At 52.5% G+C, this 288,358-nt stretch overlaps 2 protein-coding genes across 2 annotated transcripts; one reads left to right on the top strand and one right to left on the bottom strand.

The window, feature by feature from the left end:
- The first annotated feature begins 77,461 nt into the window (after positions 1-77,461).
- On the top strand, positions 77,462-107,185 carry SHH (sonic hedgehog signaling molecule). The gene is made up of 9 exons (XM_019424734.2): positions 77,462-77,541; positions 83,175-83,187; positions 83,466-83,762; positions 85,102-85,294; positions 93,854-93,958; positions 94,054-94,229; positions 97,763-98,374; positions 103,385-103,646; positions 106,343-107,185. Exons 1-9 carry the CDS (start codon positions 77,462-77,464, stop codon positions 107,167-107,169), a joined length of 2,565 nt encoding a protein of 854 aa, XP_019280279.2. The 3' UTR covers positions 107,170-107,185.
- A 20,000-nt stretch (positions 107,186-127,185) lies between these two features.
- Positions 127,186-266,265, bottom strand: RBM33 (RNA binding motif protein 33). The gene is given in 19 exon segments (XM_019424900.2): positions 127,186-133,631; positions 133,972-134,060; positions 141,412-141,600; positions 146,403-146,609; positions 164,251-164,397; positions 164,399-164,881; positions 168,239-168,523; positions 170,521-170,823; positions 171,943-172,286; positions 172,601-172,733; positions 190,543-190,601; positions 196,617-196,905; positions 200,281-200,489; positions 205,306-205,477; positions 222,565-222,877; positions 225,226-225,302; positions 232,657-232,705; positions 240,466-240,544; positions 266,157-266,265. Coding segments are annotated over 19 exon segments (3,519 nt in total). The 5' UTR covers positions 266,200-266,265; the 3' UTR covers positions 127,186-133,582.
- Positions 266,266-288,358: the final 22,093 nt, after the last annotated feature.

Below are 288,358 nucleotides of genomic sequence, written 5' to 3'. Positions count from 1 at the left end.
CTCCGCTCTCTAAGGAGGCTGTGTGTCTGCCCCGATGTCCAGGCCCGGAGTCTCGGGGCCTCGAATGCCGCAGTAGCCTACCCCCGCCACCGGAGAAACCGGGAAAAGTGCACCTGGCCTGAGTCCCAGCCCCTCCACCTGCCAGGTAGTGCCCTCGGCTGAGATTCTGTGCAAAACAAGTCACAAGGTGACGGCCACGACCACCTGAGCAGCGAGGCGTCTGACCACAGGGAGCGCTCCGCAGGCGGGAATGGCTGCATTTGCCGGGAGGGCAGCTGTACGGCCCCCGAAGGAAACCTGGTTTTCAAACTGTCAAGAAAGATTCAGATGATGTGACGAGCAAGACGGCTGATGAGTTTGAGCAGATGCCTCGGCAGCGAGGGAGATTTTCTTGTGCATCTGGCTCTGGGTTTTATTTTTAGCCTTAAGTCCAGGCACACATATGTAATTAGGAACCGGGGCTCACTTTCTCCCAGGCCCTCCTTAGGACACTGCACATCACGTCTCCACCTGAGCTTGGCATCAGAATCGCCTGAGAGCCCCACCCCAGATGTTCTGAGTCTGGGTCTCTAGGAGCGGGACTCGGGCATCCAGACACCCAACGCTGTCTGTGGGCCAGGGTGGCCTTGGGCAGTGGACGCTTGATGCATGCCGTCACCCCAAGCAAGGCAGCAAAGAAGCATTTAAATGCAGAGTAGCCCAGGACGGTGAAGCGGGAATCTGTCCCTCCTGCCCCCTCCCCCACAAGGCGTGGCAGACACCTGTGCCCCTGTGCCTTCCGCCTCTGAGTTGGCAACCTGGATGCCGAGATGTCACGACTGTCGTGTTGCAACGTTACTATCTTTCCGGTGAGCCACCCACTTCTAAGACCGCACCCTCGCTCTGCCTTCCTGCTGTGCTGTGTTCAGTCTTCTCCTTCGTCATTCTGAGGACACCGAGGACACGCTGTTTTCCTCTGCTCTGTATGACGGCTTGTATCTCAGGCCGTAGCACCTCTTCCTCATGCAGCAAGTATGTGTTGAGTGCCTACTGTCTACGCTGGGCTGTGCATGAGGGACATGGGAAGAGGGGAGTCCCTGATCTCCAGAAGAACGCAGAATGATGGAAGAAGGACAGACACGGGTCGCAGTGGGAACAGAGCGAGCGGGGACCCAACCCAAACCTGACTTAGTGCTGGGAAAGAATATATATAAACCATCTCAATAATTATTACGTTGAACACATTTTAGCGTGATAATATCCTTGATATGTTGAGTTAAATAAAACTGCGATTAAAACCTTTGTGAAAAGCCTCTCTGCGGATGATCTGCACAGCCAGGAGAGGGGAGGGCTGCTACAAGGCCCGTGGCCCCCCGGGCCCCCGGACGGCCGCCAGACCACATGGTGTCTTTCCTCAACACGTTAGTTCTCCAAGGAAATAACTGGGAGAGTCTATGCGGAGAAGTTCAGGAACCAGAGAGATTTGGAAAGGGCTGGGACAGGGGCAGAAAGACGGAACGATTACAAAGTGATCGTGACCCCCAGATGGCCCAGCAGACCTTGTCCCTGGAACAGGGGAAGCAGACAGCTTGCTCTCCATATAGCCTCCTCAAGACCAGTGCCCCCGGCCGGTCGCGGGTGAGCACTCACCCCCTCCACACGCTCTGCACCCGACCTGGGGGTGAAGTCGGCACCTAAGCTCCTGCATAAGGTAAACGCAGCATAAAATCATCGTAAACATGCAAGCCTCTCTGGGAAGCTTTCAGTAAATATGAAAAGATCCGCCTTCTGGAACAAGGATTGCAAAAGAAGTAGGTTCCTTCAAAGTAAACATAAATATTCCTCACGTGGGGAGCAGGGGACAGATGTGAGGCCAGGAAACTAAGAGGAGATACTTGATCGATATAGCTAGATAGACAGATAGATCTTGGAGATAGATAGATAGATAGATAGATAGGGTTAGATGATAGATAAATAGATAGTAAATAGATAATAAACAGATGATAGATAGATACATGATAGATACATGATCGAGATAGATGATAGATAATAGAGAGAGAGAGAGATAGAAGCAGATAGAGGGATAAGAGCGGGGCCCTGGGCAGGTCAACATGACAGTGTGCCTGAAGTGTGGACTGAAGGGCACAACAAGTTCAAGCTCTACACCTGAGGCACAAAACCAACAACATCAACATTATCAATTCTTGCCAGAAAATGAGGAACTTGCTACAATCCATTTCCCTACAAAGCAACCCGGTCAAAGGGCGGGAGATTACTGGGGACTCTGAAGCCTGGGAATTCTCGATCTGGCCTTGCCCCAGGAACCCCGTCGTCGCCATGTGCCGGGGTCTCCTCGTGGCAGAGGCCAGCCCGCTGCCCTGACTGCTGGGGGAGGGCACACCAAGCGAGGCCGCCCGAGGAGGCTGAGTTTTTATAAACTCAGGAAGTGTGCTACTCAGCACTTACCACCTGCCTGGAACGTGAGGGCCCCGAGAAGGGACTTAGCCTTTGCTGGTGAGATCAACCTTACACGAAACCTTTAGGGCACGACTTTAGGGCAGCACAAGAGACCCACATGAGACTGACAAGCGTTGTGAGCAGTCCACAGGAAAAGCTGGTAGCGTGAGCAGGATTAGCTAGGAAACCTCACTGGAGAAGGTAAAATTTGTGATGAGACTTATTTTTAACTGGGAGAGGCCAACATAATTAAAATATAACAAGTCCCATTAGGAGAGGGCACACCTGTGTTTGCTTACGCCATGGGTGCAGCCAACTCAATTTACCCCAAATTCCAACAAACAGAAGAACTAATAAAGATTATTTTCATCTACAGCTGTAGACCTATGTATGCAATGCTAATTGATGTTTATTAAGACATCTTTGGGGAAACAGAAAAACCCCAAAGGACCTTATTATCCAAAGAGTCAATTACTTCCAAATTGTTTGGATGTCAAGAGTAAGTTGGTACGTTGCCGATTCACATTCAGCCTGGTATTTGAGAAATAAATGGAGACGTTATGTGTCTGTTCACTCAGTTAATTATATTCCCCATAAATCTATCCATACAGAAAATCTGTGACTAGACAGTAATTTGCTTAAATTCAGTCTGCATATTAAATGATCATCTGCTTTTTTTCTCTTTGTTTTTGCTTTATTTCCCTTTTGTTTTCCTTATTTATATTCAGTTACTGCCTCCAGCATCCTAAAAAACAGAAAGCGACTGTAATTAATTTCTAATAAGGAAGAATACAGACCCAGACGTCATGTAGGAAGTTAATCTTTTTAGCCTAATTCCACAGAACGTCCTCGGGACTTTCATTCTGTATTCATTAGTCAGGCAATCATGTCAAAGGCAAATTCATTTCCAGCAAAATGGGAAAACAGATTATTTTAGATCCATGAAAAATAAAAAAGGACTTTGCTCAAAATAGCTGACCTATCACAGATTTTTTTTTCTTTCTGCTCAGTTTTTCAGAAACAAGATATTACGTAAGTATGGTGTGGTGGGTTGATTATCCAACATTGGACTAGCTCAGCTCCCGTCCGCCGCCTCTTATCACTCATTCCCAGCCCACGCCGGGCCTGTGCTGTTGGACAACTACGTCACCTTGATATACTGGATGGAGAATAGTTGTGAGCTATTGCCACCATCCCAAACCCAAAGGATGATAAATAGTCCAACAAATGACCGAAAACAAAATGGACGTCAATGCCCCTGGCGAAAGGCAAATGGATTATTTGCACAAATGGAACAGCGCAACTGGCCGGTAGAATTTTCCAACGCCAAGCTTGGGAAGGAAAATACTCCTTGAGTACCAATTTGGTCTGGAACTATATAACTTCACAGAATGTCAGGAGCGTTGCTCAGGCATCACCCACTCTTTCACGGGGACTCCGATTTCCGGCCCCCGCTCACGCTGGGGCTTCCCCTGCAAGGCTGCACATCACACCAGGACTCACGGAGATGGTCGCAGGGAGGTGGCCTACGTGACAGAGTCCTTTTTCCCGTCCCACGTTTGCCTTCTGCTCTCCCGAACAGCCAAGTTCCGACTGTGCCTAGCTTTTTTTCAGTAGTTCTGAATAACTCGTAATCATCCACAACGTACAAGGTCGACATTGTTCATTCATTCATCTGATTGGAAGTGATTCCCATGCTATGTGTGCAGCTGAATAGGGCTCCAAATGCTGCCTGTTCCAAACGCTTCCTTTCTACAGATGAGGAAACTGAGCTCAAAAAGGTAAACTGCTTTAGCCCCAGTTCTGCCGCGAGAGAGTGCGGAAACCGAGAGGAGAACCTCCAAAGCCCGAGAGCATCATTTCTCCCATTTTACCACTCTATCTCAATTGTATTTTATAAGCAAGAGAAATAGAGAGTTTGGCTCACTTCAGTGGCTTTAAGAAACTTGTCCTGAATGAGAGTTTAATTTTAGGGGTCTGTCTTGATATAGGTTATTACGTGATTTAAAATCTACTACGGGGCACGTGGGTGGCTCAGTCCATTAAACGTCCGACTCTTGATCTCGGCTCAGGTCATGATCTCTCAGTTCGTGAGTTCGTCCCACATAGGGCTCTGTGCTGACAACTCAGAGCCTGGAGGCTGCTTCGGATCTTGTGTCTCCCTCCCTCTCTCTTTGCCCCTCCCCTGCTCACACTCTGTCTCTCTCTCCCTCTCTCTCAGAAATAAATATTTAAAAATGAAAAAAAAAGACAGTCACAAAAGGACAACTACAGTATGATTCCACTTGCATGAAGCATCTGGGGTGTCCCGGATCATAGAGGCAGAGAGTAGAGGGTGGGTGCGGGGGCTGGGGAGGGGGACGGGGAGTTGTTCGGTCCTGGGGACAGAGTTTTAGCTTTGCGAGATGAAAAATTCTGGAGGCGGTTGCACAACACTGTGAATGTACTTAACATGAATGGGCTCTACACTTAACGATGGTTAAGATGGAAAATTTCATATTATGTGTTTTTTAGCACAATTAAAATATTTTTAAAAATTTTTTAATGTTTATTTATTTTCGAGAGACAGAGCACGATCGGGGGAGGAGTAGAGAGAGAGGGAGGAACAGAATCGGAAGTAGGCTCCAGGCTCTGAGCGGTCAGCACAGAACCCAACGCAGGGCTTGAACTCATGAGCTGTGAGATCATGACCTGAGCCAAAGTCGGACACCCAACTGGCTGAGCCACCAGGGGCCCCTAAAATAATTTTTAAAAGAAAACCTGTTCCTTAAATGTTGGCACCTGCACGCACAGGTGTGCACGGTCACATCTGCGGCCCCCTTGTCCTCCTGCGGGGGCGCACTGACCCCCTTTCTCCTCTCAAAGACACCGCAGGAAATGTGTTTGTCTCACTTTCCTAGTTTCCAAATCTGCTACGAGGACCTCAACTCTAGGATCTGGCTCTCCGCACAGCAGAGCTGAGACATCTAATTGAAGTGTCACCAAGAAGCCTTTTGGACAGATGGCTTCACTCTTTCAATTAAGTATATATATTAGACTGTTGGAATTAATGGATTTGACGTGACAGGCGTTTTTCTGGGCTCATTTAGAATGTTTAGTCCTTTACTATCTAGGTGTCAGGATCAGGGCCCCTTGCGAATTTCATTCTGTTCAATCTTGCAGGTTGATTGTATTTTGCATTTTATAGTTACTTCTGAGTATTCAAGTGTAATATGTAAAAAGAAAATTTTAAAGAGATAAAGAGTGCCCATGCACAGGCATCAGGACTAATTTTAGTTAGGATAAGCCACTGAGTTACCGCTAATTCAATTTTAATGTTTTCTAATTTTAGCCGTAGCTCCCCGAGAGGTTTTCCACGGAGCAGGATCTCTCTCTTCTTTTCCTGTCTCAGACCCAGTGCCAGACTGGAACCTTTGTCGTGCCCACTCGGTCCTGGACACAAAGCTGTCCCTGTCTCCCGTGGCCTGTCCCTCGTGTCCGGGGACCACGCTCACCGCCCACACCCTTTCAGCAGCCTCCCCCGACGCCAGCCGACGCTCCCCATCTCGGTTCCCTGGGGCCACCAGATACCTGGCCACGTCCGAGTCCCTCGACCACCCGACCACAGTGTCCTCACGCTGCCCCAAGCCCCCCCGCCATAGACCCTCTCCCCCTCTAATGCCCTTTGCTCATCGAAGCCCAGTTTACACGCTCCTACATATGTGCACACGGACTTGTACACGAACGTTCACGGCCCCGGTGTTCACAATCACCCCAGACGGGAAACATGCAAACGCCCGTGCACAGACAGGTGAAATGTGGCACATCATCCAACCCGTCACTGTTCAGCAATGACAGATAACAAACCAGTGACATGTCACAGAGGAACCCTGAAAGCATCATGCTGAAGCCGGGCCCAGATCAGCTAGGGTGCGATTCCGTTTATCGGGACTTCCAGAAAAGGCAAGTCGGTGGAGACAGACAGCAGTGGTGGCTTTGGGGGCTGCTGGTGGGGCTAGACCGCAGGGGTCCTTTTGCTGCAGCCGAATGTCCTGAAGCTGAGCTGCGGTGACGGTGCACGACCCCCACGTGCGTGACCGCGGCTCAGCGGGTGCGGTGAAAACGCCGGGTTTTATGGTCGGCAAGTTGTACGTTGGTAAAGCCATCACAAGAGCTCTCAAACCCGTTCACACCCTCCCGCCCTCTGTGATCTCACTGACTCGGCCACAGCTCACCCCGTCCGTGCTCCTGTCGCCCTTCGGGGCCTCACCTGGGGCTCAGGGCCTGTGCGTTTCGGCCGCACACGACCTCCCGAGACAGATTCCGGGGCCAGCGGTGCGCCCTCTGCCCGGTTAGCAGCACGCGGCCCATGCGAACCTCTGCCTTCGTTCTTCCCCCTGGACAGGCCTCCAGCCCCTCCTTTTCCTACAGAACCAGTCACTCCTGAGCCCAGATCAATCCCAAATCCCCTTCTCTGCCGTCCAGCCCGGCACCGAGGCCACTCCGGCTCCCGGGACACTTGGTCTTCTCCCGACGGATCCCCTGTGGCCCAGTGTGCAGGTGCCAGCTCTGCGCGGCCGAACACGCGAGGCAGCACCATAGACAAGCACGGACGGTGTCATTGCTCAGCAGCCCTGGGCACCTGGCGGCCCCCTGCCCGCCCCACCCGTGCCCGCTGCCCGCACGCCCCCAGAACACCCCCAGCGTGGGCTCCCTGGGGCTGCCTGGCACCTCCATGGCTGGGCCTTTTGAAGCCCCCCCGTTCCAGTTTAAGGACGCTCCTTCCTTAGAAGGTCCTCCCCCAGCCCAACTGCTCCCCGCAATCTCCACCCGGTGGGCAGTCCTGTCCTTGAAGGCCGTGCACTGTGAGCATAGCTTCTCTTCCTCGAGGGTCCTTCCTGGTCCCCAGCCCTCCCTCCCCTGCACAAACTCTGAATTCTCCACCACCCTGGCCGCTTCCTGCCAGGTAAGTATATCGCTTAGATCATAAGGCTCGGCTTAGATCACGAGGCTTGGTGGGCAGCAGCGTCCCCCGAGCACAGACGACGTCAGGACAAAGCCACACTGTCCCCCGCAGGCCCCCCCCGCCGGCATTTCCCGGGCTGCAGCCCGAGAGCCACCGCACTGATGAATCAGGGGTCTCTGGCACCCAAATGCTCAGCTCTCCTTCACCCCTGCCATGCAGCCACACTACCAGCAGAGAGGGGACGTGTGGACTCCCCCAGTTCCAACTTCTCAGAACTTGCCATGCACCCCCTTCACGCACCAGCCCACGAGATTCACCCCAGCCCCAGCCCTGTGAGTGCTCACTCCTGCCTGTGGGAGAGCATCCCGTGTCTGTGCTCTCCCTCTGATCCCGGGTCCCTCAGATTCAGGGGGGTGCTTGCCACGCCCACTCGGCAGGTCCTGACTCCCGTCAGCTCTAACTGGGTTTGGGCACAAACAACAGAAACTTGGGCTTACGTGGATGGAAACAAATGGGCTGGTATTTGTCCCGTAAGAAGAAGCCTGGACACAGGTGAGGACAAGCAACGGGGCCACCGGGACCTCTGTCCCCCCGTCTCTGTGCGTCCATTCTCAGGACGGCTGCCTAATTCTTGCGGACGACAGCTGGGCACGCCCGATTCCCCGGAGGAGAAGCACTGAGCGGTAAAGGTGAAGCCCGTCCCCCAGGGAGACTATGTCTTTTATCTGAGGAAGGGGTGTCGACCCCAGGTAGTTCTGCCCACCAGCCATTCCCGGAGCCAAAGGGGCTAGAAAGTCACGAGTCTGGGGTGCCTGGATGGCTCAGTGGTTTGGCTCAGGTCACGATCTCACGGTTCATGGGTTCAAGCCTCTGCACTGACAGCACAGAGCCTGCTTTGAGTCCTCTGTCTTCCTCTCTCTCTGTCCCTCCCCTGCATGTGCTCTCTCAAAAATAAATAAACATTAACTCAAAAAGAAAGAAAGAAAGAAAGAAAGAAAGAAAGAAAGAAAGAAAGAAAGAAAGAAACTCGTGTTTGGCAAGCCCACTTTGCTGGGAAGGGCAGAATTTCATTCATAGGGAAAAGGCAGGACGGACATCATGGGCCCTGCCAGCTGCATGTGTCACAAGTGGAGGGGTGTCAGAGAGAAGACAGCCTTGGGGGTCTCCACTGGACCTTGCTCCGAAGCCGTGTATTAGACCCCCAGGGCCACCATCACAAAACACCACAGACCAGGTGGCTTAGACAGCAGAAGTTCATTCACTTACAACCCTGAAGGCTGGGAGTCCGAGATCACGCTGCGGGCAGGGCTGGGGCCTCCCGGGGCCTCCCTCCTAGGCGCGTGGACGCCGTCCTCTCCCCGTGTCCTCACACAGTCATCCCTCTGTGTGTCTGTGTCCCAACCTCCTCCTCTTCTAAGAACACTAGTCAGATTGGATCAGCGCCCTTCCACATGACCTCATTTTAACTTAGCTCTTTAAAGACCTCAACCCAAATAGAGTCACGTTCTGAGGTCACGGGGGTTACGGTTCTACGACTGAATTTTAGGGGGACACAACTCAGCCCATAAGAACCGATAATGACCCCGTGTTCATTCTTGAGATTGACAAACTTATCCAAATGCACTGCCCTGGGCAGTTGGACAAACCACATTTATCTATTTTCTCCATGAATATATCTATTTGTTCCAATTTGTTTTTTAAAAGAACATGAGGAAATCTAGACACAGTATGTTCACAGCTTTACCTTGATCAAGTAATCTCTTTCCAAAAATTATAAAGTAGGTCAAGCAGTTAATTATATGATTACTTTAATACCTGTGATCGAAATCTGGCCTAACTAAAGCCAAGTTTAACTTATACAGTGTGAAGCAGAAAAATGCCCAGAAAAAGTGGCTTAATTTTCTACTAAATATAGGACCTGAGATTATTACATACGCCCTTGCCAGGTACAAACGGCCCTAGCTGTTATGATAAAATTCGTTCCTGTGAGTCACATAAGACAGGTGGCTATAAGCCTGTGCTTCTGAATTCATGTTCTGGATGATGATTGGCATCATTAGTGGGCAAAAATTGAAAGAAATAAAGTGTTTCTTATATAGAATTTAAAAAAAAAGAAAGAAAAGAACAAAGCTGCCAAAGGCTGAGAAGCACAAAGAAGGATTTTAGGGCTCAGGAAATGCTTGGGGTATGGCTGCCTTGCCTACTTGTGATGCCTACCCAGGTGGCCTCCCTGAGTTGCTCTCCCCCTGACTGGTCACCCCTCCCCTCAGGGCATCCTGCACGACCAGGAGACAGAAAGAGCCTGGGGGGCTGAGAGAAGCCTCCCCCTCATTCTTCTTGGCACAGTAACAGAAATTTCACAGACCACTGGTCTCCTCTGAGACGCCGTCCTAAACATCCCGGTGGCAGTTGTGCATTTGACCTCAGCCCCGGAGGGGATCCTCGGGGTGGCTGGGGAGAAGGCAGAAGAAGAAATCCATGAAGGCGTCCTCATGTCCGGCTGAGAAAAGAAAAAGAAGAGGCGAATTCTCGGCTCAAGCAGTCTAGATACTTTCCAGCATTGCCTTGCAGAAATGAAACTTGGGGGGCTTCAGGGACAGCTCGTACATGCACTGCCAAAGCAGCTGCCCTAAAGATCCCCATTCCGCGTGGCACATCTGGGATGTCTGAGGCCGAGCAAAACCCCGCCGAGGAGCCAGGTGTGGAAACGGCCGCTCCCGACTCAAGCAGTTGGCCAACATCCCGTCTTTACAGAGCTCGCCATCAGGGCCGGGGGACGAATTAAAGACAATGTGTGACCCGTGTTTGGGGACAACGGTTGCGCACAACTGATACAGGGTTCAGGGAAAGACGGGATCTGAGCATAAGGTAAATTTAGCACAAGACCTAGCAAGTGGTAGGCAATCAAAAAACGTTTCTTCCAGCTTTCCCTGAATAAACTCAATATAGGAATGTCCAAGGGGCTGCATTCTCTGAAGCGAGGTTAGACAAGTGTCCCACTTGATGAAGTAAGTAAAACGTATCCGGTGGCCCCTCCATCTGTTTGGTCCCCTGTTTCATTAAGATAAGACCACCTTGGGGCGCCTGGGTGGCTCAGGCGGTTGAGCGTCCGACTTCGGCTCAGGTCATGATCTCGTAGTTCGTGCGTTCGAGCCCCACATCGGGCTCTGTGCCGACAGCTCAGAACCTGGAGCCTGCTTCTGCTTCTGTGTCTCCCTCTCTTTCTGCCCCTAACCCACTCGCATTCTGTCTCTCTCTCAAAAATAAATAAACATTAAAAAAAAATTTTTTTTAAAGGAGGGTCTAACCAACATCACCAGACTCAGCAAAAGGAGACCAATGGGGTGGACCAGGTTCCAGACCCAAAGGTCTTTCTAGAAACATTTCAGACATATTTATAAGGCAAAGAAAGGCAAAGAACATATTGAGCTTTACTGTCCTTCACATAAAGAAGAAATGACTTTACACCCTGAGCATTTCACAAGACCATCTGGAAAGTACTAAGAGAAAGATACAACGGTGCATGGTTTCAAAGTCAACCTCCCTGATGTTTAGAGTCGGTAGCTAGCAGTAAAATACATCCAAGTTGTGCTACGGAACTCCAGGACCTTCCCATCGTGTAGAACTTAAACCCCGTACCCAGTGAGCAACTCCCAGACCCTTCCCCGCCCCTCCCCGGCCCCTGGCAACCACCTTTCCACTCTCCGCTTCTATGAATTCAACTCCTTTAGATACCTCAAAAACGTAACCACACAGTATTTGTCTTTTTGCGACTGGATTATTTGACTTAACACAAGGTTCATCTACATCATGGCATGTGACAAGGTTCTCTCCTTGTTAAGGCTGAAGTAACACTCCATTGTATGCGTAGACCGCATTTGGTCTATCGATTCTCTATGATGGACTATCGGCTTGTTGCTCCCACCGCCCGGCTGTTGTGAATCTGGGGGCACGACTATCTCTTTGAGCCCCTGTTTCTAATTCTCTTGCACGTGTACCCAGACGTGGCGCTCCTGGATCATGTGGTAATTCTATTTTCGGTTTCTTTGAGTAGCTGCTGTACTCTCTCCAAGCAGGTGCGCCCTTTTACGAGGCTTTCCCTTCGTGCGCATCCTTGCCAACACTTCCCTGTCATCTTTGTGGTAACAGTCACCCCGACAGGTACAAAGGCGTATCTTATCGTGGTTTCGGTCTGCATTTCTCTAATGATTCGTGATAGTGAGCATCTTTTCATAGACTTGTTGGCCATTTGTATGTCATCTTTGGGGCAATGTCTACTCAAGTCCTTTGCCCACTTCCTAACTGGGTTACGTGGGGTTTTGTTGGGCAGTTGTAGGAATTCTTAACCAGTTCTGGAGACGAGCTCCTTATCGCATATATGAGTCGCAAACGTTTTCTCTCTTTCCGTTGGTCGCCTTCTGACTCTGCTGATTGTATCCTTCATGGTACAAAGGAGCTCGGTGTCATCTCATGTGTTTGTAACTGCTTTTTCTGCCTGTACTTTCGGCGTCGTAGCCGCGAAATCATTGTCAAAGCCAAAGTCATGAAACTTCTCCCCTGTGTTTTGTGATAGAAATTTTGTAGTTTTAGGTCTTATGTTGAGATCTTTAACCCATCTTGAGTTAATTTTTGTGTATGGTGTAAAAATAAGGGTCCAAGTTCATTCTCCTGTGTGTGGATGTTCAGTTTTCCCAGCACCACTTGGGGAAGAGACTGTCCTTCCCTCATTGAACAGTCTTGGCTACCTGTCGGGAGTCATTTGGCCACAAAGAGGAGGATTTATTTTTGGACTCTATCCTGTCCCATCGATCTATGTGATGGTCTTGAAGCCAGTATCACACTGTTTTTGTAAATCTGTAATATGTTTTAAAACCAAGAAGTGTGAAAAAAAAACAAGAAGTGTGAGTTCTCCAACTTTGTTCTTGAAGATTGTTCTGGCCATTCAGGGTCCCTTGTGATTCCATGTGAATTTTAGGATGGCTTCTCTATTTCTGCAAAAAAAAAAGAAAACAAAAAACCCAAAAAACAAAACAAAACAAACCCCCCCCCCCCCTGCTATTGGCATTTTGATAAGGATTTCATTTAACATATAGATCACTTTGGATAGTATTGACGTCTTAACAATTTTGAGCTCTAATCCACGAACACAGGATATCTTTCTATTTACCTATGTCTCCTTTAACTTCCTTCAGGAAAATTTTATAGTTTCTAGTGTATAAATCCTTTACCCCTTGGGCTAAATTTGTTCCCCCCAAAATGTTTTAAAAACTATGAAAAAAAGCAAAAATTAAAAAAAAAAATAAAAAATGAACAAAAATATGTGCTCACTTCATTCAGCAGCACATACACTAAAATTGAAATGACTCAGGGGCCCCCGGGTGGCTCAGTCAGTTGAGTGTCGGACCCTCCATTTTGGCTCAGGTCATGATCTCACAGTTCGTGGGATCGAGCCCCACGTCAGACTCTGCCTGCACTGACAACATGAAGCCTGCTTGGGATTCTCTGTCTCCCTCTCTCTCTCTGCCTCTCTCTCTCTCAAAATGAATAAAAATAACCATTTTTAAAACATTTAAATGATTCAGAGATTAGCGTGATCACTGCATGAAGATAACACACAAATCAGTGCTTTTCCTTCCTTTTCTAGTGCAGACGGATGGGGAAACAGGCTCTGATAAGCCACACAACTTACCCAGCCGAGGGCCTTTGGGCTACAAACCCCACCCCAACTGCCTCTCAAAACAAAACAAAAGTATGAAGGATGCTTTCTTCAGTCTTCTCCTCTCCTCAGTCAGTGTTAATCTAAGTCACTGCCGGGTGGTCTTTAACTGTTCCTTTCCAAGGAGCTGGATTCACAAGCCATGACAGCCATAGTAATCGCATATCATCAGCTCTCTTTGAAGGAGACCCAGGCCAAGGGCAGGGCCACTGGGGACCCGGACGAACTTCCACTCTGAAGACCGGCCATGCGGTAACCAGACCCACTGATGCAGTGGAGATAAGGGGTCATATCTTCCTGGAATTTTCAAGCACAGATAAGGCAGCCGAGATTGTTAATTACAAGGAAATGGGCAGATAGCAGATAACCCCAACCCCTCATGACACCTGTCCCGGGAACAAAATAGGAGCAATTATATCTCAAGTAAGTCAGCCGCGGGGCAGGACCGACTCCTTGCGTGAGGCCAGATTCTTCCTGGCGTGTTGAGCGGCTCGTGGCCCATCATCTCTGCGAGGAGCAAGGGCAGGTCCGTGTACATGCCTCGGGTCCGAGCTCCCGGGTGGCAGCTACGGGTATCGGTGGACACACGGCCACGGCCACACCCGCAAGAGCATCCTCATGCCTGCTCCCCGAACTTGCTGAAGCCTGTACCCCAGCCTGACGCAGGCTCCATGAGTGTGCTCCACTCCACGAGGAGCGCCTTTCAAACTTGTGTGTGACGCCCCGACTCTCCCCGGGGCAGCTCAGCGGTCTGAGCGCTGTTACTGTCCCCACCCCGGGGACCTGTGCATAAGGGGAGAGGGTCGAGGGGGGTGGAGGAGCGTTTCGACTGTTTCCTCTTGGCGTGTATTGAGTGACATTCTGGCCGAGCGACAAGAAGTCATCCCCCAGAACAGCCCAGGAGCCAACACAGAATACCCGGGGCCGGGTGTCACCACGTGCCCTGCAGGGACCCCGCACTGGGCGTGAGTGGAGCAGACTGGCATCCCCAGTCCCTCGGGCCCCGCGAGGCTGCTGTCCTGAGGCAGCAGGTTGCATGGACGGGGGGGCCCTGCCCCACCTGCCTCCCCATGGGAGCAATCTGTCAGTTGGAAAACACCCCCTGGGAGATCTCCCCACCTCCCCAGACAGACTGACCTTCACGGGGTCACCCATCACCCAGCATGCGGGAGAGGGGACTTACCAATGGACCGGGGGGCAGGTGCCTGGAAGACGGCCGGCAGCCAGGCAGGCCCCCCGCCCTCCAAAAGGGGTAAGCATCCAGGGGCTGCGGTGGTGGAGACTGGAGGGGACCCGCCAAGGAGGGGAAGCAGCCCGGCACGGGCGCCCAGAGTCAACGGGGGAGGCCCGGGCAAATGTTAGCACCTTCGTCACGTAGCAGCCACACGTGGGTTCTGACTTGTGAAGGACAGACTCTGGGGGCGCAGGCGAGACGAGAAGCAAGCTGCAGAGAAGGACACGTGGCCCTGTCCCGCCCTGTCCCACCCAAGCTCTTGACTCTGACTTGGAAGTTGCCAGTGTGAGAGCTGTCCAAGATCCCAAGCAATTTATAAACCGTGTCTGTCAAATAAGGTACGCACGTACCCAGGTAGGGAGCAAAGGCGAGTAAGGATTTTTTCCCAGATGTGCCGTGCACAGAATTTTCTGCGTCAGCCAGCCCACATTTACAAACCCTGGATTGGTGGGTCACAGCTGGCCACCGCTGCTCAGTTAGGTCACCACAAGTTAACTGTCCTGTGGAAGAAAGACGGTTGTAACTAGACCCATGGGGCTCAGGGGAGCTGGGGTCCCCAGGGTGCTGTCCCTAGGACGTAAGAAAGTCCGTGTAGACCGCAGCCCCTTGTAGCCCGGGGATAAGTGGATCAGCTCCGAGGGGGGCTGCCACCAGGAGCCGCCGGCCACGCGGAGCAGCTGCCCAGGGCGCAAGACGCAAAACTGACGTCAGGGGCAACCTCAGGTGCAACCTCAGGGTTCCGGGAAACTAGAACACGTGAGGAGCCAGGTGGAGTCAGCAGCGGGGCGGGGCCTGCAGATGAAAGCCCCCACCTCTGGCCCTCGGCCAGGCCAGCACGAGCGATCGGGGCAGCGGGCAGAGCGAGGGAGCTGGGGCTGCCCGTTGACATGGCCCTGGCCTCAGGTGGCTTTCTCAGCGAGGCTGCCCAGAGACGTGCTGATGGCGGGACCCAGGTTTCTGCTCCCACCCCGTGTCTCCCAGACCCCTGGGCTGCCTGTCGTGGCCTGCTTTGCCTCTAAGACCCCTCGTCCAAATGCAGTCCGCCCGTGGGGGAGGGGGGGAGCTTCCTCGTTGGAGCACCTCCTCATCTGGGAGCGTCTCCCAGCCTGGAGCACTCCCTCATCTGGAGGACTTCCTTGTCTGGGAGCACTTCTCGTCTGGGAGCACCTCCCAGTCTGGAGCACTTCCTCTTCTGGGAGCACTTCCTCGTCTGGGAGCACGTCCTCATCTGGAGCATTTCCTCATCTGGGAGCACTCCCTCATCTGGAGGACTTCCTTGTTTGGGAGCACTTCTCGTCTGGGAGCACTTCCTCATCTGGGAGCACGTCCTCATCTGGAGCACTTCCTCATCTGGGAGCACCTCCCAGTCTGGAGCACTTCCTCATCTGGAAGCACTTCCTCATCTGGGAGCGTCTCCCAGCCTGGAGCACTCCCTCATCTGGGAGCATGTCCTCATCTGGGAGCACTTCCTCATCTGGGAGCACCTCCCAGTCTGGAGCACTTCCTCAAGAGGGTAATCCCGACTCCTGCCTGCTGGTTGCTTCTTCTCAGCACCCGGGCCTGCTGCTCCTCACCTCCCCAGCACCCTCTGTTGGAGAGCCTGGCCTCTGGTCCTAGGCCTTTCTTCTGACCCAGCTGTCCCCCACCGGCCCCCTGTGGCCCCACACCGTGTTGCGTCTTTGCAAACGACGTCTGCCTTCCATACTGACAGCCCCCATTCCAGCCCCTCCACCCGGATGTCCCCGAGCTGCCGCAAACGTCACCAAGTGCCGGCTCACCTCCACCCGACCGTCTGGCAGGTGCCTCCAGCTTCGCCCAGAACCCGCCCCACACCCTCCCCCATCTCTGGGAGCGTTGCCCCCCACCGCCGCCCCGTGCGGGTGCACAGCCCTGGCCCCGGGATTCTTCCTGGGGACCCCTCCTCTCACACACCCCCGGGGTCTGCGGGCTCCACCTCCCAAAGACATCGGCACCTGCACTGTCAGCCCCCTGCCCAAGCCTCCATCGCGTCTTGTCCAAATTACCGCACAGCCCGTCAGCACAGGCACCGGCACGATCCTTCTCAAAACCCTGCAGACCACCCCACCCGGGGTGACCACCCAGCTCTGACAGACCCTCGGGCCCGTATCCTCTGGCCTCGGGGCTCCCTCTCCTCACTCATTCCACTTCAGCCTCACCCGCCCCGTGCTCTTGTAGGCACTGTCGGCCCCACCCCTGCCCCAGGGCTTTTGCACGGGCAGCTCCCTCTGCCCAAACGCACTGCCGCACAGCTCACTCCCCTACCTCCTTCAGTCTGTTCTCCCGTCACCTTAACGAGACCTTCCCTGATCCCCGAATCAAAAACTGTCATTCCCACATGGCCTCCCTGCTCTGTTGTCCTGTGACACTCTGCAGGACGTCACATTTGTCCTCTCTCTCACCTGTGTCTGCCAGTCAGAGTAAGGCCCCTGAGGGCACGCACTGCTCACGCCTCCGTTCCACCTACCCCAGCCAGCCGGGGGGCTCAGAACCCTCCAGAGCTCCCCACGCTTGCCGTCTTGGGTGTGGCTCCCAGTGTTAGCCGTCCTGTCCGACTTCACACACACACACTAAAGACTGAAGACTCAGCCAAGCCATCCCCTCCTCCGGAGAGCTTTCCGTGACCAAGCCTCACCCATGTGGAGTAGCACCCCTGCATCTGAAAGTGCCCGGGGAACAATTCTACGCTTACCACCTTGACTCCTGATTACCTGTCCCTCTTCCCATTGCCGCCCTGGGCCTGAAACCCACAGGTCAGGCAGGGTGCGATCGTCAGGGTCCCAGCACCCGGAACCCAGCAGCCTCAGTTCATGCTTACTGAATGACTCAGCTGGAGCTCGTTCACACTAGCATGTAAGGAACTGCTATCCGTCTTTTCCTGACAAAACTCGATGCGGGCAGACAAGGGAAAACCCCAGAGCCCTGGGTGCGTGCAAAGAAGGGGAGCAGCCCCCCCCCCCCGGACAGGGACAGACCCTCCGCCCAGCTCTGCTCTGTGCACTCCCGCTCGGCTCAGTCGGAGGGCAGGCGTGACTCATAACCAAACACGGAAAAGGCACGTAGGACGGCTTCTAAATGAAAAACTGCCCGGGGACGGGGAAGCTGGGCAACCTGGGAAGTCAGACCATACGAGGATGGAACCCCAGAAGTGACGGGGACATTGGAACCGCGGCCGCTTGGAGCCAGGCTCGCACCCCACGATGCTGGCGGCTTCACAGAGACCAAAGAACAAACGTCAGGGCAATTACCTCCCATGGCGGCGTTTTCTGACCCTGACCCTGACCCTGACCCTGACCCTGCCTGCAGCCGCCGTGGGGTACGGGGGCGAACCTCAGAAGGCGTCCGGGGCAGGTGAAGGCACCGCTCGCCCCAAAGGAAAGGCCCCCCGCCCATCCCGGCGCTGGTCCAGCCCGTGGAGACAAGACGGGGACACGCCGGCCGGCCCTCCCGGGGGAGGAGGGTGGACAGACGGTGGCCCGAGTCTGGTGTTCCAGAGCTTAAGGAGCCCGTCATGGCAATGACTTGAGGACTTTGGGCTCAGAAGCCGGCTTCTCACTCTGTGAGCTAGAACCCCACAACAGCATAGCACCGAAACCACAAACGTCCACAAAGGACGTGTCCTGGGACACGGACAAGCTGCCCTCGCTCGCTCGGGACACCCCGATGTGCCACGGGCCGTCCACGAGGTGTGGTGCACGCTTGTTTCCGTCACATTTCTGCCACTCTCTACTCAGGCAGCCAAGCTCCCCCAAACTCACCAGAACTGTTAGGGTGGTTCGCAATAATCAGTCTCACGACGTTGCGTATCTTCAGTTTGATCAAAATCGGTCAAGACCCGAGAAAATCCCATGAGGGGAAGGAAGAAAGAGTGACCCGGAAAATGTGGGCGGATCAAAGCAGCGGCTGTCACGGTGATCGAAACACGGGGATCCGTACCAACCGGAACTCATGTCTCTCAAAGCCAGCCCGGAGGGTTCTAGCACACGCACACGCACACGGTCACCTCACGCGGCCACCTGGTGACTTTCCTCTGAGGTGAAGACACTCCTTTGCACGTTCGACCCCCTCCCCGGTTACGAATTCCCACACGCCTACCCCCACCCCGGAAGCTGCAGTTCACGTCGCACACAAATGTGAACCTTATTAATTTCACAAGATAAGCTCTTTCTTTTATGGAAATGGTCTTCTGCATGCGAGTCGTAATAACCTGCATGGACGTCTTCCTGAGGACGGGAATGGAGGGGGACAGTCACCGGACGGACGCACGGGTGGTGTGTGGGGTGGGGAGCGAGGGGCCGCCCAGAGAGGGACAGGGTGCGCAGAGAGGGGCTCTTCCTGATGAGGGCAGCACGAGCCTCACCCCGTCGGGTCCCTGCTTTCTACCGGAAGTATCCTCATGCAGAGGTGACCTCACTCAGCTCCAGGCAGACCCTGTCTCTCGAACGTACCCGTCACCAGGGTCTTTATGAGGTCGCCGTGAGTTAGATGCACCGGCTTGGCAGAGGGTGGGGCCCATCCCTGGAGCCCCTCGCCTCCCGGCGCGGGTCACGAGCCTCGCCAGACGCGCCCCAGCCCACCCCGACCTGCCCCTCAGGCCCCGTGTCACCAATGCGACCCGAGGCACTTGCTGAGGTCCGTGAGGGGCCACGCGCAGAACAGCAGAAGGGCGCAGGCCGCGTGCAAGGTTCAGTCCGAGTGTCCAGCTGAGACACTGGCGTTCATAGGCTGCGAGAGCGCCACGACCCCGCCTGGTCTTCACCGGACAACCGTCCCGGAAAGTTCCCATCTCTTCCTTTCTGAAGGCGGGTGGAAACCGTCATCTGAAGCCGAACGTGTGCTGCCACTTCAGTAGCCCAGATTGTGACGGGCGTGATGGCCGTCCACGCTTGAGCCCAGAGACCACGTGGAGGCTGCACGTCCCCACGCGGCGCTCGGGGCCGTAGCCTGCTGGGAGCCGCTACACGGTCCGTGCTGCGTGTGCCTCACCGCACGCGGGACACGGCAGGGCACTGCTCCCATCACTCACAGCAGTTTATCGTCACTGTCCCGATTCTGCCTAAACCGCAGGGCACTCTGAGGGGGGCACAGTCGGGCCCCTACTTTCTAGGAGAGGATGGCACACGGTGGGATCCGGTGCTCCTGGCAAATGTGCTCCATCCACACTCACGTCAGTCCCACCAGCGCACGGCTCCTGGGCAGGGGTCCTGGAGTCCGCATGCGAAGAAGTCCCGTGGGAGAGTCTGGGGCAAAACAGACCGTGGTCTACGAGGTTAGCACACACGGGGCTCTGCGTTGGACGTGCACAGACAGGCCGTCCTGGGACACAGGCCGTCCCGGGACACAGACAAGCTGCCCTTGGGCACAGATAGACCATCCTGGGACACAGACAAGCTGCCCTCGGGCACAGACAGGCCGTCCTGGGACACAGACAAGCTGCCCTCGGGCACAGACAGGCCATCCTGGGACACAGGCCATCCTGGCACACAGACAAGCTGCCCTCGGGCACAGACAGGCCGTCCTGGGACACAGACAAGCTGCCCTCGGGCACAGACAGGCCGTCCTGGGACACAGACAAGCTGCCCTCAGGCACAGACAGGCCGTCCTGGGACACAGGCCATCCTGGGACACAGAGAAGCTGCCCTCAGGCACAGACAGGCCGTCCTGGGACACAGAGAAGCTGCCCTCGGGCACAGACAGGCCGTTCTGGGACACAGGCCATCCTGGGACACAGAGAAGCTGCCCTCAGGCACAGACAGGCCGTCCTGGGACACAGACAAGCTGCCCTCAGGCACGGACAGGCCATCCTTGGACACAGAGAAGCTGCCCTCGGGCACAGACAGGCCGTCCTGGGACACAGGCCATCCTGGCACACAGACAAGCTGCCCTCAGGCACAGACAGGCCGTCCTGGGACATAGACAAGCTGCCCTCGGGCACAGACAGGCCGTCCTGGGACACAGACAAGCTGCCCTCGGGCACAGACAGGCCGTCCCGGGACACAGACAAGCTGCCCTCGGGCACAGACAGGCCGTCCCGGGACACAGACAAGCTGCCCTCGGGCACAGACAGGCCGTCCCGGGACACAGACAAGCTGCCCTCGGGCACAGACAGGCCGTCCCGGGACACAGACAAGCTGCCCTCGGGCACAGACAGGCCGTCCTGGGACACAGAGAAGCTGCCCTCGGGCACAGACAGGCCGTCCTGGGACATAGGCCATCCTGGGACACAGAGAAGCTGCCCTCAGGCACGGACAGGCCATCCTTGGACACAGAGAAGCTGCCCTCGGGCACGGACAGGCCGTCCTGGGACACAGGCCGTCCCGGGACACAGACAAGCTGCCCTCGGGCATAGACAGGCCGTCCTGGGACACAGAGAAGCTGCCCTCGGGCACAGACAGGCCATCCTGGGACACAGACAAGCTGCCCTCAGGCACAGACAGTCTGTCCTGGGACACAGGCCATCCTGGCACACAGACAAGCTGCCCTCGGGCACAGACAGGCCGTCCCGGGACACAGACAAGCTGCCCTCGGGCACAGACAGGCCGTCCTGGGACACAGACAAGCTGCCCTTGGGCACAGACAGGCCATCCTGGGACACAGAGAAGCTGCCCTCGGGCACAGACAGGCCGTTCCGGGACACAGACAAGCTGCCCTCGGGCACAGACAGGCCGTCCTGGGACACAGACAAGCTGCCCTCGGGCACAGACAGGCCATCCTGGGACACAGAGAAGCTGCCCTCGGGCACAGACAGGCAGTCCTGGGACACAGGCCATCCTGGGACACAGAGAAGCTGCCCTCGGGCACAGACAGGCCGTCCTGGGACACAGGCCATCCTGGGACACAGAGAAGCTGCCCTCGGGCACAGACAGGCCGTCCCGGGACACAGACAAGCTGCCCTCAGGCACAGACAGGACGTCCTGGGACACAGACAAGCTGCCCTCGGGCACAGATAGGCCGTCCTGGGACACAGACAAGCTGCCCTCGGGCACAGACAGGCCGTCCCGGGACACAGACAAGCTGCCCTCGGGCACGGACAGGCCATCCTGGGACACAGACAAGCTGCCCTCGGGCACGGACAGGCCGTCCTGGGACACAGACAAGCTGCCCTCGGGCACGGACAGGCCGTCCTGGGACACAGACAAGCTGCCCTCGGGCACAGACAGGCCGTCCTGGGACACAGACAAGCTGCCCTCGGGCACAGACAGGCCGTCCTGGGACACAGACAAGCTGCCCTCGGGCACAGACAGGCCGTCCTGGGACACAGACAAGCTGCCCTCAGGCACAGACAGGCCGTCCTGGGACACAGGCCATCCTGGGACACAGAGAAGCTGCCCTCGGGCACAGACAGGCCATCCTGGGACACAGACAAGCTGCCCTCAGGCACAGACAGGCTGTCCTGGGACACAGGCCATCCTTGGACACAGAGAAGCTGCCCTCGGGCACAGACAGGCCGTCCTGGGACACAGGCCATCCTGGGACACAGAGAAGCTGCCCTCGGGCACAGACAGGCCGTCCCGGGACACAGACAAGCTGCCCTCGGGCACAGACAGGCCGTCCTGGGACACAGACAAGCTGCCCTCGGGCACAGACAGGCCATCCTGGGACACAGAGAAGCTGCCCTCGGGCACAGACAGGCCGTCCCGGGACACAGACAAGCTGCCCTCGGGCATAGACAGGCCATCCTGGGACACAGACAAGCTGCCCTCAGGCACAGACCGGCCGTCCTGGGACACAGACAAGCTGCCCTCGGGCACACACAGGCCATCCTGGGACACAGACAAGCTGCCCTCGGGCACACACAGGCCATCCTTGGACACAGACAAGCTGCCCTCGGGCACGGACAGGCCATCCTGGGACACAGAGAAGCTGCCCTCGGGCACAGACAGGCTGTCCTGGGACACAGACAAGCTGCCCTCAGGCACAGACAGGCTGTCCTGGGACACAGGCCATCCTGGGACACAGAGAAGCTACCCTCGGGCACAGACAGGCCGTCCTGGGACACAGAGAAGCTGCCCTTGGGCACAGACAGGCCATCCTGGGACACAGACAAGCTGCCCTCAGGCACAGACAGGCTGTCCTGGGACACAGGCCATCCTGGGACACAGACAAGCTGCCCTCGGGCACAGACAGGCCGTCCTGGGACACAGACAAGCTGCCCTCAGGCACAGACAGGCCGTCCTGGGACACAGACAAGCTGCCCTCAGGCACAGACAGGCCGTCCTGGGACACAGACAAGCTGCCCTCAGGCACGGACAGGCCATCCTTGGACACAGAGAAGCTGCCCTCGGGCACAGACAGGCCATCCTGGGACATAGGCCGTCCTGGGACACAAACAGGCTGTCCTGGGACACAGACAAGCTGCCCTCGGGCACAGACAGGCCGTCCTGGGACACAGATAAGCTGCCCTCGGGCACAGACAGGCCGTCCTCGGAGCGGTCGGTGGCAGGCCCTCCTCCCGGTCAGGAGGCCTGTGACGCAGGCAGACGGTCTTTGTTACACGGCAGGGTGAACGGGAGGAGGCAGACGCGTGTGGGGGGCTGGAAGCAAATATTTATTCCCGGAACTCTTGCCACTGGCCCAGGAGCAGATAAGGTTGCGTGACAAGCTACAGATAAATGAAGTCCAAAGTCACCTGCAGCCCTTGGGCCGTGCACACGCAGGAGCGGCCCCAGGCTGCAGGCCGAGCCCGGGTGGCCTCCTTGCCCCTTTGGACAGGCAAGCCCCCCTCCAGCCCCAGGGGGGCAGCTGCCAGCTGGGAAGGACGAGGAGGAAGCGAGGGCGGAAGGGGTGAGGTGAGGGAGCACACGCGGGGGCCTTCCTCGCTCTGCCCTCTGGGGTCCCCCCCATGAGCCTCGGAGCCCCAGCCTCCCCGCCTCGGCTCTGCCTTCCTGCCCCCACCGCCGGCCCGTGATGGAGCTTCTTTGCCTCCCTTCACTGTCCCCACCTGACCTCCTTGCCAGTCCCTCCCCAGTCACCCAGGAGCCCCCCGCCCCGTCAAAGGTCTCTGACCGATGCCTTGCAGACGCGTCACACCCCCCGCGTCCCAGCCCTGCCCCCACCCCCAATGCAGTCTCTCCCTCCCATTTTCTGTGCCAGGGAAAGGTCCCTCCGTTCCGGCAGCGACCTGGAAGTTCTCAGGTCCCCGGCCGCGCTCCTGCCCTCACACCCAAATACACCGCAGCACCCCTACCTCGCCGAAGCTGCCTGCAGGCCAGCCCACCCGGCTCCGCCGGCCGCCCCCTAACTGGTCTCCCCAACGTCAGTCCTGCCCCTTCCCCAGCCGAGCCCCCCCCCCCAGCTCATGCTGAATGCCCGTCAGAGGGGGTCCTTCTAAGCCGTGAACCAGGTGGGCTCCCGCACCCCTAAGACCCTCCACAGCGCCCCACCGCCCTCTGAGGAAAGTCCAGACTACCTTGTGCACCTGAGGCCCCTCCTCCTCTGGGCCCGGCTCCCCCACCCCCACCCTCACCTCTCTCACCCCAGACAGCCCAGAAAATGCAGAAGCCCCCTCCCCCTGCAAGATCCACCCACCCGGGTGTCTGCAGGGCTCAGGGCATCGCTTCACCCCTCCGCATAAGGACTCCCCCCCGGGGCCCCTAAAACCCAGCTTGGCGGGAGGAGCCGGGGCGGGGGGGCCTCGCTGGGGCTGATGCGCAGAAGACGGAGGGAGGGGATCCACTGAGGAGCGCACGATCCCCTCTGTGTCATCACAGGTGCCCCTGACCGTTCTGCGGTTCCTAGGGCTGTGCGGGGTGGTGCCCATGGGTAGCCCAGGCCATCACGTGGGGGGCTGCGGGGCCAGAGGGGACACAGATTTCCACTGGGTCTTGTAGATCGGGTACTTTAAAAAAATGCTTCAGGGGCGCCTGGATGGCTCAGTCGGTTGAGCATCCAACTCTTGGTTTCAGCTCAGGTCGCGATCTCACTGTTCGCGGGATGGAGCCCACACCGGGCTCTGCACTGACAGCCTGCCTGGGATCCTCTCTCTCCCTCCCTCTCTCCCCCTCCCCTGCTCCTGCTCGCTCCCTCTCTCAAAATAAATAAATCAACTTAAAAAAAAATAAATAACAATAAAAAGTGCTTTAGTTCTTTAGCTAAAATGCTTTTAAGGACGCGTTTGTGAATAGTGTCACCTCTGTACAATGGAACCCCAGGGGGCCGAGGGGAGGAAGCACTCGGAAGGCTGGCTGGTGCTTCCTGTTAAGTCTACACGGAGTGCGGGGCGGTGGGCACGGCTTTGCCCCTTATGCTAAATGGTATAGGAGGTATATACAAATATACAATTAAGTTTTATAATAATATATATCATATGTATAATACAGTGTATACCTCCAATAAACATATATTTATATGTCTCTTTGACCCTGCGGGCTATGTTGAAGGCATGTGTGTGTGTTTGCACGCTCACTGAAGCCTCGTGGATGAGTAGACACCAAGTTTTGTGGGAAGGATGTGAAGGGAAGGAAAAGTTTTCAGCTTCTACTCTCTAGACGGTTGTTCTTTGCCACGAGAATGTATTTCATTAGTAGTTTGTAATCAATAAAATGTTTGGCCAATCTTATGCCAAAAGATGGTATTGATATTATTTCATATACATTATACAAAAGAAAAGCCAACAAGAAAAACCACGGCTGGCCGGAATAGAAGGGCCTAGAGTATTCATACGTGTTGAACGTGAGGCGGGAAAACCCTTTGAAGATCGTGTGTAGAAAACGTGTCTGGCTTTCCACCCAGCAATTCCAACCCTTGACTGACATCCTGGAAAAATTATCAATGTGCCCCACATCATTGACCCAAACGTTCATCCCAGCACTTTCTGGAAACCCACGCTTCACTAAGTTGAGAAGGATCCGGGAACGCGGTAAATTCACACAGAGGAGCAAGCTCCAGCGATGAGCCAGGCAACGAACAAACCTGAACGCGTGACCCAACGCAGGCAAATCTTAAAAACGGCATTGAAAGTGAGCTGAAGAATTTCAGGTCAGAACAGAACGATACCATCTACACAGAGTTTTGAGAACAGGCAAAATAATATTGCCCGTTAATTATAGAGGCAATGTTACCAGGTGAAGCTATAAAGGCGGCCAAGGGAACGTCACACACGAATTCAGAATGTGCTCTGAGCTCGGGGAGGGAGGGGTGCCTGGATACGTCGGTTGTACCTGTAAGGTGCCCTTCCTGCAGCTGGGGACGATGCCCGTTGTATTTTTAGCTCTATGGGTCGTGTCTGAAAAATTCTAAATGTTAAAAGTCCATTCAAGCAGCAGCCGTTGACACACTCATAGAGACGGGAGGTAGGACAGAGGGTGGCAGGTGGGGGAGGGGGCGGGAGCCCCTGTGTCCTGGAAAGGGGCTGATATTGGAGGTGGCAGGAAGTCCCGGGTAGAGGTGATGGCTGCACAGTACCATGACCGTATCCAGTGCCGCCGAATTGTACGACTGAGATGGGAAAGATAGCAAATGCAACACTGTGTTTTACCACCGTAACCCAAGGAGAGACAGATGGTCGCTGGACCCGCGCTGAGCCAGGCTCCGGGGACACGAGGTGAGATGCCGTCCCCATTCTGGAGACACAAAAAGAAGTCTTCAAACCCACGCAGTCTTCCAGAAGCTGCCCAAGGCCGAGCGCAGACGGAGGGCGTGCACGTGGTCACATCCAGAAACGCCCTGCCCAATACCAGCTCTGGGAAAGACACCAAGCAGTGGCCGAGCCCCCGTCCACGTGGTCCGGGGCGGAGGGGATACAGATGGTCAGTGCCTTCAAGGTCACTGCTGTGAGCCTCCCTCGGGCTCCCCGCCCAGAGCGATTCACCTGTGCAGAGAGGAGACCTTGGAGCAGTCAGGCCGCTGCTGGCAACAAGGACCTGGGAGGCCGCCGATGCGTGGGGGGCAGCGCGGGGGTGGCGGCTGACACTGGCCTTGCTGCCTGGCATGCTCCCTGTCCCCGAGCTGCCTCTGAGATACAGGCGAGTGTCAGAACAGTCTGATGGGTAAGCAGGTGGTTTACTGCACAGTAGCCCGAAAGGTACCACCTAGAAGAACCGCCCCCCCCCCCCCCGCCCGACATCATCCTCAGCAACCAGATCCCCTGACTCATCCCTACCACGGCCGCAGGCCTTGGACGCCAGGCCATTACTGAGCCCTAATTTTAAGTCTCCACCACGCTAAGCACTTTACTGGTGTGAATCCACTCACCCTCGGGCGTTCTATCTCCCCCACTTCACAGATGAGGAAACCAGCACACAGAGCTGAACAAACTGGCTGAGGCCACCCCCTGGTGCCCGGGGCACAGGGATTTGGGCACCAACCGCCCCGTGCCAGAGTCCGTGCCTTTGACTGCGGAGTCAAATGGGCGTCAAATTTTGCCCGTTCATATAAAAATGAATCTGGGTGGGGGGGACACACATCAGTTCACTTTCCCTTGTAACTACCTCGCCAGTGGGCGAATGACGCATGGCAATCGGCGGACGGCCTCCCAGCAAAGCCCACGGGTTTGGGAAGGAAAGGGAAGGAATAGTCCTGAAGCAGGGAGGACCGCGAGGCCTCATGACAACCCAAGCGCCCAAAACAAAGGAGCGGTTTTGTGCGAGGAAAACGAACTGCTCAGAGGGCGCCGGGAGTCAGACGGCGGAGGGGTGGCCGTGGTGGCTTGCAGCCCTGGGGGCATCGATGGGTACCCGCTGCACACAGCAGTGTGTCGAGACTCACGTTTAGAAATTTACATTTCAGATCTGAGCACGGTCGTCACGAAAACACCACTCAGCTAGTGACCAGAAGACTCGGTTTCCAGGCCTGCCTCTGCCAGTAACCGACCGGGACACCAGACGAGCCTCGTCACCGCGGGGCGCCAGGTGCCTCTTGTGGAGCTGTGGGTTGAGTGCGAGGCGCAGGAGGGACCCGTTGACCCGGATACTCTGCCTTCCTGTGAGTCACCCTGGGCTCCAGGGCTTTGTCACCGGGCTCACAGGAAACAGAGTCAGAGGGTAGAGTCCACAGGGCAGGTGGGCTCACGGACCCTGGCGGCAGAAGGCACTGGGACACCGGTGAAGGAGTGACTCGGGGCAGTAGTTTTCCAGTATTTGGATGGAAAAGTCCTCTGGACGCCCTGTCCCCGGGATGTCACGGGCTTAGATCTGCCCCAAATGTGAAAAGAGCTGACGTCCCTGCTCGGCGTTATCAGCATGAGGCTTTGGATTCCAGATCAAGTCTGGTCCTGCTTGGAGAGAGGAATCAGGACTCACTGGTTAATTTGGTTTGAGTCACCACCAGAACTCTGCACAGGTCGTGATTAATGCTCGTGCTATTTAGGGAAAGAGTCACAAAGCAACCAAAATGCTTCTTCCTCTTGCCCTGCCTCCAACCCCACTTGGCTGGCACTGGGCCTTTGTTTTACCAGAATAACGCAGACAGAGCTCGACCGTGTGGGCCACACAAACGGGAGCCTCAAGCAACCGGACCGTCTCCCTGCGCATTCCCTGCGACCAAGAGGCACTCGGCACAGAGTGGGCTTGGGCTGCAGGGGCCGGGGTTCCAGCTCTGTGCCTGGCGGAACAACAAAATGGTTCTTCAGCAGCCCCCATGGCCTGGCCAGACGCTCAGGATCTGACCCCAAGGTCAGGACCGACAGGCTCGGCCGCCTTCTCTGCCCTCCGTGATGATTATCTAGGACAACAGTCCCCTCCTCGAAACCAGGAGAGCACAAGCTGACGCTGATCCTGCAAAGGCAAACAGCCACCAACTTCCAAAAGAAGGAGGTCTGAATGAATGTTTGAGGACAGACTCATAATTTTTGCCTGACTCCTTAAGGGCTCATTTTTTATTTTTTTAAGTGTTTGTTTCTTTTTGAGAGAGAGAGAAAGACAGCGTACGAGCCAGGGAGGGGCAGAGAGAGAGCGGGACACAGAATCCGAAGCAGGCTCCAGGCTCCGAGCTGTCAGCACAGAGCCTGATGTGGGGCTCAAACCCACAAACCGTGAGATTACGTCCTGAGCCAAAATCGGATGCTCAACCGACTGAGCCACCCAGGCGCCCCAGGCTCATTTTTAATGGAATATGTCCACAAGTATCAAGCTGGGGTAAGAGACGAAGAAGATACCCTGACACTGAAATAGTGCAGCATTTCTGTCTGAAAAACCTCCAGTCGCTCCCCTGCCGCTCACACTGGGAGTCCAGTCATGGCCTTCACCACGCCCCCTACCACCTTCCCCTCTTCTCGGGAATGTGATCAAGAAACAGGCTGTAACCCAGCTGTCTCCCAAGCTGCATCCATCAGCAGTGTTTGGGGGACAGGGCCCCCAAGAGAAAGAGTCCCGAAGAACCATTCTTGTCCGCTTGTGAGGCCACATGAATGCAAGTATCTCTCTATCTGGCCACCAACTGGAGCAGAGACGAAACGTTCACCTTGGGACATCTTCCGTTTCACTTGGAGCAGCTTTTTTGGTTTTTTTGGAGCTTGTCACTTGGGGCAGAGCTCAGCCCCACTCACCAGGTGCTGAAACATGAGTTTACTGAAGGCCGGCGCTACAGGGGGCTCAGATATTAGCACCTAAAACCCAGAATAACTACAGTGGGGTCATTTTCCATCACCCTTAGGTGTCCTCCTAGAAATAAAGAAAAAATGAATAGATGAGACACAAAAATATAAAACATCTGGGCAAAATCAGAGTCTTGAGAACATGCCTGCAGCAGGTGTGGTAAGGAAAAGTGAGTGTCCTCTGTGAGCCACCGGTGGACGCAGAACTGACACAAGAGGAAGTCGAGCGGCCCACAAACACCGGCTTTGCAACCAGGCAGGTCTTGCACACGCAGCGAGCCCCATGCGCTGTGTGTGCACACGCCCTGGAGGGCGGGGGTGAGTGTGCAGTGTAAACGTTTGTGCCTCCAACCTTCTTCAAGATGATTCCACGACACCTGCCATGTGGCCTTAAAACCATTCGTGTACTTTGGTCCACCAACTCTGCTTCTAGAAATCTATGCCGAGGAAGCAACAAAATATTGCTAAGGAAATCATACAGTGTTGTTGACAGATAAGAACCAAAACCTTGTTTGTTACAGATAAAATTCAAGGGGCCCCTGGGTGGCTCAATTCGGCTCAGGTCGCGATCTCGCAGTTCGTGAGCTGGAGCCCCACATCTGTCTCTGTGCTGACACCTCAGAGCCTGGAGCCTGCTTCATGTTCTGTGTCTCCCTTTCTCCCCCTCCCTGCTCCTGCTGTGTCTCTCTCTGTCTCTCAAAAATGAATAAACGTTAGAAAAATTTAATAGAAAAAAATTCAAACCAAAAAAGCATACCCAAATCATAGCCCGTTATTCAACCATTAAGAAAAATCCTATTTACACAGAGTCTTTAAGAGTCTAGAAAACATGTATGAAGTAAACATGGGAGAATGCTATGTTTTAATAGGCTGTATAGCTCAACCATTTAACATACGTATAAGAACAGAAAGGGAGGCAAACGTAAGAGACTCTTAAATACAGAGAACAAACTGAGGGTATGTGGGGGTAAGGGGTTGGGGAAGGAATACATTAGCAAGTCAGAGTGGACATTACTGTGGTTTTCGTTTTCTTTCTTTTTCCCCCTTTTTGAGTTTCAATATTGTATAAATGTCTGTAGTAGACATTTACAGTTCATAACATGTCTACTATTAGACATTGACCCTTACGACCTACACCCATGTTTAGGTGGTGTCCCGGTAGTGGTGACGGCACGTGCCGTCTGGGTGTGGCAGGGCAAACCCGAGTTCGGGACACCTTGAGGATGCAGGTTACTGGGATCTCGACACAGCAACCCGGCAGCCACCCCCTACCCTCCCGCTGGCACCGGCCACCCCTCTGCCTCAGGCTCTTCTGGAATGCAGAAGCCACTAACCCGTTTGTGTCACTCCCCCTCGACTAGACGCTGCAACTCTTGGGAAACAGGTCTTACCCGTCACCGTGCCTCCAGTCTAGCCTGCCTCCTGCAACATAGTAAACACTCAATACATGCATGTTGAACAAATAATTGGCATGTGACAGGCATCAAATACCCCCTTGTTGAACACTTAGGAGCAAGAACAAAACGGCACAAGAAGGGAGCAGGCGGGGGGCTGGGATAGTCAGCAAGCTGTCTCCAGGTCAGGAGTTGCCATCAATCACGCACCCCAGGAACCGCACAGCACCTCCAGCGGCAACCCTGGGGGGGGCGGGAACCCCCTCCTTCCAGGGCACCCCCCCCCGGACCCCGCACCCTCCCACCACTGCACATGCTTCGTTCTGGGAAGGAAGTGGAAAACACATTCCTTTCATCCCTCAAATGGTCAGGTCTCCACCTCCATCCCGGGGTGATGGATATCCTCGTGTCCCCGTGGGCACATCCCCCAGGCTGCCCCACGGAGCTCATTTGGAGGAAAGCCTAGAAGGTGCAGGCTGGGGTGGGCACCCTGGGCAGCTCACACAAGCATGGCGAGCTGGAGGTCACCCAGCCACCTTCAGGCATCTGGTCACCCACTGCCACCTCAAATGAAGACTTCTTTACAGAAGGGCCCTTCTTGCCATGATAAGAAATGTAGACACACAGTCTGATGATATTTTAAATCTAGTCTATTCTAGGGGCACCTGGGTAGCTCAGTCGGTTGGGCGTCCAACTTCGGCTCAGGCCCTGGTCTCACATTCTGTGAGTTTGAGCCCCGCGTCGGGCTCTGTGCTGACAGCCCAGAGCCTGAAGCCTACTTGGGATTCTGTGTCTCCCCCTCTCTGCCCTTCCTATGCTCATGCTCTGTCTCTCTCTGTCTCTTGATAATAAATAAACGTTAAAAAAGTTTTTTTAAATCTAGTCTATTCTAGAAAAACCAAGAGCATGGTTATTAAACTTGTGTCCCCTGTAAAATGTAGAGATAAGAAATTAAAAAGTGAGCCCTTCATCTCCTTGGTTATTAGAGGGAGGAAAGATACTTGCAAGCAGCGGCCAAGTTCATTGCTGTAAGTCGCAGACTTCACAAAAATCTTGGAGCTGGTCTGCAGAATTACAGTAAGAAAATGTTCACCTTGTTGAGATCCCATAAGGTAGATTTTTCTCAGCAGGGTCAAGACACCTCCACACCACAGCCCAGGGCTTGGTGGCTAACAGGCAGCTGCGTGAAGGCTCTGTTTGGGAGGAATATCCGGGCTCGTGTCTCAGATGGGAGGATGCGACTCGGGGGGACGTCTTCACTGTCATCAGAAAGGAACGGCATCATTGCCACATACCAAGCAGCGGGTCACGGGCCTGACGCTCACCTCCGTTTTGTGGCAACACCTTCCAGTCCTGGTCCCCTGCGATGTACAAGCAGTGCCCTGCCCCCCCTCCCTTCCCCCGACCCTGCACACCCTTCATCTGAACACCAGGAAGGTCCAGTGCCCAACGCGGGATATGCCAGGTCTGGGCAGATTCTGGACAACCCGGAGCCTCGGGAACAGCACAAGGCACAAGAAAGGCAACGTCAGCCCTACCCGTGAATTTCCTGAATTCTTCGGTTTGAGTGAGTTACCAAAAAAATCCCGGACAGAAGTACTTTTCAGTGCAAAAGAAGGAAAGCTGGGGAAAACCCAGATCTCCTCTCTTTGGAATTCCTGAAGCCTTCTCTGGATTCTTAGGGACATAGTTTGGCAGAGGGTCATGATCTGATTGCTTCTGTGCTTCAAGAATGATTTCCAGGTGACTTCATGTAAATCAAAGATGGTAACCCTTCTCTTGCAAAGAAGGAACATCCCCGACGCCCCACAGAGCACGCGTGATCTCCATCCTGCACGAACCAGCTGGTTCCGTGAAGACACAAGAGAAAACACAAGACACTGCTCCTGCCCTCAAGAATTTGCCAGAAACTAGAATTAAGAATTTTTTATAGGAAAAAGCTGGTCCTAGGACACCACATACACTCATGGAACACCCACGGGGGTGCCAGGTGCCGGATGCCGTAAGGAACCCCAAGCTCCCAGAGCCGGCACCTGCCTCCCAGCGTCACAGTGCAGCCTACGTGAGGGGACTGTCATGGCGCTTCCTTGTGGCCATGAAAGCACAACTCACATCCGAACAGAACAGCCACCTTACTGTCCTCTAAAACGTAAGCTCCCCGAGGGAGGGGACGTTGGTTTGCCACCTCGGCATCTCAGAGGGGCATCTGGCACAGCCTGGGTTCTTAGACAATACGTGTTGGATGAGTAAATGTATTGTCTCCTGCAAATCATCAGGTCACCTGGGAAGGAATATTTTGGACCATGGGTCTATGCTTCTAGAAGGGAAATATCTAAAACCTTCTGTGTGACACATAACAGGAAGGGGAGATGGCCAAAAACTGTCCGCTTATCCCCAGGGCGTCATAATCGTTACGAAGCTCCCCTCCAGAAGACACCCATATGTTCTGCTGTTTTCACGCCGGGGGCCGTCCCTATCCTTTCTCTGTCTTTCCTTATTGAGGAACCGTACCTGAGACCACATCCAACCATTTAGGCCTTTTCACCGTAGGTGTTAACCCATAAAAGAAATCACAGTGGCTCCCCTACCCATCACCATTTAATACATCAGACGAGCCATCTCAGTGGCCTGATGTAATGGCATTTATGGGCACTGGCAAAGTCATGACCACTTAACCAGAGCAATTAAGCCGTGCCTTGCTCTTATTATAAGACATTGACTGGTGATAATTTATTTTTTCCAATGCGACTGACACAGAAAAGGTGATATGCATACCTACAGAGCATTTGTATCAAAAAACCCCACTTCCTGCCATCATTGTTCATAGCTGCATTATACCTGTCCTCCGGGACGATAGTGAAATACTGCTTTCACGTGGGCTCGAGCATATTTAGCGAGGCATCCCCAGAACCAGGCGCTATCCTAGAACCCCAGAACTTTTCTAGAAATCAGAGCAGACCTCAGCCAAGCTTCTCACGGATCAGAATACCAAGATCCAAACACCCTGGTGGCTGCCAGCCCCTGTTCCACCAGGAGAGGGAGGAGGGACAGGACCCCAAGTCTCCACCCGGAGGAAGAAGGCCAGTTGAGGACAGGGCTTTAGGACATCTTTCTGAAGCTGGGATCACTAGATCAAAAGCTGTGCACATTTTAAAATAGAGGTTTTTAAAATAATCTTAAAGAGATTCAAGTCTACACACGGTTTCAAATAGAGCTTTAAAATATCTGTCCCCCCAAAGGGGGGGAGCTAATTCATACTCGCCTCTACCTGTGCACCTTTCCCAAAGTCAAGTGTCAGCTTTAGACACCCGTTGCTGGTTTGATGGGCTGGTGGGCAGGTCTGCGCTTGGAGAGGAGCAAGCGGAGGAAGGAGATGCCGCGGTCAGGTGAGGACAGACTGTTCCAGAAGCCCAGCCGGTGGTTAGGCCTCTGCCGTACGTCTCCTCATCACAGCCCTGATCACCAGAGCTATCCTGGGCCCTGTCTGTCCCCGGTGCGCGGGCCCTGGAGCTGGCATGGTCTCCTGTCGTTGGACAGACCCCGGCCGGCCACCTCGGGCCCTGCTGTGTGTTAACCCCAAGGTAACGCGCAGATTCTCGCATTTTCTGTGTGTGCCAGGATGGGAAAAAGTGAGCAACAGCCAGGCCAGACGACAGGTAAATGCCCTGTACAGAGGCTATCAGCCGCTCTCTGCCTTCAGCCACTAACTGCCTGCAACACACACTAACTACCTCTTCTGGCTTCAGGTCACCTCTCCTGCTGCCCAGGGCCCCCTGTCGTCACCACCCGGAACCACACACCCGCATGCTCCACCGCCCCGAAGGAAAACTGCCATCACAGCACAGCTGCACTTGGCCCCTTCTCCACCGGGGCCCCTCTCTGCCCGGTACAGTCGTTCAAGCAGAGAGACAGAGCATCGTCTGGTACTGTCTCTCCCGGGGAACGTCGGTACCGTGGCCATCTCAGGACCTCGGCCAGGCGGGACACCGTGGGACGGGTCTTCGGGCCCTTCACCAGCCTGGACTTGCAGAGCCCTGTCTGCGAGACTGTCCTCCTGGTCCGTGGGCCCCTTGCCCCAAGCCCAGCGGCCCCTTTCCTCTTCTGCATGCAGTCCCAGGGTTGGGGTCCAGCAGCCTTGCACCTGCTGCTTGTCCTCAACCTCTGTCCTCAGACAGCACCTCTAGGGCCATCTTGCTGAAGAGAAAATGTAGGCCCAGCCTAATGGTTATAGGCAGGAACAGCAGGACCCAAGCCATCTCCACAGCTCCCGGATGGAGGGCCTGGGCGCTTTATTAACCTCTCAGTGCTCAGTCTCACCTGTAACACGAGGATAAGGGCAGCACCATCCTTCCCAGGCTTCTGTGAGTTTTAAATGAGTGAATATGTGTAAACATTTAGGATGGTGGCTGGCTCAAGGTGACATTATGCAAGTGACAACAATAAGGGTGTTTGTGGCAATGGGGACACTACACAGTGGTAATGATGATGATGATGATGGTGAAGGTGGTGACGATGATGATGGTGATGGTGGTGATGGTGATGGTGGTGATGGTGATAATGGTGATGATGGTGATGATGCTGATGGTGGTGATGATGATGATGGTGGTGATGGTGGTGATGATGGTGATGGTGATGGTGATGGTGGTGATGGTGATGATGGTGATGGTGGTGATGGTGATGATGGTGATGATGCTGATGGTGATGATGATGATGGTGGTGATGGTGATGATGGTGATGGTGGTGATGACGATGGTGATGGTGATGATGGTGATGATGGTGATGATGATGATGGTGGTGACAATGGTGATGATGGTGATGGTGATGATGGTGATGATGGTGATGGTGATGATGGTGGTGATGATGATGATGGTGGTGATGGTGGTGATGGTGGTGATGATGGTGGTGACAATGATGATGGTGATGATGGTGATGACGATGGTGATGGTGATGATGGTGATGATGGTGATGATGATGATGGTGGTGACAATGGTGATGATGGTGATGGTGATGATGGTGATGGTGATGGTGATGGTGATGATGGTAATGGTGGTCATGGTGACAATGGTGATGATGGTGATGGTGATGGTGATGATGGTAATGGTGGTGATGATGATGATGGTGGTGACGATGGTGATGGTGATGGTGGTGATGGTGGTGATGATGGTGGTGACAATGATGATGGTGATGATGGTGATGAAAATGGTAATGGTGACAATGGTGATGATGGTGATGGTGATGGTGATGATGGTGGTGATGATGGTGGTGATGGTGGTGATGATGGTGATGGTGATGATGGTGGTGATGGTGATGGTGGTGATGGTGGTGATGATGGTGATGATGGTGATGATGGTGGTGATGATGATGATGATGATGGTGATGATAGTGATGGTGATGATGGTGATGATGATAGTGGTGACGATGGTGATGGTGATGGTGATGATGGTGGTGATGATGGTGGTGACAATGATGATGGTGATGATGGTGATGATAATGGTAATGGTGACAATGGTGATGATGGTGATGGTGATGGTGATGATGGTAATGGTGGTGATGGTGATGATGGTGATGACGATGGTGACGGTGATGATGGTGATGATGATGATGGTGGTGACGATGGTGATGGTGATGGTGGTGATGGTGGTGATGATGGTGGTGACAATGATGATGGTGATGATGGTGATGAAAATGGTAATGGTGACAATGGTGATGATGGTGATGGTGATGGTGATGGTGATGATGGTGGTGATGGTGGTGATGATGGTGATGGTGATGATGGTGATGATGGTGGTGATGGTGACAATGATGATGGTGATGATGGTGGTGATGGTGATGGTGGTGATGGTGGTGATGGTGACAATGATGATGGAGATGATGGTGATGATAATGGTAATGGTGACAATGGTGATGATGGTGATGGTGATGGTGGTGATGGGGATGATGGTGAAGATGGTGATGGTGTTGATAATGGGGATGACAGTGATGGTGGTGCCACACAAGCAGTCACAATGATCACCATTGCCCTCATTTGCCAGGGTCACAATAGAACTGAGAATTTTAACACAACTGCCTAGCTCCTTGTTCTCAACTCTTTCCATCACATCACAGGAAGAGTCAGCAGGCAGCCTAATATGAGAAAACTCTGTTTCTTGGCTTGTTGCCTTTTTTAATAAGCTGAAAATATTGAGAGTGATAACTCCAAGGCCTTGGATGGATTCTATCATGGGCCATTCATTTGGTTTCATCTCCTAAAATAGACACTGGATTTGGTAGCCTCATCTCCAATAAATTGATCTGAAAGAGCAAAGCAAGCAATCCTTAAATCCAAATGATCTTACAAGCCACATAAGAAAAAATCCACTTGATGGAAATCTTGCTTCCTTCTTCTTGCCTCCCCTGCAACTCATCTTGTGCTGTGTCAGCAAAGTCCAAATGGGCGTATTACTGGAGGACTTAGGGCACCCGGGAAGGGCCCCAATCCCTGGTGCCTGAAAGGCCTGAGAAAGGACAAAGCCTTCTACCATCACCCCAAAGAGGAATACCTACACAACAAAGCCAGAAGACCCACGTATACACACGTGCACACACCTGCAGACGGGCACACACACGTGCTCACACACACGTGCTCACAGCACCCTTCCTGCATATTCTGCACCTGAGCCCCAGGTCTCCTAGGAGCAGGCTGGGAGTGGGAGCACATGCCTAAGGCAGGAGGGGCCCATTGGGCAGAAGGCACAGAAAGTGGGCTTGGGGACCCCGCCTGAATGCCTGCCTGCCATGCTGATGAAGAACTCTGCAAAGCCACCAGGCAGAGGGACCAAGCCCTGCTTGCTTTCTGGGCATGCTTTCCTGAGAGCAGAATAAGAAACTGCTCCGACACAAAAGCAGCTGATGGCCCAGCCCTCCACCCTTCCTCCCTGCCTCAGCCACGTCCGAGGTGAGACCCCTCCCCACCAGCAGCTACCACGCAGTGTCAGCTGAGCTTCGAATAGGCTGTTCCCACAGGGAGCTGCATCGGAGACGTGAGCACAGGCACAGCCCAACCTCACACCCGGAGAGGAAGCACGAGCTAGCCTAGGACACGTGGCTGTCCTCCTAGCTGACAGATGGCCAGACCTCCAAGAAACAGTTCAGCCACGTGTCCAGCAGATTCTCTTGCGGACCGGCGTGTTGCCTGGCTCAGAACACGGGAAGGAAAGGCAGAGTGAGCCAGGGTGCACGAGGGAAAGAACTGGCCACGCTGCTGGGTGACCTGCGCCCAACGGCAACTTGGTCTGGTTTGTTTGATAACTTCGGGCATGACACTTAAGTCTTCCATGGCCTCAGTTTGCTCATCTGCAAAATGGGGCCATGAATAGTATGTGTATCACAGGGTTTCTGCAATGATTCAATGAAATAACGCATGTAAATGTGTTGCCTGAACAGTAGCATAAGGAAGGTACCCCTTAAGCATCTGCTACCGTTAATTATGTGTTTTTATAATGTTCCGAACAGCTTTCAACCCTGCCCATCTGCCCATCTTGTCTTTTCTGTTCTAGGAATGGGTGAAGAGTACGGATGGGAGGTTTTAAATTTCATTCCACGGATGAACGGAGGCAAGTTCTGACAGGAGGGTGACGAAGGAGTAGGGGGACATGAGCTGGATAGTGCTGGGCAGGGGGTGAGGGGTCCAGACAGGCTCCATCTCTCTGAAGTGTACTCAAGGCAGATGGCCTGGGGAGGCTTGGCCATTCACACCTGGGTGAGGACCACATCTCCTCATCCATAAGGAGAAGCACGGTGGTCCCGCTTCACGGAGCTCTGGCACAGATTCACAGACACATGAAGCTTGAGAAGACTATATGCTGTGATCAGTGCTCGATTAATGCTGTCTTGTCCTCAGGAAGGGGCATCCCTGGGGACCACAGCAAGGCAGGAGTGAGTGTGAGCATACAACGGCCCTATTCAGTTTTCCAAAAGCCCTTGGCATCTTTGTTTCAGACTCAGTCTTCCCCGTGACTAGGACTGCCGTATAAAATTCAGGTTGTCAAGTGATTTCAGAGAAACAAATTGTTTTGGTATAAGTATATCCCATGCAACATTTGGGTCATACTTATACTAAAAAACCACCTTTGTTGTATCATCGAAATTTGAGTTTTAACTGAGCACCCTTGATTTTCGTTTACTGAATATGGCAAACTTACCTGTGCTGGAAACAAGCTTGTGGCAGAAATCGACCATAAAGCCAGGGCCCAAGCTATCGCGAACCACGCTCCCAGCACTGAAGTCCGTGCTGATCCCACAGAGCAATCACGAACCACGCTCCCGATATGAATACAAGCTAAGGGGGAAGCAGGTTCTAAACAGAAGGTCATGAGTGATCAACTTTGTGCAGAGACACATCGTCCAAAAAGCATCTAGGAGTGAATCAAACGTTCGTGGTGATTTCTTGGGCGGGCACAGTTCCCAGTTCTCTTGAGTTTTCTTCTTCCTCTCACCGTGAGCCTTCTGATTTTTAAAATGAGCGTCTAAGGTCCGCACAACAAGAGGAAAAGGTTTATTTAAAAGTAAAACATCCTCAGCAGGCGCCCCACACTGTCGGATTCCCGCTTGGAGCCTGGCGATGGCACGGCCCTGTTCCCAACACACCCCGCCCCCGTTCCCTTGCCCACCTTCACATCCTTTCTCCTCGTCCTTTGTAGAGAAAGACAGGGGCCGGCCACTACCCCGGTGCATCGCTGCAGGGAGTGAGACGGATACGGTGCCTGTTGTCGGGAAACTCAGCGTGCAGCTGGGGCGACAGCAAACAAGTCAGGAAAGGTCAGAGCTGCCTGAGCACAGGGGAGGCAGCCTTGGGCGCCACACCTTCATTTTTCCCTTTATTTAGTCTTCATTTATAAGTACTTATTGAATCGAGGCACTGCTCTACGTCCGTGGGGAGCAGAAGCTACTTTACAGCAGGTGGCCAGGTGACAGCTGAGCCAAGAGGCAGCACTTGAGCAAAGGCGGTGACACTGAGCTGAGACTTGGGCGAGGAACTCAGGTCTGTCCAAGAAATCACTGGAGGAAGAGGGCTCCAAACAAAGAGAACAGCAGGTGCAAAAGCCCTGGGGCAACACTTAGGCTCAGCTTGTTCGTGGAACAGAAAGCTAATCAACAGGGCAGGAGCAGAGCAAGCGAAGCAGGAGTGAACCCAGGTGGTCTGGAGAGAGACAGAGAGGGTGGCCGGCTTATGCTGGTCACCAAGTTTATGTGTTCAATTGTCTTGAATGTTCCAGAATATGATATCTGAGTCTGAAAATCATTAGTATAATCTAACCCACTTACTGCACCGAGGAGGAAATCGAAGTCTAGAAAGGTTGAGATGCCCCCAAGATCACATAAGTCCCCGGCCTGGAGGGTGCAATTCTCTTACTTGTGCTACCTCTTGTCATCCCACCTGCCATGTGACCGCCACCACGTGTCCTTCCTTGACCTGCAGCTCACACACAGCGCCTCATTGGCCCCATGTGTGCTGGCCCTCAGTCAGAAGAGAGCAGACCCCCCTCATTCCGCACGGAGGTCACCCTGTTGCAGAGGACCTGCCCTTTCCTGACCGTATATGCCTCCTCTCCATCTGTTTCAGTGCAAGGCAAAATTGGAGTGACTGCCTTGCTAATGTTATGGAAGGTAACTATAATTTAAAAAACTCAAAAGGTCAAATTTCCACAAATTAATTAGGTAATTTGTTTCTTCAAGGGCCCCCATCATGAATTATCCATTAAAGAAAGATCTAGTGCATTTAATGTTCTCAGGCACCATCCAAAGCCAAAACAGTAAATTGATGATAATTATACAGAAATACACTACAATTCCACAGCACTCCTATTCCCAGGGTCCGACATAATTTTCAAACTCCATTGAGATTAGTCAGTCACACAAGACTCCCACCCATTTTCCTGACGGTAAAGCTGAGGACACAAGAATTATTCGTGTGAGAAACATGCCTTCTGAACTACTCATGATACCCAAATACTTTGCTCACATAAAAACACCAATGATGGGTGATGGGGACTAAGGGGGACACTTGTTATGACGAGCACGGTGTGACGCATAAATGATGAATCACTCAATTCGACTCCTGAAGCCAATACCACACTATACGTTAACTAACTAGAATTTAACTAAAAACCTGAAACAAACAAAAATACTAGCGCGTGCTTACTGTGTGCTCGAGTGAATGATCTGAGGGGTAAGCAAGGTCCTTGTCCTCTGCGGGATTCACAGCCCAGGTTTTTGATTTCCAACGATCACTCATCTTCGTTTACTTGGTTCAGAGAAAATGAAGAGGTTCGGGGGGGAAACGCCATTGGGAAGGTCTTCGCTGGAAACCAGCGACCTTTCTGAACTTCTATGACGTGAGCAGTCCCAGGAGCTATTTTCAGAGGGGGAAGGAAATTTAGGAACAGTACAGAGAACGAAGATGGAAATAATTTTTTGAACCAAGCTGGAATGTTTAACGAGAAGGGAGAAAACCTTTTATTCTGCATTATATCTCATTGATTTAAGGCGCTAGGAAATTTTTTTCTCAGGAAGAAAAGCTATATTGTAAATGATTCAATGTTTGCAGTTAAATATATATATATGTATATATGTATATACATACACATACATACATATATAGAAAATTGTCAAGTTTGCTAATGTGTATACATATATGTAATATATATAACTGTCAAGTTAGCTAATATTTATATATATATAAACAATTATATGTAAATAATATATATATCTTTATATACATAAATTATATGTTATATGTATATAATTTATTGTCAAGTTGGCTAACATATGGTGTATACAGTGCGCTCTTGGCTTTGGGAGTAGATTCCCATGATTCATCACTTACATACAACACCCAGTGCTCATCCCAGTAAGTGCCCTCCTCAATGCCCATCACCCATTTTCCCCTCCCCCTCCACCGCCCCCCCCAACCCTCAGTTTTTTCTAATTAATTTAGATTTTTAGGACCACCTTCCTCAGAGCCAGCCTGGGACTTGGAGTCAGTCAAATGTGCTTTGACCCCTCAGCACTCCTCTGCTGGTGTGACTTTTGGTGAATTACCTAATATTTTCAGACTGTTATTCGATCTACAAAATGGGACCATAGCAGGCACCGTACGGGGATGTTATGAAGGATAAAAGGAGTGAACAGAACACATACAAACCCTCAGGAATTGCCCCAGACATTGCCAACTTAATGCATCTCCAAAGAGCCTAGAGAGACAGTGGTTCTGATGTCCTCGGGTGCCATCTTGCTCCGTGACCCCACCTTCTGCAGCCATTATCCACAAATACGAGGAGCAAAAGTGGTCATAAGGGGATCTGAAACAGACGGGTTCCCACTCCCATGATCCAGAGGCACATATTTAAAGGAAGAAGAGGAAGCTTCTCTGGAGAACCATCGTGCACAGCTCTCCTTCAGCACCCAGGCCGCAAGCACAGCCCTCGGAGCGGAGGGCCTTGGAGAACCGGCGGCCGTGACTGTTCTATGATGCGGTCTCGTTGCGACTGATGTTCGTTGAGAACTTGGAAAAAAAATTCTCTTTCTTTAGTTCCCACGTCATGAGAAGACGCCCCTTCCTGGAGGAAATGGCGGCGAGGCCTGCCTCTTCCCCGGTACGAGAGCAGCGTGTCCGTGTTCGACCTGTCCCTTAATCGCTGCAGACTGTGGTTTTTAATCCATGAAATAGGGAAATTCACAAAACTGTTGCGAGGGATTAATGAGATAATATTTGTAAAGCGATCGGAGATAATCCAATGAAAAGCACGTGTAAATACAGAGTATTACTATTAAGTCTCCCGGGAATAATAAACTGTGTAATGACGTGCCTGTGGTAATCTATACTTAATTATGTAATTGTCTACTACCCACAAGGTGTGCACACGCACAGATGAGTAAATTGCCTTGTGTGGCATTCATTCCGTGAGGTCACTGGTCATTAAAATTTAATCATGTCCCATTAAAAAAATAAAGATTTCTGTTTTTACTCTTTCCCAATAATTGCTAATACGTGCACGCGGCAAGGAATGAAGTCATATCGATTTGTTTTAGGGAGAGAGAGGTTTCATAGGAGGCCTGCCCCACTGTCTCCGCCCGCCCATCCCCACTGGTACCTGTCGGAGCCCCGGAGAGACAGCAGGCGTGTCCCGACTCCAGGGGCCGACCCCCTAGCTGGGCAGACGTGACTAACCCGTGAAGAACACCAAATGACGTGAGACACGGCGCGATTAGCTGCTATCCTGCAGCGCTGGAACTTTGGGAGTCGGGACCAGGGAAATTGCAGACGTGGCTTGATGAGGTCAGAGACGTCACCTCTGCTCCTCGAGACCCAGAACCTCCGCCAGCTCCCGCAGCCTGTGAACATTTATGGACAAATGAGCTGGTGAAGGAATGAGCGAGGCCCCGAAGACCCAAAACTGTTTTATGGGGGACCGGGGACTCGCGTGGTCCTGGAAGGAGGGGCAGGGGTGACAGAGCCAATGAAGCCTCAAGGACCCCCGCGTGCAGGGCTCTGAGTAAGGAAACGGGTTTGGCCTCTTTGAAGACTGAGCTGGGGACACGCGGGTAGAGGCTGGTCTCATCTGTGCCTCCCTTAAAAGTCCTTTTGTCCCAAATTTCAGACCCAAGGAAAACAAAAGCTGCCCAGGAGCCCCCTTAGCGCTGTGTCTGCTGCTCCCACTGGTTCCAGTGGCCCCAGCGCACAGGTGCACACCGCCAGGCCCAGGAACCCCCAGAGCTTCCCAGTGGAGCCTTGTGGATGGGGCTCCCGGAGGGCGGTTGCCTGCGAGTCGCCGAGAAAGGGACAGTCCAGGGGGCAGAGCACCTGAAGGAGGCCTCTCTGAGCAGATGAACAGACTGCGGGACTTCTGAGCTTTTCCACGGGGTCTCTGAGGGCCACGCCCCTTTGAGAACTGCTGAGGCCGGCAGGGAATGAATGCGTCTGGAGACCTGGATGTCGCCTGGCATCTGGCCCTAACCCTCAGTGGACCTCAGGTGAGCCGTCAACCAGGCCAGGTCTCCAGTGGGAGCAAGAAAACCTGTCTTATCTCCTCCCTGACCTCCCGCAGGATGCAGGAATATGAGGGATATGAGGAATCTGGAACAGGCTGCAAACACAAGCTGTCACAGAATTAAAGAACGACCTCAAGAGGGCATACACGGCGTTGGCCAACCTGCACAGCTCACGGGAATTCTCCACGCCTTAGTGTCTTCCTCCGCAAGACGGGATCGTTGGCCCAGGTGAGTGGCCTCCACCCCAGTCCATGAATCCAACCGGGGTATATCGCCTGAGCCTCTCGATTCCAGCGCTGAGGCAGATCTGCGGGGCCCGGAACCCACAACGGTGCCCCCGTAACTGATGCAGCCCGCCAGGTTGGCCACCACTGGCCAGCAGTGTCCAGAGGTCCTTCTGGCTCTGCAGCCGTGAGTCCTGCCGCGCAGTGACAGGTGCAGCACTGAGCGCAGAGCTCTGTGGGCGGGAGGGTCGCAGCCACCCCCCACCACTGGCTGGTGGGTCCCACGGCCCTATATCGCCACCCCCCAGTTGTCCAGGCTATCTGCTGGCCTCCTCCCCACGGTGGTGGGGTTTGTAAGAGACCTTATCTGGTCTGCTCATGCCCACGTTCCCAGGGTGGCACAGGCCCAGCCTGGTCCAGGGACGATGCTGCTTCAAGTTTCAGAAAGAAGCGCCCGCTGCTTCCCCTAGAAAGTTAGTCCCTTCACTCGCCATCATCCACTTTGCTTTGTGTTCCAGAAGTGGGTGAGGACAGCTGAAACCTGATTTTTCTTTCCAGAAGCGTGGCCCCTCTTCTCTGGCTTTCCTCCGGCTTCTGCCAGTTCCCCAGTCTGGGCCGGTCATTCCTTCTGGCCCACCCCACCGCGGACCTACTGTGTGCAGGCAAGATCAGACACACGCTTGGGGTGTGCAGCTTGGTCAAGCTCGATGAGCGAAGTCTCTCAATATTCTGGTTCCTAAAATGCTGGCATGACCACAGCGGACCGATTTAGATTCTTGGCGCCCTTAAGGAATGCAGAAAATCTTCTGGAACTCCCCAGGTCGAGGGGACACGTGGAATGATAGCACCAAGATATCTTTTGATAATGAGAGCATCCTGGGCACCAGAGAACACGGCTTTCTCTCCTCGCCTGCTGAAGCAGGACCGAATTAGGCCATCTGGGCCTACGGAGTCTTCACCGAAAGCCCTCGCCCCACACGTTGAACCCTTGGCTTAACACCGGGGTCGGACGTGCCTGTGGCTCCAGAGCCCAGGACAAAGGACGCATCTGTCGGAGTCTCACCTTCCTCCAGGAAGAACATCACCAAAGACCCACCACACGCCCTTCACCACAGGAGCGAGTTTTGAGAGAAACGGAGGGTGGGTCTGAGCGTCACCCCACCGGAAACGGTTCTCTCTAGGGCCTCGGACCCTCAGCTAGAAACACCCAGTGTGAGACCCCAGTTCAGGGCCTCCTGCCTCTGACCTCAGGCCGGCCTTTAAATGTCTTGGTTACACGGCTGTTCATTTTTATCGTAACTCGTCTGCGGACAGCCACCACCAACTACAGATGGGCACAGCTCCTCGTGCCCTTGACCGAGTGGGAGGGGCCTGGGGTGCATTTCTGGGATTTTCCCAGTTAAACAAGTCCTTTTCCGATAGTGTGCATGGGCCCCTAACTCACAGCGGCAGCCTTGGCCCCACCTCCTGCACTGAGCCGCGAGCGCTCCCAACATGTGCTGGTGGGTGGCGGTGTGGGACCTCCTCTCCCCATCCCGCGCCAGGAGCCTCCAGGCCTCCGGGTCCTGCTCTGGGCCCCGCAGGCCGTCCCCCGGGGGCTGCACTGCCTCCTGGCCAGCGGGGAGCTCCGGCAGGACACTGGCAGGTGGAGGAGAGACGCGGTCAGGTGTTCCTGCTCTGGCGGCCGCGCCCCTGACGGGATGGTGCCACACGCGTGGCCCAGCCCTGGCCAGTCTCCACAGCACGAATCACGCCCACCATCGCCGCCAGCCCGGCTGCCTCCGTGCCCGCACCGGCTGTGTGAGCCCCGCACACACGCCTGCACGCAGCCCCCGAGTGTGCTGGTCCTCAGCTGCGAGGAAAGGTCTGTCTCCTGCTGGGCCCCCGCCTGACTCTGACACTCGTCACCACGCCTGCAGCCCCGCACCCGTCCAGCAAAGCTCTCCCGGGCCATCCAAGTGACAGCGGTGTTTCCCCCGTAAACTCTTAGTATGTCTGCATTGGGGGTTCATCAGAAGCCACCTCATGTTTACAGTCACATGTCTGGTCTCCCAGAGGATCTTGTAAGGTCGCTTACACGGTGTGTGTAAGCCCCCCGAGTCCCGGAGCCGCCCCTGCTGCGGGGGCAGGAAGCTGGCCTCTGCCGCGTCTGCCCCGTTGTGTACCTCGAGCGCTGTGCCCCTCTGTGTCCCTGTCCCCTCCGTGTTGTCCCTGCTCCCCCCGCCCCCCCAGCTCCCCACCCTCCAAGGCCCAGCACCTGGGATGACGGACTTAGAGCGGCCCAGTCCGGCGTCACCCCGAGTCCTAAGGAGACGGAACCCCATGTCCCCTAAACACGCCAGAGGCCACACGGCGCCTCCCCAATCCCCAGCTCCGGCAGAGTGCCTTCTGCCCGAAGCCAGGTCTGGAACGCAGCCGGGCGGACGGCAGGACCCCTCGGCCAGGGTGCTGCCCCACCCTCCCCGTCCCGCGCGTGCTCCCGTTCTGTGCCGTGTTCGTCCCCGGAAACTCTGCAGGTCGTCAGGCAGGTGTTGTGACTCAGCTGAGTCCCAGACGCGGGGAGCAGCTGCCTGGTGCCGTCCGGTTAGAGAGTGACACTTGGGGACTGTCCCGTAAACCCCAGGAAGCGTGGAGCCCCAGGGCCAAACGGCAGCTGGCCCGTGGACCACACTGACCCCTCTGACGGCGAACAACACGGGGCTCTGCCCCGCTCCCCCTGTAAGCCTCGTCCGCAGAGCCTGCAAAAGGGCCTGGGCGGGTGTCCTCTTAGCTGGACAGCTGGCCCCAGGGAAGGGAGGGAACATTCCCAAGGTCACACGGCGAGGTGTGCCACGGCCAAGACAGGCACCGTGGCCCTGGTGTGGCAGCCCCGGGAGCCCCAGGCCTCTGACCAGCGTCCTGCTCCCACCCCCGAGCCCCACCCCCCTCGGATCTCACCACCGGCCCTGCTCCCCCTCTGTGTCACGGGAGCCCAGACGGTCACCCCGCAGCGAGCTGGGGCTTGGCTGGCAGACGGAACTGACAAGCATGGGGAGCGTCCCCACCAGCGTCGGTCACCACACGGCTGCCCCAGCCCACGGGGCTCCCTCCGGACGCCCACGTGCTGGACACTGTGAACAGAGCAGGCCGTGGAGTGGAGACGGGAGGAGGAGGAGGGGAGGAGGAAGGAGAGGAGCGGTCAGTGCGAGAGAAGGAGCCCGGGGCTCTGTGTAAGGGGGAGGCCGGCTTCGGGGATCACGCTCAGCCAGCAGCTCTGCGCGGAGGCCCTGGGGGGCCGCAGGTGACTCCCGGCTCCAGGAGGGGCTCTGGTGACTCCCGAGTCGACCAGCTGTCTGGGGAAAGGGCCAGGAATCCCAGTAAGAAGCGTGGTTCCCCCTCCCTGCCTCCCCGTAACCCTCCCCTCCCCTCTCCTCCCCTTCTTCCCTCCCCTCCCCTCCTTCCCTCCCCTCCCCTCCCCGCTTTATACTCCCTTCCCTTCCTTTCCTCCTCCTTCCCCTCCACCTCCTCTCCCTCCCTTTCCCTCCCCTTTATACGCCCTCCCTCTCCCTTCCCTCCCCTCCCCCTCCTCCCCCTTCCCCCTCTTCCCCCTGTCTCTAAAACACTCTAGCTCAAGGCAGAAAGAAGGGGTAAAACACCTTCGGGAAACCGTCTGGGTGAGAACAAGGAGTTAATTTTTTCAACATTCAAGAGGAGCAAAGTAGCCAGAGAAAATGTGCCCAGAACACTTCCTACCCTGCAAGGTCAGAGCCGGAGCCGGTCATTAAAGAACGTATTAATCTTGGTGTTGCTGCTTGACATCTTGTGGCACGTCAGGAAACTTCTGAGGAGCTATAATTGTACAATCCAATACTGCAAGGACAGGACGAGAAGACGCTCCTGTTCCTGGATCTGCCTAACGCCCGTCCGGATATTTTTATAACTGACCGAGTCCCGGGCGGACGGGCCATGACTCAGGACCCGTGTGTCTGCGGACAGCTTGTGCGGGGAACTCTCTGGAATGGGGCCTCTGCTAGGAGTACATCATACACCTGGGATTCGCCCACGCAGGCACAGACAGGAAAAGGCAGGACCGTTGTCCCCCAGAAGGGACCCGGGTGACAGGCAGTTGATGCTAAAGTTGATGCCCACTTTGTCCTCACCCAGCTCATCACTCTGCTGTCACTGCCCCCACGGTGCCCCCAGTGTGGCGAGCACACTCACGCCCGGAGCGGGAGAAAGACGCAGCCAACAGGTAGAGTGATGAGGCCGAGTCCTGTGCTGAGTGAGCCCCCGAGTGTCAGCATCCGACAAGGGCTTGCCGTGCGGCCGCTGCGTCTGGGACCCGTGCGCCCACCCAGCGCAGGGACCCCACCGCTCCGACGACACCCCCAACTCTGAGTGACCCAGGAATTCATCAGTTAATGACCGTGTGCCTCCCATCCCAGGGCCCGGGCCCCGTGACGGAGAGATGGTGCTGCTCAGAGCCACTGTCGTCTGCAAAGGCACCGTCCCCTTTGGGGCCCCCTGGGGCTCCCCTTGCCGTTTGGCTCTTGGTTTTCAATCCACGCAGATGATTCCTCCGTTTACCCCTCCCTTATGCGCTGCCTGCTCCCTTTTTCTCCACAACGGGCATCACCTTGGATTGGCCCTAAGGTTCTGTTTACGTGTTTACCATTTTTCTCCTCTCACCAGACGTAAGAATTTTTGTCTATTCTGTGGACTTCCTGGGCCCCCGTTACCTATGACGAGCACAGAAGATGCTCATAAATATCTCCATGAGAGAGAAAGAGGGCCTGTCAACCGATCAAAGAAACCATCCAAAGCCCCCTTTCCCGTCATTCTGCTTGAAGCAAAAGGCTTTCTGACCAAGCCTGGGTGGCAGGTGAAACAGGGATCTGCCCAATCCTGCTTCCTTCCCGACTTGCCAGCCGCTCCTCCCAAGCCTCCCCCACTAACCCCTCCACCCACACCCCTCCTGCACCCCCATCCCCCCCGCCACCCTCCGCCCACACCCACACCCCCCTGCACCCCCTGCTCCCGCCCCAGTATCCCCACCCCCCGCCCCACTGGCCTGTGGTCTGCTATCAACAGGTGAAGTCTAGTCATGATCCCACAGGTGTCACTCGTCACAGGCCTCAGTCGGCCGCCCCGGCCTTCAGGGACCCCACAGCCTGCACAGTGCCACTCCCTGGACGCCGGGCATCCTCCCCCTGCCCAAGACCCCAGTCCCTCCTCGGTGCCCTCACAAGTGAGGACGGCCCTCAGCCACGAGCCCACGGCAGGAGCCCTGGACCGAGACTGGGTTTTCACTCAGCCCTGCCACCCATGAGCTGAATGGAAAGCTATGTTTTCTCAGTTTCCTGCTCAGGGAAATGGGCAGGACACAGGTGGCCCGACTTGCAGGGTGACACTGAGAAGCACAGGAGGCCACCGCTGTCCCACACGCGGCTGACCTGCCCCCAAATCACCTCACTGCTTATTTCCCTATAGCCACTAACAAGTCACAAAAGGTGTTTGCAAGCCTGAAAGGCATTCCCCCCGGGAACTGTCAGTTGTAAGCAGGCTCAAATCCTTGAGAGGCAGGAGGGTTCCGGCATCAGTCGGCAGAGGGAACGCACCTGGACAAGAAAGTTTTCGGGGACGAGAGAACCAGGACTGAGCGGGACGAGGCAGCTGCGTCTGAAATCCTGAAACCACAACAGAGCCAGAATTCACACCCAGCTGTCGTGTGTCCTGTCCCAGAAGCCACTTTCCAGGCAACCGTGGTTACCCGGTGGCTTGGGAACGAGGGCCGTCCCGCTCAACTCCAACCCCTGCCTGCTGGGCACTCGGGACCCGGTAACTTGGGGGTGGAGACAGTTATTATTTGTCTGAGGGGGACAGAGCTTTTGCCCACACCGGCCGGGCCCCGCTGCCCGCGGGAGGCCAGCGCCCCCGTCTCCCCATGGTGTTTCCAGCCCTCGCGGACCCAGGCGCCGGCCTTCTCCACACGGGGGGTTCCCACCGTCCCACAGCTGTATCGTCCTGGGCCCGGCAGGTGCCTCTCACGTCGGGGCTTCCACAGACAGCTGCCAGAGCCATGAGGAAGGTCAGGGGCCAGGTCACCCCAGGCTCCTGGAAGCCGCAGCTCCCTGCCAATCGATGGGGGCCTCACCCCAATCCCCGCGCCCCCCTGACGTGTGCGAGGACCCTGAGGAGTGTGCCTCAGGGTCAGCAGAGCCGTCGGCCCGGCCGCTGCGCCCTCCCCACGGCCCACGTGGTCTGAAGGCCCGCTCGTTACGACACAGCGCACTTCAGACTCCTACAGGCTTTGAACCGGACGGACAGCAAAGCCGGGTATTGAGAAAAGCTGGCACTTGGGGCCCCATTGTCCCCGGCGCGAGTGGGCCTCCGTGCCCAGACTTCCCTCTCCTGAAGGTCAGCAAGCAACGTGACCGAGCGGGGCAGGCGCGGGGTGAGCCAGCCTTTGGGAAATGAAAATCCTTTTGTTGTCCGGCCTGGAAGGTCAGAAGTTGCCATTTGAGACTGCCTGGACAGCAGGAAGTCCACCCCCTCGAAGGTGACAGCATCTGGGGCAGAAGTCAGCATCACGGCATCTACCAGCAACGTCCCGCCCAGCAAAGGCCCATTATCCCATCACAAACAAACGCCATTGTGATCCAGACTCGGTCGGCAATAAAGGGTGCTTGTTTGAAAGGCCAGCACACAGCGGGCCCGAGGAGAGGTGGCCCACAGCACAGGGCCAGGCACTCGCCTCAGGAGAGCTGCCCACCTCGCCCGGCATCTCCGTGCCGTTCAAGCGTGGCCAGTTCTCGCTGGCCGTGGTTCTTCTGTCCTGTAGAGTCGCACCGACACCGAATTAGCAGGCATGGAACCGTGGCTCCTAGCGGAAACACAGGGCTAGGTTCCCTCGAGCCTCCGCTCACGACGTTTGCGTCCACTGATGGATACACACCCTTGTTTTACGTGTGTTTCTGTAGAGACGCCATAGCGAATATACATTCTTGACCCGTTAACATCGAACTCATGGCCCACAGCACCGTAACTCATGCCCAAATGAACTTATTCGGCACAGGTGACTTGCCCGAGAGGCACGTCGGGGACACTGGACGGCACTTTGGCACCGTGCTTGGGGACACTTCACACGGAGAAAACACCGAGAAAAGGTGTGCAGATGAGGGAAAGATGGCGGTAGGTGCACCACAAAGAGGTCATTTGTTTACAGCATGACGGGCGGTGCCTTGTTCAGCCCCAGCTGGGAACGTGCACGTCGGGCACCCAAATCTGTCACCTGTTGCCCTGTTCGTGTCCACAAATGACCACCAAAGCGCCCGGAATATTGATTTTAGGGTTACAAATACACGTTGGTGGGGAGCCTGATTTGCACACAGAGAAAAGGTTCCGTGTGCAAAGGTCCACTGCTCAGCATGAAGGCCCGGGTCCTTCCCGGGCGTCCCACCCAAACTCATCACTGCTCAAGAATCATTAAGACCTTACAAACAGCCTCGCCTACACCCAAGCGGCCTCAGGAGGGTCCTGCGCCCGCGACAGCACCAGGCTCTGCTGGTGTCCCCGTGGGGACGTCACCAGGGTGTGGCGGGAAGACCAGGTTGCCCAGCAGAAGACGGCTCCCTCAGCTCTCAGACGGCTGGGCCTCTCTCCGTCGGCCTCTGGAGTCTCAGAGGAAACTACGCACCTGCCTCTTGCACGTCGGCCAGATCCGACTGCGTGATTTTGTGGAAAAGTCTCCAGTCTGGCTGCATCTCTCATCTACCCTTGTTTTTCCTCTTCTCTCTGGACAGCTGTCCTCTGGACAGCAGGAAAGAGAATTCCTGAGAATTAGCGTCAGCCTCCAATCCGTTTCGGAACGAGGCGGGAGAGGGAGACAGTGAGCAAATCAGTGCAGCAGGAGAATCTCTGACACGGCCACCCGACCTTTATCAGCCCGGAGAGGACGGAGGCTGGGCTCAGCGTCCCTGCCATGAGAGTGGGGAACGGCCGTCCAGAGGCTTCCGAGAGAAGGAAAGTGCTGGAAGCAAAGTGCTTTACCCGCTGGTTTACCCACGTCGTTTGTTAGCAGCTTGATGGCAACAGCAGAAAAGAGAAAAGAGCAGCTCTGGGGGTGTGGGAAGAGGGGTTCGGAGATCGTGCCCGGGACAGGGGAGAAGTGACGCACAGCCAGGTGGAGCCCACCAGGAGGGGTAGCGGTTCCCCAAAGGCGATTCCGCCGGCTTCACATTGTTCTTAGGACAGACCGTGGCGCACGGCATCCAGGCAGTTCGAACCACGCCTTCAGAATCACCTAGAACGTCCACCGAGGGAGGCAGCGGCAGTTGTCAAACCCCAGACTCTGCCCCAGTCGGGATCTCCCTCCTAATGTTTGCCTGTAATCGTTTGAGAGTGAGTCCCTCCGTCAACCCCAAGTACGGCTAAAACTCTTTCCTCTCTGGAGGGAACCGGGGTAGCCACCCCAGCAGAAACCGAGTTCGTCTCAACGTTGATGGAGCGACAGCCACCTGCCAGAGTCCTGCCGGCCGCCGGGGCTCAGGGGTGAAGGAGAGGCGGCCCCGTGCGCAGGCCCAGCAGCGGCAAACACTGCACAAATGGCTTTAAGAAGAAAAGTAGAAAAGTCGTTATCATAATTGACATTGAGGACTTTCTTGGATTAAAAAACAAAAAAACAAAAAAACAAGATGTAGGTGTCCAAACTGATATCCTCTTAAGAACGAAGGGGGATGGGCTAGATGGGTGACGGGCTCTAAGGAGGGCACTTTCGGGATGAGCCCTGGGTGTCGTATGTAAGACATGAGTCACTGGGTTCTACTCCTGAAGCCGAAACCACACTGCATGTTAGCTAACTTCAATCTACATAAAATATATATATATATTATATGGGGGGGGGCGGGAAGAACCAAGATCTGAGACTATTCCTTGGAGCCCGTCACCTTCTGTCTCCCAGCTGCACGTGCCCGTCACCCCAGTCCCGCTCCGGTGCCCCCAGCCCTTCCTCTGGCAACCCCGGAAGACTGCAGGGAGGGGAGGTCAGGGGGAGCCTCTGAAGCCCTGGGCAGACCCAGCCGGAGCCGGCCCACGCTCAGTGAACCGCTGTGGCAGAGCCGGGAACTCCAGGATCAAGACGTGGGCTTGTTCCTCGTTATCCCCGTGGCTCGGTCGGTTGTCACTGTCCCTGGTCGGGGACGGGCTGTCACCGGCCCTGCTGGTCCCGACTCGGCAGCCTGTGCAGCCTGCACGGCCACACCTGTTCCCTCCTCTGGCTGCCCACCGCCACGTGCCCCGTCTCCCGGAGAGGAAGCTGGAGGTGTCGGGCCTTCCCCTGCCCTAGAGCTTTCTCCCGGGAGTCAAACAGCAGACACGCTGACCAGGAGGAGGTGGGGATGGGCCCTGGCCACGTCTGGCCTTGGGACACGTCAGGAAGCGTCCCTCCCAGAGGCCTCCTCAAGGGGCCTCCTTCCAGCCCCGAGGTCTCTGCTCCTGTGCTCACCTGGGCCTCAAGCCCTCCCTCACTCCCCTCGCGGCCCGGCCCGCGGCCCCCGAGGAGGTCAGCTCCCCTCCCGCCCCCTGCATCCCTCCCGCGGCCACACGGAAATGCGGAAGGTGGAGTGGACACCTCAGTTTACGGGGCACCGCGTGCCGGTAAAACGGACTCTGTTAGAACAGCCCCCCCCCCGCCCCAGAAATCAATGAGGGGCCCCGTCTGCCCCAACACAGCCGTGACGGCAAGTTCTCTGTTCGAGACCCTCTGGGGCCGGATGCCTCCCTCTGGGAGGGACCTGATGAGAAGCGGAGCAAAGCGACACGTCCCCTCTCAGAAGGGGAGGCCGGAAAGGGTGAGTGTCCAGGCTTCACCCGTTACGGGGAGTCTGTGCACCTCCCTGTCACCTCCACAGGGCGCGGGCACAGGGCACGGGCACCGGCAGGCAGACAGCTTCCGCGTTTCTCAGCCCGGAAGGAATGAGCGTGGGCTGCACGCAGACCGAGAATAAAGACACAAGCCGAGTGGGGAGAAGGACACCTGCCTACACGGCTTCGGCTGCACAACACCCCGGGGGACGGTTCAGATACCGCGTGACCAGGATGGGGCGCGGGGTCCCTCGCGTCCCCATGGGAGAGGTCGGCCCTCTAGGAGGGAGCTGAGCGCTGGACGTGACGAAGGGGCTCTCGTGCATTCAGACCCCCTCCTAGGAACAGGGCCACCCCAGGCCATGTGACGTGGGGGCATCTGGGGAGGGAGGCAAGCTCTTCCCTACTGCCCACAGGGGCTCGGGGCACAGAGGCCCTCACACTGCCCGCTGCCCCGCTCGGGGAGCACAGGGCAAGACCCACAGGCCAGCCGCGCACGGTGGGTTTGACACGGGGCGTGGGGTCCACGCCGGGCTCCAACCCATCGACTCTGCACCTGGGCCGTCTTCGATTTCCTGGAAAGGGCATGACACACGGCCGGGGTGGGAACCTCGAAGACAGTCTGTAGGCAGGCGTTGGACAGAGCGGCTCCCGGCAGCACCGGGTGCAGATGCTTCGCGGTGCACAGGCCGCGAGTTCGAGCCCCAGCCTGCCCTCGAACGCCGTGGGGCCGTCAGCGCTGGAGGCAGAGGGATTTTCCCAGATGCGGGACTTCCGTGTGAAAACCGGGAGCACCCGGCGGACGGAGGAGTTAGGTGGTCATTTGAGTTTGCGAGCGCCCACATCACCCCCTGGAAAATGGACACGTACCAGCTGACTCGGAGCGTCAGAGTCCTTTCCTGTCCATCAAGTGCGGCCCCCACGAAGACACGCAATGTCCTCCTCGCGGAGTGGCCGGGGCCGCCCGGAGCAGTCCCACGGCCCGCGCGGCCCGCCGGCCCCCACCGAGGAAGGCTGCGCACAAGTGTCGCACGAGAACCGAGACTCGAGTCAGCAGGACTTGGAGGCGCAGGGGCGGGGGGAGGGAGGACACGCTGGCCGGAGGGCAATGGCGAGGACCGGTGCCACACGGCTCACAGCCTTACCCAGAGTATGTAAAGCCACAGCACGCCTTCTCTGGGTATTTCGAGAAATGGGGTGCAGGGGGGAGGCCAACATCCTGCATGCTTGTCAGATACAGGCTTTAGGCCAGGAAATACACATGCTGCCCATCCCTCCTTCTTTCAAGTGCAAGTGACTATATATAAAGACTTGCTTTCAAAAACTACAAAGGTGGAGGAAGGAAGGAAGGAAGGAAGGAAGGAAGGAAGGAAGGAGAGAGGGAGGAAGGAAGGAAGGAAGGAGAGAGGGAGGGACGGAGGGAGGGACGGAGGGAGGGAGGAAGGAAGGAGAGAGGAAGGAAGGAAGGAGAGAGGGAGGGAGGGAGGGAGGAAGGAAGGAAGGAGAGAGGGAGGGAGAAAGGAAGAGAGGAAGGAAGGAAGGAAGGAAGGAAGGAAGGAAGGAGAGAGGGAGGGAGGGAGGAAGGAAGAGAGGAAGGAAGGGAGGGAGGGAGGGAGGAAGGAAGGAAGGAGAGACGAAGGAAGGAAGGAGAGAGGGAGGGAGGAAGGAAGGAAGGAAGGAAGGAAGGAAGGAAGGAAGGAGAGAGGAAGGAAGGAAGGAAGGAAGGAAGGAAGGAGAGAGGGAGGGAAGGAAGGAAGAAGAGAGGGAGGGAGAAAGGAAGAGAGGAAGGAAGGAAGGAAGGAAGGAAGGAAGGAAGGAAGGAAGGAGAGAGGGAAGGAGAAAGGAAGAGAGGAAGGAAGGAAGGAAAGAGGGAGGAAGGAAGGAAGAAGAGAGGGAGGGAAGGAAGGGAGGGAAGAATGAGGGAGGGAGGGAGGGAAAACAAAGGCTCTCAGGGCACACCCTGAGAGCCACACTGTGAATTTCAGGTATTTTCCTTCTGAGGAGGTACTGTCTCTGGAGCCTCAGGGCCGTGTTCTCTCCAGTCACTGGCAGGTGGAGTTGCCCGTGGGGCAGCTCCGAACCCTGGGAAAGCCAGCCAGTTGGCAGAGGGGAAGGCGGCCGTGCTCCAGCAGCAAAGAGTCTGGTCGTCGTCCAGTCTGGGGGCGGGGGGAGCAGCAAGCAGTGAGAACATATGGGCACACATGCAGATCGACAGAGTCGAGAGCCCAGAGAGAAACGCTCACATCTGTGGTCAGGTTAACTCCGACCAAGGTGACCAGAAGTCGGATGGGAGAGGAATAGAGTTCCCAAGAAATGGTTCTGAAAAAGTGATGTCCGCATGAAAGCAGGGATCCAAACTCCTTGTTTTCCTGTGGACATCAGTATATATAATAAATAAATATATATATACATATGCATGGAAATAGATGATGCCAAAAGTACCAGCAACCAAAAAACGAGATACCCTGGATTTCATCCACTTAAAAACTTCTGTACATCAAAGGTCATTCCAAAGAGAGAAGACCCCACTTTCTCTTGAATGGGCTGGGAAAATAGGAGGAAATACCTGATAATGATCTAGTATCCACAATATATAAAGAGTCCCTACGACCCAGCAAGAAGGCAAACAACCCAGGTTTTTAAAATTTTTTAAATATTTATTTATTTTGAGAGAGACAGAGAGGGAGACAGAGCATGCGAGCGGGGAAGGGGCAGAGAGGGAGGGAGACACAGAATCCGAAGCAGGCTCCGGGCTCTGAGCTGTCGGCAGAGCCCGACTCGGGGCTTGAACCCACGGACCATGAGATCGTGACCTGAGCTGACGTCGGATGCCCCACCAACTGAGCCACCCAAGTGCTCTAAACGACCCAATTTTAAAATGGGCAAAACAGGGGCACCTGGGTGGCTCAGTGGGTTCAGCATCCGACTTCGGCTCAGGTCGTGATCTCATGGTCCCTGAGATGGAGCCCCGCGTCGGGCTCTGTGCTGACAGCTCGGAGCCTGGAGCCTGCTTTGGATTCTGTGTCTCCTCCTCTCTCTGCCCCTCCCCTGCTCACACTCTCTGTCTCTCTCAAAAATAAATAAACAATAAAAATGTTTTAAATAAATAAAGTTAAAAAAATTTACTGAGTAGTGTGCGTTAAGATGGTGAATTTTATGGTAAGTGGATTCTGTCTCAATTTACAAACAAAATGCAAAGGAAAACCAACAAGGGCCAGAGCGAGCTGGGCCTGGGAGGACGGGGCGGGGGGGGGGGGGTCTGCTGTCCATGCACACCACGGCTCCCCAGGAGGCGGCTGCGGTGGCCACGGGGACCAGCACTGGCTGCACAGATTCCCACAGCACCCGGCCACCAGCGGGGTCCCCGGGCAGAGACCGTTGTTCCCTCCCGCGCCCGCAGCACTCACTCCGGCGGACGGGAGGCAGGAAGGAAGTGAGCCGTCTGGACAGCTGTGCAGGGCAAGAGCGGCCGCGGGGAGACGCCAAAGGAGCTTTGACAGAAGCCCAATGGCTTCCAGAGCTGGGGTCCTGGCCGCCCGAGGGAGGGGACGGTGGCCGCGCTCCGTGTGGCCTGCGGGCAGCGGGGCCCAGAGTGGGTCCAGGGGCCCGCCCTCACTCCCCGGACAGTCAGAGCGGCTGTGCCTTCTGCTGAGAGCGGGTGCTGTCCCCCAGACTTCCTTCGGTCCTTCCAACTCACAGGGCGAGCGCGTCCGCCCGTCTTGGCTCCCTTCCTTCTGGGGGAGAAACTGAGGCAGAGAAGAGTCTCGTGAGACTCCTTTCAGCCTCGGCCAGCCCAGCTGGGCCACTGTCAGCAGGACACCCCCGAGACGGGGCCCCAGCAGGCCCGACAGGGGCACTGAACCGGGAAGAAGTCAGGCTCCCGAAAAGCCCCGGTTGGTAAGAACAGGAGGGTCTCTCTGGTGCCTTTCTTCTCCCCTGCCCCTCCCCCAGGGACCCAGCTCACTCCTCGTAGTCCTCGGGGCCAGGCAACGAGCCAGTAGATGGCCCAGCTCACTGTGTACGCCCTCCCTGCGACCTCACTCAAAACCACGCTGTCCTTCCAGAGCGCTTCTGCGTCTGTTCATGTCCCTGCCAGGCCTTGAGATCCATGATGGCCGGTGGTTTTGCTCACAGTGCCTTAGACCATGCTGCTCAATAAATATCACTGAGGGAAAGAAGGAGGGAGGGAGGGAGGGAGGGAGGGAGGAGGAAGGGAGGAAGGAAGGAAGGAGAGAAGGGGAGGAAGGAAGGAAGGAAAGGAAGGAGGGCGGGAGGGAGGGAAGGAAGGAGGGAAGGGAAGGAAGGAAAGAAGGAAGGAAGGAAGGAAGGAAGGAAGGAAGGAAGGAAGGAAGGGAGGAAAGGAGGAAGGAAAGGGAGGGTCAGGAATTCGATATCACTCCTCTCTAAAGAATGTTTACCATGAAAGAGATTCTTGGCGTCTCAGCAAGAGAAGGTCACTCACTCAGTCGGGTCTTCTCCCCATAACCAGAGCCCCTCGCTGGCCACCCAGCTCCTACCTTCCCAGGCAGCCCAGCCCCCTACCTGCAGGCCATCTTCCTGGACACCCATCCATCTCTCGCCCCCACTGGCCTTCGCAGGTCACACCCTCTCTGTTCAGGATCGGGGACCCTCCTCCAGGGATGCTCATAAGATAAGCCTCCCTGCTCACTGCCCCCGTCACCTCCTCCGACACCAAAGAGAAGGAGGAGGAGGAAGAGGAGGAGGAGGAAGGGGAGGGAGGAGGGGAGTCCATGGGGAAATACGGACCTCATGGCCCAGTGTCCTTGGCCACGGATCTGGGGGCCGGGTGAGCTCACGGCTCCTGGAAGGGGAGGGAAGGGCTGCCCGGTCAGCAGTGACTCAGGCCGCTGCTTTTTGTTCTTGGTCCACAAAGGGGGGACAGTGGGCGGGCTTGGGGCAGAACAAAGAGGTTCTGTGGGGCAGTACCACACAGAGGGCAGAGCTGCTGAGCGGACACTCGGGAAAGAAAGAAACCCCTTAGCCGTGGGCTGGGGACCGAGCGGAAGTGCAGAGTCACCCGTGAGTTTCCCAAAAGGCAAACGCACGCTCCCAGGGGGGCGGAGGACACAGAGGCCTTGCAGGGGAAGGTGTGCGGGCGGCTCTCTGTTCCACCAAGCGGGAGGGCCAGGAAGCCACGGCTCGTCCTCCACCTGCCGCCTCTGGCCCGGCCTGGCCCCCTTCTCTCTAGGGCCCCCAGAGCTGTCCCGTGTCTCTGCAGGTCGGCCTGCCCTCTGCCCTGGGGATCGGTCTGGACCAGAGAGGGGGACGGCCTCTGAGGACAGCCGATGCCCAGGCTGCCTCCGGGTGACGGGCAGGCACCCGCCCTTCCACACGTGGCACCCACGTCACCACGGGTGCTGCTGGGTCCACCCGGGCCCCTGCCCTGCGGACCAGCGGCCCCCCGAGTGGGTGGCCAGCTCGCTCCCACTGCTAGTGTGTGGCATCTCTCATCACAGACTGTGTCCCGGGCAGGGAGTGAGCTCACTGCCACCTGCCTGAGGCCCAAGGGACGGAGGGGTCCTGAAGACCCCAGCCCGATCGCATGCCTTGATTTGACTAAGACAATAATGGCTACTATCGACATCGCGTCTCTCGTGCGACGTCTTGCTGTCCTCAACGACAGCCGGGCAAGCGGGATACTGCCAAGGTCCCTCGCCGTGCAGATGGAGAGAGGGGGTCGTGGGAGGTGAACAAACCCTCAAGGCCACACGGCTTGTCGTCAGTCAGTTTGGACTCAAACTCAGCCCTCCAGACAGAGGGACTCTAGGCGCAGAGAGGCTCGGTGACCCGTCCAGGTGCACGTCTCGCACTGGCGAGAGGCAGAGCAGACAGAGAATGCAGGGTCTGGAATGTTCCCCAGAAGAGCTAAGCTAGCCCCAGCACCCCTTCTCCAGTGTCCCCTGCTCAATCCCAGCCGTCCCCTCTCCACCCCGTGGCCCGTCTCCTGGTGCTAACCTTGTGCCCCTGGCTGCCACCACCTCTCAGCCAGACCAGGAAGGGACAGCCGCTCAGAGACGAGTGTGAGTCGCTTACCCCGCCGTCCACACCAAAGACCTCACTCCTTCTTCTCTCTGAGGTGTGGCCAGCACGGGGACATCACCAGCGAGGTGATGGTGGACCCTTCTCCGGGATCCTGGGGGACAACACGGCGATCACGACAATGCTGATTTTCTTAACGTGATTGGACCTAACTTCAAGTGAACTGGGACTTTCCACAAAGATACCTTCGAGAAGGCACCAGAGCACGTTGTTTGCATGAAGAAGACAGTCTGCAGGAGCCTGCACACGGCGTCGCCTGGGGTGCTCTGGGGTGAGGGGCACCCAGAGCCACCTTGCGTGACCTACACACAGCCCGCAGGCAGAGTTCTCAGTGCGGGCACGTCGGGGACTGTAAAGGTTCTCTTTGCAAAGCACTTCCTTCCTCTGGAGCTGAGCAGACCGTGACTGACGTGGCCACACGAGACTCGCGGTCTTGGACGCGCACGGGCGGTGAGGATGTGCCGAGCCCACACCTCTCAGGGAGGCCACAAGGGGGGTCGAAGCGCTTTGGCCACGACAGCTTGCGGACAAACCTTGGGTAGAACCAAGAATTCTCCTGTGAGCTAATAGCCCATCGAGAACATTCCTCCCCACCTGGGATTCTGTCCCGGAGGGTGGCATTGTTTCCGAGGGGGTGAAAACCAAATACGTTTTCAAAGTAAGAAACCAGAGCAGGGATCCTGAGACCAAACGCCTCCCGCGTTCATCTGCCTGGTTGCTGCTGTCCCCAACCGTTGCTGGTCTCTCCCCGCCCCTGTCCCCACCCCGGACATGACCCATCTGGAGCCATCACCTGGGGGTGAGGGTTCTGACAAGTTGTAGGTGAGTGGGGCGCCCGGAAGAACAGAATAAAGTTACATGCTAAGGCGACCTGGTTCCTAAAACGACCCGGTTCCAGATCTCAGCCCCTGAAACTGCCTTGCTCCCGGGGTGACTGATGGAGCTTCCGAAGGTCAGGAAGACAGAGGGGAGTTATTGGACAGCGTTTTACGGACTACTTACCAGGCGCTCGTTACTGTTAGGTCACTCCTTAGAAGTTGTCCCAACGGACAGTCTTGTCAGTTTGTGGATAAACTCAAACGTACGTGACACATCACTCCCGCGTCATGGGGACAGTTTCAAGGGCTTCGAGAGTCCATCCTGTTGCTCCGCCATCGTGCCCAGGCACGTAATTTGTGCGCAAGTGTGCGGGGCTGTTGTGTGAAGACACAGTGCGCTGCCGGCTCCCGGGGAAGCATCTGTCTGCGCCGTGGCTGAGTGGCATCCCGTGACCCCGTGGATGCCTGACGTGAGCTTGCGGACGAGAGAAAGCACCCCCAGGACCGAGAGCCAACGATAAAGGCCACAGAAGCTCCCAGAGCAGGAGGGACGGCCTCGAGAGTCCCCGAGCGGCCCTGGGTGCGGGTTCCTGCACACGACGCTCGGGACCAGGGTTCGTCTCACACCCTCTCCTCATCCTTGTGCTACGAGAAGCCGAGAAATGCCAGAAAGAAATTCATGGCGGATGGCTTTCAAAGGCGCCCCTTCCGGGGTAGCCACAGACGGACGCAGCCACGTCCCGGGACGGTCCAGTAGACGGGAGGCGGCCACGGGCGGAGCCGAGCGGTGTCGACGGGCTCATTTCTCGGGGATCGGGGCCTCTGCAGACACCGGCCTCCACCCCGAGGGCCATGCTCCTCGACACCCATCCACGCCGTAGAACCACTAACAGGCGGGAGGCGGCACAAGCTTGAAGATACAGCTAATGTTCAAATGACCCGATCAAAGTTCTTTTCGAAACCAGATAAGGAGTCCAGATATAACAGCAAAACTAAGAAGATGGAGTGTCTCCAGCAAGAGTCAGGGAGACCTAAGAACCCGAAACCTTTTCGGGTACCGGACGCCCCTCCTAGAGTTTCCCTTGTCCAGTTCGAGCTGTAGAGTCCTTCCTTGCCTCGTAATAGCCCCCTCTTCTCTCTGATCCTGAAAGTATGCACGCTCACCGTCTGCAGTTTGGAACCTACAGAGAGGTAGCTCGTAATCTGCCTCAGGTCTACCAAGGGAAGTCAGCAACGACTATCCTCTGTACTTAATATACGTATAAAGCATTTATTTTGCAACGCTGGGCTTGCGAGATTTCTTACAAGTGGCCCCCTGTCTGTCCCTTGTTTTCCAATTCTCCATCTCGTTAGCTCCCCTTCAAACTTGTGAGTGTGGTATCCCGCTACACAAATAGGGCGAACTTTAGTGGACAGGAGCCCCCCACTTTGCCGTTTCTGTGGTCTCCAATCTGTTTTTTTGATCAACAGCAATGAAATGAAAAGTACTACGTGTATTTTTTTTTTTATTCTTTCTTTAGGAGAAATTCCTACAACAGGTGTATCGCCAGGCTTAAGCAGTAAGAATCTTGACAGAAAGTAATACCATTACTTCCAAAACATTCTACCAATTTTCTCAGAGCTGCACAGGACAGCATTTGAATCCCTCAGATTTTTCTGCCAGCCCTGGGATGATTGTGCTGTTACCTTGTCATTTTACTTCTGCTAATCTGACCACTAATTTTTTTTTTTTTTTTACTTCACCGTAAATTATTTGACTACCAGTGGGGTTGGATAGTTTGCTTACTTTTACTGGCCGCTTGTCGGACTTCTGGAAATTGTCTACTAACGACATTTGCTTATTTTTCTCTTTAGAGGCTCAACTTTTTTGTGCTGAACCTTAGGAACATTTATACTGTTAAGAAATTTCACCGTTGTCTGTCCTGTGTGAATAGTCTCCCCAGTATATTTTGCTTACATTTTAACTTGAGACACTACTTTTAATTTGCAAACATTTTAAATTTAATATAGTCAAACATAACTATTGACTTTCTCCATTCTAAGATCAGACGACTGTTGCTCCGTTTTTTTTCCCCTCTGATTCTGTTTTTCACGTGGGATTATTTAATCACCATGAAATCTATTTTGGTGTCTGATAGAAAGAACCCCAACTCTTCCAGGCAGGAACCCCGTGCCCCAGGGGGTTATTCACTGAATAATCGATTCTTTCTCATTAATTCTATTTAATATGTCTCCATATCTTTGACCTGCTACAACAAAGACACCATTAATTTTCTTTTCTGAAAATGTTTGTCTTAGAATCACTTGGTCAAGTTTCAAAAATATCCTGACACGATTTTGATTGGTGTTACATTATATTTTTTAATTAGTTATAGGAAAACTCTCCTTTATAATATTAAGCCTTTACAGTTGGGAACATGGCATGTATTTTCATTTAGTTAGATGAAGCTAACGTTTGTTATTTGCATTCTGTGTATTTCTTACATTTATTTCCAGATACTTTATATACTGTAATGAATATGATCTTCTCTCCAAACTAGTCATTGCCAACATGCAGAACACTTGTTGGTTAGTATTTTTATTTTGGAACTAGCCAATTTAGTACAAATCGTTTTAACAGTTCAAATAGTATTTTCAACTTATTCTCAAGGTTTTTAGGTGGACAATCAAATCATCAATAAGTTACAATAATCTTTAAAATTTGTCTTCTGCGGATATGTATTATTTCTTTTTTTTTCAATTTTTTTATGTGTCATTTATTTTTGAGTGCAAGAAAGACAGAGCACGAGCAGGGAAGGGGCAGAGAGAGAGGGAGACACAGAATCAGAAGCAGGCTCCAGGCTCTGAGCCGTCAGCACAGAGCCTGACTCAGGGCTCAAACTCACGAACTGAGAGATCATGACCTGAGCCGAATTTGGACGCTTAACCGACTGAGCCACCCAGGCACCCTGAAGATATGTATTATTTCTTATTTTTTTTAAATCTAATTGCATTGTTTAAAAATTGTAGATCAATGTTACAGTAGGAAATTTAGCTCTCTTGATTCCTTCTTAAGTTTAACAGAGATCTCTTAATTGTTTTACTCTGATGTCTGATGTTAAGTTTGAGTTTAAAAGACAAAATATTGGGGCACGAGGGAGGCTCAGTCAGTTAAGTGGCTCTTGGTATCAGCTCAGGTCATGATCTCACGGTTCGTGAGTTTGAGCCCCGCAATGGGTTCTGCGCTGACAGTGTGGAGCCTGCTTGGGATTCTCTCTCTGTCCCTCTCTCTCTCTCTCTGCCCTTCCCCTGCTCACACTCTCTGTCTCTCTCTCAAAAATAAATATTAAATAAAAATTAAAAGACAAAATATTAACCAAGCTAAGGGAGAGGCATTCTGTTCTTAATTTGCTTGAACATTTTTTCAAGTTTTCTTGAACATTTTTTCAAGTTTATTTATTTTGAGAGGGACAGAAAGCATGAGCGGGGGAGGGGCAGAGAGAGGAAGAGAGAGAATCCCAAGCAGGCTCCGTGCTATCCTCGCAGAGCCCAACACGGGGCTCGATTTCACAAACCACAAGATCACGACCTGGGCTGAGATCAAGACTCCAATGCTCAAACAACTGAGCCACCCGGGCACCCCTAGAACCTTTTTTTTTTTTTTTTGGATCATTAATAGAGTCTCCTAGAAACTTACCAAGATGAACTTTTTTTTTAATCTTTAGGCCTATTGATGTCATTAATTACATTAATAGTATCCTTTACTAAGCCATCATATCATTTCTGAAATCAGAATGTAGTATTCTTTCCATATTCTGCTGGCTTTGATGAAGCCGTATCGTGTTTACAAAATAATGTGTCTGTGTGCATAAGCGACATTGGTTTGTAATTTTTCATGCTATTTTGGTCAAATATTTCATACTAATTTGGTCAAATCATCACGCTAATAATTCTTGAACAAAAATCACACGAACTTAATGAAATGAATTGGGGAGATTTTTAATTTCGCGTGTGGGTGAACACACATGAAACAACATGAAAATGATCTCTTCTACAACAACGAGAGTCCACGGTGCACCTCTGGGAGTGGCCGAAGTGCGGAAGGCTGCCAATGCCGAGCGCTGGCCAGCACGCGCAACGCTCACCCGCGGCTGGTGGGGTGCAGAATGGTGCAGCCACTTGGGAGAGCAGTTTGGCAGTTTCTTATAAAACGGAATATATTCATTCTCCCCGTAAGATCCAGGAATGATGCTTCGTGGTACTTGCCCGAACGTGGTATTTACCTGAAAACTCATATGCATACAAAACCCTGCAAACTCAGATGTTTATAGCAGCGTCACTCTTAACTGACAAAACCTGTAAGCATCCAAGAGGTCCTTCAATCGGCGAGCGGCTACGTAAACTGTGGAACGCTGAGGCAATAGAAGAGTATTAGCACTAAAACTAAAGGAGCTATCAAACCATACAGAGAGCGGAGGGAACTTAAAGGCATGTTACCAAGTGAAAGAAGCCAACTGAAGAAGCTACACGCTGTATGATTCCAGTTCTGTGACATTCTGGAAAAGGTAGAGCTATGGGGACAGTAAATGAATGGGGTTACCAGAGGTTGGGGGCGGAAGGGAGGAAGAGGAAGAACACCGAGGACTCTTAGGGCAGTGAAAGTGCGGACACCGTAACCGTGGCTGCGTGTCCTTGCATATTTGTTCAAGCCCACAGGACACCCACCAAGAGTGACCGCAAAACTGCGGACTTTCCGTGATGATGACGCACCCTTGTAGGCTCATCAGGTCTAACAGGTGCACCATCTGGGAGAGGGGCCGATGGTGGGGAGGCTGTGCGTGTGCACGGGCGGGGGGTCCGCAGGAAGCCTCTGTAGTTTCCTCTCTGTCAACCTAAAACTGCTCTGAAAAAGGCTACAAAAAATTATCCCTAAAAAACTCTCTCTTCCCTTTTGCCACTAAAATTGTCTGTACCCTAGACTTGTGTTTTCTGTTTGGGAGGTAATCACGTGACGACATTCACATTCATTCCAAGAACATCAGTGTGTCCACACTTGAAACATCTTATCAGGTCAGTTTGGCTGGTCTCTATTTTCCCAGAAAATAATGTGATTTATCAAAATCTAGAAACTTACAAGGATTATGACCATTTTCACATTCACTCTGATAACCTCATCTCCACTTTCATACCTCCTCTCCCATTTCCGACGTTTTGCATTTGTGTTTTCTCTCTTTTGTTTGGCTGTTTGGATGTCTTTTATCTTGATTTTCCAAACAGCCCGTTCATGGATCTATAATCCCTTTGGCTTTTCCTGTTTTCTAAAGAATTCATTTCTGCACCTATCATGTGCTTTTCCTGTTCTCCTTACTTTGTGTTTGTGCGTATTGTCTTTACCCCTTTCTTAACTTCCTGAGTGTCTAATGTATTTAATTACATTTTCTCCTGGATGGGAATGAATGAACTGAACACCCTAAATGTTCGTGAATAGTGCTTCGAACACCCCCATAAGGCTTGATACGTGGGGTTCCATCAATACAAACTAAACGTGTGTCACCGTTATTCCCTCTTTAATGCAACTTATTTTGCTGAGTGGTTTTTAACTTACAAAAGGTTTAGGGTCGGGGCTACAACTTCTGGTCAAGATGTAGGTAATGTTTGATCCTGATTTCAGTGGACAGAGATGAAGAGAAGGCAGTGGGCGGCATGCACGAGGAAACAGACAGGAGCTGTCAGAGCGTGCACAAAACCCAGTGTGCCTTAGTGTTGGTCCACGACTGTGGGCACTGGGTGTCCAGACACATTTTGGAGGGTCCCTACCAGCACTCATGGAGAGCTCTGTCTTTTCTCTGTCTCCCCCTCTCCCTCTCTATATCTATCTCCTCCGAAAAAATAAAATAAATGCAAAACTTTCTATAAAAAAATAAAGCACTGTTTTAAAAATCCTAAAGCAAACTCTAATCATGGAGATTCCCAGTAAGAACCTCACCGTCCCCTACAGAAACACGTACTCGAGTGTCTCAGAATCATTTTCTCAGCCCACACGCGGACGGAAAGCACAGACTCAGGGATCGAGGGCAGCTGTCCCCCCAAGTCTGTCGTCATCAGCTGCCTGCCCGCCACCCCGCCGATGGTGGGAATGCCGGCACCCTGCACAGGAGCCATCCTGGAGTTAAAGCCATTTTGCAACAAAGCACATCTCAAAGACTTCTTTGGGGAAACTTCTCAGTCCAAATGAGCTTTCGCTTCTGGATATGCCCCTTCCACACGCCCGCCTGTGACGGGTGAACAACAGCCACGTACACCCAGGCTCTTTGGAGAGGAGGAGGAAGTCAAAGGCATCGCCCATGAAGCAAGCGCTTGCCTCGGAGCTGACGAGAAGACGCTCCTGCGCCATTGACCCTGACCCACACCTGCGCCGCGGCCAGGACGCCAAGGCTAAGGCTTGAGTCTTCCCAAGACATCCTGCATTCCGTGTAACATCATCCACCAGAGTCCTACCCCCGGGCAGTTTAATCATTTCTTGAAAACAATGCAAACGAAAAACAAAGTTATTTTGACCAGCTCGGAGGCCGAATGGCCTTGGCTGCTTCGTGGCAGACAATAGAAGAAAGACTGCGCACAGATAGGAAAGAAAACATGATTAAATCACAGAGGTGACATTAAATCAATAGAAGCAGAGGGAGATCGATGTGCCCTCGCTCTGGGTAACGGCGGTGGGCTCGTGCATACTTTCAGATTGCTCTAAGATTGCTTCCTATTTGAATTGTGCAAAGAAAGAGTTTGGGGGGCCGTGGGGGGACTGCCGTTTTCCTAAACGTCTGATTCGATTCTTCAAGTACGGTCCTACGCTTCTCCCGTGATCCTGCAGCACGGCCACTCGGTTCCAGCCCTGTGCACAGACGAGACGCCGAGACCAGTAATAATAGCACGGGCAGCTGGGCAATTACCAGATACAAGTTGCTCTGAGCTAGCCAAAAGGAAAATGAAGGAGCTGTCGTTTGCCACCGTAAAGGCCAGGCCGGTGGAAATTCGGGCCCTGCCAACAGCTCCCTCCCAGCACGCTGGCCCTGCACCACTTAACACAGTGGACCGGGGGCCCTGGAACCGACTCAGAAGGTTGAGGGCGGCGAGCTCGATGAATCCCTGTGTTTGCCGAGGAAGCATCTGCACAGAGCAGAGGGTGCCTGGCTTCCGGCTCCAACTCTGCCACCCAGCTGATGACCCTGAGCCTCCTAAGCTCTCTGGGCCTTAGTTCTTTTCGTCTGTACCACGAGGCAGCCGGAGCCGATGATCTTAACATCTTCTTTAACCTCCAAAATGCCCATTCTAGGACAACTGCGCTAAAATTCCCGTGAATCATCTTTGCTCGGTGGTAACTAAACTAGGGCCACGAAAGCTGTTGGGCAAGTTTTCAAGCACTCTGGGCGAATCATACCTAAACAGTGTTAAACATGCCTAAATAGAATGTTTTATCAGTAAAGAAAATACACACACAGCATAAGCTGTATCCTGCCATCGATCTGAGCACGGGACAGTGGCAGGATATGGCCACGGGTTTGCATTTGTTATTAATAGGAAGGCTGAATTTTCAGGACAAAAATAACATTATCCTCTGAACTAAGGAAATGGGAAGCTGTAAATAAAACATATGCAATTGCCAGCTGAGAGGACAGCGTATCTGACTTGCTCTTCCAAAGATTTCACCCCTCAGGAATCGGCGACCATGCTGGACAAAAGCACTCCCGACTCCAGTCTGGGGACCCGGAATCTGGCAACGTGAGGCCAGGAAACAGAAAAGACATTGTCAGGGGTGCACGGCTGGGAGGGGTGGGAAGAGACAACGCGGGGCAGCACCTGTGAGCATCTCCCCGGTAGCAAAGGATGGGGGGCCGGGCAAGGACGTGGGGCGTCTCCCACCCGGGCACCGTGAGATCTGCAGCCTTCGGCCCGAATCCTCCCAGGCACCCGATGTGCTCACCTGCTCCCCGGCAGCTGGAGCCCAGAGTCCCAGAAAGGGCGCCGGGAGGTCGACCGCCTCTGCCCGGTCAGCTCAGATCACTCTCGTGCCCATCCTCGCCTGGTTTTAAAGCTTTCTGGCGCTTTACGTGCTCTAGGCCAAGGTGTCCACGGGCACACGTGGATCAGTTTTCCACTTGCAATAATTCTCAAAAATGCGGTATTTTGTGAATGACGAGATAGCGTCCATCTGACTGATTCTTTTACTTATTTGCTTCAAAGAGGTCTCTTCCAATAATAGTTCCAATTTCACATTTCCTTTTAGGGTCTGTTATGGGCTGAGCTGTGTCCTATCAAATCCATGTGCTGAAGTCTCAACCCCAGGACCTCAAGACGTGACTGTGTTTGCCAGGGGTCTTTACACAGGTGGTTAAGGTCAAACGGCGTCAGGGGGTGGCCCTGATCCACTGTGGCCGGTGTCCTTATAAGAGGAGGCGTCAGGATACAGACACACAGAGTGACGACTTTGTGAGAACATGGGGAGAAGACAGGAGAGAGGTCTCAGGAGGAACCAGCTCTGTGAGACCGCGATCTTAGACTCACAGCCTCCAGGACTAGGACAATCACCTCCTGTTGTATATGTGCCCCCCCCCCACTTTGTGGTGGCCCCAAGAAGCCAACACAGGGAAAGCAAATAAAACCGAAGCATTCAGGAAAGAGGAACAGGGCTAAGTGGATGGACCGTCAGGTGTCTGGGCACAGGTAAGGCAGCTTACTCTCCCCGAGGGTGGGAGCCCGGAGCCCCACCGGCCAGGCAGCCTCCTGCCCGGGAAAGCAAGCCCCCAAAACGCTCTCTGTGCAGCTCGGCCGGGACATGCTTGGCATCCCACATGCTCCAAGGAGGATAGCGTGGCAGGCGGGGGACGGCGTCGTGAAGGAATTGGCTGTGTGCTGCATCTGCGCCCTGCGGGATGGGACAGAGACAGACACCCAGGGAACGGCACTCCAGGCCGCAGACACAGGCTGCCATGTTGAGTCGCACAGGAGAGGCAGGTCTGGGGCACAGAGGGTGCCTGGGTCCACCTCGGGGCACAGGAGAAGGCGGCGTTGGGAAAGATGGCCAGAGACACCTCTGGAAACAGAGGCTAGGCATTCAGAAACCACTTCGCTGAGCAGGAAAGTGTTCTCAAAACTGTCCGTCTCTATCTGGAGACCAGATCTCTCTCCCCTTCGCTCCTGCCAGGAGAAGACACGGCCTGAATCAATACAGTTTTATTAAATTCAAAGATGTCTTGTAGGGTCCCTCAGCGTACTTTCAAGGGAAAGGAGAGGTCTGGGGAGCCCCGAGCTCAGGAAGATGGACCCACTCCTGGAGTGCCTCTGGCCATGCGTGGAGGCAGGACCCCACGGGCAAGGTCGCCAGCCCCCTGGAGTGGCCCCGCTCCGGACCGGGGGACCCGGCCCACCCACTCTGTGACCTCACCGAACCCCGATAAGATCACAGCCCTCAGGCGCACCTTCTCGGAACTTTCCCTGCAAAACCAGAGTTAATGAATACAGCGCGGAGGGACAGAGGCCAACAATGGCGGTCTATTCTCCCCCAGCTGTGCATGAACGACTCCGTGGAACATCTAGAAAACAAGTCATGCCTGTGCAGCGAGGGGGGCTAAGGCCTGCGGGCTCTTTTGCTGGTTCTTTCCATGAGCTCAGGGGCCCTATAGTAGGTGTGAGACAGCCTGGGACCCACGAACCACCGCGTCCAGCAAACTCTGGGCCTCTGAGACCCTCAGAGGAGACTTTGACCCACGACACCTCCAGGGGTGAGGCTCCTCTTGGAAATGGAGAAAGGTTTCACGTCAAGCTAAACTTACTCTATAGGTCAAAACAGAGAGCCTGGGGGCCCCTCGCCCAGATAACGTCCAGCCTTGAGTCAGAAGCGCCTGGAAGGCTTAGTTCACGTTCTCCCTGAGGGCAGGCAACACATCTTTCTCATCTTTGTGTGTATATTGTCTCACAAAGAAAGTGTTAATTACACACCTGCTGGTTGAATGAGTGAATGAATGAATGAACCGTGGTGTGAATGGGGAGGGCCAAACAGGTGCTCGCCCCCAAAGCGCATGGAGGGCAGGGACTGGAGAGCTTTTCCTGGGAAGGGCACATGGTGAGTATCCCAGGCTTTGGGGGCCACGAAGCGACTATTCACTAAGCCACTAAGTGACTGGGCCACAGTCACTATGGAAACACACGAGCATGGCTATGTTCCAATAAAACTTTATTTCTGAACACTGGTGTTTGCGCTTTGTATAATTTTCACATGTCATGGAACAGCGTTCACCTTTTAATATTTTTTTTCAATCATTTAAAAGTGTAAAAACTGTTCTTAGCTCAACAGTCACAAAAGGCAAGGATCTAGCCCGGTCTGCGAACCTCTGATCTAGGGCGTGGCTGGAGGAGACATCACGAGATCCGAGGTGCCCCGCAGAAGAAGGGGTTCTGAGCCGCACTTTTTATTCCACAAATTCCTGTGAGCAACACAGAGCCTGGACCCAAGCTGCAGCCTGAGGCCACCTCTGGGGCCAAAGCCACTGCCGGGGGCCCAGGACCACCCCCCGTAGTGCACACGAGTGAGAAATAAGTTTCATTGTATCACATTACTGAGATGTTTGAGGTTGTTTGTTACGCAGAATAGCCTTATCTATCCTAGCTGATACAAGCTCCGGTTTTCAAGTTTTCAGCTTCAGAAATGAATGCTGATGGACTGAACACTATGGAAAGGAGGCTGTCCACACTCACTCTGCTTCCCATCACTCCTGAGCGATATCCGACAAAGGTGTTGCTGTCTTCAGCTCTTCTCGCTCACCTTTGTGAATTTGTTTTTCCACCAACTCTAAAAGCGTTTCTTGATTTTCCACCGTATGACCAGAGTAGCAGCCAATGCATCTATCCCTTCCCTCTCCTCCGCTCTCCCTATCACTTTTACCAATTACGATTTTATTTTTACATGGTGAGGAACACTGACATCGGCATTCCGTCTTGAAGCCATAATTAAGTCTTCTGGGCTTTATTCCTAGGTTGATTCTAGAAGATAAATAAAAGTTCTTAAAACATTAAGTGCATTTATGGGATTATGACTGTATGAAGATCGCTAACTCAGATAAGTGGTGTGGCTCCGTTTTATTGTCTGAGGGTCCTGTGCCGCCCGCGGGAGAATGTTCTAGCCTCGAGGCTGCAGGCCAGAATGGAAAGTCATTATTCTGAATTTCTGTGAGAAGTCCATCCAATTGTGAAGGCCCCCTCTCTTGTGAGCCTGCTGCCTGTGTTCCCCATATTCTCCGCAGGGCTGGCACGGGGTAAGATGATGGGTTTTCCCAGGACAGACTGACGAATTCGCCCCGCTTCCCAGCTCTGCTCTCCCGCCGTCCGCATCTGGCCCACCCCGAGCTCTGCCAGACTTACTTTAGATCTTACAGAGATTTGTTGAAACATCTTATCTCCTGTCATTCCCCCTTCTGATCTCTTCATAAAGGTTGATTCCTTCTGTTTTTCTCCTTCTCCCCTCTTTCAGCAGGGTCTGATGCTGGCGGGAAGAAGCGAGCACCCCGCTGGCTAGTCTTAGACATCAGCTTCTCTCGCTAAAACAAGTTCCACTCAACTACTAAAACATAACTGTATACACGAACGCAGGGAAAATGAAACACAAAACGTGTCGGTGACATAACCCAGAGAGCAAACCCGACAGATCATCTCGGCTGGTATGAATTTATACAGGAAGACTCCCCACCCGGGTGTGCAGGAAACACATTCGGTGCTGGGCATGTTCCTCTGGGCCACCGCCTCCCTCCCGGCCGTGCTGGACAGCTCCACGCCCCTGCCCAGCCTCCTCCAGCACCTTCCAGGCTTCCCCTGACTCTTTTCTCTGAAAGCCAGGGGGTATCAGCCGCCCTGTACCCACAGGGGAAGCCAGCGGTAGACAAATGCCCACCTCCCTCCCTGCCAAGGGGCAGCTCTGGGGTCATTCCCACTCTTCTAGGGTGGAGCCCTTCCTGACCACCGATAATGCCCCACAGACTCTCCTGTCTCCCCTGCACACGGGGAGCACTCCTGATTCCAGGGACCACTTTCCACGTGAAAACTTTCTCCCAGATTCTCATCCCAGCCTCTGCTCTGATGACAGGCACACCAGACAGGGCGAACCGTGCCCTCTGGGGGATGGAGCATCTGTTTATCCAGAGGTGCTGACACTCTCACATGGCTGAGGTCGAGAGTGCAGATGGCCTTCGGAGCTGGGGGAATAACCCGGGGGGGCGGTCAGGACAACTGGTTGTGGGGACCCTCGGGAGAGGCCCCAGAGGGTGGGCAGCGAAGAGAGCAGTGAACATGAGGAGGGGAACCTGGCCCTTGCTGGGACCTAACACAGCCATCGATCTCCAAGCATCCAAAACATAGCCTGGGAGGGACATCGCCCTTTGAAACCGTTGGTGAGTGCCTGAGGTCAAAGGCATGGTCAGAGCCCCTGTGCTGAGACCCCAGGAGGAGGGGGTGGGCAGCGAGGGTGGGGCTGAGAGGTGAGGGGTGGCTTCCCCCTGAATGTCTACAAACTCGTGGGGTCTCCTACGCGTGGACCTCCCAGGACGGCCGGGGGACGGGGCCAGACCGTGTCCCAAGGATAGTGCGACAGCCCGAGAGGTCCAAGAGCAAGGAGGTGGAGAGAACCGGGGAAGGCCACCCACCAAAACGAGTGGGCGAGTGGAGAGGCCTTCTGATGGTCTGCGCAGCTCGCCGCTGGGACGGCAGCGTCGGCCTGGGTCTGTGTGGGTCGCGTCTCTCTGAGGAGCAGAGCCCAGAGCCGAGGCCGTTCCCGATAAGGATAAAAAGCTGAGGACTGACTTTGACGTATCTGGGGTTGCTCGCTCAAAGCTTTTAAAAAGTGTTTTCTCTCCTGAAAAGGCCCCCAGGTACAGAAGGCAGCATTTTAAAGACAGGTGCATGCCGAACCCCCAAGGTCAGTGCGCCCCGGGAGCAGTGGGCCTGTGTGTCATCACACACGAGCATCCGGGGGTTCAGGCTCCCGTCACCGACGGGGAGGGGCCACTGGGCGAGCACTAGCCGGGTGCCAGGTGGCCCGTCTCATAAACGTCCAGCCACCCTGCGGGGTTCGCACAGGTGGGCCCGCTTTTCAGAGGACGAAACCCACACTCGGGCAGCACAGATCCTGAGTGTCGGGCTGGAATTCAAGCAGGTTGGCCCCGGGACACGGTCAGAATGAAGAGTCCCTGAAATCTGAATTTGAAAAAGCCACGTCCCTGCGGCTTGCCAGGATGACCCCCAGAGGGTGGAGAGTTGTGTGCATGGAGCCGTCTGTGCAGGAAGGGCCCCCGCGGGCTCTGGGGAGGGACACCATCGGACGATGGCCGAGGCAGAGCCGTCCGAACGCAGGGCCAGCCCTCGGGAGCTGGAGCCCCCCACACGGAGCTGGCAGAGACCCCGGCCAGGCCGCCATTGGGAAACCGCACGGGCCCCTGGCGGCCTTCCAGAAGGGCAGGGCCGCGCCCTTTGGGTATCATCATGGCGCTCAACCCAAGAGTCATTTTCAAGCTGAAGTTTGCCTTGTCGCCTTTTTTAAACTGCAAACAGAAGCTTACGGTGCAGCGGTACGTAGCCCCGTACATCGTCACGAGAAGGCCCCCATCGCGGAACAATGACAAGGAGCGTGATCGACGGACACATACCGAGAGCGAGAAGTTTACGCGGGGCTGAGACCGTGGCAACAACAAAGCAAATGTCCGCGTTCTTGAGAATAGCATCCTCATTTATAAAGTATGAGTAATAAAATCAATACCGCTGAGATTGCGCGAGAGCAGGGTGCAGCATGGCCTCCTGGCCCGGTGACAGGTGACCAGATAAGAATGTTCTGTATTCTTTCCACTAAGTAAATACACGCCCCCCGGGTCCCACATCCCCCCAGCGATGGCCGTGGGGGATGTTTTCTCTAAGCGAAGGTGACGAGAACGATCGCAAATAGGTGAGACTAATGCCTCCTCACTAATCACCCAGTATCGTGGCTGCTCAACGTTCAGTGTTTGTGGCCTGGTTGATGATTGCCTTTCCTTTAAGGACACCTGAGCTCGAACACGTGAGCAGGAAGCCCGTGACCCAGCGAAGTAATGAACGAGGCGGGAAGGGTTCTCTCCCCCGGGATGGGACGCGGGAGCCCCCCACGCACCTGAGGAACGTGGTGCTGATGATGGCACTGCCGTGCTGATGGTGGCCGCGTGAGCCGACGAGGGAGACCTGGACGTGCGCGGTGGCCCCCTGTTCACCACGTGTGTTGGGGATACACCTGCGGGCGACAGAGACAGAGAAACGTGTTGAACAGCTCATTCCCTGCAGGGAGGGCCAGCAGAGGGGCGGCTCTGGGTCCTGCAGGGGCGACGCACTTACCGAATCGGAACCATCACTCAGAGCACGGGCTGTACCGTAACCTCCCAGTGGTGGCCGGGACGCCACTGGGGCTCGGGTCCCTGCCTTGCCTCTCCCGGTCCGGAGACCCAGAGCCCCGCCGTCCACACGTGGGCGACCCCTGTGCCTCCCGCCCCCCCATCCCCGTCCGGCCTCCTCACTGCAACCTGTGCCAGGGCCTCTGTGCCCAGAGCACACAACCCCGATCCCAGCTTCTCTACCGGGCCTGTGTGGCAGGGAGCCCCCGAGGGCCCTGCTGATGATTGGAGAAGGCCCATCAGTCTGCTGCTTCTCCACAGCTTTGGGGGGTGGCACCAGCTGCCACTCTCAGGGCACCTTGAGGAACCCGGCGCCCATCGGAGCCACCCCGGGGGGCCCTCGTCCAGGCCGCTCCCCCGCCGCCCCTCAGTGGGCACATAAGACATAGTCTCAGTGATGGAGCTGTGCCTTGGCAGGCCCGCGACGGGGCTGGCTGCCAAATGCTCTCCCAGCAGAAGGAGCCGTTTTGCAGGAAAGAGGAGAAAAGATTGCAAATATGAGCTGACGTCAGCTCTGTCTTTGGAGACTCAAAGTTGGGAGCAGGATGAGGTCATCCATCCTTCTGAATTCTTTCCCTTCCCTGGGACAGGAGGAGCCCTAACCCAGGGACTGTGTCCCAGGTTTCCTGAGCAGGGAGTGCCGGCAGGCCCCAGGGTCTCGGGTGGGGAGGGGCGTCGGCTGCCCCTGGACTCGGAGCGGCCGCTCTGGACCTCCCATGGCCGTGTGCTGCCTAAAAACAGAAGCCTTCGAAACAGGCTGCCTCCTGGCGGGGCTGAGCGGATGGACCGGCTCGGAGGGCCCGCAGAGACCCCCCACAGCCCGGCCACCCAGCCGGGCTCCCTTGCCGCTGATGTCCCACCCGCCACACCGGGGACACAGGGACAAGCCGCGCAATCTTCCCGGTTTCCCCGTGAGGAAGCTGAGCCCCTGAGAGAAGAAGGCTCCCACACTCAGAATCAGCAGCAAAGACATCAAACCACAGACGGGTCACCCCAGGGGAGAGCAAGGGGAGCCCACTGTCTGCACGGAGGGGCACGGGGTCAGCGCTCCAGGCGCTCAGAGACAGAAGAAGCAGGCAAGCCGGCGAGCCAGGGTCGGTGCAGCGGCATGGAGGGGGCCAGCGTGAGAGGCAGACCCGAGTGCCAATCCCCAGTCCTCCTCTTCCTCCGTGTGTGACCTCGGGGACAACACTCACCCTCTCTGGGCCTGCTGGGCCTCACCCATGACATGAAGGTAATAGTCACTCCTTCAGAGCTGCTTGAAGCCTCCAACGACCACGGCGACGCTAACACTCAGCCGAGAGGCTCTGGGGGGCTCTTTACGCACCGCCCACAGGAGGCCTCCCATCCCGGCAGCGGGAAACCGAACAGAGAGGCCAACTGGCCCCAGACAGGGGCCGCCCCAGGGCCCGCACCCTTCCGCTGACCCAGTGACCCGTCTGACCCAAGCCCGGCCTCGGGGCCAAACCTCAACAGCAGAGGACGCTCGTGACTGATGGAAAATGTCCGGGGGACATTTGGTTTGTGATCCGCGCACACGCAGCACCTGGGGCGTCGTCCCGATGCGGCAGGTTCAGGGCGATGAGTCCTCGGTGGGCACCGAGGAGGAGTTCGTAGAATATGCAGGTGAGCCCCGACCCACAGACTGTGCACTCGGGGAGCACAGAGCTTCAGTGTGGACACGCTCTTGGGACCAAGCGTTTCCGGTGCTAACACGTGGGCTCGCTCACCAAAACCCCCACAAAGCCAGGCACAGGCACCGTAGCAAGAAGGGACTTGGCTGATCCGTGAGTGCCTTACCCTTACTGCCGGGATGGGGGGTGCGGCCCAGAGAGGCCGTGGGGTGGCCCAGGGTCACACAGCAATCAGCGGCCAAGCCCGTCCCTCAAGCTCCTTCCTCCATCCCACTGCCGTGGGGGCCAGGACCCCGCTGGATCTTCCCCCTTGGAACTGAAGGCTGGTGGGCAATCTCTTCCTTGCCCTGTCTCTCCAGGTTCTACGGGAATGAGAGTCCAACAGGCATGGCATGTTTCCAACCTGGGCATCGGACGTGCCTGAGTGCAGTCCCGGCCGAGCAGAGCCAGGTGGACGGGCCGAGAGGGGGCCTCGAGGGGTGGGTCGCTGCTGGGCCGCAGGTGTGCCCCCGCAGGTGTCTGTGCGGGTCCCGACCCCTGCTCAGATAGACACTCAGGCGGCCAGAGGCTCAGGGGGGACCAGCCCCAGACTGGAAGCCACACCCCCATTGCCTTCCGTCCCAGAAGTTTCAATGGTGAGGTTTTCTACTTTACCAAAGGATGATCCACAGGACTGGCTTGGATCATAAGGGCCCTCAAATCTGTTAGGGCCGTCACTCGATTTATTTAAAACCGCCTCGCAGGTGACTTTGCAGGAAGCTGAAAGTCGGCCAAGTGAGGTAGGTAATGAGAGCCGTGCATTCTGCCCTCCTGTGTCTGCTTCCAAAAACCATGCTCACACTCTGCGTTGTCCCCCAGGCTCCGAAAGCGGGGGGGGGGGGGGAGGGGGGGGTGCTGTGTGTCACTTGTTAATGCAGGGGCCACATCCGAGCGCCTGGTACATTCTTAAGAAGTCGCCAGAACATACAAATTCTGCGTCCGCTCCGCACAGAGCTGCAAAGCGGTAGGCACTGGAGGTCGTGAAGCCGGGTCTGTGGTCTCAGGGAGCACACGGCCCAGCAGGAAGGACAAACACGTGGGGCCCCGCCGTGAGGAGGGTGTCCCGCTTCGCACGTGCGGCCCTGGCCCTGGGTGACGCTCTTCAGGACACCATGAGTGGGGAGCAGACCTCCCAGGGCATCCGGTCCGGCGCCGACGTGGACGTGGACGGAGTGTTGCGAAACGGCACGGGGTCAGTGCCACGCGGCTGCAGCCGGGGAAAATAGCCGAGGCAGAAAGTGGCCAAGTCCGCGTCCTCAGTGGAGGGGACAGATGTTTCCTCCCAAAGTCCCGAGGCTCTGAGCCCGGCGAGGGCAGCAGGCAGAACCCCCGGCTGGAACCTCACGGAATTTCTAGGCAAGTCTTCCTGGAACAGAGCTGACAGAAGCTGTGTGTGCCCAGGCTGAAGTCCACCCGTCCCCCTCCTAATCTGTCAGTCGGCTTGGGATGTCAACGGCTTTAAAGGCCCACCTCCCACCAAGGACAGGCAGCGCCGGCCTCACATCCACACCCACCACTTCCCCAGACCTGCCGTGAGAGGAGGCTGGAGAAAGCACTGGGTCCTTCGGATGGGTCCCCAGGCCTGGCCGATGCCCCCGCGCGTGGGGCAGAGCAGAGCGGGAAGGGAGGGCCCCCGGGGCACCCAGTCCGCCAGGCTGACACCCACTGGACAAGACCTGGGGTGGCTCTCGTGGGGACCCGGGGAGGGAGACGGAGGGAGAGGGGGGACGGTTGGGGAGAGGGCAAGGTGAGCCCCAGGCTTAGTGCCTGCTAGGGTCAGGTGAGTGACAGCGCCGTCCTCTGAGAAGAGCCTGGGCTTCCTGCCCAGCTGGGCTGCGGTTTAAACCCTGGGCACCCCCCCGCGGGAGGCCAGGCAGTTAGGGTTCCCCGGGCCCAGCGTCCTTAGTTATAAAGTGAACAGAGCAATAACGGCCAGCTAGGGGATGAAGATAATGCACACGGAAAGCCATGACAACAGTCATTCCCTCCAAGGGGAGGCCGTTCGCTCGCAGGGGCAAGTATCTGTGTCCAAGGAGCCTTCAGAACAAACCAGAACAGACCGTCCCCCGAGATACCGTCCCACACAGGCGCGTGCAGGGGGGGTGCTGGGGTCTCCAGCCACCCCGAGCCTTTGATGTAAGCGCTTTACAGGGTCGTGCATCGCGCGTCTCCGAGAGCAGGCCTCGCCTGGCTTGTTGGGTCTCAGAAGTGGAGTCACGCTGGAGGACACGGTTAGGTGACTTCCTTCAGAGGTCCTCAGACTCACAGAAGGGAGAAAGCGGAGGCAGGCCCCGCGCTGTGTCCTTCCGGGCCGCGTGCGCCCCCAGCGCGGAGGCGGGCCCACGGTGCGGGCGCGGGACGCCCGGGACTCTGCGGTTAATCATTGACAGGAGCGTGCGGCCCGGGGACTGTGCCCGGGCCTGTCTCCGTGTGTTCAAGGAAGTGGCCGGGAGGAAGCTGTGGGCCCAGGGAGGGACAGTAGCGGGAACTCAAAAATAGTTTTCATTCCTCCGCACACACAACAGCCGCCGGGTGAGTGGCCTACAGCACATTCCTCGCGCTGGCCGGGCCGCCAGGGCCCAGGGGCGAGGGAGCCAAGAGAGGGGGCCGTGTGCCTCCCAGCGGCCCTCCCTCTGGCCCTGCCACTTCCGAGTCCCCCCCCCTCCCCGAAGCGTGGCCAGTGCCATTGGGGGGCGGCCGCGGCAGCCAGCTCCCCGGCCTTCCCGACGGGCCAGGTGCAGGGAGCGGGCAGGTGACCGAGGGGCACCAGCACGGGGCAAGCCAGCGCACAGGCCCTCCCTCGCCCAGCCCCTCCGGGGCCTCGTCCTGGTTCTGGATCTTTCCTCTCACATTCCCCACGGCGCTGACCCCCAGCCGGGTTTCCTCTCCTGGGCAAATTAGAGGGGCTGAGTCACAGCCACTCAGCACTGCCCTACAGGTGCCACATGCCCTCAACCTACGACCATGCCAGACGTATCGCGACAACCCGTTTATGTCCCTCGAATCAAGGCCTTCATTCAACACCCGTGGACTGAGCACCAACCCAGGACGGGGCTCCAGACGAAGGCCTGACAGAGGAAGCAGGCCTGGGCCCCGCCCCGCCTTGGGGCACAAAGCTCGGCGTAGACGTACGGCCACCTATGTGGGACACAGAGCCCCTCACGCGTGGTCCCTGCGCCCTGCGGACCCTGGGCTGCCGTTCACCTGCGGTCCCTGCAGCACGGAGGTGCGTGCCCGGGGAACAGGGGGGACCCGAACAAGCCCAGTGACTGTGCCCTCTGGACACGCGTCATTATTTCCCCTCCAAGGAAATCTCTCGTGTGCCACCACCGTCTCTCGAGTGGGATTCCAAACATCGGCTCCACGGACAGCGGACGTGTGGCCAACCCTCTGTCCCACCGCCAGCGAGCCTGGGCACCGCGTGACCCACCCACACAGGAGGGGCCGGTGCGGCCACCACACCCGTGCTCTCGCTCCCTCTCTTCCAGCACCTTCTCCCTGCGGCCTCCACTCGGCTCAAGTTGGTCAACCTTCCCACTGCTCTGACATCCAGCCCTCTGACATCCTGACTCCCCTCACAGCTGGCACAGCTCCACCCCTGTTCCCGAAGCAGAGGGAGAGCCCTGCGCCCCACACCCACCCCTGCGTCTCCTGCGTCCTGCACCGCGGCACAGACACGGAGCCAGTGCTCGGTAAACACTCATGATGGGGGAGGAAAGGGCTGAGGTGTGACCGGTTTCCTGACGCGCCACATCACCTGGGAGAGAAAGGACATTGTTCGGAGAGGTTTGTAGACACAAAGATAAGGGAGAAGGGAAAGGCCCTGCGGCCATATTTCCCCATTTTATTGCAGATGATTTCACATCAAAATGGTGGTAAGGAAGGAGCATCGCGCCCCGGACAGAGCATAACCTTGATGGGACCGCTGGAATCCGAGCACATCGCCGAAACTCACCCCTTCGCTCTCGAGGTGGAGTTCTTCAGGGAACACAATTAAAGGGTTTTCTCAAGATTGAAGGGAAGGGTCAGTCCCCGCCCGCGAGTGGCAGGTGCGGGGGCAGCGTCTCTCCAGGGGCCGGGGGCTGCTAGTGAGCCAAGGGGTCGTGGACACACAGTGCTTGGCTCTAGAGACAGAAGCGAAAACCAGACCAGTCCAAGCCCCTATCACACCCCTCAGTGACACGGCCAGGGGGAGGGGGCCCATCACACACCGTGCGGTCCACCGGGAACCGCCCCAACTGGACCAAGCAGCAAAAATCCAAAGTAATTTCAGGCAGAAGCCAGCCTGTCAGACCTGGCAGAAGAGAGTGCAAATGGGAGGTGATTCTGTGCCGGTACCTGGTCAAGAGGGCAGAACGTTTCAGCATGAGAAGAGCCCAGAAGGAGGCCAAGAATGATCCTTGACCGGCAGGTGGCCATGTGACCTACATCCCGTTCCGGAGGCCCCGGGCTCCTGCCACCAAAGAGGAACGGGCACCCACATGGGCGAAGATGGACGACAAAACGTGGGCCTTGCCTCTAGCTTCCGTGACCAGGGCCCGGACCTCCCAACGGGGTCTGCCCCTGCCCTGGGCTCCCCCTCCCACTGTGCATTAACATGGTTTGCTCCGAACTCGAAACACAGTTTTCAGATGTCCTCAGAAGTGACCTGTGTGTGTCCTTTAGGGGTGAATTTCATTTTTGGAAAAACCAGAAGCCAAGTGCGTGACAGGGGCTGGAAGAAGGGCCGGGCTTCCCGGGACGGCAGCTTGGAAGGAGAGGCACCCGTCGGTACGTAAGCAGCCGAACGTGCCGAATGAAGAAAAATCTGTGTTCTTTCCCTGCTGAGGGTGTGTGTGGGCGTGTGCACGCGTGTGTGTGCACACCTGTGCGTGTGTGTGCGTGTGCGTCACACTTTGAGGCCTGGTCGGGTTAATCGACTCCCAAGTGAAGGCACTTGGGAATCTCACTGTGTCAACGTACCTCATAGTCCGTCACTTTGAGGAGCGAATACACTTCCAAATGAGTAAATCTCAGCTCTGCTTAAACTAGATCTTACCTGAGTCTGGCCGAAATGCACGTGCATCTAAAACGCACTTGGAGATTCCGTGGCCTCTAAGTGGGACACTGGTCACAAGTTCCAGTAAACATCCAGGTTTATAAGACCCAACGGGAAGCAGGCACAAGCATCTGCGAGGTCAGAGGGTGGGTGGCGGTCGGGCTCCTGAAGACTTTGCGATTCCTTCCGACATCACGCGGCCTGCCAGGGACGCCCCACGCGCCGAGGGCAGATTTACCCTGTGGGCCCCGCCGTACTTGGGGGTTAGAAGCCAGTGCGTGTCTGCAGATGGACTTTGTCTGAGTTCAGGGAGCAGCCCCCATGTGAACAGGCACGTTGGCCAAGTGGAAATCCCAGCCCTTTGTATATTTAGTCAATGAGTGCAGATACGATTTCCTCTTTAACAGCACAACGGATGCCATCATCAAAACAGTCCTGTTGCGGTGACAGCGGATGCCCGAAGGGCAGGCCAGACGCGGTGCTGGGCACCTGTCAGGCTGAAAGTCGGCCGGTGGGTCTGGCTCTGCCGAAGCCGACAGAGCAGCGGAGTTAATGACTTGGTTTCACGTATTTGCATAGCTTCATCCAGATTACTGCCATTTAGATACACTCAGCACAGAAATGCTGACTCTGGAGAAGTCTGAGCCACACTTGGGGTTTCCCGTATCTTCACTGTAATTTTATAATAAACCATCCATACTGTGTCTTAGAGTTTGACTCCCAGCACGGCAGTGAGACGTAGCCCTGCGTCTGACCCGACATCCCGGACCTCAGAACATATAGGGGAGCCTCTCTGCCTCTCGGGGACATGGAGATTCAAGGCCAAGGCCCCCACCTCCCAGCCAGTTTCGCAGCCTCCCGCCAAAGAGCTGGGGCCCAAGCCTTCTGGTTTTTAAGACTATATCGAAGTGTTACGTACGTGACACAATCACAAGAATGAAAATGGTTTACTCGTTGAAACTTGACTTTGTAAATTCACAGATCTATAACGGTTTCCACAGGCACCCATGGCCACAAAACCCAAATCACCGAACCAAACAATTATCCCCGAAAACGTTCTCACTCAATACCGAATCATCGCTGTCGTATGCGCTCACTTACTTTCGCCATCTGACCTCACTCGGCAGGGGTGCTAGAGGCTTAAGAGAATTTCACGGGACGTAAGTTTAACATCCAGGGATAGATCCATATTATGTTATATGTAATATATATTACGTCCATTAGGCAATGGTTTTCTCATTCAGGTCATTGAACTTCAAACCTTTATTACCGCTAACAGTTCAGAAAACAGCCAGAGTCAGTCTAGTTCCAGCCCCAGCATCTGCCAGCTCGGTTCCTAGAACAGCCGTTTGTGCAGAAGCATGGCTGTGAGATGAACCCCAGTCTCCGCTCTCAGCCTCCAACCCCTGGACACCCTGAGGCCGTCCTTGTAACTGGGTCCACCCCACTGTGGACGACAAAGGACGGGCGGGGGTTCAGGGAGGTCTTGTGTGAGAACGTCCGTCAGAAACAAGCCAGTGGTCGCCGTATCACCAGAACGGGCACCGAGCGGCCTCGGTTTTCCGACCAAGTCTCCTATATGATGATTGTCTCACTGACACCCGTCCCCGCACGCGATCGATGCGCGTACGGCCCCGGGGGTAGTGAAAGCACATCCGTCTCACCCCAGCGGCAACCTTCCATGACGCCATGGGGCCCCCCCACGCTGCTTGCCGACCCCCGTCCCTGTCTCAGGCAGGACTAACCTAACGCATGGCCCCTTTAAACACCGCCTATGTTTTCCGCAGCCGGGGCCTGGGGGTACCTGCCTCTGAATCAGTGCCCCGAGCCACCTGCCGGAGTCTGTCTCCAGCTCGTCCCCGCCCAGCTCTGGCTAAGAAGCCTGGTCACCATGCGGTGTCCCCGAGAGCCCTGGAAGGGGCTGGGACGTCAGCGCCCACACGCCGGGGGGGGGGGGGGTACACCGCCTCGCAGGGAACTCAGGACTCATCTCCGCCTCCGTGTCAAACCGCTTCTCGAGTCACCGCGTTGGATGGAAGTGTTTCTTAAAAGCATTACGTTTCCCTGCTCTCTTGAAGACGGCCTGGAACAAAACGCACCTTCTCCGGGAGGCCGAATCCCACGTCACACAGCAGCCAACCCTCGCTGAGCTAACGGCGCGGCTGGAGCGCTTCCGGCTGCGGGCTCCCCTCAGGGGTCCCCCGAGCCGTGCACCCCCAGCCCTGCGCCTGGCCCAAGCGCCTCGTTTCTCCGCGTCCTCCCGTGCCGCCCTGGCGTCTGGCCCCTCGGGACGCCAGCCCTCAGGAATCGCTCCCCTGCCTTTCGATGTCTTATTTCTACAAGTGCTGGATGCTTCCAGCCGGAGAGCCAAGCGAGCGGGACATTCGAGAGCGAGCAGACTGCAGGGGAGGGGGTCTCGGAGCCCGTGTCCCTGTAGCGTGGAGCACGGACCGATGGCTTCTGTGTTGGGGGCAGAGTCCTTTTTCCCTCCTCTCGCGGTTGCCGGACGTGCCGTGAATGAATGGAGCTTCCATGTAGGCTGGTCGTGCACAGGTAAACACTTGATGTGTTTGGGAAAGGCCGAGACGGTGAGAAATTGCATCAGCTTATTTTAATCTCCATAGGTGGAGAGGAGCTGCGGACCAGGGAGTAGAAATCCCTGCTCAGCCAAAATAAACAGCAAACCGCGGCACTCCTGTCCGGACAGACTCGCCTCCCCGAGTCTCCGGTCGTGGGTTACCGGGGCTCCGGGCAGGGATCTGGAACCTTCTAACTCACAGGGGGAGGGTGACCAGCGTCGCACAGCCGGCCCCGTCTCCCCGCCCGTGTGTCCGTGAGGTTCCAGGCTGAGTGCGGGGGCCCATGGCATCTGGGGTTACGAAGCCAGCGGCCCCGCCAGCACCTCAGAACAGCCCCTCCGAACCAGCCGTGCATGTGGACTCCAAGGGCCCGACAGCTCGCTCCTGCCGGCCGAGGAGGCGGCCTGGGCGGCAGAAGGAAGGTGCCAGCGCAGGCCAGACAGCGGGCGGCCGGCAGCCTCTGCTCTGTCCCAGCCGGCTTCCTCCTGACCGCCCCCAGGCTCGGTTTGCTGCTCTGGGAAATGGGACTGCCAGTGGCCTCCCTCACTCAGTTCGCAGGAAGCCCCACCTGGGTGAAGGAGGTGCCCTGAGAAGCCACAGGCCCCCACACGAGCCGGTGGGGGGCACCTCCCTTCTCAAGCAGGGGGAGCCCTCACGTTGGGCCAGCACGGCACTTACCGCCTGGGCCGTCCCTCTGGCAGTGACTCAGGGCGGAACGAGCAGCCAAACTGGCTCAGCGCAGAGCCTCCGAGGCCCTGACATCCTGGCCAGGCCGGGTCTCCTTTCCTCCCTCCCCCCCCCCCCCCCCCAGTGCCTGGATCCCCAGAGGCACTTAAGAGACGAGACTCTCGGGCCAGCACACTTCAGACTGCTTCCTCGCCTCGGCTCCAGCCCCGCCTCGCACCCAGCTCCCCGGGCCACCTGCGTGCCGGGCCGGCACACCCAAGATCTGGGATTGGTGGCGCCCCAGGCGTGCCACTCAGCAGCCCGGGGTCACCCTGTCCCACGCGCCCCGGCTGTCTCAGCCCCTCCGCCGGGACTCGATTCCGGATTTACATCCACTGACCTTTTTCCTGACTTTATCCGCTGCACACACGGTCTCACCCTGAGGACCCTCCCGGCTTCCCCTCGACAGACACCCGTTCAGAGCAGCACATGGGGGGTGGAGCGAGACCCGGGTGACAGAACCATGGACAGCTACGACGGGAGCGTGATGTCATTGGACGAGGCAAACTCTGGGCTCCCACCCCCAGACACAGCCGCCCTGGCTCACCGCTGGCCATCGCCACCCGTCCCGGGGGAACGAGAGGCCAGAGGCCAGCAGGAAGGTGAAAGCCAGGCGGGGGCAGGGCTAGACTAAGACGGTAACTTGGACCCCATCCCATGGCACCTCTCCATCGATGGCGTTTCTATCTGTCATGCTGTGAGTCAGGCCTTCCAAGTGATGAACATCCCGGGAGAGAGTGCTGCTGACCACGCTGAAAGCTCCATGACAGCATCCACCTGCTTGGTGCCCCACCCGGGTCACCGCTGGGGGGGGGGGGGGGGGAGGTGCATGGCCCCGCTTGCTCTCCCATCTCTCCGGGGGGGCTGGAAAGAAGCCGCCTCCAGCCCCGCCGAGGGTGGCCGAACCAGGTGGCGGCATCGGAAGATGAGGCGGGCCGGGAAGAGATCCAGCGTGGGTCCCTTCTCACCTGGAGGCAGGATGGCACCTGGAAGCCGGGGGTGAGCGTTTGCAGTGCGTGCTCGACGTCCTTAGGAGATTCTGGAGGGCGAGACGAGGCCCCACGCTCAAGGCCTCCAGAAGACACCGTTCCCGGTGAGTCGAGATTACTGCAGTATTGAACAGACGAGGCACAGTGCTGTCTCCTGTCCAAACGGCCGTCCCCGTCCAGCAGCTGTAAGGTCCCTCTCTGCCTCACACTCTCTGGTGGGACTATCGATCAAAGGCGTCCCCCCCCGGATAGGCATCCTAGGCAGGCTGGCGATCCGAACAGCCTTCCCCCTGCATACAGTCGTTGGCCCGGGGGTGGGCGGGGGGCCAGGAAAGCCAGCCCTTCAGGGAGATCGCTGGGAATGCGGGGGACCCTCCAGGCCAGCTCTGCCTGGCACCCTCCCTGCCACCAAATGGAGAGCCACCTGGCAAGGAAGTCAACCAAGTTCCAACTGCAACAACACGGTGGATGGAGCTGGGCTGGGCCCACACGCACCTGCCACAAACATTCCAGACCCTGAGTAATTGTTTAAAGGTCCAAAACATATCTGGAAAGGAAATAAAAATAAATCCTCAGGTCACTAGAAAGAAGAAACTTCAAGCCAGAGCCTTACTCTTATAAAGTGATGTTGCAAGAGCCCCAGGGGCCACAGGGCCAGTCACGGGCCCTCGGTTGCTGGGTTCTAACGACGGCTGGGAGGGACTGGAGGGCTGGCCAACGCCGGGATGGAGAGGCAGCCTTGACCCTGACCTGTGGAAGAGCTTCTGTCGTAGTGGAGAAGCTGGAAGGAGATGAGAAACTGACCCACCGACTCAGAGGCCAGAGGAGAATTTGGCTCAGCCCAGTGCTCTGGGTCAGGAAACACCCACCGCCCCCAGGAGAAACTGGGGACACAGGCCTACCACACAGGCATGTGGTCCCCCAGCTGAGAAAGTCACACCAACCCCCAGGGTGCAGAAGCTTTCCTCTCCTGGGGTCTCCGCCCTTGTTTTTGGTTCTAAGATGGGACTCATTGCCTTTAATTATTTCTTGGACCACATCTCTTCCCCAGACTAAGCCTTCTGAGGCCAGGGGTTGGGTCTTCTGTTTGCACCAAAAGGCATACCTAGCATGGTCTTAGCACACTGTAGAAGCCAACCACACCCGTACGGAATGAGTGGCCATAAGCAAACCAGTGACCAAGCTTTTCCTGATGTGTTCGGCATCCAGAAACCCCCGGGACGTGAGGTCCTGAATTCCAGGGCTGGCTCACAGAGTCCGTAACAGACCGACATGAAGAGAGAGCTGGGCGTGTTGTAGTTCTGGCTTGGCCGCCTCTCCAGCCGTCGGACAAGAGCAGGGCACTGGAATTACATCAGCCTCAGTTTCCTCATCTATACCATCAGGGACAGGATTGATTTCTCACCTTCCTTCTAAAGTTCCAAACTTCGATGATGCTCTCCAGAGATGACATCACACGAGACTTTTTTTTTTTTTTTGATGAGTCAGAAACTCAGAGGTTTCCCGGGATGCCTGTGGACCGTGCACAGCTCAGAGATGGGGATAATTTTCTAGACCACATTCTGTGCCTTCTTTTAAGGCAGCTCTCTGAACACTCTGTGTTTGTTTTGATTTTTCATCTTTGCTCTCTGAATGATGATTTATCTGCCTTTCAGAATAGAAGTCTAAAAGGCCTAATTGTGTGTGTGGCTTCTGGGGTTGTTTCGATTTATAAATATTTTAATAGGATTTTTATTCCTTCACAATAAATATCTTAGAAACCTTTGTACCAGGAGCAAACTCTGTGTGTGTGTGGTTTTTTTTTTTTTCTTACAAAGCCTGACTTAAGGGAGAGAGGAGAAAAGACTCAAGAACACTGAGTCACAAGAGTCCCTCAAGAGATCGTGGCCGTCACATCTGCCCTCAACCTGCCTTCTAACACTCCGATGGCATCACGTGCCCACTGTTCCTGCAGAGCTCTGCCCCTGCCCAAAACCTAAGGGGACGGCAAGGAACAGATATGCCTCCTATTAACTGGACTTCTTAAGGGACGTGTTATTGAATAAATAAGATACACCAGATACATAAGCCTCCAACTGGAGAAATAATGAGGCCAAGGTAGACAACAGAAAATCCCATAGTTGATGACCTAACAGCCCAAACCTTCCAGGAGAATATGCCAAGACCGGGGAAGGGAGAGGAGTCCAGTTCTAGGGGGATGAGGGGGCCAAAGGTGAAAGTGGTTAGCACAGAGGGACGGCGGTCCTTGACTTGCCCTTGACCCCACACCCGTTTGCACTGGTTTTCCTCCGTCCTGCACAACTTGGCCGCACGGATGTGGGCGCAGGTTGGAAAGCGCTTTGCATAGGATTCTGGGTTTACCTCTGACCTCACCTCCAACCAGCCTCTGTCACTCCATCCTTCTTCTTGGGCTCAGCGTAAGGCCTTATAAGACCTTCGCCAGAGAAACCGTGTCGACAATCCCAGGGGTGTCTACACGGCACCCAATAGCTCTCTGAAAACTAAGAAAGACGATCCACTGTACCGACTCAGACGTTCGACGTGCTGGGGACCGGACCCGGGTGCCAACGCGCATCTGTCTTCTGTGTGGTGGGGACGGGGGTGGGGAATGAAATGTGGAGGCACACGCTGCACATTAACCTAATGGGTATGCACGAGAATAAATACTGTCTGGCCTTGAACACCATGATAGTAAAATGCATTATTGCTGTTCAGATGATGTTATGATGCTAGAAGCCAAAAGATGACAGCAGAATTGAACTATTGCCCAAAAGCAATTACTGATGAGAATTGATTATTTCTGCAAAGAAAGGTGACCGATGGATTCGTTGTCACATCGCAGCAGATTTGGGCAAAACCTGCTGTGCTTGTCAAAGGGACAGAGCTACCCACAGAGACCGTTAAGATCCGAGGGTGCCTCCGGATGCTGGTCCAGCAGCTCGACCAGGATGCCAGGGCAGCCGCCGGGGCTCCAGGCTCGTCCCTGAAAGACGCCACACCAGTCCTCTCCCTCCATCAGGCGAATGACGCTGTCATCACGCTCTGAGGTGGGGATCGGTGATGCTTCGTTCGAACGGGATCGTAAGCCTACAGTCCTCATTCGAACGCACAGTACGCACCTAAGTGGTTGCAAGTTGTTACCCGGGCCTTATTTGATTCGCCCAAGGGCAGGTTCCGCTGCCTCCTCTCCCCCACGCTTGCCTGCGGTGTCCGTAGGCTTTATACCCGCTCCTTCGCTAACGGCTGAGTCAGAATGCCACGTGATCGCACGGGCGTGCCATTTTTAGATTGCTTCCGAGTCCATCGACGGGCGCGTCTCGGAGAGGGACGGCTCTACCAGCCTTTCTGTGGTGGCATTTTGAGAACTGAAGGTGAGCATCTGAAACAAAAAGATCTCCCCACCACTCCACCGCCCCCACCCCATCCCTCCGCCACCCAAACAAAGCCCAACAAAACTGGGGCATAAATACATCAGGCTAAGAAAGAACACACGTACACAACATCCAATACCATCCGCTGAAGGAAAGAAACAAGAGAAGCTGAGACAATCAAGCACATACTTGGCCTGCTCCCATGGCCCAGTGAATTCAGCGGTTACCATGGCGGGATGGGGCCAGAGGGAGGACTCCAGAGGGCAGGCTTTGTCTGGGCACTGCTGAAACAGAGAGCCGGGATTCAGTCTGTTGGTTTGTGTACTTTGGGGTAAGCCATCCTCGCACTGAAAAGGCCTGGATGAGAGGTGTTGAGTTTGACTTGGTCTCATACCTTTGGGTTTCTCTTGGCATCCTGCCCCCCACCCCCAGGCCGCCCAACCTCCTCCAGGCCTCCTCGGCACCCCCACCCCCGGGGCCGTGGAAACGCACGGCACAGAGCACTCTCAGGGGGAGACGCCGGTTGGGGGTCTTCCCTCTCCGCGGATAAACTGCCGGTAGGAACATCCCAGATCCCACGGGGATGAGTCAGAGCAGAGACCAAAGGGATGCCCTTCGCACGGAAAAGGAAACTAGTTCGAGTGCAGCACAAGACCGGGCCCCCCCGAGACACTCTGGCAGCTGAAGCTCTAAGGTTAAGAGAGTTCAGTCCACGGCGATCGGGCGCAAACACACGCAAGTTCTCAGTCACAGGGGGAGAGAGGGCGAGAACAATGGACTGAGTGTCAGAGACTTACCCCCGTAATTCTGAGCACAGTCATCTAATCTCTCTTTAGACCTCAATTTCCTCATCTGTCAAATGGAGATAACAATATGCGGCCTGCCCGCCCCTCAAAGTATGACTGCACGGATTAGACCCCCTTTGAACACACATCATTATTAGTGACGAATCTCTCTGGAGCCACCGCGGATTGCTGCAGAAATCCGTCCGCGTTTGGAGCCGCAGTGCAGCTACGGGGAGTTTCCACGCGAAAGAGAACAACGCAGGAAGTTGTCTCTGAGAGCCAGGCACTCGCGTGCACTGGGATCCGTCCCGAGCAGATCCCGTCAGGGTCCCCGCGTGATGGGGTTCACTTTGCTTCTCCCCCGTCTGCCATTTGGAAGAGGCCGGGGGGAATTATTATTTAAAGCCACTCAGTTGGATTGAATGTCCTTCTCGTCAGATGAAAGGGGTGGCCCGCTTCAGCCCCCCTCTGCTTAAAAACAGTTGAATTCTTTTACACCCGACGGCCTTTGGCCTCTCTAGGCGTAATCGTACCAGCAAAAGCGCAAAGTCCCAAAGAGAAGGGTGTAGCGGCACCGTCGGTGGCTCGAAACACAAAACCGTTTTCGTCCAGACGTGAGCACCTCGTCACCCCGTCCCTACGACACCACGACCTAAGCCTCTGCCCATTTTACAGACGTGGAAATGCGTTCGGGGGCGTTTAGAGGTTTTCCCAAGCTCACACAAGTGGGCGTCGAGGAGGGACGCGCAGCCCTGCCCACCTTGGTATCACGCTCGGGCCCCAGACTGCGAGAGCACATCCCGCGTTTGAAGGACAGAGAGGCGCTTTGTCACACGGGCCCCCTGGAAATCAGTCCACAGCTGGGCGGTGACCCGACCCAGGACAGAAGCACACGCACATTCGACCGCCCAAGGGCGGAGAGCCCTCAGAGACTCACAGACGAGCCTGACTCACAGACGTCTGACATGACGGGCGCTGCCCGCCCCCAAGGGGACAAAGCCACCCGAAGACCCCAGGCTGGACTCGGCTTTGGGGAAACCAGGCTGTGTCCCTGGATGTGCATGTCACAAAGGCTGTTGGAGCCAACAGTCTGCCTGAAACATAAAACTGACATCAGCCAGAGCCGCGATCCAGCAACGAGAAAATAAACGAGAGGCAGGTCACCCCAGGCGATGGTCAGCGCACCTGCCCGCCTGTGTTCTTCATGTGGAGACAGGCCCACGTGAGAAGCTGGGGGCGCTCGCTCCCATGGGGGCTGGTCGACGTCCCTGGAGACTCCGCACCGTCACGTGATGCAAAGAGCCCTGAGTCGCCAGAAAGGGGACCTGTACACGCGGCAGTTTGGGAAGCCCTGTCTGTGCCTGAGAACTTCTGTCACTCCTGAGGCAGCGGTGGCCCCTCCAGGCTCCTGCCACGAAGGTCCCCCGCGTCCTAAAAGAGGCACATCTCACTCAAAGACCAGCCAAAGACTGTCGCGCTAAAAGGTTTCTTTCAAGGTACACCGTGCTTCTTTCCACGGTAAACAGAAATCGGTGGTTCGAGGGTTCATAGAAGCTATATCCTTGAGCACACCTGGCCTGAAACCCACGTCAGTGGCTGATACCACTTAGCTTAGAAACACAGCCTTGCTGACTGTCTCTCCCAGAACTCAGGAGTGCAAAACGCATCCATGCTGATCACTCACCGCTAAGCGGCCTGGGGTGTCGTCACCCGCTTGCCCCCGTGTGCCGGACATTATGCAGGCCTCCCGCTGGTGCTTTTCTGCCACCCGTGCTACAAGTGCCTGGCAGAGGAAAGGACTCACGGGAGGCCCGTAGCAAAGCAGCACCTCCCAGGGCTGGGCGCCGCTTTCCCAAGCCCAAGAACTTGATATCCGTTACCCGCCGCGGCCCTGCGAGGGGGTGACGCGGCCTCAGTTTTGAGCCTCAGCTCTCCGCGTAAAGCAGGACACACGCCTGCCTCCCCCAGAGTGGGGGTCGGTCCCGCCATCCGGGGGGGCCAATACGGGAGCTGTCCCCAGAGCCGCGGTTCAGAGCAGGACGAGGGAGGCCGCCCCGGCCCCCGCACCCATCTGCCCCGCGTGGGGACACCGTCTTCCCGCCCCTCCCAGAGGTCCCGCCCTGAGTGGTGCTTCCTGCTTCACGCGAGCACAACAGAGAAACTTCAGGAACGTGACCACCAGTGAAGACGTTCCGAGGGCAAGCTCTCGGGCCGGATCATCCCGGCCGGACTCCGGGCCGTGCTGCAGGTCAGACGCGTGACCTCGAACGGGAGACTTTGCCTCTCTGTGCCTCTGCGTCCCCACCTGCACAAAGGCAAGGGCATCTGCGCTGACGGGTTAGAGTTCGTGCAATTGCAGTGCAAGGCTGGACTCCTCACCAAACGCAACTCTTGGGGGAGGTGCTCAGCAAACACACAGGGGACCCCGGGAAGCAAGGCTCTTGCGCCACATGCTCCCCCTGGCCGTGAACGCTGGCCGTGAGAAGAGCTTCTCCGGAGGGAGTTCTGCTCCTCTGTCCGAGCCGGCATTCCAGTCTCCCCGCCGGGCCGGAGCCATCCTGCCCCGGGGTTCGCGCTCTGCAGGAGGCTTCTGTCTCCCTCCAGAAACTCCTGCCCCGGCCCCAGAGCAGGAAGTGAGGACAGGCGACCAGCAGCCCACTCAGCTTTTCCTAGTAAACATCCCCCAAATATTAGGGCCACGTGAAAAACACGAGAAAGACGCCCGTTGACCTACTCAAGCCCGAAGGGCTTTTGCCAAGGCCGCCAAGTCCAAAAGTGAGCCCACATCCTCAGTCCCCTCAGCGCAGCACCTGCCAGCTCCTGACACACCAGCCCTCCTTCCTTCCTCTCTTCCTTCCTCCCTCTCTCCCTCCTTCCTTCCCTTCCTCCTTCCTTCCCTTCCCTCATTCCTTCTTTCCTTCCTTCCTTCCTTTCCTCCCTCCCTCCTTCCTTCCCTTCCCTACTTCCTTCCCTTCCCTCCTTCCTTCTTTCCTTCCTTCCTTCCTTTCTTCCCTCCCTCCTTCCCCCCTCTCCCTCCTTCCTTCCCTCCCTCCCTCCTTCCTTCCTTTCCCTCCTTCCTTCTTTCCTTCCTTCCTTCCTTTCCTCCCTCCCTCCTTCCTTCCCTCCTTCCCTCCTTCCTTCCCTTCCCTCCTTCCTTCCCTTCCCTCCTTCTTTCCCTTCCTTCTTTCCTTTCTTCTTTCTTTTTTCTAGAAGGAGAAGGTGCGGGGACAGGAGTTGCCCCGAGGATGTAAGCAGCGAGATGGCTGCCAGGAAGGCCTGGGCCCCCTCAGAGCGCAGGGGGGCCAGACACGGGGCTCTGCCAGCAGCTCGTGGAAGCAGGAAGAAACGGCCTCCGGCCTCCCTGGACAGGGGCCACGAGGGGACGTGGACACCACAGAGCCCTCTCTTCCAGGGTCCCCACACCGAGGCAGGGCCAGGCCGGGTCCACCTCCAAACCCACCTCCGGGCTCTCTGCTGAGAGGCCGGCCGGCGCCAATTCCCGCCTCCTGGGTCTGTGCCCTCACTGCTCTGAGGACCCGCCTTCCCGGCCTCACACGTGCACCCTCCCGTGGTCTCTCACACGTGCACACACACACATGCACGCTCATGTAGTCTCACGCGTGTGCACACACTCACATGTGCATGCTCACACACAATCACACCCCCCCCCTCGCCTCCCCCCCACATCCGCTCTCCAGAAAGGGTCAGAGACTCATACACCCTCCGGCCCCCGGCCTGTGAGGCTCTGTGGCCGCTCACCAGGTCCCACCGGGACAGACGGGGTGCGGACACGGAAGGTCCCGGAGGACAGGGCCCGCGCGCCCCCCCCCCCCAGGAGCTTCCAGGATCCCCATCCGGGAAGTCGGCAGAGCAGAGACTCTGAGAGGACTGCCCGGGGGTGCAGCCAGCCACCGCTGGTCGGCCCTGCCTTTTCCTGCTCGCGTTCCCAGGTGACCCTGACGTGCAGCGAGGGTCTCCTGTCCTAACTTCTCCAGGCACACTTGTGTCTTCGCTAGGTCTGGAGGTCCGAGGAACACGCCTCTCGCGGAAGGACTCCAAGACGGCTCTGGGCCCGCGGACGGCGCGCCAGAGCTGGGATCGGAACCACCAGGCCCGGGCAGGTGAGGGACCGCTGGCTGCCTGGCCGTCCGTAGTCCCACGCGCACAGGTGGCCCGTGGGTCGGCAGTGGCCAGGACACCTCTCTGACCCCGAAAGGGCCCCTGACACCCAAGGCCTCGCGTAGACCCAGGGAGGAGCCCCCCTGCTCAAAGCGAAGGGTGAGCGACTCCAGACGGGAGCACGGTCTGGACAGAGGCCATTGCACCAACTCGGACAGCAGCGCGCTTCAGGCCGAGTGTGCCCGCGGCAGCACGCCCGCTCCCGGCCCCTCCGCCCGGTGCCCTCTGCCTGCTCTGCTCTGCTGAGGAACGCTGCCGGCAGGCGTCAGCCCACACGGGAGCCTGGCCCCGAGCCGGCCCTCGCGCGGGCGGGCAGCGCGGGCCTTCGGTGGCCGGGTGGCCTCCTCCCCGGCCGCGGCCGCTGGCCTGCGCACAGGAGAAGCTTGTGCTCGTCGGCGTCTGGACTCCAGTCCCGGGCCAGGAAGCTGGGGACGCAGACGCCCCACGTGAAGGGATCGGGTAAGGGCCGCGGGGTTAGGAGAACGGGGCTGACAGGTGCACCCCTCCAAAACTCAGAGGGAGGCCCTGGAGGGAGCACCAGAAACCCGATTTGCCAAAGCTGGAATAAAACCAGCAAGAAATTGAGACGGTAAGACGGGACGGCAAGAGACTGGGCAGAAGTCCCACGGGGAGGAGAAATCAAAGGGGAAGAGGTTCAGGAGGAGGAAGCAGTAAGGTTACAGATCTAACCAGGTAGCGGGCGCCCGGGAGGGAGCCGTGCGTGGGCTTCCTGGGGAGGTCAGAGCTCCAGCTGAGGCCCAGTGGGTACCAGTCTGAGGAGGGGGAGATGGGGGGGCGTGGACACTGGCGAGGGGGAGGGGGAGGGGCCAAGCTGGCCAGACCCCTTCCAGGGGCCTCTCCACCTAGTCAGCGGGATCTTCCACACTGGCTGAGCCAGGGCCTGAAGGCAGAGTGAGGAGGCCATCTAGCGGCGGGGGTCGGTGGGGAGGCGGGGGGGCCGGGCCGGGAGGCGCCTCCTGGGGGGTGGGGGCAGAAGACAGACAGCCACCTGTCCTCAGCGGGGATGCTGGTGAGGGCCGGAGGGATGAGAGGGATGGGAGGGGGAGGGGCGGGGGAGGGAAGGGAGGAGGGACAGAAAGAGGGGCGGAGGGGGCGGAGGGATGGTTGAGAGGGCACCCGAAGGAAGGACAGAGCCCAGACCCGGCAGAAGCGGATCCTGAGATTACCTGGGACGCAGGGCCAGGCCGGGCAGAGCCTGGGGTTTGGAACCTCTGACCTGCGTGGGGAGGGGCCCGAGTCGTCTGGAGGGGGAAAGGCAAAGAGAGGGAGCCATCTGGTGTCTGGAGGTGGAAGACAGAGAGTGTCTGGTGTCTGGGAAGCGGGGAGGGGGCGGGACGAGCGGAAGGGAAAGTGGGGGGCTCACTGGCGCCCTTGCTTCTACGGCAGTAAATACAAACTGCACGTGAGTTTGGTCCAGACTCTCGCCCCCCCACCCCGCCCCCGCAACCCACAGCAGGGAGCAGATGCTGGGAAGTAGGCATCGGGGGCGTTTCACAGGCCGCCCTTATCTCATCCCTGAGGATGGCCAGTCCCGGGGGCGGGGGGGGGGGGGGCGGCCCCCCGGCAGGCTCTGGGGTGTCCGGGCGGGCGGCAAATGGAGGGGGACCCTGGAGTGAGGAGGCCAGCAGGCCTGGGGACCTCCCGGTGGCCTGACGAGGGCAGGGCCCAGAGGGGGGCCGACAGCTCCCTGCAGCTCCGGCTTTGGCCTCCAAGGTGCAAGGTGCGAGCTGTGCACCAGTGGGCGGCCAGGCTGGGACCCCCGTGCCTCCGGGAACCGTGTGTTGTGGGTGCCCGCCACCAGGCTGGCCCTGGCTCCACAGGGGGGTCCAGGCCTCCTGGGGCACTGCGGCCCTTTCTCCCTCGCCCAGTTTGCAAGGAGGAAGCGAGAGAGGGGAAAGGAGGGGAGAGGGAAGGGAGCCGGCAAGGTGGGAAAGGGAGAACAGAGCTGTGGCGTCCCCCGGGCTCAAGGCCCGCACCACCCAGCAGTGTCACATCCACCCTGCATGGTCACCGCCTGGGACAGGCCAACCCTCCAGGCACAGACAGTGTGACGTCTCCCGGTCTGTTTGCACCGTGAGCACAGACGCACAGACAGGCCCTGTCACCTGAGTGGAGACCCTCCTTCCCCCGCTGGCCTGGACAAAGTTGGGAGCTGCTTTCCCGCCTGACCCAGAGGCAGGCAGCCTCCTGAGATTGGTGACTATTCATTCACAAATCACAGGACGGGGTTGGTGGGGGGGGTGGTGGCGCAGGTGGGTTCCATCTCTGGAGGCCTCAACTGGCTGGGCCCCAATATTCTTCAGCATCTTGGAGGCCCAGCTAGATGGTTCTCAGGGTGCTCGCCTCCCCCGCCGTCCCCGCCAGAGGCTTGCCTAGGCCGCTGGGAACACCCCATTGTCTTAGGGTCGAGCTTTCACCTCCCGGGCTGGGCTGGGGTCCAGGGAGACACTTCACTTCACAGAGGGACACTCCAAGGTCTGACTCTCCCCGGGGCCGGTATTTCCATTCTCCACAGAGAACCTTCCCTCCCTCCCTTCCTTCTAGAGCAATTCCTACATATGGGTGAGGTGGGGGTGGGGGGCGAGAAGGCGAGGGTACGTTCTGCAAAATGGGGGATTTCAGATTTTATTTTTCTGGTCCAAACAGGACTCTTTTGGGGGTTATTTTTTTAATTCTGAAGGAAGCACAGGGACTGAGGACTCCAGGGTGGCTGGCTCTGAGCACGGAGCCCTCCTTGACCAAAACAGGGTCCCCCCAGGACCCTGCCCCCTCCCGGGCTGCAGCCCCCAGGCCCCTGACGGCTGGCTGGCAGAGCCCCATGGAAAGCCGGCTAGGCACGACGTGGAAGGAGCCTGAATCCCACATTAAGCTCATCCCTGGCCTGCACTTTGCTCCGATCGATTGATCGTGGGGGCGGTGTGCGCACAGCCTTGCCCACTCACCACTGCCCCCAGGCACAATGGGCCTCCGCCCACCACGCAGGCCCCAGCACCCGCTCCCTTCTCCAAGCTGGGGTGCGGCCCCCACACCCGCTTGGCCCAGCCAGCCGGACAGTCCCTCGGGTCGCCCTGTCCCAGCCCCTGAGCACGCCTGCATCCCATATTTTGGAGGGTTAAAAATAATGCATTCACTGAATCCCCACAAAAGAGCGGTATTTTCATATTTTTCTAAGGTGCTTAAGGCACTTCAAATAACAATGCTTCAGGTTGTGGTCAGTGACAATTATCATCAGAGGATGTTGAATATTCAGGAGGAGGCTCGGACCCTCTGTCTTTAAAATGCAGGGAGACCCGGCCTGCACGATAAAGTCTCCCGAAAACAACATTTAAATATAGGACCCGGGTGGCTTTGCCCCTCAAACATTTGAGAGACTATCTTTTTGATGATCAAAGCGTGGAGTGGGGGGGGGGGGTCTAGACTGTCCTTTAAAACTTAAGTTGGTTTTAACTGAAGCACCTACCATTCTGGAGAAAGGGAAGGGGGAACGCGGTGCTGTGCACAAAGCGGGGGGGTAACCGGTGTTATCCCGAGGAGCGTGCCTCCTCCCCTCCCGCCCACCTTTGTCTCAGTAAAGATTTTTTTTTTTAAACTCAAAGGCTTCAGGTGAAAATAAAGCCACGGCAGCAGCAGAAAAAAAAAATTTAGTCTTTTTTAGGGTTAAACATCAGAAGACAAGCTTGTGCTGCTGTGGCCAATCAGATACGCCCCTGCCAGCTATAATATAGCACCAAGGGCAGCCTGTCTCGCAAGCTCTCCAGGCTTGCTACCATTTAAAATCAGACTCTTTTTGTCTTTTGATTGCTGTCTCTAGCCCCAACTCCGATGTGTTCCGTTATCAGCGACCAGCAGCCTGCCGCTCCAGCCCCCGTCTGGGTGGGGATCGGTGGCCAGTCTCCCGCAGCCGCGGCGGGCAAGGTTATATAGGAAGAGAAAGGCAGGCAGAGAGCGAGGGAGCCAGGAGCAAGCCGGAGCGCACGGGCACACACTCGCGCACACAGACCCGCACGGGGACAGCGGGAAGGCGCTGGGCTCCGGACGAGATGCTGCTGGCGAGATGCATGCTGGCGGTGTTCGTCTCCGCACTGCTGATGTGCTCGGGGCTGGGGTGCGGACCCGGCAGGGGATTTGGGAAGAGGCGGCACCCCAAAAAGCTGACCCCTTTAGCCTACAAGCAGTTCATCCCCAACGTGGCCGAGAAGACCCTAGGGGCCAGCGGACGATACGAAGGGAAGATCTCGAGAAACTCGGAGCGATTCAAGGAACTCACCCCCAATTACAACCCCGACATCATCTTTAAGGATGAAGAAAATACGGGAGCAGACCGGCTGATGACTCAGGTAGAAACCCGGCGCTGGGGCGTGGAATGTGCTGCTTTCACGGGGGTTCTGTGTAACCAGCGGCTCCAGACGGAGTCTGTTTGCTCTTCAGGCCGATAGCGAGGCGACTTCACCCTCTCCTTCCCCACCCACCTGCCTCCTTACCACCCCTTCCTCTTCTTGGAGGGGGAAAGGAGGCGAAGGGTCCAGCCGCAGAAGTTTAAGGTGGGGGTGGGCGGGGAGGATGGCCGATGTGGTCCACGGCTGTGGCCCTGATTTGATCTGTCCTGCTGGGATGGCCCTTCCCATCCTGCCTCAGCTCCGGCTTGCAACTTGGGGAGACCCTCCCTCCGGGGGCCTCTGTCCTTCCCAGGTCGGGGACGCACACGGAGGGAGGGGGCAGAAGTCCGCCCCCTGAACGTGAAGTGGCTTCCAGGTCACCCTAGAAATGCAGCCTGGGGCATTAGACAGGGGCGCTCGCTGGCTCCCCTTCTGCACGGGGCTCCTCCTTCCCACGGCCACCCCCACCCCGCCGCCCCCGGGGGGCCAAGGGCCCCCGCGTGGGGAAAGCCAGCAGGCAGAGCCCACAAGAGGCAAGGGCTCCAGAGGCGCCGCCTGGTCCCTGAGTGTATCACCCGGCCGCGCTGCCATTTCACCGTGGGCACTTGTGCCCGGCAGAGTGTGAATGTATTGATATTTCTTTAAGGATGCGCGTCCGTTCTCCCGAGCCCGCGGTCCTTGAGGGGAGGGACTTAGAACTTCTGGCATTGCATCACTCCGGTCCACCTGCCGGCACAGGAACTGGGGACTAGATATTAGCGGGAGGGGGCTAGGAGGGAACAGCAGAGCAAACCAGCCGTGCCCTCCCTCCGGGCCTCCGTCTGCGACTTCTGGCTGCCACCCTCCCCGCCAACCGTAGACTTTCTGAAACTCCATGCACGTATCACCGAAGCTGGAAATGGCTTTCCTGGCAAATATAGGTCAACATCCTTTTTATTGCCCTATTAAAATCTCCAAGTCCTACCTTTCGGGCTAGGAGCGCACCACTGCTGGCGGGGCGCAAGCACGGGGGAGGGTGGGCGGGGAAGGCGCCCAGGGGGAGCCCCTCCGGGCCGCTCGCTTCCCCGGCCCGATTCGGGCGGCCAGGCCGGACGGAGGGAGGAGAGGGGCCGCGGGCTGGAGCGGACGGAAGGGGCGGGAGGGAGCCTCGCTCTCGCATCTGCACGCGACCACCTTAAATCTGGACCGCGAGTGTGGACGCGCGCTCCTGTGCCCGGGAGCGGCGCGAGCCACAATGAACTCCGCGCAGGCCGCGGGGCGCCGGGGGCGCGGCCGGCTGCGGGGAGACCCCGACCCCCGGTCACCTCGCGCCCCGCGGGAGGGAGGGGGCCTTCCCGGAGCCCCCCCACCCTGGAACCCGGGGAGAGGGGTGGCGCGGCCGGGGGAGGCGGCGGGGGCGGGGACGCGGAGGTCCCGAGCCGGCGGGGTCGCCGTGCGCCCGCGTGCGCGCGGGGCCGCCGCCGGAGAGGGGCCCCCGGAGCCCCCGCCGCGGGTCGCAGAGACCCGAGCGCGCGGCCGCGCCTCGGCCCCCGTCCCTCCGGGGTGAGCGGTCGCCGCGGCCCGGGGCTCCGGTGCCGTGCGCGGGGCAGGGCCGGGCCGGGGGCCGCAGCGGGGCTCCGACGGCCGGGACGGTCGGGCCCGGAGGGGGCGCGGCGCGGGCTCCGACGACCCCCAGGCCGAGCCCCGCACCCCCGGCCCCTCTCCCGGCCGCTCGCCGGGGACCCACGGCCGAGCCCGGCGCCCGACCACTCTCGCCGCCGCGCGCGCTGGCAGCATTTGAACTTCTGACCTTCTGTCAACTTCCCTCCGACGAACGGAACGAAAACAAATACTTTTTTTCCTTAGGCTAGTGGCCATTCCCGTTCCCAGCACAAAAGGACGGGGGAGGGGCAGCCAAGTGGGGGCGGGGTGCGGAGAGCCGGGCCGGGATTGCAGCCCGGACCCCACGAGTGTCCCCTGCAGCCGCAGATGGCCGCTGGGCAGTGCCGGAAGGTGCCCCTGGCGTACCCTGTCCTGCCCTTCCTTCTTCTCCCCTCCGAGAGCCGCGGAGGGGGCGGAGGCCGGGGTGGTGAGGGGCAGGGCCGGGGCCGAAGGGGTGAAGCCGGACGCCTCCCAGGCCGCAGGGGCCGAGCCCTCCTCGAGGACCTGTTGGCCCGCTGGCCCCGCGCTTCAAACAGCCTCCCGGATTCTGTCCTCGGGCGCGCGTGTCCCTCCTCCCCCGGGGCGGGCCGGCCCTCCGCGTCTCTGTGTGTCTCTGTCCCCCTAATGTGACTGCCGCCCAAGTCCCTCAACCATGGCAAGACCGTCCCCAGTGGAACTTTCAGAGCAGTTCTGGAACGCATGAGCTCCTGGTTAATATTAACTCGGAGAGGGGGAAGCGCAGACAGACGCGCTCGCCCCGCAGGCGCGGGTGCCAGGCGCGGGTGCGGCGGCCGGGGGGCTCCGGGGGCAGGAGGCGGCCTCCGGGGCAGGGCCCGAGGGCCGCGCTAGGGACAGCCTGGGACGGACGCCACGCTGAACGGATTTGTGTGTGCGTGGCGGCCCGGCCCGGCGCGCAGGTGTGGGTTTGAGGAGGGTCCCCCTGTTTGGATAGGAGGGGTCTGTTTTCCCGGAGCGGGGGGTGGGGAGGGCGTGGAGACAGGTGTGTGGGGACTGGAGGGGGGGTCCCTTTTGAAGCGGGGACACCCCTCCCCCGCACTGGGGAAGCCGGGCGGCCCTGCTCGGGCTTCTGGGCACCGAGCGGCTGCGCAGACTGGAGAGGTGGCGGGGGCTCGGGCGCGGGGACGGACTCGGCCTCCGCCCACACAAAGCCCGGCCCGGCGGCCCCGCTGGGCTTCACGGTGGCTGCACCGAGCCGGGCTGGATTCGCGGCCCACGACCCAGCGAATCGCTCCCCGGCCTGGGCTTCCCGGCTCCGCCTGCGCCCGGCCCGCCGGCCGGGTGCACAGCGTCCCGCAGGCGCGCGCCGGGGCCTCGCGGCGCCCGGGGGAGGGCGCGTGCGGAGCGGGGCGCCAGCCGGGCCTGGCTCGGCCGGGGGCTCCTCGCCGGGGGCCCTCCGCCTCGCGTCCGACTGGCGCAGCCCCGGGCGCTGGGGGGGTGGGGGTTGGGGGTTGGGGGGCGCTGGCCCGCGGCCTCCCCATCCCGCCCGCCCCTCGCCAGCTGCCCCGTGGGGAGCTGCGACAGCTCCGTCTGCCCCCCAGGAGGAGGGAGCTGGGGCGGCGCGGGGCCGGGGTGCGGGCCGTGTGCGTGTGCGTGCGGGTGCTGTGCGCCTGCGCAGCCGGCCTGCCAGCCCGGCTCCAAACTGACCCTGGTTTACTGATTGATTTTCATGTAAAACGCGTTCAATCCTCAGGATGACCTCACTCAAACTCTGCCCTTCCGACTTTTTTTTTTTTTAAGAAAACCGCTGTGACCTGTTACCGGGGCTGCCCCAGCACCGCCCCCGTCCCCCCCCCCCCCCCCCCCCCGCCAATTTGTTGCATGTTTAAGTCCACAAGCGTATTACTGGGTGTTATTACTGTCCGACACTCAGGACTTCTCCTGTTGCGCAACCTTCAGCTCCCCCGGAGGCGCGGGCAGAAGACAGAAGTCCGCGCAAGTCCCTGCCCGGCTCGGTAGGGGAACCGTCCCCACGCCGCCGACAGGACCCCCGAGCGGTCTTCTGTCCACCGCGCTCGCCGGGGTCCACAGCCCAGCCGGCGCCGCCTCGCTCTGCGGGAGGTCAACTTGAAATTGCCCTGCGTCCCCAGCGTCCGCGTGTCTTGGGGACGCCCCTTGGCGATCCTGTCACCACCGGTTCCCCTCCTTCGAGCCCCTCGCCCCACCATCAGCAGGAACGTCTGGGCAGGGAGGGAGTCCACACACAGGGCCGCCGCTCTGCTGTTCCTCGCATCCTTAGCTGAGTGTGACCGGAGACATCCGCGGGGGCTCCCCCAAACCCCAGCTCCTCGTCACCCCGGCTCAGGTCACGCCTCTTCAGCGTCCCTGCGCTCCCGCAGCTTCCTCGCGGGGGTGGGGGGGTGGGGAGACGCCCCGAGGGCTCCCAGGCCTCGGGCCTTTCCGCCTCCCCATCCCCCACCCGTCAGGCCCCACCTCCTCCCTCCACCTCTTAAGTTTGCTCTTCAAACTTGCAGGACGCCATTCTGCTCTGGGGCCAAGAAAACAAGAGGGGGGAAGGGAACAGGTTAAGGAAAACAAGAGACACCATCAGACCGCAGAAAAGCCGGAGAAAGGAGTTGTGTGGAGAAAAGGAATGCGGCTGTCCTGATAAAGAGTGTTTGTCGTCGGCCCGCCCGCACTGAAAATTATAGCTCACCTGCTTGCCCTTCAGTCGGCTCCCTCCTGCCCGTCCGGGCTATGGGCTCCCCGCCCCCCTCCCTGCCTCCCTTTGGCTGGATTCACGTCTCAGATAGGCACAGGGTAGGAGGGAGGGCCCCGAGATAACCCAGGGCTTTCCATTCTTAAGAAGCACACCGCATAGGTTCTGTTTCTACAAAGTTGCGCCCTGGGCCTCTCTCCAGCCTCCTGGGGAGGGAGTCCGGCCAGGGAGAAGGGTGGAGCCTGGCGCAGGTGTGGAGAAACGGGGCCACCGAAGGGGAGCTGGGGAGCAGAGGGCGCCTGGGGGGTGGGGGGAGTGGGCCACTGCCTTGGGGGCCTGGCCGGTCCTGCCGGTCATTGTGTGAAACACGCAGTTCTCTCGTTTCAAAAAGACTTCACCTTCTCAGGCCCATGGGCGCTGCGCTATGTCAGATTGTCGGGGCGAGGCCCTCGGTTCATCTGCAAAGAGGACCAGCCCCTCCGGCAGAGCCCCCCCCCCCCCGCCGCCCACCAGATTGCCACGGCCACCCAGCCCCCCCGCGTCTCCACAGGGCCCTGATCCGCAGGCCCCGGGGCCGGGCAGGCCCTGCGGGGGGCCGGGACGGGTGGTGGGCCCAGACCCTCACATCTACGGGGTCCCCCTTCTCTCGGCAGCGCTGTAAGGACAAACTGAACGCGTTGGCCATCTCGGTGATGAACCAGTGGCCCGGAGTGAAACTGCGGGTGACCGAGGGCTGGGACGAAGACGGCCACCACTCAGAGGAGTCGCTGCACTATGAGGGCCGCGCGGTGGACATCACCACGTCAGACCGAGACCGCAGCAAGTACGGCATGCTGGCGCGCCTGGCCGTCGAGGCGGGCTTCGACTGGGTGTACTATGAGTCCAAGGCGCACATCCACTGCTCCGTGAAAGCAGGTGAGGCTGCCGGCGGGGCCTGCTCCAGAGCCCCCGCCCCCCTCCCACCCACCCAGCAGCTCCAGATCTGCCCACGAGACGTCCCCGCTGCGCCCTGCAGCCTGACTCCGGGGAGGGAGACGCGCGGGGGGGGGGGGGGGGGCAGGCAGCGTGGCAATGGCTCGGGTTGCTATTGTGGGAACAGACCCTATAGAGGTGCGTCCGCCAGCCAGGAATCGCCCCTGCCCTTGAGGCCACCGAGGCCCGGGGGGTCTCCAAGCCCAGATGCAGAGGGCACAGGGCTTCCGGAGCCTCCCCCCACCCTGCTTCCGGAGCCCCCCTCTGCAGGTGGCGAGACAGGGAGGGTGGGGGAGGGGACTCTCCCGGCGAGAGACTGAGCCCTGCAAGGTGAGCCAGCTCTGGCCTACATTCTTCCTCTCCTTCAGGGCTCAGGAATCAGGCGGCCCCCATCCAGCTCCCCAGCACAGGAGGGGCGCCCGGGGTGGGAGCCTCGGGCCTCTCCCCTCCCTGCCGAGCAGCTTGGATCCTAAACTAAGGCAACGCACTGGCTAAGCCTTTGGGGAGCGGCCTGGTGGGAGGTAATAAATCCAGTGGTTACCACTTCCAACATCTGGAGGCCGCAAGCCCAGAAGCATCCCCCCCTTATTAGGAGCCAGCTGGGTGTCCCTGAGCCACAGGCAGGGCCAGGAACACCGATGGGAGCCTGCAGCTGTAGCCGGCCCTGGCTGTGAGGGGGACTTTCCTGGGCCTACAACGCCACACTCTGTCGCTGGCGAGGAACAGCCACGCCAAGAAGGCACTGTTCCCGCGGCAAACAGCCCAACCCGGAGGCTATTTATGCAGATGTCTCCATCTCAGCCTAAGGTGGTGCATTTAGCAGAGCAGTTCGCAGTGAATTTCGGAGGACCTGTGTCTTCCCCGCGCCGTCCCCGCCCAGTTTTGCCTGTTTGTCTCCTACACCGTATTTTAATAGCATGTGTTAGCAGAAAAACGCTCTCGAAGTGTCAAGACGCACTTGGTAGCTAAGGGAAATAGTGGCTTCTTATCACAACAGAAGGAAAAGGTGTGGAGGGGGCGGGGGGGGGGGGCGGTGCGGGGCGCACGGCCAGAGAGGGAGGACGAGCAGGCGGCGCCCCCGCTCCGCGGGACTCCCCGGGGAAGGTCGCGGCGGCGCTCGCGGCGGGCCAAGCCTGTCCGCGGGGTCCCCCTGGCGGGGGTCCCTAGAGGTCTCCTCGCAAGTGAGCGGTGGTAATCCCGCCCCAGGATCCCGCCCGGGGAGGGCAGACCCCCGGGGCGCGGAGAGCCGCTCATTGGCATTCGGCGCACACGGGCCGGGGCGCGGGGCGCTGCGTGTCAAGCAGGGTCGTGCGACTCGACGACTCGGGCTCGCCTGCGCCCCGGGTCGCATTCCGGGGGGCGACGGCGGGCCTCCAACGGCCAGGCCCGCACTTCATGCCGCAGAAACCGATGAGAAGATTAAAAACCCTGTGTAATTCCAGCAGGAAGATTCTTTCTCGCGATCTCTATTTGCAAAACGCATGATCCCGGAGATTGGAATGCAAAAGACACCAGGCCCTCCCCGCCCCTCCCCCGCGGCCCCCTGCGCGCCGCCCAGGCTCCGCGCATTGTCCTCGGGACAGTGAGCCTCAGAGAGCGACGGAGGGCTCGGGAAAGCGGGTAGTCAAGGGGCCTTGAGAACCGGCCGCTTCCAGCGCTCGAGCAGGCCCCGCCATTTAAAATTCAAATACACATCTTGAGCGCTTGGAAGAGGGAGGCCTGGCTGTGCAAATAGTGCTTGTGAGGCCCGGCTTCTGGAGAGCCCGCGTGTGAATCGCAGGGGGGCGGGGGGTGGGGGTGCACCTGAGCAAATAGGGAGGGGGCGGCCGAGAGAGGGGATGAGGGAAATGGAAGTGGCCCCTCTTGCCAGAGTGTCTCCCACTTACGGCAGAGACCACAATGACAATGCCGGGCCCTTTATTGGATTTTAATTAGAAAATCCACACAAGCCCCGGATTTTCACACCTCGGCCAATTCCCTGGAATGTTTGTCCAGTTGCTACAACTACTACAGCTATTTTGCACTCCCTGGCCACCCCCCTGCAACACCCCCCACCCCCCCGCAACCGGCCGGCACCGAGGCCCCCGGCTGGGCGCTGGGGGGCCGGCAGGCGAGGGGTCCCCGCGGCGCAGCGCGGGTGCGGAGAGCACGAGGGGGCGCCGCACCCCGCACCGGGGGCGGGAGGAGGAGGAGGAGGTGCACCCCGGCGCCCGAGGGAGTTCGAGGAGGCTTCCTGAGGAATCTGAGTGGAGAGCAAATACCCCGCGAATTCAGGGCGAGGCCGGGTGTGTGCTGAGCCGGGGGATGGGGTGGGAGGAAGGCGGAAGGGAAGGAGTGGAACCGGCCTCCCGCCGGAGACGCCAGCCGACCTTTGTCACCTCCAGTCCAATCTTAAGAGAGCCGTTGAGGAATGTATCTGCAGCTGAACTTTGTCACCGAGACGGCGGGGCCGAGGGACAGGGGTCCGCGCCGGACCCGCCTGGACTCTCTCCCCGGAGCTGCGCGCGTCCCGAGTCTGGGGCGCGGGACCGCAGGCGGGGGCCCCTCCCCTCCCCCCCCCCCCCCCCCCCGCCGCTTGGGCCTCCCTGCAGGCGCTCACCACCCTGTCCCCTCTTGTCTCCCTTCTCCTCCCCCCGCAGAGAATTCGGTGGCGGCCAAATCCGGCGGCTGCTTCCCGGGCTCGGCCACGGTGCACCTAGAGCAGGGCGGCACCAAGCTGGTGAAAGACCTGCGTCCCGGGGACCGCGTGCTGGCGGCCGACGACCAGGGCCGACTGCTCTACAGCGACTTCCTCACCTTCCTGGACCGCGACGACGGCGCCAAGAAGGTCTTCTACGTGATCGAGACGCGCGAGCCGCGCGAGCGCCTGCTGCTCACCGCCGCGCACCTGCTCTTCGTGGCGCCGCACAACGACTCGGCGGCGGCCGGGGAGCTGGAGGCGCCGTCGGGCGCCGGGCCGCCGCCGGGGGGCGCGCCGGGGCGCCGGGCGCTCTTCGCCAGCCGCGTGCGCCCGGGCCAGCGCGTGTACGTGGTGGCCGAGCGCGGCGGGGATCGCCGGCTGCTTCCGGCCGCCGTGCACAGCGTGACGCTGCGCGAGGAGGCCACGGGCGCGTACGCGCCGCTCACGGCGCAGGGCACCATCCTCATCAACCGGGTGCTGGCGTCGTGCTACGCGGTCATCGAGGAGCACGGCTGGGCCCATCGGGCCTTCGCGCCCTTCCGCCTGGCGCACGCGCTCCTGGCCGTGCTGGCGCCCGCGCGCACGGACCGCGGCGGGGACGGCGACGGCGGGGGCGGCGGCCACCTGCCCCCGCCCGCGCCGGCTGCGCCCGAGGCGCCGGCTGCGGCCGACGCGCCGGGTGCCGCGGGCATCCACTGGTACTCGAAGCTGCTCTACCAAATAGGCACCTGGCTGTTGGACAGCGAGGCCCTGCACCCGCTGGGCATGGCGGTCAAGTCTAGCTGAAGGCCGGGGAGCCGGGGCGGGCGCGGGGTGGGGGGGGGGCCGGGGGGGGGTGGGGGGGAGCGACAGCAAGGAACAGCAACAGACACGCGGAAAAGCGCACGGAATGAGACTTTAATTATAATAATAATTAATAATAATAATAATAAAGTAGGACAGTCCAAAGTAGACTATAAGGAAACAGAGACCCTGGGAAGTTTTGTCATTGTGTTTAGTTTATATATATATATTTTTGAATTTTTTTTGGTTGTTGTTTTATTTTGTTTTTTGTTGTTGTTTTTTTTTGTTTTTTTTTTTTCACCTCTCCTGGCTATTTATTTGTTTGGTATGAATAGATGTTTTAAATAATATGAACCGGACCTTCAAGAGCCTTAAATAGTTTGTTTCTTGGATAATTTATTATTATCATGTGAACTGTACTCACGGGGGTGAAAGATTATTTTGTGAGGCCAAGCGACCTGCTCAGAGTCTATTTTTCTACACGTCCCTCGCCCTGACTTTCAGAAAGCCAACCTGCACACTCCACATCCCCTCCTTCGCCACGCGCCTGCTTTTCGGCAACTGTAAACTGAAAGATGCTTCGTGGGGGTCCACAAATTATATTTTTATACACAGAATTGTAAATTAGATTTTTTGAGAGATCAATACTTAACTGAATTACATTTCATTTTTGAAATAGTGTAAAATATGAAAATATATTATTTTAATTTAACTAGTTTCCAGTGTAGCGGCCACCGGGCGGGCTGCCTTCATGGCTTAATATTTGGTTCTCATCACCATTTTGGCCACATTCTTGGAAGTTGAGACTGTTACGCGCACACGCGCACACGCGCGCGCACACACACACACACACACACACACACACACTGGTTTTGTTCTGTTTTTGTTTTTGTTTTGGACAAACTGGAAGAACTCTGTTATTTTTAACTTCAAAGAATTTATTAGAAAATAATATTTTTTAAACGCGCACATAGCGATGAGCCCACAAGGACGGAGGCTGTAGTTTGTACAGAGAAAAACAAAGGATGTTTTTGCATTAATAACTTGAGAATTAACTGCTGTAAATTTACTAAAATGTATTTTTGAATATTTTGTAATAGTTTTATAGAAATAAAATGTACCACGCACAGACTGGTTAGTATATCCTAACTGAGAATTCCTGTCGCAGCCCCTCTTTTCTTTTCCTTTTTGGCTTCTCTGTCCGGGAACCTGGTGCTGACAGGAGTCCCCGGCGTTATATTTTTAGATGTGTTGCTTATACTGTGAATTCAGATCAGCTTAAGTAGGAAACCAAAGTAGGAAACCAAACCGACCCGTCTATTGTCATCGCTGGAGAAGCCTCAGCTCTGTTTGTATCTGTGGGGTGTGCGTCTTTGTGCGCCCCCCAGGCCGGGGGTGCTGTGTGTGGGTGCCGCTACGCCCCCACCGCCAGCCCCTTCACCGCCACCGCCCGCCCTGCGGGCCCGGAGGAGGCGGCCCCGGCAGCATCGCCCAGAACCTTCTCCCCAGGCTCTGGGTAGCTGTGGGCAGGCCTCGTGCACGCCACGGGGAAGGCCGGGTCCCCCGGCCTGGAGGGAAGGAGGGCTCTAGCTGCTTTCTAAAGTACTGGGGGACCCCTTCCGGAAGGGCCCCCGAGGAGAGGGCCAAGTGTGGGTCTTCTGTGAGCCCCCAGGCCCTTCGTGGCAGAGCCCCTGAGGCACGCACCCTGTCCACCCGCTCTGGGTGGGGGGCACCCTGCCTCCTCCCCCGTCACAGCTGCTCGCGTCAGGGCTGCTGGGGTCCTCGGGCCTCGGTGAAGCTGTCAAATCCAAGCTGTCTGTCTGGAGTGGTTGTTAGGTGTAGACCTTTGTCCCGAGGACGTGGTCCTCCTCTGGCAGGCACCCTTTGGTTGGTGTCCCGTGTCGGTGGGTCTGGGGGAAGGGGCCTTGGCCGTCACCCTCCGTGCTGTGGCGTATGGAAGGCCACGGTCGTGTCCGTGCCCTGGGCCGGGCGTCTAAGCCGGGTGCGCTAGGCGGGCACAGGGCCTCTTGGCAACGCAAGCCTGTCCAGAGGCCGGCCTGGGTCTGGGGAGCAGAACCGAGCCTGACAGCTCGGGGCAGGCCTCGATCCGGCCGGGGCAGGGTGTGGAGACACAGCTCCCAGAGGCAGGCCTGGCGTGGTGTCTGCAGCCAGAAACGCGGGTCCCTGTGCCTCTTCCAGAAGGCCGGGGGCCTGGATGGATGGCACCAGGGACAGGGGCCCGGCGTGCGGCCGGGGGCTTGCCTGCTGTGGGCTTCCCAGGGGTCGGGCCCTCCGGGCAGGCGTGTCCTTGGTTTTTCTCTGTAAAAGACTTTTCTTTGGCCTTCTGGGTAGTTAGCAGGTACAAGGCTTACCACCCCTGGTGGAATGTGGTGGTTTGTGTTCCGTTGACTGTTCCGTCCTGAGTATGACCGACGAGAGAGAACCAGACACACTGGTGGCGTGAAAGCTCCGGCTTCATTGACGGACTGACCGACTGGCGGTGTGGCCGGACGGGCCGCGAGAGGACCCGAGCGCCGGCCAGGCCCCGAGGCCCCCCACCGGTGACCGCCAGCGCCGGGGTGCCGGGGCCCTGAGCCGCGCCCCACCCTGGCCAGGCCTGGTGGTGCCCTCTCACTGCTCCCCGCCTCCCCGTGCCACATCTCAAGCCCCTTGCCCACCTCTGCGTTCACCATAGTCTGTCTCGTGGCCAAGGAAAGGGAGCCCCGTCGGAGAGGAGCTCCACACAGGGTGTCAGGACGGCGCCGCGGCGCCCCCACCCGACCAGGCGGCCGCTCCGTCTTCAGGGCCCATGGCGTGGAAAGTCTGTGCGAAGTGCCCGCAGGCTGTCGCCGCCAGCCTCGCTCCCGACGAAACGCGTATCTATTCCTGTCGAAAGCGTGTATCACAATGTACTTGAAACCGTTATCTTTGTGCTCTATTGTTTGAACAATTAAAGAAGTTACAGAGACCGTCTGCGATGTCTGCTCTGTGGCGGGATCCCTGTCTCGTGCTGTCACCTGCGCTCCCCGCCGTACTTCCCTGAGCTTGTGAAGATGCGACCGAAAAGGTCTCATTGAGCGCAGACCACAGACCCCCTCGGTGGGCGGGTGTCGGGCCGTGGGGACTTCCCTTGCGGGGTGGGCACGTGACTCATACGTTTGGGGGAGCCCCTGGGGCTGGGGCGGGGGGGGGGGGGAGAGACAGGGCTGGCCTGTCCTGGGGGAGGCCCTCGGCCGTCAGCATCACGCCCACATGGCAGACCGTGGCCAGACTCGCAAAGAGTGCCAGTTGGTTGCCAGACGTGACTGGGAAGTGACGAAGGGCCTGCGGTGCGGGGCTGGCTCTCCAGCAGCGATCTGGGCTCTCTGACGACCCATCCTTCAAAAGCACAATTTCCTCAAAGGGGTTGAGGGGCCCTGGAAATGGACTTCCGCGTGGCCTCCTATGAGCCGGTCTCAGAACACTCCCACGCGCTCCGCTGGAGGTATGTGTTCGGTTCGGGGTGGGGGGGGAGGTTGGTTGGCAAATTATGGCCCCGGAGACAGATCCGGCCCTTGGCCTGTTTTTATTACAGCCCGTGGGCTGAGACTGGTTTTCCCCTATTGTTTTCATCGTCGAAAACGAAAAACCTCAAAGAATATTTCATGGCTGGTAAAATTAGGTGAAGTTCAGATTGCAGTGTCCATCCATCAGGTTCTAGAACCGCCCCCACTCATCCCTTCACACGCTGTCTGTGGGAGCCCCTGGGCCCACACGTTGCATCAGAGACCACACGGCCGCAGAGCCTGAGATATTCACTAGCTGGGTCTTTACCGAAAGAGTCTGCCTCGTGTGGTCTGGGATGGGGACACGTAGGGTGAAAGCAGCCACGCCGCGGGGACAGGAGGCCGGGGCTGGAACAGAGGAGGGCGTAAGCCATCGGGGCACAATCTGTCGCGATTCAGGTGATGACCCCACTCAGTTCCGCCCCTTACTCAGAGCCACAGGGAGGATGACAAATCCGGGGAGACCCGCCGGCAGCCACTCGGACCCAGTGGTGTTAACGGGCAAACCTTAACGCTCGTCGGTGTGAGCGAAACCGGAAAGTCCGCGTAAGGTAGGGAAGGGGTGGGACTGAGAAGAGGAAGAGGTACGCGTCTGTCTCCCGACCCCACAGTGAGGAAACAGTAAGTCTGGATTTGAAGATAATCTTGTTCTCCAATTAAGAAGAAAATAACAGGCATTCGCATTTTCCTCCGTAACACGCTCTGGGGCCTGCCCCACGAGGCGGGGAATGCGGTTCGGAGCGTCACCTTTTCAGTGGGGATGTGTGGTTTCCGCGATGGGGGCGGCTGTGTTCCCAGAAAGGGGCAAGCTGGCTTAAAAAGGGGTGAAAACTCTGAAGCCTGGAGGTAAAGCTCTGTTCTGCCCAGAACCCCAGGAAAGCATTGCCCCGAACAACAGGTTGCTGGATTTCTGCATGCAGTCCTATTTATGCTGGCTCGGGGCCTTGCGACCGCTTCCAGGGGAAAGTGACACCCTCTCCCCAGACGCCACCCATCATCCCAGCCGGGAACCCCTCCTCCCGCCCCAGGAGAGCTCAAGGCCACCCCCTGGGAACCCTGGCCCTTAAGGGCAGCGAAACAAACCCAGTGTCTCTGAAGGGAGCCTAGTGCTCCCGGGTCCCTGTGTCCACCACCCCTGCCACCGCATGGGGCAGGTGCCTCCACCAGACGGCGCCCAGGCCCCTGGCTCAGCGCTGGGCCACCCACCAGGCAGGCCACGTGGTGGGGGGGGGGGGGCGCCAAACTTGGCCTTGGCAGAGTGTTGGCATCAACACTGCCGCTCACCTCGCCCTTCTGATGGCCGCGCCGGCCGCCCCCCGCGTGCTCCCGGGGAGGGCTCCTTGAAGCCCCCCCCCCCCCCCGCGTCCTCCGCTGTCCAGGAGGCAGGAGGCCGGGGGTGGGCGCGGGAGGAGACCCGGGGGGCACGGGGTGCTGGGTCAGGTGGCCCGCTGCCGGCGGCGCGGTCCTCCCCGGGCGCGGGTCCAGGACCGCGGGCCTTGAGCAGCGTCCCGCACCTGCAGCCTCCGGTCCCTGAGTGGAGTCGCAGCGCCCTCTGCGGGCCGCGGCGGGAGACGGTGGGCGCGCACCTGCCCGCGGACCCGCCGGTTTGAGCGGGCGGTGCCGGGTCCTGTGCCTCCCTCCCCACCTGCGGGGACCCAACTCACAGCTCGGTGCCCCCCCCCCCCGTGCCCGGCGGGCCGGGCCCGGGTCGGTCCCCGCTCTGAGGACCGCTGTATTCTCAGTGAGCAGCAGCCACCAAGGAAGCACGGAGGCGACTGTCCTGGAGACGGGCAGTGTGACCTCTCCACTGGATGCTGGGGGGGGGCACCTCGCTCCCCCCCTCGGGGTTACCCGAGACCTGCCCACCCCCCACCCAGGGCTGACCCCGCGGGGCCTCTGTGCCCTCACAGGGTGGGGAGGAGGTGACTCAAGGTCCGTGAGGCCCAGAAACACTGCTGTTTGAAGGCCGGCCGGTTGGGGTGTCCCATAGGCTCCACCCGGATCCAGGTGACATCGACCAAGCCCGTGTACACACGGAGGAAAAAGACAGCCTTACAGCCTGAAGGTTCTGGAGGTGAAGGCGCCCGATTCCCTGGCAACAGGTCCTTGAGGCCCACCTCGGTGGGATGGATGCCATGAGACGCAGCTGCCCCCCAAGAGCCCGCGGCCCAGCCCGTGGTCCTCCTGGGGGGGGGGGACCGCGCATCCCCAACAGGGAGGAGAACCTTCCGCCAGCACAGGGGTCCCGCCCGGCTCCGCTGTGAGGAAAGCGCCCTCTCCCTGGAATCCAGGGCTGGCTGGCGCTTCTACGGACTGGGACCGGGGATGGAGGGAAGGGCTGCCGTCCAGACCCTCTCTCCGAGAGTCCTCTCTGCCACAGAGCACGTTCTTCCGGGGCGCCCCCGATCAGAGCCCAGCGGTCACTTAGACGCGGGTCTAAGGCCACCGCAAACCTCAGCACCGCCCCTGGGCCTGGGTATCAGGAAACGCGTCCTTCTCGATTCTTCCTCTTTTTTAAGGAAGAGGTTCGGGGGGGGAACATCTAATAGACCAGTGCTCACATCGAATGTCCGGCATCCTTTCCGTGCCAGAGTCGGCTGTACCTGTGCTAGACTGACCCACATATCACACCCACTGTCAGCAGCACAGCCTCAACCTACATACAGGCGTGTCCCCGAAGCGTAGTCTCTGACCAGGGGACTGATCTCAGGGCCCGCCCACGGGCCCTTCAGAGGTCTCCCCTCTGCGTCCACGCAGGGCTGTACCAGAGTGGGAGGAGGAAGCGGGGTGGGGGGGAGGGCCTCCCACGGCAGCAGGCAGGGCTCTGGGTCCTCGTGGGGCAGCCCCAGGGGGAGGGGCACGCTGGGTCGCAGACCCTTCCCCTCCCTGCCCCGGATTTCCCCTTCTCCCCCAGGGCTGAGGCTGGAGGGGCCAGGAGGAAGGGGGGTACCCAGCACGGGTGAGAGCCAACAGGGAAACCGAGCCAGCGTGCCCCGCGCCTGGGGACGCACATCATCAGGCAACAGCCACCGCCGTGGGAACATAAACACAAGAGCCACACTCCAAGGCGACACGTCAGCCAAGAGGTCGAAGCGGAGTCAGGACGCTTCCCCACCAGGGTCCCGGCCGTTCTGGACGTCGGCGGCGGCCCCCGGCACAGGTGCGCTGGGATCTGAGGGATTTGGATACATACGGGTTGGTTGTATTGTCTAGACTTTCCCAGCTCAACACACGGAACACGCTTTCATTGCTCAAAAGAATAAACTTGTTTTTAAATTCGCGGGGCGGAGATCCTGCCGCCACCGTGCCCCCCCCCCCGCCCCTCTCCTGCAGCCACTCACCTCTGCAGTCGGAATGCCCGCTCCCGTCCGTGCCCCCTGCACCTGCCCCGAGGGGGCAGGACGGGCGGCAGTGGGAGGCGGGCCCGGGGGCGACCGACACCAGGCCCCGACGAGCCTGGCCCCAGCCCCGTCTCATCTCCTCCCGGTTCTGCCATTTTAAACAACCCAGTGTGGCGCCCCACTCCCGGACCCCTGCCCCCTGGGCCCCCGGACGCCTGCAGAGGCCTGAGCTGTGTCCCCAATGCCCGGCGGTGGCCACAACCGCCAGCCCAGCTGGAGTGCTGAGCTATTTATAGGCAGTGCTCCCATGTCGGTCCTAAAGACTAGGTGTTCAGTCAGAAAAGAACCTTTTTAGGTCAGGGAAATTAGTTTAAAAATACTTCTGTCTGCCCGTGAGTGTCCCAGGCAGAGGGACACACACTCTGCTGTCCCGAGCCGCCAAGGGGTGGCTTTCTCCCGGGGGACGTCCTGATGGGGCAGCCCCGGGCGGCTCGCCTGTCCCTGTCGCTCCCCTCCGGCCGGCGGGCCAGCCGGCACACAGGCCCCGGCTCCTGGGGGCTGGGAGGCCTCCTCATCTCGCCCCACCTGCCCCTCCCGCCACCCGTGACCTCCACTTTCCTCCGAGACAGGTGGGGGCCGGGGCGCTCGCTCCCGCTGCCTCCCTTCCCACGCCACAGAAGGGGTACAGCTTCCTGGTGTGTGGGCACACACACACCTGGATAGTGTTTTCGGGTGTGGCTGTGTGCACCTGTGAGAGTGTACGTGTTGTGTGCGCGTGAGCAAGTGTATGAGGTGTATGAGGTGAGTGTGTGTGTGATGCATGAGGCGTGTGGATAGAGTGTGCCAGCATGCGTGTGTGTGTGCGTGTGTGTGTGTGCGTGTGCGCGTGTGCATGCAAGGACCAGCCTTCCCGAGTTAGAAGGGCGTTCGCGACCATGCCGGATGTCAAGGGCACCCAAACTCAGTAGGCGGGGGATAAAGCCGCCTTTCCTCCTGTAAGGAGAGAGCTTCGGCTATAAATACTACAGCCCTGGGGAATCAGACATCAAAGTCACTTCTTAAATATCAAATCCTTGTCTGAGAATAGGATTTGGGAGGAACGGAATGGGGAGGGGGGCAGCACGGGACAGGTAGAGTGGGGCTGGGGGCCCAGGAGAGGCAGGGGTGGAGGCAGAGGGGCACCCACAACTCCTGCAGGTGCAAACACAGCTGGGAGCGCCGGCAAGTGGTTCCATTCCTGCCCCCGTGTGACTGTCGGGGAAAATGGGGTGTGGACAGAGACGGCACTCCGGGTTTTTACTTGGGGTCAACAGATAGGTTCGGAACTGACAAGGCTGCTGTAGGGGCTGCGGAAGGTCCTCGAGAGCTCACGCTCTTCAAGCTCCCTAGCACGATAGGGAAAACCCACACTGGGACATGCGGCACACTTAGAGAGAGGTTTCTCCCTCCCATCTTCATCACCAATAGGCATTCGTCTCTGCACGTTCCAGGGGACAAAAGGAAACCTTAAGGAAGCAAACGGTTTTTCCCAGATTGCACAAGGGGCAGAGCCAGGATTCGATCAATCGGCTTTGGAGCTCATGGCCGGTGTTGCCTCATCCACCCACCCAACGCCAGGGGTGGGGGAGAGGGCGTCATTCTCCTACGTGGGGGTAGGACCGCAGTGGAGTTAATGTCGCTTCCGCACCACTCGGGCATAAGTCATCGAAGCCTCAGAATTTTATGTCTCCATCGGCTCGGTAATTCTACCGTATTAGAACTTATACCAAGGAAATGGCCAGGATTTCCGTGTGCCGTGGGTTCCAGCATGCTTTCCACAGGGGGGTCTGTGACGGTGCAAATCTGGGCCGCAGGTTCAATGCCCAACACTAAGGAATTCGGGTGAATAAATTCGGGTGTAATATACAACTGAATGGGTTACTGTTACGACTACGCAAGAAGCTGCAAAAAATATTCAACCTCATGGGAAGATAGTGACAACATATTATACGGAGAAAATCAGCTGGTTCCCAAACATTACGTACACTTTGGTCCCATTTGTGTGTGCGTATGTGTGTGTGTGTGTGTGCATGTGTGTGTATTAGAAAAAAGTTCGGCAGGATACACACTGAAATCTTACCAGTGACGGTCTCTGGGTGCTGGAGTTACAAGTGACCTCCTTTTCTCTCTTTTATTACCTATATTTTCCACATTTGTCTCAGTGACAATTTGCCACTTTGTAAGCAAAACCAACCATTTTAATTTGAAAACATTTAAGACATTTTTTGTTCTATTTCCTCTCTAAATGCGTCCTAGTGACACTCGGTCACCAGTAAATCCTGGAACAGCCACCAAGATGCTGCCCCGGGGGGAAATCCTAGAGATTTGGGTGCCTGTGCATTTACTATTGCTTCTGGAATGTTCTAAATGATCAGGAGTCGTTCAGAGAAGCATCTTGTGGAGCTGGGGATGAAAACAAATGAGGCCACACATCCATGAAGAGACGAGGCTCATATTACCAGGCTCAAGGCCAAGGCCCCCCCAAAAAAGGCGTTTCCAAAATACTCCAATTGGTGGGAAAGTGCTTTTCCCCAGGAATGGGGCCACCCCCGCGGATGAGCACGTGGAGACTGGAGAGCCGGGCTCTGCTCTCGGCTCTGCACAGAGCAGGCCGCACAAGCCACCGTGGTTCCCGGGGCTCAGGGTCCCCGTGTGGGGTGAGGTCCAGTCCGGCTCCGGCACTCTGCACCTGCTGTCATCAGTATGGGGGCAGCGCTGGGACTGTCTCGCTCAAGGGTCTGTCCTCCGTGCCCATCACCGTGGGGAGGCCATGGGCAGGTATTCCGGAAGCGCTGAATTAATGAGTGAGCGAGTGAGCGAGTGAGTGAGCGAGCCAACAAATGAACGAAGGCGGGACCGCATCCCCGGGGACTGCGCGCTCGCCTGGCTTCAGGCCTTCCCCGGTAGGAGAGCGCCATCTGCTGGGAAGCCGGGACGCGCCAGAGGAGCGGGGAAGGCAGGATGCGGTTGTCATGGAGACGCGCTGCGCCCGCCCGTGGCGGCTTCATTGTCTGGGGGAGGAGACAGGGAGACCAGGAGGCCGCTGCGAGGACCCCCCGACCCCAGGACGCCGGGCGGAGGAAGGGTGGCGCAGAAGCATCGCCCCGGAAGTGGGAAGACCCCCTTCTTCCAGCCGGACGACAGGTGCACTGAGACTGTGTTCATGGGAGGGCAGTTTTCTGGGAGTCCCCGCTGAATATAATTCCACGTTTCCCAAAGAGAAGGGGGGTTCAAAACACGGATTCACCACGAATTGGGGTTGTTTCTTCCTAAGACTCTTCACGACTAACTACACAAATCAACACACTAGCACGGTTCACGGGCGGCCCTCGTGGGCTTGGGGACACGGAAGGGCATCGATGCCCGCGCCTCCACCGTGTGTATAATCACGGGTTCACCGCAGGCTGGGTGTCACCTGCTCCCAAACAAGTGTGGCCTTGCCCACGAGAGGCTCAGGAGACGCAACGGAGCCCATGTGTCAACCAGGGGCAGCCACGGGGAACAGCAGGGGGAAGGTTCTGGACACCGAGGGGCAGGGTGGAAGGAGGGGAGGTGTGGCGCTGGCCACAGGTTGGCGGTGAGCTGAGTCCCTGGCCCACCCTGCTCGCGGATCAGGCGGGGAAACAGGGTGGAGGAGGGGCAGGGTCGGCCTCCAAACTTTCCTTTTCCATCCGCAGAATGAGAGGTTGGCCTAGAATGATCTAGAGGCTTCCTCCCAAGACTCCAGGGCTCCAAATGCTGGTCTTGGGCCACCGTGCTGCGGGTCTGTCCCTGATTAGGAAAGGCTCTCACTTCTCACCTGGGTGCCCCTGACCTCAACACCAGGAGTGTCACAGGCATGCTGGGGGCACGGACCTGGGACAACACACTTCAATCCCATCGGCCCTTCCAGTCAGTCAGGGTCACGCTCAGCACCACCTGTCTGTCACTGGCAGCAAGGGGCACCGGCTCTCACCTACGACGCTCCTAGAGCCACCATTCTGGAAGGCTCTAGCTTTTCTCCACAGCCAAGTCCTGCCACCACTGTGTGCAAGTCCTCTGTGCTCTTGTGCAGGGTCTCAGAGCAAACTCTGCCTCTAACAACCGGGGCAGCAAGTGGGGGGTGTCCAGCATCGTGGTGTGAGTGTGGGCGGGGACAACCATACGACCATTTCAGAGAGTTGAAGACAAAACGTAGCAAAAGAGAAAACACGTGAGACCTTGACTCCGCAATTCGAGCATCCAGAGCCCCTGTGAGACTGAACAAGAGTGTTTACGGCAACACGACATATACCTAACTGGACGTAACCTATGTGTCCACCCACACGGATTCGGCTAATTACCTGGTTAGTTAAACCCCGTGGAATACTTTGCAGCAACGGAGAGCAGGAGCCTCAATCGGTACTCGTTACCATGGAACCGGGCGTCCTACAGAGTGAAGGAAGCAGTCATGAAAGTCCCGACATGCTCCCATTTCTCAGGTACAGAAGTGGAGCTTTCCTAGGCTTCAACCTAATATATGCGTACGAACCCATCTGGAGCGGCTGTCGTGAAAGTCCTCCTCAGTGGTACGCTTTCTGGTGACTTTTACTGTCTTTGTGTAGCAGAAAAGTTAAGGCACAGCCTTTGGGGTCAGCCGGACTTGGAGATCCCGTACGGACCGCTGTGACCCTCTCGAGGCTCCAGAAGGGCTCGCAAACAGCTCATGACGCACAGGATCGTTCCACACTAAACGCGTAGGAGGAACGCACGTGTGTTGCACGGCCCGGTGCTCGTGAGTGTCCGGTAAATGGTGGCTTTTCTATCTTTTACCCAAAGACGCCTGACCGAACCAGCAATGGCTCTGACAGCGTGGTCCCCCCGCCAACAGTCCTCACGTGGCCGTTTGCCGATCCGCCAGGGCACTGAAGTCATCGGGAGGCCTCCCAGAATAACCACAAAATGTATACAACCGTCACAAGTGCCTGCGGGGATGGTGACTCAGAGGCACCGCGTCTTGGAGAAGGTCCAGGGAGGAAAGAAGGTACCATCTCAGATTCGGTGAGATGCAATACGTTGTAGATGGAGCCGATCCATCCAAATCTCTTTTCTAGAGAATTCTGTATCTGTTTTATAAAGAACAAGCAAAGGCACCTGGGTGGCTCAGAGGTTGAGCGACAGAGTCTTGGTTTTGGCTCAGGTCGTGATCTCAGGACTGTGGGATCAAGCCCCACAGCGGGCTCTGCCCTGAACACGGAGGCTGATCGGAATTCTCTCTCTCTCTCTCTGCCCCTTCCCCTCCCCACTCTGTGCTTTCAAAGCTCTCTCTCTCTAAAAAAGAAAGAAAGAAAGAAAGAAAGAAAGAAAGAAAGAAAGAAAGAAAGAAGAGAAAGAAGGAAAGAAAGAAGGAAAGAAAGAAGAGAAAGAAAGAAAGAAGAGAAAGAAAAAGAAAGAAGAGAAAGAAGGAAAGAGAAAGAAAAAAAGAAGAGAAAGAAAGAAGAGAAAGAAAGAAAGAAAGAAAGCAAGAAAGAAAGAAAGAAAGAAAGAAAAAGAAAGAAAAAAGAGAGGAAAGAAAGAAAGAAAGAAAGAAAGAAAGAAAGAAAGAAAGAAAAGAAAGAAAGAAGGAAAGAAAGACAAGAAAGAGAAAGAAAAAAAGAAGAGAAAGAAAAAAAGAAAGAAGAGAAAGAAAGAAAAAAGAAGAGAAAAAGAAAAGAAAGAAAGAAGAGAAAGAAAAAAGAAGAGAAAAAGAAAAGAAAGAGGAGAGAGAAGAGAAAGAAAAAAAGAAGAGGAAGAAAGAAAGAAAGAAAGAAAGAAAGAAAGAAAGAAGAGAAAGAAAAAAGAGAAAGAAAGAAAGAAAGAAAGAAAGAAAGAAAGAAAGAAAAAAGAGAGAAAGGAAAGAAAGAAAGAAAGAAAGAAAGAAAGAAAGAAAGAAAGAAAAGAAAGAAAGAAGGAAAGAAAGACAAGAAAGAGAAAGAAAAAAAGAAGAGAAAGAAAGAAAGAAGAGAAAGAAAAAAGAAGAGAAAAAGAAAAGAAAGAGAGAAAGAAGAGAAAGAGAGAAGAGAAAAAAAGGAATAAAAGAAGAGGAAAGAAGGAAAGAAAGAAAAGAAAGAAAGAAAAGAAAGAAAAGAAAGAAGGAAAGAAAGAAAAAGAAAAGAGAAGGAAAGAAAGAAAGAAAGAAAGAAAGAAAGAAAGAAAGAAAGAAAGAAAAGAAAGAAGGAAAGAAAGAAAGACAAGAAAGAGAAAGAAAAAAAGAAGAGAAAGAAAAAAAAAGAAAGAGGGGCGCCTGGGTGGCTCGGTCGGTTAAGTGTCTGACTTCGGCTTGGGTCATGATCTCACTGTCTGTGAGTTGGAGCCCCGCGTCGGGCTCTGTGCTGACAGCTCGGAGCCTGGAGCCTGCTTCAGATTCTGTGTCTCCCTCTCTCTCTGCACCTCCCCTGTTCATGCTCTGTCTCTCTCTGTCTCAAAAATAAATAAACGTTAAAAAAAAATTTTTTTTTAAAAAAAGAAGAAAGAAGAGAAAGAAAGAAGAGGAAGAAAGAAAGAAAAGAAAGAAAAGAGAGAAAGAAAGAAAGAAAGAAGGAAGGAAAGGAAGAAAGAAGAGAAAGAAAAAAAGAAGAGAAAGAAAAAGAAAGAAGAGAAAGAAAAAGAAAGAGAAAGAAGGAAAGACAAGAAAGAGAAAGAAAAAAAAGAAGAGAAAAAGCAAAGAAAGAAGAGAAAGAGAGAAGAGAAAGAAAGAAAGAGAAAGAAAGAAAGAAAGAAAGAAAGAAAGAAAGAAAGAAAGAAAGGAGGAGGGAAGGAAGGAAGGAGGACCAGGAACCATAATGCCATATCTTATAAAGTCGATGTGAACATTTATTTATTTACATACAGATATTCAAAATATGTACGGGGGGCGCCTGGGTGGCTCAGTCGGTTAAGCATCTGACTCTTGATTTCGACTCAGGTCTCGAAGTTCGTGGGTTCGAGCCCCGCCCTGGGCTCCGTGCCGACCGTGCAGAGCCCGCTTGGGACTCTCTCTTTTTTCTGCTCCTTCTCCGCTCACGCGTACCCTCACGCCTTCTTTTTCTCTCTCTCGGAATAAATAAATAAACTTCAAGATTTTTCTCAAAAAGACGCGTGTATCTTGTGACCCCGCAGCCTGGGTAAAGCCTGGGGCTGACAGTCGAGCCACCAAGAAATCCAGCAGAGCCGCGTGAGGCTGGAGGTCCCCGCCTGCCTCCCCCCCCCCCCCACCCCCGCCGGGGTCACCAGACACAGCTGCTTTCTGTTGAAGGAGCCACAGCTGGGCGGCCGGCCTCCAGCCACGTCGGTTTCTGGACCCCTCCATCCGCTTGGCGCCCCGGGCGGACCAGGTGGTCCGCGGTGGGGACAGAGCTCAGGCTCTGTCCCTTGTCGTCACGCGTGCCCCATCCGTGTGCTGCTCACTGCTGCGGGGTCTGTGACAGCTGGATTCCAAGGAGCCCCGAAGCTTCTCCCCTCACCCGATGCTCAGCACCCCACCCCCCTGCAGACTGGACAAAAAAAGTCTTTCCCGGGGGTCTGTGGTCCCCAGGTGGGGCGCGGCCCACGGGCAGGTGGAAACCGCTCTCGCAGCAGCGCGTGGGCAGCCGGGGCTGACCTGAGTCAGCGGGCAGTGACCCGAGTGCCCCTGGGCGCCACACACAGCTCCGGGCCCCTGGACACGACAGGAAAAAAACAGGCACAGTTAATTCCCTTCCCGCCCCCGGTTTACTTACTTACAGGGTGAAGGGAGGCATGAGCCACAAAATGGATAAATGACCGTGTGGCGGGTGGTAGTGAAGCCTATGGAGGCCACAGGACAGGCCAGGACGTCCACTTCCAGCCACGACACGGTGACCGCGCCCAGGGAGCCCGCCTCCGGGAACAGGTGTGGCTGCCATCGCACACCACCAGCTCCAGGGTCACCCGGGCTGCATGCCCGGAGGAACGTTCCAGAGCTCAGTGCTCGAGGATGGGGCCCGAGTGGAGGGCGGCGGGCTTCTGGGGCCGCGGGAGCAGCTGGGGCCACACGCGGAGGGGACCCCAGAAACTCGCAGAGGGTGCCCGGAAATCTCGGCTTTCCACGAAGCTGCGTGTGTCCGGGGCCTTGGCGCCATGGGGACGGCCGGCGGGGCGTTAGGAGAGGTGGCCAGCCGTGGGGGCCAGGACACCAGAGCAAGGCCTTCCCAAGAGCTGGCCAAACCGGGCTGAGAATCAAGTGTCGGAAGGGCCAGGCTAACCCTCCAGGAGATCGGCTGCTTGCAGGACTCGCGAAATGAGGCGTCCAAAATGTCCTGTCCAGCCCCAAATTACCGGACGTTCTGAGAAGCGAGCAACCAGGACGAGCCCCAGTGGAGGCGGCCAGGCAGGCGCCTTGGTTCCTCGGGAGGGAGTGGGAGCAGGCGAGGAGGGCAGCACAGAGAGAGTCCCGTCCCACCCCGGAGTCGGGGGATGCAGGGGGAGGGGGGGGGTGGGCGCCAGGGGGTGCAGGGGGACTGCGGTTCATCAGCTGCTGCAGTCCAGGGGACAGCGGGCTAGGCCGGCCCCGGGCACCCCCAGCAGCCCCCGGACAAGCCTGCACCTTGCGACCTGCTCCTCGCACGGGCACCTGCCGCCACCGGCGCCCCTGCGGTGCTGTCGATGGCGGTCCCCGTGCTCTGCCTTTTAGGCATTTTTATTTTATTCAAGTGAGACGAGAGGCCTCCGGAGCGCCCCGAACGCAGTGATCTTGTATTTTACGGGATCCTTCCGGCTGACGTCTGGTGCCTGAGAGCAGGAGGGCAGGGAGGACACGGGAAGCCCCGTGGAGGCCGGCTCAGCCCCCGCGTGGGAGGCTTCGGTGGCTTTCGCCAGGGTGGTCTCGGCGGAGCCGGGAGATTCTAGACGCTCTTGGAAGACCGGGATGGCCCGGCAACCGGTGTGCTTGTTAGTAGGCGGTGCCGCTGACCCCAAAGCCTGGGGCTGGGGCGTCCTTAAGGAAGGGGCTGCCATCTACTGGGATGGGGGGAGACTGAGGGAAGGACCCGGGGCTCGGAGCTCGGCAGGGAGTCCGAAACGCCTGCTAGGCACCCAAGCAGAAAGGGAGGTTGGAGCCCCGTTCAGGGGAGGTGCGGGGCAGGGTCGAGTGGGGGACTCGCCGGCCTGCAGCTGACCTTTAGAGCCCCGGGACCGCCTGGGGTCCTGTCGGGAGCGACCGGGGAGAGGAACGCAGCCGCCCGACCTGGGCTGGGTTCAAAAACCAGGCTGGTGTGGATTCAAGAGAGATTTTATTTATTTTTTTATTCTTTTTAAATGTTTATTTTTGAGAGATAGAGAGAGAGATGGGGCGGGGAGGGGCAGAGAGAGAGGGAGACACAGAATCCAAAGCAGGCTCCGGGCTCCGAGCTGTCCGCACAGAGCCCGACATGGGGCTCGAACCCACGAACCGTGAGATCATGACCCGTCGTAAGTTGGACGCTTAACCGACTGAGCCACCCAGGCGCCCCTCAAGAGAGATGTTAGAGAGAACATGGGAGACAGAAGAAAAGAAAGACAGCTTTTTCAGTGAGTTTCGCACAAAGCGGGACAGCATCGTGCAAGCAGCTGAAGGTGGTCACGAAGCGCAGGGAGGCTCTGACCGCATGTTGGTTCGCACGTGGGACAGGTCCGCCTCGGAAGGAAACCTTCAGGAGAGACTTCTGGGGAGCCGGTGTTCAGCAGGCGGGAGAAGGGGGTGCAGTACCGGTGGGGGGGCCGGCCTGCGGTGGCGGGGACGCCCTTCCCTGAGCTCTCCTGTTGGGAGTAACGCGTGGGGAGGCCACGGGGTGTCTGAGAAAGAGCAGAGGGGACGCCGTCGACAGTGTGGACAGCAGACAGGAAACACTCCCCGGGAGCCTGACGGCAACGGAGGATCTCCCGGCAGCCCTCGGGGCCATCAGAGCTCAAAGCAGGCCAGGCCGCACGGTTGCCTATGTGTCCAACTCTGGTCTCCAGCTGCAATGCAAGCCCAGGATCATGGGGACTCAGAGTTTTCAGACGAGCACCAGTTCCAGGGGAAAAGAAAATGCAAGGCTGTCAAGGAGATGGTCAGCAGTGACCCCAGAAGACGGATCTTGGGCGAGAAGGGCGAGGGGGTGCTGAAGGGGGGGCCCTGCAGAGGGAGAAGGATCGCGGGCCTCGAGCCTGGGGACGGCTGGGGTCCCAGGAGGCGCACAGCCCTGAGACGCACGGCCACCCACCGGGCTGCTTCCTGGCAATGACAATGTCAGCAGGGGGCCTGGGCCTGGACAGCTCACAAGGGGGAGGGGGAGAGGGGGTCCCCATCTCGCAGGGACCCCATTGTAGGGGTGCCTTGAGTGGCTCAGTTGGTTGAGCGTCCGACTCGATTTCAGCTCAGGTCAAGATCGCAGGGTTGTGAGATCGAGGTCCACGTCGGGCTCCATGCTAGGCGTGGAGCCTGCTTGAGAGCCTCTCTCTCTTGCTCTCTCTCTCTCCCGCTGCCCCCCTCCCCGATCATGCACTTTCGCTAAAATCAAAAATGTACAAAAGTATATTTTTTAAAAGAAGACTGTATTGCGGAAATGACGGAAGTAATGGAGAAAGAAGCGAGCCAGGTCGGCCAGTGGGGAGGCCTGAGCCTCCACAGACGGCAGCTCGGGTGGGGAGCGGGGTGCTACCGTCTCACCTCCGCTTCCCGCAGGGATGTGGGGGCTCAGGCCAGGTTCCCGGAGGACAGAGGAGGGCCACCTCTGGGTCACCCCAGAGCCCGAGGCCATCGGGCGGCAAGGGCGAAAGGCAGCCGTGTTCCCGGCCTGCGGACCCTCCAGCTGGGTAAGCAGGCCGAGGGGCCTCCTCGGGCGCGGCGGGGGTCTCCGAGCCGGCTGCTGGCCCAGGAGCCCGGCACCATCGGGGACTCGCGGGAGGAGGGTGCGGGCCCAGCGCAGCCCCTCCCGTGGCACCACCTCCCGAGCTCAGGTGGGGTTTCTCTGTGCAGCCCCCCGGGCCGGCCTCTCATCCCGACTGCACCCCCGCTGCACCGCCCCCCCAGTTCCCCTCCCCAGCGCCCCCTGCACCAACGCTGGTCCCCCACTGCCGACCCCCCTGTCCCACCCACCTGCTGACCCTGGTTCCATCACTCCTTCGGCCCACAGCCGCCCCCGGGCCCCCAACTCCAGGCCCGCTGGCACTCCCCACGCACCCTGAATTCCAGACATCGGTGACACCCCACCCGTGGCCTCTCACCCCGGCACAAACACCCTCCCCGGGCGACCAAGTGTGGAGCCGGAAACTTTCTCGGGAGGAGCGCCCTTTTGCCCGGCGTCTCCCGGGTCCGGGGAGCCCACCGCCCACCTGCGCCTAGAGGTTTCCATGCAGGGCTCCCGCCCCTCACAGCAAACGCCAGCTTTCAGACAAAGAACAACGTACCCACGGGATACGGATTAAAATGGAAGAAAAAATGGTTTTTGCCTCCTCAGATTCTGATTTGGGCTTAAAAACTCCAGGAAGTCAGATCTGAGAAATTAATCAAACATGTGGACCTGTGCTGTCCCTTCCTCCCGTTTCCCCCAAGTTTGCCTCTTCGCTTACCTTTCCTTTTCACCCAGAACCAAACTCGGGCCTCCTCCCACGCATCCCTCCCATCCGGGAGAACGGTGATAAAGTCCGTCCCTAGGTGTCTTCAGAGGTAACACTTTTGTCAGCGAGGCCTGGCTGGTGCTCGGGCAGGAGCCAAGGCCCTTCCGCTGCCCTCCCTCCCTCCCCAACCCCCGTCCCCTGTCGCCCACCTGCCCCCGCACCTGCCTGTGGGGACACCGCGTCCATCCGTTCCGTGCCTGGCCTTCGTCACTGGAACTCGAGTAGGTCCCACGCGGAGGGGAAACGAGAGAAAGACCTAGACCTGAAGTCCCGCAGCAGGTGGTCCCGGCTGGAGAGGGACGGTCCCTCTAAGAGGGACACAGGCCGTTTTCTTGTGTCCCAGGAAGGGCACGAAGACCTCGGCCAACTTGAGGGGCTGACAGAGCCGGCACGGTGTCACGGGTCACCAGTACCATTTTGCTCCTTCATCACAAGGTAAGCCCCCTCCCCACAGACCAGAAAGGTGGGTCTCAACAGGCGAGGAGTGGTGCCAGTGCCACCCGCCAGAATCCCACGAGACTCTAGTGCAGGGCCCCCGCCAGGGAGAGCCTGGCCTGTCCCAGACCAGCCAGGGGTGGGGGCGGAGATGGGGGCGGGGTTGGAGGGGGTGGGGGAGGTGTTCCTTCTCCAAACCGGCGGGGTGGGGGGATATTTTACAAGTACCCCCGTTTTCAGACCAGGAATTCGGAGCAATTCGTAGCAATTCGTAGCAACATGGAAAACTCGGATGACACATTCGATGGAAAACGGATGCCCAACAATGTGCATTGGGGGACCCCAAACCAGAGTGTCACAGGCATCATCCTGGGGGTGACCGGTAACCTCCACCCTGGGTGTTAATGATTAGCATCGGAGCACCAATGTTGAAGAGATGTAAAAATCATTCATAATGGTTTAAAAAATGTAAAAAGGGGGGGGGGGGTGGCTCGGTTGGTCGGGCATCCAACTCTGGCTCAGGTCATGACCTCACGGTTTGTGGGTTTGAGCCCCACGTCGGTCGGGCTCCGTGCTGACAGCTCGGAGCCTGGAGCCCGCTTCGGATTCTGTGTGTGTGTGTGTGTGTGTGTGTGTGTGTGTGTGTGTGTGTGTGTGTCTCTCTCTCTGCCCCTCCCCTGCTTGTGCTCTATCTCGGTCTCTCAAAAAATAAACGTTAAAATTTTTTTTGAAAAACGTAAAAAGAAAATACCCCCCCCCTTCCAAACTTCCAATAGAGCCAAACAAGCTGTTTGTTTTTGTCGAGTCTGTTCCGACTCCTGCGGACCACAGAGTGTGGGTGAGGACAAGCCGGACCCTCGGACCCTCCCGTGGGTCCGCTGGCAAGATCCTGTTTCCCAGCCGATGCCTGCAGCAGAGGGGGCGCGCGTGGCGTGGGGGGGGGGGGCGCGCTGGGGACACCCCCACTCCTCGGGGGAAACACCAGCCCGGTCTCCCGCGGGAGGGCCGAAGGCTGGCCGTCCGCACGGCGGGGACGCGGGACGGACCAGGCGTGGGCGGCGAGGCAAAGGAGACACCGGAGCACCAAAGCAGAGGCCGCGAGGCAGTTTATTAACACATCTTTCCAATTACAACACAGTTCGAGACACGCCTCCGTACGGAGTCACACAAATGATACACACAATACATTTTTCCAACCATGTCACCAGTGTTCCTCACACAGATTCCTGATAAAGCGTCACAGTGATCAGCGCACAGCGAGACGGGGCAAAGCGAGGCGACGTCCTTCCCCACAAGGGCAAGTGCAGTGTTGGGCAGAACACGTGAGGCAGGCAACCCACAGGGAAGCAACTCGGTCGCGAGCCGGTCTCTGAACTCCCAACGCACTCCCGACAGACACAGCGTCAGGCTCCACCCGGGAGCTGGCGCGGGCCAGCTCGGCAGCGCGTGCGCATTACGGTTAGGAAGGATCACAGCGGGAGCAGTGACACGGGGTCAAACGGGCCGCCGCTTCCAGTGGAAAAATGGGCGCGCTACAACTAACACTGACTCATGCACAAGAGGTCCTGTAAAAGCAGGGGTGAAAACAAAGGGGTGGTTAATCGCACGCTCCCCGCGGGCGGCAGGACGCCGGCATCGCGGGGCGCCACAGGCTCCCGCAAGGTCACACTGCAAAGTAACAGAATCCGGACGTTATTCTCTCCAGCAGAGACCTGCAGGAACAAAGCGGGAGGGAAAACCTGTCAAAGCAAAGGGGGTGACGCAGTCGAACGCCAACGCCGTGCAAAAATGTTCACGGCCGCCTCGCACCCCCACCCCCAAGGAGGAATTCTAAACGTTAAGAGCAGACAGAGGAGTAAGAATAGAGCACCGTCAGCAAAGCACAGGTCCGTGGCCAAAGGCAGGTGGGTAGGAGGAGGGTGAGGACATCCAGAGAGGAGGAAGGCGGAGAAAGTGATTTTCCAGAATGGGGAAGAAGCTCCCTGTGGTGGCTGCTAGAGGGGTTTGGGCGAGGAAGGTGCAAGAGAACAGGAAAGGGGGGGGTGGGCAGGCAGGAGGCCACTGCTCCGGAGCCCCCGGGGAGGGGGTAGGGGGCGGCAACGCCACAAAAGGACGGAGACGCCCCACACGGGAACCCGCTCGGAATGCAAAGGCTGCGGGCTGGGCTGCTGTCGAACCTGAAAATTAAAGGGTGGCATTAAAGGCGAAGACAGAGAGTTAGAATCCTCACAGAGGAAAAGCACTCCTGGCCCCCATGCCTGCGAAAAGCAAAGACGAATTACAAAAAAACCAAACGGTCCACTAGCTCTCGGCTGAGGGTGTGAGTGCGCTGTGTGTGTTGTTAGAAACCCCTAAATCGTATGGTCTAAGACAACGCTGCAGAGTGTATAAAATGTAAACAGGCCTTTAAAAATCAGCTTCCACTACGTGTGCCCTTAAGATAAAAAGTAGTTGAAAAGAAAGCATGCTGCAAGAATGTCAAGGTCTACTCTCTAGGGTATATAAAACCACTAAATACAGAATATATTAAAAAATAGCGTACCTGTCCAGTCTGTGCAACGTACTCAGAATTTAAAGGTACGTTGTTTCTTTTTAAAGGGCCTGTATTTTTCTAGGTACGTTTTAAAATCAGTAAAATAAAACACAGCAAAACACCAACACGGTCTTTTTACATTTTAGTTGGTCAGAAATAAAAGGGAAAAAAGTCCTCACTGAAGACGCCTGCTCTACCTGCCTGTCCTGACGAGAAGCCTTCCTACCAAAACCCGGCACAGGGGAGAGAGAGTTAAGAGTTTTAAAAACATTCTCTAGAAAAGGCAGGTTACAGCGTGTAAAACCAATGATCCTTCCCAACCATACGCTACCAGAAGAAGGTATACCTGGGATCCAATATGAATCAGCGAGTTCTGCTTTGGTTCTAGGACACAAAACCACGGGCGCTTTAAATGATGAAGATTAAATAGGTTGCAAAAAAACCTTACACAATAATCCTTAGGATTTAGCAGTAAATCAAGGCTAACCGCCTTTGGAGAGTTCATATTTACCAATGTCCAAAATAACACTCCATTCACAAGTTTTAAAAATAGGTGAAAAGGTTAATTGAAATGCTCATTAAATACAGTAAAATACCTACACTTTCCCCTAAGCGATCTCAGCTCCTGTGGCTTCCTTCACGGGGGGGACAGGGCTGTCTGCCCACCCGGCAGCGATCATCCGCCCCACCCGTCAGGGATTCCCTTTTAGAATAAAGTCTCTTAAAAATTGGTAAAGAACCAAGGCTACCTTTCACAAGCCCCCCCCACCCCCAACACCAAATAAACAGACAAGGGTGGGGGGGCACTCAACCTGACTACAGGGAAATAAAATCAGGTCTAACAGTGAATATGTGAAGCCAGAACAATCCTACAAGCAGGAAGGGAGGGGAAATTAAAAATGACTCTGAGCAGGCCAGTATGACAGCAAAGGAGCCCAGAGCCATCTGCTGAGGGCAGCACCGGCCCGACTGGGGATGCATTTCTTGACAGGCGGACACGCGGGCTCTCTAGGGAACCGAGCGGGGAGCGCGCCGGGCATTGGGCACCAGACCTCCACCAGAACCCAACCGCCCGCAACAGGGTCCCTGTCAGTCCAGTGGTCTAGAAGCGCGTGGAGCTTACCTTCAATTAAATAACAAAGAAATTAAAAACAAAGACAGCAAAAAAAGAAAAAAAGAAAAAAAAGAAAAGAACAAAACAAAAAACCACAACAAGCCGAAAGAAAATTTAAGAAAACAAGAACGGAAGTGACAGACAGGTTCTGCAAACAACCCCTCTGAGCCAGGCCCTGCCTCGGGGCATCTCTGTACCTCCGAGGGCCGCTCCTGAGGAAGGGCTCAAGGCCCTCCCGCGGAAAGGTGACCTCCCTGTTGGGCGGGTGCCCTCCTGTCCCCCAGCGAGAGCCATCCACGAGCCCACCCTCCCGCATGCTTCTCGGCTCGACCAGCTGACTCCTCTGAAAAGAGTCAGTGTGTGAGAAGTTCATTATACTTTGTACAACTCCTTCATTCTGCAAAATTCTCTTCCCGGTCCCAGGCCCCCTGCTCCCCTCTCCCCTCCACCCGAGACACCTCTCCCAATCTCCTCCAGCAACAGTCTTCCGTTTACAAATTAAGCAAAACGCTCTTTGAAAAAAGCCCCCTGGGCGCAGGATCCAAGCTCTGTCACAACTTAGCAACGCTACAGAACCGGGCGTAAACAACGGTTTATCCAGGGTTGTTACAAATCAAGAGAAGAACAACTCAAATAAAAAGTAGTTATGATGAAGCCCCTCCCCCCCCCCGCCACCCTGCCCGCTCCCCACTGGGAAGGGCACAGACACCTACGTAGGACGCTGCCTGTCCAGAAAGAGGGGGGACCCTCAACATTTGTTCTGGTAAAAAGAGACAGGATTTCTCCCTTAGAATTATCAGTATAAGGACTTAACAAAAGTGGCCAGACCAACGGTAATGCAAGGTTATGCTCAGATAAGCGGCTAAGTGATCTTATGTTACAGCACAAAATCAAAACAAGACAATGTAAAAGGAAAAGGTACCTTGGGTCCACATAGTCACCTACTGTATTTACCTTACGCGATACAGCGGTATTTACTGACTTTAAGCTTCCTGGATTTGGAAACAAATAATACACAGGTCAGGATACATGTAGTGACTTAACTACCATCTTTATAAAAATCGGATATACACACAGACACATCAACAATTATGGAACGGTATCCATTTAACTTTGGAAAGACAACACAAAAGAACTAACAAATAGCTAAGACTGTTGCTGAATTGAAAGCGTTTCCAATTAACATTTTAATTTTAAAAGGTCCATATTTACATAGTACGTTAAATGCTTCTGCATGTCATTTTAAATGCATGATAAATAAAGAACAAAGATAATGGTTGCAACAGATCTTCCAAAAGGGTTCGGCTTATGGTGGTCTGATTTCACTGCGAAAAGCGCACCGAGAATGGAAATAACGTTACTTTCTAATTCTGCTTCTTTCCCTTCCGCAGCTCCCTTGAAGGAAACCAAGCCTCTGCTCCGGGCCGGCCGGCACTCACTGCGGCCACTGCCAACGGCCGGGCGCACGGGGCCATTCTAACCAGGGCTTTACGAAGGCCCAGCTCCCCGCGGCCAAAGGCTTTCAAGAACACCACATCAAGAGAAGGCTCATGTGTGTAGACAGTTAACAGACACACATGTCCCATGGCGCCCGAATCGTCCTCGGACAAGGCCAAAAGCAGACCTTAATGTCACCACCAGGTCTTGAACAGCGGTGCCCACGCAGGACTGATGACTTCTCATCACTAACTAGGGAAAAAGCTCTTCGTTATGTGCCTACTTTCCAGAGACAATACGGCACACTCAGACTATTTCAGAAAATGGTAAAAAAATGTTTAAGCTCGTTTTATTGCATCAGTTGGTTCTTGGTGATAAAAAGCAAGTCCGTCAACTGAAAGCCTTCCCACTGCCCGGCACCGGCAAGGGGTCTGGATGTGTCGTAACTAGCAGGCTGTCAAGCTCGTTGCTTCAACGCAGCTCTCTGTGGACTGAGCCAAATAAACTACGCTTTTAAACACACGAACACATCCGTCTCTCCCTGTGACAACAGCGGACAGGACGTGCGTGTCGACCGAGGGTAGGGACGGGGCACGGACTGTGCGGACCCTCCCCTGGAGCACCACGGCAGGCCTGGCGCAGCTGAGTCAGGGGCTTTCTGGAACAAGGCGGCCAGGCGCCTCAGCTGGGGGGTGCACCCCGGGAGTGCCCGTTCGCTTCCTGGCACCTACACCTTCTGAAATGCAGCCGCCGACACCCACCTTCATCCTCCAGGCCTCCTCCTATCGCGGGATGCCACTTAGAACCCTCGCCACAGAAAGCCTCACGGGGTCTGAACACTCCCCTCCAGTTCGGGCAACTGAAGTTGCAAAAAATATAAAATTTCACCTGTGCAAACACGACACAGGCTCACGCGGCCTGGGTCTCAGCCCCCACGCGAAGGCTCAGAGGAGGGAGGGTGCCTGGCGGCGGGGGCTCCGGGGCTTCGAGCTGGTCCCCGCGGGGCTGACCGGTGGCATCTGGAGGCGGCAGGCTCCTATTTCCTCTAATTCTATGACTAAACCTGCCGTGAAATCTCAGGTATAAAACACAGCTAAAAAGTCTGAGTATGCCTTAGTATCTGTTACTTGCTCAAACAGTTCAGGTCCACGTTAGTATAAACCCCAAACGGTGAAACTCGTTCTTGAGCAGAAATACAATAAGGCACTTTTTTAAAGACTTGACCGGAATGAACTGTACTAAACGTTGCTTTACGGGAAGGAAGAGTCTCACCTAAACGAGCCTACCCAGAACTCCTCAAGCAGGTTCGGGGCCACATGAACACATTTCAATTTCACTTTGGGCTGCACGGTCTGGGGAGGACAGCCATCCCTCACACCACACCCCACGAGGGGCAACTCGCCAGCACATACTGCTCAAGGGCAGCACAGCCCTACTCAAAAGGCCTTCAAAAAAAAAAAAAAAAAGTTAATCAGAGCAATGATAACCAAGTTCCCGAAGAATGTTGTATGTCACAGAGCCAGGGACACGAATATGCTGCTTCGGGCCACATTTACAAAGAGGAACAAACCACACGGGGCCGGGCCGAGTCCCCCTGCCTCTGCCTCACGGGGTAGATGTGCAACACGACCCACCTGGCGGGGCTCCGGAAGGGCTGCGAGGTGACGGCGCCACAGGCGCCCTCTCTAGGCCCAGGGAGACACGGCGGGGCCTGCCAGGACTGCTGCCTTACTGGGGAAGAGTGGACAGAGGGGTGGGGAGTCCCCTCCGCGACTAGGAACACGCAGCTGGTGCTTCTGGAGTATTTACAAGAAGCAGAATCCGCCACACAATGGGCATCACTCCCAACCGCCCTCACGTCCTGCTTTCCAGGACACGCGGCTGCCCGTCACCATCACCCAAATTTTAATCTACGTGCTTCCAAGAGCCTCGTGAGGGCTTTCTGAGAGGACAGCGCGGTTCCGCTCGGCTGGGAAGACCCTTGTCTAGCCTGCACTGAAGATGGGTGCAACCATTATCAAGTGTTCTTTGCTGTGGAAACTACTCAGAATTTGTGGCGCTAACGTCCCTTCCTGAACCTAAGTCACTGTGATCGGTCACACAGCACGATCACGAAGAACAAGGGCTACATGCATCGTAAGCACTTTGAAAACAAAAGAAACCGGAAAGTGTAGTTCTCTGTGGTGACAACAGAACGGGGAGCGTGTTAACACCGGAGCCCAGGCCGCCACGTCCCCAAGTCCGGCTCTGCTGGAGTCCACGCCGGGCCGGCCGCTCTCCGGACAACAGTTACGCAAGACTGTGCGCCGAGAGGCCGTGCTCGTGGGGGTGTGCGCCGCGGCTTCCCTGAAGAAATCCCACAGCGAGTGTTCCGTGTCGGGTCGGCGGCTCCTGCTAGAGATCACTCAACAATCAGGGCCACGTTTATGTGGGACAAATCTATCATGTGCCTGCGGAGAGGGAAAGAAACAGTCAACGCCGACCGAGCGCCACAGATGAGCGGTCAGGTCGCCAAGGTATGGGAAAACTAGGATAGTAGGTCCCGACAGATGACAACTCCATAAAAATGCAGACACAGATCAAGGCAAAACCCGGGAGCCAATGCCCCACACTGCACGAGGGGAAGGGCACGCTGTCTGCGCTCGGCACGCATTACTGGCGCGTTTCTACCACAGCAGGTGGGCGCACACACGTGTGAAACCACGGCTGCTTTGCTGGAGAGCAAACCACAGCGGGGAGGCTCTCCCGCCCGCTCCCACCGTCACCCCGACCACGGAATATCCAGGCTACCTGTGGAATTTCTGCTGAAATGCTAACGCATGAGCCGGTTCCTTGAACTTAGCTATGGCTTTCCGTTGCTGGGGAAGCATCTGTAAACTCTAGAGGGAAGAAAACAGAGAAATATTAAAAAAAATTTTTTTTTTTTTAATTTTAGAGAGTGAGAGGGGGGAGAGGGGCAGAGGGAGAAAGAATCTTGAGCAGACTCCACGCTCGGCACAAAGCCAGAGGCGGGACCCGATCCCACAGCCCTGAGATCATGACCTGAACCCAAATCAAGAGTTAGATGCTCAACCCACTGAGCCACCCAGGCGCCCTGAGAAACACTTTAATTTCATGTTGTATATGCTTAAAACAAAACCCAGCATATTTATACATCAGCTTTAATATAAAATACGAGTCCAGGCTGACACTTGGATCACTAAAGGAAACTATCCCCCTAGCAATTTTTCCTCCCTGATCCAGAGAATCTGTCCCCAAAAGCCATTCCCATGAGTGTACCCCCCCCCCGCCACCCCCCAGTCTGGTGTCAGGATCTGGCATCATCCGGCCACATGAGTCACTCAATCTTCTCCCTCAACCCTCCCTGTGAGGCCCAATGACACACACTTCTGGAGAGTCACCCCCCGTTTGCACACCTTCCTGCCACACAATTTTCTATGAGACCCTCACTGATCTTTTTTTTTAAAGCAATATTACATCACACAGGAGGAAACTGCTGTTTTGCAGGGGGACCCCACAATTACCACTGGGGTAAACCAAGGAGGCTTTCACACCTCCAGCTACCCACAGCAAGGGACAGCTTCGCCAGTGGCGGCCGTCAGCACAGTCTGATCACATTCTGTACTTAGACACTCGATTACTAAGTGACATCTTCAATGAAACCTTCGGAGCCAAGGCAACCATTCCAGAGGCCGCTACTCTGCGCTGAAAACCACACCCTTTCGTGAAGAAGACAGACAGAAAGGATCCATCGAGTGAAGAGAGAATCTTACACGTCTGAAAGGAAGGTGCTGGACGGAGGGGACTCACACGTGGGCCCCCAGCTTGCCCTGAGGCCTTGGGGTTTAGGATCTGAGGATCCGGGAGGCCCAGGTCAGAGGAGGAGACCTGTGTGGTCTCTCAGCCGGTCCCACTCTCAAGGGCCCGATCGTTCTCAAGCCTGCGGTGCCGCACGCAGTCCTGCACACTGTCCGGGCACTCTGCCGAGAGCGAGGCGCGTAGCGGCCAAGGCGAGACCCCGCTCACAGCAGGAATCGACGCGGGGGCCGCCACCCACCCTGTCTAGATGCTGTCTAGCGAAGTAGGACAGCCGGAAAACACAGCTGATGGAGGCACGGGACCCTGAAAAGTGGCGGCATATGTGGCTGTTTAATTGTAAAGCATTTATCAAAGATCTACGGTGGGAACACAAAAATACTCAAAAAGGTATACCGTACGCGAAGTGAAAAGTCTCCGTTTTAATACCCACACGACATCTATCGGTCAACACAACTAGGGGAGCTCTATGGAACACCCACTTTCCCAAAAGTCACCTTTCAGTGTTTACAAAGAAATGGACGGTCTCAAGTCTCCAAATGACAGGGTGGGAAGGTGAGCACGCGGACCACGCGGCCGAGGAGCAGCAAGCGGGTGGTGGGGACCCCCAACCCAGCAGGAGCACAGGCAGCAAGCTCAGGACAACACGAGACTGCTCTCATCTGGGGTATAAAAGCAGAAGCAGGGTTTTCTAGAGGGTTCCACCTAGGGTTAAGAGCAGCGGCAAAACGCCGTAGTTGGTCTGGGACGAACGCAGGTGACTTCTCTTCCCTGGAGACACGCTCGGCACTGTGGCCCCTCTGGCCCGGGGGACTCCCTACAAGTCCTGCACAGAGACCCACTTTCTCTTCCGAGCGGCCAGCCTCCTCCACCCGCTCGCGCCTGTTCTGTGCCGCACGCTGCAATGGGTTCCAAAGCATCCGCTCAGAGCACAGGCAGCCCCGGGCACCTGCAGGGGGCCCGCTGCCAGGCCCCGCTCTCTGGTCCTGTCTGCGCCCCCCCCCTCCCCCGCAGCCCCGCGGCCACGCCGCTCGCTAGTGCGCGCCCCCTGGTGGCTGCTGCCGGCACCGCGGCGGACCTCAGGCAAGAATCCCAACAACTTCCCCAAATCTACCTCGTCTAAAAATACGACGTGTTCTTTAGGAACAGACAGGAAAAAACTAATTGCTGATGCTACCGCAGATAATTAATCCTACCGTACAATTCACAGGTGGAATCTGGGTTTCTGAAAATACCACGGTTTTTTTGGTTTGTTTTCAGAAAAACAGGTTTCCAGGTATCTAGGGTGATTTCCTCCGGGTGACTTCGCAATATGAAATGAAGGCACGAAGCTTCATTTTTACCACTTACCACCCAAAACGGTAAAACGCCTGATGCGACAGAACTCACTGGGACCTGAGCAGTTTACACCTCGGTCTGAGGAGGTGCCGGACGAGACGGCAATTCCTCACGGGGAAAAGGCCTGGAGCTCAAGCAGTCAACACAAGCGATGAGAACACGGTCCTAAAATCTTCCTGGTTATGTCCTTTATTTACATTTTCGTACCTTCTTCCAGAAACCAAACGACGTCTTCTAGGCAGAAGACTGAATTGCAGAAACTGTCCCTATCCCGCCATTTCTGACCTACGAAAACGAGAGCTCCAGGAGTTCGTTACCGGGAGCAGAGGGGTGGGCACCGCGCCGGAAGCTGGAAGCCGGACGCCTCGTGCTCCCCGGCTTCCACGGTGCAGAGCGGCACTCGCACGAGCTAGCGGCACAGCCCCGCACAGACACTAGCTGGGCCAGAACAAACCGGAAGCTGCACCGCGTCTCCGGGCCCACGCTCGCTCTGCTGCCGCGGCTGCCTCTCCCGCAAGCGCCCCCCTGGCACTCAGAGGGCAAGGCCAAGGCACCAACTTCCGGCCTGATGCGCTTCCGTTTTCAGAGGGGAGACACCCGCACGTCCTGACGGTGAGTGACCGCGCTCCTTCAAGCAGCAAAACGCAAGACGAAACCCTCGGCTGCGAGCCGCCTGCTCGGACGCCCTGCAGCCCCCTCCGGCCCGGCCTCCGACAGCCTGCGGTCTCATCCGGGGAGGATGTCCGTGTGCACGGCACCCTGCCTCTTCTCCCACGGGCTCAGATCAACTACCACGTCGCGGGGACGCCAACTCAGATCAACCAAAATGCCATGGGGACGCCAACAGGGTTGCGTAGCCCCGAAGATCTGTGTCGGCGTCCCTCCCCCTCCGGCCGGACGCTCTTAGCACCCGCGGGAAGTGCCTTCTGCCAAGAACAGGACGGTCAATTTTAGACAACAGTGGTGCTGAGAGCAGCCCCACCGACAGGCCACGAGGAGCGCGTCCCCACAGGCCCCACCATGGCTGTGACTCACACGGCCGGGGTGGCCCCGCTGAGGCAGGTCCCAGAGCCCCCGGTCGGCGGCAGACCGGTGTCCCCACAAGGCACAGGGGCCCCAAGGGGCAAACGGCAGCAACGATGGAAGCGTGCGCCACAAGGCAGGCCCGACACCCAGCTCCTCGCAGGACCCTCTCACAGATGCACCTGCCGCCGCGGGTTCGGTCCAGTGCCCGCGCTGCGCTTTTCCCCAGGGCCCCGCGTGCCCACTCTCCGTGCTGAGACCCCCCGCCGCTCCCCGCACTGGCCGGCTTCCCTCCCGCTGGCCCCCCGAGACCCCCAGTGCTGTCACACTGCCATCCCGAAGTCCTCTTTCCGTGGGCGTTACTGCTGGCTGCGTTCTCTGGACCTTGACGAGGACCCCTAGTAAGCAGTCTTTCCATCGTGGCTTCAGATCACGTGGTCACACCCGTGTCTTCTCCCCCGATGTCCTGAACTTCAGAACCAACGACCTGAGATTCCAACTCTGTTGGCTACACCAGCCGGGCCTTGCGGCCGGTCGGAACAGGACGCTCCTTCACAGCGGCTCACGCTCTCGCACGACCGCCCACGGGGGCTCAGCCACGCCAGCCTGCGACTCCCGCCGCCCCGAAGTGCAGCGTCTGGGGGCAGGCAGACACCCCTTGCACCTGCCACCCCGTGGGGGACGAGGAGGCCATGCATCTCCTCCAGCCTGCTCAGGCCGGGGCACCGGGAGAGTTACAAGGCGGCGGGTGTGGAGAGCCCGACAGAAAGGCCTAGACTCGAGACGAAGAAGAGAGCCCCGCCAACAGCCCGGCTGTGCCGCAAAGGACACCCATGGCTCGTGCTCCCCCTCTGGCCCCAGCCGGGGCACCGCCAGGACACAGGAGTGACGGAGGCGGTGGAGACAGCGTGGTGCCGGGTACATGTGGGCACGAGTCAGCGCTGGCCGGCCTCGTCCTCAGGGAGGGTCACGACAGGGGACAGTCATACTCTCACTGAGCGATCTCAAACCTCGTGCCTTGGTGAGGAAACTGCTTTTGTGTTTTTACACCATGACGTTTACTTACGGGGTAATGAATCTTTCTTCTTAGCACAATTTGAGGCACAATCTAGCAAACGGGGAACTAAAAGCAATTACACAAAAAAGCCACGGAGGTCCTAACTACCTTACTTCCTGATCTAAGAGCTACCTTGGCTTCCTGTCTCAGGACAGAGTGGGAGGTCAGGGTCACTGCTGCAGGAACATGTGTCCGCCAGCCCACAGGGCACGCGTGCCTGGCAGTGACCGGGCTCCCTTCTCGCGGGGGCTGGGGTCCAGGCAGACGCGTCTCTCGGACCCGCTCGGGAGTGGAATGCTGCGGCTGTGGCTGCCACGCGCCACCTCCCCCAAGATTCTGGGACCCGCTACCACACTTCCCACGCCACTGCTGCCTTCTGGTTGCCACGCTTCTACAAGATCTGCACGTTGTTCCTCATTCTGGAAATAGCGAGTTGATTAAGGTCTTTAAAATGGACTTTCTAGAGAGCCTGGTGAGTACCGTTGAAGGGAATAACATGCTAATCCGAGAGCCACACTGACAAAGCCTCTCGGATTCCACAGCTCAAGGAGCAGAGGTCACATGCGGTTCCTAGGAGTCTAATTTAAAAGCCCAGAGAAACAGGGGACCTTCCTACTCTGGACAGCACCACCTGCTATTACACCGAGTGGACGCGAGGTGGCGCCACAGTCCACCGCACACAGAAGCTTCTCCCGTCAGGACCACAGGAGGCCGGGGTTACCGGGCGCCATCCCACCCAAGTTTAAACCATAACCAGTTCTCGTTACAAACGTCTTCTTAAAACGTATACTTATCAGTATCGTTCTTTAGCTACCGAACACCGGCAGATGCTTGTTATACTAGTTTTTCAGTAAGAAACTTGGCATTCTGGGAACGTGGTATCTAAACATCTGTACAGGCCCACTCAAAAGCATCCTCTGGGATAGAGACGAGCAAGAGGAGGGCACCCGGCTTTGGTCCCCAGGGGAAGGGATGGGCCTCACGCGGGCGCGAAGCCCAGCCTGCCACAGCCAGTTCCCAGGGGCACCGGGGGCCTCACCTTCCGGAGACCCCACTCTAAGAGTAACTGACGTAACCTAGAAAGTTCACTCTCGTCTTCCTACTTCTCTAACTTTCGAATTAAAACAAGGCATCAAACAATCCAACGCCGTTTTGGTCTGGCTTTACTTCCCACAATCAAACTTTGTAACATAATCATCTCGAATCCTTTTCAGAACAGAAAAAAAAATCCATTCGAGAGACTATAAGCCCCAAATGCAGATCAGCTCCAAGCTGATTTTTGCGGTGCAGCCACCGCACCGCACCCCCCCCCCAGCGTGAGGAGAGGCAAATAGCACCGCTGCTCAGACGTGGGTCCTGAAAACCACATCTTAGTCAAGGACACTCCAGAGAACGATCGAGACTCCGTGTGAGGAAGCAAAGCCACAAATGCTGACGGGCACACGTGGAGAGCACAGTGCCATCACTCCCGGCCCACGCGGAGACCGGGGCAGTGAGACCACAGCTCGAGCCTCCCGGACAACGCCGGCCCTCAGATCCCACAGGTTAGGCTCTGCTCTGTTACATCTGGACTCCCTGCCTGACCCTGCACCTGGACCCCAAATTCTCAACCACCATTGGTGGGAGAGCCGCACACCAGCGTAAGCACATTTTCATGCATCTAAACCCTCCGGTCGGTCTGTTCCTGCAAATTAGTCATTAACGGTCTGGAAGGACCATCCATGAGCACAGTGCTGACACCTCCGGTAAGTGACAAGGGTCTCTGGCCGCACTGCGGAGTAAGGACGGCACTGAAAACAGAAGCCCGCGTTTCTGGCTCACGTTCCACTACGACACACAAACACCAGAAATCCCAAACTGACGGTGGAAGCCGTGATACCTCGGGAACAGGGTGCTTTCCGGAAGGGCTTTCCCCTACTCCTCACGTCTAATAATTCTCAACATCAGACACTTAAGACCTGTTGAAAATTATTTGTATCACCTCTAGTCTGAAAATGTCCCCCCGCTCGCTCACGCAGCAAGAGACTGGAACATACCCTGAAAGCAAGTACGCAGAAACCCGACATTCACACCCTACATCCTGCCTGCGTGGGGTCTGCCGTGGTGCCAATGGCGCCTGTTGGGGGGAGGGGAGGCGCTGGTGGGAAAGGTCCGACACAGGGCTCTGGAAACCCTCGGCCGGAGGAAAACCAGGTCAACCCACTTCTCTGCTGGTTTACCTGCAGGCCTCGAGTAGAAGCAGCAGAGACCAGGCATCTGAATGGAGAATTCGGTTTACAGCACAACTGGAGACATATGTGCAACCGGCTCAGCAGGAACTTTAAAGCTTTTAGAACTAACTTCCTTTAAAGAGACTGGGGCACCTGGGTGACTCAGTCTGTTGAGCATCCGACTCTTGATCTCAGCTCAGGTCACGATCTCATGGTTCGTGAGTTCAAGCCCCGCGTCAGGGCTCTGTGCTGACAGGGTGGAGCCTGCTTGGGATCCTCTCTCGCCCTCTCTCTCTGTCCCCCCACCCCCAATCTTTCTAAATAAACAAACGATTAAAAAAATATAAAATAACGAGATCAAAATATAGTCTACATTATTTCATGTTCATAAAATCTAAAACAAGTTTCACAGCTGTTAACGCATGCGCTATTTCTGGGAATTAAGGTCAGGAAGGTTAAATGCTTTAAAAATTTCTAAATATCATGAACACAAGTGTGTGACAGAACAAAAAGTATATATGTTCAGGAGCATATGTGAACGTTAGGATAATAGAAGAATTCCAGAAAATAATTTGTTCACCTGGCAAAATTATTTCCTAAATTCCATGACGGAGCACCTGAAAATTGCCAAATAATCTACGGCAAAAGTTCCGATCTCAAGTATGCAAAATGGATAAAAGAGGTGTATGTCTTTTCAAACGTATTATTTTAACACGAAGTAACCGACACAAAGGGAACCGGAGTCAAGACAAAACAGAGTCCTGGGAGAGGCGCCAGGACACCCACCTGGATGGGTCCGACTGACATCAGTAGGTTCTTCAGCTGGGCGTCAGTGGTGGATGAAGAGAGCCCTTCAACAGACACGACGCAGGGCTGTGGCTTACACTCCACCACCCGGAGGTTCTGCTTGTTCGGCATCAGGCGGCCCCGGCCCACAGCCCCCGCCACTCCTCGGCCTCTCCCGTGCATGACAACCTGCCAACGACAAGAGTTAACTGTTTGACTTCTAAGCTCTGGTCTGTCGTTTTTAATAGCTACTAGGGTTATAAAAGTGAGCAAACAACTCGGAATCCATTAAAATACACCACGAGCTACAGGATTTTCTGTGGTTTTCATCCACTATCCGCAGGGTTCAATGTCTAACTGAAAGAATACCCAGCAGATCTGGATGGAGGCAAAAGAAGAAAACGGGAGCATCTAAGTCCGACCCCATCTCGGCAGCAAGCACGGGTGGGTGACTTCCCGTGTAGCCACCGTGCTGGAGACAAAGCAGCAAGATCAGAGGGGTTGAGACACTTATTTGGGCCTAGTCGTAACAGCCCAAGAGCCCAAATATCTCCCAGTGTACTCCAGGCCACGCCAGTGGGGACTGGTGCCACCACAAGCCACGTTACGCCCCCCAAGTCCCCTCGGGACTACGTGCGGCACCCCGAGAACCCGAAAGGCGGGTTCTGTGGCAGGGGGCCAGCGAGAGTCAGCAGGGGTCGCTTCCCAGCTGCTGCACATCACAATCATCTACACAGCTTTTACGACAAACACCACAAAAAATCCAAGCCACAGCAATGCCCGCGCGCTCACTCCCACCCACGTTAAGAAGTCACATGTCTACAGAAGGGCCCAGGCCTTAGCAGTTTTTTAAGTTGCCAAGGGTTCAAAACCACTATTCCAACGATTCCAGGGCCTTTTAAGTAAGAGGAGACAACTGATCTTTCTGGTATTTTCTTTTTCATTTTTTTTTTTTAATGTTTATTTTTGAAAGAGAGAAAGAGCACAAACGGGGAGGGGCAGAGAGAAAAGGAGACAGAGGATTCCAAGCAGGATCCAGGCTCCGAGCTGTCAGTACAGAGCCCGATGCGGGGCTTGAACCCACGAACCATGAGATCACGAGCTGAGCTGAAGTCAGACGCTCAACCGACTGAGCCCCCCAGGCGCCCCTCTGCTGTTTTCCAGCTAGAGAATTCGATGAAGCGTCTCCCGTTCAGGGCAGCAGTGAAATGCAGGCGGCTGGGTGGACTGAACAGTACCAGGGTTTCCAGACTGCCTCCCCAAATTCTGCCCTAGAGTCTGGGTACAAAGGAGCAAAAATGACCCCCTGTTCCATCATAGAAAAGGCCAGAGAAGAAGGTAAATGCATCCAAAACCACATTTCTTAACACTCTGCAGACGGTGGCAAACGTCCTCCCGTGAAGTGAGTGTTTGAAAAGTACAAAAGGATATTTCAGAGTCACACTGGAAAACACATCGAAGGCTGCACGTAAATCACACCAACAAGAGAAAGGATGCAAACCATACGATCACTTCAGCAGATGCAGACAAAGCATGTGACAAAGTACAACATCCATTCACGATAAAAACCCTCAACACAACCCTGTTTAGGGTATGTTTAGAGGGAACAAACCTCAACATAATAAACGCCTTATATCAAAACCCCACAGCTGACATCACTGCCAACAGGGAATTGGTGGGAGCCTTTCCCCCAAGGTCAAGAACAAGACAGGGATGTCCACTCTCACCACTGTCATTCAACATAGTACTGGAGGTCCTGGCCACAGCTATCAGACACCACAAATAAAAGGCATCCAAATCAGTTGAGAGAGAAGTCAAACTCACTATCTGCAGATGACATGACACTCTCTATGGAAAACCCGAAAGACTCCACCAAAAAACTGCTGGACCTGATAAATGAGTTCGGCAAAGTCGACGGATACAAAATCAATGTGCAGAAATCTGCTGCATTTCTGTACACCAATAATGAAGCAGCAGAAAGAGAAACGAAGGAATCAGTCCCATTTACACCTGCGCCAGAAATGACGACCCAGGAATAAAGTTAACAAAGAGATGAAGGACACGTGGTCTGCAAACCTTAAAACTGATAAAGAAACCAGAGACACAAAGAAACAAGATATCCCACGCTCATGGGCTGGAAGGACATGCATGGTTCAAGACTCTACACCACCCAAAGCAATCTACACAGTTAATGCAATCCATGTGGAAAAACCAACAGCATCTGTCACAGAACTAGGACAAACAATCCTAAAATTTGAACCTCCAAAGACCCCCAAACAGCCAAAGCAACCTTGAGGAGGAAAAGCAAAGCTGGAAGAGGTATCATAAGCCCAGATTTCAAGATTCACTCCAAAGCTGTAGTCATCGAAACACCGAAGCCCTGGCACAAAAACAGACACACAGATCAATGGAACAGAGAAGAAAATCCAGAAATGAACCCGCAAGTATATGGTCAACTCATCTTTGACAAAGCAGGAAAGAAAATACGATGGGGAAAAGACAGTCTCTTCAACAAATGGCGCTGGGAAAACCAGACAGCCACATGCAGAAGATTGAAACTGGACCATGTTCTTACACCACACACGACAATACACTCCAAACGGATTAAGGACCTAAACGTGAGACCCGAAACCATAAAAATCCTTCGAGAGCGCAGACAGTAATTTCTCGGACATCGGCCACAACAACATCTTTCTAGATAGGTCTCCTGAGTCAAGGGACACAAAAGCAAAAATAAACTATTGGGACTACATCAAAATACAATTTTTCTGCACAGCGAAGGAAACAATCAATAAAACTAAAAGGCAACCTACAGAATGGGAGAAGATATTTGCAAATGACTTACCTGATAAAGGGTTAGCATCCAAAATATATAAGGAACTGATACAACTCAACACCCAAAAAACAAATCATGCAATTAAAAAAGACACAAGACACGAACAGACATTTCTCCAAAGACAACATACACACGAAAAGATGCTCAATGTCACTCACCATCAGGGAAATACAAATCAAACCCACAATGAGACGCGACCTCACACCTGTCCGACGGCTAAAGAAAAAAACCTCAAGAAACAACGGGTGTTGGCGAGGACGCGGAGTAAAAGAAACCCTCGTGCACTGTCGGTGGGCACGCAAACCGCTGCAGCCACCGTGGAGAGCAGTACGGAGGGTCCTCAAGAAGTTAAAGTAGAACGACCTTAGGATTTAGCACTACTGGGTATTTACCCGAAGAACACAAAAACACTAACTCGAGGGGATACACGCACCCCAATGTTTATTACTGCAGCCTTGTTCACAACAGCTGGACTGTGGCAGCAGCCCAAGTAACGGGTAAAGAACGTGTGGTGTATATACGTGCCACGGAATATTACTCGGGCATCAAAAAGAATGAAACCTTGCCATCTGCAACAACATGGATGGAGCCAGACAGTATTCTGCGAAGTGAAGTAAGTCAGAGAAAGACAAACACCATCCAATTTCATTCAGATGTGGAATTTAAAAAACAAGTCGAAGCAAAAAAAAAAAGAGACCAAATACCCCCAGACTCTTAACTATGGAGAACAAACTGTGGTCCGACTCTTGACTTCGGCTCGTGCCGTGATCTCACGGTTCGTGGTATCGAGCCCCGAGCCAGACCATGCGCCGAGCGTGAAGTCTGCTCGGGATTCTCTCTCTCTCTGCTGCTCCCCTGCTCGCGTACCCCTGTGTGCTCTCTCAAAATAAACGAACATTTTAAAAAATAATAAATTATAACATCAGCAAAATATCCTTTACCAAACGCTTACTGATCCACCAGGCACCATACTTTTTATACGCATCTTCTCATGAAATCCACCCAAGAGCCCAAACGAGCCGGGAAACGCTACCGTCCTCCCTTCACAGCAGAGCAGACAGAGGTTTCAGACAAAGAAACTCGAGGGCTCGCTCAAGCGCACGCGTACGTGGGGGACGGGGCCTCTAAGGCCCCTCTCCTCCTGTATCCAGGGATTGCGCTCGGCCGAAGCCAGTTTAGACTGGAGCGACCTTCCACGACCGAAGAGAAGACTTCACGTCTGCACACGTCTTCTGTTGCAAAGGGAGTAATTTTATTTGCTCCTAATTCACAAGGTGCTTACGAGACAATGCAGACAAGGTAACAGACCCAGAACGGCCTTCGTGTTGATACTATTACTACCTGGGTCAGCAGCAAGACAGACAGATGAGCCAGTGGACTCTGGAGCTTTCTAGAAGAAACCCAAAGCAGGTGTTGCTGCCCTGCTGCCTCCCTCACATAACTTCATCATTCGAGGGGCATCTGGCTTATGCACCAAAAGGGAGGAGAGAGGGGACTTTACTGTCAGGCTTTGGGGAAGCTAGAGACAGCTCCCCTACCATCCAAGGGAGGGCACCCTACCATGGGGACAGGACAGGGCAAGGCGGACACTCTTCTCCTAGGGAAGATTTTAGACTCAGTGCACAAAAGGAGAACGTTCACTCCCACCCCTGCCCCGAAGGCATATCGGATGCCCTCATCTCCTGTCCAACAGTGTGTGTCAGAACCAGGGTCAGGGCCACCTTCTTCAGGTCGGGTCCCCTCCCCCCCCACCACCGAGGCCTCACTTTCCCACTCGTGCACTGGGCTCACGAGAAGGAGGTGTGTGAGCAGATGCCTGGCTCTCTGTCTGCGGAGTGTGGAGAGCCGGTAAGAGGGGAAGGAATCGTATTGGACTGGGGTCTGCGGACACAGGGGTCAGAGCCACAGAAAACCACACCCCCGGTTGCAGGGACTTTCCCCGAGCTGTCCCCTTAAAGTCAGAAGAGGACAAGTGCTCCTGTGAACACATGAGCTTTCAAAGCCAGAACGAAGGAAATGACGGCTCGCTTACCGATGTATCTGCACCCCCCTCCCGTGCACTAGGCACCCCTATCTGAGAACCGTCCAAACGTGGACCGTTCGAACCAGCAGGACAGCCACGCTCCCGGGGCGCAGCCTAGGTCACAGGCAGTACCTTCTTGGCAGGATGGACTCCCTGGATGCTCTTGATGCCCGGAGGGCCGGCCGGGTGCACGTGGGCCCCCACCGGTGGGTGCTGGGGCTGCTGGGGGGCCCCCTTGGTCAGCGTCACCTTGCGGGCGGGCGGCTGTCTGGCTTCTGGGGGCTGCGGGAGCCGCTGGGGCTGGCCCTCGGGGTGAAAAAAGCCGTCGCTCTCTCCTCCCTGCTGAAACAAGGCAGCGTGCTGGTCAGTACGTGTGTGGCCAGGAGGCCCTCCCCAGCGGCGGGGAAGTCCGCCTCTGCTAGCCTCAACCGAGAGCAAAACCGTTTCAAACAAGCGGGAAACCAAACCTGTCATTTCACTACAGCCACTGAGCAAATTTCTCATCCGACAGTGTTTGGGTTTTAATCATATTTTTGAAATTTATAACCCGCAGATCTTTAATTACTGTATACACTCAAGAGGTCTGTGATTACAGTATGTGCTGTTTCGTTCATCACAATAGTGCTTAACCTTAAAAATACCTCATACTCAACATACATTTACCATTTCCAAAGGCATTGTTATTAAAATACGGGCAGTCTGCACACGCAGTGGTTTTAAACTTTTACCCTGTCTTTAGACCAAAGACAAGTGGACTGTCCCCCGTCCTCGGGACGTACCTCACTGGCTGTGGCCCAGCGCCCACCCTCCCCTGGGGACAGAGCACTGGCCCCCGGTCCCCCCCCGCCCCCAACACCCGCACCTCCCCTGGCCTCGCACACAGAGGGACGCGTGGGCCCTAGTGAGAGCTTCACAAGAACCAGAAATCTAACCTTTTGAGTTTTACTAATGCTCCCTCGTTTCTTGACCTTCAAAATGGTGATATTTGTTGAAAAGAAAACCACAGGCCCAAAACGGTGTCACTCACACCGAGTCCCCAAACCAGGGCTCACTCCCTAACCTAACTGCAGTTTCAACCTTCTTGAGAAATGTAGTCTTAACTGGTGCATCAGGAATTTTCCATCAGGGCTAAAGAGCAGGCCACAAGGGCCCCTCTCCCCCAGAGGGAGGGGAGTTCACTGGCACGGGAAGACTCCCAAGGGAAAGCCACCAGCCTGAGCGGTAACCGTCTTGCTCCACCCTCCTTCTAAGAAGACCTTCCCTCTTGTACACCCCCCGGGAGCCTCTCTGCTTTGCCGGATGAGGCGCTGCCCAACTCACGAGTCGCTTAACGAAGCCCATTAGAGCTTTAAAACGGTCTCAGTCGAATATTTGCTATTTGACACATTTACGCTGCGGTACTTACGTTCAGGATACCACCCGGCGGCATAAAAAATACCTCTGGATGGTGCCTATCGGCTACGCTCAGTATTAAGCGCAGCGTGTCTCCTACAGAGTGGCTGGTGGCCAGGAAGGGAAGTGTGGACGGCAAGGAAACCCCACCTTGAGCTGCTCAATGACGGAATCTTAGCAGAAATGGACGCTCGAATGTGAAAAGTAGAATTCAGACTTCTATCGGTGCGAGGCTCTACCACTCCGATCACCGCGGGCGCAGCGGCCTGTGGCCAGCACACCCGCCCCCGCACACTGCTCGGCCACCCAGTGCTTCCGGAAGGACCTGGGAAGTCAGCTCAGCTGCAGTCCCTGCGTTCTACATGTCTCTCTCTCTCTCCCCTCTAAACTTATCTTTGGGGCGCCTGGGTGGCGCAGTCGGGTAGGCATCCGACTCTGGTTTCGGCTCAGGTCATGATCTCACAGTTTCACGGGTTCGAGCCCCATGTCAGGCTCTGTGCTGGTGGCACAGAACCTGCTTGGGATTCTCTCTCTCTCTCCCTCTCTCTCCGCCCCTCCCCCACTCATGCAAGCTCGCTCTCATAATAATTTAAAAAAAAATTTTGAACTTCTCTCTTAGGGCCAGTTGAATGGAATAAAGTGAAGAGACAGGGGCTAGAGCGAGATAGGTGCAGATGAGATTTTGTAAAAACTGCCCAAGGTAATTGGGCCCCATGAAAGACGAGAGGAGAAATGTCACACGTGGCAGGGCTTCTAGCTATGGCAGCATGAAGACACTGGCCAACCTCCTTCCCCAAGATAAATCTGTAACTGGACAAAACCGCCCAGAACAAGCACCTCAGGTCCCTGGAATTGACAAAAGTGAAACAAGACAGGGTGGGGCCCGGCAGTCTTTGCTCCGTGACAGTGACAGGACCTCCCCCCGCCACCCCCCCCCCCCCCCCCCCCCCCCCCGCCTCCAGCCCACAGGGCAGACCTGGAGCGGCCAGCAGGCTGGGGAACCACAGCAGCACAATCAGCAAAACTTGGAGGGAAGGGAATGGGGCACGCCCACCAATCTGTCAGCCCTGATCCCTTCTGGAATGACAGCAGACCAGCCAGTAATCGGAGAGATGTAATGAGAGATCCCGGAAACGCAAGGGCTCTTGAAGGCCTAGGTCGGTGCGCTCCGAGGGTGCCGGGGCCCGAGAGGCGGGCAGGAAGGACGAGCTGACGTGGGCTCGGGCAAGTGCCGCCCCCACTCATGGCCCGCTGGCCAATCTCTTCCTGAATGACTGACTGGCCGACCACGAAGCTATGCGACAACAGGGTTGACCCCTGGGAAGCCAGGCTGAGAAATGAAATAGGAATAAAAAACTGATCCAAAAAAATTCTGAATAAAAATACAGTGCAACTAAAGCAGTTACATCAGAAAGGAAAAGAAATCTGAAATCAGTAAGCTGAGCTTTTATCTCAAGAAGCTAGAGGAAAAAAGGAAATCAAGTCCAAAATACAATGAAGGAAACGGTGAGCTCAGAGCAAAAAGCTATGGCATAAGACACAGAAAAACAACAGAGAAAAATCACTGAAACCAAAAGTTGCATTTTTGAGATCAACGAAACTGATGGCTGATCAAGACGGGAGACAGGGCACAAAACACCAAACTCAGGAGCAGAGAGCCACTCACCTCACCGGCCCGGCAGAAGCGAAGGCGGACATCATGAACAACTTTACACGAAGTCAGGCCACTGAGGCGACACGGACGGATGGCGTCAGAAATGCCGTGCCGAAAACTGATTCAAGAAGCGAGACGACCCGGAAGTCCGAGGCGACACGGAACCGGTAATGCCGACCCTCCCACACAGGAAAATCCACAGGCACTCACTGGTGAGCCCTGTCCCTACCTCAGGAAGAAGGCAGCCCGTGACACTACCTCACTGGGAAGAGAGCGGAGGACGGGGCACCTTCCCGCGCCTCCTCGGAGGCTGGCACGTCCCCGAGAGAAAAGCCGAAGGCACCGGGGGAGAAGAGAGCCGCAGGAGGCCCCACGCGCGCGCGCGAGGACCCCACCAGACGTCAGCGGACCGGATGCGCCCACACAGAAAGGGGACCGCGCGCCACGACCAAGCAGCTCTCGCCCGAGGAACGCGAGGCCGACTGTCCCCGCGGAAGGCGGTAACGTGCGGGGCGGACGGGCGGGAGACGCGACGGTGATGGAGACCCGAGACCCGCGACACGCTGGGGCCGGCCGGACGCGCTGTCGGCCCGGGACGGGCGTCCGCTACAGGCGGGCAGCGCACGTCGTGCCTGCTGATGAGGACACGGCGCGCCTTCTCCTCGGGGCTTCTCCTCACGCAGCCGCAGACCAGTCGGGGACACGCAGTTTCCGTACTCGCCACCTGGGGACGGTTCAAATCTGGGCCATCTCGGGCTTTAGTCCAGAACCATCCAACCGGACCCCGCGGAGCTGGGACCCAGACGCCGGCCTATTTTAAGGGCTCCTGGGTGACGACGGCTGTCCGGCTAAGGCTGGGGAAGGCTGAACCAGGGGCGTGCTCCCGACGTTCTGCGACCCTGTGCCTCTACCAAGTGCACTGCCGGTGCCAGCCGAGGGTCACGCCGACCTTGCAGAGGAACGTCCCCAAGTGAAAAAAATGGAAGCCGTGCGCGGAAGGCAGGCCATTTTGCAAGACCGCGATCCACACAGACATTTAAGCTGCTGGTCTGCGTTTCCTAGAGCTTCTCCACAGGCCTTCCAGCCAAGGAGCGAGCCGGCGCCCCAGCCGGGGGACCGGCCGTGACCTAGCCCATGGGCGCGCAGTGTCTCAGTCTCTGCCTTAAAGAGCTATGTGACCTCTCTCTAGCTTCGTAGGCGCTGAATTTTTCTATCGTAAAACGCTGAGAGTCTCATAAGGATACATACGTACCACATCCTCATCCCTCGTAAGAGCCAACGGTCCATCATTTACTAATCTCTCTGACGTCCTGGAGTTGCGTTAGCGCAAGACTCGTGTATCTCCTACGCGTGTGTTCAGCTGTACGGGCCTCACGGACATCTCTCCCTGTCACACGAGCAGACGCTTCACGCGGAGCCCAGGCCCCACAAGAGGCTGCGTGCTGGGGGCACACAGGGCCGGCCCACCAGATCCTCCGCACGGCTCAGCGGCACCATGGTCTACCGGCCGAGCCCCCCCCCACCCCCCACGTTCGGCCGCGTGCAGAAGCGGACCGGTACCGGCCAGCTGTACGGGACAGCCTTCCGCCGCACGGACTTCAGGGAACCGAATAAGCTCCCCGGAAGTTCACCCGGCAAGGTAAAAGTTCGAGGATGCCCAGAGCACCCACTGCCTCGCAAGCATCTGAAGAAACCGGGGGTTTAGACCCCGTAAGTCTGCTTTGCTCACCAAGCCGAATGTCTCGTGCGCGCTGAAGGTACTGAGATGGCTACTGAATAAATCAATAAACGGCAAATCATACTTTACCGTGCGGTTCTCAACGTGCTACGTAAAAAGGAGGATGACATCAGAATGCGAGGCTACAGCCGCTGTCGATCACAGGCACCGACCACATGTCACTACGATACCAAAAGGCCAGCCTTCAGGTCAGTAGTACTATTTTTGTGCCTCGGGAAATATTATGCCACATTGGAGACTAGATAGTGAGCCGGTACACGTGGCCTAAAAGGAACGATGTCCATGTATACGATGGACAAAAAGAATGAATATTGTCGTAATTTTTTTCTTTAGCAATCCAAAGCTTAAAAACAAGATCATCCAGATAGTAAACTTTAAATTAAAAAGAAAAGCTTACACTGAAAGCAAGATATTATAATTGCCTATTTTAAGGTAGATGGTATGTGTATGTATTTGGATGATAAATACAGAATGCTAGTGATCTGGTGATTTTTAAACTGGGAACTGAGAACATAAACACTTAATCAAGAAACACTCCAAATAATCAAAATTATTTTCGTTGCTACTTTGGCTGAGAGACTGGTGGCAATACATCGTAAGAGGAGATGTTAATGTCAGATAAAACCCCTGAAGGGGCGCCTGGGTGGCGCAGTCGGTTAAGCGTCCGACTTCAGCCAGGTCACGATCTCGCGGTCCGTGAGTTCGAGCCCCGCGTCGGGCTCTGGGCTGACGGCTCGGAGCCTGGAGCCTGTTTCCGATTCTGTGTCTCCCTCTCTCTCTGCCCCTCCCCCGTTCATGCTCTGTCTCTCTCTGTCCCAAAAATAAATAAAAAACGTTGAAAAAAAAAAAAAAAAAAAAAAACCCTGAAAACCAAAGTTCTAAACTTTCATTTTCAAGAAAAGTTTACATTTTAAAGCAGGCTTGACCCCAAAGCTGCAAGAAAACAGGTATCACAAAAGCCTCTCCTCTCATCTGCAAGGAGAAAACTCTCCTTCTATAGAGTGGAGAACGACGGCTTCCGACGTAAAGAAAAGGGGTGCCACATGGTGTAAAGACCTCATTTCGGGTCTTCTAAGAAAGCACCTGAGAAGAGGGACGCCTTTTCTGTGGGTCCGCACCTCACCTGCGGCTCTGGCCCCAGGACACAAACTCACTGGCACAGGCACGGGGTCTCTGTCCTTCTCCCTGCTTGGAGCACCCCGCTCCCCCGCCCCGCACTCCCCAGGCCAGTCACTGCTCCGTGCTTCTTCACAGCAGTAGTGGCCACTGCTGTCCCGATCGCGGTCACTGGAACCGGGGCCCCGTGGCACCCTCCAAGAGGGGACAGAGCGGGTAGACACAGTCACTTGCTCAGTCAACGAAGCACACGGAACGGGGCATGCTCAGACAGGGATCGTGACGACTGCCCGGCTTTTCAGAAACACTGCTCCCATCAACCGTTTACTGGAAAGTCGGAGGAAGCCCCGGGTCAGCTCTGGAGTCGCTCATATTCAGGGCAATCCTGCACACCTTCGGTAGCCACGAATGGCACCATACACTTTATAACAGAAACTTGCAAGGCGTTACCACGTCCCCCTCTCGGGAGGGTCTGCGATGCAACAAGCGGACTAGGGTCTGTACGCAGTTTTCCATCAATCCTCCCTCCAAGGTAACTATGATCCTCATTTTGTAAAGGGAAACCCCGAGACCCCTGGTCACACGGTAACTGCTGGGACTTCCTGTCTCCGAGGTCCTACGCCGCTTCCCAGGAGGCGGCCTTTCCCCGTAACTGTTCTCAGCAAACAGACTAACCGTCACCCAAAAGGAAAAGGTCCCTGCGTTGCTGTCCTAAATACCATACTGAGCCCTGAAGGCCAAAATCTAAGTTATGCAACTGTTCCCTTCTATAAGAAAAATGGAGAGGTTTCATTTTGTCAATGGAGAGATCAACTACTCTCTTTCAAATCAGCACAATGAAAAGCTAATTCTGGGGAGAAATTCTAAGTTCCAGAATTATTCCAAGTAACCTGTGAAAACCAGTTAATGTAGTAATTACTAGGCGGTGGCCAGGAGCATCGTTTCATACCTAACACTTGCACACGGACACGGATGAAGGTGAATGAGGATCACATACCACACCGAACCCCCCACCTGGAGGTCTCCCGTAACTCACACAGTTACAGCACTCAAAGAGGCCCTAAAATCCTTAGCGCTCACACGTGCAAACTTAAAAACCCCGTTGTTCAAATTAGGATTTTCAGAACCCTGTTACATTAACGTAAGGAAATAACCGATCGTTTGTGGATTTACGTCCTGTTCAAAACAAGTAAGTTCACTTTGGTTTGGTTTTGGTTTTTTAAGATTTTATTATTTTTATGCAATCTCCACCCCCAACGTGGGGCTCGAGCTCACAACCCTGAGGTCAAGAGCTGCACACTCCCCCAACTGAGCCAGCCAGGCACCCTGAAAAAAAATTCACTGTGAGAGTGAATTTCTCGGGGGGTGGGGGTGGGGGGCACAGTTCCCTTTCAAACTCCTCACGCAGCAGCAATTTGCGTACGATTTTCAGTACCTTCCACCTCCTCTGAAACACAGATGAGGAGAAAAGAAGGCTGGCCGGCCTCAGACCAAACAAACCAGAAATATCTTGTCGTTTGTTTTTTTTTCCGCAAATGATTATCTTTTAATGACTGCTATAAACATGTCTTTTCAGAGTAGTTTTCCTCTTCTAAATTATGTAAGAGGCACTACCTGAATTAAGTAAGCTTAGGGAATACTTTTTATCAGCTTAATCGTTACCAAAAAATGAGGTCTGTAGCCACCAACATTAGGACAAATTTATTTATAACAAATGGCTTAAATGTACAGATAAAAACGCCTATTGATAATGTCAGGGCCTCCTGCAATTTGACAGATCAAATCTTATTTCCATTCTTAAACCCCATGAAGAAGTGATATCACGGACTTGCATTCACTAGTGAGCAAATTGATTAATCCCCTTCCATAGAAATCTCAACTCTTGATTACACCTATCAGACGCTAAGCAGCATTATTCTAGAGTGACAACACTTGACAAATTCCCCAACCGTTTTTCTCAGCTTTTGTGGCCCTGCTAGCTTGTATTAACCCTGATGAAAAATTAATTTTCCTTATCTTCTTCTAAACCCCAAAATCCAAATCCGCCAAACTGGCAACTCTTTCTGTAAAGGTATTATGAAAACCTCTAAAAGATTAATTGCATGTCTTCAGGTGACATTAAATTAATTTCTGCACTCGTGACAGACATTTGATACTCCGCACTGAGAGGACAGATAACATTGTCAGGACACACACAAGGACAGTGGTTAGGGTCCCAGGGCAGCCTCTTAGGAATTCTCCGTCCGATAAGGCCCACTTCACTGTCACGCCAGTGCTGCCGATCTCACGGCCCGCAGACCTCACGGAACAGGTTTCTATTAACTGCAACAATGCCGGGCCTGGCCCCGTAATCTTGGGAAGGCTCGCTCAGAATCTGGCCAATAAATGATATGCACGCGACAGCAACTTTCGAAATATCAATACACTTAAGGCTCTATTTTGTCGCTGAAGACTACTGTTCAAGGAGAAAAGGTGCAAGAAAATAAACAGGCTGACATTTTCTTTCCAGGTTCCTGGGTCAATGCCCTAATTAAATTGTTGCAGCATAACAGGAAGGGAGAACGGTTTGCATTTGCAGCGTCCGATTCTCTGCAACCCACGATCCTTAGATTGTTCACGCCGAACGCGTGAACAATCTAAGTCTTAAATGCTTCCTGTAAAATTTCAGCAGTGGGTCCACGTGAGCTGGCGTGAACCAAAACCCCTAAGGTTAGGGAGCGCAGGGCACATGGGGCTGTAGGCGCCAGGGCTTCCCGAAGCGTGAGGACCCGACGGCAGGGACGCGGAGCTCACCGCGGCAGGAACTCGGGAACCGGGCAGTCTCTCCAGCGCCATCTCCCCGCTCTAGCTTTGAGATCAGTTGGGCTTTGGGGAGATCCGGAAACAGCAAAATTAAGTGGCCTCTGGGGTTCATAAGCCTCAGAGGGGACCTCCCGCCCCAGGCTCTCAAGAGGAGAAGGCAGCGGGCTCTTCCAGATGAGACCCCACGAGGGGGAGGCTCCAGGCTGGGGAGAGAGGCTTCTAGGCGGCCCTTGAGGAGCAGCCTGGACGACCTACTTGGCAGCATGGGGGAGGCCCCTGCAGGGGGAGCTGTGGGAAGTCAGGGAGAAGGACTGAGCCGAGACCACCCCCCCCCCACCGACCCCCAGGGGAGCCACTCCTATTCCACTGGGGAGAGGGAGCTCGCAAATCCTGATTTCTGATTTCAGCACTTCACTCCCCAGCACCGCTGCCCTAAAGCAACCCAAAAATTAATGTAGAGAGATTCGGACTCACTACAAGGAACTACTTCTGTCCTGCAACGAACACCTGCCGACTCTGCCCCAATTTCGCTTAAACAGTCGTTTCTCTGAAAGTTATGAACTCTGCCCGCTAAAGCATTTCAAAGCTCTTAAAGACAACTATTTATGCACAATAGCTTCTCCTCTGAAAGGAAGTTTCTGGCACACGCATGTCCTCAAACACGTGACTAATCCAGATTCTTGCCCCGAGTTCCTTCCTCTCTTCTGCGGTTTGCCTTTCGGCCGTTTTCCTGCTCGCCAGCACCTGTAACAGGGAATCAGCCAGCCTCCCCACCCCCCCACCGCCCCGAGAGGGACAGGAGCCAGCGGGGAAGGGTCTGGTGCTCACCCCCACCCCCGGCCCCGGCCCCCCTGGCTCCCCACACCCGCATTACAGCAGCTTCTCTTACACCCAGCTCCCCGACTGCCTGGTCTTCCCAGGTCCCTTCTGTCACAACTCCGCGGCAGCTCTGTCCTCTCCGACCTCACTTCCAACTCCCTTCCACCCGACTTCCCTCCTTCCTGAGGCTCCCGGGGACTGCCTGACCCCGTAGCACGAAGTCCGCTTGGGCCAGGAATGAGGCGAGTCAGCAGAAGAGCTGCGCCCTCCGCGCTGGGAGGCGGCTCAGCACAGGGCACGTGGCGTGACCCTGCCCCGACCCGGGTCTCCGCACCGCGCACTCACCGCTCAGTGCAACCCCCAAAGGTGCCGAACAGTATGTCTGATATAACCCCACCTTGTAAACTGAATAAAGAAGGAGTCTGGGAAGGAACCATGAATGTTAGCCTGAAAACATGGCCAGAATTCATAATAAGGATTAATGCTACTTTTGGTTTTTCCAAAGTTTGCTAACTGGTGTCATCTAAATTTCAACAGACGTCTTTTTAAATATCTGTAACGCTCTTGACACTGTCCTAATCCTGGAGACCGAAAAAGATGGAGGAGCAGACCCAGCCTCAGTCAGTGGCCGTAGCGGGCGACAGAGCCCTGCAAACCAGCGGTCACGCGCAGCAGGTGGCGAGGGGGCCAGAGGCAGGAACGGGGCACGTCCGGACAGCGGGAGGCAGTGAAGGTGGCCGATTCCACCCCTATGTTCTAGGCACAGAAGCTGCGACCCCCCCCTCCCACCCCCCCGCCCAGTGGAGGAGTCCCCAGTGGGTGGCAGATGTCCCCAGGATGAACGTTTCTGTCTCTAAATCCAACGCCCAGGAGTCATGCCTATGACTTCCTGTGTCGTAAAAACAGAAAAAAAGCCTGCATGTAATGACTGTTTTAGAAGCGTACTTTAAAAAGGCAAGGATCAAATACCAGGCCCGTTATCCCTCATGTGAAAACTCTCCAATGGCTCCCGCTGCTCTCACGATCAAGGTCCAACACCTAACACAGCCTGTAAGGCCCCTGCACTCTGGCCAAACTGGCCTTCCTGCAGCTGGAAAACAGGCCGTGACTTCCCTGCCACAGGACCTTCACACACGCTCTTCCCCATCATCCTAGAAGGCGTTTTCCTTTTCCCCTGCCCTCCTTCAGCCAGTGATCTACACTCTTCACTTGAAGTCACTTCTTCAGGTCCTCCTGTCATACTGCTCACAACACCGTGTCGCTGTCTGCTTTTCCAGCACCTGGTCTGCTGAGCAGTCTTACGCAGCTGAACTAGCAACGCGGCCCCGTCGCCGCTGGGACAATTGCCAGCACGACCACCCCGCTCATAAATGCTGGCAGCCAATGCAGGACCCTCACACCCAAGAGTCACCGAGGAAGCTGCAGTGTCTCCTAGCTGTGGCTGTCCAGCAGCCGTGCTGACCCATGTAAGGAACAGAACAAAACGCAAAACCACACAAAACGCAAGGTCCCCACATATGGCGAGCCTGCCTGCGCCCTGCCGTGGAGAGGAGGGAAGCCTCAGAAACCCGCCAAGACCTCCCCACCCCCGCTTAGTACCACGCACCTCAGCGCCTGCCACAAGGACACGCCTTCGCTAGCCCCCCATCCACCCCAACCCTCGGGTTTCATATTTAAACAGGGATGCCGAATTCTCGGCTTTCTCACACAAAAGCAACTCAAGAAATAAACTCAACACATCAGAGAGGGTGCTTTACTCATGTCAATGCCCTATTTCCAGAAACGTCATATACAACAGAATCTGCTTCTGATCCATCCTCCGGCCTCGGGAGCTGCCCGGGGAGGGCTGGGTGTGCGCTGGGAGGGCCCAGAAGCACAGCAGGCACCTGCTCTCACTGCGGAGACAGGACCGCACGGCTGAGCAGGAAACGGCGCACGGGCCCAACCCCCTCTCGCACCAGGTCTCAGGACGTGTTCAGAGAACGACGGATGCATCAAAGAGCACGGAGCCAGCCTGGAGCAATCCAAACATCAAAACCAGTAACGACAGTAGCAGTTCACTGGACAAAATGAGAATCCAGAGGCTTGCACTGCCGTGAACGAATGAACAAATGAACAAGAGCAAAGAGGAAGCTACACAGCAAGCACAGAAAAGTGCTGGCATCAGGAAGACACCAGTGCTCGGGGCGCCCGGGTGGCTCAGTCAGTTAAGCATCTGGCTCTTGATTTCCGCTCGGGTCATGATCTCATGGTTGGTGAGTCTGAGCCCCCCATCAGGCTCCACGGTAACACTGCAGAGCCTGTGTGGGATTCGTTCTCTCTCCCTCTCTGCCCCTCCCCGGCTCACATGCCCTCTTAAAAAAATTAACATGAAAAAAAATTTGTAATCAAAAAAAAAAAAAAAAAAATCACCGCTTGCTAAAAAACAGTGAAGATCGGACAAGAGATGAGACATTTACACAGTCTCAAGTACCTTCCCGTACGTCACTTCTCAGTTACCTGGGGTAGGACTGGAACCGCACGGCACAGACACTTGGCAAGCGCCATCTTCCTCAAGCGATCGAAGTGGCCAACACTGGACAAATGTGCCAGGCGCCCCCCGACGGGACCCACGGAGGACACAGTATCCTTCTGTGCCGCTCCTGCCGAAAACGCATGACCTGAAACTGATCACGAGGAAAAGTACGGCAAATCCAGAGGACGTCTGACAAAATAACCAGCCTCCCCTCTTTAAAGAAAGCCCAGGGCAAGACACACGGAGGCCGAGGCTCCGTCCCACAGTCAGGGAGACTAAACGCAATGCACCATCCGGGACCGGACCCCCACACTGCGGAAAGGTGGCTGTGAGGAACGTTACCGGGACAACGGATGCAATCTGAACACGTACTGTGGATTAGGCGGTGATGCGTATCGCCGTGAGATGTTCTGAGTCGTGAGGATGTCTGAGTGCGGTTTTGTGAGACAACACCTCGATACTGAGGCAACACGGGGGTGTCTCCAGCCCACTCTCAGAACAGCGAGAAAGTGTGTGTGTGCGTGTGTGTGTGTGTGTGTGTGTGTGTGTGTGTGTGTGGAGAAGGGCAAAAAGAAACACCGATAACGCAAACGTGGTAAAACACAGCCCGGTCAATCGGGTAAAAGGGGCACGGGAAGTCCTCATACGACTTTCGCAACTTGTCTCACACGGACGTTCTCCCCGAAGTCAACCACCCTCCGCCACACGCGAGAGGTCAGGTAGGCACGTCGCCCCCACCACCTCTGGAGGAGATCCGAGAGACCGCGAGCGGGCACAAACGCGGGAGGAACCCCGAAAGCGAGCTCGCGCGCACGCGCGAGTAAATCGGGACTTGCCGCGCGCGGCATTCGGACAGCCTTTTAAAAATAAGACACAGGAGCCTCGCGATGGGACAGCCGGCTCCCCTGCTGAGGCGTTCCGCGCGTCCCCCTTTTCTCTGCGCGGCCAGCAGAACAAAGCACCGGTTCCTTCATTTGCCGCCCAATTCTTAATTTTATGACCTCGAGGAGAGTAAGCCGCTGAATTCAGAATCTGCTTTCTTTTCCTTCAAGAACACCGGCGACCGCCGCCGCAAAGAGGCCGTCTCTTCCTCGAGCTGGAAGGAGACGGCAGCGGCGTCCAGGGACCTGCCGCCCTGCGCGCGGGCACCGCGTCGCTCACCACACGCGGAACCACGGCCCACGGCCCGCGCGGGAAAGCCGGCCCCGTTCTCCCGGGGACGCCGGGCTTCACTGGGGCCGCCAACCGAGGTTCCCCGAGGCCCGAACCTGGAAGACGGGGCGGCAGTCCCCACTAAGGTCCTGAACGAAGGACGGCCCGGGGCACGCGCCTGCCCCGGTCCCGGATCTCTGGTGTCTGGTCCCAAAGGACGGCTGGAGGACTATGGTAAGTTCACGTCGAGGAAACGCTTTATATTTTTGTATTTGCTCTCGTGTCACTCGAATAGTTTTTCTGGATTCTGTATGCGTTATGAACAAAACTATGAGTTAACGAGACTGCTCTTTTGGCTTCTGAAAACTAAATACTTAAGTAGCTTTCTGAGACACGAGCAAATGGAGAATATTTCCAGATCTTCAGTAATCTGATCATTCCATCAAACACAATTCTTTAGGCAGGTCACTTACATAAGTACCTTCGAGGAGGCACGTGAAATTTTGGAAGCATTTGCCAATATTCAACACTCTTCATAACCCGCCACTCCTCAGACACTCATTCTAGCAAAGCTGGACCAGATACGAAAAAACTAAAATCCACACGTACGTGGAGCGCCTCACAACAAAGGTCTCGTTAAACTGCAAATTCCCCAGGTTTTCATCTCAGTGTTTTAAATATAAAATGTGGCCTAATTTGACTTCCCCAGCAATGTTCAAAGGTTCGCTCGCAGCACACGGCAAGTAGGGCTGCACGCGGCCAGGCCACACTGTCCCTCACGCCGGCGGGCCGGGGGCCAGGAGCCTACCCCCACGTTAACACAGGTTCCAGAACAGGAATGATGGAAACCCGGCCCCTCTCCAGTCCCGCACCTGCAGCTGCGGCCGCGCACCTCTCGCGGCATCTTCCTACTTCCGGACACTCCCCAACACTCTCCAGTCAGGAGCCACCACTAGGGCCCGGCAAGAAAAATGAAACCTAATCGTCACACTTCTTCCAGAAGCCCCTGGCAGAACTCTTCTGGACCAACTCTATGTACTCACTGGAAACGGCAGAATATCATCCCTCATCAACTAACACCGGAAAAAGGCAGCAGCAAAAACAACTGTTACAAACATTGGTAAAAAACTTAGCTCTACCCTGGGCTGCTAACACAACCTCTCTGAGACTCCGTCTACTCACCTGTAAAATGGGAACACAAGTATCCGCCTCATCCAGATGCCGTGAGTACATGCTATGCACCCGATGGACGGTAACTACTACTATTTAGGGCATGAAATCACAGCCTGCATTCCTGGAACGGGCCTTGGGAGCACCTAAAAAGCAAACAGACATGCGCGGAGGGCCTTCCACGTGCCAGAAGGTCCATCTCCTCCTTTCCCACAACTTTAAAAACCCCGTCCGCAGCCTGGAGACTTGGGTTCAGACAAACGAACTGGCAGTTCAGGGCCCCAAACAACGGAAGACAAATGCCCGTCCAAACACGGGGCTCCCTCACACACAGCCACGCTGTCCCCACCACGTGGCGCCTCCGCGCGCACACGCGAGCTCTCGGTCCCGGCGAGGGACAGCTGCAACGTCTACGTTCCACAGGAGGGAATTTCACGAGGACCAACCACCGGCAGGATGCCAACGGCCCCTGAGAAAGATGAAGAACCACTCCTGGACCTTAACCACGACCATGGTCACCGCGACTGTGAGAACCAATACCAAGAAAGAATTTTTACTAAGTTCTTTCTGAAAATGCTTCCTGTGCCCGTGATGCATTAACCACAATAAAGAGAGAGGATATTAGAAAACTAGAAATTCTCTTACGATGATGAGGGTGTATTAAAATCACCATAGGGGCGTCTGGGTGGCTCAGCCAGTTAAGCATCCAATGCTTGATTTCGGCCCAGGTCATGATCTCACGGTTCATGGGATCCAGCCCCATGATGGACAGTGCAGAGCCTGCTTGGGATTCTCTTTCTCTCTTTCTCTCTCTCTCTCTCTCTCTCTCCCTCTCCCTCTCCCTCTGCTCCTCCTCTGCTGCACACACACCCTCTCTCAAAATCACATCATTTTAAAGATAATGAACCTAATAAAAAAGAAGACTAAAAACAACGACTGCCTTAAGACTCGGGCTCTTTCACATTGTAAAAAACCCAATTTAATAAAATCCAAAAGTAATTATTTGATTACAAATAAAATATGGAAAATAACAAGAGAATTCCGCGTTGATTCACAACAGCCCCACAAGTAAATTGAGAATTCTCATTAAATTTTAAGATATTTCCAATTTGCCTGTCAGAGTAAGAGTTCCAAGACATTTCTGCTTCCCTAGCAATCCTGTGGACACCTACTTTAGTGGCCACCAGGACCACTTTAGCAGGCCACTATGTACCACCACAGTCCCGGGTCCCGTCTAGAAACCAGACAGCAGACTAGAGGAGCCTACTGAATGCAAAGAATAATTCTAACGACACAGATTTGATGCCAGTATAGGTTAGAAAAAAGTAAACAAAATTCTCTCCAGAGTAAATCCCTAGGAAACCTTATCAATACAATACACAACGTATGTGTTTTGTACTAACAGGATGCAAAGAAGTCCAGGGCTCACAGCAAGACACAAACAGAACGTGGACAGATAACAAGATGCTTTCATTCAGTAAGTAACTAGAAAGGTGAGACGCACACGTGATACTCTGCAGAGGTGTGACAGGTGAGCCCCCGTCGGCCCCTTACACGGTACCAGCTGAGCCCCCAGTGTTCGTGCCACCGTCTCCGGGAAGAGGGCAGGCTGGCAGGGGCAGAAACGACAGGAGAAATGCCGGAACGGAACCATTTCCCCTCCGCATCAGCAGGTACAGCTAAGAATGTGTTCTCTTAAAACAGTTCCTTCCTCAGGATGCCCGGGGGGCTCGGTTGGGCGTCCAACTTCAGCCCAGGTCATGATGCAGTTCGTGGGTTCGAGCCCCGCATCGGGCTCTGTGCTGACAGCTCAGAGCCTGGAGCCTGCTTCCGATTCTGTGTCTCCCTCTCTCCACCACTCCCCTGCTGGCGTGTGCTCCTTCTCTCTCAAAAATAAAAAAAAATTTTTTTTCTAAAGAATAGTTCCTTCCTACCTACAAAAGAAAAACCCCGAGGCCTTTAGGGAAATACTATTTTTTCTGTTTCAGAGAGATACAAACAAGAGATGTTTACCCTCCAATAATTCAAAAGTTGCCAACACACTACTACAGGACTTGCTAAGATAAATCGTAAGATACAAAACGTGTCAGTTAGTAAACTTAAAACTTAGGAATTAAAAGGAAAGCTAAAGAAAGCTGTTCCAAATTTTGGCATGCAGCTATTTTTATGTAAAACTCCTCTGTTGTTTTTCTGCGTATTATAAAATTATACAGCATGATTTTGGAATACAGTCTGATAAAAAAAAAAAAAAATTCCCCCTCCCCTACTGGAGAAAAAGACAGCAAAAACTTAAGTAGATAAATTTTTTAAAGGAAAGATGCTAACTGGTTTGAAAGTCGCTTTCAGAGCAGAGTGGTGCCCTGCACATCCCAGCCCACCAGCAGCCCTCACTTTCACACAGGCCACATCACCACACTGTACCAGGCACAGGGGCCACAAGAAAAGGTCTATTCCCAGCCATGGCCCCATGGCCCCTCCTCCTAAGTTTTTAACTCAATTAAAAAAAGAGAGAGAGAGAGAGAGAGAGAGAGAAATTAAGTATGCCTCAGACAAAGCCAGAACAAAAGGCCACAGATACCATAAAACTGATTAACACTTGGGTTCTCGCCTCAAGAAAACAAACTCGCACAATGTTAACACAAGCTGCGGTGACACAGGCCACTTGCTTATCAACATTTTGAATCACAACAAATGGAGGGGAGAAAAAACAGATTTGGAAAAATATCACAGGGTCTGCTGAATATGGGATTTCCAATTCCTATCGTTCTACCAAAACTGTTGCTACAGCATGCGAGGAAGTCACACTTTTATACGGACCCAGGAACAAAGGCGTTGGAGGTCAGCGACTCACAGGAGCAGCCATGGGCTGTCCCTAACCCGGTGCGTGGCCTTCTCCCTGGACCGGAGCCCCGGCTGCCCTGCCCTGCCCCCCGTCTCACTGCCCCCGGAACAGGCTGTGAGTCCCCTTCTGCGCGGGGAGCAAGGAGCGTGTGGCCTACAGAGCCTCGTGCGGCGGGGACCGTCCGCGGCACCTCCGAGTGCCACCCTTACCCAGACCGCCAAGCTGGCCCTCACCGAGAATGCTCGAGCACGGGGACCGCTCAGAAACGCAGAGAGAAGCGGGCTGCGCTCCCCCCGGGACCACACGACCCACGTGGCCTCCCTGGAGAACTCTGCTAAGCCTCTGTCTTCTAAAACGAGAGAGACCAGCTCGGACACACAAGATGACAGTCCTGGAGACAACGCTGCTGAGAAGCGGCCTGTCCCCCAGCCGTGGGGCCTCCCTGAATCTGAAGCTACACACAACAGGTACTTGTTTGCGGGTGAAGGGAACTTAATTTTTACAACAACTTGGCGATTCTGCCACAAATTACCTACGAAAGGAAAAGCTAAAACTGAGAAGCATCCGCCCTGGGGCTGCCACGCTGGCCTTTCGTGAAGACCCGGGGGAACCGGAAGGTCAGAAGGGGAACTTACGACAACCCCGACCACTGGACTCGGGCGCTCAGAGGCTGGACCGCGTGATTCTAGCAGGCTGCCCTCTTCCAACCCTCCCCTGGGGACGAGGACACTGTACGTGAGGCGCAGATTCCAAGAGGCGCTGGTGACCTCGTCAACTTACCCCGCCTGACAACTTAATCACCCTGACCTTGGAGCTGACGTGCGGCCCGTCTCCGCCGCCGCTGCCGGCCCGGTGCATGACCGTCCTCTTGGCGCCGGGCTTGGCGTCCGGGGGCCGGCCCTGGAGGGCGGCTCGAGCACTCTGCGAGGGGGGGTGGCGGCCCCTCCGCGTCCGCGGGCTTCCCCTGCGGGACCCTGTGCGGGCCCGGACTCTGAGGGACGGCCCTGGCCTGCCTCGGGTGCTTGGGCGGTTTCGTCTGCTGTCCTTGGTACTGCCCCGGAGCGCCGGCCGGCGCAAAGTTGGACATTTTGGGCTGAACGTTCGAAACGGGGCCGTCCTGGTTTTTCACAAGGAGTCTGTTTTTCACATTCGGTCTAGGCTGCGCGCCCGGGAAGGGCAGGAGCGGGTTCCCGTTGGCGGGGGCCGGTGAGGCCGCCTGCTCGTCCGGCTCGGCCGAGGCTGCGGGCAGGTGCAGCTGCTGCTGGGCCAGCCTCTCCAGCAGCTCCTTCTTCCTGGCGCCCGCCTGCTGCTGCCGCCGCAGCTCCTTCTGCTTCAGGATCTCTTCTCGGAGGCGCTTCTGCTCCTCGATCTTCAGGCGGTAGAGGCGCGTCTCCTCATCTTCATCGGGAAACTGCAAGAGAAAACACGCCCGGCTTACTGTGCAGAACCGGGGCGGGGGACCACGCAGGAGACGCACTTTCCAAATACGCCCAATTCAGGGCCTGCAAAAAGCCATTCAAAATCTGCTTACAGACTTTAAGTAGAACTCTTTCCTCTGGGGAGGGGAAAAAAAATTACACAGCTAAAGCTAATTTGGAAAATCTTATCAGAATATTAAAAACGAAATAATGTAAATTTCCACTCATTTACAAGTTTGAAACCAATTAAACTATTCATTTAAGATATCAAAATATGTTTCGAATGGAAACGCCAACAGTAGGGAGACCGTGCTGTCACACAGGTTTTATCTGGCTCCTCTCTGACGAACCAACAAAAGGTGGGTATAAATGATCTGAAAGGGCCTGATTAGAACTATTGATTTTTCGTACAGAATTTTCAGCCTGATCTCAAACTCATTTGTCACAGAATAATTGGTTATAATGAACAGCACAAGTCAATCTCTCTGACCTTGAACTCATGCACTCTCCTCAGAATCAAAATGCTGCCAATTGCAGTATTGGAATATTAATGGTATATAAGGAAGGCCTTTAATATGCCAGCCCCAAACCATTCTGAAAGTCTATCAAAAGAAATCTTTGAAAAAGTTCAGTAACTTTCAGGCAGAGCATCCCATGAAGAAAGTTTATTAAAAGTTAAGCATTCGTTAAAAATTATAACTAAAAAAAATCATAGATACCCTCATCCAGAGATCTTCTACAGAAGAACATAATAGGATTTAATCTCTCTACACTTCAGCTACTAACAAATAAATCTTAAGAAATGGGGAAGAAGATCAAAAGGCAGCTGAAGACACCCAGAGCCGACGCACTTGACCTACAGGACAGAGTCAGGGCCTCATCAGGACTGGCCTGGCGTTTCAGAAGCAATTCCGACCAACTCGGCCATCTGATTTCAAAATCTAAGGTAGGTCTGAAATAGCAAACTGAAGGCAGACAAGAGCTACACAGGTAGGCGTCCAGAGCAAGGGAAAAGCAGAAGAACAGTAAGACGGGGACGGCTGTCCCAAAGGCACTGGGGCCGGGCACTCAGGGAGCAGCAGACTGCTGGGGGAGAGCGGCAAGGCCACAGGGCCCACTGTTTCATCAACAGAGGAAAAATTAACACTAAGGTTTCTCCCAAACAAGCAACAGTCAAATGAAGTATGTTCGAGTACACAAGTACGTAGGTAAAAGTACTTGGAAGTGGATTTTCCCTTTATTCTATCATTAGCAATTGGATGAGAGTAGGAAAATAAACCACATTTACCTAAGAGTTTTTAAAAAGGAAAACCGTTTTACTCTTGGTCCCATTCTATGTGTACAGAAAATTAAAAGCAAAAAAATAAGGACATTCGACTCACACTATGGCTACCCGCAAGTTTCATTTCGCATTCATGGCACCTGCTGGATTCTACAGAAAGCTTCCGCAGAAGCCTGTATTTTTAGATCAACTACGGTGAAAAAGAACAGCAACGAGTGGCTAGCGACATGCCCAAAGCTCACTTTTCTCATTTTATTTAACCACTGTCACAGTGAAAATAATGTGACTTACGTGACTTCATTTTTTCTGAACTAAATCAGGTCACAACGTACAAGGCAGGCGCTAGCTATACGACTAAAACCAGGATAAAGTTTTCAGCAAAATTCCTTTTTATAAACTACCCCTATCCGGTCAGTAAATCTACATAACGTTCTCATACATCGATCTTAAAACCAAAAAAGTCAGACTTTCTCTAACGTGGTCTTTGTAAACGTTAACTCAGAATTTCTACTTGAGGTTCACATTCCTCGTTTGGTAGCAATAATTTATTAGGAAAATCTGACCCCAGCCCCCAATTTCAACTGAAAGAGAACTAAACGTGGCTCATTCTTTCATGCCTCTATTGTTATCTACGGAAACTTTTTTTTTTATTCTGGAGAGAGAGAGAGAGAGCAGGGGAGGGACAAAAGAGGGGGGAGGGATAAGGGGGGAGAGGGGGAGAGAGAGAGAGAGAGAGAGAGAGAGAGAGAGAGAGGGAGAGAGGGAGAGAGGGAGAGAGACAGACAGACAATAGAGAGAATATCGCAAGCAGGCTCCGAGCTGTCAGCAGAGCCCACAAACCGTGAGATCATGATCTGAGCGGAAATCAAGGGTCAGACACTTAACTGCCTGAGCCACCCAGGTGCCAGTAATGAAACTCTTATCCTTTCATCATGTCACGTTAACAAGTGATACTAACTTACTACGTGTCGTACATCGTTTTTAAAAATGTTGGTGGACCTTCCTCATGCTGACCTGACCTCTTCCCACCTGCCAGGCACAAACGCCTCGGCTAGCAACGGTGGGCCGTTTCAGGGTGTGGTGCTGACCCGCGCGACAGCAGACTCCCAGCCGCTCGGTGAGAACCTCCATCTGACAGCTACCGCTCAACTTCTGCATCTGCATTTCTGGGGAGCAACCCGGAACTAAACCCCTACCACACAAACCCCTACCACACAAAGCATCGGGCAAGCAGATCCGTTTCTTTTACTGATCAGTGGCCCCCAGGGCTTTGTCCGAACCACAGATTTTACTAATAGTAAACAAGAGACAATTAAAAAGTTGATGACCAACACCGTACTAACACTGAGCCACTCCTAAACAAAAAGTAACCAAGTGACCAAAACGAAGTCGAGGTACAAGTAAGATCTTAGTGGGAAACCATGGAAAATACTGTCCTGCATTTATTATACGACTTATTCTATTTGATAATACACAGAATTCACAACAAAAGAAAGCTGCCCGCAAAATCTCGTTTCGAGGCCAAAGGTCAAAGTGGCCCCATCTCCCAGTAGCGGGGCAAAGAGAAACAGTCATAGAAACGTTAACGGTACATCTACGTCCGAGATCGGCTAACGACAGCCCTCAAGCCAAATCCGGCCCGAAGCTTGGTTCTGTCGGAAGTTTTACCGGCACACGGCCACGCCTACTGATGCGGAATGGTCTACGAGGCCTTCTGTGCTAAAACAGCAGAGGTGAGTAATTATGAAGACCGGCTGGGCCGTAACGCCTCAGGTATTTACGATCTTGGCCGTCTCCAGAAGTGATTTGCTCGCTCCCGTGAGGAGGGGACAGGCTCTGTGGCAACACGTGCAAATGCACAAAACACAAATGCAATCCGATACCGTAAACACGTGGAAATGACAGCGTGTCCTCCATGAAGGCTGCTGGGTTCAAAGAAGGAGCCAGATGAAAAACCGTGGCCAAATTTTACGAAAAACTCGCCGGACGAGAGTAAACTAAGAAGTACAAGTTTATTGTAAGACTTCCTGTTTGGGCCCAAATTATTTCTTAATAAACAAAGTCCTACCTCTGGTTCTGTTTTTGCTTCTTCTTTGGGTTGAACCACAGGGCTGAGCGGCTTGACCTTGGCTTCGGTCTTCCCCGGTGCGGCCCTGGACCCCGCCCCCGGCCTCGAGGGTGGCGACGTGCTGATGACAGGTTTCACTTGAGCCGAGGCCGTGGAGCAGCGACTGCTGCCCATATCCAAGACGTGCGACGGCGCGATCGGTAGCTCGCGCAGGTTACTGTTCCTGGGAGCGGTGGGCTGCATTTGCTGCATTGGCCGCTTGGTTACGTTCTGAGAAGTTGTGTTCTATCACAAGAAGAAAGAAGTCGAATTATAACTGGATACTTGGGAGAAAGATAAAAAGGCACATTAGTGGATGAAAACATGGTAAAAATCATTTTAATTAGTGAGCGAGTTCTCTTTGGGGTGGAGACAGCTTTCCCCGGTGAACACTCGCCTTCGCGCATCAGTGTTCCTGCGCTCTGGGGCAGCACACCATTATGCTGAGGATCAGGACGGTCAAGGCTATCATATTTGCCTACAGACAAGTTCCTCTTTAATGGAAATTACACCAGCTGGCTGTAGCGGTGCCTCAGTGTGGGGACTGACGCTTTTAGCAGAACTGATGGGGCCGACAAAGGATGACTGGCACCACTTGCACTGGGTCCCGGAATTTACGGCGGCACAAGAAAAAGGGCGAAGCGATAAGTCAGCATCCTAAGAAAAACTGCTCTCTGCGTGAGAAACGTGCTTGAAAGTTTTATCTGAGGGGAAAGTCTTAGTGATGCTCGTCCCTGGGATTCTTAACAGAGACACGACCCTGGGAGGAGCTTAGAGGTAGGAGCCGGCTGTAGGAGCACTGAGCTCCAAGAGCACGCAGGCCAATGTTTACGGGCACAAGGCTAGGGACACAGTCTGCCATTGCTCTAACACAATGAAGTCTAAATTACAATGCATCTTTCCCAAACTCCTTCCTCTTTTCTTTTTTTTTTTAAAGTTTATTTATTTACTTCTCTATCTATCTATCTATCAATGTGGGAGGGGGGTGGGAGGGTGAGGAGAGAGGGGCAGAGAGAGGGAGAAAGAGAGAATCCTAAGCAGGCTCCAGGCTGTCACTACAGAGGCCCACATGAGACTCAAACCCATGAACCACAAGATCATGACCTGGGCCAAAATCAACAGCTGGATGCTCAACCAACTGGGCCACCAAGGTCCCCCTTCCTCATTTCTTGTATCGTTAGTCTCAACGTTACTCTAAGAAAGAAAGCAGGTATGAGAAAAACTGAGATTAAAAGTAGCTAAGCGACACCCTGGAAGCTCAAGGTCAAAGGAAGAGTACTAAAAGGAAAGCCCAATTATCTGACCTTGGCCCACAATTCTAACCATTAGTCTCTTTATAGAGTTATTTAATGGAGGACAGGCAATAGCAATGACTACTGTCTTTTATTTTTAAAGCAATGCACACTCCATAGCTCCCTTCGATAAATGACAGGCCACACAGCACACCTGCTGAGGGCACCTGAGACTGTGTCCTCACAGATGCACTGATGACCTCCCGCAGTTAAATACAGGCTTCACAAGGATAGGAAACTTGTCTCTTGTCCACTGCTGCCTTCCCAGGAACTCAGATGGTGCCTAGCAAGAGGCTGTGCAGTCAACTCCACCTGAACCCATTTATTTATGCAGAGCACAAGGACGCAGAGACGATACAGCCAACAACAAAAAAAGGCAGTAGTTAAGACAGAGTGGCCATCGCCCAAAAGCAGGGTTTCCTAACGTTATGTGTCCACTAATGGTATCCACCGCTGTAAGAGCATCTAGGGGCGCCTGGGTGGCTCAGTCGGTTAAGCAGCTGACTTTGGCTCAGGTCACGATCTCCCGGTTCGTGGGTTTGAACCCCACATCGGGCTCTGTGCTGGCTGCTCGGAGCCTGGAGCCTGCTTCCGATTCTGTGTCTCCTCTCTCTCTGCCCCTCCCCTGCTCGTGCTGTCTCTATCTCTCAAAAATAAATAAATGTAAAAAAAAAAAATAAGAGGATCTAGATATACACACATAAGATGAAGAAGTAAATAATGCTAATACAGTCTTCCCAGCACAAAAGGGACTTCATTAATTCCTGCAGTCAAGAAAATCAATTTCCTAGGCAGTCTTTGACACACACACTCCCTTCAGAGAAACGTAGTACCCATGTTTCGGGAATTAAAGCGGAGCTGGAAAACACGCGGCCTCACCAGCTCTGCCCCTTAAGTTCCGCGCCTTCAAAGGTGCGCCGGGAAGACAGCCGAAGGCAGCGGGCCACTTACATGCCTGAGCCCCTGGCGCTGGGGACACTGCATCCGAGCGCCGCCGGGCTGCGGCTGGGCCGTCTGGATGTGAGGCCGGAAGTGCGGCTGCGACACGGGCATCAGCGGCGGCGGAGGGACGGACAGGTGGTGGTGGTGCTGGTGCGGCTGCGGCTGGTGCGGGGGCTGGTGCTGCGGCTGCGGGGGCGGCTGGTGCTGCGGGGGCGGCTGCAGCGGAGGCTGGTGCTGCGGCTGGAGCGGGGGCTGCGGCTGCGGCTGCGGCTGCGGCTGGTGCGGAGGGGGCAGCGGCGGGTGAAGGGGCCCCTTGGTGCCAAAACAAAGACAGACAACAGTTACAAACGCGCTTCCTAGGTACGCTGCAATTCGGCCGTTTCTTTAAACCCCCGACACCAGCAACTTGAAGGGCACTGAAATTTCATCTTAGATTTGCCGACAGAGGTCGTATCACCTAAAACCCGGTAACAAGCCAAAAGCGATCTCTTACACCTTATATTTGCGCTGAGTCCTTTTAACCTCCAAATTCCAGGGATCTAAGGAAACAAGTAAGGATGCTGCCGGCAGCACAGTTTCTGACACCCACGTACCGGGACCGATAAAGATGCCCCCAAACTAACGACAGCCGACAGCCGGAAGGTGTAATCCTGCAAGGCACTTTCAAATGCTGCAGAGAAAAGCGAGCCGGGAAGAGGAGCTCACACTACTGTGCCAACTGAACAGCTGCAGCACAGGAGGAGGGCGCGCCGCTGAGGGGACACGGGAGCCACGGGCGCCCCCCTGTGGGTGGTGACCTTTCCTACAGGACGGGATTTCTTCATTTTGGGGGGAATAATTCTGTCTACTCAAAGAAGTCCCTTTTACTTCTACTCAAAGAAGAAACATTTTATCGCACGTTAGCAATCTAAATAATAATCGTTTTCCTTTTTCCACTTTGGGTAGTCTGTTTCCAGACGGTTGAGCCGGGCGTACCATCGTGATGGGTCTTTACAGTAAACCTGAAGGACAGGCAGAAAGTAGGGGCCAGCAAGAGCTCCCGGAACTCAAGGAGCCCATGAAGCGTGACCCACAGCAGAGGGCACTCAAATCTTTCAAATAACGGGCCGCGGCGACACTCTCCTTCCCCTCGGCGCACAGAATCTTTCTGCTCCGCCACTGCAGGAACCTAAGTGGACAAAGAACCTTACTTCCGCTGGAAACCCCTTTAAGAATCCTGCGACGAGGAGCAAAGAGCCTGCCCTAACTTTATCAGCAGTACGGCCTCTCGGAATGTTTTCATTTCCCCAAAGCTGACCATCGCTTTTTGCATTTCTCCGGCCGAGGAGATAAACGATCCTGTCGAGAAAGCAGCGCGTTTCGGGCGAGGCCCTGGCTCTTCCAACGGGGTCCCCGCGCCCCAGGTCGCCGAGGCGCCCCTCCCCCGCATACCTGCAGGCTGGGCTGCGCGTGCGCGGGCAGGAAGGGCTGGCCCGGGCCGGGCAGGAAGGGCTGCCGCGGCGGGATGAAGGGCCGCGTGGCCGCCGAGCCCGGCTGGCTGAAGTGCAGGATCCCCAGCGGCCCCGGCGGCTGCAGCGCTGGCCTCACGGGCCTCTCCCTGGGGAACACGGGCTGCTGGCCCTGCTGGCTGAACGCTGGCCCGGGCTGGGTGAACGGCAGGGGGCTGGGGGCGGGCACGGGGTGCGCGCCGCTGAGGAGCGTGGGGGGCGGCGGCGGCGGCGGGGGGCTGCGCTGCTCCAGGAAGAGATGACTCGGGAACCTCGGTTCGCCTGAAACTGAAGCGCGCGCGGCATCACCCTCTGCTCGCGGGGACGGGCCCGCGTGCCGCCGGACCGTGTGACGGCGAACAAAGGTCACACACGTGGGGGGCACGACCCCAGGGAGAGGGGTTGGATTCCACGGGCCGCCGCGTCCCAGCGCGACAGGAGGGCTCCGCCACTCCTCTCCGGGGGCCTCGCGAGGCCGGGGGGACGCGCCGGCCACCAGCCTCTCCCACCCGCTGCCCCGCCGCTCGGGGCAGGGCGAAGCCCAAATGCGTCGGGGCTCCTCTCCGCCCGCAACTCCGCCCCGCCGCGCGGCCGCCCCTTACCTCCCAAGAAGAAAGGGTCCCGCTCCTGCGGCGGCGGCGGGGCTCTCCACTGGTCCTGCAGGGGAAGCCGCGGGGGCTGGCTGAAGGTGCTGGGGACCGGCCCGGGCGTGTGCTGCGGGAACTCCGGAGGGCCCTGAGGAACGACGGGACGGCGTGAGAGGACGGAAAGGAGGGGGCGCCGTCCCCCAGACGGGGGATCCTGCCCTACCCACGGGCCGACATCAGCCGCGGCACCAAAACATCAATTCCCGGTTGTCAGAGCGCTCCGGCAGAACAAGAACATTATTTTTAAGCTTAGAGACACCCGTGCAATTATCCACCCTTCTTGCCCATTAATCCCAAAAGACCAAATGTCTACGTTCGGCGTCCCTGGCATTCATCTTCTCGATCGTGCTATAATTTGCTACCTCTTTAACACAACCACAAGCCACGCCTATGAATGTGAACCATAATAAACATCAGCAACTTCTGGTGAAACAGGACGAGAAAGGTTTAGGAAACCATACTGCTCCACGAGCAATGTCACACAGTCAGACTGCACACTGGAGAAGACACTCTGGGTCAATGACCTCCTCCAGGTTAACGTTTTTCAGTAAGTACTTCTCGCTAGAACTCTACGTGGAAAAACTAAAAGTACTTCAATTTCCAGTTGGCCTTGTAAGTATTTGTAAAGAGTTTTAAGTTTATTTATCCACTTTTGAGGGAGGGGAGGGGCAGGGAGAGAGGGAGAATCCCAAGCAGGCTCCCTGCCGTCAGCACAGAGCCCGACATGAGATCATGACCTGAGCGGAAATCGAGAGTCAGACGCTTAACCAACTGAGCCGCCCAGGAGCCCCCGTGGAGATTTTTAAAAGTACCACATTTGCACTTTTTTTGGTGAGGCGTTTCAAGAAAGCCTCACAATTTTTCTTTCACTTCTCCAGAAAGAATTCATTAATTATACATACCATCAAAATAATTTTCACTTAAGAACATCTTGTTCTTTGAAACTCCACCAGTATTTCTCAACTTTTAAAAAAAGTCACACTCCTTCCTCCTAACCTTAAATGTCTAACTCCTTTTCCATCATTTTATTACTAATACTCAGTTGCTCTAAATGTGCCATCACATCACCACTACACTGGAAATACTTTTGCAAACTGCGGTGCCCTTCCTTCTGCCTGTAACCATCTGCGCTACCCGTGACTCCGCGACAACAGCACACAGTGAGCGCAACGGCCTCCGTGAAGAGCTCCAGCTCCAGAAGAGCCCCTTGGGTGCAGATGCGGCCCCTCAGCAGGACTGTCACCACTGGGCCGCTTCTAAGGGAACCGGCCTGGAGAGCTTCGGGGTCCGAGCCAACTCTTGGAGACCCCGGGTCCATCCACGTTCTGAGAATCACGCCACAGGTTTAGAGATCAAGTCACCAAACCCGGGCTGGCGCTAGGGCCACCTGCAGGGAGCCGGCGCGCCTGCCGCGTGCTGGGTGCGGGGCAGCAACGAGGCGGGCCGGGCAGAGGGAGACTCGGGGACGGCCTGGGGAAGTGCCGGGTAGCTGGATTCAGTGTCACTTCTCTTGTATCTCTGGCTGGTCCCGCAGCCCAGGGAGAGCCAGGTCGGGAGGCTGGAGGACGGAGTCAAAGCCCAGGGCCGGGTGTGAACCGAGGCTAAGGTGTCGTCTGCTGCCAACCACTGTGGGAGACACGTCGTGCTACTTACCCAGATGCTCAGCCCCCGCGTCTCTGAGCCGGCATTAAAGACAACCCCCCCAGTGACTACCAACTGCAGGGATTCACACGGACTTAAATAAGCCGCCTTGGTAAAGCCAATGTGAGCCAGTCAAGCATCGATACCGTATGAACGTCTACTTCAGAGGAAGGACCGGTGGGCCCTGGGCCCTGAGCCCACCGGCCGCCTCCGTCCCCTGTGGCTTCCATACCGCACACCGGGCTCTGCAGAGCCCCCGACCACCGGAGCTCACGAAAGCACAGCACGGTGGGAGCGTGCGTCCCATTTCACAGCCCAGGCGACGGAAACTCGGGACACCGTGGTGCCCATGGTGACACCGTTCTGCTGTATTTTTTTTTTTAACCAGAGATTTCAATACTCAAGAAAAACAAGTTAAAAACTCCCACAGGATTCATTTTATTCATAACACAATGAAAATGAAGTAGAGGAAGTTTCAACCCACGACACAAATCTTATCAAAATGACTAGAGCTGGGGATCCTAAAGACCGTATTTTCCCTGGACTTAGATATGGAAATGACAGCCTACGGCCAACTCAGATTTCTGAGTTCTGGAAACCATCACATTATACACAAACTTCCATGTCTCGTATTTCATCCATCTGTATGGAAAACGCTCACTCTATGCTTCTGTCTCGGCCAAAGTGCAAAATCTCTACGGAAAGGCTTCTCCTGAAAGCTACCCTCGGTGTAGAAACTTGGTTCTCTCCTGCCCTACTTCACTCTCTCGCCAGCTGCCGGTCCCGTGCATGGCCCGTGGAGGGACCCCTGCCCCCCGGGCTCCACAGACCACTGAGTATTGCCAGATGAGAGCTGGGATCGCCGAACGTGCGGATTTAACTGTGACTGGCCCATCAGTGTCCCTCAGCAGTTTCTCACCTGCTCCTGCTCTGCGGCTCCCACTGCCCAGGGGCCTCCGCCAGCTTTGTCTCCCCTCCCTCCACCCTCACGTCCCCGTTCTCCGTACCTCCCATCAGTTAAGGTGTCTCCTACCCTGAGCGCACACGGACTCCCAATCCGCGCCCCCTGCCATGCTCCTTGCGGTCCTTTGTGTCCCAGCCGCTTCCGTTCCCCTTCACCTACACCGAATATTCCAGTAGGAATGACGTGCTTGCTGCTAATTTTCGCTGTAACACGACATTTGTCACATTTTTCATTTAAAAAAGAGGAACAGGGGTCCTGGGTGGCTCAGTTGTTAAGCGTCCAACTTTGGCTCAAGTCACGATCTCACAGCTCATGAGTTCGAGCCCCGCGTAGGGCTCTGTGCCGACAGCTCAGAGCCTGGAGCCTGCCTCGGATCCTGTGTCTCCCTCTCTCTCTGCTCATGCTCTGCCTCTGTCTCTCAAAGGTGAATAAACGTTTAAAAAACAATTTAAATAGAAGGAAGGAAATAATGAAGATTAGATCAGAAATAAATGAAACAGAAACTAAAAAAAAAAAAAAATAGAAGAGATCAATGAAATCAGGAGCTGGTTCTTTGAAAAAAACCAACAACATTAATAAACCTTTAGCCAGACTCATAAGGAAAAAGAAAAAAAGGCAGAAAGGACTCAAACAAAATCAGAAATAAAAGAGGAATAGGGTGCCTAGGTGCCTCAGTCAGTTAAGTGTCCGACTTCGGCTCAGGTCATGATCTCACAGCTTGTGAGATCCAGCCCCACATGGGACTCTGTGCGGACAGCTCAGAGCCTGGAGCCTGCTTCGGATCCTGTGTCTCCCTCCCTCTCCGCCCCTCCCCTGCTCATACACATTCTCTCTCTCTCTCTCTCAAAAATAAACAAACATTAACAAAATTAAAAAAAAAAAAAAAAAAAAAAGGAAGAGCGTGCTAAATTATAACCAAGGTCGGAAGTATTACACCACTGATCGTTGACAGCCTTTCATCCTGAACTAAGGTCAGCAAACATCTGGGCCCCTAACTCACTGGCTGTGTCAGTCACTCCTAAGTTAACAAGCTGACCAAAAAAGCACAGACACAGGGAGACAGTGTCAGAAAGGACAGAAAGAATACAGTGTACTTTCTGAGAAAGGGAGTCCTCTGGGGCTCCTTCCCCTTAGCCCTGAGTCCTGTGCTGAGTTCACAGCTGGAAAGCAGCAGCACTCACTGTGAGAACTTTCTCTGAACTCAGAACTGTGTCACCAGTCCCAGCACGGGTAAAGCCAAGTCTCAGCTGGCCAGTGTTCAGAGCCTCTCCCAGAGAGCACTGCCCTCTGCTACATCAGGCAAGCCCACTGCCACCCCATCCCAGCGAGTGACCGCAGGACCCGGTCCCCCAGCATCTACTTCTGCGTCATCCAGTCCTCGAAGGCCGAACGCGGCCCAGATACAGGAGGAAGCCTCGGGGGACTGCTTCTGAAGCTGGCGTCCCTCACCCGGCTGCGTGGAGACCAGCGGCCACTTCTCCTCGCCTTCCGTCCTGATTTTACTGACAACCAGGAGAAGAGGAGAGAGGTTCCTGACTTTTCCGCCCACAAACGCGGCTGTCTTCGTTACTTCGTTTGCGAAGCCCTGATACTTACTGCCACTTTTCTCACTGGGCTCACATCATGCCAGGCTTACTGACAGCTGGAAAGCACTCAGTTTCTTCGGAAACCAGTCACAAGCAATAAATTCCATGACTGTGTCTTACTGCCCCATGGCTGCCCCCGCTGCTGCAGCGGCTCCCAGCAGTGCCGCGCACGCGGCAGCCCAACGAAGCTCTGCACAGCCTCTCCTCCTTCCGTTAGAGAGTTCATTTCAAGTCCTCCAGAGGACAGCTTTTCTCGTTACAGATAAGGCAAAACGTAACTGGAAAAGCAGACTGGGGGACCCCCCGTTACGAGCGGAAGGTCCGCTAACCCGCGATTTTGACTTTGCCACGAGTTGAGATGGGGAAAGTATTCTCAACCCCCTTCGTCCATTTGTAAAAGGAAAGTGACTGAATCGCGAGAATGAACTCAAAGAGAAACTGATGTGCTTAGTTTTCAATAAAAATTTCAAGCTGCCTGAGAACTAGGTACGTTCCTGGGAGATTATTTTAAATATTCACGTTCTAAAGACGCTTGTGGTATTAAACTGAAAATACAGCGGAATCCTAAGTCTTGCCCCTTTGGAATCTTAATATCGTGACGTTCATCTCTTCCCAGACCTTTTCTTCCACCAATTAGCCACGTGCTTGCGGCGTAACCGCCGACAGACACGGGCGCTCAAATGTTGGCGATATCGAACGAGGCCCCCAGATTCTTTCTTCGTCAGTCGTACTGAGCCAGAACTTTAGTCCACCTTCCAGCTGGTCCTCTCTCGGAAAGGCACTAACTAATAGAGGCCGGCCGGGCGGAGGGCAGTGCCGGCGGGTCGGGCTCCCTACCGTGCCCTCCAGCCCTCCCACCACCTAGCAGGCCTCTCAGGGCTCCTCCGTCTTCTCACCTGCAGAAGGCAGGGATACCGACGGTGCCCGTTTCTCGTGGGAGAAGATGAAAGAACGTGTTCGAAGTCCTTACGACAGTACCCAGCAAATAACAAAAGTTCACAGTGCTTGCCACTGTTGTCACTTTTACATGACATTTTTGTAGACAGCACTCCACTCTGTAAACGTAACACAGAGCTGCTGACAAGTGACAGGGCTCCTTATATCCTGCAAGACAGAGCAGCACAGGCCCCCTTCCTGCACTCTCACCCCGGAGTCACAGCGGAAGCCTTCACAGATGAGGCGTCACCACATCCTGGCCACTCCACCTCCGGCCGCAAACCCGCTCCCCTCCTCCCTGCTTCAGCCGGCGGGCCCGTGAGGGGCGAGACCACGGTCCGTCATATTCACATGTGTGTTTTCACACTGGGCACAGAGCCTGGTACAGAGACGCTGATGGGTATTTAATAAATGAATCGACTGCCTATTCCAACCAGCAAGGGAATCCAGCCCCACGTGCTAATCTAAAACGCTACAGCGGGCTGGGCCGCCTAAGTGGCTCAGTGGGTTGAGCGTCCGACTCTGGATTTCAGCTCAGGTCATGATCGCACGGTTATGGGATCAAGCCTAGCATCGGGCTCCGTGCTGATGGTGTGGAGCCTGCTTGGGCCTCTCTCTCTGAAGATAAACATTTAAAAACAAATGAAATAGGGGCGCCTGAGTGGCTCAGTCGGTCGAGCATCCAACTTTGGCGCAGGTCACGATCCTGCGGTCCGTGGGTTCGTGCCCCCCGCGTCGGGCTCTGTGCTGACAGCTCGGAGCCTGGAGCCTGCTTCAGATTCTGTGTCTCCCTCCCTCTCCTCTCTGCCCCTCCCCTGCTCACGCTCTCTCTCAAAAATAAACATTAAAAAACAATTTAAGAACTAAAATTCCAGGGGGGTTAAGCCCTGACTGCCCACGAAGCCCACAGACAGTGGATGGCCGAGCGCCAGGAAGGGCGTGATGGAGGTTGGAACAGACCAAGCTGGACCCTGGGCAGTGAGCCGAGGCTCTGGGCTGAGCAGACTGAGAACAGAGACAGCACACCGGGACCAAAGAGAAGCCAACATCAACAGAACCCGGTCCTCTGACTTAAGCGTAGGACAAAAATCATCTCAACTTGCATCGCCGAGGTGTGGACCCGACAGGGAGCGTGGGATGAGCACGGACTGTTCTCCGACCTGCAACCGCCCCCCAGTGTTCAGAGAGTGCACTTGTTCTCTGAAGGATGGACACGCGATGGGCAGCTTGTGGGATGCACTTCCAACACTGCTGCTAAGGAGCACCGCCCAGGCCTGCTTTCTTCTTGGCTCTGGACCCAACTGAGGAGCCACACACCTGTAAGATGCAGGACACATCTATAAACCACACGGGCACAGGATGACCGGAGTAAGATGGGGGGGAGGACCCGCTTCGCTTCTGCTCGTTTTTGCGCTTCATTATTGCAAAGTAGCACTTAGCAACGATCGCACACCACACACACGACAACAAGGCATTTTTCCAGGGTCCATCCTAAAGTAAACAGATCAACAAGTCGGAACTGTACGTAAGCAGGAAATGCTCATGGACCAGCAAGACACGGTAGAGGCGAGTGTAGAAGCAAAATGCGGATAGGAAAAAACCCAAAGTCATTTGTAAAATATAAACAATGTAAACCAAAGAATATATGCTATAAAAATAAATGACGTTGTCCAGAACTTGAGGTGAGGCTAGATCCATATCCCAAATCTGCCTAAGCTCTGAAGAGAAGGACAGAAATCAGTAAGAAAAAGTGAGTGTAATTATCTTATTATCTTGGTAATGTTGCAGGACCACGGATGCTAGTGAAACATGAAACCTAACCCCGTATTTATGATGGTGTTTGGCTTTATATAAACATAAGCCACCTCCCGCCCCAATGAGGACAGACCGCTGATGCCCACCGTCCGTGCCCACATGTTCCCGAGCACCAGTCAGACCACATTTCACAGTCGGTCCTGCAAGGCAGTGAGGCTGGCGGCGTGACCAAGGTTCAGCAAATGGCACGTGACCGGAAGTGAAGCAGGCCGGTCCCAGACCCGGCCGGTTATACAGGAGTAACTCCCGGTTCGCCCTCTCCCCACCTGACGAGGGGGTCTTGCGGGGCCCAGAGGAGGCAGCCCCGGGGGCAAGGAGAGTGAGAAGTGAACTCTGCAGTGCCGAGCCACCGAGGGCTCGGGACCGCTCAGTCCGTCACCCCACCCCAGCCGGTCCTCCTGTGCCGGACGCTCTGGGGCCGCCACCAGGACCTTTTATGTGCGGGTGCCACGGGCCCCGGCCGTTGCCGTCCTGGCTGACGGGCGCTGTCCCTCCAGGCCTGCCCGTGCAGCCCACGGCCCTCTGCCCCAGGGCAGACGACTCGGAGGTAGGGCTTCTGCTCCAGAGCCCTCCCCCTCAGGGTCAGGCCAGGGCAAGAGCCTTTCCCTGAAAGCACACACCGCAGCCCAGTCCCGCCCCCTTCCTACCTGGCGTCCCCGGCACCCTCACCTAAGCCCGTGCACCCAAATCCCCATCTTGGGCTCTGCTCCCTCTGGCCCAAGGCTCCAGCCCACACTACTGCCACCAGCTGACTCACGGGGCACCTCTACCTTCTCATTCGCTCCCTGTAACGCCCGACGAGGCACGGGGTCTGCTGACAGAAATCCCGAGCATTTAAGTATCTCGCGCACAGTCCAAGGTTAGAAAGTGGCAGAGCCCGGACTGACTCCCGGGTCACCGGCCCCCCCACAGCACATCCACTCACCCACTGTGCTCATGATGAACAGGAAACGGCGGGGAGTAACTTCACTTCCCTTGGTCTGTCTCGGTGTTTTATTACCACGTATGTACATGTCATTGTGTGAGAGAGTGTTTGAGTGCTTTGGAAGTCAAGAAAACCAATAAATACTAAATCAAGTCTAAAGTCAGACAGCCAAGGAAATTCCATGGCTGCCTGAACAGGTAAAAGAAATTAGCAGTTCTTATCTGACCGGCCTATGAGAAATTGATGAAGGCAGCAGGACCAGAGATGCTATCTACAACGCAGAAGAAAGAGATGACTCAAGATGAGTAAGCAAGGGAAATTTCCGGCTTTGGCAGTTTGTCCAAAAGAGTAAGAATGGAAACAGAGGGTTTTTGCGGGTGTAACCTTGAAACCGTAGGTGACACCAGCAAGGTGTGATAAGCTAGGGCAGCCAGGTGGAGGGCAGCGAGTGCCAGGGATGGCCGACTACGGCAGGCCACGCGCGGGGCCGAAAGACACCAGGAGCACACGCTGAGCGGTGCGGCTGAAGGAGGCCGGCACGGGGAAGAGAGAGCTTCACTGGTACCTGCATCAGACCCTACCAGAAAGCAGCCCACCTCCGAGATGCCAAAGCCTGCGTGAGGGCCAGATGGCAGGAAGATTAGAGAAAAGGAGCAGACACCGCAAGACAGATTATTCAAAAAGAAAGTCCACGGCTGGTCCATGAAATAAACCAGAGTGACAACGGTTACTTCTCTGGAGAGACCAGATCCTGGTGGACACAAGGGCGAAACCATCTGGGGAAGACACGTGGGCCCCTCCTCCCCTCCACTTGCCTCAACGGGTAACAGAACCTGAGGGTCTGAACGCTTACGTGAAGTTTAAAACTTTAACGCTTTAAGATCGTAAAATCTTCTGACTGTTATCAGCACTGACTTTCCGGAACAGAAATTTAACAACCAGCAGGCATCTTCAAGCTCACAGTGCCATTTTCCTCACTGGTTTCGATTCCATTTTGAACGTGGATGGATGGCACTTCCTTTCCCTACAGTGACACAACTTAAATTCTGGCCATAAGTTTGAGCCACGTGGAAAAGATTGCTAACTGCCTACCTACTTTACATTCTCACTTCTTCCTGAGTGATACAGGGGCAACGCTGCCCACCTAAAACCCTGAACTTGTCGCAGTGGGCCGGGGGCTCTCGGGAGGCTCACTGGGGGCTGCCTCAGCTGGCACGCACCTTTTGTCCCCCCCTCCTCCTCTTCTGGCCTGCGATTTGAGTAGGAAAAATATAGGTCCCTGATAACACCACAGAACTGCTATCCCAACCCAGAACTTGTTCATTTTTATGCAAGAACACGCCACTTGGTTTAAGTCATTGTTCAAAGAATTTTGTTATGTGCAGCCTCATTCGCATCCTGACTCACCAAGTCAACGTCGTATCTTCTGCAAACACGGTGCCAGGAAACGGGCAGAACAAGTAACTTTTCCTTTAAGGGGTGAGGACACTCAGGTTTACGGAGCTAGAAGCGGACTGGCCCAAGTTACACTGCCCCCACACAGCTCAGGACGAAAATGCACATTTTCAGATTCTTGCTTTTGTTAGCTCTTTCTGCTGTCACACACTGCCGCTGGGACCAGCGTGTCTTCAGCAAGCCACGGCTCCAGTGTGGCATCCACCTCAGAGGCTCTCCTGATGCGAGCATTCATTGAAGAACTTGTAGCGTTTCACGGGTATAAAGGATAATACATTACCAATTCCCTCCACCAAATGCACAATTATTTTAAGACTGTTAGTGAGCTGCGAACACCTCACTTAACAGAACTTTCAGCACTAATTCTCCTGCCTTTTGAAAGAAAAGGCTACCTTAATCCCTCGGCTAATTGCTCTATTTTGCTTTTCTTTCTATCCCTTTAAGAGTCTCAGGTAAAACATTATCATTCTTTCTCATAGAATTCTTACACAAACTGCACTCTGGCATGTTCCGCATCTCTTGTTAATTACATGATGTTATCTGTGTTAATCCTACTCAAGAAGGACTGACAACTTCAACCACAAAAAAAAAAAAAAAGAGCACTCTGCATAAATTGCTTAGCCCAAAGTTAATCGTATAATGCGGAAAAGAAAGAGGTTCTAACAGCTATTGTAGGACTTATCAGCTTCCCTAACAGGGTCAGTCAGTATATTTTAATAAGACTAATTAAATACCTTAACAATGTCATTGAAACTTCATGAATCTTTCAATGAATTACAACCTTCCTTTGCAGCATGTTTTCATTTATCAAGCTCACTTAAAATGCAAAGAACCATATAAGAAACCAACAGACGCTTAAGAACGACTCTCAGCTAATTCTCATTCAATGTGGGTCAAACGCAGAGAATACAGACCACTAGTGACCCCTCGCATAATTAAAATTATACCCTCTATCACAATATTAATCCTCTTACCTCAGTGCTTTCCACAGATCTTTTTTCTTTCAGGTTGTGCCTCGTCTAATACCTACATTCATTTTCTTAAAAGGCGTTTTTGTGTTTAGAGGTGCTTTCTAAACATTTGAAGAAGCCTGTGCCCAGGGTCAGCACTACTCCCCACGCGGACTTGAACGCATGAGGACAACGTGCTGGCTCCAGCAGAGAAACTAGGGCATGTACGACAAAGCAGGACACCTTTAACTTAGAACAAAGTACTGCTCTTGATGAACATACTCGAGACTGTGTACCTACCTTAGTTACACGCTGAAAAGCCACAATGTTATTATCCCTGTCCCTTGCCCCTCCCGTTCTTCCCAAACACCCCACGCAAGCACAGTGCCTGCTCTCCCACAGCACTGTGTCGTGACACTCGCATCTTAAATACAGCTAGGGTCCACTTTAGCAGATCCGGTCATTTTCAGCCAGTTTACTGACATGCGTCTTAGTATTTCGCGAGAAAGGGAGAGGCACACCACGACTGAGACTCCGGCTGCCTTGGTTGCAACCCTACTTCTTGTGCCCCAAAAGACTCAGTTTCCCCATCTGTAAAGTGGAGAAAAGGATACCTTCCTATGGTTGTTGAACACAAGCTCTGAGCAAAAGCTGGAACACAGTAATCACTCAGTAATTTTTTTTTTTTTTTATTTCCCAATGAACTTCAACAGCACGTGCTCCAGGGAGCTGTGTTTCCTCACTCAAAAAAAAAAGTTGGGGCGCCTGGGTGGCTCTGTTGACTGAGTATCTGACTTCAGCTCAGGTCATGATCTCACGGTTCGTGAGTTCGAGCCCCGCGTCAGGCTCTGTGCTGTTAGTTCGGAGCCTGGAGCCTCCTTCAGATTCTGTGTCTCCCTCTCTCTCTCTGCCCCTCTCCTGCTTATGCTCTGTCTCTGTCTCTCAAAACTGAATAAATGTAAAAAAAAAAAAAATAGGGAAAAAAAAAAGAGTGAGTTAAAAAGCAGAAGAGCAGCATCAGCTCTGCCAACTGCAAATGCAGTCTGTGCGCCAAGTCCTCCTCCGCGAGGGCACCTCCCACGCGGGCCATCACTCCCATCTCCCACCAGGGAATGACAACCGTGTTCACACAAAACACCAGACGCAAACGTTTATACCAACTCTCTTCGTAAGAGCCAGAGACTAGCAGTAATCCAAATGTCGAAGGGATAAACGGACTGTGGTACGTCCATTCAGTGGAATAATACCTACCAATAAAAAAAGACAAATCCCTTACAGGTGCAATCTCAAGAGCACTGTGGCGAGGGAAAGCAGCCAGACTCAAAGCAAACATCCCACAGGAGTCCACTCACAGGACATGATTTCAATGAAAGAGAACATGGCGGTTGCCGGGGGGCTCGGCAGGGAAAGGAGTTACCACAGAAGGGGCAGCGCGAGGAAGCCCTCTGAGCGGCAGGACTGCGCGCTCTCTCTCTCTCTCTCTCTCTCAACTGTGGTGAGCACACAACTGAATGCACTTACAAAAACTCACCAGCTTGCACATCAAAAGGAAAAGGACTAAACTGTAAAAATTTTTTAAAACTCTAACTTTTGGGAAGAAATGCTTTCAGGTCCTTTATAATAAAATAGGGCCTCTTTCAAAGTGTATCTTAAAAATGCATTTCAACAACTGGAGCACCTGGGTGGCTCAGTCAGTTAAGCATCTGACTCGATCTCAGCTCGGGTCACGATCTCACGGTTGCGAGTTCAAGCCCCGCATCGGGCTCTGCGCTGACAGTACGGGGCCTGCTTGGGACACTCTATCCCTGTCTCTCTGCCCCTCCCCCACTTATGTATGCATAAGCTCTCGCTCTCAAAATAAATAAGCATTTAAACAAATGCATTTCAACAGCACTACAGGTCTTCAAAGACTCAGGGGAAAATAAATTTTAAAATAAAAACCGGTGTGCTTTGTAGGACACGTCGATAAAAACAGGCCATAAAGACTTTCTTGGCACACGTAGGAGGTTCTAAGACTGAAAATGTGTGTTCTTGTCAACAACACATTGGCCACATTACCACTTTACAGACTGGCAAACCGCACTCCGTTTAAGTCTACTATTTATGAAAGGGTGTGGGAACGGTTTTCATTTCAACGTGGACGGTTTTAACGTGGCCAAAAACTCAACAAAACTGTGTAACTTTCACGATGTGGCTTACTGGCTCACTTAACTGTACGAGAAACCCACTTCCTATGACTTGAGCAAGTGCTCCCAGGTCTCTGAGGTCTCTCTGCGCGGACCCCCACCCACCCCCTCTCTGCCCGGCACACAGCGTATGCCGGCAGGACAGCGAGTCGACGGGGTGCAGGATCTCATCGCCGCCATACTTACTGGCTGTTACCGTGGTGTTTAGCTGTTCCTCCTACTGCTGCAGATGGGAATTCATTGATATGATTAAATTTGATGGTATGATAATGTATGGTAATCACGATTAATCAGAAACCCACCAGCAAACGGGGGATGTTGGGTATTATGTCACCTGCATTTTAAACTGCATTCTCTCCTTGCGAGCCTGACGACATTTGACAGCTGGAAGGCTCTCATCCCACACTCGCCTGCTACTACTCATAGATCTGATAAGAGAAAATGCCCATCATTCCTTCCCGATCTTAAGTGCTAATAATTACACGGCATTGCAGGCAAGTTGTAAAAACAGTTAGGGGTTCAAAAGAAAGACTGGAATAAAGTCTAGATTCACATCTGCAAGGGCTCTAATCAGAGAGAAATGGAATTGGAGGCAGCAGTCTCATCAAACATGATTTGCATGAAATGCCACATAAAACACATCCAGGACGTTGTCAATCAGCAGCACCTGATACCACACGCGTGCTCCACGGGCACAGGGCTCCCTGGGACCTACCTGCACGGCACTGTCACTGCACAGTAAGCACAGATGGAAATCGAAACCTAAAAACGAACGTGATTGCTCGGAAGACTAGTTGAAACTTATCAGCAGTCTTTTTTTTAAACATGATATTTAGTTTTAATTCAAACCAGAGTCCCTGAGAAATTATTCAGCAGCCAAAGCACTTGGTATTGAAGTGGCTACCCTGAAATACCAGCATTCACCCAGTACATCGATTCAGAATCAATGACTGAATAGGTGTTTAAAACCCCCTCGGTCAAGAATCTTTACAACGTGCGTCACTCGGGGTTTAGCCATACGCTTAAAAACAGCAATTGCACGACACCTAATACAAATTAGGTCAGCAAAATCTCAAAGCGACACCTTCAAATATTATCAACCGACATTCTAGTGTTACTTCTCTAAGTGGGCAAACATTAAAAACAATAAACATCACTTCGAGGATAAATACGTAACTGGACAATATACTTATGGGCCAAGAAAAGACTCCAAACTTTCCATCGGTGACAAAAACGTCAGCCTTCGTGGAAAGGGACACCAATCAGACTAACGAGTAAAACAAAGAGCCTTTGAAAACGAGCACAGAATTCACAGACACAAAGACAGGCACTCACCCGCAGGGCGGTGCACCAGCGTCCCGACCCCACCGCCCACCAACACCACGAAAGGAAACCACGACCGTCTGTGGGGCAACACTCGAGCCTTCACACGAGCGAAAATGCTTCACGAGAGGAGACGGACGGTAGGCGGCTGGGCGGCAAGACCGGACGGAGCACGAGAGCTGGGGCGGAGGGAGGGACGGCCAGCGGCGGCTCCTGTGCCCATCAGCTCCTGTGAGTGGCCACTGCTCCGACGGCTGAGACGCATTTTACACGTGGCAGAGTCACATCGCGGGACAAAAATGAGGACAGGACGAAGAGGATTCGTTCTCTGATGACGCTACCAACCGAGTTATGTTTATATTTCAAACAAAGGTTCAGAAGGCCGACTGGAAAAAAGAAAACAGTCTGGGAATTAAAGTTTGGGACAGGAAATGTTCTAGAGCACAGCACTAACAGCTGTGTCCGTGGCTAAAATTAAATACGCGGATCTGATTCTTAGGTGGAAACCTAAATTACAAAGCACATCACCGAATTCCATAAACGAGGGAACCGGGGGTGGGGGTTGGGAGGGGGGGCAGCCCATCGAGACACCAAGACGGACACGACCACAGAAAGGCACCTCGATGTCAAGAGCTAAAACGGTATTTTCCAAAAAGATCAAACATAGGGAAGCTTTTCTTACGATATTTGTTACTTTGACATTCAAATCTTTGCTTTAAAAACTGTTTAAATTCCCTGAATAAAATTCATCAACAGGACAGAAAGATATTAGTTTTGCTACTACATCAAGCATAGCTAAGAATACCATATTCTGGCCCAAGATTTTAGTTTTTAAAAATAATTTTAACGAATCCTATGAAAAATTGGTTTAATATTAGGCTGTCTAGAGTTCTGATTTTTTTAATTAAAAATTCAAGGTATTATCACTTAATACAATTTGTAGGCATACCACTTCTAAATTAAGAGTCTCTCAAGGTTTCATAAAATTGTCAAACAAAATGGACTTCTAAGAAAGTAAAGCTTGCCACTGTTGGGGAAGAGAAGGAATCCCTCAGCATTAATACTGACTGGACACTAACTCCTTTAAAACTTGGAAATCTAGGGGTGCCTGGGTGGCTCAGTCGGTTCACTGTCCACCCGACTTCGGCTCAGGTCACGATCTCAGGGTTCACGGGTTCGCTGAAGCCCTGCGTCAAGCTCGGAGCTGTCACCTGGAGCCTCCTTCGGGTTCTGCGTCTCCCTCTCTCTCTGCCCCTCCTCCTCTGCTGGCGCCCTGCCCCGCCCCCTCACAAATAAAATAAAACGTTAAAAAAAATTAAAACTTGGAAATCTAGCGTTACTTCGACTGACTGCCTTGTTTACTCTTTCGTCCGTCAGGTAGAGCTTAATTCCTATACACTTATATACGTAAATGAGCATGATATAATGCACATTATGTATCAATGAAAACAAGTAAAAAATTAAATAACACAACGCCTCTCTACACAACTCATTTTATGTAGGGTTCATCATTACCTGAATCAGTAGACTTCCTCGGCACACAAAAAGATCTGAATCACAGAAATGTAGTGAGCAAAGGGAAGTTCACTGTAATCTCGTCTCTCCCCAGCCTAAGCTCCTCTAATGAACCCCCACTGTCCCCAGGACAGGTGGCGCTCCTACCGACAGCTTCATACCGCTCGCTCGTGTTTCAGGACAACCCGACCCGTGTCTGCAGATCAACTTCTGCACGGAGTCCTACTCCTCCTGTGCCCAGGAGAACTGGCCGAGCCCTGGGCCTTGTTCACGGAAGTGTGGATGCAGAGTGACTGAACGAGTGACACGGCAATCCTATACTGAGTTACAAGACTACAGGAACTTCACTTAGCTCACATTTCTGTGATTCAGATCTTTTTTGTGTGCCAAGGAAGTCTATGATTCAAAGAGACTCCATGAGGATTCTGAAGTCAGGTTTCCAAATGCGAATGTTATATCAACGGGGAGGGGTTCTGATTTTTTTTTTTTTAATTTTTAAGTAATTTCTACACCCAACATGGGGTTCAAACTCACAACACTGAAATCAAGTCACACGCTTCAACGACTGGGCAAATCAGGCGCCCCACCTCAAGTGTATTTTTTAAAAACAGATTCCACATCTGATTACTTTCCCTAAGGAAGATTGATTACAGAAATAAGAGCAGGGCATTTTCAAGACCATAAGTTCACCGTAAATTCAGCTTAAGATCTAGCATTTGGGGCTTAAAGAAAGACACAATACACACTAAATAACGATAAATAACTGAGCTAAAGAAAAATCTCTCCTCTCATATCACACACATGACTAATCTGTACCCAACTATTTCCTAGAGCCCATACATACTTTCCATCTCAAAAACAGTAACAAAACAAAATTGACATGTTGCAGAAACTCTTCCAAAAGCAATTCAACAGTACTCACTACCCTCAGCGCCCTGTAACAGTACTCACGACCCTCAGAGTACTATATATAACTTAAATATACATTCAGTTTCAGGGTGCCCAGCCGGCTCAGTCAGTGGAGCTTGTGACTCTTGATCTGGTGGTTGTAGGTCCAAGCCCCATGTTGTGTTTAGAGATTACTTAGAAATAAAATCTTTAAAAAATAAATTAATAAGTTCAATTTACATAGAAACGGTCTCCTATTATCCGCTTATAATATCCTCCAGTATTATGCACTTTGCTTCTTGTAGGAGAGGATACAATCACATTTGCACAATTGAAAAATACAAGGAGTGCCTGGGTGGCTCAGTCAGTTAAGCGTCCGACTTCGGCTCAGGTCATGATCTCACGGTTTGTGGGTTCGAGGCCCGCATCGGGCTCTGTGCTGACAGCTCAGAGCCTGGAGCCCGCTTCAGATTCTGTGTCTCCCCATCTCTCTGCCCCACCCCTGCTCATGCTCTGTCTCTCTCTGTCTCAAAAACAAACAGAAACATTTTAAAAAAAAATTTTTTTTTAAAGAAAAATACAAGTAGATGAAAACTGCAATTACTCTAATTTTATGTTAGTAAACATTTTTATAAAAATATCAATTACATACAATATTGCTGTTTTTAACTAGCTTTTAGAACGTTATGGGTCACTCAAAGGAAAAATTAGTTAATATAAGGGAATAAAACCGGTAAGAATCCGTTATAGAAACCATGCCATAATTCATAAAAAACTACAAATCAAAGAGGTTTCTAAAAAATACTCTGAATTTTAACTACTGATTGTATTTTTGAATAATCATCTGCCTATACACCTAGAACCTTCATTAAAACCTTTCTGTTAAGTGCCTTCTATAAATATGCTATCTACTTAAGTATCAAAGGTGGAGTCAAATACATCTTTTAGATATTTCCTGAAAATCAGATTTAGTCTCAACAAAACTACATCTGTTTTACACACAAACAATATTAAAATTTTATGGTCCAGTCCATTTTTCTTCAACATTGGTTTTACAAAGAACATATCTTCCTTGATTTAATGAAACCAAGAACTAACGACAACTCTAACCCAAAACTCAGATAGAACAATTTACTTAAACAGATACATTATTTAATGGACGTTATTCTTCTGGTTAGGATAAGCAAGGAAAGCACACTGCAAAGCGTGGAGTGGGAGAATGTGTGTGTTCTTTCAAAGAAAGTTGAAAGAGAAAAACCTTCATTTTAAAATATAAAACCAATAGTTCATTAAGACTTTTGAGATTTGGGGTTTTTTTAAACAAGCAGAGTTCTCATGAGTATTCCCTAGAATCTCACACACGTACACAACTTCACACGTGTGTGCATGCACGTGTATGTGCACACACACACTCAAGGCCCTTTCTCACTGAACACAAGGCAATAATGAAATCAAAATTCATAGTCTTTACCGTGAAAAGCATTGCATGATGATCCTAATTCAACAATTTTACAGTTAAACCAAATTAATTCCATTCTCAAAACTCCATTGGCGTGTAAGCTGTTAACAAACATCTCCCACTACAAAAACCACTGTCAGTATTTACAAACCTCGACACTTATTTTGGTTGGAACCACCTGTATTTGCTGCATTAGTACCTCTTAGTAAACGCATGCTCACCCCCTCAGACCAGGAGGAGCAGCTGCTACTCACAGGGAATCTCTGCGGCCCCACAGCAGGTCTCGGCTGGCTGGGAACTGGCAGCAAGGGCACTGTGGAAAAACACCTTTTGTTACAAACACGGTTCACTTCACAAACAGACCCACCAAAAAAGAAATACACCAAGTCTAGTATAAAACATGCATCATGCGTCAGTTACATGTAACATATGACGTTTACACTTAAGCTAAGTGCTTAGTGTTTTACAAGCCCATAAAAGGGAAAGAGAAAGCAGGACGCTTGTCCCCATACAACAGCATACGCAGAAGCTTCAATTTCAACAGGGAATTTCTATTTAGAATTAAAATGTTTTGCAATGAGAGAAGAGATTACTCCTCTAAAATAAAAAACGGCTTTTGTGTTTCACATCCATATCCAAGTTATCCAGACTATCTAATCCAATTACATTTTCTGACTCCAATCAAATACAAATTCAAATCTAAATCCTCCAGAATCATGAAAAAGAGGGAGGGAGGGAGGGAGGGAGGGAGGGAGGGAGAGGAGGGAGGCAGAGAAAGGAAAACACACATACCCATGGTACTGTTACAAAGAACAATCTATTAAACAATCTCCTATGCCAAGATTTTGTTTGTTTTTGGTTTGTGTTTTTAAACAAGCAGAACACTCCAACAGATCTACCAGAAGAACATGAAATCACGTAATTCTAAAACAGACATTTTATCGAAGGGAAGAAGCCACATGTTATACCCTGGGGCTAAATCAGATATGTTTACACTATTTAAAAGGTATGTTACGCTGAACTTGATTTTGAAGGGGGAAAAAAAACACCGCCAGAGCAGGGACTGCTACAGGGTAGTGTGCTGCATTTTTCATTAAAATGTGCAGCCAGATACACCTAGTAAGCTCTCAGGTTGTCGGGTGTCATGGGCTGAGTTGTGCCCCCCTCCCCAAATGCATATGCTGAAGTCTCCACCCCTAGTACCTCAAAACGGGACCGCGTCTGGGCAAGGGGCCTTCAAAGAGGGGCGTAAGGAAAAAGGAGGTCATGTGGGTGGGCCTGGATCCAGTATGACTGGTGTCCTTGTAAGAGAACAGACCACAGACACACACACAGAACCGGCTACGTGAGGATACAGAGAAAATAATGGTAGTAATAGTAACATCACATACCACATTTTTAGTTTAAGAAACGTCTGGTGCATGAGAAATACACTTTTCCAATGACTTTAAAATTGGAACGATAAGATAAATTTTATTTCCTATAAATACTCAAGGAACTCTATATATTAAGACTTATGGTGAGGGTCATACTTCCACACGTCCAATTTAAAGTAATAGTGTGGGGTCACCTGGGTGGCTCAGTCGACTAAGCGTCCGACTTCGGCTCAGGTCACGATCTCGCGGCTCATGGGTTCAAGCCCCACATCAGGCTCTGTGCTGTCAGCACGAAGCCTGGAGCCTGCTTCGGATCCTCTGTCTCCCTCTCCCTAGGCCCCTCCCCTGCTTGCTCACTCTCAATCTCTCTCGAAAATAAATATATCTATATTTATATTGTGTGTGACAGAAAGAAACTTACTTCAATAAAATGCAAAATGGCACAAGTCCTTCTGCTCCTTGAAAGCCTAATCCAATGAGTCAAAACTTCAAAATGAGAGGAGGTCAATTTGAGAGACTTTACGTAAAATAGGATGCAGCCCCCAACTCTATACAGCCTCCTACAAGGCACTGGGGGATAAATCGGTTTATCTAGGGCAAAATATGAGATTGTGAAATGGAGGAAGAAACAACTAGAGTATCTCTGACCTCAAAAGATTATAATGAAAGTGTAGAAGAAACTACGTATTAAACAACATAAAGACGATGGTTTGAAAATTAAGTGCCAAATACAAAGGACCCAGACTTTCAAGCCTATGTGCCACTTATTTTTAAACTTCGGATTTAAACATCAATTCCTATCGGATACCCAGATACCTACAATACAGTGAAAAGATTAAAAAATGTAAGTCTCTTTAACCATCTCCGGGGAGAAATCTGATTATAATTAACAGATTCCTTACACAGAAGCCTTCTTTTTAGCTGGCCTTTTTTTTTCTTTTTAGTAAACGGTAAAAAGCAACAAAAAAGAAAGAAGGGAAAAAGAATAAAAGTTAATAGAGGAGCACATCTGAGAACAGGTGATCAGAAACCCAGCGTGGAGAGGAGGCCTTGGTTTGCCAAGTGTCCCTCGGGAGCTCCGTGGTCCCCCGGGGCTCAAAAGCAGACAGGCACTTCCACCAGCTGCCTTCCTCTGCACCATGAGCACAAGATAACTGAGAACTTGCACTGCTAGCAGAACCTTGACCTTGGAATATCTGATATTTAACCTTTTCCTTTCTATTGACTAAACTGATTTAAGTTTTTGATTCATTACAACAGTTTTTAATAGGGTAAAGGCTGGAAAACAAGTTAAATTTCCATCAAAACTGGTTAATTATAATATGGTGGAACACCCCTCACCCTTGAGAATATGCACCATGAGGAAAAGATGTGCTTACGCTGTCACTTTCTCACGTGCCTTCCAACGGCCTAAGTCTCCGAGAACACAGGGCTACTCTACGTCCCACGCACAGCAGACGGCCTTGCCCTCTGGGAAGAGCCGTGGTTTCTACTTAAGCTCACTCGCTCACACTGAACGGACCATTCTTCGACGGTGTTCTGCGGGTACGCCAAGCTGGCAGTCTCGCTCTCTCCCCACGCGGGCGTATCTCAAGATCGAAGGTGCCGGCTCTGTGGCACCCAGCTTCGCGTGGAAACTCTTCGGCTGGTTCTGAGCGCTGAAAAACTACCGTCAGAAAGCTGACCTTCTATCTGCCGAATCAGGAGCCGTGCGGTGCGAGGCCTGCACGGTCAGGCTGCTAACCGTGAGGCACGCGACTTTCCTACCTGAGGACACCTTGGGGTTTCCTTAGGGCTTCCCAGTCTGCGCGTCTCACACTAGCGATTTTTATCAGGCTGAAGAGAATCTGTGCACCTTGCCACCTGCCAGGTCTGCGCTCAGCAGACACGAGGAAATACACGAAAACGGACGCGACCTCAGGAGAACCGTTCCGACAAAGCAGACCGACGGCAGCTGCCTGCCTTGGGAAGCCGCTGTGGGAAGGGCTCCGGTACTGAGCCGTCCTCCCCCCTCCCACGGGCACAGCTGCCGGAGGAGCCGCGGTGGCGCGCTAGGCACGGGGGCCACCGCGCTTCAGTGCCTCGAGGGCGCAGAACGCGGGCGGAGGCCGCCGAGAGATCCCAATGGAAGGTGGGGGCGGGCGGAGGGTCGGTCGGGGGTCAGGGACGGGCTTGGACTCTGCCTCCCTGGCGTATGAAACAAGAGCAGTCTCCCGTAAGGCGGACCCCACGCCCTAGGCCAGCCTGCCCCCGTCACTAACACCGACGTCGCTCCGAGGGCACAGCACAGTCTCAGAGCACCTCCGGGCCGCTGGCCTCCTCCCACACATCAAGTCCTATCTTGGGCTTCTTTCCCCAACTTCTGGAACTCTGGGATCCCGAGCGCAGCGTCAGCAGAACGCGCGGTGGCCTCAGCCCTCCCCGTCGCTCGAAGGGAAGCAGAACGCTCCCAGAGACGGGCCACCTTCCTCCCGCGGGAGGGCGGGGTCCTTCGCGGCCATCAGTGCTGTTTCGGAGCCCGGCGTGGGAGCTCACGGCGTCAGGGGAGTCACACGCCACGCCCGCTGCTGTCGGGCTCCCGTGTCCCGGAGCTCAGCTCCCGTCCCACCACTGCCTCCGGCGCCGGCCGGCTCCTTCGTCTTGGCAGAGGCCGTGCTTCCTGCACCCTGCCTCTTGGGTCCCTGACTGCGGTCCCTCCACCTCACTGCGGCCACATCCAAGGCCCGGTCACGGTCAGTGACCCGCCTTCCCACAGTCCCTACGCAGCCCCTCCTGCGTCCCAGACAGTGACTCCACCTCCCTTCACTCGTTACGCGCAACGCCACCCTCTACTGCTCTGTCGACACCTCGACTCCAGCGAACGCGACGCTGTGTCCACGCCACCCCACCACGCTGCGGCCTGACCCCGGGCTCACCACCGCCCAGCTTACCACCCGGCACCCCTACCTGCCACGCCCCGCACATCCACTCCTCTACTCCCCTGGAGGGGGACTCCGCGTCTCCTCTCCCCGCCTCAGACCTGCGACGTTCCCTCACCCCCACCTCGTGGCTCTTCGCTCCTTCCAGCCTGCCCACGTCAGGGAAGAGCTCCAAGACCCCTCCACCGCTCCGCCCCCCACACCCCTGCACGGCCCCCCCCCCCGCCCCCCCCCCCACCACAGCCCTGCCTCTGGGCACTGGGTCCCAGCCAGGACGAGTCCCCCTCACCTGCATCGACAACTCTTGTCCTTCTCAACAAGCTGCTGGCTTTCCCATCTTAAAAGAAAACACCTTCTCTCCAGCCCGCTTCCTCCTACCAGTTACCATCCAACTTCTGTTTTAGCAAAACACCTTCAGAGGCGCCCAAGAGACGCCCTCCCCTGCCTGTGCCCCCACCTCAGCGAGGTGCGCGTGCACCTTCCCCGTCTCCCCACGACCACCCTCTCGAGACCCCCACGGCCCCTCCGCTGAACACAGTCGTCAGCCAGCGATCCCCATCTGCCCCCCCCCCCACCTGCTCCGCCGGCGGGGCCCCTTCCGCCAGCCCCCATTGGCCACTCTCCTCTGAGGCTCGTCCTCCATGACCTTCGGCTCCCTCCTCCCCACCCTCTGCAGACCCAGGTCAGACACCCCTCCTCTGGGCCTCTCACTGGACGCAGGCTCCAATCGACCTATGGGCCAACCACATACTTGGAGCCTCGGGCCCTGGTCCGGGCTCTCACTCTGGCACAGGACATTTCACACGTCCACAACAGGACGCAGGACTTTAGTCCTTCCCTGTCGCGGGTGATGGCCGATCCATCCCTCTGATGCTCAGACCCCCTGGGCACCATTTCTGCCTCCTTTCTCACAGCCGTGCGGTCCCTCCCCGCGTGCCACCAGCCCTGCCCTGCGTCACATCCGGCACATGACTGCGCTCCATCATCGTGCCAGCGCCCCATCCGAGCCCCTGTCACCTGTGACCTGGGTTAGTGTGGTCGCCTCCTCCCCCCTCGCCACCCTGCCGCGCTCTCCCTACGGAGCAGTGACAATGGTCCTCTCGTAACAGAAAGCGGGGCCCTGTCCTCCTCCACTCAAACCCCTGGTCACAGCCCCTACTGCTCAGAGGCGAAGCCGAGGCCCTCAGAACGGCCCGGGGTCTCACATGACCGGGGCCCCGCGTGTCTTCTCTGCTGTCATCAGTCCACTTGCGGCAGGCCGTCTCTTCTGGGTTAATTCCACACACGAGGCTTGGCCTCATCCCGGATTCTCACTCGTTCCTCTGCCTGGAATAGTCTACCCTGAAACAGGGACATCACGGGCCCCCCGACCTCCTTCAACTCAGCTCTGTGACGAAGCTACCCGCGTGACCCCAGCTAAAGCCGCAGCCCACCCCGGGCCCTGGCTCCGCTCCACCTCTGTCCTCTGCCACGCCACGTGATGTTCCTGCCGTTAGGTTTACTGCTTACTTCGTGTCCCTGTCCGCCGGAAAGCAAGATCACAGCCGCACAAAGCCGCCTCGGCTTCTCTCAGCGATAGATCTCAGACGTCAGAGACGGAGTGTGCGGAACAGATGCGTGAAGGCAGGCTCCGCGTCACCGGCTCAAAAGTAGCTTCCTAGCCTCAGGACACGTGTCCGCGACAGTAACACTCGAGGCGAGGCACTTCAAAATAACGCCTGAGGGACGCGGAGCAGGGCGCTCGCCATGCAGACGTTCCCACCGGGGAAACGATGAGAAACGCCGACTCCGGCGTTCCCACAGCTACCTCTGCCGCCCCGGAAATTCAGAGGCCGCCCAGGGCTTTCCGCTAAGTCATAAAGTAAGAAGTACAGACGTTTCAGCAAATGAGTCTGGCCCGCCAAGCTGGCACGTGCCCGAGCGGGCGGGGAACGGACCCGACGGAGCCGGGTGGTCCTCGCACACCCGCCGGGCCGGCGAGAACGACTCGGCCGCGGCACCCCGCAACGTCACCAGGGCGGGGGAGACACGTACCTTGCACGGGCGTCACCACCGCCCCCTTGAAGTGGGGGTTTATGTGGATGTTCTTGGGCTGCTGCGGGGTCACCGGAGGAGGGGTGATCATCAGGCGCGGGGCCTCCATCTGGGGCGGCACGTGCGCCCCCTGGGGAGACGGGGCGTGCTGCGGGTGCTGCAGGGGCAGCAGGGGCTGCAGCGGCTGCTGCTGGAACAGGCTCCTGATGGGCTGCTGCTGGGGCGGCGGCGGCGGCGGCGGCGGTGGCGGCTGAGGCTGCGCAGGGGGGATCAATCTTGGAGAGTGCGTCTGAAAACCACCAAGAAGACAAATGCACAGCAATCAACGTTTGGAAGAGAGGTAGAAAAAGGCTACTGCCCTACAGATCTGCGCGGACCCCAGCCTGAGAGTCACGGCTCACAGCGCTTCCCGGCCTAACGGCGTGTAGGAAGCAGCAGGGCCGTGCCGTGCCGCCCGGGCCCAGGGAGGGGGCCGCTCGCGACGGGAATCCGTCCCGGGCACGCGGAGGGCGGCGGCGGCGGCCTCAAAGGGACTCTGGTGGATTCCAAAAGAACAACTTTCGGTGCAGCCACTGACGCTGCCCGGAGGTGAGCGCCGCGCGGCACACAGAGCCCAAGCCGCCCTCAGCCCCTGCGGCCGTGAGGCCGCTGTCCCCAGAGAGCGAAGAAGAAAGTCGGGCGTGAGACACCGAGCTAGAAACGAGGGCTGTCCTCGGGGAGGACACAGGCCTAGCGAGAGCCTGACTCCCCTGCGGGGCGGGGGAGAGCTGAGAAGGTGGCACCTGCACCAGAAAGGAAGGAGGGAAGGAGGGGCGCCGGGCAGGGGACTCGAGGAACAACCCGGAAGCAGCAGCGGCGCGGACACGCCTGCTGGGAAACTCGGGAGACCAGGGCGGCCGCAGCCACGCACACCCAAGACGGCGGAAGGCCGGGGCGTGAAAACAGACGCTCGAGCAGTCAAGCATCTCGGGGTGATTCCATCCGACAGTCACGAGAGGAGGAAACCAGCGACCACGGCCGTGGCCGCCGAGCGCCGGGCCGACACCGTGTCTTCGGCGCCTACCAAAAGGTCGGTACATGAAGTAAGCGGCCGATGCCCGACGTCGCCATCAAGTGGATCCCCGTCACTGTGCTCTTCCAAAGCAGCTGGCGAGCAGCAGAGCCGGAAGTGGGGTCCGACAAGCGGAGTCCACGGGTCCTGCCTGTGAGCACCGGGCCGCCATGCCGCACACCGTGGAGGCCGTGAACTCCAGCTCCACACGCATGGCGGCACACGCCACGTGCAGGACGGGGAATTACAGATGGGGACGTGGTGGACGTGGGACGGACGTGGGACAGAGCAGACGGACCACTCAGCAGGCCACGGCCGGAACTGAATGCCAAGAAAAGGCCAGGGTCTGACGAGCAGTAGGGAAGACACATTTCAGAGGAACGACGAGGATTCGGAAACCAGAGCGTATATGGCCTTGGTCTCAGGGGGGACTCTTCCAGAGACATTCCAGGGCTAGCCTGGGTCCTCAGCTCTCCGCGCTCCCGGCATCCAGAAGTGCTCCCTCTCGGGCCTCACGCCGCCGGGTACTGTGCGCACCCCTGCACTATGAGTAGGGATCCAAGCCGCCAGGGAATCCCCACGAGGAGCATGCTGACAGAGGCTCATGAGTCAGATCTGAACTGAACAGAGGACAGGCACCGTGCAGGCTCCTTCTTCACTCAAGAGCATGAAGGGGTGCGAAGGAAATGGCGTGCTCTCATCGAGCGGAGCGGGGGGCCTGGGAGGCGCCCACGTGGAGGGGCACGGGGCAGAGCCAGGAAGCGCACGGAGGGGCTCAGAGCGCGCCAGAGGCGAGGGCTTGGGAGACGCAGGTGCGCACAGAGAGGGCAGGTGGCAGGAAGGACGCCGCCACCCAGCAAGAGCTCTGACCAAGAGGAGGGCGGACGAGAGGACAGCTGAAGGGGGGAGGAGAGGGAGCACAGCGCAAGCCTCAGGCGCTCCTCCCTGAGGAGGAGCTCGCCGCGGACACCCAAGGCGCCAGGGCACAGCAGCCAGGAGGCGCAGGGGAGCAGTGACTCTGAGAGCACAGTCAGGAAGTGAGGAGAGCGGAGTCCAGGTGGCAAGGGACCGACCTAGGAGGAGACGGACTGACACAAAGCCACGAGCAAGCCTTTGACTCATTCTTCCCACAAGAGTCCAGACAGACCGCTCTGGGGCACGAGAGTGAGCGGGGTCAAAAGCGCTCGTGGTCGCAGGTGGGAGCGAGCTCAAGTTCATCCCCGACAGCCCTGGTCTTCCCAGTACACGGAAACTTCACATCACCGTGACCAGGAGACGCGAGCACAGAGCTTCCAGCCCAGAGCACCATTAGGCCGAGCAGGGCCAGCCATAGGCCCGTCCCCAGCTCCCAGTGGGCTCCAGAGCTCTCCGTGGTCACGAGAGCTCTGGGGACACGACACCCCTGGCAGGGGCCCCGGTCCGTCCTCCACTCGGCTAGGGATGCGCAAGCGCTCCCAGCCCCGCTCGGTCGGCCCCTCTGAAGGACGACGGATGCTGGCTGGGCACGCCTCCTGTCCGTGGGTGCGAAGTTACCTCTCCGGGATCACAGAGACACAGCTACACAAAAACAAATCTCCCGTGTGGCTGTTCCCCTCTCCCCCAAGGAGGCCAAAATCACTGAATTGGCTGTTGAATACATGGCAAGTGGAGGCTGGGGCAAGGATAAGGGATGGGGAAGAAAAAGAAATCAAGTCCAGCCTTTTTGCCATTGGAGAAGCTTAAGAACAAAACAGTTGTGTGAGCAAACAGCAGTTATTAACATGGTCAGCTTCTTTATGCTGTGATCAACCCACCTACCTCTCTCCCCTCCCTGCACCTCAAAACGGAAATTCTCATGCAAAAACAGTTAAGTTACCTCTTCTCCCTTGTTACATTTCACAAATGGATGCATGCTAACATTTAACAGTTCTACACAGAGGCAAAATGTGGCTTTCCCCTAAATTCAGACAAAAATGGAGGAGGGACATGTGGCAGACACAGTGGACACATACTTGTACTAAGCAAATTTGTCCTTGGAGACTGGCTTCTGAAGGAAAGAGCCATAAAATCCTAAAACGAACTAAAAGAACATAAAAATCACTTTCATCCTTCTTTACCTCTGCGATATCTCCTCTTTGAAATGCACGGGAAATTCAACTTCAGCTGAAATTACAAGTATGTGGGTATGGATGGCACAGGACACTTACTCTAAGAGAATCTGCTCCGATTTGAGGAGAAACCGATGGGAAATGGTATAAAGAAAAAGCCACTTTTATAAAATGAACAGTGCTACCTGGATTCTCCACGTACGGTCACTGTTTTGAGCGCGGGCACTCAGGACAAGCAGGGAGAGGACGGAAGCCTGGCTCCTCTGGGGCTCCTGTCCCTTGAGGACATAAGCCTCTCACTGCTTCTTCCTCCGTAAGTACGGAGTGATTTGTCACTGCCCGACTACCAGGAGGACGGAATTTATAAGGACACAGGTGAGAGCATACCGTAAAGAAACTTTCGCCGTCATTCCCCGCATTAAACTTTAAGTTCAGACTTGGTGATACACACAAAGTAGGAAAGCCGCAAAGGCACATTTTCATTTGTTCTAACGTGTTGGGCTATCACAAGAAAACTAAGAATTACCACGCCAGGAGGCTGCGTCGGAAGCAGGGCAGGTCTGTGATCTTTTATTCTTGCACGCTCACTGCTCTCTCTCCTCTGGTCTCCCATTCCACGACACACTAAAGAGCTTCCTCTCCTTCCTCCCCGCCTCGAGCCATAGCGTCCCTGCTTATGCTGTCGCTCTCTCTCTTCGAACTCAAGCAACGCGGCTTTGGCTTCGGCTGAAAGCTCTATTTGAAAAGATGCATACGTGTTAGAAATCTTCAAACGGCCTAAACTCGATACACAGGGAGAAAACAGGGAAGACACACGGGACAAGGAAACCCCGAGACAGCAAGGGTCTCACCCACAGCAGGGAACTAAACCAGCAGCGGGCGGGGTTCAGCGCCCGGGAGACACCCGTTAAATGAGGACATGCTTTTCCCGGGGAGGAAGACACAAGGAGCCTCCGCCAAGTTCAAGTCTTTTCGTTGGAGACCACAAAACGGTGCAGAGGGAAGCTAAAAAGAAGGGCCTGAAGTTCGGTTTAACCACTGCCCTCAAACTGCCGCGGACACTTTCCCTTTCACGGACAGCAGACAACGCTGGGGAGGACCTGGGCCCACCAGGCCCGCCCCGATACAATTTCTCAGTGAGACCAGCCCAGGTATTATGAATGCACCGTGGCACACAGACTCAAGATCGATAAAAAATCAATCAATCAAATAAATTCCTGTTTGTTCTGATTTAAGCGGAACTATTAACGGCATCACTCGGAAATCAAATAATTAATCTCATACAGTGGAAAACTCATTTCGTATGATCATTTCAGATTTATTTAAAGAGACCTTTACTCTGTGAAAAAAGGCTTACATCCACGCTGTCTGATACGGAAGCTATATCAAATGAGAGCAGAGCCACAGAAGAAAAAAACCCATTAATGCAAACACCTGTGGGATGCCCAGGAGACCCTCACCTCTCTGACCACTGCTTTAAGGATATAAAAACATGGACGCTGGCCCTAAGAAACTTCAGCTGGCACCTTATTCTAAATCCCTAAAGGAGAAAAGCCGACTTACTCAAATACGGTTCCTTTATTTTAAAATACTATGTAAACTGTGATATCTCACGTTAACAAATGTGTACCTTGTAAAGGTTTCACTGAATCCCGAGGGGCATTCTTACTTACACCTTCTTCCAGAGTGAAGGACAAATTTTAAACATTACCAGCTTTAGCTCCTATCTTAGATTCCATAATCATCTCCAAACTCTTCCCAAATCTCTTAAGCCACATTTCATTTTCCTGATATTGTTTCTATGGTATTCCCCTCCCCTTTAAATAAATCTAGACCCCATTCAAAAGAAAATTTAATCTCTTCTTAACAAGCACAGACTTTTATTCTTATCTTGACTACATGACTGGTTCACATACACATTTTATGCCGTGAATCAGCAATTATTTTTCTAGTGGTTCTAAGTGTCAAGATTGATTTCACTATCCCCAGTAATAAAATGGTTTCAAATGACATCTTTAATCAGCAAGTAAAAATGCTTTCCTCCAATTGAGACAAGCTGTCACAAAAGGTCACCAAAATATGACAGGATGGAAATTACATTTGTAACTTCAACTGAAATGTTAATTTCCTCTTAAGTGTTTTCTGAACTATGTCCATATTCTAAAGTAAAGAGATAGAGTTCAATGTAACAAAGTTTTACACTGTATTGCCCTAAGATGTGCTTAGGGAAAACATCTGTGTACAAATAATTTTATAACAGCTGGATTAATACATAACGAGTCAATATTTGCAAAATACACAGCTTATTTGGCGAAATGGAAATAAATGATAGTCTGAATTTTTTTTTACAAGAGAACTTGAACGAAGAAATTTGTAAAACCCTTGCTTGTAATACAAGGACCATCAAGTACCCTCCTGCTGGCACTATCAATCTTGGACTGTTTGTTATTTGATGAAAATACTCTTTCCCACAGATCCTCTGCCTTAAGCAAAATTAACTACGGACTTTATTTCAAGAGAACATTATGTGGACATAAGAATGTTCTTAAGACTAAAGCAATAAAATGTAATTTAACACATTACGTGTGCCAGCGAAACTTAGACTATTGCCAAATCTAGATGCCTACTCCTAAATTAATGGATAAAAGCAGGCCTAAAATAAATGCTGTCTTGCACGCACTGCTATCCTGCTTTCCAGGAGAATCTCAGGCCCACCTCGGTCAGGCCGAAGGCCTGACTGCTCTGAACCTCTGTGCTGAGGCTTTAGGAAAACCAGTCACTGACACCCACTGTCCAGAAGTGGCTTTGACATTTCCATTCAAAATTTGTCAGTCCTTTACATATGTTTGTTCTAGAAACCCTGCTCAGCTGGGTTTCACAAGTGAGTGAGGCCCTCTTACCCTACAGCATCCTCTGTGTGTGACGAGTGACATCTATCTACTAAGCACATAGCTTTGTGCCACCCTCGAGGAAACTAAGAAAAGGTTTAGTTTCCAGAATGCTGGCTGAGCTCCTTACTTAAGGTCGTAACCTACACGAAAGCCCAAACTCTACCTGAATTCCAAATCCACATCAATGACTACACACAAGGTTCTATAGCTGCCAGACTGTCATACATATGAATCCAAGTTCTTCCTCATTTAGGGACGGCTCTACCTGTGTGAACACAGGAAAGACTAAGGGAGACCCACACGTTGTTAGGTTCTAGCGGGCACTGGCTGTCCACATGCAGCCCAAAGGGTCAGAAACAGGGGGGCCAGAGGACGATCTCATTCTTCTTTTTAAAGAGTGGAGTGTTGTCAACATTAATCAATTATATCACAAAATAATTTTTATTTGTATTAAAAATGTTAAAGGACACCATCTGTCAAGAAATACATATTATAGGAAACAACATCTGGACTCTGGTAGCAAGATATTTTAATTCCGTTACAAGGAGTGGGTGGACAGCGTTATACGGTCAAATACATGTAAGGATTTCTGTACAGAACCTGAACCTGACGTCTCTCTCACCAGGAGCACGCAGATAAACTGATGGGTAAAACACAAATACTGTAGCAGCTTCTCTTTCTCAATCAGTATTTTCTTATCTACAAAATTAACCTTTCGTTGGAGGAGGGGGATCAAGGTAATGAGAGCTCACTGTTTTAGAAAACCAATCTTCACATGGACAGAAAAGTCCCTTTGGTTCGGGGGAAAAAGCCTGAGTTAGTAGAAAGCTCGTGTTTCAAACACTAAGCTTCCTTATGCAGGGCTCACAAGTATGGAGCATTTAAGCACCATTTTCACCTACCGTAGTACCTGGCCAAATTTGCACAAACATACTTAAGCCTTATTTGTTAACGTTTAAAAGAAACAGTTAAATGTCTACACTGTTTATGCTGACGGCCCCTCTGCCTCCAAGGACTCCAGACTCTCTCCCGCCGTATTTCAGGTCCCCGGCTTGCCTACCACTAACCCCTTCAGACTCCATCTCTCAGGAGGTACAAATGACCCTGAAAACAGCAAAACGAGGCAAAGGTCCTGAGACACAGGAATTAAAGCGACACAGAGAGTGAGCACGAGCAGGCCGGACCCCTCCAGATGTGAGGTCAGTGCCCGGGGCAGGTACAATGCAGAGAGATGGCCCTGGCTGAGGCCGGGAGGTGGCCAGAGACATCAGGTTCAGGCAGGGATGTAACATTACCGATTCCTCCTGCTGAAGGATACACTGTGTTCCTCCCCCACCCTTCTGTTTTAAGACTTCCGCTCATCTCCTTTCACCCAAGGCCAACTTCAGACCTTCCTTCTTAGAAAACTTATGTTGTCCTGCTTCAGACAAACTGGCAACTTTATAGCATAACTAGAGAAAAAGGCAGGGAACTCCCGGGCCAAAAGGTAGAGGAACTGGGAGGGGAAAGAAGTAGAGAGCCCAAGAGTCTAGGGCAAGCTCTCCACAGAGCTCACCGAGTGAGGTAACATGGCAAGAGTGGCTCACTCACGGCTGGTCACCTGCACGCCTCGGGAGCTCAGTGTCCTCGTGCACAAGTCACATCTGCCGCTCATGGACACACGCTCGTGTTTCCAACTAAAAAATGGCCGATAATGGTTTAAGAAGTAATAAACGTAGTCACTGGGGGTTAGTTTCCCGATTTTTACTTTGACCAACAGCAGGAAGCAGGTGAACCCTGTCCTTCCACCCTCCCACCTGCCTCCTGGAATTCGGTACAAAATCCCAGTGGTTCTCAAAACCCGGGTTCCAGAACAGCAGGCGCAGCAGCACCTGGGAACTCAGCAGAAATGCAACTTTCTTGGACACCCCCTGAAACCTACCGCATCGCAAGAGCTGGGAGTAGGTCTAGGAATCTGTGTCTTAACAAGCCTTCTAGGTGGTTCTGCTGCTCACTCAAATCTGAGAACCACTGCTTTCTCTCTGCAATGGACACTGGAGAAAACGGTTGTGGGGTAGGGTGGGGTCAGTGCTGATGAAGGCTCTCTGCTGGCCTGCAACGGCCTGCCGCAGACCTTCAAAAGCAGCGTTTGTTCAAAATGACTGTTCAACTGACTACGTCTGAACGATCTTACCTCCTCAAACACGGAGAGGAGCGGCAGACGGAAAAAGAAAACACAAAAACAGATGGTTATGATGACACTAACAGGTACAAAATACAAACTGTCTAGTCCTGAGTTAGCCCTAGCAACCTCGTGGTCTCAAGAGGGGTCAAAGGGCCGTCCCCACACACCTTCCCAGAGCCGGCCAGGAACTGCGTAACATGCATGAGAGTGGGTCTAGGCCATCGACTCCAAAAGAAAAGCTATTAAAAAAATAAGCAATCAAATATTTAATTCAAACATTTTTAATCCAGAAAACAGTCATTTTTGTAGAATGACTTTTACAGCACCATAACTCAGCTCTAACCTCACACAGACCGTCCACTCTCTGGACGGCCATGCATAATAATCTACAAAGTCAAGAAAAAATTTTTTGAACCTATTTAGCTAATCATAATAGTACTAAGGAGGAAGTTGAAACGGGAGTGAAGGAGGATGGGAGACAGGCAAAAAAAGTTACCCAAAGTTTCTGGAATGTTCCTTCTCTCTCTAGTTACATCTGAGAGCCTAATAATTGTTCCTTCTTTCCTTTCAGTTTTGAACCGCAATCGTCCAGATTCTTCATCATCATCATCTTCCTCATCGGATTCTTCTTTTACGTCCTTCTGTAGTTCCAAAGTCTCCATACCTCCCTACGATGCAGACACACAAAACAAAAACGGAGACTGAGTTCACATTCTTTTGAATTAAACACTGAAGCCTGATTTTATATATATAAGGTCCTTTATATTTCAGATATAAAGATGCTGCAAAATGTTCTGTCACAAGGCCGTGTGAAACCCTAAACCGATAAGAGAAACAAATGATCTCAAACATTAAAAAACACGTTGGAAAGAGTTCAATTCTCGCTTGTAATTAACAGACAAACCCTATATATACGGTTACTTCTACTTCTGAGAGAAAACTCGCGAATTTCAAAAGTCCCTGCTGGCCTCAAGTCTGGCCCAGACGCCAGCAGAAGTCCGTGTATTCCTTCAACCAACACTGGAGCGTGAAGACTTTTGGGCACATGTCCCCCTGTGGAACTTGCATTCCAGGAGAACCCACTCCTTTCCGGTCACACAGGCTCGATGCTTCCGGTAACTCCTGACCCCATCTGCCATGATTTCCAAACCTGCTGTTACGTGGCTTAGTTTTTCCAGCCTCCACCCGCTTCCCCCCTGCGCTCTCACCCTAGTGCTTCACCCCACCACCCAGGGTCTGCATCGCCGCCTCTGGCCCAGATCGTACTGCAACAACACGACTTTTTTTTTTTTCCAGTCACACTGAAACCAGCTTTTATCTCCTATTTTATTATGTCAGTATTCCCACAAAAATACTGCCTAATCCGGTCCCAACTGAAAGTCATTTCTTCATCAACAATTCTTCCTTTATCACAAATGTTCCTTTTATGCCACTGATCACTTTTGACCTTTTACTAGGTCTCAGTGACCTACTGGGAGAGAGTAAGACAGGTACTTATTGAGTGCCAGGTTCACACAAATTCTTTTTGTAGACACAAGAAAACAGAATTTGCCCCCCTATTCTCGTGATTCGTTATTTTAAACGTGCTCTACTCTTAACAGAAACAAAAATGAACTGCCTCGTTAGAAAATGCGCAAGAAAAAATTTAACATAAACCCAAAAGACAACTGTTTTATATTCTCTTCCCAACATTTTCCATGAAAAAAAGTCAACTACAAATGCACGTACTCACTGCCGTGAATACTGCAAGTCTCTACACACCTCCAGGAGTTCAAATGCCTGAAGATACAATGACGAATGCATGACTATATATTTTAAGCCTGATGACAGTGACGCTACCTTTCGGTACTCTGACATTTAGCATAGCACGGAATCTTAAAGCGCCAAAGTCTTGGTATTTTGTCGGTTTGATATTTGGTATTATTCCCGTCTTCCTGAATATCTGAAACCAAGGAGTAACACTTGCGAAGGGCCCAGCTGGGCCTGGGCGGCGCTCCGCTCCACTCAAGGGTAAGCTCACGGACAAAGTGCTCTTCTCCTCGTCCCTATGCTCCAGAGCAGTGCTTCTCAAATGTCACGTCCACACCCACCACCAGGAACCCGGTTCTGATGCAGATTATGACTCCACAGGGGGGCCTGAGACTCTGAATTTCTAACATGCTCCACGTGAAGCCGACACGCTTCACAGACCACGCTTTTTGAGTAGCCAGGCCACAGAGGAGGGAAAGGAATGGCCGCCAATAAAGCAAAGATTCCATTTATTACAAGAGTCATTCCTAATTCAACCATTAACAGTAATTTCAGTTCAAAGACCTTCCAACCAGTTCAATGCACAGCTTGACAATACGAAGCTAATAAAGGGTATTCTGCATCCAAATCTCCACCTAAGAAATCTCAAGAGACCAAGGATGACTGGAAAAGTCTTTCTTTGAAGCAAATCCTAAAACCCACCAACAAATCGAGTCTATGACCCAGCATTTCGCATTCCCAGGTATTTATCCAAGAGAAATGATCATTTATGTGCATGTAAAAACCTGTAGGAAAATATCTACAGCTCTCTTTTGGGTCAGCAAAACTACATCAACAGCAAGTGAATGGACACATAAAGCGGGTCCATTCAATGCTCCTGAGCCCTAGCAAGGAATGAGCTACTGACAGACACCTGGGGTGAGGTGGCAAAGGGGTGTGGGATGGGAGAGGCCAATCGCGATATACTGCGACAAGTCCGCTCACAGGACGTGCTCCAAGAGAAATCATTATACTGGTTGCCAATGGTTAGAAACGGAGGGAAGGCAGGACTACAGAAGCATAGCATTAAGTTGGTTTTCTGAGCAATGGAATTTCTAGAACGCAAACTTGTGGTACAGGTGTCCAATTAAGCCGGTCACTACATCAAGGACTACACAAGCCCTGAAGTGGCTTCGCCTGCCTCAACTACGGTGCATTTGACAACCTTCACTAAACTGGACTCGTGCCTTCAGGCACTGGTTACTGCCTCTTACTCTAAATACTGGGCTCAAAAAAAAAGAAAAGGAAAAAGCATCTCTTTTAGCCATATGATTTACAGAATTAAATAACCAATCTGCCAAAATGCTGGCTTTCTGGACAGTTTTTGACAAGGACTATCTATATCTAGTATTCCATTCATAGGAAGGGTGGTGTTGGGTGACAAACAATAATCAAGTTATCTTAAAATTTTATTGTACAAGAAGTTAAATAATTGTGTATCTGTGATCTTATTAGGCTCTGCCAAAAGTACTCAGAGGTTTAATTTTAGCTACTTAATTATGATGAAAAGCTGAAAGCCATAATTGTGACTCTTAGCAGAGGGCACACATTAAAACCACTGTGAAAGCTCTTCAGAGACAGACAAGTCAGAATCTGATCACATTCCCTTGTGTGTCCCTTGTGTGTCCTTGCTGTCCCTTGAACCACACAGGTGGGAAATGCACAGGTCCACGTATATGTGGGTTTATTGGATGAATACAGTACTATAAACAGATCTTCCTTATGGCCCAACGCGAGGCTTGAACTCACAACCTTGAGATGAAGACCTGAGCTGAAATCAAGAGTCAGGCGTTTAACCAAATGAGCGACCCAGGTGCCCCTCCTTAAGATGTTCTTAATAACATCTCTTTCCTCCAGCTTGCTTTATTATTTATTATAGCATATAATACACATAACATATAAAATAGGTGCTAATCAACTATTTCTGTTACCAGTAAGGCGCTTGGTAGTTAAGTTCTAGGGGATCCAAAAGTAAAAGTTATATGCAGATTTTTGACTGAGTGGGGACGAGCACCCCTAACCCCAGCATTGTTCAAGGGTCAACTGTATACATAAACAATTAGAAAGTCGAATTCTGGCAAGACCCAGACCTGCATATTTTTTAAGCTCTCCAGCTAATTCTGAAATGAACCTGTGATCTCTCAGTGTTTTGAAAGAAAATTCAGTATTCGATCCCAAACCCAAGGGGAAAAAAACAGGCAGTTCTCTGAAACAGGGGTGGGGGGCTTGGGAGTTGGGGGGGTGGAGAAAAGTATACAGAACACCATTTTAAAAAAACTTCCCAAAAGTTATTAATGCTTACAGAATATTTGATAGAGAATAATTCTTCATTATATCATGAAATACACATACAAATCAAATACAAATTCTAATTCTACCAACAGTGAAAATTTACAAGTTGGAAAGATGGAGCAAATTGTGCAAAAATTAAGAAAATTACAGACCAATATCCTTCATAAATACAGACACAAAATTCCTTAAAACAATAAAAGCACATGGAATCCAGCAAAATATAAAAAGGAAAATACATCAGAACCAAGTGAGGTTTAGCAAGAGCCAGAAGCACAAGGCTGATTTAACATTCAAAACACTCAATTAACACATCTTGGAGATGAATTCCAAATTCCCCGCAGATAGCCCCCCTGCCCCAAGCCCTCCTCCGGAGGTGGAACTTCAGGCCTTCCCCACACCTTGACAGGCGACCACGCACCCTTAGGGACTTGCCTCCAAAGAACAGAGCGGGGCAAAGGAAAGACAGCACTTTACAGACCTACCACCCACAATGGCAAACCTGACCCGACCACATGATCAAGGCTAACACTGCCAGGGAGGTCCTGTACCCAGTGGTGTGACGGAGGAGAAGGGCATCGGACCTCTGTGATATTCTCTCCAAAATCCCTGAACTCCAGTCTAATCATGAGGAAAATACCAGACAGGCCCAGACTGCACACAGTCTACAGGATACCTGGCCAGGACACCTCTTTAGACTGTCACAAACACAAGTCTAAAGTTGTGAAACACAAGGAAAGACTGACAAACTAACACAGACCGGAGGAGACACAACGGTGTGGTCCCCTGGACTGGATCCCGGGAACAGAAAGAAGTCATTAATAATTAAAAATGTGTGTAATGGAAATAAAGCCTGGAGTATAGTTAATATAGTTTTTTTAAAAAGTCAATTTAATTCACATTAATAAACGAAAGGATAAAAGCCACAGGAGTATCTCAACAGATGCAGGAAAAGCACTGACAAAATCCAACACCCATGTCTCACGTTTAAAAGAATCTCAGCAAACTAGATACAGAAAAGAGCTTCTTCAATCTCATGAAAACAAAGCAAGCCAAACAAAGCTTCAGTGAGCTTGTATTACGTACTTCGTGGGACATCAAACACTTCCCCTGCCATCAAGAACCAGGCAAGAATGAGTGGCTCCAGTATTTCTACTCTACATAGGACTAGAGGCCAGTGAGGTCAAAGACATAATAGGGCAGGTCGGAAATGAAGAATTAAAGTGTGTCAATTAATAGCAACATGATTATTAAGATATTAGTTTTCCCCCAATTCCATGGAAAGATACAATGCATTCTCTACCAAAATCCCAATCAGACTTTTAATAGATATTGGCAGATCAGTTACAGAATTTACATGGAAATCCACAAGATCTAGAATAGCCAAAACAATCTTGAAAAGGAAGACAAAGCTGGTGGATTTACACTACCTGACTTCATGCTACAGTAATCAAGACAGTGTAACACCAGCAAGGGAATAAAAAAGGTTCCAGAAAGAGACACAAACTTAAATGGTCGATTAATTCCCAATACAAGCACTAAGGCAATGCAGTGGGAACAAATAATGGTGCAACAATCAGGGGCACATACAGAAAACAGTGAGCCTCATTCCCACACACACACACACACGTATCAGTTGCGATAGATCAGAGACCTAAAGTATAAATAGCTAACATTACAGAGCTTCCAGAAGAAAACACAGGCTAGTATCTTTGCAGCTCTGGGGTAGACAAAGATTTCTTGGGCCGCAGAATTACCTGGTCTGTCAAAATTAAATTTTCTGCTCATGACAAGGCACCTTTAAGAAAACTGTAACACAAGCCACAGTCTCAGAGAAAATATTCACTATACACATAAACGTGTATCTGGATATAAACACCTATCTATCAAGAACATACAGACAGTAGGTGTATAAATGTTCTACATGGAGCAGGCAGATACAGACAACACACACGTATGCACAGACGATATATACTCTCCATGTGGAGTAGAGAGACAAAAATTAAAAAGACAATCCATGTTTTTAAAAGACTAAAAATAGACACAAAGAAGATACAGACGTCCAACAGGCACAAGGAGCGGCACTCAACATCCTTAGTTAGCAAAGGAATACACACTTAAGTCATGATGACACAACCAGTCCAAGGACCAAACGGAAGGCAGACAGGACCAAGTGACGGAGAACGGAGACTCTCGGGCACGAGCACCGGGAGTACAAAATGAAACAACCACTCCGCGAAACCATTTGGTGGTTTCTTCTAGAATTAAACATATCTCTACCCTGTCTCAGTAATTCCATTCCTAGATAACACCAAGGAACATGAAAAGATATAGCCACTGGCAGATGTGTAAAAAACTCTTCATATTACTTTACTCATGATTAAAAAAAAAAGGAAACCCAAGTATCTATTTATTATTGGGAGAATGAACAAATATGGTACACTCACAAGACGGGATGAACTACCGACATACACCACAACTACCTGGATGAGTCTCCAAAACGTTCTGTTAAACAAAAGAAGCTAGACGCAGAGTCAACCTTACATATGACAGGGCTACATTTCTGTGAAGCTCTAGAAGAGGAAAGGATGATTTCAGGCGACAAATACGAAACGCCGTTTGCCTCTGGGGAGCCAGGACTGACCAGAAAAGAAAGAAGAGGGAATCTTCTGGGGTCACAGAACTGCTTCTTACAAAGGAAGACGGTAAGTGGAAAAAACGCGGCTCAAAACACCGAACCGCACGCGTCAGATCTGTGTCTGCCGCTGAACACGAAGGGGACCACAGTTTTCACAGGAAGCATGTGACACCGTGGAAAGATGTTTGCGGACTTCCCTCATCACTTCTCGTAGACACGAAAACGGTACCTAAATCGGCAAGCCCGTTTACGCCGTGTTTGAAGACCGCAGCCCGAGCGGCACCGAGGCGGCCAGAGAATGAGACGGGCTTGGCGGTCATCTTCGTAATTCTGTCTTTCTCACTTGATGCAAGGACAGTGACTTCTTCGTCCTAACCAGGCAAGAACGTCCGGTAAATAAAAGGAGCCGCCTAAAGTAGGCCTCTCCGTCGAAGTCCCTCTCCGGTTCCGTAACTCAGACTCTACTAGGTACTCAAACGCAGCTCCTGGAATGCGGTCTTCCGCCTCCTCGCCTCGGCAGAGGCTGCGGGACTGCCCGGGGCGGGCCCGTCAACACCCTGCAGACACTGAAGGAAATGGATGAAAAAGCCAGAGACACCGCCACACGGGCAGGAACCCGGTGCGGCAGCTGACTGCAAGTGGCACTCCTCCCGGAGGGCTCTGTGAGCGACAGGCTCCGAAAGCAAAAGGCACGACGGCAGCGCACAGCGCACGACCCCTACCTTTCAACACCTCAAGCAGCATCGCGCCCACACGCTCCCAGTAAAGATCTTGTAGACGGACTCTACTGTCAGAAAGAAAACAAGCCCCAAATCCGTGTCACGAGGGGAGAGACCAGCACATGTCCTGCCTCCAAGAAGGACCATTAAAAGTCCTGACAGCGAAGAACATTACAAAGAATTTTCAGTCAGTACAAAACAAGCAACGTAAACAGGGTAAACTTCAACCACTGGGACAGAAGGACAGGAAAGTAAATATATTGAAAAATATGTTACAGAGGCGCCTGGGTGGCTCAGTCGGTTGAGCGTCCGACTTCAGCTCAGGTCGTGATCTCCCGGTCCGTGAGTTCGAGCCCCACGTCGGGTTCTGTGCTGACAGCTCGGAGCCCGGAGCCTGCTTTGGATTCTGTGTCTCCCTCTCCTTCTTCCCCTCCCCTGCTCATGCTCTGTCTCTCAAAAATGAATAAATGTTAAAAAAAAATTTTTTAAATATGTTACAAATACAGTAAATATAAAAATACAAACGTATTAAAAACACTTAAAAAATATATTAAGCAACATAAATAAGGCAAACTTCAACCAACCATCAAGGACAAAAGAATAAAGTAAATGTATGAGTGACTTTTTAAAAATACTTTCAAATATTGGGGTGCCTGAGTGGCTCAGTCGGTTGAGCCTCCGACTTCAGCTCGGGTCATGACCTCACGGTCCGTGAGTTCAAGCCCCACGTCGGGCTCTGTGCTGACAGCTCAGAGCCTGGAGCCTGCTTCGCATTCTGTGTCTCCCTCTCTCTCTGCGCCTCCCCCACTCATGCTCTGTCTCTGTTTCAGAAATAAACATTAAATTTTTTTAATACTTTCAAATACTAAATTTAAAATTAAATTATGGAATATGGAGCTTAAAAGAAAAGAAAGCAAATACTATACCTCCCAACAGATAGCATTAAAAAAAAAAAAGAGTATTTAATCTGGATGAGACTTTACTTTCTGTTCTATAAAAAGATTCATACTGAAATCCACCCTTAGGATGTTTCATGTGAGAATTAACAACTAGAAATCACAGGAGTTAACAAATGCAATCTGGTTCTTTGCCTTACACATTCCAGGGTCAAAATTTTAACCATCTTATTTGCCCCACTTATAAAAGTTATTTTGGTCATAGCAAAAATATTTCAAAACATTTGGGGTACAGGGGCACCTGGGTGGCTCAGTTAAGCAGCCGACTCTTGAGTTCAGCTCAGGTTAAGATCTCCTGGTTGTGAGTTCGAGCCCTCATAGGGCTCCGTGCTCAGGGCAGAGCCCACTTCGGATCCTCTGTCTCCCTCTCTCTGCCCCTCCCCCCCCACCCCCACCCCCATCCCCGTGTGCTCACTCTCTTGCTCTCGCTCTCTCTCGCTCTGTGTCACACACACACACACACACACACACACACACACACACACACACACACACACAAATAAGTGTTAAAAATTTTTAAATAAAACATTTGGGATACAAAGTATCAAATAACCCCCACCATCTAGAGGTAAGTAAGCACTATCACCATTTTTTATCCATCCATTCGGATGTTGAGAGTCTCACACCCACCACACACAAGCAGATGGAGGAACTGTATCATCTGGGTCTTTTTACTTCGCATGCCCGACAGAGAGCCAGGGCACCCTCTGGTAAACCTACAGCCCCCGTCAGTTAACCCTCTAGAAAAACCTACTCCGTCGGTTCCGTTTACTCTCAAGGCTGCAAACGAACAGCCAGAGTACACAGCTTTGAACACATCTTAAATGGACTCTTTCAGATGACTTCGTCAAGGTGGAATTATTGAGCCAAAGGACTCGAAGGCTTTCGATACTGTCAAGAACAGTGAAGGGTGTGTGATTTACCCTTCTTGCAAGCTAATGAGGTCGCCGGCCACTGTTCCACGGAGGCAGTGAGAGGACATGAGACCCTGGTCACAGTTGAGGACAACGCATGACTCTGACCCAGAGCAGTGGCATTTTGGGGCCAGCTCCCTGAGCCGATTCCCTGTGCACCCTGGGAACGCAGGGGGCTGTGTTACAGGACACGGGAGGGACCCAGAGTTTACCCCCCCCCCCAGTGTGTTCTAATGAGCAGAAAGCACATCTGCCCCTGGTTCTTCAGGAAGACACTCCGTCTCTTAATCTGTGTGCTGCACAAACATCCGTGGACAGACGGCTGACGACAAAGGTGCAGCCAGCTTCGCTCGCCAAATATGCAGACATGAGAGACAGACCCCTGGCAGTTAACATTTCTGAAATGTCCCCCAATTGAATGAGACTATATCTGACCAATAATTTTGATTTTTGCCAGTATTAAAAAAGGTTAAAATTATCAGTTTTCATGTTATTTTACTGAATATATTTTACATACTTAATGCTCATTTGCTTACCTAATTTTTGGATTACTTTCTCATATTATTTAGTCTTCTTTCTATAGGAGAGCTCATCTGTATATATTGAGTATATTTAACTCTTACATACTGAATATATTAACTTTACTAGCTATATTAATTTTTAGGCTCACATGTAACTATTTCCCCACATTTGTCATGTGTCTGAACTTCTTTACAGTGTTTTGGAATACTTATATATAATCAAGTCACTCTTTTCCCTTATGACTTGAAAAAGCCTTATTTACCGGGGCACCGGGTGGCTCAGTTAGGTGTCTGACTTCAGCTCAGGTCATGATCTCATGGTTCATGGGTTCGAGTCCCACGTCCGGCTCTGTGCTGACAGCTCAGAGCCTGGAGCTGCTTCAGATTCTGTGTCTCCCTCTCTCTCTGCCCCTCCCCCACCTCCCTCCCTCCCTCCCTCTCTCTCTCTCTCTCAAAAATAAAAAAACTTAAAAAAAAAATAAAGGGGCGCGTGGGTGGCTCAGTCACTTAAGCGTCCGACTTCAGCTCGGGTCGTGATCTCATGGTCTGTGAGTTCGAGCCCCACGTCCGGCTCTGTGCCGACAGCTCAGAGCCTGGAGCTGCTTCAGATTCTGTGTCTCCCTCTCTCTCTGCCGCTCCCCTGCTCACACTTGGTCTCTCTCGATCTCACTCAAAAATAGATACTTAAAACGAAAAAAGGCCCTATTACCATGAGTAGAAAGTAATAACCAAGACAACTTGGTGCTCAATTTTCCACATTTTCTATCATGTCCTTAATAATAAAACTCCTAATTTTGACCGGACACGCTGTCACCTAACAAAACACTATATTCACCAGTCTCCCTTGCTGTGAGTTACAGCCACGTGCCTAAGGCATAACTCAAGAGACATTTATGAAGTGTCGTAGGAGAACTCAGGAATGTATCTTCAAAGGGCGAGCAGGGTCCCTGTTCGGTCTTCCGGCAATCAATCCACTTTTTGGATGTAGACCGTGGTAAAAACAGCAGCCCTAGAACATACCATGGAAGTCTAGAAGTCTGGGTACCTGATTACCCAGTGAGGTCTACACCAGATCTGAAACACCTTGTGGAATTTTTTGACATTAGTGAAAAATAAACCTCTTAATATTTGCTGAGTATTCTCTTCTGCAGGTAAGCCTAAGGCCATTAGGTCACCATTATTAAAGTGTTTTCTTCTGGGGAGCCCGGGTGGCTTAGTCGGGTAAGCATCTGACCTTGGCTCAAGTCATGATCTCATGGTTTGTGAGTTTGAGCCCCACATCAGCTCTGTGCTGACAGCTTGGAGCCTGGAGCCTGCTTCAGATCCTCTGTCCTCCTCTCTCTCTGCCCCTCTCCTATTCGTGGTTGCTCACACTCTCTCTCTCTCAAAAATAAAACATTCGGAGCGCCTGGGTGGTTCAGGCAGTTGAGCATCCGACTTCGGCTCAGGTCATGATCTCGCAGTTTGTGAGTTTGAACCCCGCATCGGGCTCTGTGCTGACAGCTCAGAGCCTGGAGCCTGCTTTCAATTCTGTGTCTCCCTCTCTCTGACCCTTCCCCGCTCATGCTCTGTCTCTCTCTGTCTCTCAAAGATGAATAAACGTTAAAAAAAAAAAAAATTTAAATAAACATTTTAAAAAATGCTTTCTTCCAATACATTTACAATTTGACATGTGTATATCTATGTGTATAAGTGTATGTTTGGCTATTTTTTACACTGAAATATTTAGTCAATCTGAGATCCATATTGTATAAGGTGTAAGGGAAGAATCTAACTTTTCCCCAATTTAAGCCTTTAAGTATGTCTGAGATACTCTGTCATATTAATACACACATTAGGAGTTCATTTCCTTTACAAAAATGCTCCTCCAAAGACATCTCTCTCTTCAGAAGATACTTGAAAATGGAAGGCAAGATTACCGTTTTTTAAAAAACAACCCACTTTTGCTTTAAGATTGTAATGAACACAATTCAGCAATTACAGTCTGAAATATCTAGATCTACAAGTACAAAAGGCACTTCTGGAAGGCCCCAGGCAATGGTAACACCCGTTATCCTTTGACTGCTTTCAACAACAGTACTTCGTATCTCCAGAGAGCATCTGAAGATTAAAATCCACAAAAGCTTTTCTCATTCTAAAATATGCCACAGACACAATATATTATCAAAGACTGAAAAGACTATTACCTAAAATACTGAAAGAATAAATTATAGACAAAAATCAATTAAATTAATTTTCCGAATTCAAAATACCACCAACTAACAAATAGGACATGAGCTAATGGGTGTCCCTCTAAACGATTCAGCACTCGGAATGCTTTCTGCAGCCCCCTATCTGCCCTTCCTCTTCTCTCCTCTCATGGCGTCTTAAAGAGTTCTTTCCCGGACGTGTTTAGCCTGAACACCCCTCCCTGGTCTGACCGAGGCTGGCTCCAAGCTCTCCACCAGGCACTGTGGTGGACACGACCCACAGACATCTCTGGTTTCCCTGGACCTTGGTGCGGTGGCTCGTTACTGCCAGAACAGAGCAGTCCTAAGTAGGGGAACCATCTCTAATTTAACATCTCTTTTAGCTTTGTCTTGGTTCCTTGTCCTGGTTCCTTTTACAAGTGCAGAATGTGAGTAAAGAGTTCATCACACTATTCTTCTATCTTTTCTCTGAGTTTCAAATTATTTCAAATAGCAAGAGACAGAAAGCACAAAAGGAAAAATCACATTTAGTGTGTTAGAGAGGAGAAAAGAGTATGTATCGGAAAGTGTCCACAGCATGCACGTTCATATACTCTATCACAGCGCTGTGTCAGGGAAAAGAAAGGGTAAATAAAATGTTTTATATATTGAGTTTCCAAAGCACTGGCATAAGACCTAAAGTAAATGACCTAAGCCAGGGAAATATCACTTTTTGTGATCTTTTGGGAAAAGGAGGGGAAAGAGTATTAAGGAAAATAACTAAGGAAAAAAAGCATTAATAAGGAAAAAAAGTTTTAAAACCAACAGGTCCTAAGGCTACAGAATGATTTTGTGGCTTACGTGCTTGGCCCACAGGACAAGTTCTAAGGTTGAAACACAGAAGCTATGAAACCCAATGCCTTATGCCACCTCTATTCACCCAAATGACATCCATTTTTCAGACTACTCCATGGGTTACTTCTTCCGTAAAGCCTCAACGCCTGCCCACCCACTTTCCCAACTGGCTCCAAGACACCCTCAGCAACCAGAGGGCCCGTCCATCTGTGAGCTTGTGAAGCAGGGGTCTGAGCCTCTGCTGGGAAGCTTCACTTCTATGTTTACATCACACGAATCTGCCCACATTCCTTCCCTTCCCCGTCTTAAGCTACACGTTGAGCACAGGGACCAAGCTTCCCAACCATCCTTGTTTCTTCAGCACCTGAGACAGCACCTAAACACGGGGAACCCAGAAGTATTCTTTTCATAATGGTTCTGACTAACAAACGTTAACTAATTTAAAATGATTACAGCACCCCTTTCAAAGCACTAACACATACATCACATTTTTTAAAGATCTCTACCCACGCCCCCCTCAAACATTTAAAATATTCTAACACTTAAAGGGCAAACAGCTAAATGGAAAGAAATCACAGCTCACCAGAACTCACCACCCAAAAGACTTGAGAAAGGTCAGGCTTTTTACTACACTCATCGTTCAAAGAAGAGATTTATCTATCAACTTTTCACTAATGCCAAAAAGATGGCTCATTTTAAATCTGGAAGGAAAAAAAACCACCAAAATTTTGGGCTCTTTTTAAAAGACGAACAAATACCTCTTCCGGTTCAGGAGCAACCTGGCGGTCAGTGATCTCATTTAATTCATCTTCAGCAACACAGTCTTCCTGCTCTTGGAGCCCGTGCTGCCCACAAGCCTGCAAGTATTCTCCATCCTGACAGCCGTTAGAGAGAAAGTTAAGTTTTTCTCATATAGCTTTGGGTTTTTACAAGCACTTTTCATCTTCAGCACTCATGCTTAATTATTTTGGCAGATTTTACTACGGCTATTGCCCGACTAAGCAGAGAGCACCCAGCACAAACACAGAATGCGCCCTCCCCTGTGTTCATGAGGACGGAGTGCAGTACGCTAGCCCGGTCGCTGAGCTTAGTGACCTAGCTGTGCTTCAAATCCAAGCGCCCTGATAATTAGCGCTACTTAAAATGAGCACGAAAGAAAAGTCCTCTTAAAAACAACGTGCATATGCTCACACAGCGCAGCTCAGCAGCAGTAAGGGGGCTGAAATCATGCGAAACTTGAACCATTTTTACGGCAATAGAAAGCAACAAAAGTGTGAACCATTCAACTCAACACAAGAGCTTTATCAGCAATCACATTAGAACTTGTTTCTCCATCAGTCCATCCCTTGAATTAAACGGGTGACTCCAGCTTTGTAGGAAATGGAAGGGGCATGTCAGCAGGCAGGCGTCCCTTGAAGGGCATATGGAAGGAAGCAGACAAGCTGGCTAAAGACAATTCAAGAGAAAGAAGGGTTCCTGCAGACATCACCAAGTAACAAGGACATCTGATCCTACGCAAAGAGCTGAACTTCCCAGTGTGCCTGGTCACTGGCTGAAATACACAGTGGGTGGTTCCAAGACAAACAACCAAGAGTGAGCACAGACAGAACCCGAACACACTCCTGTGGAGTAGACAAGAGCCGCACCTAGAACGCCCAAAGAAAGCAGCTGTATTCCAGATGAAACACCATGTTAGATCCCCCAAATGTCTCTGAGACTATCTGAACACACTGCGTTTTACTCTCCAGAAGAAACTGTTCACATTCTATCAAAAAGAGAAACTGGCACCACCCTCAAGTCACTGACAGCACAACTGTCGGATTTCAAATAAGGCCAGACGATGGTACTGAAAATTTTCAGCTAACGTACAATGGAGAAGAGCCTATCTCACTGGATTCGCACCAAGAAACAACAACCTGCTACCCTTCCCATATATTATCAATCTGAAATTGTTTTTACAGAACAGTGTTTTCAGAAATCTCAATCTATGTTCATTTTAAAGGCTCTAAATGATTGTGCTTAAAAGTATAAATCACCCAACAATTTTTCTAATATTCTGTTAAATAATAAGCGATATAAACCTTTTCTTAATACAAGAGTACACGTTTTTAAATCAAATCCCAATTCGCTCTCAAGATCAGCACTGGCGAAAACTCCTAATACCTAAGGAACGTCTTGCTCTATCTCTGTCTCAGAAATAAACATTAAAAAAATAAAAATTAAAAAAATAAAAATAAAAAAAGGGGGCGCCTGGGTCGCTCAGTCGGTTGAGCGTCCGACTTCAGCTCAGGTCATGATCTCGCAGTCTATGGGTTCAAGCCCCACATCGGGCTCTGTGCTGACAGCTCAGAGCCTGGAGCTGCTTCAGATTCTGTGTTTCCCTCTCTCTCTGCCCCTCCCCCACTCATGCTCTGTCTCTCTCTGTCTCAGAAATAAGTAAACATTTTAAAAACAAACAAAACAAAACCTAAGGAACGTCTTACTATTGGGTATAACGGGAAAGAAAACCAGGATTGTTCTACCAAATTTTAAATGTGGACCTCAAGTTTCTTCATAAGTAAAAGTGTCCCTCCCAACTGTAAAATTCTGTGGCTTTGCGATTCCACTCCCAGTTAGTCCTTCCATGTGATTTTAAGAGTGAGCCCAAAAAGACCAAATGTGCTCATGGTCTGCATGTCACAGAGTTCGAGTCTAGCTCGTGAAAACAAGTTAACAAATCCTAACCAGGACACAGGCCACAGTGAAATAAACCCTTTCATCAACTAAAATGCTACTGGGACACACAGGTACGCAAACTACTCCTGCATTAGTTCATCTAATCATGAATAATGAATTCACTGCGCACCACCAAAGGCCTGGGAAGCCAGGGAGCGGCCCCCTCCGCGGCAGAGTGGGAGCAGAGCAGGAGCAGCGCGCCCCGGTTCAAGGCCATCTAGCTCCTCGGTCCAAAGCAAAGGTAATGCCAGACTCCACCACTATGACAACTATGCAGAAACCAGCGATTTTAAAGAAACAGGGAAGAAAGAGAAAAGAACGGCCAAGGCTCTAAAGCTAGATGTCCCGAGGAGAGCTGACACTACCTCGCCTCACCGTTAAGGCGTACGGCTCCCTGTGAAAATGTTAGGACACTTTCGGAAACGCTGAGCAAAACTGTTCGTGATTCTTTTGGTTTGAATCTTGAGTTGCCACATTGTTTTTCTTCTTGAGACCAGACTCATAGGTCACAAGACATTGGATAACTAAGTTGGAGTTTACACAACCAGGGGCCTAAATGCAGGTCTAGTTTGACAATGCAACACAAGAGAGGGAAAGTCCTCACTTGTGAGAATTCTCTTTACGACAAATTCTGCCAGAAGGCCACAGTGAGAAATCTCTCCTACGCGGCCAGGCACAGCTGTGCTGTCGAGCACTTTCCACACTGACCTGTTTCGCCAGGTTCTAAGTTCACAGAAGGCAGGGGCCATGCCTCATGTCTCATATTCTAGCAAAATGTGTGCCCCCAGTGCCCGGACATCAGTGGAGATTTGCTGAGCTGTTGAATTTACAAGGGAAAAGGACTCACATATGATTACCCAATCATCTTATCTTACCGACAAACAGTAGAAATAATAAAATGCTCTAACCAAGCGAATAACCGGCTACATTTTTAAAAGATCTTGGCTTAATTTTTAAGAAACATCTTAAATGTATAGTACCCCAACTTCAGACAGTCCACAAACACACCGGTAAGCCAGACAGCACCTGTCCACACAGTGAAGACTTCTTACTAAGCCAAACCATTACCGTTATCAAAAGAACAAGCACCCATGATGCCTTTTACATGCTTTGATTTACCAAAACTACAAACATGTTCCCATTAAGAGAAAGCATTCAAAAAGAATCAGATCTTAATAATAACTACTGAGATATATAAACACAATCATGACTAGGACTAAATACCCTAAGGGTCCACATAAACAATCCTTTTCAAAATTACTCGCGTTTATATGTACGTATGACCAATGACCAAGATTCTGATTTTGAAATTTTTTTCTCAAAAGCAAGCTTCCGCTGAATAAGAACATGACGAGAATAAGGCAACGCCGTTACCCCCAACTGTGCACGTCTCCACCGGGTCCTGCCCGGCAGCCCAGGTGACATGGCCTCTCGGTGGAATTTCAGTATCACGAAAGCCTTAAGATTCTACCGATGACTATCGCGTCCTTCCCACATAGATTTTCATTAAGCGTTAGTTTGAAAAACAAGTATCTCTTAAGGATGAATCACTGAGACAGATGAGCGAGCAGTCTTTCACGAGTACCTTTTCTTTCTTGACAGTTCAACTTTTTAAAAAGCTACTTATCAAAATCATCTTCCTGAAATAGAAATCAGCACAATCTTTGCTTCCTGATTGCAGATAACAAATTACGTGTGACATTTCCAAAACTAACCTCCAATCTCTTTATTCATGTTTAGACAGTTCTCAGTTACAAAAAAGGATGAATGAACAGGACATCAATCACTCTGGAATATTAGCACCTTAAAGATGTCTTTAGCAGGTCAATAATCTTTTCACCTTGGAAGGACTTTATCAGATCTTGTCTAAAGCCTGGATAAAAGCTCTGCATTAAGTACTTCCAACAATTGACAGTGTATCTCCACCACACAAAGCTGTTTTCTTCCTTAAGGTGCAATCCTCAAGGTCACGATTCCGTGCAGCCTTCCAGAATGACAAAGGGGCATTACCTCCAGCCAAACAAGCTGTCAACACAAACTTTGTCATAGCTCAGATAAAGAAACTGGCAGACGGTGATAATAAGGTCTAATTTCCCTCCCTCCCGAGGGAGGGAAATAGATTTCAAATCAGTCTAGAAACCCATGCCCAGGCAGCCAGGTCATCTTCGGCCACACAAAGGAAAAAGACTCACTGTGAATTCATCTAAGGGCTCATTGATCTCGATGTCTAACACTTCGTCACTGTACAGCTGCCCCTCCTCCGGCTCCTCCACATATTCCATGTGGCCTTCCGTCAGCCCAGCGCCGTGGCCTTCGTAGCGCCCTTCCTCCGGGTACTCGTGAGCATACAGTTCGGATCCCCCGGATTTGTGATAAACGAGTTCGTCCTCTCCTTGTTCATACTCAGACTCCTGTTCTCCGGACTGGTCATTAGTGTTGTCAGACAGTTCAAACGACGTGACCATGCCAGATGTGGTGTTTAGACTAATTGTGACACCCTGAGAACTAAAGAGAACAGAAACAGAAAGAAAGGTGCCCAATCAGAGTAAAGCTCAAAGTTAAGTTGCTCCATAAACGAACTGTCACAAAGACTTCAAGCACGACTGGCGAAAAGTTGTCCCGGTGACGGGCAGATGCACATTCCTCCAATCACGACTGGAAACAGAGCTCAGTGCGCCATACTGAGCCTGCGCCACGATCCCCTAACGCATACGGCGCCCGCACTATCATCAGACGCGCGTTTTTTGCCCAAGAGAATCAGATCAAGCAGATGGGGACACGAGTCTGGCTGGCAAAACTCTAGCACTGAAAACAGACGACATTTTATTTTAACTTCCAGGGTAAAAAGGATGCTCACCGTTTTCCAGGATTCCAAAGTAAAAGTGGCAGTATTACTCTAGAAACAGAAAAATCACACACACACACACACACACACACACACACACAAAACAAGGAGAAGGAAATAAACCACAAGAGACCTACCGATAGAGAACAAACTGAGGGTTTGAGGGAGGGCTGGGTGGGAGATGGGCTAGATCGGTGACAGGAACTCAGGGAGGGAATTGTGCTGAGCACTGGATGTTATATGGAAGTGATGAATTACTGAATTCTACTCCTGAAGCCAATATCCCACTGTGTGCTAACTAAAATTTTAAAAAATAAAAATTTTAAAATAAAAGGTACACAAGGTGGAGAGAAGAAAGAAAGAAAGAAAGAAAGAAAGAAAGAAAGAAAGAAGAGAGAAAGAAAGAAGACAGAAAGAAAGAAAGGAAAAAATCACAGATGGAATTTTAAGAACAATTTTTTCTTTTCCTATTATGTAAATTATAAATTATTTAAAAAATCAAAATATTAAAAATGTGTGTGAAAATACATGTCAATGTTCAATAAAAATCTGTACTAGTCACAATTAAAAAAACAATCAGTTTGTAATATTTGGAAAATAACAAAGAGGGTTTTTAAACTACAAAAAAAAAAAAAAATCTGGGTGGCGGGATAGCTCGGTCAGTTAAGCGATGAAGCACCAGGTCACGTCGGGCTCCGTTCTGAGCGTGGAGCCTGCTTGCGATTCTCTCTCCCCGCTCTCCCTCTGCCCCTCCCTCACTTGTGCACGCTCTCTCTCAAAAAAATAAAATAAAACTGCAAACAAATGACACTCAACGTATTAAATCACAGTACGCCAAACAGGAAGCGCCAAAACACTTAGAGGGCAAGATCTGCGGATAAAGCCGAGTGTACACGCATTGACGATGTCGCACAACAGACCTGGGAAACTTAAGTGGTGGAATAAACTAACTGAAAACTGCACTGCTATCCAAAAACAACCGCTTCATGTTAGAAAACCAGTTACAGATCTGTAGTTCGATAATCAATGGCATATGTCTGTTAACGACGTTCATGACAGAGAGATCCCCTGAAGTTTTCCCAGTACAGGTCTTCTCATAAAACTGAAAACACTGCTCCGCCACCAGAGAATACTACACACCGCTCCCCGCTCTTCTAACAGAGCTTTGCTGCATCAACAACAGAGAGACGTCCATGCTTGCTGGGGCTGGATATTCACGTCCCCCCAAAACTCATCTGCTGAATCCTCACCCCCCAGTGTGATGGTGCCTGGAGGTGGGGCCCTGGGGAGGTGATCAGGTCAGAAGGATGGAGCCCCTCCCCCGCCGACAGGGGTGAGTGCTGTTACAGAGGGGATCCCAAGAGCTCCCTCACCCTCCGCCAAGCGAGGACACAGAGAGAAGATGCCATCTGGGAACCAGAAACTAGAAACTGACCGTGCTGGTGCCTTAACCTTGGAGTTCCCAGCCCCCAGAACCGCGAGAAAGAAATCTCTGTTGTTTATCAACTACCGAGTTCGTAGTGTTTTGTTAACGTAGTCAAAACCGACTAAAGTAACTATACTCACTAGGACAATCACACTCACATAGTCAAGGTAGAGCCTGAAGTACAGTCCAAAGGGATTTTCAAAATGGCAATTCTTAGTCAACAGACTACATATAAGTAAAAATGGTCTAAAAAAGAAACAAAAGCAGCAACATCAAACCGCAAGCGACAATACCGAGTGTGTGAGGCCACTGCCCCGTCCAATAAAGGAACTCAGTACACACCTTTCCCGAGCTCTCATAATGTGCGCTCAACAAAATCACACAGGTCATCGAATACAAGACCAAAAACCTACTTACAGAAACATACAGCTGCCACATAAATGTTGTATTCATATCCCGTGTAAAATAAAGCTGTGTTCAATGATATAGTATCACACTGTCAATCATATCCCGTTATAATTATAAATTACAGTTACTAGCAATTTAGTTCCAGAAAAATTTTAATGAGCTAATATGGAATACCTGAAATTTTCTTCGTCTTCATTATCACTCTGTAAAAGATCATCATTCAGCTCTTCATCTGACAAATCCGACTGATTCTAATTAAAACAAAAAATCTAATTAATGCATGCCACTTCCATAAAAAGACTGGTTACAAATGTGCAAAATTACATCGGCTGGATTATTTCTCACCCTGTTATTAGAACACGTGCCATTCAGTAAGTTACCCCATTCGGACAGAACCAGTGGAGAAACTCCACGCATGGGACACCCGCCTCCCCAGACACATTTCACGCACAGAGTCAGGTGAGTGCAGAAACAACAAGGCTGGGCCGCCTGGCAGGGCTCGGTCAGTTAAGCATCCGGCTCGGGCCCAGGTCATGATCTCTCGCTCCGTGAGTTCGAGCCCCGTATCAGGCTCTCTGCTGTCATCACAGAGCCCGCTTTGGGTCCTCTGTCCGACCCCGCCCCTTTCTCTCTCTCAAAAATAATAAAACTTTTGTTTTAAGAAACAACAAGCCTAATGATCACATTTATTCTAAATCTAACCAAAAAAGGAAAAGGGGAGACTCTTTTGGTAGTATCCTATGAATATTTTTCCCTGTATCCGTAATACTTGACTAAATTCGACTTCACTCATATGTGGAATTTAAGAAACAAAACAAACAGGGGCGCCTGGGTGGCACAGTCGGTTAAGCATCTGACTCTCGATCGCAGCTCCGGTCATGATCTCAAGTTTCGTGAGTTCGAGCCCCGCATCAGGCTCTGCGTTGATGGTGTGGAGCCTACTTGGAATTCTGTCTCTCCTTCTCCCTACACTACCCCTCTCACTCTCAAAATAAAAACTTTTTAAAAACTTAAAAAAGAAAGAAAGAAAAAGAAGAAGAAACACACCAAACAAAGGGAAAAAAGAAGACAGACAAGAAACAGACCCTTAACTACAGTGAACACAGTGATGGTTGGGGGGCTGGGGGCTGGGGGCAGGGGGAACAGGTGGCGGGGATTAAGCAGTGCACTTTGAGAAGCACCAGCGGACGTGTGGAAGCGAGAATCAGCATACAGTACACGGGAACCTGACACAACGCTGTGTATTAACTAACGGAAGTTAAAATAAAGACTTAAAAGAAGACTTGACTAAATCGAACACTGTTAGTACCCAAAATCTGAAGGTTTTTGTTTAAACAAAAACAAGGTGGAATTTCAGAAATAAGCAGATTTTAGAGAACCGGATCACTGAACTGAAATGGTAAGGAAATAAAACCGGTCCGTCCAATAGAGGTGACACGTGAAAACAGACATGCCTGGCTCAGGTCCCGCCCCTGCTCCTGACAGGCCTGCGCACTCACCACACCCATAGGTGGAGGCAGCCTAGTGATTGCACACTCCAGGTTTTGCCTTAAATACACACCAGTATCGTACACTTCGGCGGGAAGGGGGAGGAAGTGTCCCTTCACACTTTCCTTCCCTATTCAGATTACTTTCATGGTATATACAAATTACCACCCCCTCCAAAAGAAGCCCCTCCAACACACACGTTATGAAAACAGGTAAAAACAGGAAAAAAAAAAAAAAAAAGATTTGATTTTCTAAAGATGAAACAAGCAGTCTTTTCCTAACATTTTACAGCTTGTAAAACTAGCTTTCTCAAACTTGTCTGTACACTCTCGTTATAATATTTTTGACATAAGCCAAGAAAATATGAACCTTATAGTTCTCACGGGTCTCAAGGAACTCTACTTAATGGCTGACATTCTAACAAGATAAAAATGAACTAACACGGGCCATGAAGTTTACTTGAAGAAGGGGGGGGGTGGACCTGTATGAAAAAGAAACAGACTGTTTCACGGCCAAAATCAAGTTCTGCTTAGTCGGCCACAGAATCTGTCCTCCACTAAAGAAGATGAGCCAGGCCTGCCTAAATGTGGCCGCCCAATTTATTAAAGAAAGCCACAGAAAGTGTTTAAAAATTAACATTTCAATGAAAGCCAAATGACATTCTGTAAGAGGCTGCTTCCTTGAGTTTCTTTAAAATTTTAAGTACTTGTCAAAACTCAGTGAACCAATAAATAATTCACCAAACAAACAAACAAACAAACAAACAAAAAGGAATATACGCTGTGCCGGCCCGACGGTAACCAGATCTTACCTGTGGACTCTGAATGTGCTAAGTACCGTGCACGGGAGGCAAGGAACAAACACCCACTTTGCTGACAGAGCAGAAGTGGAGACCTGGATTCCATCTCTGAGGCAAAAACTGCTTTTCAACTACATCCCAAAGAACCGGGGCAAACCGTTCCGTCAGACAAGGGCGGAGTGGCTAGAGGACTCGTTCTGGGCGATCCGCGGGCGGGGGAAGGGGGCAGCCCCCCTCCCCGCCCACCGGCCCAGAAAGGGAGAGAAAGCGGCTGGGAACGCTCCTGAAATGCGTGCGACCAGCAGGCCCCTCCTCTCCTGGGGGGAGACAACCGTGAAGGAAACACCTCGCTCCAGCACTCCCCAGAAGGCAGAAGGAGGTCTGAACCGGCGGACCAGAGACGACCCGTCTGGCACCCGCTGCCGAGGTACAACGGAAACTGAAGAAGGCATCACAGGCTGGCAGGCGACCGGCACCCAGGCTTCCCCAACTTCTCAGAGCTCTAGTCGGGTCACGCCAGCTTGCTGCATTCTGGAGCCGGCCGACCTTTCGTTTTTATCCTGTATTTGAAACTTGACTCTAACCTCCCTTCTGGACACCAATGAACTTGTCCTCGGCCGCCCCTGTCGGTCTGACACGGTCACTATACTCTGTGCAGCCCTCCGGCCCACCAGCCCAGGAGCCTCTCCCCACACAAAGCTCCATCCCCCTACATTTCGTGGGGACTTGGGGGTGGGGGCGTGGGGGAGAGACACAGTGGCAGGCGGCCAGCGTACCTCTAACAATAAATTCCTGATTACACACCCAACAAAATACTCCTTCTCACTAGACACCGAATAAATACAAAGTAAACTAACTAGAAATCAGTTTTCATCTACCTCACGGGCAAAGAGTTTAAAGGAGAAGTGATCGCAGAGCCAGGGGACAGAAAAGCGAAAGGCGTGCCCGTGCACCTGCTGCCCAGCTGAGAAAACAGCGCCGGAAAGCAACTGGGCGACACGAGACAGGAGGCCGAACCGCGCACACCGTCGGGCCAGAAATTCTCCTGGACGGAACCGTGCAAAGAAAAGAATTCCAAAAGCATAGTACATGTACATTAAACTATCATCATAGGGGTGCCTGGGTGGCTCCGTCCGTCAGGCATCCAACTCTCGCTCTCAGCTCAGGTCACGATCTCACAGGCCCCTCGCCGGGCTCGGCACTGAGAGCGCAGGCCCTTGTTTGGGTTCCTCTCTCTCTCTCTCAAAATAAATACACTTTTATACGTATATATATGTGTGTATACATGTATGTGTGTGTGTATATATATATATATATATATATATACGTATACACACATACCCATATATATACACATATATACACACATATATATGTGTGTGTGTGTGTGTGTATATATACATATACATATATATATATATATATATATATATATATATATATATATCTCTCTCATGATAATGTCTGAGATTTACTTCAAAATAATTCAGGAAGGGGAGTGGGCAACGATAAAGCAAAACCGCCTTTACCTGAAAACCTCAGAATCAGGGCGACAAATGCAGGCGGGTGACCGCACTCTGCCCTCCCTCTGTTACGTGTCCTTCCAAGCGCTCACAAAAAGTCAGGGTTCTTTTCGAAGTCCTAGCAATGAGCTGGAAATGCCCTCAGTGAATGTAGGAATGGCTATGTATACTACAGTGTGCACAAACAAAACCATTACGGAGCCATCACAAAACAAGAAACGTTTAAGGACAAGGGGAATATGCCAACGATACAATGGTAAATTAAAAAGCAGGGATCTTTATATATATAACTTTCAAATTCTACTTTAAAACACACGGAAAAACGATATAAGAAATATGGCAAAATGTCAGTCATGGGGACTTAGAGATCTATTTCTTTCATTATTTCTTTTTGAAAATTTGAGCTCTTTGATTCCTACAAGGTACACCGCTAGGAAAGAAGAGAGGAGAAAAAGAGAGAGGAGTACATACACTGCTCTAAATTAAACTTCCAAACTGGCCAAGGTGGATAAGGGCCCTGCTGCAGAGACAGAAGGCATCCCACTGCCGCCCTCACGCATTCCTGTTCCATCAGAAAGGAGACCGAAGCGGGGACGCCTGGGTGGCTCGGTGAGTGAAGCGTCTGACTTCAGCTCGGGTCATGATCTCGCGGTTCGTGGGTTCAAGCCCCGCGTCAGGCTCTGTGCTAACAGCTCAGAGCCTGGAGCCCGCTTCACATTGTGTCTCCCTCCCTCTCTCTGTCCCTCCCTTGTTCACACTCTGTCTCTCTCAAATATAAACAAACATTAAAATAAAAAAATTAAAAAAAAAAAAGGAGACCAAGGGGCACCTGGGTGGCTCAGTCAGTCAAACATCCGACTTTGGCTCAGGTCACGATCTCACAGTTTGGGAATTCGAGCCCCACACTGGGCTCGGGTGGAGCCCATTCCCAATCTTCTGTCTCCCTCTCTCTCTCTGCCCCTCCCTTGCGCATGCGCTCAATCTCCCTCTCTCAAAAATAAACATCAAAAAAAAAAGAAAAGAAAAAAGGGAGTCACACAAATCAACTAATGCAATAAAATAAAGTGAGACTACATCCCCAGAATAGTCAGCATTACCATCCAAACCAAACAGTGCTTTTCCACCTTTACTGATACGCGACCAGACCAAAGGTCTCATGAGATGGGGACAGACGGACACCAGAGAGTCTTTAGGGCTGGTGGGCCATCCTGATAGGAACACGGGGCGAACAATGATGCCCAGGCTAGCCCAAGGACGGAGGTCCGGTTTCACGTAAAAAATACTTCACTGCGTTCAAATATTTCCACATCCAATTGGTGTTGTTCACTAAAGTATCTTTAGTGATTACAAAGGGAAAAAAAAGGTGTGTACGTTGGGGTAGTGAACCCCCACGTACAGCAAGAGCACTTCGAAGCTGCGCGAAGTGGCCGAGTCAGAAAGAAAACAGCAGCACTTTCCCTCTGCGACCATGACCGGGAAGGGCGGGCTTGCAAGTCAGACCCTGAGGCCAGAGCCTGAGACCCTCGAACATGGACGGGCCGAGGGGCAACCTCACTGGGTTTTCACTTCCAGTATTTCGATGTTTCCCCTTTACTTACAAGGGATCGTGTGCATTTAGAGGTAACTAAATTAATTCTTACTTAAAGTTGCAGGTGACGAGAGCCACTTAAAGGAGGAAAGTTGAGGTAGACTGAAGCCAGGCCACTTGTAGGCCAATGATGCAGCAGGAAACAGGAGAAAGGAAAGTGGCTTCAAAGACTCCTACAACTAATTCATGTATTAGCAAAAAAGCTAATCATGCAACATAGTTACAAGAAAATGGCAGCACTGGTGTTTTCTTCCAGAGCAAGACCTTCATCAACTATATCATAAAGAAGTATAAAAAGAAACTATAATCAGATCTGATATAATAAATCATGCGACTTCATCACCTAAAAGTATAATGAGCTTACGTGTAAGAACTGTGGACAGTAAGAAACCACCACAATCTTAAAACTTTAAAAAACTAAGCATGGGGTGCCTGGATGGCTCAATTAAGCTTCTGACTTCGACCTGGGTCATGATGAGTTCAAGCCCCTTATCAGGGCTCCGCGTTGTCAGTGTGGAGCCTGCTTGGGATTCTTTCCTCAATCTCTGCCCCTCCCCCACTTGCGCTCGCTCTCAAAATAAACAAACTTAAAAAAAAAAAACAGCATAAAAAACTGCCTTGATATTTATTTAGCAAGAACATCAAGTGTTTTCAAACTGTTAATAAGTTCTCAAAAATTTAGCGCCTCTGGGGTGCCTGGGTGGCTCAGTTAAGCGTCTGACTTCGGCTCAGGTCATGATCTCACGGTTTGTGGGTTCGAGCCCTGCATTGGGCTCTGTGCTGACAGCTCGGAGCCTGGAACCTGCTTCGGAGTCTGTGTCTCCTCTCTCTGCCCCTCTCTGGCTCATGTTCTGTCTCTCTCTCTCTCTCTCTCTCTCTCTCAAAAATGAATAAAAGTTATAAAAAAAAAAAAAAAAGAATGTAATATTTCACTTTAATCTTTGGATTTTAATTTTTTTTTTATGCTTATTTTTGAGAGAGACAGACAGAGTGACAGAGACAGACAGATGGAACATGAGCAGGGTAAGGGCAAAGAGAAAGGGAGACACAGAATCGAAAGCAGGCTCCAGGTTCCGTGCTGTCAGCACAGAGCCTGATGCTGGGCTCAAACTCAAAAACCACGAGATCATGACCTGAGCCTAAGTCCGACACTTAACAGACTGAGCCACCCAGGCACTCCTCTATTTTTAATGTACATTTTACAATGTTCAAAATACACTGGCAGTAGTATAAACATACATGTATATGTATACACAACATACAGATACACACACCTTATAAATACACACATTAAACATAATTATAGCAAAGTTTTTACTTGACCAAGAAGGTTTACAGAAACCTGTATTAGGTTTTAGACTTCCAGTCTCATTTACCTGAATGCGTGTTATATTTGAATAGGACTCTCTTTAACCATATCTGCAGACTCTCAAAAAGGAAATGCAGTGCATTGGGGCGCCCGGGTGGCTCAGCTGGTTGAGCATCGGACTCTTGATTTCAGCTCAAGTCTGAGCTCACAGTTCATGGGATCAAGCCCTACATCTGGCTCCACGTTGACAGGGTGGGGCCTGCTTGGGTTCTCTCTCTCCCTCTCTTCTCTGCCCCTCCCCCACTCACACTTTCTCTCTCTCAAATAAACAGGTATTTTTTCAAAGGGGAATGCAAAATATTAGCCTCCCAATATTAGTTTTCTTACGAGCACATGGCGGTTTTATGCTGCCGCTTTCCCAAACTCAACAGCTGCTGGATGCCCCAGGCAGAGTGAGAACTAAAACGTTTGTGACAAAGGACCGACCGCTCGCATAGTTACTGGAGAACTTACTAACAGATTAAACAGTCAGCTCTCTGCAATTAAAAGATAATTCAAGGGGCCCCTGAGTGGCTCAGTCGGTTGAGTGTCCGACTTTTGCTCAGGTCATGATCTCACGGTCTGTGGGTTCGAGCCCCGTGTCGGGCTCTGTGCTGACAGCTCGGAGCCTGCTTCCGATTCTGTGTCTCTCTTTCTCTGGCCGTCCCCCTGCTAGCGCTTTGTCTCTCTCTCTCTCGCTCTCTCGCTCTCTCAAAATTAAACAAATATTTAAGGAAGAAAAAAAAGGCAATTCAAATTCCAACACAGGAATGTGCACCCCACGCGGGAGACACACTCCTCTATGCTGAGTGCAACGAAGCGCCTACAGGCGGGTTTCAGGAAGACCTCAACTTCTTACCTTTTTGCCAGACAGCAAATCTTCTCCAAGTAAGTCATCTTCAAGTTCACTGGGGAGAAAACAAACAGGCAGTTAGTGCGCTGTCCCTACAGCGTACAGGTCTGCAGGTCACTGGGAGTCGTAGCCGGGACTTTGGGGCTGGGGCACCGACCCATGCAGTTTGCTATGCTTTCCTTTCCCTTCACTAATAACGAAAATGTATTTTCCAGTGCAGGGGAACAGGTGGTCTTTTCCGTGTGGGAGGCTCCGCTACAGGGGGCAGCTCTCACAGGCTCAAGACCGCCACCGTTCGGTTCGGTGGGAGGTCTGCGCTTCTCCGGACCTGGTCAGTAATCCGTAAAGGAAGAAACTATAGTAACAGCTAGGCCTTTCTTTCCCTGCCTTAAAAAAAAACCTATGACGAAGTAAGAAAAGATACCAACATCATCAACTAGGAAAACTCAACCCAAACCACCGAGAGACCACTGGAGGCTCATCAAACTGCAACAACCGAAGAAACGAAAACGACGACACTGGGGCGCCTGGGTGGCGCAGTCGGTTAAGCGTCCGACTTCAGCCAGGTCACGATCTCACGGTCCGTGAGTTCGAGCCCCGCGTCAGGCTCTGGGCTGATGGCTCGGAGCCTGGAGCCTGTTTCCGATTCTGTGTCTCCCTCTCTCTCTGTCCCTCCCCCGTTCATGCTCTGTCTCTGTCCCAAAAATAAATAAACGTTGAAAAAAAAAAAAAAAAAAAAAAGAAAACGACGACACTGACGAGAACACACGAGTAAATCACAGTAATTGCACCACACGGGAGTCCTGCCCGTACTGTGACGTTGTGTCGTCAGCATGCTTATGTTCTGAAGTGATCAGAAGCAGATTATGTCACAATTAAAACAGAAACCTTTACCAGATCAAAAAGCCAAAGACCTTTCCCGCTATGTATTTTGTCTGTTGGTTGGTTGATGAAGATGGCTACCGCTAAATTTCATTCTTGGTTCTGGGGAACCCAATGTCTCAAGAACAAATGCCTCTTAAGGACAACACCTGGAAGGAGAAAATCAGACTGCGTTTCTTAGGTGCGAATGCAGCACTATTGCTATCAGGGCTGTTACTCTCTTTTACGAGCATTGTGCTTACGAATTTCGGTAAGGTCTGCAGGTTTGGAGCATTACTGTATCCAAAAACCGTGTTTACTTGCAGTGTGCTGCTTTGCAGAACACCAGGATCTATACAGGAATGCCTACAGGAGTTACCGCAGAAATATGTGTTTCTACACACTTTTAGAACTAGAAACAATTCGAGAAATCGTTTTCACTCACGCACCTTTTGTGTTATCTTAGGTTACCCTGTATAAAACCTTTACCTTCATATTATAGATAAAGAAAACAAGGACAAGATTAAACAAGTGGCCCAAAGTCATTCGGCAATGAGATCCAGGACAAGAGCTTACCTGTGGGGTAACTCTGTCACCGACCTGTACGAACCTGTATGGATAAGACAGCTATGACACAGTCACACAGGACTTCTTCCAACACTTCCGCAAATCACGTTATCACCTCTCAGCTACAACGTCTGCTTCTTCCGTGTTATAGTCAGTAGGGCCCATCCTCCACAGGAGAGGAAAACACGGGATCCATTCACAATACTAACAAGACCCGCACTTGAGAACTGATTCTAGATGACCAATTCACTCGCCCCTTTGAGGACAAGCCCCCCGCCAGGCTGTCACTCTGACAAAAATGAAAGGTGACACTGTCAGCCTAGGGGACACTGAGAACGCCTAAAACCATAATACAAAAAGGCGTTGGTAATTAATTATACAAACAAAAATCTAGAAACTACCCCTACCTTCTGCTAACAAGAGGTGTATACGGAAAGAAAAAATCAGTCTTTGATGACTACCTATTTTTCCTAAACAAAAGCATTTTTCTAAAAAAAGATAAAAGAAAACTAACAGTTATAAATGAGTGAAGCGTACACGGATGGAAAATAGTTGCTTCTGTGACTAACAAAGACAACACCATGAAATAAGAAAGCAGGATGGGAGACAGAAGGATTAAGCCCACACAACCACAACAGACATGAATTATAGCTCAAGAAATCATGAAATCAGCGTATTACGTGCCAGGAGCCATTTAAGTGTTTCACACGTGTTAGTGTTCTTGTTGATTTAACCACCCCATTACATAGATATTTATATCATCCCCCATTTTTTTTAATGTGAAAACAAAGACCAGGAGGTGCTAAATCATCAACTCAAGGTCACCCCGCTAGGAAGTGGCGACATCAACAGGTGAACCGAGATGGTCTGGTTCTGGAGTCCAAATCCTAACCACTACGCACAAACCCCCCACAAAAAGTAAATGTACCTCCAATGTATTTCTCTACTGGCATCAAGTTGGATCCTTACAAAAGACGTACACAAAAGGAAAGAAATTTATACACTATAAAGCACTACCAAAATTACACCGTCACCAAAAACAACAATGACCTAGCGGGAGTGCCTAACCCAATCAAGTCCGTTCAAAGAGATGAGGAGTGCACTTTTTTGCTGGGGCCGGGGGGCCAGGGACCCGGCAGGACGGACAAGGGTCAGTCTTCCCACTGCCAGGATGAGATCGGGAGTGGCAAGGTCAACAGAACAAGGAGGTCCACTTGGGCACAGCCCTGAAGGCCAACCCTGTGGAAATGCCTCCCGTGCAAAAGAAATATGCTGGGAAAGTAAAGGCGGAAGGCGAACAGGCAAATTCTGCCATCGGGAACTGTGTCAGCGTCCAGCTGATCACGAATGGCCAAAAAATCACAGCCTTTGTACCCAAAGTCAGTTGGATGAATTTTATCAAGGAAGATAACGTGGTTCCAGTTGCTGGATTTGGTCGCAAAGATCCGGCTATCGGTGACATTCCTGGAGTTCGCTTCAAGGTCATCAAAGGAGCCAATGTCTCTCTTTTGGCCTCATGCAAAGGCAAGAAGGAAAGACCAAGACCCTAAGCTTTGATGACAAGAACATAACAATAATAACAAAAAGAAAAAAACCAAAGAGATGAACAGTTGGGCCCCTGCCAAGAACCGCAGCCATGTGGCCCAAGGAAAGGAGCCGGGGCTGGGTGAGGAGGGTCCTTCCTCCAACTGCCAGACTCCCTCGGGCTTTCAGCAAGCATCGCCCAAGACTCTTATGTTTCTTATCCAAGATTAGAGACAATCACCTCTCTAAGGGCAAGTACACTTTTACTAATAAACAGGAGTGGGGCACGTGGGTGGCTCAGTCAGTTAAGCGTCCGACTTCGGCTCAGGTCACAATCTCACGGCTCGGGAGTTCGAGCCCCGCGTCGGGCTGCCCGCACAGAGCCTGCTTCAGGATCCTCTGTCCTCATCTCTCTCTGCCTCACCCCCACCCAGGCTCACTCGCTCGCTCTCTCTCGCAAAACTAAATAAACACTAAAAACGAAACCAAAAACTAAGCAATATGTGTACGCTGAAAGACATTTTCAAGAAACGAGTATTTTGTGGTCAGCCACGTGGCTGCAGCCTTTCAAACTGAGAAGTGAGCGATGACAAACAGCGCACTGAGTCCCCTCGTCTCTGCGTGCCTCCTCTCTCCAGGCCACCCTCCTCCGGTCTCTGCCGCCTCCGTTTACTGGAAGGTTTCTCCGGGAGGACTCGTGCAGGCTCTCCTGGCCTTGCTCCTGGCCGGCCTCGGGCCATGGGATGACCCAAGGGAGTATTACAAAGCGGGAGGAGAGGGACTGCCCCTCCCCTATACCTGCACAGTCCGTCCCGCCTGCTGCCAGCACCGCAACCCCCACTGGGCTCTAGGGTGCCCCCTCTTCCCCTTCAGGCCCACTGCTACTCCCCGCACACCTCGCCGACTCTGACTGCTTCTTTAACCCTCTCCCGTAAGTAGCCCCTTCAATCAAATGACCTCCGGTTGAAGCCTCAAGAATGCGGTCTTTCTCCTGCATGGATACAGACTGATACAAGCACATCCTTGAAAAAGACTTAAACGCTTCAGGTGTTGGTTTAACAACGACATCACGTCCTTCCAAATATTAAACACTAATGCAACACGGCAGCAAGAGCTGATCATGACCATTTCTGACTCACTCTTCCCCTTAACTTTCAAATTTCTCCTTGTATCATCCATAGTACATGGAAGAGGCTGTTTTATGCTTTTAAAGCATCAAAGAAACGCACATGATGCAGAATCCCCGTATGCAAACACGCACTGAAAACGAGTGAGGAGAGGAGCCTGTTCACAAACAGCGCTGGGACAGCCGCCAGTCACACCAGGGAGAACAAGGAAAACTCAAGCCCTGTCTCATGGCAGAGCCACAACCCAATGCCTTCACAGCAGAAAGCCAGCTAACATCTTGACAACGGAAACTCCCACTGGACAGACGCTGGAGCAACTCAGATATTAATAAAAATAGTCACTGCAATGGATCCACATACACATGCAGCACTTCAATCTATGAGCTGGAAACGATTCCACAACAAAACTCCCCTTTGGGGGATGCTAAGGGCCTGGCCCGTTATTTTGAAAGCTGGCAAGTAAAAGTTAAGAATCAAGGGCTTATTGAGTAGCTCAAGGGCAGGCAGTTCACGTAAGTCACTTGGATTATCCATCCTGCTCTGCCCATTTTCTCACCTGAATCATCTGATCGACGTCTGGATCTATTAATCTACAGAAAATGCACGAGAAGAAGGACACACTAAAAACACTCCAGGGGATGCAATCAACAAGAGCGTAACTTCTGCAAGACAAACCACCTTGTTTCTTCACGAAGGTGTAGAGACTAAAACGAGATGTGTGAGAACCCACAGATGAAGCAACACTTAAAAGATCTACCAGTCCATTATAATACAGGGATCTAACCTGGACTCAATTCAAACTATAAAAGAGCATACACACACATGTCCACACTCTGCGTGCGTGCGTGCGTACGTGCGTGTGTGTGTGATACATTGATATTTATAGGAGACAATCAGTAACAGAACAGAACATTAAGGGAATTTTTAAAAACAGCACTTCCGGGACGCCTGGGTGGCTCAGTCGGTTAAGCGTCCAACTTTGGCTGAGGTCACGATCTCTCGGTTCACGAGTTGGAGCCCCACATCGGGCTCTGTGCTGACAGTTCAGAGCCTGGAGCCTGCTTTGGATTCTGTGTCCTCCCTCCCCTCCCTCTGCCCCTTCCCTGCTCGTGTTCTCGCTCTCTCAAAAATAAATAAAACATTAGAAAAAAATTTTTTAAATCACTTTCTTGTGGTTATTTATAAATACTATTGTATTTATAAATCCTTTATTTTTTAGATAACAATCTGAAATATTTCCAGATGAACTCATGTCTGTGATTTGAGGCAGACTGCAGATTACAGACAAAACAAGATTGGCTTTATACCAATAAATGTTGAAGCTGGCTGATGGTACCTTAGGTGACTACACTATTCTATTTTCACATATTTTTGGAATTCTCAGTAAGTTAAAAAAAACCAATCAATTTAATCAATTTCAGGCATATTATAGATCTTAACTATAAAAAAATGAAAATTTTACCAAATTGAAGAACACACTGTATGTTCACTAATGTGAATATAAAACAAAACAAAACAAAACAAAACACCACTTTACAATTTTCATAGGAAAATTTCTGGTATGTACCAGAATACAGGGTAGGTGACAAAGAGTGGAAAGCACCTTGACCAGCATCACACGCCTCCTCAAAGTGGTGACGTCAGCAAGGCCACGGCACTGCCGAAGAGCGTTCCTGACAAATAAATACACAACCTAAATCTAGTTCTGAGGAGATGCCTGCAAATCCATATTGAGGGTGAGTCTACAAAACAAACAGCCCGTCCTCTTCGAAAGTGTCAAAGTCATAAGAGACAAGGATAAATAATTCTCCAGATGAAAGACGGGACAAAATGCACTGTATGGTCCTGAACTGAAACTTGAACCAGTAAAAAAGAAAACTCCTTTTTGGCTATGAAAGTCCATTTTGGGGAGAACTAACAAAACCTGAATAACCACTACAGATTAAGAATTAGAATTCCGTGTTTGTTAACTTCATGATTTGGAAATGAGTAAGTGAATGTCCCTGTTCTCAGGAAACACACAAGGAAATCTACGTGCTGCGGTACATCAGCAGCACACGGGTGAGGCGAGCGGCCGGCCGGAAGCGCAGCAGGAAGGAGAGCTCCGAGAGAGGGCGCGCAGAGGACGCACACGACAGCAGGCGTGGCAGAAAGCAACTGTGAGCCTGCGGGCTCGTGAGAGTGTCTGTGTCACTTTTGCAACTAAGTCTGAAAATGATTTCAAAGCATCCTGTATTCATATTTTAATTTAAAAAATACGGGCGCCTGGGTGGCTCAGTAGGTTAAGCGTCCAACTCCGGCTCAGGTCATGATCTCACGATTTGTGGGTTCAAGCCCCACGTCGGGCTCTACGCCGACAGCTCGGAGCCTGGAGCCTGCTTCAGATTCATTCATTCATTCATTCATTCATTCATTCTCTCTCTCTCTCTCTCTCTCTGCCCCTCCCCCACTCATGCTCGGTCTCTCTCTGAAAAATAAACAATAACATTAAAAAAAATTGTTTTTAATAAATAAACAAAAGCCATACAGGCTTACACACAGATTATACAGCTGATTATATTATTTATAAAAATCTACTTGAAGGCTACTGTTTAAGGGAACATGTGTCACAGACTGGGAAGAGGGACCTCCAAGTACAAAAAATAAATTTCAGGAAGTATAACAATCCCTAAATCGGTAAGGGAAAGACAAACAACCCACAAGAAAACTACATATAGACAGGACTAGACAACTGACAGAAGAAAACATCCAAATGGCAAGTAAGCTATTAAAATCTCCTTTATATTTTCCTCAGCTCCCCACCATCTTGTGAACAAAGCTAGCTTATCAGTGCTTCCGTAGGGCGGTTCTCTCCCAGGAGGTTCTGCTACGGGCTCGAAGTGATCCGTTACAGACTGGGAGCCACTGAATACTCACCTTAATGCAAGCCATAAGTCCGTAAAGCGTACGCTTCTCAACGCAGATTATTCTGTCAAAGTTCTGGGGCCTCACAGTCTTCAAATGGCAATCAGGATTTTTACTACAGAACATCACTGCTGTTCTTTATTCAGACCTATTTACCTTTATTACTAAACTTCCTGACTCCAACGATGAGGTAATTTTTTACACTGCCGACACAGTTTTTAAGTCGTTAAGAAACGTGTAAAGACGAATCCTCATTCGAGAACCCCGCCACCCAGACTAAGCCCCACCACGTACTTCCCCTGGTACACGCCCCTCTCCCAGCAGAGCTGCTCATCAGAAGTAATCACTAGAGAGACCTGACATTGATCACTACTATGTGCATCTTAAGTACTTTTAGTGCAGGTGTATGCGTATTCGTAAAGATAGTTCCATCTTCGCTACTAATCAAAGAAATAAAGATACAAATTATAGCTAGATACTATTTTACACATATTAAATTGGCAAAACTTTTAAAGTCTGGCCAAATACCGGGAAGGCTCTATAGAACGAAAGAACTCTGGCATACGATCTCTCCAATAACAGCTCTGGGCGCCCATCAAGTCAATACCACCATCACTGTGTAAAAACACAGAAAGAGGTAAAGACAACAGGCCGGGAACAGGAGCCCGGAAGAAAGCCTGCCACCCCCAGAAGGCCCTCGCGCCCTCACTTGGGCCCGGCAGGGACAGGCCCACCCACTCGGAGAAGAGCACCGGGCAGCCAGCACAGCGCTGTCAGTACGGCTCTCTGCACGGCCCGGCGGCAGAGCAGGGAAGTTCTCGCCGTCCCGCACCTGTCCCAGTCCTCGTCCGCGGCTCTTCTTCTCCACGACCGCTCTGCACCAGGCTTATCAAACTGGTCAAAGTCATCATCTGTGAAAGAGAAACCACGAAAGTCAGTCTTACTAAAGTAAAACAGACACAGATATTCAAATACAGACGGTCCCTGACTTACACGGCCTCAACTTACGATTTTGAACTTTACAACGGTGCAAAAGCAATACGCGGTCCGTAAAAACCGTACGTCAAGTTTTGAATTCGCGTCTTTTCCCAGGCTAGCAAGCAGCATGCAGTCCTATGCTTTCTCGTGGTGAACGGCCGTGAACGGCAGCGCCCAGGAGCCACAGGATGAGGGTAAATCGCCAGTAAGGCAACTGCCACCTGTACCCGGACGACTGCTCCACGTGTCACTTTCCATAGTCTCCAATACACTACACAGACCAGCCAACGCTTTATTATAAAATAGGTTTTGTGTTACGTGACTCTGACCAACCGTAGGCTAATATAACGAACGTTGCGAGCACATTTAAGGTAGGCCAGGCTAAGCCACAGTGTTCAGTAAGTTAGGGGTATCAAATGCATTTTCAAATTACAGTATTTTCACCTTGTGACAGGCTTATCAGGACATAAGCCCACGGTAAGCTGAGGAAGATCTGTACTGAACCGACTTGTTTCTTTCAAGGATTCCTGAAATGACATTTTAAGATGTCAAAGTTCTGGCTCTCTGCTCCCTCCTGTTTGACACATGGCCGCTTCTTGCACCGTGAGCGCTGCACCCCCGAGACGCAACGGAGAAGGTCTACATGTTCCACTATGATTCCACCCGTAGCAAATTCAATGCACGGTCAGCGCTAAGAACGGGAAACCTGTCGTCAAGGGAAAGCCCACCTCCATCTTCCAGGAGCGAGATCCTGCCAACATCAACTGGGGAGACGCCGGTGCCGACTCCCCTGTGGACTCCAGTGGTATGTTCACCACCACGGAGAAGACTGGGGCTAACGTGAAGGGTGGAACTGAGAGGGTCATCATCTCTGCCCCTTTTACTGATGTCCTCAGGTTTGTGATGGGCGTGAACCACGAGAAGTACCGCAACTCCCTCAAGCTTGTCAGCAACGCGTCCTGCACCACCAACTGCTTAGTCCCTCTGGCCAAGGCCATCCATGACAACTCTGGCACTGTGGAAGGACTTACGACCACAGTCCATGACATCACTGCCAACCAGAAGACCACTGACGGCCCCTCTGGGAAGCTGTGGTGTGACGGCTGAGGGGCTGCTCAGAACATCATCCCTGCATCTTCTGGTGCCACCAAGGCTATAGGCAAGGTCAACCCTGAGCTGAATGGGAAACTCATTTGGCATGGCCTTCCATGTGCCCGCTGCCGACACGTCAGTCATGGATCTAATGCCACCTGGAGAAAGCTGCCAAATACAATGACATCAAGAAGGTGGTGAAGCAGGCCATTGAGGGGCCCCCTCAAGGGCATCCAGGGCCCCAGTGAGGACCAGGTTGTCTCCTGTGACTTTAACAGTAACACCCACTCTTCCACCTTTGATGCTGGGGCTGGCAGTGCTCTCAAGGACCACTGTGTCAAGCTCCTTTCCTGGTATGACAATGAATTTGACCACAGCAACTGAGTGGTAGATCTTATGGTCCACATGGTCTCCAAAGAGTAAGAGCCCCCTGGACCACGAGCCCCAGCAAGCGCACAAGACGAAGAGAGAGGCCCTCTGCTGCTAGGGAGTCCTGCCCCAACTCATCCCCCAACACACTGAGACTTTCCTGACCTCCGCACGGTTTCCATCCCAGACCCCTTAAAGAAGGGGGAGGGGCTTAGGGAACCCTACCTTGTCATGTACCACTGTCAAGTACACAGCACCCACATGAACGAATGCACGAATAAAATACAGAAGTTCCACATACAACTGTTAGAAATGCTTTAGCCATTTTTAATAATTAAAAAAATTAGGTACAAAGTTACCGAACACTATTAAGCATGAAAAATCACGGACAGACTAGAATTTTTTAAAAATCATAAACTTTAGTAAGTATTTTCTTTACAAAATTACTTTTCAGTATATATTTTTACTACAACTACATGAAAAGGAAAAAGTTCTGCTTTGCTATAAGTTAAAGGTGTTTTTTTAAGTTTTTTTATTTCAAGGGGGGGGCGGAGAGGGAGAGGGAGAGGGGGAGGGGGAGGGGGAGAGAGAGAGAATCCCAAGCATGGTCCACACTGTCACTGCAGAGCCTGACACAGGGCTCAATCTCCTAGAATCATGAGATCACGACCTGAGCCAAAATCAAGAGTCAGACACGTAAGCCACCCAGGAGCCCCAAAGACACTTTTATAATACTTCGTGTAATCTTTACATTTTTCCAAATTAACCATAGTTTTCTAAGTTTCTTTGTTTTCAAAGACCCTATTTAAGGAAAGTAGGGATAACACAGAATTGAACAACAGGAATAAAATGCAAGTCATATACATAATTTTAAATTTTCTAGTAGCCACATTTTAATGTGATTTTTGAGAGAGAAACAGAGAGAGAGCGTGTGTGCATACACGATGTGCACAACTGGGGGAAGGGGCAGAAAGAGAGAGGGAGACACAGAATCGGAAGCAGGTTCCAGGCTCCAAGCTGTCAGCACAGAGTCCGATACGGGGCTCAAACCCACGAACCGTGACATCGTGACCTGAGCTGAAGGTGGACACTTAACCAACTGAGCCACCCTAATCGCCCCTCTAGTAGACTCATTTTAAAAAAGAGGGGTGCCACGGTGGCCCAGTCTGCTGAGCATCTGATTCCTGAGTTCAGCTCAAGTCATGATCTCACAGTTTATGAGATGGAGCCCCACGAGGGGCTCTGTGCTGACAGTGTGGATGGAACGCGCTTGGGATTCCCTGTCCCCCACCCCGCCCCTCCTACACTTGCACAAGCACATATTCTCTCTCTATAAGTGAATAAACACACACTTAAAAAAAAATAAAAAGCAAAAAGAATAAAAGTTTAACAGGTGAAACTTTAACAACGTATTTTATTTAACCTAGTATATCATGTAATCATTATGGAAAATATTAATAAGATATTGTACATTTTTCCCATATCAAGTGTATATCTCATGGTATATCTCCTATCTCATTTAAAACTTTTTTTATTAGGAAAATCAAAGATTTGGAATGACATTTCTTCCTCTTAGATACACATGCAAGCAAAGAGGCTTGAGAAGTAGCAGCAGACAGATACCTCCCCAGAGAGAATCTACCTAGGGGAGTCAGATGATAAAAACACCAATAAAGCCCCAGGAATTCATCCAGACTAAGGCTAGAAATTAGCCACTCAAGTTCTAACAAGGTAATAATACATCGATTCCAACCACACGCTCGCTCCCCAACAGAAGTGATTTAAAAAACAACAACAACAACAACAACGAAAGCTATCAGAAACTCGGTACCCTTGAAGAGTTCCACGTCCAGGACGGCGGCATGAGGAGTCCTGCCCACCGCACTCCCTGTGAAACTGACGAAAATTATTTTTAATAAAATAACCATTTAAAGTCTATGGAATTGATTCTAAAGGCATACATCAAACGAGAAACACCTTTTTCAAGAAATCTACCCGAAGAACAGCTGCAAGAATCTGGGGCTGCTGAACCAGGACTGATCCCTCCTCTCCCTCCCAGTTCAGTGTGGCTTCGACTCCCCTCCAGACAGGTGCAGGGGGGAACTCAGACCTCTGCACTCTTCGTCCTGCCCCTGTTGCCCAGGCCTGGGCTAAGCCCTGGGTGAGTGCCAGTGAGAGGTGGGGGCTCCCTTCTTCCATCCAGGCCCCACCTGTGGGAGACACCGCTGGGGCCCAGACAGCTCCCGCCCCAGCTTGTGGGGTTTCGCACCAAGAGACGTAAGCCAAGGACACCTCAGAGCTACTCCTCCCTGCCGCACCCCCTGCGCCCTCCATCCAGGCACTCAGCTCCTAAAGCAAGGATGTCAATCACAGACAAGCACACCACTGTCCACACCCACAGCACAGGGCTGTACCTCAGTTTGCCAAAGGAGAAAAGCAAGCCGTAGAACAGAGAGCTCCCAACTCTCTCGGAGGAGCTGGTTTCACTTGGAATATCGTGCAAAAAGAGTTCTGGCCAAAAGGTGCTCTCAGAAAGTGAGAATTTTGGAGAGGTCCTTGAGAAGAGAGTAAAAGTCAACGGAGATAAAGACTGACCTGTCCAGGCTGCCTACTGTGCCAGAAAGAAATGGGGAGACAGGTGGGAAGGGCCCACTGGGGTTAAAACATCTCAAACACTGACCCCAAGACACCACCCAATCAAAGGAGCCTGAATTTAATACGATCAGTTTACAAAGCAAATTACACCCCACAACACTGAAGATGGGATCAGAGAGAAAGACAGAAATGAGGGGTGCCTGGGTGGCTCAGTTAAGCGTCCGACTTCAGCTCAGGTCGTGATCTCGCGGTTTGTGAGCTCGAGTCCCACGACAGGCTCTGTGCTGACAGCTCGGAGCCTGGAGCCTGGAGCCTGGAGCCTGGAGCCTGGAGCCTGCTTCCGATTCCGTGTCTCCCTCTCTCTCTGCCCCTCCCCGACTCGCACTTGCGCTCTCGCTCGCATGCGCCCAAGCTCTCTCTCTCAAAAATAAAGATTAAGGAAAAAAAAAAAAAAAAAGACAGAAATGAGCAGGGCCAAACCACCACCATCGCAGGGTGACTATGGGCATGGCCAAGGCTATGGCCTCTGAGGAATGTCATCAGAAGCTTCACCCTGCCCAGAGTGGAGTAGGGGACAAAGTCTTTGCTTAAACAACCTAGCCGGTCATCAAGTTAAAAAGCAAATAACTAACAAGCCCAGAGGTGGGGAGTAGGCAGATCAGCACCCTGAGTGGACACAACGCATTATCTAAAATGCTCAATATCTAATAAGAAATTACAAGACATGCAAAGAAACAGGAAAGCATAACCCACACATAACCTATCAGAAAAAAAGGCAGGCAACAAAAAAGATCTGTAAGAGGACGAGATGTTAGACTTAACAGCTGTGAGGATGTTCAAAGAACTACATGAAACGTGACTAATGAACAAAAGGGAGGGATGACACTTCCATCAAGTAAGTGATAGGAATAGGAATTATAAAAACAAGAGCCAAAAACAAATTCTGGAATTGAAAAGTAACTGAAATGAAAAATTCACCAGAGGGGCTCAACAGTAGATCTAAACTGATAGAAGAAAGAGTTTGTATCCTAAAAATAGATCAAGAGATCATCCGATCCAAAGGACACAAAGGAAAAAAAATAAAGAAAAATGAACATAGCTTCACAGAAATGTGAGACACCAATATATGTGTAATAGGAGTATTAGAAGGGGGAAGGGAGCAGAAAAAAAATTTGAGGAAATAACAGCTTCATAACTTACCAAGCTTATTGTAAGAATTTATGCATCCAAAAAGCCCACAAACTTAAGGTAGACACACGTATCGTAGTCAAAATGTTTCAGAGACAAGGAAAAACCCTTAACAGCAGTAAGAGAAAAACAAGTATCACTTACAAGGGAACTGCAATTAAGATAATTTAACAGAAAAAATATATATATAATTTAACAGGTAATTCTCAGACACAGTGGCAGAGACCTATACAAAGTGCTCAAAGAAAGAATTCTATGTCCAGCAAAACTATCAAAAATTAAGGTGAAATAAAAATATTCACAAACAAAAACAGAAGGAATCTGTTGCTTGCTCACTCTGTGTAGCTGACTAAATCACATGCCCCAAAAGACACATTAAAGTCCTTTCCCCCTGTTCTCCCACCTATGAATGTGATCTTATTCAGAAACAGGGTCTTTGCACATATAATTGAGTTAGGATGAGATTATATTGGCTATTAGACGTAACAGACAAATACAGAACACTCAACCCAACAAAAGAATACACTTTCTTCTCATGTGCACATAGAACATTCTGGAGGACATATTTGGGTTTTTTTAATATGAAATTTATTGTCAAACTGGTTTCCATACAACACCCAGTGATCATCCTAACAGGTGCCCTCCTCAATGCCCATCACCCACCCTCCCCTCCCTCCCACCCCCCATCAGCCCTCAGTTTATTCTCAATTTTTAAGAGTCTCTTATGGTTTGTCTCCCTCCCTAACTTTTTTTTCCCCTTCCCCTCCCCCATGGTCTTCTGTTAAGTTTCTCAAGATCCACATAAGAGTGAAACCATATGGTATCTGTCTTTCTCTGTATAACTTATTTCACTTAGCATAACACTCTCCAGTTCTATCCACGTTGCCACAAAAGGCCATATTTCATTCTTTCTCATTGCCAAGTAGTATTCCATTATATATATAAACCACATCTTCTTTATCCATTCATCAGTTGATGGACATTTAGGCTCTTTCCATTATTTGGCTATTGTTGAAAGTGCTGCCATAAACACTGGGGTACAAGTACCTCTATGCATCAGCACTCCTGTATCCCCTGGGTAAATTCCTAGCAGTGCTATTGCTGGGTCATAGGGTAGATCTATTTTTAATTTTTTGAGGAACCTCCACGCTGTTTTCCAGAGCGTCTGCACGAGTTTGCATTCCCACCAACAGTGCAAGAGGGTTCCCGTTTCTCCACATCTTCTCCAGCATCTATATTCTCTTGGTTTGTTCATTTTAGCCACTCTGACCAGTATGAGGTGATACCTCAGTGAGGTTTTGATTTGGATTTCCCTGATGAGGAATGATGTTGAGCATCTTTTCATGTGCCTGTTGGCCATCTGGGTGTCTTCTTTAGAGAAGTGTCTATTCATGTTTTCTGCCCATTTCTTCACTGGATTATTTGTTTCTCAGGTGTGGAGTTTGGTGAGTTCTTTATAGATTTTGGATACTACCCTTTGTCCAATGTGTCATTTGCAAATATCTTTTCCCATTCCATTGATAGGCCATAAAACAATTCTTAATAAACTTAAATAGGTCAAAATCACACAAAGCATAGTCTCTGACTAAAATATAATAAAGCTAGAAATCAACAATAGAAGGAAAACTGGAAAATTCACAAATAATGTGGAAATTAAACAGCACTTCATCAACCAAAAAGTCAAAGAAATAACTAAGGAAATAAGAAAGGGGCGCCTGGGTGGTTCAGTCAGTTGAGTGTTCGAATCTTGATTTCGGCTCAGACCATGATCTCATAGTTGGTGGAATAGAGCCCCACGTCAGACTCTGTCTGAGCTGACAGCACAGATTTTCTCTTTCTCTCTCTCGAAATAAGTAAATAAAAGTTTTTTAAAATGCAAATAATTTTAAAAAAGAAAGAAAAAGACAAGCCAAACTAGTAGTAAGTCTTTGCAAAGTATGTATCTAATAAAGAACTTGCACACAGAAAATATTAAAAACTCTCAAACTCACAATAAAAACCCAACTTTGAGGGGAAAAAATTATTTAAATAGAGACTAAATAACTTGTATGACAGGGGCACCTGGGTGGCTCAGTCAGTTAAGCATCCAACTTCAGCTCAGGTCATGATCTCACAGTTTGTGAGTTCGAGCCCCACGTCGGGCTCTGTGCTCACAGCTCAGAGCCTGGAGCCTGCTTCGGATTCTGTGTCTCCCTCTCTCTCTGCCCTGTCCCCAGCTCATGCTCACTCGCCACTCGCTCGTTCTCTCTCAAAAATAAACAAACGTTAAAAAAAATTTTTTTTAAATGAACACGTATGTATGACAAAGAGCCTATGTAAAGCTTCTCAACAGTACACTGTCATTAGGGAAATTAAAACCACACCGAACCACACCAAACCCCAGGACACAGCTAAGAGAATGGGCTAAAATGCAAAAGACCCGCCCCACTAAGTGCTGTCAAGGGTGTGGAGCAAGCGAGCGCTTCTATTCTGCTGACAGGAGCGGGAAGGGACACAACCACTTAACGAAATAGTCTGGCAGTTTCTTAAAAAAAGTTAAGTACTTAAATACACCCCTACCATATGACCCAGCCATCCCTCTCCTATGCGACGACCCAAGAGAAAAAGAAATATAAATTGCATGCAAACGCTTGTACACAACCGTTCACAGCCACGTTATGGGTAAAAGCCAAAAAGTGGAAACATCCCAAAGGTCCATCAAAGGCAAACATAAAATGGTGGGATATCCATAAACCCCATTCCCCTCAGCACTAAAGGAGAAAGAGACACTGATACCCTCAACAACACGGATGACCTTCAAAGTAACTATCCTGAGAGAAGCCAAACAAAAGAAAAAAAACACACATATTCTCAGATTCCTTTTCATACAATGATAAACACCCAACAGTAATAAAAATCAGCATTTGCCCAAGGACAGTGGGGCAGGAAGCAGGAATTACAAAGGACATAGAGACACTTCTGATGATGACACATTCATTACAACGTAGTTGTGGTTTCATGGATGTGTATGCACATCCAAACTTATCAAACTGTGTGTTTCAAAGACAGGCAATCTCTTGAATGTCAATTATACTTCAACGGACTCAGTTTTTAAGAAAGATAATTAAGAACCTTTGGTCAGGGATTAAAAACTCAAATGTCTACAGGAAGTAGACAGGGAATGAGCAAAGCGAGCTGGATGGGAATTATGTCGAATTTAGCAGGACTTTACCTTGTTTACAGACAAGAGCATTCCCGTGGATTACAGGGAATACAGGCCCAGTGAGGGCAGATTCCAACTTTTCAAGAGAAGACAGAAATACGGATTTTTTTTCCTAATCGTTAAACACAAGCAACTAATTCAAACTGTGGTCAGTTTTCTGTCCGGCTTCTGTGTTCGTTTTCCTTACTCCACCAGATTACATACTTCACGAAAACAGAGAGCATTCCCTAGCTACGACAACATGAACAAAGTCCCAACATTTTTTGTAAGTAAAAAGTTTTGTTCATGGCTTTTTTTGCCATCAGTACACAGGAAAGGAATTAATAGTTACAATCACCCTTGGCAGATACTGCTAATTACAGCACCCAGTTCTGCTGAGGCCAGAAAACCCTTATGCCACGCTAACAACAATCCCTTAGAAATCTTGTTAAAAATCATACAATCCTTGGCCCCTCCCTGAATCTGATCCAGTGGGCTCTAGGAATTGTGATGACAGCTAGAGTCGGGAACCCCCTGCCCCAGTCAACCTCTATCCAGCAGAGAAGACACTCCAGAAGAAAATTTAACTGCCGTCTTGCTATGTAAGTACTTCCTGAAGTTAAATCCACGAAAATCAAAATTAGAAGCCTGGCTTATGCAAAAGTAATTAAAATAAATACTACTCCAAAGAAAAGACCCCCATAAAATGTCCGAGAAAACTGGCTATGAAATTATTCCAAAAGAAGGATTAGTTCAACCCATATCCTTCATCAACAATTATTTCTTGAGCACCTAATGTGTGTCTGGCATTGTTCTAAACACCTGGCATATGAGGTGTACAAAATTAAAATCTCCACCCTGTTGCGGCACCTGGGTGGCTCAGGTCATGATCTCACAGTTGGTGAGTTTGAGCCCCGCATCAGGCCCTCTGCTGTCAGTGCAGAGCCTGTTTCATCCCTCTGTCCCCCTTCTCTCTGACCCCCCACCACTCGCATGAAGCACGCACTCTCCTTCAAAAATAAAAATTAAAAAAAAAAAAAACTCCACCCCACGTAGGTTACTGTCTAACAGGTAGAGACAAATAAAAACCCCAGGAACAAATATATATGGAAAACGAGGAGGAGGGGAGTGAAAGGTGTTAACCAGGCTGATTACAATTTTTTTTTTCCAAGTGCAAAACAGGTGGTTTTATTAAAGCACGAGGACAGGACCCATGGGCAGACAGAGCTGACTGATTACAATTTTAAAGCCCGAGTGGCCGAGTAGGTTAAGCCTCCAACTCTTGATGTCAGCTCAGCTCATAAGTTCACGGTCTGTGGGATCAAGCCCCACATCTGGCTCTGCACCAAAGCATGGAGCCTGCTTGGGCTCCCTCTGCCCCTCCCCCACCCAAGCACATGCAGGTGCGCTTTTCATCAAAATAAATTCTAAAAATCTTTTCAAGATTTAAAAAAATTAAATGTACATGGGGCGCATAGGTAATATAATCAATTTTAGAAATTAAACCAACGCATTTTAACAATATCATTTGTAAGTTCACTTAAGAGAAACAATAAACCCATTACATGTTAACAGAACATATTCTTTTTAAGATTATTTTGAAAGAGAAAGAGAGAGATGGGGGGAGAGGGGAAGAGTGAGAGAGAGAGTGAGAGTGAGAGTGAGAGTGAGAGTGAGAGAGAGAGAGAGAGAGAGAGAGAACGAGTGGGGGAGGGGCAGAGAGAGTGGGAGAGAGAATCCCAGGCAGGCACTGTGCTGTCAGCACAGAGCCTGACCCGGAGCTCAATCTCAGGGTTCGTGAGATCATGACCTGAGCCAAAATCAAGAGTCAGACGCTTAACCGACTGAGCCATCCAATGTAATGTCTGGCAAATGTCTTGCAAATGCTCCCAATGTAACAGTCTTGCAAAACTCCTTAATATCTGTCTTTGGAGAAAACAGCTGGATTTTTACATCTGATTCTTGCTTTCGATCTCCTGCAATATTTGTTCTAATTGAAGTGCGTGAAAAAAATCCAACACCAAGTACATGTGAAGTTGCAAAAGAGAGTGTTAATCGCGTTTTCAGAGAACTTCAGATAGTCTTGATACTACACCAATATTCAACAAGTGGCAGTTTCTTAAAGCCTGTTTGCAGTGCAGAATCTGAAGCGTTATCAATGAACATTTCGTACTCTCCTCTATTAAAATGCACCGCTGTGTCTTGCATTGTTAATACATCTTTTATCACGAGTGATTGTGTAACATCATTTTGAAAATACCGGTTCACTGGGGCGCCTGGGTGGCTCAGTCGGTTAAGCGGCTGACCTCGGCTCAGGTCATGATCTCGCGGTCTGTGAGTTCGAGGCCCGCGTCGGGCTCTGTGCTGACGGCTCAGAGCCTGGAGCCTGTTTCAGATTCTGTGTTTCCCTCTCTCTCTGCCCCTCCCTCCCCCGTTCATGCTCTGTCTCTCTCTCTCTGTCTCAAAAATAATAAACGTTAAAAAAAAAAAAAATTAAAAAAAAAAAAAAAGAAAGAAAGAAAATACCGGTTCACTGAGTTATCCAGTGCTTCCAAATCTGGACACCTTTCATCATTCAATATCAAAAATTAGATCTGTTATTAACAGCAGCACCAATGTCATCAGAAAAGTCTTCAAATATTGGCATGTTTGCAAGTTCACCAGAGCAAACACAACTTTTCCAAAATTCTAATTTTTGCCTGAAAGCTTGGATTTTCTCATTGGCAATCAATACTGTCAGGTGCTTCTTTCCTTGAAGAGGCAGGCTCACTTCATTTGCAAGCACACATCTGGCACATACTAAAGGCTGAATGATTATCGTTGGCCAATTGTCTTTTCAAGTAAAACTGGTGTTTCGTGAAAAAAACAAAACGGTAATTAAACAGCTAATTCAGTTCTCAACACAACCAGACAAGTACTGTTCCCTGGGAGCCACAGACGGTAATAACAGAAGTGCCTTATGCGTACTTCCCATTTCGTCTTAAACCAAAAAATAAATAAATAAATAAATAAATAAATAAATAAATTATGGACTCAGGGTCAAGATTTAATAAAATAACGTCTACTACTTCATCAAGGGTCTAACTAAACAAAACTGTAATTTTTTTTTTTCTGCGTGGCCTGACTTCCAACAGTTTGTGGCTGAGGCGACTGACTCGCCATTCCTTCTGCCACATTGGTACAAATGTATAGCACTGTGAAGAGGGCACATCGGGTCTCCGTACTATCATGAACACAGCGCTCACCGACACTCTAAATTCATCTTGGGGACCCTCATGACTTTGAAAGCCGTTCCCATCCAATCAGTGAACATAGACCGTATGGAGAAGGACGCTCACCGAGGAATGTTTTATCCACAGGGGAAAAGTGGAAGTCACCAAAAGAAGACAGAGCAGACAGGTAAAAGTAAAATGACAGCCTGGAAACTGCACACTGGGCAGCAATAAGAACTGTAACTAGTACCGTTCTATTTCCTGACATGGAAAAATATCCACAGCAACACAGTGTGACAGAAAAAGCCCCACAACATCAGGTAGTGTAAGGCACCATTTTATACGTGAAAAGGCGCGTGCAGCTGTGTCTGCAAGGATGTGAGCCAAAGTGCGAGTAAGAGTCATCTTTCTGCATGGAATCACAGACTGTCTTCTGTATCCTTCCTTACATTTTTACGAAACCTAGTTTCTTTCTTAGAATAACAACTTGTCCTTACTAAAGTGATAACCCACTGGTTATAAAACTTCTTCCAATACCTAAAAGTACACAGATGGTTTAAAATCACCCCAAATTTCTCTGATCAGAAGTAACAATCACAACATCAAGTGGACATTACTCCAAATGTTTATGCACACATTTGAACATACAATGCACAAACTGAAACAGGATGGATGGTACGGGATGTCTTTAACAAAGTACGAAATTTCATACTATTTAAATTCATCAGAAAAAGCCACTCAAGTAAGAATCAATAGAATGACTGAAATTCAAGTAAAAATTTCTTCAACGCAGGAGATATTTTGAGGGTAATTGCCAGCCCTCCCCAGCCCCCCAAAAATACACACAGCATGACAGGGGCCGAGGAGAGGGAAGCCTGGTGTCACGCACTAGGCAACAACCGACAGAAAGGCTGAGCGATGCCCAGATTTCCGACAAGCAGCCGGACATACAGGGGGAACGGCACACAGGCTGAAAAGTGCTGGGCAAGCCCAGGAGACCACGAGTAGTTCGAGGTCAGTACGTCTGAAACACCATTCACTGAGAGAAGCAGCAGGAAAAATAAATGCTGAGAAGGTAGATTTGGGGCATTACTGAAGAATCGACGTCAGAAATCTACACTCAACACGCAACATGACTGCAGCTTGGAAAGATTATCTGGCAACAACAAAGAAGCAATGACTGAAGAGACAGAAGATAAACAATGGCCTGAACGACACAGAATTGCAAACCAATAAGTAAGGGAAAAGTCCTGGTTAGCATCATAGGAGAGAAGAGGTGGGAGAATAAGACAATGACTAACCAGAATCTGTCCGAGTCCGGGTCCTGTGGACCAAATGACAGGGACAGAAGAGAAGTCAAAGAAAACATCGGATTCTGAATCCAGAGTATTAGTGGGATGTGAACTGACTGGTAAATGTGCCGGTTTATTTTGGGAGTGGGAAGAGGAGAAGGTAAGGAGTTCAGTCTTTAAAATGCTGCATGGGTGGGGCGCCTGGGTGGCTCAGTCGGTTGGGCAGCCGACTTCGGCTCAGGTCATGATTTTGCGGTCTGTGGGTTCGAGCCCCGCGTCGAGCTCTGTGCTGACAGCTCAGAGCCTGGAGCCTGCTTCGGATGCTGTGCCTCCATCTCTCTGCCCCTCCCCGACTTGTGCTCTGTCTCTATCAAAAATAAATAAAAAGTAAAAAAAAAAAAAAAGAAAAAAATTTAAATGCTGCATGGGTCCCATTACACACCAGCCATCCTTTGTAATTACTAAAAGGAAGTCTGACTTGCTGACCGTACAGGACTGAGACGTCTCTGACTCTCAGACACTATGTGAAGGCTGAACGATCCCATTCCATTCTGATCCTAATAATCCGGAGTTAGCACACAGGTAAGGGCTCAGTCTCACAAGATTGCCCAGCTGCAAATGGGATGCCCAGGCTACCCCACACATCTGTTGCCCAACTACAAATTCAGAGGGTCCCACAATCACCCTTCCCCTAAGTTAAGTAATTCGACTGAACAACTTACAGAACTTCCATCACAGAACCCAGGAACACCTGGTACTTACTACGACAGTTTAAAGGATAAAAACGAACAGTGGGATTAAGGACAAGGCTGGGAAGGGTTCAAGTGCAAAAGCCTCTGTCCGCACAGTAAGGGTATGCCACTGTCCCCAGCAAGGGGATGTGGGAAGCTATCCCAAATGTCTTCACGGAGGGATTTCTATGGAGGTCTCATTACACAGGCATGACTTAAACCACTGACCAATGATGACTGACTCGACATCCACTCCCTCTCCTACCTCTCAGGAAATGAGGTTGAGGCTGAAAATTCTAACCCTTTAAATATGGTTGTTTTTTTCTGGCAACCGGCCCCCATCCTGAAACTAGCTAGGGTCCCCCCACCCCCAACAGCGAGTCATTTGTTAGCATACAGAAGACAATAAATTCAAAGGGTTTTCAGGGCTGTGTGCCAGGAACAAAATCCAAATATCGTATTTCTTTTTTATCACAAACACGGTGGCACCTACAAAGTCCTGCCCGCCACAACCTCATAATGTGACCTTATTTAGAAATAGGACCATTACAGGGGCACCTGGTGGCTCAGTCAGTTAAGTGTCCGACTTCAGCTCAGGTCATGATCTTGGGACTTTGTGAGTTCGAGCCCCCGCGTCGGGCTCCCTGCTGTCAGCGCAGAGCCCGCTTCAGATCCTCTGCCTCTTCCCTAGAGTTCTCTCTCTCTCCCCAAAATAAATAAGCATTAAAAGAAAAAAAAAAAGAAAAGAAAAGAAATAGGATCATTACAGATAGAAGTGTTAAGGTGAGGTCATACTGGGTTAGGATGGGCCCTAACTCCCACGACTGGTGTGGCGATTCCCCTTCTCAGTACACGTACCAGAGAAGCGTCTCGGTTTACACACAAGAGACTGCAAACACAAGTCCGAAGAGAGATCTACACACCCACGTCCGCGGCGGCACTCTTCACAATAACCAAAGGGTGGAAGCAACCTAAGCGTCCATCGCTGCGTAAATGGATAAATGGGGTCTGGCCACACAATGGAATATTATTTAGTCTTAGAAAGGAAATTCTACACCTGCTACAACACGCATGAACCCTGACAACATCACGCGACATCAAGTAAGCCACCCACAAAAAGACAAATGCCGTCTGACGCCTACACAAGGTTCCGAGAGTGGTCGGATCAACACAGACAGAAGTCGAACGGTGGGCACCAGGGGGTAGAGGACGGGAATGGGGAGGAGCGTTCCACAGGACGGAGGGAGTAAGGAGGTGGCACAGACATGAAACGCAACTGGCCGTGATTCCACACTGCCGTAACTAGATGATGGACACAGAAGAACTACGCAATTATTTTTCAGTTGAAATTTTTTCCGTAATAAGTCTCTTTTAAAGTAAGAGAAATTTTAAAGTGAACTATGAATAACTTTCCACTTCTGACAGAGACTCAAACGTCTGACCGCCTCCTCTGTTGAGGAGCGCGTGGGAACGGGCTGGTGGCGGCGGGGTGCCACGGCGCAGACGCCACGCAAAACGGTCGACACGCATCCACCTCTGTTTCCTCACTTGCTCGGCAAGGGGCCTCGCTCTGACCAGGCTAAACCAAAGGCACACTAGAAAAAGTACGAAATGACATATGCACAGACTAACCTTTGTGGCATAAAATGAATACTACATACTGGTCGTGAATACGTGTACGTAGGTATATCTACTAACTTAATACCTCACCATTGATACGGAAAGAAATATGTATGGGAAATACACCAGATTCCTGATGGTGTGCGTGACCGTGGAGAAACAGGAGACGACAAAGTATAAAGGGGGCCTTATCCGTAATAAGGTCGTTCAGTTAAAATACAAACCTGATGCAAATGTGACCAAATGTTAAGTGCTCATCCAGCTGTGAGGTTAACAGGTTCGTCACGCTATTCTCTACAGTTTACTGTGTTAAATGGCTTCTCCCAGCACGAAGATCGACAGAAGTCAAAGGACTGAGACACTGTTGCTTTATACAGGTATAGACTCGCCCTCAAGAAGATGTGGCCACGTATGCACCAACATGGAACAGATGCCCGAAGGGGACTATTTAAAATAGAGAAAAAGTTTGTTTTTCTCAGTGGAGGAGGGCAAAGTGACCATGAGCAGGTGTGTATCGTGGAAGAGGAAAAGGGATCAAACACGAGGATGAAAAGGGGGGAAGTTACGAACAGTGACGTCCCAAAGGGCACACTGCTGGGAATCCCGGCCCTAGCGTAAATCCATGTGAGCACGGGGGAAAGAAGTCTGGGGTTGAAAAGGCAGGTGGAGGCCTCTTTTTCTGGAGAAAGCAATCTCATCCCCTGACACCAAGGAAACAGAAAAAGACCAAAAACAAACAAAAAAAACTGTAAGTACTGCAGTGAGATTACAGCTACAGCAACAGAAGTCGGAAACAACTAGAATTCCCAAAAGGAAGTAAACACAACTCTCGGTGTTGGGTCAATGTGCTTGGACAAAGGCATGCGAAGCAAAGGAAAGACCACACCTAACGCAGTACCTTTAGAATACGTGCAGCCCCTTTCTTTAAAGTTCCGGTTTGTACCTATCACAGTGAACAGAACCAAGAGAACAAATTGTGTCCACATTCATCCAGTTTTGAAGCAAGAACAATGCATCCCTGAAGACCCCAGGGGAAAATTAACTTTGCAGGACCAGAATGGTCAATGCCCTCACCAGGAGACTCTCCTTACCCAAATATCTTGTTAGGGGTGCCTGGGTGGCTCAGTCGGTCAAGCGTCCGACTTCGGCTCAGGTCATGATCTCACGGTTTGTGAGTTGGAGCCCCACATCGGGCTCTGTGCTGACAGCTCAGAGCCTGGAGCCTGCTTCGGATTCTGTGTCTCTCTTTCACTCTGGCTCATGCTGTCTCTCTCTCTCTCTCTCTCAAAAATAAATAAAACATTTTAAAAAATTTAATTAAACATCCTGCTGGATATTCTATTTTCATAAGGCAGTCACTTTTTCTTAGAGCAAGGCTATAGGTATCTGCCGGAATTTTTCATAATTTTCAATTACATAGCAATGAGAGGTCTATAATTAACCCAACTCTCTTGCTTAGCATTCTAACTATTTCCTCTTTTCCAGGAACCTGGGACTTGGATTATAAACACTACAGAACATTAGCTTGAACAGGGTTCTAGCCAACTGCCTAGTCCAAGGGTCAGCAAATTCCAGTCCACAGGCCAAGTACGGTCTGCCACCCCTCTCTGTCCAAATGTGGCTGCTGCCTGTTTATACAAGCAAGCTTTTATTGAAACAGGGTACGCCAATTCAATTACATATTGTTCAGAGCTGCTTTCAGGCTACAAGGGCAAAACAGAGTAAATGCAACAGAAGCCATGTGATCTGCAAAGCCTAAGATATTTACCATTGGCCCTTTGCAGACAAAATTTGCCAATCTTTGCTCTAGTCCAAAGGTTCTCAACCTTCTTCCTTTTGCTTCAACACCATTCTCATGTATGATATGTTCATATTCTAAATCACTAATAGTGAAAATTCCGTGTTTTACAGGTGAGTAAATTTAGACCCTTTATTTGAGCCATCTAGGAAGAACAATCAGGGTAACGTTCAAGAACTTTGAGGGGCACCTGGGTGGCTCAGTCGGTTAAGCTTCCGACTCTTGATCTCAGCTCAGGTCTGGATGTCAGGGTCCTGAGTACAAGCCCGGCACTGGGCTCCATGCTGGACACGAAACCTACCGAAAGGGGGGACGGGGGGAAGAACTTTGAAAGTGAGCATGTTAGCCCTACAGAGTAAAACTACCAAACTGAGCAACCAAGCAAAATAATCAGACAGAGCCTCTATGCCATGTTGCTTGAAAAATAATTTGTAGTCATTGTTTTAAAGATCTCTCACCTATATGGGCCCCTGGACAGGCTCTCCCTGAAATGAACTTTGTACTCTGTTTACGTGTAGTGCGCACTGGCCATTTGTCTGCCTGTCCTGCAACTGGATTTCTTCCTGAGTCTGCAAGTCAATCACACTAGGAGTCCCGACAGAAGACAGGGCTCTGCCTCCCCAAGCTACAAAAGCTAGAGCCTCGATTCTCTGCCATCCTGGGCAGCCTGGAGGAGGGCCAGCGGTCTGAGCTCAGCCAACCCATGTCCCCACCACGACTTAGGAATGGGAAGGAAATCACACCCTATTTCTTTTCCCAAAAGTCTATACCCTCCTTTTAAAAAGTTAAACTTTCTAAACTGGCAAAGATCAGTTGCTAAATAGGTGAAACTTAAGGGAAGAAACGTCAAAGGAGGGGAGAAAGCTCCCCCCCCTCCCCTGGCCAGTCCCTTTTCTGCCTTCCACAGACACAAGCAACTGCCGTGCAGACTGTGGTCCCCACACTCCACAAAGGTGCAGGGGAAACGTAGGAGTGCCCTCCCCGAGCCTCTGTTCGTGAGCTTGGACTGCACGAGGCGAGGCGCCCACAGGAAGCCCGAGTCCCAATTAGCTTCACAGCCATTCTCAGGAGTTATTCTCAGGAGTTATTCTCAGGAGGCAGAGGCAGGACACACACAGGGCAGACGGGAGGCCGTCAGACGACGAGTGAGCTCTGGAAAACCACGTTGTTGCCCCTGGGCTCACAGGAGCTGTCACAGTCGGTGGTGGCTTCTTAAGGATCGATACCTGCAGCAGAGCCGACTGAGAAGGCCCATGAGGTTCCCCAAGACTCTGCGGGTCACAGGACTGCCAGGCAAGCGCCTCACAACTAGGCTGAGATCACTAGAGAAAGTTTTCCCAGCCGTTGCACCTGCACCTTTCCAACCACTGTGGAAGCCTCTAATTCCTGTATTAAAACGCTTCATACTTGGGACACTTAGCACAGCTTCTGTTCCGACTCACTGATAAAACTCAAATAATCCCAGCACTACAGAAGGGCTGAACACAGGATTCATTTTACTTCAATGAGCTCGCATTTTTACACTTGTCTTCTCCTTCAATCCAACCGCAAATCCTCCTTTTACAGATGTGAAAAACAAGACTAGCCAAAGTTAGTGAACCACAAAGCCAGATTTAAACTCAAGTCTACCAAACACCAAGTACAGCACTCTGCAATTGACTGAGGAAGCAGCTATAGCAGCATACCCTCTGATTCCCTATATGAAAATATTAAAGGGGGGGGGGTGCCCCTTGGGTGGCTCAGTCAGTTAAGCGTCTGACTCTTGATCTCCGCTCCGGTCACGATCTCACGGTTTGTGAGCTCAAGCCATGCACGGGGCTCTGTGTTGACAGCATGGAGCCTGCTTGGGATTCTCTCTCTCTCCCTCTTTCCGCTCCTTCTCTGCTCATGTGTATGCTCACACACTCTCTCTCTCGCTCAGAATAAATAAACTTTAAAAAATATATTAAAGGGCAACTATGACTTCGTTGACGTTTAGGTAGGAAGGTCACTTACTTTACAGAACGCAGTAAATCGCACAGGCAGAATCACTCAGGCACAGGCTGCAATCTGGTGGTCTACAAGACACATGCTCTCTGATTTACATGATCTCTTCTTAGTTGACTTAGTTGTTAACATTTTAAAAATGGAATCATAGGTAAGTATTAGAGTTCCATCTTCTTTCAAAAAAGAGGAGAAAATATCAAAAGATGGCAAATAGTGGACCCACATTTAGCGATAGCTAAAGCAGCTAAAGATAAACAGCATCTGGGGGTGCCTGAGTGGGTTAAGCGTCAGACTTAGGCTCAGGTCATGATCCCGCAGTTCATGAGTTCGAGCCCCGCATCGGGCTCTGTGCTGACAGCTCAGAGCCTGGAGCCTGCTTCGGATTCTGTGTCTCCCTCTCTCTCTCCGCCCCTCCCCTGTTCATTCTTGTTTTCTCTCCCTCTCTCAAAAATAGATAAAACATTTTTAAAAATTAAAAAAACAAAAAAAATACAAATAAAAAAGATAAACAGCATCTGGCGGAACAGAACAAAATTCCCACATCGGTAAGTAACTGACGAAGTAGCTGTAGACACGGGGCATCCCTGGAGCAAAGCGCCACCAGCAACTGTGAGCCTGCTGAGGCCCCAGAACCGCCCTGACCACTGTGCTTCTCCCGTCCTAGGCATCTATCCCTCCACCTCACTCTATGAACTACCAAAGTGCCTATGCTCACAAAAGCATCTCCATGAACTGTCTTGTTATTCCTATGTTTTGTATATAACTGAAGTATCAAAAACCAGTAATAAGTTTCAGTTAAATGAGAAAAGGAGAAATGATAGGGAGAAATATATAAGAAAGTTTCCCAAAACTGAAGATTCCCAGACTAAAGTGTCCCCCAAATGCAAAGCACAATAAAAAGATATTTGCTGATGAAATTTGAGAACACTGAGGAGTAACTGTTAAAATCTTCCAGGGAGAGAAAAAGGTCCCATACAAAGGAATCAGAATGCCATCACTTTCAACAGCAGAACTGGAAGCCAGGAAAACACAGCAACACCACCAAAAATCTAAGGAAAATGAATTCAAATCTAGAATTCTAGGCCTAACCAGATCCTCAATCAAGTATAAAAACAAAGTAAAAATCTGTTTGGGCAAGCCTGAGTCAAAAAATTTAGCTTTACCACACTAGAAATGGGAGTGTTGAACCCTACACTAATTCATTTGAAAACATACAGAAGTACTTTGCCAGAAAAACCTACCAAAACTGACCCACAGAGGGGCACCTAGCTGGCTCAGACAGAAGGGTATGCAAGTCTTGATCTCACTGTAGGGAGTTCAAGCCCCATGCTGAGTATAAAGATTACTTACGTAAATAAACTAAAAAAAAAAAAAATGACCCACAGACTTTTAAAAAGCAACAGAGACCAATGATAGAAGAAACTGAAAAATAAAGAGGTACCAGACCCCAATGGCTTTGCAGACAGAGTTCTTCAACATTTAATACAAAGGTTTTTTCATTATGTCCCAGAAAACTTCTCAACTCGTTCCAGGAAATCAGCATTTCATTAAAAAAAAAAAGAAAGAAAGAAACAGGATAGCACCAATGCACACACAAACACAAAGGAAGAAAACTATAAGCCAATCTTTCTTATGCTCGTACATAAATCCTAAAATGAAATCCAACCATATATTAAAAAGAACAAAACACAAAGGTTTTGAGCCGAAGAATGCAAGGTTGGTTCAACACTAGAAATCTACCAACATAATACATTAAGAGATTAAAGAAAGGACCTCACAGATCACCTCAATAGGTAAGGAAAAAGCATTTGATGAAAATTAAAAGACTCAAAAAACAAACTTCTTCACTTAAAAAAACAGTATCACAAACCTACAGTATACATATCTAATGGCAAAACATTAAAAAGAACACTCTTTAAAACCCAGAACAAGCTCACAAGACAGAGAAGCCTGTCACCACCCGCACTCTTCAACATCATACTGGAGGGCTTAATGATGAGTGCCTCTGAGACAAGACAAGAAATGAGAGCCATAAATATTAGAACAAAAGACACTGCAGAAATGACTGTCTAACTAGAAAATCTGAAGTACCAAACTGGTAAAACAAGATTCAAAAAACCAGGTGTATACTATTCAATTACATCTAAATGTTTTATTTTTGAGAGAGCACAAGTAGGGGAGGGGCAAAGAGAGAGGGACAGAGGATCTGAAGCAGGCTCTGCACTGACAGCAGAGAGCTCAATGTGGAGCTTGAACTCCCAAACCACGAGATCATGACCTGAGTCAAAGTGGGACACTCAACCGACTGAGCCACCAGGTGCCCCTTCAATTACATTTTAAAAAAGCTTTTCTACAGATCAATATCAAATGTGAGAATAGGATTAAAAACTACACCATCTGGGGCGCCCGGGTGGCTCGGTCGGTTAAGCGTCCGACTTCGGCTCAGGTCATGATCTCACGGTCCGTGAGTTCGAGCCCCGCGTCAGGCTCTGTGCTGACAGCTCAGAGCTTGGAGCCTGTTTCAGATTCTGTGTCTCCCTCTCTCTGACCCTCCCCTGTTCACGCTCTGTCTCCCTCTGTCTCAAAAATAAATAAACGTTAAAAAAAAAAAATTTAAAAAACGACACCATCTTAGGGGCACCTGGGTGGCTTAGTCAGTTAAGCGTTCCACTTCGGCTCAGGTCGTGATCTCACGGTTTATGAGTTCCAACCCTGTGCCGGGCTCTGTGCTGACAGCTCAGAGCCTGGAGCCTGCTTTGGATTCTGTGTCTCCCTCTCTCTCTCTTCCCCTCCCCCACTCACACTGTCTCTCTCTCTCTCTCTCTCTCTCAAAAATAAATATTTAAAAAAAAAATTTTTTTAAGTACACCATCCACAGTGAGAAATACAAAATATCTACGAACAAAACTAACAAGAAATGTGAAAGAACTATACAAAGAAAATTTTACTTAATGTAAGTTCCATAGGGGAAGGGACCTCTGGTTTATTCACTATGTACTCCAGCCTCTTAGATCAGTGCCCGGCACAGGAGCAGGTACTCAATAAACATTTGGCAGATGACTAACAGACAAAAAAGAACAGCTTGACAGAGACACTCTTGTTGCTGGATGAAAGAACCCATACTGTAAAAATACCAATCATTCTCAAATTATGTAAACTCAACACAACCTAAATAAGAATTCTAGTAGAATTCTTTACAAAATGTGATTGATGATTCTGAAGTACATTTTTTTTTTTAAATGCACAGAGCTAATCATATGGGATTAGCTGGAAAAGAATATGCCATCACGGGGGTGCCAGGGTGGCTCAGTCGGTTAAGCATGTGACTCTTGATTTCGGCTCAGGTCATGATCTCACGGTTTTTGAGTTCAAGCCCTGCAACGGGCTCTGGGCTGATGGCACAGAGCCTGCTTGGGATTCTCTCTCTCTCTCTCTCTCTCTCTCTCTCTCTCAAAAAATAAACATTAAAAATTTTTTTTAAAATATGCTAACATATATACATAACACACACAGAAAGACATATGCACATATATTCACACACACAATGAAATGATAATTCCAAAAAACTGTTCATGGTAACTTCTTAAAAAGGTGGAAAAGACAGAGAAGAAGTCAACAAATCATATTAGAACTGTTATAGGCCCCAAAATCACACGACACTCAAAATAAAACAACTCCATATGGAATAGAAGCTAAATGTAAAAAAAAAAAGCCCAGAAGCATCAAATGGTAAAAACATAGAGGAACTCTTAGCATAGAAACAGATTTATAAAAAGAAAAAAAAAAAAAAACTTATAAAAGAATAAGTGATATATTTCACAAAGTAAAACTTTAAGTTCCATATAGTAAAACACTTAAAACAAATTTATTTACAGGGCAAGCACAATTTTAAAAAAGGGTTACTAATCTCTGATACAATACACAAAGAACGAGAAATATACAATAAGGAGAAGAGGTCAACCACTTTAAAAAAAGGTGACTGAGGGTCAGTTAGGCATCAGACCTCGGCTCAGGTCATCTCTCCAGTTTGCAAGTTCAAGCCCCCATCAGGCTCTCTACCGTCGGCACAGAGCCTGCTTCGGATCCTCTGTGCCCCTCTCTCTGCCCCTCCCCCGCTGGTTCTGGTTCTCTCTCTCAGAACAAGTAAATCTATAACATGACTTAAAAAAATAAGTCGCAAATTATGTAAACAAGCAATTCACAGAAAAATAGCACATGAAAAGATGTCTAACTTCTCTGGAGATCAGAAAAACAGAAATACAGATTACAACATCGAGGCTCTTTTTCTGTCCCAAGATGATCCAGAATTAAAGAGATTCTTAGGGTATGGGAAACGGGATACTCCCACACACTACTGAGGGAAGTTAAGGACAACTCGCAGCAGCTACCAAAATTGTAAATACATGTAATTGCAACACAGTACTTCCACTTTTAGAGCGATCCGCCCCCCAGAAATATTTGCATAGGCACACTAAGTTGTGTCCACACACGTTCAGCACGGTATTTGCTAGTGGCGAGAAAGCTGAACTAACTGGAATGCCCATCGGTAGGCAAATGATCAGTGGTGGATCCATAAAACTCTCACCTACTGACATGGGAAGATGCCCAGGACCTGCTTTTAAGTGAACAAAGCAAACTGCACACTACTAGAATTCTACTCATACCATAAAAGGGCACAGGAGGGCTCGCGAGGAAAACATCTCATTACTTCACTCGCCGTCAAGTTATGTGGCACGTATACAACGTGCCAGCAACTTGGAGCGCGTGGCTCGTGAAAAAGACAGCATTCCCGTCTTAATGGGACCGATAGGCTTCTTTTTGCAAAAAGACCAAATAAATAACCAACCGGGCTAAACGTTCTGAGGCAAACAAGGCTGCCAAGAATAAAAGGCAGGGAGGCTCGGAGGCAGGAGCTGGACCTACTTCACGTAAGGAGGGCATCCTGGGAGCCTGAGACCCGGAGCGCGAGGGCCGGAGCAGTGCAACCCGAGGGGACCTGGAGGACCGCACTCGGCCCGTGTGCGGAGGCCGCAGGAGCCAAGTCACACGCAACTCAGAACCCTCGTAAGGGCTGTGGCTAAAGCCTCGGAGGGAAACGGGGTGGCCCTGACAAAACGGAAGGAAAAACTCCAGAACCTCAAGGTAAAGCCTACCTACTCCTCTAAGACAGCAAGTCTCGACCTTTCGAGACCCAAGTTCATCCCGGGCGCTGAAATGCTTTGATTTACGGCGACTGTATTCGTAGGTATCGACTCTCTCAGGACCTAAGGATCTCGAACTTGAAAGGACACGCCCGCACACAGAGCAGCAGCCACCTCTGCAACGCCTTGACACACCCCACCGCCTCGGCAAAACGCCCCTGTGCGCGAGAGAACACGCAGATAACGGGTGGCATCGTTCGCGAAAGGGCCTCTGACCCAGGAGCCCCGGGGCGACGCTTCCAGAACGATACAAAACACAAGACTGTGACCCCGGAAAGTAACCGAGCAAGGAAGGAACACCCTACCTACCCTGCACCTCCACATTTTAACTCGAGCGCCCCGGCCCTAACAGGCACGACATGTCTTTACCTCCCAGAAAAGCGGCACGTACCAAGCCCCCCTGCCCCAAGTGACATTTCTGTGCTTAGTCTCTCTCGGCGGGTTTTTTGCACCCTGCCACGCAAATGTCTCAATGCTTGGACCAAAGTTCTAAGCAGGACACTGCAGCGTAGTCGTAAGCAGGCGGTACTAAGAAATGCCTCCAGGGAATACGCTGGAAGGATGTTTCAACGAGTTATCAAATGCTTTTACTGATTCCACTTTACCGTCTATGGGTTTCCTTCACCGAAGCTTTCGAGCGATAATTAAGAAGTCACTTGCAAGTACTTTTCCTTATTAAAAAAAAAAAAAAAAAAAAGAAAGAAAGAAAAAGCAAAAGCCTCGGCCCACAAATTGTGATTTCACCTGGAATTTGTCAGGCGCCCTGTCAAAACCACTGATGCTTGCGAAACAGGAGGAAACCGCCCAAAGGAACTGATCCGGTATCTACACCTTTCTTGCCCGGCTGGGTCTCGGTCAAACGCGGACGACGCGCTAGCAAGCGTTCATTGGGCCACGGAGAGGTGCACGTAGCCGACCCGCGAGACGGGGGTCACTCCTCTGCAACCCCCGGTTTCTGAAACGCCGCACTGCCCCACGCTCCCGCACAATGGGGGCCACCCTCAGCGGCGCCTCTGCACCGGGCCTGAAACCCACCCCGGCCCGCCAGCAGAGCCCCTCCGGCGACGAGCCCGGCTCCCCGGCACGGCCGTCCGAGCGGCTCGCGGCCCCGGCAGGCCGGCCTCGCCGGCCGAGGCCCGCAGCTGCGTGCAGGCTCGACGGCGGAAGCCGCGGCACCGAGGCTCGCGGGCCCCCACGGCGCGTCGAGCGACGCGGGAGGCACGACGACGCGGATTGAGGGAGCCCCGGCCCGTCCTCCCCGCGCGGGGCGCCCCACGTACCTCCGGCGCCGGCTCCTCCGCCGGCTCCCAGGGCGGCCGCCATGGTGCTCGTGGGCCCGGCCTTCGGGGTCGCCCCGCCAAGCCAGGCGGTGGGCCGCCGGCCGGCCGGGGCCCGGGGACGTGCGGCGGGGGGGGGGCGGGGGGGCGGCGGGCCGGGACCGGGGAGGGGGCGAGACGGCCGGCGGTCTCGGCCACTCCGGCCCGGCTCCTCCGCAGGAAGAAAACAACAGACTATCGCAACATGGCCGCCGGCCCGCCCGCCGCCGCGGTGCACGCCGGGATGATGGCGACCAGCAGGGCGGGCGCGGGCCGCCTCCGCGGCGCGGCGGCTCCGGGACGCCTGCAGGAACGCAGGGCGAGCGCGGAGGGCGAGCCGGCGGGCGGCCGCCGCGCTCGGCCCCTGCAGCCGCAGAGTTTGCAGCGGCGGCGGGGGCGGTTGCCGGCCGTAGTCCCGTCCCGGGCTCTGTCGTACGACACTTTGCAGCAGTTGGCGCGGCGCTTTCCGGCCGGCGGCCCGCGGGCCGGTGGGCGGGGCTGGCCGCGCCGTCAAGGCCGGGCCGGGCAGGGGCGGGGCTTGCTCGGAGAGGCTGGCTGGAGCTGACCCAGAGCAGGCGAGCAGTCGGAGCCCGGGTCCGGAGGCCGGCTGCGGGTGCTTCCCGGACGCGCTGGGCGCCCGGGCCCGAGGTCCGCGGGAGATTGCGCTCCTGGAGCAGCGAAAACGGCCGGAAAACGAGGTGCCGTGAATGATATCCAGGAAGGGGCGTAGGGCTTCGGGAGCCTCGTCTGCTTGTCAGCAGGTGGGGGATGGGGGAGACGTGGGTGTAATGGGGTCGTGAAGTACCCACGAGCTGCAAACGTCGATTCGTTGACGGTGAAGGTGAGGGTATGGGGAAAGGAAGGAAAGGGCCATGGAGTAGAAAGAAGGCTGGGCAGAGGCTCAGAGATGTCAGATGACTTCCTAGGGACGGAGGATTGCCAGCAGCGTGTGGGGCCGCGAGCGTCCTGGGGGAGACGGGTGCTCAAGAAGCAATCAGCCGCAAAGGGGAACAAGGGTCAGATGCAATGAGGACTTTGGGACATTTTCCTGAAGCTGTAGGGAGTATGGACAGATTTTAACAACAGAAGTGACATGACAAAATTTGTGTTTTAGGAAGATGGCTCTGACAGCAAGAAAGCGGATGGGCAGCGTGGAGAGGTAAGAAACCGGGTGCTGTGACCCATTAGTAAACAGCCGCCACGGTCCATGCTGGAGGTGGCTTCCCAGATGGGAACAGAGATGGGCATGTGACAAAACGTTAGTGATAGACTACATTAACCGTAAAATTCTTTCAACTTTATATACGTTTGAAGTTTTTCATGATAAGTTGTTTGAAAAAATAAACTTTACTGGATTAGTAATTAATGCCACAGATACTCATCTGAAAGAGAAAAAACGAAAAACAATTTTTAAAAGTTACTTTGATTCAGCTGCGTGTAATCACTGCAAAAAAATGATAGCGAGCATTGTAAGCAACCTGGAATAACTAAGTCTCCATCAGAAAGCACATCAGCACATCCAGATTTAAAAAGGCTTGAACCTCTAATCACCTTGCATTATTTTTGAACTGTGGAGGGTGACATTTGTAACTCAAAACATGTTTTTCAAGATAGTTCCGCTGGTGATCATCCGCCTCCCCCTCCCACTGGTGATCTTGAGAAGGATGGTTCAAAAAACCAAATACCCAAAGATGAAACAATCTCATACATACTTTGTAGCTATGTTATAATTAAGGGAAGACATCTATGTCAGTTACGAATGACCTAAAAATGAATTTCTCTAGGACAAGACTCTAAATTTTTTCATCACTAACTGGAAAAACTTGAGCCTGGACGCCTAATATGAGAAGATTTTGACACAGTACTGTGAGTAAAGGTTTAACAAACCCCCTTTCTTCTCTACAGACAGATTTCACTTTGGGTTGCCTTTTTAACTTGCCCTAGAAACCTGATGAAGTTACAACGTCAACTGTGTTATAAAACATCCTTGCTTGTGTCAGAAGTGCTCTCTGACTGGTACACTGCTTCTGGCTGGACAAAACGGAATCATCTTTAAACACCTGTCAGGAAGCCAGAACTTGAGGATCTCCCTTAACTGAGTTTGGGGATGTGAAAGGTAAATCCAGGTAACAATTATGAGATGTGCAAGTTCCCGCGGTCTAGGATTCTAAGCCAGGGCAGTCCCGACGCCTTCATCTTGCACCTGAGTTGCATTTGGGGAACCACAGAGCAGCTCTGTGAGGAGCTCACGTGTGCTTACGTGGACTGCAGAGGGGAGCATCTCAGAATGCCCTGCTCCCAACGCGTGTTTTTTCTTTAACTTTTTAAATGAAGCTGCTGCCAGGTGTCGCATTACAGGAGTATAAATGGTCAACCTAAGAAGATCTCCTACTGAGCATTTAACCATTTCTTACATCTCCCCCTGAAAATCTTACAGGTTCCGCTTCGATTTCAGTTAAAAGTGAATATGGAGGCCTTACTCTTCTGTCAACGTGGACTGAAAAGTCTAGGGCCCCACCCTCCTGCTATAAGACAGATTTTGCCAAAAAAAAAAAAAAAAATTGTTGGATTGCTGGGCTTTAGAAATTAAAACAAATCTCCAGGGGATCAAGAAAGAAGCAGGGAGGTGGGGGAGGGCCTGAGCTATAAATAGTGAGTGTATAAGAAAGGCAGGTTTCCCTGAGGGAAGGTACCCCTGTTAGCACTGCCGGTAGGAAATAAGCCCTTGGGCCTCTGTGGTGGTGAGAATATGAAGGTGAGGCTCCCGGTTTAAGCCAGAGATCCTGGAAGGCCTTCTTCACATTATGCTCCCCTGTTTTTCACAGTTTAAGATCAAGCAACTGTGGGGGGGCCTGGGTGGCTCAGTCAGTCATACATCAGATTCTTGATTTCGGCTCAGGTCATGACCTCATGGTTCGTGACGTTGACCCCTGCGTCGGGCTCTGCACTGACAGCACAGAGCCTGCTTTGATCCTCTCTCTCCCTCTCTCTGCCCCTCCCCCACTCACACTCTCTCTCAAAATGAATAAACTTGAAGAAAAAAAAAGATCACAAAATACACAGGAGAAGAAACCACAATAATTGAGAGTTGAAAAAATATAAACTGTAGATTGCCCTCCCAAGGAGCTCAGATACTGAAACTCTCAGAAACAACACGACGTGAAATGTTTAAGGAAATGAGTTAAAGTGAGAAGCCAGCAGGAGACCCCCATAGTGACCGGAGAGCCGCTCTGTATCGGTCCTCTTCTTTGCAGCCTTCTCTTCTGGAACAGTCGTATCCTCAAGCCATTAGGTGACGCCGGTGGTGATACCGACAGGGGCAGGGGAGATGGAGATGGCTTTGCTGACCCACACCTGAGAATCAGAACCCAGGCTCCTTACGAGGGCTGTCCGGTATGGGAAGTGAGATCAAAACGGGAGGAGTATGTCCTCGCGGATTGGCAGGCTAGGGTAAGGAGTCAGCTTGGCAGAATGAGGCACTGGGGTCAGTGCGACATGGAGGGTCCCGGCCTGGGCGGGACAGGAGGATGCCACCCCGGGGTGGGGGCCGTGTGTGAGCTGCGTGTAGCAGCAGGCGGTGAACTGGGACATCAGCATGCCAGCGCTGTGGGAGGGTTTCCACGCTGCTGGGAGGTGGGGCCCAGGAGGTCAGAGCTGGGTGTGAGTGGTGAGAGCATCTCCGTGGGCAGCACAACCGCGGCGGGATCATCCTGCCGCTTGTGAGCAAACAAACTGACCGCTCTCGCCGTGATGACCGTTCCTGGGACGGCCCGCAGGCGGGGACAGGGTCTGCAGACAAGAGGGAAGGAAGGTAACGAGGTTGACTTATCTTCATGACTGTAGGTGATCTGTAGGAAGAGAGTTCTTGTTGGAAGTTCAGACTGAGGTACTTGTCAGTGATGCAGCCTCAACTCAGAGGCTTATTCTCAAGTGGTGCAAAGAAAAGGGTTTTAATTTGCTGCATGTTAAACTTTTCGGTAAGTTTTTTGTTTTGCTTTGTTTTTTTTTGCTTTGAAACAAAAAAAATTATTAAAAACAAAAAAAAAAGGACTAAAGAGAACGTTCAAAAATACAATTGTAGAGGCGCCTGGTTGGCTCAGTTGATTCACCATCCAACTCCTGATTTTGGCTCAGGCCATGCATGATTCCACAGTTTGTGAGTTCAAGCCCCGCATCAGGCTCTGTGCTGACAGTGTGGACCCTGCTGGGGATTCTCGCTCTCTCTCTCTCTCTCTCTCTCTTTCTCTCTCTCTCTCTCTCAAAGTAAATAAAAACTTTTTAAAAAATGCAAGGGGCACCTGGGTGGCTCAGTTGGTTAAGCGTCCATCTCTTGGTTTCAGCTCAGGTCATGACCTCACAGTTCGTGAGGTGGAGCCCTGCGTCGGGCTCTGCACTGAGCATAGTGCCTGCTTGGGACTCTCTCTCTCTCTTTCTCTGCCCCTCCCCTGCTCGAATGTTCTCTCTCTCTCTCAAATAAATAAACTTAAAAAATTAAAATGTAATTGTTAAATAGTGAAGGAATCATGGGTGTGTGCCTATGTCCAAAGTCATCAAACTGTATACATTGAATATGTGCTGCGCTCTGTGTATCAACCATACCTCAATAAAGCTATCTTAAAAATTGATTGTTGTAGTAAAAATCTCGAAAGAAACGTTAAACAGACGGCACAGCTGATGAGGGGATTTTAGTTAAGGACAGGTAGGATCGCCTAGAACATACCACACAGAGGAAAGGTGGGGAACAGTGGGACTGAGAGGTTCGGAAACCAGGAGGGCAGAATAAGAGTGTCCGACTGGAGGCCCGCGGGAGAGAACAAAGAGAGTGGAAGAGAGGCGGTATTTGTCAAGCTGATTTCCGAGAGTTTTCGAGAACCGATGAAAGATGCGAGTCCACAAATACAGGAGCATCAAGTAAGAAAAGTTCAGAGACATCTACACCTAGATTTACACGTAGTGCAACAAAAAAATATCTGAAACAGAGAAGAGCCTGAGAGTAAACAAGAGGGAACCGCCATCCGGGGTCATGATGTAGCAGTTGGGGCAGACGTCCCCCACATCATAACGTGAAAACCGGACAGACGTGAGGCAAACACACTTCCGACCTTGGACCACAGGCAGCACAGAGCTGCCATCACCGAGAGAGAGGGCGCCACCGAAGCGGCCCTCGTGCAGCTTTCTGCCGGGAAGCACTTTCTGGACTGGAGGGGGGAGGAGGGGAGACCCCAGTAAAACACCGACATCTTAATGACTAGAGAGGTAAGAGTTTTGCGGGGCTGACGTGGGGCGTTTGTAGGGCTCCGTGCTGGAGGCAGTGGTGCTACGTCCGGAAGGAGCTCCAGAAATGTGCAGGGCGTCACCCTGAGTGCGTGACTGCAGGGTTACCCCCTGCGAGGAAAGGAAAGTGCCGTAAGGGGAGCGGCTCCCGGAGCTCACCCCCCGGTCCCCGTGGCCTCCGTGGGCCAGTCTCCACGGGTCCTGAGCTGTGTGCGTCCCTCTTCAGATACGACTGTTCCTCCGGTCCCTCACCGCATTTCTTGAAATGCCATCCATCAGTTTAGAAATGTGCTTTACGGTCGCTTTTGGGTCCTTGTCAGAACGCAGATTCCTAGACTTCATGCCAGTTTCGCCAAGTTCTGACTTCTGGAAGTTCGGTCGGGAAGTCACTTCCCCGGGTGCCTTCTACGCTCACCTGAGGATAAACCGCTCCCACGGAGGCATCAGCGAAGCTGGGAAATGTTAGGTTAACTCGCCTTAACTTTCCTTCGCTGCTCCTGCGCGGACGTCTGCTAGGAATGGGGATTGTGCCGTTGGGGGGCCGCCTGCTTCTTTCATTTACGATTTCAAGCTCAGGAACCTAGGGAGACGGGGCCTCTGGGAAACACTTCTGCTGGGTGGCAACCTCAGGATGGGCGTTTGTGCTAATGGAAGTGGGGTCGGGGAGGTGAGCAAAAGAGGCTCGCCGCCGGGTGTCGAGAAGGCAGAGGAACACTGGGAGAGTTCCTCGACCTGCGACCGTGTCGTGAGGTGTGCATGTGGCCGGGTCGTGCCGGGGAGAGGGCGCAGAGCTGAGCCCTCGGGAGGACCGACTGCTCCGGGCCAAGGCAGAAAAGCCGGCGAAGCCGCACCTTGTGTTTAAACAGCCCCGTGTCCCCGGGGAGCTCGGAATTTACCTCGATTACCCCCGTGGAGCCCCTGTGGTGCAGGCCAACGACAGGTGGTCTCTCCTTACCCGTGAGAAGCCGGGCAGAGAGGCTAGTGGCTCACGGATCACTAAAGGATTTGATGCTGCCCCCCACCCCCACCCCGTGAGCGCCCTCCCTTCCCACCTCCCTCGGGGCCCTGCCTCTCCCGGAACCTCAGCAGGACCGACAGGCCCTTCTTTCCTCATGTGTACCTGTCCGTCCATCCAGCCGCCCCCGCTGGGCCTGAGCCCCCACAGTTTTCACAGTCGTGCTCCTGACCCTTTTGAGGGGTGGTGACCACTACGTATGAACGTGAAGCTCTGTCTGCACCCTGCTCGAGCCAGAAAATAAGCTATTTTAGGATGTGTTTTTCCCTTAGTCTGTTTTTCTCTCATTATTAAGAACATTTTTCTTTTTTTTTTTTAGGTTTATTTATTTATCTTTAACAGAGAAGGGGAGAGAGAATCCCAAGCAGGCTCTGTGCCATCAAGGCAGAACCCGATGCAGGGCTCGAACCCGTGAATGGTGAGATCATGACCTGAGCCGAAGTCGAGAGTCAGATGCTCAACCTACTGAGCCACCCAGGCACCCCGAGAACATTTTCTTTATAAAAATCTTAAAAGGATGTCAGCCTGGGCAGAAGACGAGAAACCCTTCACCCCGTTCCTTCGAGAATAATAGGATTATGAAACAAAGTACCTGATAGGCAGTAAGGAAACAGAGACCACATGAAAATCAAGGACTTGGCCAAGGTCACAGAACCTAGAAGGATCTGAGCCAGGACCGACCCCCTGTGCGGTGGACATTTGTTCTAACGAGTTGGGGAGAACCCGCCTCCTCTTTGGGGAATTGCTGTCCCTGACCTCACCCCAGCCCGTGGCTAGCAGGGGCCAATGGGTTGCTGTCTCCCCAGCCTTAGTGGTTGGCTGGGGAGACAGTCTATGGGCCGTGTCTGTCCTGCAGGGAAACCCTGGGCTCAGAAGATGAGAACAAAGAGACAAGGATGAGAGTCCAAAAACACCCTCTTGCAACTTCAAAGTCACGTTAAGATATCGTGCAAGCCAAAGAATGGGAATGGGAATCTTCACCAGCAGAAAATGATAGGAAGGCAGATCGCCGGAGTCCAAGTGGAGGGTGAATACTGACCAGCTGTGTAACGTCTGAACAGTCCTGCCCAAAAGGCACTCACCAAATGTTTTCTTCAATTTTTCATTTAACCGCCTGCCATTTTAACACGCTACACAGAGCACTGGGAATGATACCAGCGGTGTTGGCCGTCTCTGGCAGAAGCGGTTTTTGTGTGGCTAACGCGATGAGGGATGAACAAATACAGGGCAACTGTAAGTAGCCAGAGGAGGGAAGGCAGTCAGAGGACAGCGTGGACGGAGGGAGGGGAGCAGGTCCAGGCGTGTGGTGTGGTCCACGTCAGAGGGCGTACAGCCAAGCCATGGTTAATCTTCAAGTCCTCAGTATTGAGAGGGATGTCTGAGCAGTTCAAAGATCTCCTTTTTAAAAAAAGATCATGCGTATGTGTTTCGTTTGAGCTGAAAACCATTTGTAAAAACTTTTGCCGCTAGAGTTAGTATTAACGTTTTAAACAATTGTAACCATCATAGTGAGGTAACCCAGTCTATACGTTGGGAAACCACTGATAAATCTCTCTCGTTGACCGATGTTGGAACTTAGGAAAAAATGTCAATGTTTTGATAAGCATTTGCCTAATAGAATTACGTTAGTTCAGTGGGTATGGAAGGATTTTTTTTTTAAGATTAAGAAAAAAAACAGCATAAAGGCAAAGATCAATAAATTTGAGCTTGTTTAATTTGAAACTGCTCTGTATCTAAAGATACCATTTAGGGGTGGCTCAGTCAGTTAAGCATCTGACTTCAGCTCAGGTCATGATCTCACGGTTGAGTTCGAGCCCGATATCAGGCTCTGTGCTGACAGCTCTGTGCCTGGACCCTGCTCTGGATTCTGTGTCTCCCTCTCTCTCTGCCTCTCTCTCTCTCTCTCCCCCCCCCCCTCAAAAATAAAATAAAAACATTAAAAAATAAATAAATAAAAAGAATAAAGATACCATTTAAATGTGAGAAGACAAGCCATAAGCTAGGAAAAGATATTTGCACTACCTGGGATGAACAAAGGATCAGTACCCAGAATATGCACATATCTCTTACTAATCTATTGTTATAAAAAACAACAAATACTCCAATAGAAAAACGGGCAGAGGGCATAAACGCAGAGATTAAGGGGGAGGAAACAGCTAAGCCTCACTGCATGTAAGGGTTACACAAATTGAAAGAAATTCACACCTGTGTCATTGGTAGAACTTCAAAAACTGGACGATACCAAGTCTGGTGAGGACGTGATGCCGGCTGAAGCATGAACCGGAACAAGCACTGGGGAGAGTAACTTGGCCGTATCTCATGAAGTTGAGCAGGAACATTCTCCTCCACACAGCACTTTCACTGCTGGTCACATGCCGCAAAGAAATTCTTGCACGTGTGCAAGAAGATGTGAATCAGAGCGCGGTATTACCTTACAAAACCTGACCTAACCCCCAAACCCATAAAAACATAAAACAAGCACAGTGTCTAAATATACAACAATGACAAAGGTGGAATTGGTGAACCAGAGCAACGTGTACCAAAATGGAACAATCTGGGGATAGTGTTGGGGAAAGAAAAAAAAAAAAAAAAAGGATTCATGTATGGCTACGTCAAGCTAAAAAGCATCCGCACAGCAAAAGAAACCATTAGCAAAATGGAAAGACAACCTACCGAATGGGAGAAAACAATTGCAAATCATATGTCTGATAAGGGGCTAATCTCTAAAATATATAAAGAACTCCTGTAACTTGGGGCACCTGGGTAGCTAGGTCGGTTAAGCATCCAACTCTTGATTTCAACTCAGGTCATGATTTCATGGTTCATGGGTTCAGGCCCCATGGCGGGCTCTGCTGGATCTCAAGCTGGATGCTGCTTGAGATTCTCTGTCTCCCGCTCTCTCTGCCCCTGCCCCCGCCAAAGTAAACAAACATTGAAAAAATAAGAACTCCTACAACTCAATAGCAAGAGGAAAAAAAAAAAAAAAAGGAAAGAAAAAACCCCACACAAGTAATCTCATTAAAAATGAGCAAAAGATCTGAATAGATATTTCTCCAAAGAAGGCATCCAGATGGCCAACAGACACATGAAAAGATGCTCAACATCACTCATCATCAGGAAAATGCAAATCAAATCCACAGTGAGCTATCACCTCACACCTGTCAGAGTGGCTAATACCAAAACCACCAGACAACAGGTGTTGGCGAGGATGTGGCGAAAAAGGAACCCTTGTGCACTCTTGGTGGGAACGCAAACTGGTGCAGCCACCGTGGAAAACGGTGTGCAGGTTCCTCAAAAATTGTAAAACAGAATTACTGTACGATCCAGTAATTCTGCCACTAGGTATTTGTCTGAAGAAAATGAAAACACTAACTCGAAAAGATGTATGCAGTCTGTGTTCACCGCAGCATTATTCACAGTAACCGGGAAATGGAAAAAATCGTGACACACACACACACACACACACACACACACACACACACACTGGAATACTGTTTAGCCACAGAAAAGAACGAAATCTTTCCATGGGAGACAACGCAGACCTCCAAAGCATCATGCTCAGTGAAGTAAGCGAGACAGAAAGACAGATACCGTGATCTCTCTTATATGTGGGATCTGAAAACAGCAACAACAGCTCATTGATACAGAGAATAGACTGGTGGTTGCAAGAGGTGGGGGAGGGGGCACAGGACAAATGGGACGCTGCTGTGGGTGGTTTGTATTTTTTTTTGTTTTAGTTTAAATAAATTGAATAATTTTTAAGATTAAAATATGTACATTGAGTAAACTTTCATATAAAGCCAAACTGTGAAGGGGGCGCACAGGCACGACAGATGCTCTATGTAGGGCACGTCATAGGGAGGGACTGTGTGAGTTCCGTGTGTTATGCTAGGTGTGCCTCTGGTATGTCTCTAAAACAAGAATCTTTAAAGCCTATTGTATGGGGCGCCTGGGTGGCTCAGTCGGTTGAGCGTCTGACTTCGGCTCAGGTCATGATCTCACGGTCCGTGAGTTCGAGCCCCGCGTCAGGCTCTGTGCTGACAGCTCGGAGCCCGGAGCCTGCTTCGGATGCTGGGTCTCCCTCTCTCTCTGCCCCTCCCCCGCTCACACCCCATCCCTCTCTCTCTCTCTCTCTCTCAAAAATACATAAACATGAAAAAAAACCTAAAACCTATTGTGTACCTGAAAGACCACTTCTTAAATCAATCAGGCTTTTCTACGTCTGTATGCTAGTAGAATCTTCTGAACTGTGGATTCCTTCCCATCACCATGTCTCCTTTTCCACGGAGCAATTTTTTTTTTTTAATTTTTTTTTCAACGTTTTTTATTTATTTTGGGGACAGAGAGAGACAGAGTATGAACGGGGGAGGGGCAGAGAGAGAGGGAGACACAGAATCGGAAACAGGCTCCAGGCTCTGAGCCATCAGCCCAGAGCCTGACTCGGGGCTCGAACTCACAGACCGCGAGATCGTGACCTGGCTGAAGTCGGACGCTTAACCGACTGCGCCACCCAGGCGCCCCTCCACGGAGCAATTTTATTTGTAAATATTTGTCATTAGAAATGCTAAAAGGCTCAGATTTATTACTCTGAAATTTTTAACACTTGAAAATCAGAGTAACATTCTATTAGAAGTTGGGGTTTTTTAGTTAAATACGGGAATAGGATGGAGACAATTCATCAGACTGTTGGCTTATCAGCTGGATACCGGTTTTTAAGGCTAATTTGAGGGGCGCTTGGGGGGCTCAGTCAGTTGAGCGTCGACTCTTGATTTCGGCTCAGGTCATGACCTCACAGTTGTGGAATCGAGCCCCACAGCGGGCTCTGTGCTGAGTGTGGAGCCTGCTTGGGATTCTCTCTCTCCCTCTCTCTCTCTGCCCCTCCCTCCCCTCAAAATAAATACACATTTTTTTTAACATAATGTATTAGAAGAAGGAACTGAGGTCTGCATGGTGGAGGCGTGAAAGTGACCCCTCAGCCTCTCCTCCAGCGTTTTGAGCAACACCCCCTTCACACACACACACACGCCCACATGCTCGCATGCACACACCTCCTGATAGAACCCAGTGTCAGGGTCCGCCTTCATTTGGCTTCTGGGTTGGGGAGGGAGTGGCCTGGAGTATTTTTCAATCCACCAATAGTAGCCCTCTCGAAAGGAATTCCTGTAAACATTAACACCTGCCCCCTCTACCTTTCTATGGGTTTTCCTGTGTGTGTCTCAGATAGATTGACCCCACAGGACACCGCCCAGCTGGTCCACCCTTAGAGCGCTGTCTCTACCAGATTTTGCCACTGCACAATGTTTCCCTTTGTCGTTAAGAAGTGTCCTGTGGGGAGATACTTTGAGACCATGTAAATATTCCGTTTCTAATCACACACTCACTAGTTTAGCTTCCATTTATGATTTTCGCCTGAATTAAGTATCGTTATGTTGGATGCCACATGGTGCTTTTAAAACTTCATAATTCTATATTTGTTACTTGTGTCTTTATTGTTTATGTTTATTTTTGTGAAATAGACAGAGCGCAAGTGGGGGAGGGGCAGAGAGAGGGAGACACAGCATCCGAAGCGGGCTCCAGGCTCCGAGCTGTCAGCACAGAGTCCGACACGGGGCTCGAATCCAGGAACCGCGAGATCATGACCTGAGCTGAAGTCGGACGCTTAACCAGCTGAGCCACCCAGGCGCTCCTATGTTTATTGCTTGTAATGCTACTATAAGGAATAACTGTCACTGTTTCCCAGTTATTTATCCAATTATTTATGTCTATATGGACTCGTGGATTTTGTCTTATTTTATACATCATCACCTAATATAACCTTTATCATTTTCAAATTGCCACAGGTTTGGGCATTGGAAAACCCTTCTAGTTGGACCTGGTATCCTTTAGTTTAGAGTATTTTGGGGGGAGCAAATCCCCCCCAACCCCGCCAAATTCATGTGTTGAAACCCTTAACCCCCAGTGTGATGGTATTAGCAGATGGGGCCTTTAGGAGGTAATTAGATTCAGATGAAGTCAGGAGTGTGGCGCCCCCGTGATGGGATTCACGCCCTTAGAAGAGGAGGTGCCCAAGCTCACTCTCAATGCCGTGTGGACACATGACCAGAAGGCAGCCGCCTCTAAGCCAGAAGAGGGCCCTCACCAAGAGCTCATTCTGCCGTTCTGCCAACACCGTTGTCTTAAACCCCCAGCCTGCAGAACTGGGAGAAAGAGCGCCTGCCGTCGAGGCTGCGGTCTGTGGCATTTTGTTATCACAGCCCGAGCCAAGACTACCCGGTCAAGTTAGTGTTTCTCCAAGTTAGTAGTTCCTTTCTTGTCTACCCCCCGCCCCGCGTCATCCTGCGATTTACCTGTAATGCAGTTCGGGTCCTTCGTTTCTGTCTGGACTCCCCTGGAGTCCTCCCTCTATCATCACTGATTGGCCGGCTTATGTGGAACATTCATATGGTTCTGAAGTCAGAATCACACAAAGGGTGTGTCCAGGGAGGTGTCGCTCCCCGCACGGACACCCCGTTGCCACCATCCCTGCAGGTAACCGAGCTCTTTTGGCTCTCAAGTCCTCCTTCCTGAATTTGGTTTTTGCACAAATGAGCAGATGATCATGTTTTCTTACTCTTATTTCTTCCAGAAAGGAATTCCAACAACTAGACACACACACACACACACACACGTTGTTCTGTTCTTTCTCTCGTGCTGGGGCCTGGTTATCTGGCATCTGGGACCTGCTGGCAGTGCCCCCCCCCCAGGGTAGCTGGCGGCCTGCGGGTCTGTCCCTCAGCTCCTCTCACTGGAAGCTCCCACTGGGAACAGAGGACCCCCTGAGACTTGAAGGCTGTGGGGGGCGAGGCGCGGCTGGGCTCCTTTGCACACAGACGCTTCAGACAGTGGAGTGAACACTGCAGAATAAATCCCATTATCTCGGGAGCGCTCCTACAGAATGATGGAGACAGATGGTTATTAGGCAGGGCCAGCGATGCCCTCATTCTCCGCCCGATCCGGACACACGTTTCCACAATCCCATGCTGTCAATGCGACATTTGGACCACAGGCCACGTGCCCTACTTAAATGTGAAACCACGGTGAAGTCTTCAAGGGAGGCTTGAAGGGAGACGGATATTGGAATCATAATAAGGTCTTTAAAGGTGGCTCTCCGCAAAGTCCGGGTCCCCAGGGGTGGCGTCAGGAGGGTGGGCAGGAAGTGCCCCCCCCCCAAACACAGGGAGCTCCTCTGGAATGTCTGATGGAGGGCGTACACTGGGGGAGTTTAAAACAGCCGCACCCTGGGGCCAGGCCGGTGCGGGGGCTGGGCTCCCAGGGGGTCCGAAGGCGCCAAGATGAGCTGGGAAAGCCTGGCACGGTCCGCTCTCAGGCTCGAAGCCCAGGTGCCAGCGCAGGACGCGGAGGCAACCTGGCGTCTCCCAGAAAGGCTCCCCCCGAGCCCTGAAGGCCCAGCAGGACGGAGAGCCTGGGGTACATCCTCGCTCCCGCGCCTGGACCATCACAGCGCGGGGAGAGGAGGAGGAGGGCACGCCCAGCTCTCCTCCCGTGCGTTAAGTGAAAATGCATAAAAACCGACCCTCTGTGAATAATTCCTACTTGATTTATTTGACCTAGTTGTAGATTTTCTTTTGTCCGGTAGGTGAGAAAATAGCATTTGTAAATGTTCTATTTTAAAGTGATAGCGGTTTGAATCGCACTGAAGGTGATGAGATAAGAGAGTCAGGAAACCACACCCGTGACAACAGGCTCTCCTTTAACCAGCCTGTGGCCTTGAACAAGTCATGTCCCTCTTCTGTGTCGCCCTCCCTGCCAATCCCTGGGGCTGTAGGCAGGGTTGAAGGAGTTGATGCACTTAGGTGGAACTTGGCATTGGGCAGGTGCTGATCACGGCTAGCAGCTCGCTCCCTCCTGCCTCCACGGCCACCATCAGTTCGCCCATCACCATGACCACCATCAACCCCACCGGCACTAACACCACCACCAGCATCACCCCCACCACCCAGCCATTGCCAGCAGAGTCTGGACCCTCTGAATTAGTCCGACAGCTTGCAGTTCACAACGAAGTCCAAACAGCTGCTTGATACAAGGAAACGGGTCGGAATTCGGTGCTGACATCACACCAGTGAGTCACGTGGGGGTGGGAGTGGGAGCTGGGGCTGATTTAAAATACCAACTACCATGGGGGCGCCTGGGTGGCTCAGTTAAGCATCCGACTTCAGCCCGGGTCGTGATCTCCCGGTTCGTGGGTTCGAGGCCCGCATCGGGCTCTGCACTTTACTGCAGAGCCTGTTTGGGATTCTCTGTCCCCTGTCTCTCTGCCCCTCCCCCCAAAATAAATAAACAAACAAACATCAATACAATACAGTACAATAAAATACAAACTGCTGTAGCACCTGGCCGCCTCAGCCATTGGAGCATGTGACTCTTGGTCTCAGGGTTGTGAGTTTGAGCCCCACCTTGGGTGTAGAGATCGCTCGAAAATAAAATCGTAAAAAATAAAATAAAATACAAACTACTGGGTGCTGCTGGCAGATGCTTTAATCCAGTAAGTCTGGAGTATGTCCAGGAATCTGCATTAAAACAAATTTCTTTTTGTGATCTTTACTATTCATTTTTGAGACAGAGACCTAGAATGCAAGTGGGGGAGGGGCAGACAGAGAGGGAGACACAGAATCGGAAGCAGCTCCAGGCTCTGAGCGGTCAGCACGGAGCCTGATGCGGGGGTTCAAACCCACGAACCGGGAACTCGTGACCTGAGCTGACGTCGGATCCTTAACCGACTGAGCCACCCAGGCGCCCCAGGAATCTGCAGTTTTAATAAGCATGACAAGTGATTCTGCTGCAGGTGTTCCTGAGGCCCTCACTGTGAGGATTGTCGTGCGACCCCAGGCCTGGGGTCAGGGGACATGGGTGAGACCCCAGAACCACGTGCCCAGCTCCTCTCCCCTGGACCGGATACGATATAAAGTTTGTCATTCATTAATTCTAATTTACAAAAAGCGTATAAAAAACAAGCCCCTCCGTCCGTTCCTTGACCCAACGTGCCATCGGTACCTATTAACTGTCTGCCAGATGCTGCTCTGTCCCAGCTGGAATATGGCGGGGAAGAAGAAGCAAGGAGCCTTGCCCTCGTGCACTTGTGATCTAACCGGGAGAAGCCGAAGATAAGCCAAACATAATGAATTAATAGTACGCCAGGAGGGGAAGGTGGCGTCAGTGGGAAGAAGAGAAGTGTGCGGGGGACAGAGATGGTGGCTGGAGCTAATTCAGGCAGCCCGTGGGCCTTACTGAGAATGCGACATGGGAGCGGAAACCTGGGGGAGGGAAGGGCCTAGGCACGGGATATCTGGGGAAGGCGGCAGGGAGATGGAGGAGCCAGTGCAAAGGCCCTGGGGCGGGATGGTGCCTGGAGGCGTGAGGCCAGCGAGGTGGGCTCTACAGCTGGCCGCGGCAGCTGTGGGCTGGGCCACAGGGCTAGGAAATGAGGCCTGAGCGGTAAGGACTCTATTTTTAAATCAGTGTTTAATTTATTTTTTTTAATATTCAGTTCCCAAATAGGAGCACAGTCTCTGCGTATCTTTGAGTCTTTCCCCTACGAAAGGGGTTAACGAGACATCAAAGGGCTGTGCAGCCAGCTTCTCCAGGCTTGTTTCTCAAAGTCAGTTAGTGGGTCATGACCCGCATCTCGTAAGAATGAAGTGTTTGGACTTGTTTCCAAAAGTCCACCCGTGGCTTCAGGCAACCCCTCTGCAGCCCGTCAGCAGCCCGTCAGCAGAGGGGAAGAAAAAGCACCTTATCCTTTGTGGGGATGAAGCGGCTGGACCAGTGTCCCTCACGTGCAGGGGAAGAGTGCCACCTCGGTGGCGAGCTGTGGCCACTGGGCCACCTGGACCTGTTTTCTGACCTTTGGAAGGGAGCGATCCAAAGCCTAGTGGGCTTCACGGGGTTGGTGTAAGGATTGATAAGATGTAAAAAGGTGGGTGTGCTTTAAAAATACAACTGCTACCCAAAAGCAAAATAGGATATTTTTATTTACGTTTATTTATTTATTTTGAGAGAGAGAGAAAGAGCACAAGCAGAGGAGGGGCAGAGAGAGAGAGAGAGAGAGAGAGAGAGAGAGAGAGAGAGAGAGAATCCCAAGCAGGCCCCACGCTGTCAGCACAGAGCCCAACGTGGGACTTGATCTCACAAACCGTGAGATCATGACCTGAGCAGTAGTCAGATGCTTAACCAGTTGAGCCACCCAGGCGCCGCTAAAATTTGTTTTAACACTTTAATGACTAGCAATTATGAAACGGTTCCGACAGTGAAAAGATACACGAAACATAAAGTTTCCATTTTAACTATCGTAAATGTCCGGTTCAACAGCATTCAGTACACGCACACCTGTTGTACAAGCAGCACCGACATCCACCCCCCGGAACCTTCTCACTGTCCCCACGATTATAAAACTTCCTTCGTGAAACTAAAGAGCACGGTGCACTGCTCTCAGCGTCCACTCGTGTGGGTTGTGACAAGTGCACACAGCGATAGAACCGTCGCCTCGGTCAAGATCTAGAATAGCTCCAGATCTCCCCAAATTCCTTCCTGGTCCTTTGCGGTCAACCCCTCCCCCACCCCCAGCCCCTGGCACCCACTGATCCGTTCTCTGAATCTGCCTTGCCTTTTCTGGCATGTCGTATGCACGGAATCGTGCGATATACAGAGCCTCTAAGTCTGGCCTTTTTCACATGGTGTGGCGCATTGGAGATTCACCTACGTCAGTGAGTGAACGGCGTTGAGTGCCAACACCGTCCTAAAGACAGACCCCAGAGTCCTTCTGCCGGTTTGGGTTGTTTCCAGCTGTTGGCGATCAGGAATAAAGGGCTATAAACATACAGCATACAGGTTTTTGAGGGGACATACACTTTTATTTCTTGGGGGGTTAAGAGCATTGGAGTGATGAGTGATACAGCCGGGTAACATGAAGAGTGTGTGATTAACTGTAAGAAATCGCCAAAAGAAACAAACAAAGAAAAAGCAACAACGAAAGAGAGATTGACAAGCTGGCTCCCGAGGTGGCTGCACCACCTTGTACTTGTGGCAACGGGGTAGAGGAGACACAGTTCCTCTGAATCCTCGTCAGCACCTGGTATGTTCAGGTTCTTAAAACCATGGAGCGGTTCTCGCAGCCGTGCCGTCACGTCTCTTCATGTTTTCGTTGGCGTTTCTGGAATATGACTGAGGATGCGGGACAGCTTTCCGCACGCTGGCCGGCCACCCGTGTAACTCCTTCAAAACGTCTGCCCGTGTTCCAATTGGGCTGTGTGTTTCTTATTATCTAGTGTTGAGAATTCTCTGTATACACTCACCAGTCTGAGACGCCAGTCCCCATCTTCCCAAGAGCAGACGTTCTTCCATCTGATGAAGTCCGATTCATCACTTTCTCTTTTATGGGTTACGGTTTTGGTGTCCTGAGTGACCTGTGCCCAACCCAAAGTCGCAAAGATTTTCTTCTCGATGTTCTATGATTTTAGGTTTTACATCTGAAGCCGGTGGTCCATCTTGAGTTGATTTTTACTAGAGTGCAAGTTAAGGGTCGAGGTTCGTTTTGTTCATTAATTTTCTTTTTCAGAAAACTGAAAATAGAGAAGAGAATAAAATTACCCAGAACCTACTCATACGTGGCACCCGCTTTCAACCTGTTTGCGCATTGCCTTCCCTCACGTGTGTTATCTGACACAGGCTAGCTCACGCTGTGTGTAACCCGTATCCCGTACTCATATCCACTCGGTATTTCGTCATAAGTATTTGCTCATGCACTCTTAGTAAATTTATTTATTGTAGATTTTTTTTAATTTTTTTTTATTAACATTTTTTATTTATTTTTGAGACAGAGAGAGACACAGCATGAATGGAGGAGGGGCAGAGAGAGAGGGAGACACAGAATCGGAAGCAGGCTCCAGGCTCTGAGCCATCAGCCCAGAGCCCGACGTGGGGCTCGAACTCAGGGACCACGAGATCGTGACCTGAGCTGAAGTCGGACGCTTCACCGACTGAGCCACCCAGGTGCCCCTATTGTAGATTTTTTTAAAGATTTTATTTTTAAGCAATATCTACGCCCAACATGGAGCTCAAACTCACAACCCTGAGTGAGGCAGCCCAGTAAATTTATTTCTTAAATGAAATATATTTTTTATAAAGTTTACTTACTGTTTTTGAGAGAGAGAGAGAGCAAGAGAGCAGGGGGAGGAGCAGAGAGAGAGAGGGAGAGAAAGAGAATCCCAAGCAGGTGCTGTGCCTCAGCAGAGGGCTCGAACTCAGGATCCATGAGATCATGACCTGAGCCAGAATCAAAAGTCAGATGCTTAACTGACTGAGCCACGCAGGTGCCCCGTTCAGAGTTTTCCTTATTCCCAAAATAAATGTGCTTATTGTATAAGTCTAAGAAACATAGGTAAACAAAGGAATAGCATAACAATACCCTTAACCGTAGTATTTAGAAATAACTTGCCCACATCCTTTCAGATGCTTACCTCCGGATGTATATATAGGTTAGATATATATAATCATACAACTTTCATAATTAACTTTTTTGTTGGCAATATTTAGAATGTGCCCTGTGTTTTTCTTTTATATACGCTGCTGGAATGAATGACCTCATATGTGTGTGTATATATATATATATATAATGTTTATTTGAGAGAGAGACAGAGAGTGAGCAGGGGAGGGGCAGACCAAGAGGGAAACACAGAATCCAAAGCAGGCTCCAGGCTCTGAACTGTCAGCACAGAGCCCGATGCAGGGCTCGAACCCATGAACCATGAGATCATGACCTGGGCCGAAGTCGGACGCTTAACCGACTGAGCCCCAGGCTACGATCATTTTTAATGTTCCTGAATCCCCAGCTACATTCCTCACCTCGCCCCCAAGAAAGATTGGATCCGTTTATCCTCTCTCATACAGCACTTGTGATTAATATCTTTTTTGTGTGTGAAAATTTACCTGATGGATCATGACATCTCAGTTGGGGCTTTCCTTTGTATTTGATCGCTGCTGAGGTTAACATGTGCTACTGAGGTTCACTGTCCTTCGTAATGACCTCTTTCGTGATTTGTCTGTTAGTCCTTTTCCCTATAAGGTAGTATCTCTATTAGTGGGCACACTAAGGCATACTCACCTTTAGATAGAAAACATCACGAAGTCCTGTCAGCTTGACGTCTTTTCCCCGTTTAGGATAATGTGCAAAAGAGACAAGGAAAATGTATTTCTATCAATCTTTGTGGTGTTGGCCTCTTGATTTCTTGAAAAATAAGAAAAACAAAGTAGAATTTTTGACCTTTGAATTTTCAATTCCCATGCCAAGCTTTCAAGACAATTAAGATATAAATATTCTCTATATAGGATCTTGTCCCTCTTGACCCATAATTGATCCCTTATGTTGAAGTCGTATGGTGGCATACAAAGGAGTGATCCCAGAGAATGCAAATGCTAATAAAAGATGGGTTGGCAAACGTGTTAGAGAGAAAACAACAAAGAGGGAACATAAATTTGCCTTTCTTGGATGTCCTGACATTGTAGTACGCAGCTAACACCACTCGAATTTCCCTCTTGGTGACTGTCACGCGTGAGCCTTGTGGACGGCACCTGCTGGCGGCTGTCAGCACTGCGTGGACAGCCCCCCCGGAAGGACCCATTTTGGAATGTGGGCTGAAATTAGGCTTGAGGCTGTAGGCCTGTTTCGTATTTCTGAGTAACATATAACGCATGTTACGAACAGGTTGTAATGATGGTCTGTTGATCGGATTAACATTTGAGTACAGGCGATCTCCTACTTAACCATGGTTCCACTCACACGGTTGTTTGACTTTACGATGGTGCAAGAGGCATACACACTCAGTAGAAACCATACTTCGAATTTCGAATTTCAATATTTTCCCAGGGCTAGTGATAGGCGGTCTGATCCTCCCCCGTGACGCCGGGCGGTGGCCGCGGCTCCCAGTAGCCACGCGATCACGAGGGTCAACAGCCGACACACCGACCGCCGTCTGCACCCGCACAGCCATTCCCGTCCCTTCCAGTGCAGCCCTCCGTGCATCACAGGAGATACTCGACACTTTGTTGTAAAAGAGGCTTGCGTTAGACGATTCTGCCCAACCGTAGGCCAACGTGAACGTTCCGAGCACAGTCAAGGCGGGCTGAGCTAAGCTGGGATCTTGGGTCGGTTAGGTGTACCGAATGCACTTTCCACCTACGGTATTTTCAACCTGCAGTGTGTTTACCAGAACAGAACCCCATGGGAAGTGGAGGAAGATCCGTGGATGTTCAAAACCAGCCAAGTCCGCAGTTTGAATCTCTAATCTTGTTTCTAAACATTGTAACCTCTTTGAGGAGGAGGAGGACGAGGACGAGGACGAGGACAGAGAGAGATGTTGTTGACTCACACAAAGGGTTCTTGAATACCGACATTGTTACGATCCTTTAGAGACGGTGAGAAATGTGAACTTCTAAAGAAGTTATTGCCTTCAATGTTACGCATTTTCTCTTTGTTCCATTTATTCAAAGGGAAAACGGGTGGGGTGCAGGTGAGTTCAAATCACGCTGAGCAGTTTGTGCAGAATATTCTGCTTAAGGAAAACAAGATTTATTCTTTTTTTTAACATTTATTTATTTTTGAAAGACAGAGGCAGGAGAGAGAGAGAGAGAGAGAGAGAGAGGGCAGGGCAGGGAGAGAGAGGGAGACACAGAATCCCAAGCAGGCTCCAGGCTCTGAGCTGTCAGCACAGAGCCCGATGCGGGGCCTGAACCCATGAACCATGGGATCATGACCTGGGCTCAAATCGGACACTTAACTAACTGAGCCACCCATGCACCCCAGGAAAACAAGATTTCTAAAACACCAAATTTGTGAGCTGGATAATTTTAAATTATAATTTGATGCATTACAAACATTCTTTCAGTTTGCAAAAGCATACTTTATATTTCTTTTTAAAAAACATTTTTTTTTTTTTATTTTGAGAAAGAGCATATGTGTGCATGCAGGTAGGGAGGAACAGAGAGAGGGAGAGAGAGAATCCAATCAGTGTGGAGCCTAACTCGGGGCTCAGTCTCATGACTTCAAGATCAGGATCTGAGCAGAAACCAAGAGTAGGACGCTTAAGGGCCTGAGTCACCCAGGCGCCCCACGCTTTCTATTTCTTATAAATACCTACTCTTTTCTTTCATTTAAAATAACTGAGTTGAGGGGCTCCTGGCTGTCTCAGTCGGTGGAGCAAATCTTGATCTCGGGTTGTGGATTTGAGTGCCATGTTGGGTGTAGAGATTACTTACAAATAAAATTGTTAAACAAATAAAATAAAATAAAATAAAATAAAATAAAATAAGGGCACCTGGGCAGCTCAGTCGGTGAAGCATCTGACTCTTGATCTCAGCTCAGGTCTTGATCTCAGGCTCATGAATTCAAGCCCCACATTGAGCTCTGCGCTGGCTGTGGAGCCTGCTTAGAAATGAAATGAAATGAAATGAAACAAAACAGATGAAATAACTGAGTTGACACATTTTTTCACAGTCGTCTTCTTCTTCTTCTTCTTCTTTTAAATGTTTATTTATTTGGAAAGAGAGAAAGTGTGCGAGTGCACAGGGGAAGGGGAGAGGTGGGGAGAGGGAGAGAGAGAGAGGGAGAGAGAGAATCTCAAGCAGCCTTTGTGCTCTAAGTGCAGAGCCCAACGTGGGGCTCAGTCTCACGAACCTCAAGATCATGACCTGAGTTAATCAAATGAGCCACCCAGATGCCCCAATCTTCTCCTCCTCCTCCTCCTCCCCCTCCTCCCCTTCCCCTCTCCCTCCTCCCCCTCTTCCCCCCCTCCCTCTTTTCCCCCTCCTCCTCCCCCTCTTCCCCTTC

The sequence above is a fragment of the Panthera pardus genome, unplaced genomic scaffold, assembly GCF_024362965.1.
Source record: "Panthera pardus isolate Hobbes unplaced genomic scaffold, ASM2436296v1 HiC_scaffold_9, whole genome shotgun sequence".
In the NCBI taxonomy this organism is placed as follows: Eukaryota; Metazoa; Chordata; class Mammalia; order Carnivora; family Felidae; genus Panthera; species Panthera pardus.
The sequence above is the reverse complement of the archived record's forward strand: the minus strand, read 5'-3'. Positions and strand labels throughout refer to the sequence as shown.

Excerpts from the sequence above, each read along its gene's own strand:
- SHH (XM_019424734.2), top strand. The coding sequence starts at position 77,462 with ATGAGTGGGGAGCAGACCTCCCAGGGCATCCGGTCCGGCGCCGACGTG. Across the intron at positions 83,763-85,101 it reads CCAGCCGGAGAGCCAAGCGA|ACACCCGTTCAGAGCAGCAC; the intron begins GCGGGACATTCG and ends TCCCCTCGACAG. Across the intron at positions 94,230-97,762 it reads CGCCCGCTCCCGGCCCCTCC|CACCAAGGGCAGCCTGTCTC; the intron begins GCCCGGTGCCCT and ends GCTATAATATAG.